Source organism: Brienomyrus brachyistius, chromosome 3 (genome assembly GCF_023856365.1).
Source record: "Brienomyrus brachyistius isolate T26 chromosome 3, BBRACH_0.4, whole genome shotgun sequence".
Taxonomy (NCBI): Eukaryota; Metazoa; Chordata; class Actinopteri; order Osteoglossiformes; family Mormyridae; genus Brienomyrus; species Brienomyrus brachyistius.
This window is the reverse complement of record NC_064535.1, coordinates 28,126,247-28,414,604: the sequence shown is the minus strand read 5'-3', so window position 1 is coordinate 28,414,604 and position 288,358 is coordinate 28,126,247. Positions and strand designations below refer to the sequence as shown.

The 288,358-nt window shown below is 44.0% G+C and overlaps 6 protein-coding genes, 1 long non-coding RNA gene and 2 other non-coding genes across 18 annotated transcripts; 6 read left to right on the top strand and 3 right to left on the bottom strand.

Annotated features, from left to right (window-relative positions):
* Positions 1-38,496: 38,496 nt before the first annotated feature.
* LOC125738444 (PHD finger protein 21B-like) lies at positions 38,497-98,028 on the bottom strand. Of its 2 annotated transcripts, XM_049007375.1 has the most exons (15): positions 97,963-98,028; positions 97,739-97,823; positions 96,933-96,998; positions 56,953-57,204; positions 49,651-49,743; positions 48,526-48,852; positions 48,017-48,184; positions 46,589-46,640; positions 46,341-46,417; positions 45,291-45,345; positions 44,794-44,816; positions 43,228-43,386; positions 43,016-43,082; positions 42,635-42,738; positions 38,497-41,815 (listed from the first exon to the last, which is right to left on the bottom strand). In XM_049007375.1, the coding sequence occupies exons 2-15, from the start codon at positions 97,790-97,792 to the stop codon at positions 41,561-41,563; spliced, it is 1,752 nt and encodes a 583-aa protein (XP_048863332.1). In that variant the 5' UTR covers positions 97,793-97,823; positions 97,963-98,028; the 3' UTR covers positions 38,497-41,560. The 2 variants fall into 2 exon arrangements, with proteins under 2 accessions (XP_048863332.1, XP_048863333.1); XM_049007376.1 differs by lacking the exons at positions 96,933-96,998; positions 97,963-98,028 and having other exon boundaries at positions 56,953-57,201; positions 97,739-97,954.
* Positions 98,029-104,323: 6,295 nt separating this feature from the next.
* Positions 104,324-113,775, top strand: nup50 (nucleoporin 50). Of its 2 annotated transcripts, none has more exons than XM_049007383.1 (8): positions 104,324-104,504; positions 105,292-105,374; positions 105,918-106,001; positions 106,158-106,362; positions 109,666-110,295; positions 110,864-110,954; positions 111,238-111,356; positions 111,888-113,775. In XM_049007383.1, the coding sequence occupies exons 2-8, from the start codon at positions 105,306-105,308 to the stop codon at positions 112,085-112,087; spliced, it is 1,398 nt and encodes a 465-aa protein (XP_048863340.1). In that variant the 5' UTR covers positions 104,324-104,504; positions 105,292-105,305; the 3' UTR covers positions 112,088-113,775. The 2 variants fall into 2 exon arrangements, with proteins under 2 accessions (XP_048863340.1, XP_048863341.1); XM_049007384.1 differs by lacking the exon at positions 104,324-104,504 and adding an exon at positions 104,530-104,753.
* A 604-nt stretch (positions 113,776-114,379) lies between these two features.
* On the bottom strand, positions 114,380-139,612 carry LOC125738448 (uncharacterized protein KIAA0930-like). 3 transcript variants are annotated; one of them, XM_049007387.1, is made up of 11 exons: positions 138,678-138,817; positions 133,026-133,714; positions 127,126-127,271; positions 122,698-122,802; positions 122,219-122,296; positions 121,950-122,051; positions 120,821-120,961; positions 119,345-119,533; positions 118,455-118,614; positions 117,987-118,142; positions 114,380-116,807 (listed from the first exon to the last, which is right to left on the bottom strand). In XM_049007387.1, exons 3-11 carry the CDS (start codon positions 127,231-127,233, stop codon positions 116,767-116,769), a joined length of 1,080 nt encoding a protein of 359 aa, XP_048863344.1. In that variant the 5' UTR covers positions 127,234-127,271; positions 133,026-133,714; positions 138,678-138,817; the 3' UTR covers positions 114,380-116,766. The 3 variants fall into 3 exon arrangements, with proteins under 3 accessions (XP_048863344.1, XP_048863343.1, XP_048863342.1); XM_049007386.1 differs by lacking the exon at positions 133,026-133,714 and having other exon boundaries at positions 119,345-119,452; positions 138,678-139,612; XM_049007385.1 differs by lacking the exon at positions 133,026-133,714 and having other exon boundaries at positions 138,678-139,610.
* Positions 139,613-147,400: 7,788 nt separating this feature from the next.
* LOC125738451 (60S ribosomal protein L18a-like) lies at positions 147,401-151,452 on the top strand. Its single transcript, XM_049007392.1, has 5 exons — positions 147,401-147,518; positions 148,281-148,460; positions 148,798-148,927; positions 150,264-150,373; positions 151,298-151,452. Exons 1-5 carry the CDS (start codon positions 147,501-147,503, stop codon positions 151,388-151,390), a joined length of 531 nt encoding a protein of 176 aa, XP_048863349.1. The 5' UTR covers positions 147,401-147,500; the 3' UTR covers positions 151,391-151,452.
* Positions 148,041-148,172, top strand: LOC125739585 (small nucleolar RNA SNORA68). Its single transcript, XR_007397208.1, has one exon. It is a non-coding gene; the product is annotated as a small nucleolar RNA SNORA68 (small nucleolar RNA).
* On the top strand, positions 149,557-149,686 carry LOC125739586 (small nucleolar RNA SNORA68). Its single transcript, XR_007397209.1, has one exon. It is a non-coding gene; the product is annotated as a small nucleolar RNA SNORA68 (small nucleolar RNA).
* Positions 151,453-158,216: 6,764 nt separating the features above from the next.
* Positions 158,217-166,870, bottom strand: LOC125738450 (parathyroid hormone-related protein-like). Of its 3 annotated transcripts, none has more exons than XM_049007391.1 (5): positions 166,599-166,870; positions 166,372-166,436; positions 165,925-166,046; positions 160,492-160,642; positions 158,217-160,401 (listed from the first exon to the last, which is right to left on the bottom strand). In XM_049007391.1, the coding sequence occupies exons 3-5, from the start codon at positions 166,029-166,031 to the stop codon at positions 160,201-160,203; spliced, it is 459 nt and encodes a 152-aa protein (XP_048863348.1). In that variant the 5' UTR covers positions 166,032-166,046; positions 166,372-166,436; positions 166,599-166,870; the 3' UTR covers positions 158,217-160,200. The 3 variants fall into 3 exon arrangements, with proteins under 3 accessions (XP_048863348.1, XP_048863346.1, XP_048863345.1); XM_049007389.1 differs by having other exon boundaries at positions 158,217-159,097; positions 160,178-160,642; positions 166,599-166,865; XM_049007388.1 differs by having other exon boundaries at positions 158,217-160,642; positions 166,599-166,868.
* Positions 166,871-185,902: 19,032 nt separating this feature from the next.
* On the top strand, positions 185,903-271,574 carry LOC125738445 (coiled-coil domain-containing protein 91-like). Of its 4 annotated transcripts, none has more exons than XM_049007378.1 (14): positions 185,905-186,059; positions 203,916-203,950; positions 204,035-204,076; positions 208,786-208,867; positions 215,450-215,553; positions 215,677-215,850; positions 216,299-216,403; positions 230,561-230,638; positions 242,121-242,228; positions 244,429-244,521; positions 245,264-245,332; positions 245,738-245,914; positions 254,229-254,342; positions 270,860-271,574. In XM_049007378.1, the coding sequence occupies exons 1-14, from the start codon at positions 185,915-185,917 to the stop codon at positions 271,004-271,006; spliced, it is 1,473 nt and encodes a 490-aa protein (XP_048863335.1). In that variant the 5' UTR covers positions 185,905-185,914; the 3' UTR covers positions 271,007-271,574. The 4 variants fall into 4 exon arrangements, with proteins under 4 accessions (XP_048863336.1, XP_048863335.1, XP_048863337.1 ...); XM_049007380.1 differs by lacking the exon at positions 185,905-186,059 and adding an exon at positions 203,397-203,572; XM_049007381.1 differs by lacking the exon at positions 185,905-186,059 and adding an exon at positions 203,402-203,507.
* Positions 271,575-276,572: 4,998 nt separating this feature from the next.
* On the top strand, positions 276,573-286,013 carry LOC125738454 (uncharacterized). Its single transcript, XR_007396837.1, has 3 exons — positions 276,573-282,109; positions 282,262-282,386; positions 285,254-286,013. It is a non-coding gene; the product is annotated as an uncharacterized LOC125738454 (long non-coding RNA).
* The last annotated feature ends 2,345 nt before the right edge of the window (positions 286,014-288,358 follow it).

The following is a 288,358-nucleotide window of genomic DNA, read 5'->3' as shown; positions in this document are numbered from 1 at the left end:
TTAACCCCTTATCCAACCTGGCGCTTATCCCAGGAATCACAGGGGACATGCTGGATGGCATGCCAGGCCAGCGCAGTATCTTAGACGGTACACAAAATATGCAATATGCTAAATGCTACAAGCGAAGGTTTTGTAACTGTGTGTGATAGAAATCAAGAACATTTCAGATGCTGTCAAACATGATCGGCGTTTGTCCAGAATGTTCTACCTCCTGTCTGGATTCTGAGGCCAACCAACGGCATGTTGCGATATTTGAAAACAAAGACGTTAATGAAAAAGACTTAAATCTGAAAACAAACAGATGCTGTATATAATGCTGTATATTAATTTTCATAAAATTTTGTCGTTTTATATATGTTTATGATCTTATACCCCCAGAACAAATTGTATGTTATACATGGAGAGAGTTCAAATATCTCAACTGGAATATAACACACATCTTTGATCCACTACTACAGCCACACCCACTACTACAGCTACACCCACAACAACAGCCACGCCCCCCCACATCACCGTGTGCACTCACCTATCAGCACCTGAAATTAATTTCTCAATATCTCACCTTTTTCTCCCAAGTGCTTAAGCTTCTCTGTGTATGTGTGTGTGAGTATTATGTTTTTATTACGTTGTGGGGACCCATCTCCTCTCTCAGTGTGAGTGTGTGCCTCCGCTTTCCCTTGCCTTTCCCTGCACCCCCCCCCCCCTCCCCAGACCAATCTTTCAGCTTTCCAACCCTGCCTCATACTTCCGACTCCGTCTCCTGTCTCTCGCTTCTGATTCTTGGTTCCACGGACTCTGAGGTTTCCGTACAGAATTCCTTGCCGCCAACACACCCAGCTGAGCTTCACAGCACACTGGCATGTCTCAAATGGCACCTTGAAGGCAATATGTTGTATGATCAAACACCCTCCAGTGGACCATCCCACTCATCCTGCCAGGATCCAGCCAAACAATCATTGTGTCTGTCAGACAGGACACTATAGGCAGCTGCCGGGACTCAGGCCACTGACTGGGTGGGAGGCTCTGGAACGAGGAACGGAGGGAAAAAAAAGACAGATAAAAATGTGGAATTAAAAGACGAGCTAAATCACAAATCCAGAACCAGAACACAGACACACAGCCAGAAACAATAGCAAATCCTGAGCAACATTTCGTTGATCAAGGTATACAGAGCTTCTGGCTGTAATAGAGGTCTCATATTGTCATTATATAAAAATCAGGTTTAAATACCAGCACAGAAAGACCTGCTTATGTGGAGAATACACAGGGAGGATGAGAATGTTCTAGCAAGGCTGGACACTCCCTCTATTCATCTCTAACTGATTGTATTGAGAGTATATGTGGCACTTCGCTGTATATTTGTTAGAGAGCGAGACTGGGAACAATGGTCTTGGTATCATGGATTTACCGTTTCGTGTTTGGCGCGTTACTCACTGAGCCTGACCCTTCCACAGTCCAATAAAATCACCGTTCCACCCTCCAATCGCCGTATCGGCATCACAAAGAAAAGAGCTTTTCACAAAAGCATTCCCATTGATTTTCATTTGCAAATCACCCCAACAGCCAAATTGGGAGCAAAGAAAACCATATTTATGGCAGGAAAGCTCATTTTCAGCTTTATTTGAGCTTTTTCTATTTGTTTATTGTATTTTTAGGAAAGAAAACAGTTTCTCCAATTGTTGCTTTGACAACATAACACCTGCTTCACTACACGACCCGTGGCCACCTCTGCAGGGATATTATTTCTGCTGTCACTTAATGACACACGGGTCACTGGGTGGTGAATGGGTTGCAACGGTAGATTTTTAACCAGTAGGGACAAACCCTAGAAGGATTACTCCCACTCTACATCGTTAGAGGGCATGATCTAGATGAAACAGTCTCGGTGTCCCATAAGGAAGCTGACCCAGAATCGGGAGGCTACCCAGCAGCTAACTGCAGCCCCCCCCATCCCCCCCCCCCCCCCCCCCCCCACACACACACACACCGCGTGTGGCCAGGGAGGGCAGTACAGCGGTTCAGCGGTGTTGACATGGTTGGATATTCATTCACCCTGCAAAGATCATTCCTAAAAACTGCCGGGAAGAAGATGCTCTTGGGCTTGAGCGATGTCAAGGTTGCAGACTTATTTGGGAGGAAACTTTAACCCAGGACACATATTTGCCCTTAAACAGCTTACAAAGCTACATTGTGTGAGTCTAGCCCGTGGCCAAGAAAAAGCATTTTGTTCGTAACATTTCCTTACATTGTCTCTGTATATGAGAAACGGCTCAACAAAGTCCTTGAACGACACCTTAAGTTCCTCAAGCTGAAAACAAAATCAAAGAATTGAATGTTATGGTTTTAAGACATTGCTGATAAGGTGGCACTTGTTCTAATGGTGTTCGGTTGGGTTCCCATCGCTGAGCTTGGCCAGCTCTCAAAAATCCAGTCAAATCACTTTGTCACATCACTTGACACTGGGTAACTGCAGGGGCATGAAAAATTGTGAGTAAATTTCCATAGCTGCAGTTTTTAAGTAGTGCAAATCGGAAATAAACAAAAAAATGGCAATATACAACATTTTAATAATAAATAGAGTGCAACTTTGAAGAAATACAATGAACAGTCATATAAATATGAGCATGAATGTGGTGGATAAAGATGACAGAATGGGTTCATTAGCCAGGGTTTAGCAGTCTGATAGTATTGTGGACTCTGGTCAATGAACCCATTCTGTCAACCACAGCCATGACATACTCCAGTTTAGACCAGAAGAGAATGAGGAATCATAGAGCATTAGGGGAACATACTCTACCTAAGTCGAAGGCTCTCTGACTGGGAATATCCCCCACAACCTCAGGCTCCTCTCTTTGGAGCTCAGCGTCCTTTAATAGGTCTTTTGTATGCACCAGAAAAACACAGACCACTTCCATCATTTTTGATCTTCTACCTTGGAAGGACATGGAAACCTCATTTAAGCAGCACAAACAGGAAAATGAGGAGATTTGCGATGCATTCAGTGAATACGATTTTGTTTTATTTCGTTTTTTATAATTTAATTTTATGCCCCCAGTTCTGGTTTATTTCGGATATTCCCTGTTGAGTTAGACCGACTGTTTAAAATAGCAGGCAGTATCAGTGTGATGTTGAAGAGCATCGCTCTGAAGCGTGTGGCAGCAGAAAGATGATCGATGGGGGCTGTTCACTCTCAGGTTTTATTAGTAGAGGACAACTGTCGTGGAGAAATGCCAAAAATGCCATTGTAATGACATCGCCGTATTGATTTTTCATTTCAAATTCAGTCTAGGGGTTAGTGTCCAATGTGCCAAATTTGATCAGTTCAGTAGAAATAACATAAGCATTGTTAGTCCTCCTACATTCATCTGATCATTTCCTGGTGAGGAATTGCATACATGCCTCCTAAGATTCTGAAAGTGTCCGTCCCAGGATTACCGATACATTGAACACTCTTTTGACCTCTTTAGCTTCCGGACTGTGGAATTTGGTTGCCAGGCAGTACAACTACAGACGTCAAATACCAGCAGGTGTCCTGAATGGAAGGCAGGGTTAGGGGCTTTAACATTTGAGCTCCAGATTTCGGACATCTATTTCTGTCATGCTGCCTCGGTGAAAACACTGTGACTCAACTCCAACATTTAGACAATTAAAAATTTCAACAGTGGCAGCAGAGTGTTCCGCTCACAGCATCCAGTTTCCAGAGTTCTGAGCTTGTCGGTCCCTGCGAATGCAATCAAAAAACACAAAATGCCAAAGGTCTCGTATTTTATTTGGTTACTTATGGTTAGAGTAAGGGCTGAGTAAGAGTCGTCATGTTGGGATTACAGTTTTCCCCACAGAAATGAATGGAGAGTCCCCACAAAGATATAGCAACACACCCATGTGTGTGTGTGTGTGTGGTCCAGGTATACCTTACCTTATGGGGACCAAATGTCCCCATAACGTGATGAATACCCTTTTTTTAGCTTATGAGGGGCAGGTTCTTGGTCCCCATTTGGGAAAACTGTATTTTATAAAAATCTGTGACTGCAATGAAAAAACTAAAGATACAAAAACTCTCGTATTTTGTTTGGTTACTTATGGTTTGGGCTGGGTAGGGGTTAAGCTTGTCATAGTCAGCATTAGCATTTTCCCTAGACTGGCAGGGTGTCCCCGGCTGCATATCCTCATGACATATTCTGGGAAAGGTTCCCAGCTCAGACTGACCCTGCTTAAGTTCCTGACCCTTCCAACCTCAACAGACAGACAAGGGATTTTAATTAATGAAACAAACACATATGTTTTTAATTATGTTTTTTGTGCTTTTAAAAATCATATAAAAATTATTAAAATAGTGTAAAAAAATGAATTGTGTAATTTACAGTGGGGGAAATAATTATTTAACCCCCCCTATTGAATTCTTAAGTTCACCCATTTATAAAGAAATGAGAAATCTATCATTTCAATGGCATGTTTATTTCAAGATTAGAAGATAGATTTTCAACAAAACAAACACAAAAAAATCATAATGTAACAGGTACAAATTAATTTGTCATTTATCTAGGGAAATAAGTATATGATCCCTTACAAGCCAGCAAGAAATTAATACATTAACACAACACAAGTAGCACTTAATTAAGTATTAATAGATACCAAGCATTCACATTTAATGGCATTACTTTGTTTAAAGAGTGTTCTTCGGTCACTAACCGTTCTAGATCTTCAATCTTATCACCATGAGAACTGTCTAAGGATGTCAGAGACAAGATTGTGGACCTTGACAAAGGTGACATGGGCAACATGACCATCAGCAAGCAGCTTGGTGAGAAACCCTAACTGTTGGTGGAAGTATTTACAAATACAAGAAAGACAGAATGACTGTCAATGACCCTGGATCTCGGGCCCCAAGGAAGATTTCACCCCAGAACTACACGGGACGAGCTCCTTAACGACCTCAAAGCAGCAGGGACCTCGGTTGCCAAGAAAACCATCGGTAACACAGTATATAGTTATAGTTTGAAATCCTACAGTGCTCACAAAGTACCCCTGCTCATGAGGGTCCATGTTCAGACCCATCTGAAGTATGCTAGTGGATGCCTGAATAATTCCAATGAGGCTTAGAAGAATGTAATGTGGTCAGATCAGACCAAAAACGAGCTGTTTGGCATCACCTCTACTTGCTGTGGAGGAACATTATCCCTACTGTCAAACACGGAGGTGGAAGCATTATGCTTTGGGTATAGGACGGCTGCACTGCATCGAAGGAAAGATGGATGGGGTCATGTAGCGTAAAATCTTGGAAGAGAATCTCCTTCCTTCAGCCAATGCACTGAAAATGCATTGAGGGTGGGTCTTCCAGCAAGACAACAACCCTAAGCTTGCTTCAAGAAGAAGCAGATTAAGGTCATGGGGGGTCCTATAGCCAGTCTCCAGTCCTTAATCCCATAGAAAACCTATGGAGGGAACTCAAGCTTCATGTATCCAAGTGACAGAATAAAAACCTTAAAGATCTGGAAGAGGTCTACAAAGAGGAGTGGATGAACATTCCCGTTGAGCTGTGTGCAAACCAGGAGACCAACTACAAGAAACTTCTGACAGTTGTGCTTGCCAACAATGGTTACTCCACCGAGTACTGAAGCATGTGTTTCAAGGGATAAAATACTTATTTCCGTAGATAAATGACAAATTGGTTTGTAATTATTATATAATGATTTTTCTGGCTTGCTTTATTGATCTGTCTATCTTTTGCTGTTAAAATAAACCTACCAGTGAAGTTATAGACTTCTCCTTTCTTTATTAATGGGTCAATTTCAAAATTCAGCAGGGGGTCAAATAATTATTTCGCTCACTGTAAGTCAGTTGAGCCTTTCAGTAATGTGACTTTGGTCATGGGGAGAAGGTGAGACCTTGTGATTGACACTCATTTGAGACTTTACATCCCTCTCTCGGAATGGGAAGCAGTATGTGTGCCATCGTTCATGAATTTTCTAAACCAAGCCCCTGAGAGTCAACAGGGAGCCCCCCTTGGTAACTTAAGTACCATTTCCACACAGGCCGCCATTGGTGCAAATGTCACTTCTGGTCTTCATAAACCAGATTTGAAGGGAAAAACTTTAACGTCACACATGCCCGACGAAAGAAGGGAAATTTCTTAAATGATTGCAGTTTCACATATTACAGGAACATTTCCCTTGACGATATGAGCACCATTGCTACCGGAAACTATGTAGTAAGACACTATATGCTCCGGCTCCGTGAACTCAATTACACAGCTTTTATGAAGCTTACACGTCCAAGATTAGATTTTTATGCAACGTCCAGCACGAATAAAGTCATAATAGAACTCAGAAACCACTATACATCAAAGAAGTTAATGTGTCTGATCATTTCACCACTTGAGGGCTTTTTAGTGCATAATGAGGAAGAGGGGCGGCCTTGAACATTATAACGATGTGCCTTTTTTCTCCTTAAAGCTGCTTCCTTAAAACAGTGTTTGAATAACTGTCCCATGACTTCAGGCTTCCAGGATTGCTCTAGAATAGATAGACAATTACTGGGGTAAACGACAAAATTACAATTTGTTCCTGTCGCGAAACAAAAGGGGGGTTTATTGAACTCGAAAGAACAGAGACTGGAAATGAACACGAAATGAGGGATCAAGAAAAGGAGGAGCAGAACAAGGAAAGGCACAGGCAACAAGAAGGTTTGACATCGATGACCAGGCTGGGGCAGACGAGACAAACAGGTACTTAAATACATGGACTAGTGAGGGGTAAATGCCCCAGGCGTGGCTCATCAGGGGCACGTGAAGGAGGAGACAGGAGGCTGAGGAGCGCAGAACGTGACACCTCCCTGGATCATACAATGCTGTTTGCCAGGGAGGGAATGAAAGGATCAACCATCAGTTCACCAAAAGAGAATATTTGCACGTATTGAAAGGTGTGCATATGACCCCAGCAAACAAAGAGATGCCAAATTCAGGGATTAGCAACAATGAACAAAACCGGTAATGCAATAAACAGATATGTAGCTGTTATTGTCCGAAGACAATGACTTGGCCACAGCAATCATGACTTGGACCCATAAAATGAAGGATGGCAGGTGCAAAACAGGACAAAATAAAGTATTTTCTGAAAATATTCAACAAATCATATAACCACATGTGTTACTAAATCAAACTAACTAAACTAAATATCATATAGTATTTACAAAAGAAATAATTTTACATTGAGCAGTGAATGTTTTCCATTCCTCAAATAATGACTTGCCAACATTACTTCATTACTGCATTGAGCCCAGACAAATATGGCCACCTTTGCCCTTATGGGGTCTTACTCCTGATACCTCTCTAACAAACTATACTGACCCCAAAAGGACAGGAGTATAATTACAAGTAAGTAAAAAAATATCTGGTGGCAAACTAGTGTTTGTTACAAGCTGATGATATTCAGTCTTTCCTTTTTAAATCAAATAAATCAGATTTCCAATAGTATATTTTGACGGTCTTCTAGCTCATCGACGTAACCTCTGTTCCCACGTACACTTTGTCATACAATATTAGAAGGCACGAATCTGTTGGAAAAATCTCTTTGTAATATTGAAACATTCCTGATATGGGTACCTGGGGGATATTTTAGTGTGACGTTGCAAATTACAGCTTCTGAGATAGTGATGCGTTTTTGCACTGGTGAGAGTTTACATAAAAGGTAACCCTGTCGCCTTTCTGTTAGAAATGAATGCACGCCAACAACAGCTATCCACCCTACCCTCACTACAGGCAGTTGTTCAGTTTGCTTATTTGAAAATATGCACCGGCAAATGGCACAATTTGCTAGATTTCACTTGGGGTGTTTAATTAAGATGATCCAGTATTCTATATTATAATACATAAGATCAACGCAAGGGTTTGCAAAGTAAAAAAAAACAAAACAATTTGTATGTGAAATCTAATGCCAACCACATCATTTTTCTTGTGCTTTAAGTAGCACAAAGCACAAATCCCCCCCGCAGGAATGCAGCTCTGTCTAACCCCACAGGTCCAGTCTACAGGATTGGGGCTATTTGACAAGGGTATAAGGTTGGTTTCAGTATTGGTAGGGACCATATCAGCCCCGAACCCCCCCTTGCCCTAAACACACAGTATTGATGGGGACATGTCCCTTCTGTCCATACCCAAATCTATGTCCTTGCTATTTTATCAGCTTCTGTCTCATTTACCAAAGTCATGAACAGCTTCACGGCCAAGGAAAACCATCATGGGGTAAGTCAAACTCTGGGGACTCTACTCAGATGTTGAGGCACTGGACCCTCGGTTACATCCTGTACTGTCACTCTGGCTAACAGGAACACTGTCTCAGCCGCAGCTCACAGGACACAACCACTGTCTTTAGTGAAATACATGTAAGCGAGCGCTTTTGTCCTGGAAACGGTGCATTGAAATGCTCCCCATTTCAATCGAAGGTGTGGAAGTCATCAGCCGTCATCATTGCTGTCAGTGCAGAGAGTCTGCCGGAGCTTGTGGATATTTCACTGATCTCATGAATCAAGACAGTCTTGGTAATTTGAAGCACAATTTTTCGTGAATTAAAGTGGCTCAGTACCAAGTGCTTGGTATGTTGATGATTAGAGTATCACCAAATATCCAACAAGGGTAAAATTTATTTATTTATGAATTCAGTCTGAATGTGATAGGACAAATAAAGAGTCACAGTAACTATTGTACATGTAAATAGAAGAGACAGGTGGTTTGTAATGATATGATGGTTTGGAGATACCTATGGTAACCTCAGAGGTGGATAGTTCAAGTCCAGAAAGTACAAATCCAGACCAAGCTTTTGTTTCAACTAACCAGTTGAGTATAAAGAGTCACAGTCACGGACTACTCAATTAGTTTGTTATAACAAAATATTAGTCTGAATTACTCTCTGGACCTGAAGCGGATAACACAATGCTAACAGTCTGGATATCTTCAACATTGCCACATGGTACATGGGTCGGTGATGTCAGGCAATCCTGTTAATGTTACCTGTTTGCCTATTGGTCCAGTATTGGGGAGGGGCCTTGTAGGCATATTGTCACTACATGACAATATAACCAATGAAGACTCCATTTTAATTTGATAGTTGGTGAAAGGAGGAGTTGGATTCACTGTGTGTCTCCATCTACCCTCTTCCTCACTCGCTAATTCAGTCCAAAGCTCCACATTAACATTCCACTCTTTTCAACATTTAACACAAACTACAAGTAAATGAAGACAAACAAAAGAAGCTAAATTAATTTTTGAAGTTCTATGAGTCCATATCAATCAGATTGATGGCCAGCACCTTCAAACAGAATTGGATGTAGGTGTACATGTGCAAGAGGAACTGATGAAAATTTTGCTCTGTGTAGTAAAATAGAGCCCCCCCCCCCATAAGCATGTACAAGGCAACCCAGTAATAATTAATAATGGATCATTGAGAAATTAATGGTGCCTGTGAAAAGGCAACTGCAAAGTGAGAGAGGGACTTTAAGACCATGCTGGCCGCAAAGTGTGAGCGTTCATTGGTTGGGTGCCTGCTCCTGTATTCATCAAGGTCGTTTCCATCAAGGGCCCTTTGTCATCACACCGGAATCCTGGGTACTGTGGAAGTTAGAAAGCCCAACCTCATAGAGCCACTGGCATGTAAAGAGGAACGATTCCTATTCACTGTATTATTTGTTTGATCCAAGTGAGAGAAGGTCCATCTCAGTCTCCATTCATCACTCATTCTTTTTATTTATTTTGATCCATCCACCTTCTATACCCATTTGTCCAACGCAGGGTCGTGGGAGTCTGGAGCCTATCCCAAAAGCTATGGGTGCAAGGCAGGAACTATCCCAGGATGGGGTGCCAACCCATAGGGAACACACACCATTCATGTGTACAGTCACATCTAGGGACAGTTTTCTAACTCCAATTCACCTCAGCATGTTTTTAGACTGTGGAGGGAAACCGAAGTACCTGAAGGAAACCCCATGATGACACGGTGAGAACTTTTCTCCCTGAGCACATCAAGCCTTTAGCTGTGGCCTCATGAAACAGCCCTGCTGCCCTGACTGAGGGACAGACATTTTTACGTTGAAATTCTGGATGAAATTTGCCAGTCAGAAGTTAATACCAATTGTCACACTCAATGCTGAACTTGGAGAACATGAAAGGCTGTTTATTTATTCTCCAGAGGCATGCATTTATTTACTAATTTGCTATTGCATGCAGAAATCTTTGGGGGGGATGACTGTGCACTAAATTGAGAACGGCGTTTGTTTGTCTGTGAAGCTACTCGTCAATTTACTTATACTTATATTACTTATAAAACACAGTTGTTCAACTTAAAACTTAAACAATTAATACAAAACACTCACAGGAAAAACGTCACTTGTTGACAACTTTAGTCAAAATAATGTAGCACCGGCGGGGCGCATGTCCCTGCAGTTGTAAATAGCCCTTGTACTGTTGTTATTAATATTGTAATGGTTATATTTCCTTATTGTCAGGTGTTTGCCAGTGTCTTGTGTGTACCCTGTCTGATCTTCGTGTGTATTTAGCTTATGTAAATCATAAGTCTCCCACCGTGTGTGTATCTTACAGTTCAGCGTCTGACAACTTTGTGTTTCTTATCTGTAATGGGCTTGGCGCTCGTTGGGTGCCTGATGTTGTCCTTTTCAGGAGTATCAGTAAGGAGTGTGTGACCCGACGGCACAATAAACTCAACCCACAATCAGACAAAAATGCAAAGAAGAACTTGAAGACACCTGAAGGTGAGCAAGAGGTGAACTTACTGCTGGAGAAGCAGTAGCCGAGGCTGACCTCAAAGAAACGGCCAATAAAAGCCATAAAAGTAACATTGAGTAAATACTAGGCACTAAACTCGCTGCGAGTCAGAAACCTGTAGCTAATAAAATGGACATTATGGTTTAAAGAACAGATGAAATGGAACGACAAGTCTCTGACCTGGAAGGCAGCTGCACATCAGCAACTAACAGTATAAATGCGCGTGAGGCTATTTCACGCAAGACACTGAATCACCACGAAGACGCTGAAACAGAAACTGACGAAAAAATATGAGAATTCTAAGTCTCAAAGAACATATTGAAGAATCCAGTTGATTTTTTATAAAAATGGATTCCAGAATCCCTTGGTATAGTAACTTCTCTGGGGGGGCAGGCTGACATAGGTAGGGGGCCCCCTAAGTCAGCCATTTGTGCTGTTTTTTGGAGCCGAAAAAGAAAGAAGTAGGAATTTAAAATGATGGAACTTTACACATCCAGTTTTAGATCTCAAAATGCTCTTTTTAATCTCTCACTGCACTGATCTTTATTTCCTTGAAATGATTAGCTCTTGAGATAACAAGACAAACCAAAAAAAACTTTATTGGCTTATAAATGTACCTACACAATACCAGAAATTTGTCTCATTGACGAATTCAAGTCTCAATTCATTTTGTTTTATCCGTTCTCCAGCTCTGAGAAGCAAAGTGGAAGAAGTCCTGCTTTTCTTGTTTCTCCTGTTACTGCCAAACTGAACTGGTTTATTCTTTTGCTCCTTATTTCTCCTAAGGGGGAGGGGGGTTTTGGAGAAATAAGAATATGATTCATTTCTGATGAGACCAACAAAAGACTGCTGAGAGCAGCAAAATTCTTCTCTGAGTGCTGCTTCATTACATTTCGCAGTGACGCAGTTACCGTCCTTCTCCATTAGAAATACCAACCAACCACGAGGAGCATTAACATACGCAGTTGGAAGGGCGTGAATGACCTAATTAAAAGGAAAATGATTCAAAATGTTCTGAAAAGAGTCAAGATTCAAATAGAGTCTCCAGAAGAAACTCCCCCTGAATGATCCAGAGCATAAAAAGCCTGAAGGACAATGGGTAGGTCAGATGTGTCACTCATTCATCTCCACCAAAAAGCATGACGTGTTCATGTTCCTGCTCAGAAGAATCTCCCATCGGCGGTCGACTCAGCATGAAAGGTAGGGTGGTGATAATTAAAGGGTTACTTTATCGAGAAGAGATGGTGTTGGGATGTGCACGTTCCAGACGTTCCAGAAATGAAAAATGTGCAAAAGTGCTTCAGAAAAACTTACTTCTGTGTCGGAAATTGAAATGGCTATTGCATCTCTCCAAACGAGATAAACTTCAGGGCCAGATGATTACTTTAATTTTATAAAACAATGAAGGATCAGATTTGCAACATATTGGATATCAAAGGGCTATGAACAAGTCCTTTACAGAAACAGCTCTTCCAGAATTGACGAACTCTGGCAATATAACAGTCATTCTGAGACCCCCAATTATGCAGCACATACAGGATATACAAGCATAGTAAATGCTGGCATGGAAGTGCCACTCAGAATACTGGCAGCACGAGACAGAGAAAAGAACGACTGGTATCATGAACCCAGATTAAATGGAGTTTATTAAGGGAATGAGCACATTTAGCAATACTAAGGGGCTATTTAACATAATGTACCACCTTGATCGACTACATGTTACTTTGTGCTTCGACAGATGCGGAGACGACCTTCAGTAGGGTAGACTATATGTTCGATGTTATGCGGAGATTTAATCTGGGTGAGGAATTTATTAAATGCACTAAGCTGTTGTACAATGGAGCCAATGCCAGTGAACAAATAAATGGCTACTGTACATCTCTCCAGCATTTCAGCTGTATACAGGAGTATGTCAAGGGTGCCCCTTGCCACCTCTGCTGTTTGCCATGGCAACAGATATATATATATCTTTGCAAACGATTCCATTGATATGAAGTGCTTTACTGATGATTCCTGGAAAACCGTACTTTCTTTGCCTTCAATAATATCTGTAAACACCATAGAGGGATGCAGTACAAATTGCTGCACAGAGCATGCATATCTCTGCAGCTCTATAACAGATATGTCCCCTTGCCCCAGATGTAACTCTGTAATTGGCACGCTGCCCTACTGTCTATGGGAAAGCCCATAGAAGGAAATAAAAAGATATCCTCTTTCTTTAAGATATAGATATATGCATATTAAATTACATATTTGAATATATCATTATTGCTACCATTATTGCTGCGTCACACCATTATTGCTACTATTGTCATAATTAATTAGCATATAATTATTATATACCTATTACAGTATATTACTCAAATACTAATATAGTCTTTTTACTTTTCTGGAAATGCCTTGCTAAACAATGCATGTTATTCGTAATGGTTTGTAAAAACTCCACCAAGGTAAATTCCTTGTATGGAAACATACTTGGCTAATAAAAAGGATTCTGATTCTAATTCTAATATTAATGGATCCTCATTCACTACTGTGGGTGTTGGGAATTAATCCTGGCAGAAAACCTCAAGTGCAAAAATATTCCTAGGTCCCCTTGCATTTCCTGCATAACAAAGACACAACTATAAATTTTCAATAATATAAAAATATAAAATCAAGTAGTATTTTGTGGCTGATTTTGAGTTATGTTTTGGATCATCGTCCTGTTCCAGTGTCCAACCTCCTTTCGGCTTCTTCACAGAAGAGTACCTTTCAGAATTTGTTAATCCTGCACAGACTCCATTCTTCCTTCTACCCAGACAATATTTCCTGTGCCACTGGCTGCCACTCAACCCCACAGCGTAAAACACCCACCACCTTCTTAACAGCCGGCAAGCTGTTCGTTTCTAGAAACACTTTCCTTCTTTTCTCCAGACATGCCTTTGGAGATCGTAGCCAAAGAGTTCAACTTTGACTTCATCAGACATCAGACCTCCGCACTTAGTTCCAAAAAGCCACTGGCTTACAGTATTTAAATGTTGCATTCCACAAATCAGACACTGCCTTTTGTGATGAGATGGCAGGTAAGGTTTCCTTCTGGTCTTGTCTTGACTTCAGCAGTTCCCTTCGACTTACATTTCTTAATGATATTTCAGGCAGTGGAATTGGCAAGCAAGAAGCATTTAGATATCTTTTTTATATCCTTGCCCTGCCTTGTAGGAGTCAATTATGTTTATTTTCTGATATTCAGATAGCAGCTAAGCACTGGCCACATCATGAGTTTTTCGATGACTCAGACAATTTGTGACATTCTGGAACTGTACTCACCCTACTGGGAATAAGGCCTAACGACTGAATGAAGTTCTGAGACCTTGCTAAAAAGCTAACAGTGGTGGGTCAATTGTAAGGTTGCCAAATATATACAGGTGGCAGATTCCGTTTTTGTTACTTTTTTCCACTTTGTTAAAACAACCAGATAAATAGCGACTGTGCGGCCAAAGTGTGCCACCTTCAAGTTTTTTCAGTGCAGATGTTCTATTCAGATTGTATTCCAAAATGCATAATTTTGCAAGCAATTTGTAAAGTGCAGGTAGGGCAGTGAGGGTGGTGTGTGGGGCCGGTGAGGTCCGGGGGGGTTGGGGAACAGTGTGCTTAGCAGTTCTTGGTGTACGTGGGCTTGAGCGAGGCACGTCTGCAGCAGTCTGATCTGGCAGCTGCCAGTCTGCGTCCGTTTTAGGTGGGAAGCTTCTGAGCAGTTCGTTAGGGCTGTCCACCCCACCTTATCCCATTATGGGAGTGCTCTCCAGAGCCCCAGAGGGAGTCCAATCGATTGTCTTCAGCTCACAGTAATAACTTGTACCAGGGTGTTATTGGAGCCACACCCAGTCTGGCAGGGTTCCTTCCATGTCCTGTTTAACTGGCATGGCGATGAGAGGCTCTGTCATCACACTGTAAAAGCATTGCCCTAAAATATACAACACTACAGTACAACAGAAAAATACCGTGACATCAAAAATTAAGCTAGACACGTCAACAAAGCCCTAGGTCTTAAATTCGTATTCTTCGGAAACTCCATACTCGCTTATCCAATACAGGGTTGCAGTGAGCTCGGAGCTCGGGAAGGACAGCACTGGAGTGCCCAGGGAGAAACCTCAAAAACAGGAGGAGAATATACCAGGAGCAAAGGGCAGCCATCAGGCCCACCCACCTAGAGGTGCTTTCCTTATCGGGGATTAAGAAAAGGTCCACGTTCCATTTCTGCGTTCTGCAAATCCCCTGCGTCACAGCGGTGTAATTCTGGTTTGAGGAACGATTGGGCGCAGGAGAAATTAAGGACGTTTGGAAGTATTAAAATTATCCCAGCCAAAAATAAATCAGGGAAGCCGCAGACACTCTCAGGCCGGCAGTTCAAGGGCGACTCAGGCGCGGCCACCACGTGCTCAGGTACGTCTGCCTGCGGGCTTCCTGGAATCTCATTTTACATCCGGTCAGAATGAGGTCTTTCCATCTAGCGAGGCACAGAGGCCTATCTCCATCCAGAACAGGAGCGATTTCAAGGTAAAAGTCTGAGACCCTGACCTCTTAGACCAACCCTGTCCTTGGGGACCCCCGATCGGTCCACATTTTTCACTTCCTCTAAGTTCCTTGCCCAGCAGTCCACATTTTTGCTCCCTGCCAGACAGTTCCCCCCCCCCTTGCAGCTAAAACAGCTGCCACTCTTCTGGGAGATATAGATAGGCTTTCCACATTTTGGAGCGTGTCTGTGGGAAGTTTTGCCCATTCATCCAGAAAAGCATTTCTAAGATCAGGCTCTGATGTTGGAAATGAAGGCCTGGCTCACAGTCTCCATTCTAGTTCATCCCAAAGATGTTTAATGGGATTGAGGTCAGGGCTCTGTGCTGCCCAGTCAAGTTTTTCCACACCAAACTCATCCAACCATGTCTTTATGGACCTTGCTTTATGCACTGAGGCACAGTCTTGTCAGAACAGAAAAAGGCCTTCCCCAAAGTTGGAAGCAGAGAAATGTCCAAAATGTCTTCGTATGCTGAAGCATTAAGAGTTCCTTTCACTGGAAATAAGGGGCCTAGTTCAACCGCTGAAAAACAGCCCCACACCATTATCCCTCCTCCACCAAAATTTACCACTGGGACAATGCAGTCAGGCAGGTAACGGTTTCCTGGCATCTGCCAAACACAGACTCACCCATCAGGAACTCTGCAGTTATCGAGTCAACAGAGTGTTGGCAACTTTTACGCGCTATGCACCTCAGCGTTCGGCAAACACACTATGTTACTTTACGTGGTCTGCCACTTTGTGGCTGAGTTTCTGTTGTTTCCAGTTCTTTACAGTTATACCACTTACAGATGATACGGGGAATATCTAGGAGAGAAGGAATTTCATGAAGTGACTCATTGCAAAGGTGGCATCTATGACAGTACCATGCTCCAATTCATAACCCATTCTTTCATAAAAGCTTGTAAACCAGACTGCATGGCTAGGTGCTTGATTTTATACACCTGTGGCAATAGGTCAGGATGAAACACCTGAAGTCTATGAATAAGAGGTGTGTCCCAATGCTTTTGTCCATACTGAGTAATACAGTGACACAGATGAAGGTTGGGTCTTTTTAAAAAAAATGTTTTATAAAAGGGAATCCAACATGAAGTAAAAATCACTTCTGGAAAGAAGCCTTTGGTATCATATTGCAAATTTGGCCCTGGGGTGCAGTATGGGCATGGATACCCTGGCAGATTCAGGGGGGCAGGTGCTTTACAGGGGCCTTTGAATACAGAAAAGTATACATTTTATTGGGGAGGGGGCCCAAGGTAATATTTTGTCAAGGGTCCAGAATTTTTCAATGCTGCTGGTCACGTCACATCCAGCATGGCTGCCTGGGTATGTCAGACAACTCACAGATGATTTCTGCTGTTTCCTTGCTATACCTGTGAGTGAAGCCCTCATTCCTGTGTTACCGGATCCCTCCCCATCCCACCGTGACCTTTGCTTGATGATCGGCTGCAATGTAGACCACAAAATGAGCCATCCACGTGAGTGCTGACTATGAACTTGCCGAAAGCCCACTGTGTGCCTCGCTGCAGGCTCCTCCCCGTCGATCTGCTACCTCATCGCATTGCGGTTGAGCGCGCCCATCACGAGACCACTCACCGACTTGCGAGAGCGCGGGGACGAGGCCACGCCGAACTGTCGAAAGGTGGAACATTTTTGGTCCACATATAGCCAGCCATTATGTGGCAACAAACAGCAGCGCGGAAAGATCTGATGCAGTGTCACCCGGGTAGGCAATCCCGGCCCAGGCGTTGTCTTTTTGGTGTGAGCTTTGACGCTCTGGTTGCTGCAGAAACACCTTCCAGAAAAAAGTCACATAATAATGCAAACAAAGGACAGCTGTGTTCAGCTACTGTGCAGGCACATTGGGCTGGGTCTGGAATCATGCCATTGGCAATTTAATTAGCTAAGCATATCTGTACAAAACTTATTCAAAGGTACAATAGAAGGGCCCATCCTTCATCCCTAACCCAAAATGGTTTTGCACTCATGTTTCTCATATCTCACAAAAAAAAACAAACCCAACTTTGAGTCTTCAGAAGAGCGAATGTAGGACTGGGCAGCAGGGTCTGCTAGAAGCAGACAGATGGGATTCTCACCTGACTTCTGACCCTTGAAAATCCATGCAAACCATGCGGCCACTAACAGAACTTGGAGGAAAAACATGCAAATCCTTAGTCTCCGTTTTGAAATATGACACTTTCATGGAATATTTGACCATCACTCGCCTATTTACTCATTAAGGATACCATGGATAATATTATTCACTAAATGATTATTATTTCATTATTTACCAGATGTGTTAACAGGAGGGAAATGACACAAGGAGGGAAGGAGGGAACTGACACAAGTTTCGTATTTTGATGGCTTTCCCTACGATTGGTTTCAGTGCTTCCGTCTGACGATATTTAACCGTTTATGCGATGCGTTTCAGTTTTATTTCCATGTTTGCATGCAGATGCATTTACCACTTTCGGTCTATTTTTGATGCTGCTGACGTGTACCTCTGTGCATTTTTACCACCATGTTATTGGCAACATTTGCTTTTTAACTTATCTTGTTATATCTATCAAACCGTTCCCACCCAGATCTGATTCATTATTTGCTGAAGTCTCTGCTCATGGAGACAAAGCAACTCAATGGAATATTTCTCTGGTGATCGAAACTTGGCGTGTTGTTTTAAAAGGTCGAAAATTCGTGTCACATGGACACGGCCCTGATACAAGGTAACCGCATTCCTCAGTATCTTTTCCGCATACCTTTGAAACATCCACATATGTAAATCTTTTGACTTCACAGCTAGTTTTGAGTTTGTGATTTTTTTTATAGACCCGTCAAACAAACAGGTGTGTTGCTTTCTTTTGCAGTGCCACATTCATGCCAGATTTATGTTAGTGTTGAACTGAGTCCAGAATGGACGGAATGTGCCGTAAAGACGTAAGAGATGTGTGCTCTTATTCTGCTGAAGCACTGTTACTCCCATGCGTGCAGCCCTGGGGTTTTTCCACACTAACAAAACCACGTTCTAAACAGGGTCCCTGTTAACCTAAAAGGAGGGTGGGGGGGAAACTACTCAAATACCACAAAACAAACAGACACCTTCCCACGTAAAATTCGCTTGTTTCGTACAATCTTCCCAGCATGAAGCTCTTTAAGCTTAACAAGGTACTCAGTACAATCAGCTGAGTTTAACTGGGGAGGGGGGCGGGGGGTGATAAATAATGGGAGATTGTTTCAATGTCACTTGTATCCTAGAACAAGGAACACAACGCAAGATAGAACGCCTGTCTTTAATGAATTGACTTCACATAGCATTCACTATCCAACAAAGCAATTCATTACGTTTACAATTAAAACCATAACCACAATGAAGGTAATAGAGATTACCAAAAAAAGTATTATTTTGTAACGATAAAAATCACAAAGTCATGAAAATAAAGGAAGCTTTTATGAAACACACAGAGTTAAGAGCAGGTTGCACAGGAATGCTGAGGCTATAGAAAACAAGACAGGAGATGAGAGAGATATATCTATGACGTTAATGACATAACAGAAAAGTGTGGTACTGTAGCAATTCCAAGGAACAAAATACTGAATCGCCTGGAATTGCTATAGAATATCTAACCTTAAACTTGAATAAACGTTGGACAAATAAGTAGTTGACTAGTCCTAAACTATTGGGTGTGCAGGTTCCCAAAAATATACCTTTTTTGTGGGTGAGTTCTTGGTTTTTGTGAGCTCAGTGCAGGCCAGCACCATGGACATGGGTGAGAATGAGAGCGTAGAAACCCACATCGCATGAGCAAGAGGTGAGAAAACCGGCCTCTTTATACTGCATTTCGTATTTATTGTTTGTCGCGCTCGAGGTGCCGCCACCACGTATAAACTTAGCAGCTGCCGGAAATAGTTTGTTGCATTTTATTGGGTGATGTGTTTTTCTTTTTTTATTGTGTATTAATGTGGCTCGATTTTATTTGGAACTTCTACTCAAAATGTTATAAGCCTTATACAGAAAATTCATCAAGCACTAACACACTATGTTAGTGTTCCAATACGTAAAGTTCAATGTTTCCACAAAATGGTTCGCAAGTAGATTAGATGGATAACTTTAATAGATAATGGGTATTTACGATATAGGACAATAGGGGTTTTTCAATAGAAAAAGGCAGGATTTCAGGCCTGCCTTTCGCATTACTGGTTGGTGTTCCTCCAAAGAGGAAGGCATCCAACTCCCAGCAGGGGGCGCTCATGGAGCTGAAAGGATCCACTGTCTGATCACACTGAAAGACTCATACAGAAAATATATCCATGTTTAATATTCATGCTCATTTCCTGGTGGGAAAAATTTGGAATGATTCGCGCGAGGGATCTGACCCCCTTGCTTTAACATTTGCCAGATAAGCACCATTAGCTAAAGCACTGTAGGTAAATCACAGGTCTGCAATGCAGATCATTCGGATCGTCGCACCGAATCAACTGGAACTGAAGATGACAGCAGATTACTTCCTGTGACTTCAACCAGCTGCAGTTGGAACAAAAGGCTAGTTCATTAACTCCTACTATATCCATCCGTCTGTCTGTCCATCCATCCATCTTCTAAATGCTTATCCTGGTCAGAATTAATGGGTTAGGGATCATGGAACCTCTTCCATGCAAGACTCAAGCCAATGTTATATTTAAATTTTTTTTTTCTCCACAACCAAATGGGATGTGTGCAATATATCAGTGGCATATCTATGAATGTCCACAGATATGTCCTTATTTGTCAGAGATGAGTCAGTTCTGAAAGTTCATTCCTGAGAGTATGGACAATCTGTCATGTAACAGCGCAACGCCACATCGATTGTTTTTTGAAACGTGAGTAATGTATGAGCAATATTGATTGCATATATGACAATGGCATTTAACTCGATCCGTTTTTTTCGGTATAAATCTAAAATGTTAAAATATACAAACAAATAAAAAAGATTACCGACTAATAAAAATGCCAACTCTCCCACAATCCTCAGCTATATGCTCTCCTTGCTCCAGTTGACTTAACTGGAAAGAATTGACCCAATGAGAATATGCTGGATTGAGGACAGGGGTGAGGAGTACAGGGGATGCAGGGAGAAAGTGAAATCCAGTCAGGTATTGAATAAAATGAATAACAAACCATCACAAAACAATGAAAAACAGATTTTTGTGTATATATAACTGTAAAATAGTGTCCAATATTACATTTTAATTTATCTGCAGTATTTTTAGACTTGCTAAATCTCTTTAAAAAAGTTATTTTGTTAAATAAGCTGCTTAAATAAGCCAGCAGTGGGTCTGGTTTTGGAAAGTCAAGTGTCATGACGCAGCGACCCACCAAGAATCCGCTACACACACACACACACACACACACACAAAATAAATCCCCTCTTAGCACCACACAGACAGACAGTAACTGCGGTTCACGCACAGCTGGCCTTAAGGATCCGGACGTCACTGGCGGTCATTAAATTGCCCCAAACAGGGGACGGGATTGTCTGCCCCGGCCCAGCTTAAGACTCACCCTGTGATAAATAAGTTGCTCATGCCCATTTTGCCCTCAGTATCAGGCAGTCCAGAGGACGCCCGTCCTGAGAGGACCTAACATCTTCCAGTTGACCATCCCAAGCCGCAGGGCCTGTCTGTTTACATGACCGCAGCTCCACCATCACCTGAACCTATATATATTTCTCTGTCTTCCCTGAATAAATCTCACCCCTTCCAAGGGTGTGCTGTTCCTCCTTACCTGCCACAGCACACTGGGATTGTTTACCAGTAAAGCTCAAACGACCTCCGTTCGTTCGTAAATAAACTGCTGAATGCAGTGTTCTGTCCACATTCAATGACCTTGACAAATTCAACAGCAGCAATGCAGAATAATAAACAAACAAATTAACCAGCCAAGCGGCAACGCCAGTCGACATGACGCGGTGGGAGAGCGCTCTCCTCGAAGAACAGACTGCACACACTGGGGAGGACAGACTCACACTTTGTTCTGCTTATGTCCCTTGTGGTGCAACTGAAAGAAAAGCAGTTTTACCCCCCCCCCCCCCCCCCCACTTCCACACCACACCTCACGTCGCCCTACTGTATAATGGCACATGTGGAAAAAACCCAAAATTATTTCATGGGCATCCGTTTATTTTGCAGATGCTCAGACCATTTCCTTCAGCACAGAACAGGCAGACAAGTGGAAATCTACACAGTGGTTTTTTCCCAGGACACTTGTGGGATAAAATGGAAGACCTAAGGCATGAAAGTGCCTCAGGATAGACACCGTTCTGTAAGCTTAAACAAAAAACAAACACACGAGTCCAAAAAACTGGGACTGAGGCCCCTTCTGATGACCCACACAAAATTATGGGAAATAGAAGAAGCCCAGACCATGAGAAATTAGTCCACAAGCCTTGTTCCATCGCTCTGTTTTAGAAAGGAAGCATCCTGTGGATGATGTTGACATGGTGTGATATCTGCATGGTCATTAGGCTTTTCCTTCACTGTCTATGGTTCGGTTACCTTAGGGATTTGCGGTGACCCATTCACAAATATGCTGATGAGTCCATCTCCAAGGGCACACTACAGGGGGGCGTGATCCGCCAAGGCAGCCGCCCCCCCATCTCTGGATTGTACAGTACCCCCACCCTGGAGACTTTGGTATAACTGCTGCTCGGTTATAGATGAGTTTCAATCTAAATGAACAATCTATCTTTTTTCTTTTGCTTTTGACTCATTTTGAGGTTCTCTTAATTTACTTTTAATTCATTATAATTTATTTTTAATTGCTGTTTTACTGCTTTTTAATCTATTGTTTGTTTTTGTGCATTTATTTTAATTTTTTTTTTTTGCTACCTAATTCTTATTTCTTGCAAGTTTTCATGTTTTTTATTTATTTAAATAAAAATAATGCATATCTATGTATGGGGGCGGCATGGTGGTGCAGTGGTTAGCACTGTTGCCTCACACCTCTGGGTCCCGGGTTGAAGTCTCCGCCTGGGTCACATGTGTGTGGAGTTTGCATGTTCTCCCCATGTCATCGTGGGGTTTCCTCCGGATACTCCGGTTTCCCCCCACAGTCCAAACACATGCTGAGGCTAATTGGAGTTACTAATTTGCCCGTAGGTGTGCATGTGTGAGTGACTGTCTTTGGCTCACGGAATGGTTGGATTCTGGGATGTGAAACCTGGAATTCTATATTTCATGCCGGCTGTCTCGCTCACACATCTGTTCCCAGTGACTCGCTGAACCACAAATGATTGTCGTTCGACAGAAGTCATCATGGTTCGAGAGACACACGCAGGACAAGGGAAACATTTCGGGGGCCAACCAGCTAAAGAAACACAAACCACATACGCTCCGAAACCAGTAGGGTGACTGCGGAAAATAAAAGTCCTTTTAATGCATAAATACCCAGAGAACAAAACGCATTAATATCTGTCAAGCTATTTTTAAAAATAGTTTGCAGACAGCATGATGGACCCAAGTGAATACAGAATCCTTGAGTACAAGCTTATTAACGAGAGGCCAGTTTCACTATATAATAACACAGCTGGCCTGAAATAAACAGTGATGGCCATGCATGTAGATTAAGACCATATTACACATGTGAACGTCTAGATCAGCCTGCCAGAAAATGGGAGGTGTGTGAGGACTGAAGACTGTTCATCAGATGGCTAAACAGAGGACTGACCTACAGATGGTGTGACAAAAGATAGCACAATGCAAACAGAAATACTATTTTTTGGCCTGGTTATTGTTAGCATACCTGGAGGGGGGTGGGGGGCGGGCAGCCACTTGACCATGAACCTAAATGAGTTTATTTCTCCTCTCAATATGCAGTCCTCTTCTCCCTCTCCTCTAATGAATGTGGCCATTATTTACTATTTATTCACACAGTCGTAAACCTGGTTTGTATTTGCTACTTATTATTTACACAGTTGTAAACTGTGGTAAGTCACTAAGTACCGCTGTTTGATTCTGGGGATATGGTATATATACAAATTAATTGGATTTAACATTTTTATAAAACACAGCGGTGCAGTGGTTAGCACTGTTGCCTCACACCTCTGGGATCCGGGTTCGAGTCTCCGCCTGGTTCACATGTGTGTGGAGTTTGCATGTTCTCCCCATATCGTCGTGGGGTTTCCTCCGGGTACTCCGGTTTACCCCCACAGTCAAAAGACATGCTGAGGCTAATTGGACTTACGATGGGCTGGCCCCCCATCCTGGGTTGTTCCCTGCCTTGTGCCCATTGCTTCCGGGATAGGCTCCGGACCCCCCGCGACCCAGTAGGATAAGCGGTTTGGAAAATGGATGGATGGATGAAACACAGCTGCAGGCTGCTCAAAGCTGCTATTGATTCACTGTTACTTTTTTGCACACATGATCATAAGCACCAGTGGCCTATACTACGAAGCAGGGTTACTGGCTTATTGTGGTAACGTGTCGGATTTAAGGTACCGCAGTTTAAATGGACTTCATATTCGTTCACCTACATTTTGCCCAGACTACCTTAAATCCAAAATGTTACCCCGATAAGCCTATAACCCCGCTTCGTAGTACAGGCCCCAGCTCTCACTGGGTTTATACATGTGGGTTAATTCCTGACTTCATGCAACGAGCGGTTTTACTTTGATTACTTCAATAGTTACAAGCATCACAGCTGAATACTCACAAGCGCAGTGAATTCGGGGGAACAGCTGGAGAGATTTATTGCGGCTGTAAAATGTTGGTAACTAAATGCAGGCATTTGGGGGGGTTGGGGAGGCTATTTCAGCCTTGATCAATTACTTAAAAAAATTACACAAAAAAAAAAAAAACTCAAAAAAGCTATATTACTGCTACTGGACAAAGGGTGCGAACGGCCTGGTGCAAACACAGCTTTGTGGCAGCATTAATTCACTTAATCTTAGACTTACTGTGAAGAAAATACAAGCATTTATTGCCAGTATTATTGCAGGCTGCCGGTGGGAGGTTTTAAAAATCTTAACGTTGACCTAACAAACAACAAAAGCAACAAATGCTGAATATTTGAGAGGCAAAGATGGTGAGTTACTGAGGGCTTGTAGGCAGGTGATGGGCCTACGCATTGGCGAAAAGAGATATAACTCGCCGTAACGTGCACCTTGCGTGCCACCACCAGATCACACCAGGGACGGATTATGGGTTGTGTGGGCCCCCCCCCCCCCCCCACCACCACCACCACCACCACCACCACCACCACAATTCAAGGGCCCTTGGCAGCCAAACGCCCTCCCTATAGGGTCAGGGGCCCTTGTAGGCAGAGGATCAAAGAATGTAGGCCCTCTAAAATAGACAAACGAAAATACATTGTTGATAAGCGTTGCAAATTGTTTTGGGCTAGGGGCCCCATGGGCCCCCTGCACCCCAAGGGCCCCTGGGCAGCGGCCCCGCTGGCCCGGTCCGTAATCCGTCCCTGGATCACATGGATACGGCTAACGGCACGCCGACTGCGGTAGCCAGTTCCTGGTATTGCCTGGATGGTACTTTTCCTGCACTCTGAAAATTACACCACAGCTACTGGTCGTCTCAGAGTATGTCTCTTTTTCGAGTCTTGGAAGTAAGAGCTTCCTCCTGTTATTGAACCCCCCCCCCCACACACACACACACACACACACACACACACACACATACACACATGCATACATGCAACAGTCTCACCTCCACATCAATTCCCTCTTCCCCAGTGCAACAGCAGATAGCTGTATGACCTATACAGTAGTTGCGTCTTTGTTTTGTTAGCGGGTACACGCTTATGTTCGGGGGGGGGGGGGGGGGGGGGGGGGGGCACTGAGGGCTTCTCTGCGTCAGCACGGTCAAGAATGCCATCTTTTCTAAGCATCTGTGATCAAAGTCATGCAGGCCAGGACGCACAGCCCATAATGATCCCAGTTGAGTCACGGAACTGAACGGAAGTGCTGTGTGAATGTCAATGGGTGATAGAGATAGTGTGTTTGAGGGGAGATAGAATGCGATACGATCTGAAGTGAAACCAATTTTTGCACAATACATTGGGTATGTGCTGACTGTGGTCTGACTCATTTATGAATGGCCTGACACTTTCTAAGGACACTCATTGAATATTTGCATTGCAAGTGCGAGTGATGACATTGAGGGAAGGACAGAAGCTGGCAAGTCGGCTGCAATGACAGGGCATTTAGCCCACTGCGCTTTCTGGTCAGGGTCATAGGTCAGAAACACAGATACCTTAGAGGCCGCCGAGGATGAGCCGGCATCCTGGCTGCAGAAAACACTGCAACGTCCGTTGGGCGAGTCTCTTTAAGCCTGAAAAACTGTGTTCACAAGCTACTTCGTTCTCTATCCACACCTCTCACACATGTAGCAGCTCGTGAACAACGATGGAAACGATTACAAGTGAGTAGATGTAAAGGTGTGTATTAAGACAGTTTTCTAGTACACATAATCACGCAATGCTGTACAGTTATGCGCTCCAGGCAGGTAAACGGTTAGACAGAGAAATCGTCACGACCTTGAGAAAGCTATATAAAATTAATTACTAGACTTAATGCGTTAGGGCAGTGACCAGATCTGCTTAAGTGAGATTGCATCCTTTGGCACCACGCTTTGTGTTTAATTGTCTGTTGCAGAGGTCAGGCCATTTGCCAGCTGTTCATTTGCAGCAGCTTTATGGTAATGAAGATACGAAAGTCCTTCTGAACGTGAGTGTGTTTCTGTGTGTGTGCATCCCTGTTTCTTGGGAGGAGATTCTCAGTAGTCATCTACACAAAATTGGCACGTGGCTAACAAAAACCGTTCCAGCCAGCGCGAGTGGTCTCTACTCTGTCTGTCGGCCCGCTACAATGGCGCCATCTGCTGGCTGCTCACTGGCGTTATACTAGAGGAAAAAAAAATAACATGATCGGGGCCGATGTCAAAGCTCAGGCTATCCTGAAATAGAACCCGCTGGGCAATGTGTCGATCACGGATGGGTTACTGGCACCAAACCAGGGACTAGCTAAGCACAGCATTTAGGAACCAACTTGCAATTTTCTTTAACATGCCCCCTGCTTTCCCTGGCCTCTCCTTTAAAGTGCTCAGCCTGTGATATCATGTGCTGGAAAATATACCCATCCGTACTGTTTACATTGGCACAGGGAATGAATGACACCGTCTGGGCTCTGGGGAGGGGGGGGGACAAGCAACCTGGGGGAAGGTTTTCAGCGTTACGCACACCAACTACTCCCAAAATAAGCACGTTTGGGTTTTGTGGCTGGTACAAAACGAACTGGGGAACATGCATCTGGACGGTACTCAGAAAACATACCTTTTCCTGTCCCTGCCCTAACCAGTTAAAAAGGCTGTTTGCCACTTGCTTTTTCCATAGTCAAAGGTACTTCTCTGGTCATTTCCCAGCACAGAGCCTGTATTTATCCTGTAACTTAGTACTTAACATAAATTACTTGGGATTAGTTACAAAAAAGGTATAGACATTAAAATTGTGAATCACTTGTAATCAAAGACTTTGCATTCAGCTCTTAACGAAAAGCCTTTCAGCAGTTAGACCCCCCTTTGTTTACACCCCCCTCCCATTTCTTAAATCCCTTTAATCACTTTTCATCAGTACACAGCTACAGCTTGTTATTTTTGGAACGGCTGTCTAGCTATACCCACATGTTAAAGCTTGCAGCAGGCCCTGCCAATTCCACATCATATCTACTCTGAGTCCTCTGTATTTATTATTGGGCAGATATTGTCCAATGGTATTGACCAGAAGTGGTCACATGACCAGTGAACTTGATTCTTTGACTATGATTACATTGAATATGCCATAGCTCAAGTTCACGTATCCCACCTTGATCTCCTATGAGATTCATACTTATAAAGATGACTGAAGCCTGGGGTCAGAATGCAGGGTCAGCCACTGGTGACATTTCTTAAGGGCCCAAAACTAATATAAGTACTCCAACAGCCCCAGGATTTGAACCTGTGACCTTTTGGACACAGACACCAACCCATGGAACTCCATACCGTCCTACTTGATTGCAATTGAACTCAGATTTATGCAAATTTTCTGAACTGATGGCTTATATGAGACCTCTCTTTTTGTCCACGAATACAGAATAGAAGTTGCACCTTTGATGATAATGCTGATTTAAACCAGAGACAAAAGTGTCTAACTCAGTTGACGTCAAGCATGAATACATATGCGATTCACCCTTCTTGCAGAACAGTTTATCCGGCATTGTGTCACAGTCAGCCTATCCCAGGAAACAGGTCACATCGAATAGGGACACCCTTGGGAGAATGTCAGTCCATCACAGTGGACACACCCTAGTGGCCTAGAATATATAGAGAAATGACCTAATTGCATGTTCTTGGATGCTGGCAGGAATCTACAGCAGTGTTTCCCAATCTAGTCCTTGTGGACCTCCAGACAGTCCACGTTTTTGCTCCCCCCCAGACAGTCCACGTTTTTGCTTCCCCCCAGACAGTCCACGTTTTTGATCCCTCCCAGACAGTCCACGTTTTTGCTCCCTCCCAGACAGTCCACGTTTTTGCTCCCCCCCAGACTGTCCACGTTTTTGATCCCTCCCAGACAGTCCACGTTTTTGCTCCCTCCCAGACAGTCCACGTTTTTGCTCCCTCCCAGACAGTCCACATTTTTGATCCCTCCCAGACAGTCCACATTTTTGCTCCCTCCCAGACAGTCCACATTTTTGCTCCCTCCCAGACAGTCCACGTTTTTGCTCCCTCCCAGCTCTTAGAAGGAGCAAAAATATGAATGTTTGGAGGTCTCCAAGGACCAGATTGGGAAACACTGATGTACGGTAATCATGGGAAGGGAATGAAAGCTCCACACACAGACAGCACAAAAGCCGCAGGTGGGAATCACACCCACAGCCCTGGAGGTGACAAGCCACAGCGTTACACACTGAACCTCCATGCCTACATGCGTGATGCAACGTTAAATTTGCCTTACAAAATCATCTCCACCCTCCTTTGTTTTAATGTATAATACTTACATTATACTTTAATTCTTCATTTTAACACTTCCCTCACAGCATGCCAGATGGTCGGTGGGAAGTGCAGCTGTTTTCTGTCTCATTATGTTGTGTGATTAGACCAAAAACAAACCACTGTAAACGTGACGTAGCAGATCAGCATATACAGTAGCTACGGATGGGGAGTGGGCGGGCGGCTGTTCAGGAATCGGGCCGTTGGACTGGTAACTTAGTGATTTGATCACCACAGAAAAGGAACAGATGTCACTGCAAAAGGGGAACTTCAGTGGAGTAGCTTCAGGAAATATCGAGCTGTATAAGTGTATTGAAAATGGTTACCACTTAAAGTACCATGCATCAAAAAAGGTGCAATTGGTGCCGGCCTCTAAATTATTCATAAGTTAAATGGAGGGCTTTTGATTACATTTACTTAGCAGATGCTTTTATCCAAAGTGGCCTGCAGTTGAAAATGCAGGGTCTGCTAGTTCCTCGAGGAATTTGAATGAAGGATCTTGCTCAGGGGCCCAGTGGTAAAATCAGTCTGCCAACATTGGGATTTCAACCAGCGACCTTCCAATCACAACTCAGTTTTATGTTGGCATAGAAATGTCGTCACCTGTGCAGTCCCTGTCAGCGAGGCCACTAATGCAGGTCCTGAGAAACAGTGAGATGATTTCTCCTCACCAAGGACCAGGCTGCTGTTGTCCCAGGTTGGAGCATGGGACTGAGAGCATTAAGCGCTGATGTATCTTTCAATACTGAATATAATGACCGCTGTTCCAAATGTCTCCTGTCCTGCTGATTTATAGCCATTGCTCCTGAATATATCACTCCTAACCTTACTTACTTTGGGTGTTTTTTTTATCTATCATTGCGTCCTTCCTCCCCATGGATTTTTGTGGTCATTATGGCTGACTGAATGATGGATGGCTGATGCATTCCTTCGTTGTTTCATTGGCTGTGGACTTTATCTCATAATCAGGCATGGTATGCTTGATTTTGTCTCTATGATCATGAACGAACAGCTTTTTTATATAAGCCAGACATCACCCCATGAAGTAATGGTATTCTGTGCAGCCTGTCTCACGCCCTTGTGCTTTATGGAATTGGGTCTCGACCCATTGTGGCCTTGTGATGATGGGGATCCCAACCTCTATGCAATTATAGAGTGCCCCCCCCAACTTCAATCCTAACCCTACCCCTAACTCCCCCCCAGCCCCCCAGTAAATGTTTTCATGGGGGACCACTGAGGGTGATAAGTTTCACTGTACTGTGGGACAGCAGAAGGTTGGGAACCCCTACTGTGATGGTAGCTATGGGTAGTAGGTAGATGACTGAAGAATCAGCTTAAGAGAGGAAATCTGAATCAAGAATTAAATAAAATCAAGAACCTGGAAGGTGTTTCCACTCTCAAGCTTCTCCACAACTTACAGAGGCAGACGGATAACTATAGACATCCAATCACACACAGCAGAAGCCTCACATCTTCTCCACCATTGCAGCTAGTAGGGGACCTTTCTGTGGACGTTGCAGCACTGTAATCACCCTCTTCCAGATCACCTCTTGTCTACCTCCAGTCACGAGCACGGTAGTCTTCACAAAGCGCCGACCTAGTGGAGTAACTCATTTATTTCAGTCAAGATCACTGGCTCCATCTTTGCATGAATAGACATCAACAGGTTCAAGTCAAAAATAGGTGGACAGGGCTAGTTAATAGAACTGTATGAATCAGCATAACATACCATTTCCAGTTACTTTTCAGTAATTAAATGCTTGGCAACATTTTCTGAATAAAAACTATACATTAATCAGAGACTTTATTTGCCAGACTGCAGCAGTAATTGCATTTTCAGAGAAACCTTTTCAAAAAATGAGCAATAAAGTGCAGCAGTTATTCAGTAACTGTGAATGCTGCTCAAATTGTTTCTGTAGCCATGCCAAATGTTTGAATTACCACTTCAGTCACATCCGTGACCAGGCACAGCTGAGGCCACCAGAGGGAGCCAATGAGCACCCAGAAACCTTCTGGAGCCTTCTGGAAATTCCAGCCCAGGGACTCTGCCCTTTTAAAAGGCCTGCAGACAATCACCTGCTTGCTGGGAAGGTAGGTAAACTTGTCGTTTTCTTCAGGCTACACTGAGTCATCAAAACCCTTTTACTGAGTATTTGCAACTTCAGTGAATGCTCTTGCATTTTAAGTTGATTTCTGTTATTTTTCCCCTCCCTCTTGATCCTGGATTCTTGGGGACTTCATAGGTGATGCATTTAGGTCATTTTTTAACTGTACAATTTACCTTTATTTGATGTTGCATATGTGAGGATGCATTTAGCTTTGAAGACTTCGGAAGTCATTGATAACTGCGTCCTTACTTATGACACCGTGCGCTTACCTCCCTAGTTTGTTGTCCTGCGTTGGCTGAGGATCTTTTGTTGAAAGGTTCAGTCCATCTCAAGATCTTATGTGGGATGTTTTTGGATCAGCCCATATGTTCTCCCCTAGTGGTGGAGTTTGTTTGTTAATTAAGCAAAGGTGAAGAAATCTAGAAAAACCAGTTACCAGGAAATTATTCTTTGTGTCCAGCAGAAACACTATTGCCAGTTCATGAACTGCAATTGCAACAGACACTGTCCCTGTTTTCATCTAAGTTACTTTGTATCAAAGCTTATGTTACATAATAAATAAGAAAATAATTAAGTCTTGGGTTCAAGGAATCACGGCACTTCGGGACCTGTGGGCTTGTAGGTCCATGACCCCTCAAGTGCATCCCTACCTGTGCCAATGTTCAGGAAAGCTTATCTCCATCTTAGCACTTTCATTGTCCACCTGTGTGTTTTTTGGTGGTGGACTTATCCATTTTTGGACTGTTTGGTCAAAGGTGGGCTACATTATAATGCATCTAGCCAGAAAGGTCCTGGATTAAGAAATCATAATATGTGAGCAGAACTCTCTGGTCTGTCAGGACCATCCAGCCATTAGCAACCATTATAAATACCTTGTGATGCCATCTGTTCTGTCGATCAATTCATCCATCTTCCAATCACAGGTTAATGGTGTTCTGGAAAACATGCATGAATGCTTTGTTTTTGTGTGACTTGATGATTGCTGTGGTTTGAACCAGAGACTGGGTTACGCAGAGGAGCTGACAGGGAACGAAGGTCATAAGATACTGTAGCCCTTTGAAGCATCCAGTTGAAGAACCTTTGTTTTCTTCAGTCTGTATGTTTATTATTTTTAAAATTTTCTATAAGGTGTCAGACTTTTGCTTTGTTTGGGCCTGTTTAGTACAGTTTAGACTTACGGTGTAATTACAGGTTGTAAATTCTGTGACCAGTTTTTGAGTTTTTCTGTCCTACCTTCTCCAATCTTTTGTCATAACATAATGCTAATTGTAAAGGCACAAGCAGAGGATATTTGAAGTGCACACCGAATACTAAAAATCAGGTATTTCCCATGATCCTATGCGGTCCTACTATACTTTATCTGAGACTAATGCCCAATATACTGCATATTAGCTGAAGGCATTCTTCATATTCATTATTTCAGAAGAGCACTCTTCCTCTCAACCCCACCAGCCCATAATTATACAGTAATTAGTGTGTGTTGGCTCCCATGAGATGAAATTCATGCCTTACATGGAAACAATGCAGAGGCTACCGCTCAAGGACTATTAGACATCACTTTGGTCTCCAAGGCAGCCATTAAGGATACAGCCAGCCTTGATCGCCATGTTTTTAAACGTAGGATTAGATGCCTTGTCAGATCACAGAAACATTCACACGGCTGCCCCAATGCAGTCCGTAGCACCAAGCAAATGGCTAACAAAAAGTCACACACGCTAAGAATGTGTGTTACATGCGTGTGGAGTTTGCATGTTCTCCCCATGTCATTGTGGGGTTTCCTCCAGGTACTCTGGCTTCCCCCCATATTCCAAAGACATGCTGAGGCTAATTGGAGATACTAAATTGCTGGCCCACTAATTGGACTGGCCCCCTGTCCTAGGTTGTTCTCTGCCTCATGCCCATTGCTTCTGGAATAGACTCCAGACCCCCTGTAACCCAGAAGGATAAGTGGTTTGGAAGATGGATGGATGGTTCGGTTTTATGTTAGAAGTGAATTCCGATTAACCATGTGTCCACTACTTTGGACATCATGCAAGCCATTAAGCTTTATCAAGCTAAGAAAAATGCAAAAAAATTAAAAATTCTGATCCAAGTTGTCATCATTCATGCTTAAAATGGCTGAAGTTGGTCAACGTTCTTCTCCTTTATATTAGTGGCATGTTTCATTTGTTTTACAGAGTTGGGTAATTTAGGTCCACAGAGTAAAAGTCAAGAATATTTTGTTTCAGCTGACCAACTGATTATAAGGCGTCACAGTCACAGGGAAATCAGCTGGTTGGTTGATACAAAATCTTGGTCTGGACATTTACTCTCTGGACCTGAACTATCCACCTCTGTTCACAGATGAAGAAGCTGAAGTCCTTAATGTGTTAATCTGCTGCTATTATTTGTAGCCATGTATGGGGCAGTGTGGGCAGTTTAGGACTCATGAGCCCATGAGCAGATGGTTGTTGCTTCAAATCCTGTGGCTGAGCAAGGCCCTTAAACCCAATAGCTCCAGGGCTTGGCTGATACTCTTCTCTTGATTCTTATTTGTTGATCAATTTGGACAAAAGCATCTGCAAAATAAACTAGAACAGTTTTTGACTCCCAATTTTTGATTCCTCCTGGCAGCAGTATAAAAATCCTGAGAGCTGTTTGTCTACTTCAGCCATCTGCACCACTTGCAAGCTTCATCAAAGGAATAGGTTATCTCAGGAAAGAAGATATCTGAAGGCTGTTGAAGACAACAATTATCTCCAGGGTAACCACGTATTTATGTGGGTGCCTGAGGGATGCAATTTTTATAGAAGATGCCTGTCTTGAGTCATTCATCCCTCCAGACAGACATACCACCTCACCAAAGTTTCATTCCAATAAACTGATTTCTTTTGTGTTCTGCCAAGGATGCCATGGGTTTAGAACACACCAGCGGGTATGGAAGGTATTTGTGCTTGAAGAACCTGAGAATTTCCACACATCGAGGGCTCTACAGTAGGTGTTGTCTAAATTTGATTCTGCCAAAGTAACCCCTCACTGGGAATAGGGTGACCCCCTAATCCATGTCAGGAGGGACACTATGAGCTAGAACAGGCTTTGTAAACTTCAATTGGATTTCACTTCAGCACTGAGTTCTTGCTGTGTGCTGATTGGTCAGTCTCCTACAATCATGAATGTTAATGTGAAACAGCTGGATGAGTCTTTCAATCAAGGAAACAAATCGATAAAAGCACAAGAAGTATTGAACTAATTAGCCAAGCACTGGAGCCTTTCAGCTTTAAAGTAGTTTGTTAAACCTGAAGTAGCTCATAGTGTCACATGCCTGACATGGATTAGGTGGTCACCATAACTGGAAATAGTTCCTTGATTGTGTTCTGCTTTTGCCAAATCAATGCATTGTGTGACTGTCGCTTGCATTAATCCAAAATTGTATTATATTATATATATTGACATTAATGTGTGGTTACATTAATATGGGAGGTATCTTTGCCCCATCAGTACTTCCTATCCAGCAAAACCCCAATGATGAATATTAGGCAATACTTTATTTTAGGGGAACAAAACATGTCCTAGTATACATTTACTTAATGTATTAATTAACCAGAAACTAAGTGTTAGTTACATACGGATCCTATGCTTGTCATCAACGATAACGGTTCATATATGTCACGCAGTTACTACATTCGTTAATGATTTGTACTCGAGTAGCAGCTGAGATACTAAGTTACTTGTACCCCCTCACGTAAAGTGTTAATACATTTTGTTGTATTTGAGGAATGGAAATCCTTAAAATGTTGCCACTTCTAGGGCTCCATTATGGTGTTTATTATACAGCGATTTAACAGCATTTGATTCCTCTTATAAGCATGAGTGTTTGCTGATGATAAGGGCAGCAGTAATGTACAGGAGATGAGACTCTGAGGCTTATGTTACAGCTTGTTTAGTGAAGAAAGTGAATGTTGTAGCTTTAGGGTGAAACTTCTGGCAAATAGGTCATAGTTCTGAGCGAGCGATGATGTCGCGATGCCTCACCGTAATAGCGGCTGGTTAAAGGCCGGTGAATGGGGTCATGTCCCATTCGGAAGAGGGAAGACCGATGGACTAATGGGGACTCAGGGGGGGAATGCTGTGGGCGGCTCTGCGTGGTGCTGATGCTCATTAACAGCCTCCTGCAGGATGGGGCTGTGATGCTCATCTCACTGATTTCACAATGCCGGCGGCACCATCAGAAAGGCACCCACAATTCCCTTTGTAGCGTACATCATTGCTCAATTACTATTGGCTACTCTCTGTAGAATCGCCATTGTAAAAAAACGAAATGGGAAATCTACTCATATTATGCCATTATATTATACATATTTCTCGGTGTGCCACATCACATGTCTTTGGGCCAAATGCCTAATCGTCCTTAACATTAAGTCATGCTAGACTTTTCCTTCACATTTGTACCAATACGAATGCAATGAAAGACATAATTGAAGTCCATATTAAGTTTTCTATATACGCTTTGGTGGAGCCAAACCAAGTCCCGACCTGAGCACTCTGTGGCAGATTTCAGAAACAGGCCCGAAAGGGACGACTCTCTGGAAGCAATTGGAGCAAATCGGTTGCGGCTAACAGCAAAATCAAGAATTTAATGTTGCCAACTTCCCTCTTCCAGGCAACTCTGCTTAGCTTTGGGTCAAGTCCCACATATCCCATGAGACATTCTCTGTCCTTCCAGTCATCTTGCCTTCTGTTGCTGGGTCAGACTCTGCCATCTGCAGTACAAACACTCGTCAGCCTGGCATCTGTTTTACCGATTTAGCAGATGCCTTTATCCAAATCAACGTACAAGTGAAGAAAGTCTGGGGTCAAGGTTCCTGGAGCAGTTGGGTTTAAGGACCTGGCTCAGAGACTTGAGATATGACTACTCTTCTAAGATTGAGATTTGAACCCGTAACCTATCGGACCCAGGAGCACCTCCATAACTCAGAGCTACACCCAACCAAGGCTCTGCATAAATTATCAGTTACAAAGACTCAACCCCTGGATGACGCAGCTCGTTTGCATTAGCGATGAGCAACAAATCAGATTGATCGGTGAAGGCCGGCAGCCTTTCCCAGAAGACTAACCCGTGAATTAAGTGCCATTTAATGCGCGTGTATAATCACCGTGTGAAACTGAATCATTTTTCTTCCTGCTTATTCCCCTCAGATTAATTAGCTTGTTGTGACAAGTGAGTGCTTAATTATGACAAATGGTGGATAATTGCTTGTAATGTGCCACAGAGCAAGTTTGCAGGCAAGGAGCAAGGACTGAGACAAACGCAGAAGCAGTACTGACAGAGATATAAATAAATAGCATCAAAAACTAGACCTTATTTATCACCACTGGAAACCATGCATGCCCACTTTTTCAGTATGGTGACGTTATACATTAGATGGAATACGCTCATTCTCCTCTGTCTACTCATCGAGTTTGACATCTAATTGACCAATGAAAAGATGTTTTTACTGTATGAAAACATCTATTTAACTAATATTTGTTTGTATTTAACATTTGTATTCTTGATGGTCAGTTGTGTGGAATACTTTGTATTGTTCAGTTTAACAGCTTAACGTCGATAGCAAGATAGCTATCGCAGCTAACATCATTCTGAATATAAAGCAAGATTAGTTTGTGATGTCCAAGTCCGTTTAAAATATTAAACTGTTCACTGACAGCGGTGTAAAGGATTCTATTTGTGGTGGTGAGAGTCTCTCGTTATGTTGTTTTAGGTTTATTTTGTAAAGTAAATTCTGAGAAAATGGGCTTTTTCACACTCCTGAAATAATGGAGTTTTGGAGATGCGTGTTTGATATGTAGGAGGTACTGAAGCGAGGATAGTGACTCTATTCCGCCGGTGGTGGAGCTTTGGGCTCTTTTCCTGAACAACTGAAAACCGAAGCTTCGTGGTCAGCAAAAATCCATCAGAACCAACCACTGTTCTTGACTTAGCTGCAGACAATAATAGTTTAATACTGGAGAACAGTATTCTCCCTCAGGTACTTTGGTAATTTTCGGGATTATGCATCCATCCCACATCACTGCTGATCCAGTGCGGGGTGACGGGGAGCCTGGAGCCAATCCCAGGAACTACCAGGCACAAGGCAGGGGGCACCTGGTCCTGATGTCCGTCCATTTCAGGACACGTTCAACGACACGCTAAGAACAACTCAGAGATTCACACTCCTGAAATAAGGTGCATTGTGGGAGTGTGGGAGAGAATCCACAAAATCGCAGGGGGAGCGTTAATCTCCACACACGCACTCAGATGTGGGCATCGAATGCTCAGTCACAGCGGCTGCAGCTCTGCCCATCGAGCCGCTGCGCCACTGTTATCAATTATGGACAGCAGAGTAACACAGGATGACACAGCCATTAGCGTAACACAGGATGACACAGCCATTAGCGTAACACAGGATGACACAGCCATTAGCGTAACACAGGATGACACAGCCATTAGCGTAACACAGGATGACACAGCCATTAGCGTAACACAGGATGACACAGCCATTAGCGTGCATTAGGTGGCTGTTTGTATACAGAAGGCGCTATTTCCGGGTCTTTCGCGAAGCTCCGTTTATGGAACATGAAAGCCTCTCCAGTGTATTAATGAAGCCGCGCCCCTCAAGCGTTCTGGGTCAACCTATTTTCACAGAAAAGAACTGTCCTTAGACTGTAAAACAGCACTGAATATTCAGTGAGAGTCTCCGGCGAGATCCCTCAGATCTCACCAGAAAACCAGTTCCATGGACAGCCACCTACGCAAGACCGGAAGAGTTTGCATCTCCGTTTGTTATTAGCTTGCTTGGCTTGACGCGGAACAGGTCAAAACCAGCAAAAAACATTTTTCTACCCATTAAGACCTCAAACATCATCAGTAATACCGGTCATTTTGAAAATAAAGCCAGCAGTTATTTCCTGAAAAAATGATTAGCATGTAATTGTATTTCACAATTTCTTTTTAACAGACATTTTGCTTGGGTTATATTTATGATTCTGACTCATTCATTTGGGTTGTTTTTCTTTCTTTTGCAGTTATTACTGATGTTCCTGAGGCACACTGATGTTAAAACAACGTACTTCATTTTCAATATCCATTAAATTATAAAAAGAAAATTATATAAGCAGTTTTAAATGTCATTTGTATTTTCAAACTACCTCAGCCATAAATGGTGGTTCCAAGGGAGCCACAACGTAAAACCCCAAGAGTGAATATTAACACTGAGATTTCTTGTATTATGTTCACCGCCTTTCAGCCCATTATCCTGCATTCAAATCAAAGAATATTGGTTTAACTCTGCGACCCCCGCCTGCATGTGTCTTGGCATACTGAGAGTGATACCCCCTCCCCCCACCCCACCAACCCAATCTAAATATAAACCCATCTTAATCCCTGAAGTGAGGATAAGGGTGTACTGACAGAATTAATCATCCTGCCCTATTTATAATGTCACTGGCTGCTACAAAATAATAGAGAATATGAAACACTCAGCGTAGAAGGAGAGGCGAGAGCCAAAAGTGATTCTGGGGTGGCACCGCTCTAAGAAAGACCTTTAGCTGATTCCTTGGCACCCTCAGAGTTGGCATAGTAAGCGGATGATGGCGACTACTGTCCAGGTGCAGGTGAATGGTGCGGCTAAGCCATTGGGCTAAGTTTGATAGCCCTGTATACACAGGTAGACATAAGAACTAGCAAGTCCATGTTACAGCCACTAGGTGGCATACAGCTCCGAAGCCTTGGCATCTGTGAGTGTTATCAATCCTATTAAATTGGGCTCATTTTAAAAAACCCCAAAATGAAGAAGGTACCACTAATAATACAGCTAAGACACAGGTAATAACAGTGTAAATGAACGTATTCACCTCTTGTGGATTATTCACTTCAGATCAGCCTATATCCATGTGTGACCTACCTGGACATATACCTGTAGTTGACTAAGAACTAAATGTCAATAAAAGAGTTAAAGATGGTGAGAAGCTTTCAGTTCATTATCTTTACATGTTTTTCTCAGTGTCATACAAAACAAAAAAGGAACACGACCCTTGACCACCAACCAACGTCCATCGATCAACTTTTAATGCATGATGAAGACAAAAAACTACATTGTCATATGTAAAAGACAAACACGTTCCTATTACACATGATCCACTGGACAGTCCCTCGTTAGTTACAAAGGAAAACACTACTTCAAACGCTCCCATTCTGAATCCTCGGCGCCCTATCGCTCTTTGCTGCCTCCACATGACAAAGGAAATGCACTGCATGCTGTAAGCCACGTTAGAATGCATAATTGGCAAACGATAGCCTCTGTAAACTCCTTCTTTTCTTTGTTCATCAATAAAAGAATACAAAAAAAAGTTTGTTCGACATAGCGTCAAATGTATTAAAATAGAACTGTATAGTGCACAGTTTCTTCCGGAGAGTTCTGAAGGCGGGAGGGGGGCTGAGACCTAGCTAGGACTTGGCTGATGAGGAAAGGTACGTTCCCACGGCAACATAGAACATAGACCCGATTCTCTGTGTCACTGTTTGCGACCCCCCAGCTCGCTGATGGGCCCAACTCCTCACCTTGTCTTATTCCTACAACGGCCCTATTTCTAGAACCTGCTTGATACCCCCTCCACTGTCAGATGGGAGTGCTGACTCTGCCTGCCCCCTGGGGGATTTCCTCCAGCTCACTCTACACATGTGGGAACCCCCCCCCCCCCCCCCCAGGGGGTGCATTAACATCAACTTCCTGTCTGCGCGAGTGACTCTGGGGATTCTGCCCTGTCCTGTGGCACTTAAACAGAGACAGGGCTCATCGACCAAATGCGTATCTGACAAAAAACGTACAATGCCTACTGACTCTGTTCGGCTTATTCAGAAGAGTAACTGAGGTTAAGCCGTCGTTGTCATTATTCGGTAAGCTCATTTATCATCATCAGTTTAATAAATCAAACGAGAAATAAACAGAAGCAGAAGATTTGATGTGTAATTTGCTGCCTTCCCTGGAAGACCGAGGAGTTTCATTTCTTCCTTTTTTGTATTCAGTAACCCTTCGCCCAACTACCTCTCTCCAGACGAGTCTACGCTTCAGGTCACTGTGCAGACGTTTCCTCAGAATCGAACACCAGTGCCAACGTGTTAAAAGCTCCCATTGCCGAACACTCCAAAATTGGGAGGCATCCATATTTTTTGTACAAATTACAGTTTTGGAAAGACAGTCCTTGATAATAAATGGGAATGGGAGAGTTTCTGGAAAATACTGGCAAGCAGCTGACTTCAGCAGATGGTGACACGCGCTTCCTGGTGCAATGTCTGTCTCAGACGAAGGCAGTAATGGGGCAGCGGCTGCGAACTCCGGTGGCGAATTCAGTGCTACCCATCAGCCACTGTTCCGAACATACAGCGCATCTGAGACGTGGATGATTTGCTGGGCGTGGATCCGAAATAAAGGAACACAAATGAGCTGTGAGCTGCGGATGGACGTTATCTAACTGATATGCTTTCGTTGAAGTTCAGACAAAGAACTTTTTAACAAAACTGGCTCTTCTCCTTTTGGGGTTGATATCTGTTATTTTCGTAATCGCTTATAGATTCCTGGGATTATTTGTGAGGAATCTTGGACATTTTTAAAAATGTTGGTTTTTTTTTTTCATGAAAATATTTTTTTAAAAATCAACATTACTAAATAAAGGTTGAGCAGCTCTGCTGTCAGAAATTTCCCATCCTAGCAAGGTAACGACAAAGGCTATCAGACCCAAATGCATCCACTGCAAGGCTGTGGGCTTCCCTTCTGGCCTCCCAAACACGCATCAAGACCATAAAAGTTGATAAGCATCCAAAAATTGTCCTCTTCTGATTGTAAATTCCAGAATGTCTCCATGGACGAGTGTAAAGGAACAACAACAAAAAAAAAAAAAGATATGGGAGATTTCCTGGAAAGGTATCTCACTTCATCTGCAGGCGAGCATTAATTTGTACCATCAAATGTCAGCAGTAAAATGTCAAGTTGTACAAAATGCCACAAGAAAAATAAGCTTAGCACTGAAGGGAAAACAGGCGGGGGAAAAAAATGAAGAGAAAAATAAGGTCTAGAAAAGGAATTCCCAGTATAAAAACTAGGTTTTTTGGCATATTTTCCATACTGGTCAACATAACAGAGACACTGATGGAATGATGGTGAAATCACATGGCGGACATAGACATGAATGGCAAGTAAAGCATCGTCTTTCAAAGATGCTCGGAGAATCAGAACGGCCTGAGGAGGCCAAGCCATTTCCGAACATCAAAAACTCAAATAGACAAATAAATAAAAATGGGGGGGGGGGGACTTGTGAAGGTGCTCGACCTCTGTACAAAACACGCCCTCGGACACCCCCTACGTGATATCAAGAACTTTGAAAATATTCTGATTTCCCCCCCCATAGAAATGCTAAATTCTGTAGACTTCCCACATATTGATCTCAAGATCTCAGACCTGTTAATACTGAAGTTAATTCTCTACTTTGTTTGAAGGCTCTTAAATTCGTACATACACATGAAAAATGTTCTTGTCCCTCTTCCACCTGAATTAATATAGCGACTGGTCATTCAGCACAAAATGGGAACAAGTATCTACTAAGACACACGGACGTACAGTCGATCCGCTGTATGTTGTCATTGCTTATTGGTAACTACTACAAGTTTCTAGTGACGTCGCGCCCCCCCATGTTCAGAATAATTATTACTGTTTACAAAACGTTTTGGCTGCACAGAGTGTTTCATATCATATATCTGTGACAGGCATCGTTTCATCCATTTTATATCTGTAAATACATTAAGGCCAAGAACAGTAATAAATAAAAACAATAAGTTAAAAAAATCTCCGAAGCACTGAAGGCGTTGGGTTTAAAAAAATACTCATGGCTAACCATGTGTGGGATATCACTTTGCCACGGTGCTCTCTCCAAAAAAACACTGTTCGCTGAATGTTTTCCTTCGTTGATGAAGGGGACTTGATGGCGTCTCGAGCGCTTAAAAGCAAAAGTTTAATACTGGACAATTACCAATGTGTTGCCAGCAAACTTGGCAAGTCGTAACTGGGGTTGAAGAGCAGGTGAGCGGCTAAGATATGGTTAGCAGGCATATGGCAGCTCAGTCGTTGGCCTGACTCTGGGACACACTCTTCTGATGCAGCACACTGGGCCCACTAGGGGGTGCTGTAGCTGTGCTGGACGGTTTAATCCAGGGCAGTGACAGCAGCGGTGCTTCTGTGGTGGTGGTGGCTGTCATAGTGAGCTGGATCATCTGGTCTCTCTGGATGAGTCGGATCAAAGACTTCAGGCGATCCAAGGAGGCCTGGGTCTCCTTCTGCTGGTCCAACAAGCTGCTCTTGCGATCCATGCATTTCTGAAGGAGCAGAATAGCGGGGGAATGGGACTCAGTACAAGATGAGAATCTCAACTGCTGATCTTCCTTTTGTTTCTACTATTACAGAAAACAGCACGGGCTTCAGATGAGCGCAAGGCCCTCAAAAACCATGAGTTTATCCAGGACAGGGGGATTGGTGTGATATATGTGGCTACTGGGCGTAGACATGCAGCCGGATCAGGCTGGAAAGCATGACACTCCGGGAATTATATGTACTCTGGGTAATGCACAGGTGCTGAATGTGCTGAGGTTAAATTTGTAAATCTTTCACTGCTTACTCCACAGGCTGGAGGGAGGTGAAGGATGTCGGGGGGGAGGGGGGGGGGTCGACAAGGATGTATGAGGGAGGAGCATGCCGATTGGGGGCAGTGATGAGGGTGTGGAGCATGCAGTTTGAGGAGATGGTGATGAGGGTGTGAGGGGGTGGAGCATGCAGTTTGAGGGTATAGCAGTGAGGGTGTGTGCGGGTGGAGCTTGCAATTTGAGGGGATAGCAATGAGGGTGTGTGGGGGAGGAGCATGCAGTTTGAGGGGGCGGCGATGAGGGTGTGTGGGGGTGGAGGTTGCAGTTAGAGGGGATCGCGATGAGGATGTGTGAAGGTGGCGCATGCAGTTTGAGAGGGCGGTAATGAGGGTGTGTGGGGGTGGAGCATGCAGTTTTTGGAGGCGGTGATGAGGGTGTGTGGGGGTGGAGCATGCAGTTTGAGGAGTGGTAATGAGGGTGTGTGGGGGTGGAGCATGCCATCTGAGCGGGTGGAGATGAAGTTGTGAAGCATGTGCCTCGAGACTTAAGCCGCACCATGAGAGACTGGCTGAGCTGCTGGTCCCGTTCCTCCAGGAATGCACACTCCCTCTTCAGCTCGCTGTTCCTCCGTATCAGCTTCCTTTTCTCCTCTTCCCTTGCTGCAGACAAAGTGCATCAGGGTCACTCTGCCTTTGACTCAGGCCTTGCCACGCTACGCTAAATACAGCTAATTGTACCCCTTCACCTCCATCTCTATGCTCACTGCCCAGGGGTGTTTTACGGCAACGTTTTTGCTTAATAAGTTTGTTTTTTTGCTTAATAATAATGTTAATAATAACAAATATTATTACGCTGAGGTCACCTTAATGTCTCAGTGACCTAAAAAGATGCTCCACCTCCAAGCCTGAGTCATCAAATTTTTAATGGCCGGCTTACCTGTTTTGTGCATTATATAAGATTGGACAAAGTTCTGTGGCCATGGTATGTTATCTTTGTTTAGTACCTGAAAATGGGTAAAAAAACACATGGTCAAAGATGGACTTAAGCATGGACTTAACATCTAGCTGCTGTCTCAAAACACTGGATAACCCCGTCATAAAGATAAACTTTGTGTTTATCTCTGGGAAACAGGCTTGGCGAGGACGCACCTTCTTCTGACACTTGGGGCACACCCAAAACCCTTTGGGGGGGGTCTTCAGGGGTGGCTGCAGACAGTCGGGGTGGTAGGAGCGGGGGCAGCTGTGACAGGGCTGCAGCTCGCCATTCTCCTTGCACACGGTGCAGTGCTCGTCACGCACCCATCCCTCCTGTCCACACACACACACACAGGAAGACCCATCACCATCTACACAGGTACAACTGAGAGCGCCTGTCTCCATGGAAACAGCATTCTGCAAAAACCTAGGCTCGTTAAAATCAAAGGTCACGCTGTGTATGAACTACGGCCTTGACATCATTCCTGTTGCTCCATAAGGTCAAAAGGCTGCTTCCAAATTAAAAACCGATGCTTGTTCACCCTCTCATTCTTTTCGGGACTTTAGAGCACATTCTACTTATTAGATAACCTTACTGCACACACTTATTAAAAGTACTATTACTTTCTGGTTGAATTTTGAGGGAGGTCATAGCAAAAGGAGGAAGGTGCAGCTGGTATGGTGCTTGTCACATTGGCCCTGATGACATCACGTCAATCATGTGACCACAAACTGGCAGCTACTCCCTAGCCTGAATCTCTGTACTGGCTTTTTAGACAAATTTAAAGGCTTCTTGTGAGTCCAGTTATAAATCTCTAGAAAAGGCCAATAACCTATAGTCGGGTGGTTTATGAATTCAGAAGGAGCCAATTACGTATTTCGCAGGAAACTGGCTTGGATGATAACATTGTAGTGCTGCTCTACTTCTCCCTCCAACACACCTTCTGCACAAATAAAAGACTGAGTGACGGAGGTTACAGTGAGGCCTCCCAAGAACAAATCGTTATCCCCGCAAAGCCTTTTCTCCGCCAGGATATTCAAGAGAGCGTGGCAGACTGCAGCTGAGACTGCGAGATTTCAGGAACGAGAGTCTTTCCGAGAGGGCGGAAAACACGTAATTATGGCATTTCAGCGAGATTCATGGTGACGGAACTGACATTAGCAGATCCGAAATAGCTAGACGCCAGGCCAGGACCCCGCGGCAGGGAATGGCTGCAAAGGCTGCTGGGAAAGTAACATAAAAGGCCCAATTGAATGCCCTGCTGTCACACTCTGTTCTAAATCGCTGCTGTTCCTGCTAAGTACAATTCACATGGCCTTATCAGAGCCAGAGCCTGGTGGCCGCTGCACTGTCTCCTGCCCAGTGCACCTTTAATTTTAATCCATCCAAAAGCATGAAAACTCTGACTTTGGGAATGGTCTCCTTAATTGTACCCTATTTTCTATATACCTGTATCCGTTCAAAATCACTTAGTATCCATCAGAATAAAAATGAGAACATACATTAAATGCATAACTGCTAAACTAATTACTCATCATACGACTTTTACATCACTCAGATGTTTAAAATATCATATAAAGGAAATGAACAAACGAAAAGACAAAAAATGCCAGTGGGACCTTCAGGCACCCCCCCCCCCTCCCCCCCTCCCCCCCCCCCCCCTCCCCCCTCCCCCCCCCCCCCCTCCCCCCTCCCCCACCCTCAACACCAAAACCAGCTCATGACTGGTTAGCACATACCTTCCAGATCAGATCCTCTGTGTCTAGCATGTGGATGGGGGGGCAGAGAACAGGTTAGTAGCAAGCAATACATTCAGATGGTGGGGAGGGGGGGGGGGGGGTGCAGCAAGTTATGGGGAAGCCTGAGCATTAGCTCTGGTTTTGTGAAGCGTGGCATCCGGGTAAGAGAGACAAGCACTCTGCAGTTGTAATGAATGTCAATGATGCGGGCATGCCTGGATGGCATAAATAACCTGTACGTTACACCACTGCGCCCTTAATGAACTTATTAAGGCTGTCCCGTGTGTGCACACAAAGGAGGCAGGGGCTATCTAAGATCTCAGCATGGGGTTATTTGGAACTGCTGCCGGGAAGCGATGCTGGCTGACACGAAGGGAAGTGACTGCGAAAAAAAAAATTGCTATGAGCCATGCGAGGGATTTCATCTGAGGTTAATAATGCAGTCAGCGAAATGGGCGCTCATGACTGGTACGAAGAGAAGGGGCCATCACAATTACCTCCAGCAGACAGGAAGAGGGGGCTGTTCATATAACTGGACCCATGGCGTTTACGCTGAAAAATAAGTTAGAAAAATTGCATCTTGTGCAAAAATTGCAAGAATTATAAGAATTGCATCATATTGCTCAAACGTCATAGGCAGTCAAAGAAAATGTGTAAATGATCTTCGTGTTGGTGTTGAACTATGATATTATGTCTGTCAAAGTGTATCAGCTTAGCCATTTCAAAACCTCTCCTAAAATGAGCTCAGTATTTGCAGCAACTATTTGGGCAGCGGTGACTTAATGGTTAGGGAAGAGCGCTTGTAATTGAAAGATTGCAGGTTCAAATCCCCAACCAGCAAGGCACCACTGAGGTACCCTGAGCAAGGTACCGCCCCCAAGCACTGCTCTCTGGGTGCTGAATTAGCTGCCCCCTGCTATGTCTCCATGTCACATATGGATTAAATGCAGAGAATACATTTCATTGTTTTATGCTGTGGTGTGTCAACAATGACAATTAATCTCTAAATTCTGAAAAGTACATCCATGTACTTTTTGACTCGACCGCTACCCCACCTTGACTGACTAATCAATACCTCACTGACTTATTTAATTATTTTAATTGAGCTGGTGGTGAAATTTAACAAATACATGGAATGGCTGGGGTGCCCCTGAGGAGAGGTTTGGGACCTGAAGGGGTGTTCATCTAGCCGTCAGTTATTTGAAAGTTTCTGGAGAATCGAAGAAATTCTGGTTTTCCTTTTATTGTGACTCTGTTAATCTGCATACGCTCTAATGTTATATTGTGTTTTTTTTTAGCAAATTACTACCCAGACAAATGCCCTTAAATATTTTCTCTGACTGCCTATGACTTATGTCTTCTACATAGATCAGCACAATGAAGGTTTGAAATCGTGTTGATGTCCTATCATCAGCAGTAAACAGTTCCATACCACAAACTTGGGGACAGACTGTTTACATCCTCAATGAAGTCGACTCCTTCTGCCTAAATGTCATGGGCAGACAGGTGAATTTCCCATGATGCACCTGGTTCAGCAGCACCCTCACCTCTGGCTCAAACAGGCTACTGTAGGCTGGGTTGGCTGTGCTTCTCCTCTTCCTCTCCTGCCTCCTGCTCTGGATCTCTGTCAAAGCACGCGGGAAACATTAAGATGACCGAGGAAGGTAACAGGCTGCCTGGTAGCCATGATCTTACGTAGGGTGTGCGTCACCATGACCTAAACACTACTTCTGAAATGGCGCATAAAAAATGGCATGAATGCACTTGACTAACAGCTTGCAGCAGAAATGCTCACCTTCCAAGTGCTCTGTCGTGACTAAGCCCAACGCCACCATAAAGGCTGTTTTCTGTGGGAACGGGATGTAAATTACTACTTTAGGTTAAACACACACAAAGAATCTGAAAACACGATGCACTTTAAACACCTATTCAAGGACCCGGATGGAGCTGACCAGAAGTTTGCCCGTCCAACTGAACCCAAACTGCTCTGGAAAAATACAGAGCTGGAGAAATATGGAAAAATTTGTTTGAATCAGAGGGGTCAATTTAGGGGGCAAAGAAATGAACATATTTACTGAATGAGAATATCCATCCATCTTTTGGACTAATCCTCTTCAGGGTCATGGGGGATCCACAGTCTATGGGCACAAGGCAGGGAACAACCCAGGATGGTACCAACCCGTTGCAGGTTACACGAGCACACCATTCACACATACCAATTAACCTCATGTTTTTAAAGCATGTTTTTTGACTGTGGGGAGGGAAACTGGAGTATCTGGAGGAAAACCCACAACAACACAGGGAGAACATGCAAAGTCCACACAGGAAACCCTGGTAGAGACTTGAACCCAGAGCCTAGAACCTAGAGCCCCTGAAGGAGAGTGTGTGTGAGGAAAAAATGTATATAGCAGACTTTCTTCAAGGTAGATCAGCTTTCAGAGAGCTAAATAAGGATTTATACTGGCTAAACTGGGATTAGCTAGCTGGATAAAGGGATCGGCTAAGTAATGCAGAGAAGATGAGGCAGCAATGTCCAGCTATTCAGTCAGTACTGCAGAAACAGATGCCAGCTTGTTATGCTCCAGTTAGAGCAGAACATAACTGCAGTGCTCTGAAGAGGTGAAGACATCTGTGTAAAACACTTATGGCATGTTTCACAATGATGGCCTTAGAAGAGAGTTTAATATTGTGTGTGTGTGTGTGTGTGTGTGTGTGGTGGGGGGGGGCAACTTAATGATAATTGATTTGTCTGTTTACTGGGAGAAGAATGAATGAATGGGGATGAAATATTGAGGGCAGCACATCCCCCCCCACCCTACCCCACCCCCCGCCCCCCCACCCTACCCACGTTTCCGTGGTCTCTTGTATATTAACAGACACAGGTAAATGAAATCCAAGAGCAGTGATAACGTCACTGGATTTGGGTTTTGATGCTGAAGTGAGCTGCCACAGTGAAAGCATCCAGCCGTACAAGGTAACTTCAAAGCTGCAAACTGATGCAAGGCACTCTGGGTAATGATCTTGCTCTTGGCAACAGCGGAGCGCCATTAAGCTATTTGCTTTAGCCTGACGGACGATTCCGGCTAATCATACCAAGCTGATGAGTCTGCTGTCACATATCTACGTGTCGCGTAGCCAGCTTTCTGTGTCAATAAGCCCAAGTAGGGAAACCCTCCTTGGGTCAGAACCAAGGCCCGGTCAGCAGCAAGTCCTGTTGGCTCACCTCAGGGTGCTCCTCGCTCTTCTTTTTAGCGGGAGCAGATGGGGCCGGCGGAGACGTGGATGAGAGCGAGGACGAGGGTGTGGATGGGGAATCCTGGGTCGGGCTGCCCGCCTGTGGGCCCGGCGAGTTCTGGGACACGCTTGGGGCCTGGGGCTGGATTACTATCACCTGGGAGCACATGCAAGGCTAAGCCCATTAATCCTGACAAGCAGCTTCCATAATTAGACATGTCTGAAAATACACACATTTAGTTTAAACAGAACATTTACAAAACATCTACTTCCATATGAATTACATATTGATGCTTTAAACAGTAATATTAAATAATGTGAAAATGATAACCACATCTGCTCATTAAGAGTAATTTAATCATTGTTAAAGCAAAAGATTAATAAACAAACATTTAAAGGCAAGTCAGTCTGGGTTTATTTATGTATTAACCAATCAACAGCAATTGGTGTGGCATTAAGGCAGCTAATGAGAATCCGGGGGCGGGGCTAGTGGCTGACCTTACTATCGGAACTGAAGAGCAGTGGCTGGACCTTCACAGCCTCGGTGACCGTGGACACGGAGGAGCCACAGGTGCCGCTGGGTGAGGCGGAGATGATGGCGTAGGCCACGCCAGCTCCAGGCGTGGGCGGGGAGGGCGAGGCCTGCCCGTTGGGCAGCTGCACGGGGCTCAGGGTGCTGTTGGCACTGGGCAGGGCTGGGCCGGGCCCTCGGCTTTTGGGACTCACCACAGTGGTGGCCCTCTGCAGGCTGGGTGGCTGACTGGACTGCTGCTCCTGGCAGGGGCTCTGGGGGAGACTGTCGGGGATCATGGTCTTTGGCCTAACCTGCAGGTAGAGGGGCACAGAGGCCTGGCCTTTTAACACAGAAGCACAAGAACATTCCAGAAGCTAAAGATGCTTCTTATTATTATCCATTGCTTTTCTTACACAAAATCCAGCTCAAAATCCAGCTCACACCAGCCAAACTCTACTCTCTTTTTACACATTTTATATCAGTGTGACCGTCTCTAGATTGTGCTGTTTATACTGGTACACACTGCCCCCATGTGGTCCGCTGATTAAATACACAGTATAACTGAGTTCTTTAAACAAGTATTCTGCAAGCAGAACTTAAAATCTAATCTAGGATCTTCATCCAGGAAGCGTCTAATTCTTGGGCAAAGCAACACCAACTGGAGAATCCGTCTTTGGCTGACCATAATCCATCACACCTGAAAAAATAATACTCATGGTTTTATTTTTGGACTAAGTTACAAGATGAGACTCAGGCCCGAAGGTTTACAGGGTTAAATGTTTTTAGTTAATCTGGTTATATCGATGTTGGGATGAAGTAAAATGTACTGGCATCATGGAGAAGGTTTGTATAAGAATGTAACCAGTCTCAAATTTACCGGCAGAGGATATATAACGCTGACAGGGGCTGTTTTTGTACAAGCATCCCCGGCTGCCTTAACTCCTTGGTGTGACATTTCTTCTGTGAGAAGACATGCCTCCATGCATCCGAGTCAGGGATGTAGCCACATAGTAAAAAGACAGGTTTGAAACCCCCCCCAAAAAAATCTACCGAACCCCTGCCAGCCCACCTCTGCCCCCTTGAGGGGTTGCATGCAGCCAGCCGCTCACCTGAGGTAGCGTGTTGGATGCCTGTCCCGCCAGCCGATGCAGGGAGCTGACCTGAGGGACCTTGATGGGCACGGCGGTGAGGGTTCCCAGCATCTGCGGATAAAACCAACGGTTTTCTTAAGCTCATTGTGGGTCAAGCACTTCAGACAAGGAAGGCTAGGTTACCTACTGCTGGAAACGCTCACTATACTCCAAGGACACAGAGGCTAGGTTACCTACTGCTGGAAACGCTCACTATACTCCAAGGACACAGAGGCTAGGTTACCTACTGCTGGAAACGCTCACTATACTCCAAGGACACAGAGGCTAGGTTACCTACTGCTGGAAACACTCACTATACTCCAAGGGCAGGAAGGCTAGGTTACCTACTGCTGGAAACGCTCACTATACTCCAAGGACACAGAGGCTAGGTTACCTACTGCTGGAAACGCTCACTATACTCCAAGGACACAGAGGCTAGGTTACCTACTGCTGGAAACGCTCACTATACTCCAAAGGCAGGAAGGCTAGGTTACCTACTGCTGGAAACGCTCACTATACTCCAAGGGCAGGAAGGCTAGGTTACCTGCTGCTGGAAAGAAACACTCACAATATTCAACGGACATAGAGGCTAGGTTACCTACTGCTGGAAACGCTCACTATACTTCAAGGCCACAGACGCTAGGTTACCTGCTTCAGGAAACACTCACTATACTTCAAGGACACGAAGGCTAGGTTACCTGCTGCTGGAAACACTCACAATACTCCAAGTGCATGGTGGCTAAGTTACCTACTGCTGGAAAGAAACGCTCACTATACTCCAAGTACATGGAGGCTAGGTTACCTGCTGCTGGAAACACTCACTATACTCCAAGGGTATCCTTATCTGTGCGTTTCGACCCATTTACAAAGGTTACATTTATCAAAGCGGACCGCATCCTATGCGCCCAGGGGAACACACTGTGCTCTGGCGGGTCACATGACAGGGAAGCTGTTGTATTGAGGCGGATGTGGCCTGCGTCAATCAACAGAGGATCAAAGTGATAAATCTGAGGGGCGTGGCCATAAAAGCATCAAACTTTTAATGTTGCTCTTCAAAAGTAGATAAGAGAACTTCTTCTCAACTTCTTACCAGAGGTTGAACAGGAAAAGAACAGGAAAAACTACTGAAACAGACAGTAGGACTGGGCTGGGTGATTTAAAAAAATTCACACCCCCCCCCCCCAGATTCATAATGCCATTTTTCTTAATATGTTGAGCTGACAAGCCCCTAACCTTCTCCATTTCATTTTTTATCTTGCCTAAACCGTGCTCTCTGCAAATGGAAATTCAGCAGGTCTGTGCCAACCTGTGTGAGATGTTTCGCATATCCCATAAAATATCTGCCCATTTTCAAATCCTTTAGCTTAATGCTTCTGCTGACATTCAAGACTTAATGTCATGTCACCTCAGGTAAAAATACAATGTTTACCATTGATCTCCTCAGAATTTATTCTCATCAGCTTGGACAGTAACCGAAATGAATCTTATTACCCAGATGACATGCATGTTACGGCTCCCAATTTAGTCTTCCTGCCTGCTTGAGAGCACTTTGTAAACACCCATGTCATCATCAAGACTGTGTAAACATAGCAAGGGGGCCTCTGAGGAGGAAACAACCCATTTGCTCATAAGTGCGGAGATGCCTCTGAAAGCTGTCTGCAAGGGTAGACAAATTGCAATGTTCTGATTGGACATCCCCGGGATATTGGACTTATTATTGGTTTATTTCGGCACCTGATCTTTCCTAGGTGGGCTGGGCATTGGACGTTCTGTTGGAGTCCTGCTAGAGTCCAGCTTCCCAGTACACTGGTGCTCCTTATCCAAAAAAGCAGCCAAAGGTAAAATGGAATCCCTTGGGAATTTGCAAAGTGGGTCAAGTCTCACAAACCGAAGTGGGCCTCCTCCTCACGTGTTTAACTGACGTTTTTGTCTCTGAATTCTATGAGACAGACTTAGCCACATAGCAGTGAGGCTCAGAGACTCCCTGTGGTTTAAAGACAAAGTCACAATGGAAAAGATATGAAAGAAACCCTGAGAAGTGTGATGGATGGAAAGTTCTGTGAAGCAAACAGTATTTTAGATATTTCTGTATCTGACTAAGCACCGAAGGAACCGTGAAAACTCACAACCTACACTCTTATTGTGTTTCTTCAAACATTTTATATTCTTCAATTAGCTGGAGCGTGCTGAAACCGGTCTCAGCGTGAAAATAAAAACAACTGGACAACTTCCTTGCTCCACAATTGTTGTGTTTCCTGTCATGAAACCTCACGAACACTGACCTGACCATGCACATAAATAATAAATAAAGCGAAAGGGAGAGTTTGAATTTCTCCTATTTAAAGTCAGACCCGAAACAACAGATATTTCTATGTGAAGACCTTGATTTTACTGTGAGATGGTAAGGGGGGGTGCAAAGACCCGTTTCCATGGCAACTGCCGAGATAAATTTCTAGAACTGTGAAGCGTTTTTATTTTTTCTTCTTTCCAACACTCCTCCGTCGGATCCTAGTCGCCATCACTTAGGTTCGCTTGAAAGAGAGGGGGTAACTCTGGAGATGCTGTTCTGTATGCACCCCCCCCATGCATGCGACCACATGCTGACTGCTGATCTGAAACGCGCATATAACTCATACCACTTTGCCCTAGCAGTCATCGTCAACGCGGGATGCATCCACACGCAGTCAGGCTATTTACAGGCAGATCCCCATCCCTAGAGACCTGTTACTCGAGGCCCTCAGCGATGACTGAGGATGAATGCTGAACATGGCGAATGGGATCTACGCTCAACCCCAATTTACAGGCCATGAAGGGCAGTTTGGCAGGAATACTGGACAGAGGAACCCCAAACGTACCATAGTGATGCCTTGGGACCTTTCAGTCAAAGCTATGATGTATTCTAGCTGTCCGCCGTTATTTCCATAAATACCATCAAAACAATAATAGTTCTATACCATGAAAACTTTAAATCTTTAAAGCCACTAAATTAACACCATAAACATACTCTACACCCTTTAGAGAGACATTATACTCCAAACCCTTCAGAAACACAGCATAGTGAATAACCTTCAGAAGTATACCAGATCACATCAAAGGCCTTCAGAACCGTACCCTACACAAAACTTTTCAGAACCATAGGACTGGAACCCCTTCAAAACCATGCAACATTCAAAACCTTCAGAACCATAACAGATCATATCAAAAACCTTCAGAACCGTACGACGTTCAGTCAATTTTAGAACATATAAAAACTCAACAGGTTGCTCGGGGCTCAATTGCAGCAGTCGAATCAATATGTATCCAGTAACATTACAGGAATATTTAACTACTCCAGAACATATTAAACCTAGTATCATGAATATAGATGCATGCTTCGTATAGCTACCCTTGGATATTTTTAGGAACATGAATGAAACAAAGGATAGTTGTATCATGTGCTCCCATCTATGCAGGCGGTCTCTCTTCCTGGAGACACATTATTTCACCGCTATGATTCCACTATGGGTACAATCATGTCAGACATTTATCAGTGTTAATTAGTGCTAACTGGTCCTGGTAATATGCTCCCTGGCTTTATTTGCATGCTTTATTTCAGCATTTAATTTCCAAAGGAAATGCGATTATTTTTCTGTTCACAAACTCATTCCTTCAAACCTTGGGAACAGGCATTGCTAAAAATAAAAATACTGTCTAATACATGCACGTATGTATATATTAAATTAAAGAGAAAAAACAAGTAAATACTTAATCTGGATGTTGCTTCCACAGAGTGCCCAGGCTAGTTAATCATCATGTGGATTTTCAGCATTTAGTCGTAAGTCTAATTATAAAAACCTTGACCTTTATGTGAGCATATTTATACAGTACTGCTTATCATACTAATCCTATTGAATAAAAAAACCCATCTGACCTTTTTAGGCTGAACTGCGTCCATTTTAATTACCTCCAAACTGCTTCTAATGAGGCATTTCTGACTTATTTCTCATCCCATTCGGCTGTAATTCATTTCTGTCATTTCTTCGGGGAAACGAGATAAAAATGGTGGAGAAAACTGAAATGATGGGATTGAGCACTGCTGGCTGAATGAAGGACAGTTCGGGGACACCAGCTCCAGTAATAATCAAAAACAAACATTTGCTTATTTTTGCCAGTGAGACCCATAACAAAGCAGATTTAAACTCCCCCAAACAGTGAGTTTTTCTGCTGTTTCCGAAGACTGTCAGTCAGTACAGCTTCCGAATGTTCACACCAGGCTCGTTTGGTATTATGCTAATACAGTATAGTGCTTTTTTTTTGGGTTAATCACAATATTTTGTGTATACTGCAGTATTTTCACTTGGTGAAATTTATCAGGGAAATCTCCCTTCCCCCAAAAATAAATCAACAGGATTTCATAACACAGAAATGGGGTTGATTTTGAAACTATCGTCAAAACACCAAATCACCATACACGGCGGTGTAATGTATAGATGGTGTGACAGTAAGAAGAAATAGATACCGCCCAAGCCTAGTTCACACTCCTCTGGGTCACGCCAACGGTAGGCAGCATGCAGGCCATGGATGCAGTACAGGTGGCTAACAGCAGGAGGCCACGTGGAGCGTTTGAGCATCTAATTCACATGGAAAAACAATCCCTTTAAAGAACGACTTCCACTGCAGTTGCTCTTCCTTTAGCTCTTCAAAGCTGCGGTGAGACGAGTAACGTTTCTAACAAGCTTTATTTCCTCGACATTTTTTTTTTTCATGAGGCTTCTTTTCCCCTGAATATTATGGCATGACACACATTTAAGCAGGAAACACAGCCTTTAAATATTTTAAGTATTTTATGACTTTCTAAAACAAAAATAACCTTCACCTTTTCTGAAAAATCATTTAAATATTAAAATTATTATCTACATTTTTTTGTACTTCTAATGGACTGTCATTCTATCAGTGGTTTCGGTTTTAACTAGTTTTGTAAAAGGAAACCAAAGCCGTCAAATTCTCCTTGCGCCACCAGGGGGCAGTGTGAGTGACAGGCCTCACCAGTAGCAAAAGCATACACCCAGCCCCTCTCAGCCGCACCTATCCCCTAATAAAAACCCTGCATAAATGCACAATGTGAGCCAGTGATATGCAATAGGTCACCTGCTGAACACAGCTGCCCTGCGGAGCACTAGCATGCTGAAATAAAAGCAGCAAACTTCAGCGACCGGCAATCTCACCTTAAAGAGACACACACCTATTCCAGGCCTCATCCTGCATTGTGCCTCATAATGCCTCAGCCTCTCTTACTTAGACTCTCCGTCGATAGTAGCGTAGCAGTCCCCTGTCACGGTAATTAAACCCCCCTCTCACAACCCAATAGGATGGAACGGACAGTAGAAGTAAAAACCAATGTTCGTCCTCCTCCATGAACATATAGTTCATGGAGGACAGTGCAAAGCAGGAATAAATGTTTATGATTTGAAGTATGATTTGACATACACAGGGACATGGTGTATATATTGGATGATGTTTGAAAGACAACCCCCCCCCCCAGGCATGGTGCCCATCTAATTCATTTACTGCTAGTGGAGCAATTTGGCACACAGGCAAGGGGTCACACCGCCCCGACTGCCCCCCCCCCCCCCAAACTGTGCCCTACGTTCCGCTTTTTCAGCTTCTAAATAGAATGGCTTTCCACGATCTAGAGGCTCGATTTCTGGGGGTGTGGAAACCGTCTGAGTTTGCAGGAATCTGAGGCTAGGGATTTATATATTTATTTATTTATTTTAAAAGCATTGGATAAACACTATAGCGTAATATAGCATTAATTGCTGTTTTATCTAGATCAAGAAGTCTTCCCAAAACTGGCAATGCCCTGCCACATGGGGGCGCCGTTAGAAAGAATGCCTCCATTTCATCCTGTTGGGTCTCACGGTGTTTCTGCTACTGAAAAATGAGGTTCCCACCACAGCTATAGTAGGCGGAGATGTTTACACTCGACATCTCTAAGCTTCTCAAGCGACTGGAGGTTACGCTGCACGTGACCCCGCTCACTGAAAGCATACAACATCAATATGCTTGGACTGAGCGGGCATCATGCGTGAGGCGTCGAAGATTTTCCTGGCTTGAGGTCAAGGTTCGATTTTGTTTGTAGCTAAAGGGCGAAAAAAAAAAACGTTTCGCTGCAGCAGCCGACCTGAAGGATGACAAGCGAACTCATAAACTTATCTGGCATGCATCCGCACACTAACGGGCGCGTGACTATTGGAGAACCTGATCCAATCAGTGCAGCCAATTGCCCGCGTTATAATTGGTGCCAGGTGTTTGAGAAGGCCGTTTTCCTCTCCGCTCAAGGGAAATGACCCCTTTTTTGTTCCCTCCACTCTTCGATTCCCCGTTTTGATTGGCTTTTGTCGGGGTGGAGACAATGGGCACTGGTGGGGCGTGATCTGCCACTTGCCAGAAGCTGAGGAAGGATAGCTCAATGACAGGCACCTCTTCTCTCCCTAGGCCATCCCCCCCCCCCCCTACCGCCATCAAACAATAAGAACGCAGAAGCAGTAAAACAATCAAGGGTCCTGCTCTGTCTTCGGCACAATGGCTCAGGAAGGGAGGGAGAGGAGAGATTTGCTGAGGGTAGCAATGAGGCAGATGGAGGAGAGAGAAAGAGAGAGAGAGAGAAAAAAACTTTGTTTCCCCTCACAGAGACGCAGCAACACAAGGTTTACGTGCTTGTCAGCCCAGCAGGACCAAGAGCTCGGCAAGAGCTTTTTGCTTTCAATTATAGAGATGAATGCAGTGCGTGTGGATGAAACGGAGGGCCTGACTGACTGCGCTGAAGCCGATATCCAAAGTACGACGGTCACACGACACCCAAATAAGTCCTCAACCCATTGCTCTAAGATGTACCACTTCTTGTAACAACCTGAAAGACTTTTTATGAACTGTAAGACTTTTTTTATGGGGATGTAAACTTTTTCAGAAACTTGGTTTCAATGCTACATATTGGACTCAAAAGACTCTGTAAATGAAGGTTATCAACAGCAAGAAAGTGACATAGTGAAAGTACTGAAAGCACAAATGAAGTTTACTTAGCAGAAATCTGCTTTAAAACATTATGGACGCCAAACTATACCATGTCCTGGCATGAGTGCCTATTCATATATTCACTCAGATTCATTAGGAGATTCCTAAGAGCTGCCACCACACCTGCCTCCAGGGGGAGCAGTGATGACCTGCACGACTGAACATCGGCCATTAAATCACTTTACAGCACTGCTGCAAAGTGTTCAGCTGAGCCCGTGGTGACACTACCTGCGAGCGAGGCAGCTCCGTGATTCTTCTGCCTGTGGAACTGCTGCCGGCTGCCTTGCCCGCTGCCGGGAGACTGACTGGAGTCGTCTGCGGTGGCTCAGAGCTTGGCGCCTTTTGTCCGTTGATGCGTGCGGTCACCATGGAGACGGGAGGCTTCACCGGTACCACAGAGATGGCTATGCTCTGGCTCGGTGGCTTGATGAGGGAGAGGGGCTTGGCGTTCCCCACAGGACACCCTCTCACAGCCAGCTTCTGTCAAGGAGAGATAAAGCGCACAGGGGAAGGAGGCGGGGTTAGACGAGGAGCACTGACACTCTCGCGCATGTTTAGCGCTGGTCGGCCACTGGAATGCAAATCGCAAGAAAAACCACAAAAAATCGATTCGGGGGCATTTCAAAGGTCACCCTGTAGAACCTCTGTTTTAAACACCACTGCAGCTCTTTGTGATCACAGAGGTTGCGTGGGCGGCACTATCAACTGTTTTTAATCATCTCAGCAGGAGCGCCATTCAGGCCGAAAGGCTTAATTGATGAATGATACGCTACAACCACCCTGACCAAAGACCCCCCCCCCCACCAGCCGCCACCCCTCAATCTCTCTACTCCATCTGTATTTTTTTAGGCAACATCTTGACCCTTGTGGACTCAAAACGATGCTAACAGGATTGTGATTTTGGTGCTAACAAAAAACATGGCATTGATAAGCTGTGGAGTTTCCTTGTGTTTCTGTCTGCATATCAGCAAAGATAATGAATAAAACTTTTTCTCTTTTACTTTAGCCAATCTGTCCCTATTGCTGACGCAACTGCTGCAGGCGCTGACCTCCATACTGATTAATTACACACTTTTAAACTGTTCATTTTGCTTCATGAAAATAATTAAATGTAGATAAACGGCTATGTGGGGTCTGAATTAACCCCAGATGGAGACGGACAGGGCGCCTGTGTGTGTAGCCTTGTTCAGCCTCCCAGAATATCACCCAACCCCCCCCTCAAATGAGCTCCTCTGCTCTCTAATGTAACTTTGCCTTTCTTTGCAGGAATGCCTGATTCTGACCCTTCCTCTTCTCCAACGCCACAGGAAAGCTGGCTATGGAAAGCAGACTCTTTAAATATTTCATATCCTATCCCACTGACCTTTTTTACACACGACGCCTTTCATCACCTTCCAAGATAAGCTTAAGATCGAGCAGGGGGCTGTAGGATGGGGTGGGGGGGGGGGGGGGGTAGTTGGATCTTCTTCTCCTACACGTGTACAGATGAGTGAAGCATTTCTTTCACTCACATCTACAGAGAGTGCCGGTACCAGACAAAAGTGCTGCTGGTGAGGTTAAGTCCAAATAAAGCCAGTGAAATTCTGTAAAACTTGGCACCCCACAAGACAAGCAGCTTTTGAGCGCTTTCCATAAAAAAGAAACTAAATCAGTGCTGGGTAATGTGATTTTTATATAGAGTGTTTTCTATTGCACACAAATTTTGCCCATCCAGCATCTCTATTAGAAATGCGATGGAGGTTCTTTGGGGGGGGCAGGGGGGGTGGCAGCACATAAAACTGAATGCAATTTGATTCACAACAGCTGTATTGAAGACATTTTTGCAGAAAGCCTACGGGGGGTGTGGGGTCTGGGCTGCTGAAGCCCACCCCCCAGAACTTGGAGAGCTAACAGATATCCAGGCAGAACCTGAGCAGATGCCTGCCACAGAGCTGAAGGGGGGGGGGCTTGTGTTGGTTTGAGATTAATTTAGGGGCTGTGGCCTGGGACAATGCAGCTTTAATCCACTGCGGGGGCCCACTGCAAGTCTCCTAAGGAAGGGACGCGGAGCCCTCGCACACCAACTGGGGGGGGGGCACATTCAAGGAGTGCCTATGAAAAGATGTTGAGTTGTTGGGGGGCTGGCGGGAGCCTCGCTTTTTCTGAAGGGGAGGTCTCCCTGGAAACTACATTTTAGCTTTTTGTGACGAGCCACTCAGATCAGCTGGATATCCCACACCCCCCACCATGAAACGGGACAAAAACACCGTGCAGCTCTCCCCAGCCCCCATCTCAGAACAACCTTGAGCAATATGAACATTTCTTTTCAATATATTACCTGCAAGCAGAGACTTTTCCAGCTAAATTTTTCCCATGAACCCTAACAAATCATTCCTTTCACCATCGATCCTTACAGTCTAGCACCAATTAATCTCCACACAAAACCCTCCTCATCCCTCTAGCCAATTATAAACAAAAAAAAATGAACAAACTACAATCTCATTTTGTAGACGAGTGGATCAAAACCACCATCCGCTATTAGAGTGCTGGAAAGCAAGCGAGAGTGGGGGGGGGGGGGGATTGTTAATTAACTCTGGGTTTAGTTTATCCCAGGAGGCAATGAACTGCAGGTTTACAGGTGAAAACCAGGGCACGAAAAAGACAAGCCGACTGCAGTTCTGAAAATGTCTCTCCTGTGTGAGACGACAGGCTTTTGTAATGACCTGCACGCTGGCTTCTCTCCTTCTCGCTTTCACTCCGCAGGGAATGACTGGGGGAGGGGGGGGGGGCTCTCCATTTGTTATGTATTGCCCCACAGCGCCTGTGGGGGTCTTATTGTTTTCGGGGGATTCATGTAATCCACATTCAAGCCAGCATCTGGGGCCAAGCCGCCCCTCGACCAATCCAGGCATTCCTACAATGAGGTCAAAGGTCACCTATTAAGAACCCTGAGCTGAGGAGTGGATTTGGCCTTCTATCTGACGCGAAAAAGCAGCAGCAGCCTTTGAGAGCCATACAAAATTCCCTGGGAAGGATGCTGGTTTGCACGGCCCTGAGCTGGAAGCACTGATGCTGAAGAAATCCTGAAACTTCTTTCTCGTAATGTAATATATTGTAATATTATGCTTTTACAGGTCAACTAGCACTTCTGATTAAACTGCACCTGCCGTTCACCCCTTCGCTGTGACTGGTGGAATGACCACTCACAAGGTGCTTTGAGATGGCCTCATATCTCACAGAAGAACCTTGAGATTTAACTGCCGGTTTATGGGTTATTAAGAGCACTAGTGTGTGTTTTTCACGGCGACGAAGGCCACGTGGAAAAACACACACACACACACACACACACATCACCAATAATTACCATGTGGCGCAGCTGTAATTCTTCCCAATGCAAATACAGAGAATTTGCATGCATAAATTAAATCAAAGCGCCAACATTCTGCTAGTGAGTGTAACATTAGCATGGCTGGCTGCGGCAGTCTACGTTTACAAACCTTTTTAACTTTCTTATGCTCGGAATCCAAATCGTAGCTTTTCTTTTATATTAACTACAAAGTGACTTTGAAAACTACAGAAAGCTTAATGGAATCTCATTATTTTCTAAGGCGCTCTTCATTTCCTGGCAATTTTTGACATACCCAAGAATTCGCATTAGCTTAAGACAAAAGTGTCCCGTCGTCGCTAACGACACACGGAGGCAGATTGGAGGGAGAAACTTCGAGTCGTGTTGTTTAAGGCTGGAGCTCCACTGAGTCTGATCCATAATTCCAAAAAAGCGGATCTCTGGAAAACTTAGTCATGGTGGAGATGGCTGTGAGGACCAGTCTCTACCCAGTCCTGTCATTGCGGTGATAAGCAGAAACAAGCAAGCGGAAAGAGTGAGCGGCCATTGTTACTTCCAACAGAAGCTGTTATCAAGGAGCTCTCAACGGCAGCAGGGGGTAGAACATGGATGCAAACAGAGGGGCTGTAATTCTCAGTCCGAAACGTTCTGCCGAAGATATATTCCTCCATCCAGGTTCCCACAAAAAAACACCTGCAACCCCGTTACTGACGAATCTCATTGGTTCGTCCCAATGGGTTCTGCCCCATTTACGTTGTCGCACGCGGTGTGAGTTTTTTTCTCGAATCCGCGGGGATGACGTCAGATCTCTGCTAGCTGCAATAATCCACCACCTGCTGACTTCAAGCGCAGTGCACCGTCAGACCTGAGAGTGACCCGAATCGGGTAAGTCACGTGCGTCCGCTTCCGACAGGGACTGGTGGGAAATCGCAGTCAGGTGTGCAAGCAGGGACAGAGTACTGCAATGAACTTGGGTAGGGGTCTCATAGACGAGTAGGGATGATTCACCCCCTCCACAGGACCCTACCGGAGAGACAATGGGACCCCGTCAGACCAAAGTCTCAGGGGCTGATTGGGGCTTGACTCATAGCCAGCGCCACCCTAAGTCCATGGAGGAATGCCCGTGGTCACGAAACTTGCAGCACACGGAACCCCTCATGAATTCCACACTGTTCCCCAACAGCTTTTAGCATCAAACTGATCTAGAAACTGTGATCTGGGACCTACTGGACTATTCTGATCTGGGATCAGATTGTTAGGTCTGTGTTAAAATTATCCAGCAACCAGAATCATGTGACTCAGATGGGGGGAAGGAGTATTTATTATCTAATCTTATGTGAGGATGAGACTGGAGACAAATAGGGAGGAAGGCAGTGATTGAGTGTCAGCACATGGACAAGAAGAGGGCAGGGGTATATACAGGCGTGGGACCAAAAGCTCAGCCGAAAGCTGATTGGTCTCCAGAATGCTCCCTCCCCTGTCACTCACCGATTCATAACATGTCATTGGCTCATAATAAGGCTGCACCCTCTGTATGAATTATATCCTCTCTTATGGCCTCTACAAGCTAGATGAGCTGGGCATCATGGGCTGGGCACGTTTATATTAATCTCATGTGATCGGTAACAAGGTGCAGGTGATGCAAAGGTGCTCATCATCTAATTTTTCCTCACCGCAGAATGCCCCGCCCACCACTACACCGGGGTTCACAGTTCACACTAGCCCTCACCTTTCCCATATTGAAGGATCTGAAATGATTGGGCTCTTTAAGGTCTTGTGTGAGGGGATTCCAGCAGACCCTGTCCTGCAGGGTCATGCGACACCGTCAACCAATTTAGCTGCAGCTACAAGCACAGCACCGGCTGTAACCCTAAGCCTATTAAATTTATCGTCGAAACTTTTGATCCAGCAGGTCATTTCTGGCAGCTTCTCTGACTGTCATTGCCTACTTCCCCAAAAAACACAAAGTGTCTGGCGAACCTTTCATTTGACACTTTAAACATGGCAATATTAAATTCCCCGATTTCCTCCTGGAAAAAACGATTTGCCGGCACAGCTGACGTCCGTCATGCAGTCTATGGAAAAAAAAAATAAATCAATTTAAATGCAAATCACACGACCAGGGTCTTTTTTTTTCCTGACGTGCGAATTGTTCCCGTCATACTCGAGGATGCTGGGAGAGCAGACGGGACAAAAAAGATACACGAGCGGAAATTAGCGGACCGCTCCAACACCGCCATGCGGAAGTGCCGCGGCTTTTCCCGCTCACGTTTAACGAAGGCCTCTTCTCGAGACGGTCCCATTTGAAAATTAGCTATCAGAAAAAGAGCCGGAAAACCCTGCCAGATTCCTGCTCTCTTGTTTTAAAGCAAAACACAGAACGGCAAATTTAAAAGCACTTAAAAGAGACCACGGCACGGCGCTCCGCATGACTAATCCCCCGCATAAGCACACGGACTGAAAATTTCTGCAAACGATATAATTAGCATATTTTCTTACAGAATGCATTCAGGGGGGAAAAGCGAATGAAAATGGGCATGGAAACGGCCTTATCTTCACCGCGAGTTATTGTTATTGTTCCCATTCTTCCGCAGAAACACGGCAACAAACAAATAAAGCAAATCTCCACGTTTAAACATGCACATGAGCGGCAGTTGCCCATTAGAAGATGGCTGGATTGCAAAGATTAGGTGGCAGCCAGCTGAATCCAGATGAGTACACACACACACACACACACACACACACACACACACACACACACAGTGCAAATCAGAAGTTTTCCAGTGAAAACAGGAATAACAAACACTGACAAAGAGCAAAATGGAAGCCTTAAATCTGTTGGAGACTTTAACTGCATTCCCAACAGCCACCCCTCCAGCAGGACCCCGGCGTTCGGGTACCGGGTGGGTGGCCTGTTGGATCCGCTCGTGTCAGTCCTCCTCTTTTTCATCCCTTCTTTCTTTTTTTCTGCATTTCTCCCACCTGCACTGTTCTGGCTGAGGCCACGGAAACTCGAAGAAACACACTAAAAGCTCTCCAACTCCTAGACTTGCATTTTCTTTCCTCAGCTTAATTAAAGGTCTCACCTCTATTTATTTCACTGGAGGAAAAAAAAATAAGTTGCTTAAAAAAACTAATAATAAATAATTACCTGAATAAATCTGTGGCTCTGTTAACTGATGAATTCAGCGGATAAGTGCAAGAAGTGTAACAACCCCCCCCAATGCCTGGCACTCAGCATCTGGGATCTGTAGTGGACACTTCTAATAAAAGGCCGATTTACTTCATACGTTATTCCTAGGGGCCAATGTGCCACCTGTGACTCTGGGGGAGTTGATTGTGGGGACAAGCGGCCCCGCCCCACATTTCCCAGCAGGCCAAGCAGTCCCATCCGTGGCGTAGAGCTGAACAACAAGGCCATTTAATCACACAGCAGCCAGAGGGAAAAAGCCACATGTGATCTAAACAGTTCATTTTTTAACAGAAATGTTCTTTAAAAAATTAGTGCCGTATTTAAAAATGAATTGAAGCATGTCTGTTTCTGCTTAGTTATTGCGATGTACAGAAAGCCGAAGAGCAATAACTCCGTAACACTCCGGCTGACTCTCACTCGCTACAATTAACGTCAGCTGGCACAGCACCCTCCTGCCCTCCCGGGTTCCTCCGCACATTAAACCACGGATAACAAATGCCATTGCCGCAGGAACTCAGTCCACCGAACGGCGAACCCTTATCGACATGAACCTCGGGCAGAAACGGACTTGGACAGAAACTAGCCGACTCCCAGCCCTCCCCGGCCACCGAGATCTCGCCCGTGCTTCCGAGGGTTACCGATCATGTGACCTCCCAGACGTCACAAGAAGTGACTGGTTCCTTTCCGCTGCCGCAACCCCGCTGTCCTTCTCAAGCTACCAATCAGAGCGACGCTACGATGATCCATTCATCATCTGTCCTTTGTTTAGTTAAGACCGACCCAAGTGGATTCTGATGACGAAGGCCCCGCACACAGGAAAAGCAAACCTCTCATATTGGAATCGAGCAATAAGGCTGGTTTGAAGCGGTAAATGAAGGTGCCGGCCCCAATAATCTAGAAAGGCCTGGAGCGGGACTACATCTGATCACTGTCTGCCCAAGGGGTCTGTGGGCCGTGTGGGTCCGAGCCATTATGAGATGGTACGGCAGCACAGTCAGACAGGAGCAGCCCCCAAAAAGCAATAAATAAGCAAATTGTGACGACGTCAGTAAGAGGCTCCTTCATAAAATGCCAAGAAATGTAATGAGATCACCCGAGTGCTTAAACATTCTCCAGCCCCGAGAAGTGGACGGCCAGCAGGTGAGTGGAGATGAGGGTGCCATACTCAGGTGACAGACAGCAAGAAGTAAAGTCCCTGATGGGACAGAGACCCCCGGGGTTTGGATGGTGCATTGGTGAGGCCCGGAAGCCACCCCTGCCTATCCTGTTCGGACCCTAGGTCAGCTCCCTGTGACACACACCCCCCCACCCGGAAAAAACAGAGGGGAGATGGTGAGGGGGGGGGGGATTGGCAAGGTTGGGGGGGGCAGCACAGGACGCTGAGTGTGTGAATGTGCGTGTGTGTGTTTCTGTGTTCGTTAGGTTTATATTACACTGTGAAATGGTCCCCACAATGTGACAAAAACCTGCTATTTTGACATTGTGGGGACTGTTTTTTTTCAGGCCCCCGCAAAAATCTGTGAATGTAATAAAAAAACTAAAAATGTCAAAAGACATTGTTTGGTTACTTATGGTTAAGGTTAGAGTTGGATAGGGGTTAAAGTCATCCCCACAAACATATAATGACAAACCTCTATGTGTGTGTGTGTGTGTGTGTGTGTGTGTGTGTGTGTGTGTGTGTGTGTGTGTGTGTGTGTGTGTGTCTCGTAGGAATCGTGGGGACTGGACTAGAGCAGTAACCAAGGACAGATAAAGTGACAAAGTAAAAACAAAACAAAGTAAAAGTGCCATTAAATGCATTCATTATTTTTCAAACTGTTCTCTGGTGTTTACACAGAAGATATGTGAACTTGCTTTGGTCAGAAAATGTCCAGAAAAGGCCCATCTACAGCCCTATAACTTGGCCCTAGAATGAAAAAGTTTGTTCTCCATTATTTGGTGGACTTAATAATATGTTCATGAGCTCTGCTCTGATTGGCTGATTTATAATGAGGCACTGTGACGCCTCACACAGAACCAATTTGCTGCACGTAACTAATAGTCAGCCTAGGCACAACATTAGCATAATCATAACTCCGTTTTCATCATAGTAACATGATCCTTTGAAATTTTCCTCGCATGCAACAAATGATTTTACAATGCTAGCTTTGTCACAAAGTTTTATCCAAAACTCCAAACAGCAAGCTGAGCAGCTTGTAAATGTGTTGTTTGTAATAAATTTTTTTTCTTTTTACTGCAGTATCATTTCGGTATTTGTTTAGCTAACCAAAGCAAACGGGAAATACAGAACCCTCAGTATCACAGACTTCGTAATGTTGTTTACTATTCCCTTACTAAACTGGGATGGGTTTTCCAAAAGCATAGCTGCTAACAACATAATTAGCAACTTACATAGTTAGAATCATGCAACGGATCCAACTACGTACGTTGCTAAGAGGAGTCTTCGGGAAATGTACTCTTTACTCACTGTTAAAGATGAACATCAGTCATGCCGGTTGACAGTTCGGTTCCTTGGGAAGGTTATAGAAAATCCTGACATCCCCATCACAGCCTCGAACGGCACACTTATGCATACAGCCTGCCATTTTCGCTGTTGTCCTCCACATCGTTCTTCACAATACCTGCAGAACTATTGAAGTCTGAATGCACATGTCCACTGAGCTACATTTGGGAGGCGGGGTTAAACCTGTAACGTAACAGTCTAGGAATTTCGAAACAGCTTGTTCACTTCCTCCTTTTACATGTTCAGGAATTATATTTGAAAGAGGGGACAACAGTGATATATTGATGATACCTGTATCTCAGTTCCATGCACCAAACTCTTCTTTTTAAACTATGTCGAGCTAAAGTTCAACTTTCATTCTGTAGCACCTTTAACAGGCACATACCGACAGCAGGCTCACGCTAAACGCCCATTTGGAACTGCACTGTGGGAGATCCCCCCCCCCCCCCCCCCCCCCCCCCCCCCCATTTACGGGGCCGGCCTCCACAACCCGCCGCCATTGGCCGTAACCGCAAGTGACCCTTAGCGGGAGGTGAGCTGGTGCTTTATCAATAAATGGCCACTGAGGGGCTATAACCACGGACACGCACTTCACGGTCCATCAGTAACAAATAAACGAGCGAGGAGAACAGATATGAAAGCATAATTAAAAGGGCAGTAACGGCAATTACGCTCCCTGGTGTTTATCTTGGTGAGCCGTGGTGGTGGGACAGCACAAGGGGGCGATGAATAGCCACATAAATATATAAATAAACAGAACGCGATGCATGCTTGCCGAGCACCACTCGAGCGAACAATGCCTCCGTTTGTCCGGGCGCAGGCCGCAAGTAATTTATGCAAATAGTACCGATTGTGAAAACAAATCAGGGGGCTTGCGACTATCCCCCCAGACTGCGTACCTCCCCCCACCTCTGTCAGGTGCGCCGGTATAGGCCATAATACATGTAAAATGACACGCTTTGTATCTGTGGAATTTGCAAAAAGCCAGAAAATCTCCTTAAAATTCCTGCCAATTTGATTACCAAGGTATCCCATTATGTGTTTGTATGCATATAAACTTGTTCACCAACAGCATAGTTATAACTAGCCTTACGGCCCCCAGCATGCCCCAGAAGAGCCTAGCATCGGTCACAGGGAGGTTATAACCAGCCGAGGACCCTTACGGCCCCCAGCACACCCCAGACAAGCCTAGCATCAGTGACAGGGAGGTTATAACCGGCCGAGGACCCTTACGGCCCCCAGCAAACCCCAGACAAGCTTAGCATCAGTGACAGGGAGGTTATAACCGGCTGAGGACCCTTACGGCCCCCAGCACGCCCCAGACAAGCCTAGCATCAGTGACAGGGAGGTTATAACCGGCTGAGGACCCTTACAGCCCCCAGCACACCCCAGACAAGCCTAGCATCAGTGACAGGGAGGTTATAACCGGCCGAGGACCCTTACGGCCCCCAGCAAACCCCAGACAAGCTTAGCATCAGTGACAGGGAGGTTATAACCGGCTGAGGACCCTTACGGCCCCCAGCACGCCCCAGACAAGCCTAGCATCAGTGACAGGGAGGTTATAACCGGCTGAGGACCCTTACAGCCCCCAGCACGCCCCAGACAAGCCTAGCATCAGTGACAGGGAGGTTATAACCGGCCGAGGATTCTTACAGCCCTCAGCACACCCCGGAAGAGCCTAGCATCAGTGACAGGGAGGTTATAACCAGCCGAGGACCCTTACGGCCCTCAGCACACCCCGGAAGAGCCTAGCATCAGTGACAGGGAGGTTATAACCAGCCAAGGACCCTTACGGCCCTCAGCACACCCCGGAAGAGCCTAGCATCAGTGACAGGGAGGTTATAACCAGCCAAGGACCCTTACAGCCCTCAGCACACCCCGGAAGAGCCTAGCATCAGTGACAGGGAGGTTATAACCAGCCAAGGACCCTTACGGCCCTCAGCACACCCCGGAAGAGCCTAGCATCAGTGACAGGGAGGTTATAACCAGCCAAGGACCCTTACGGCCCTCAGCACACCCCGGAAGAGCCTAGCATCGGTAACAGGGAGGTTATAACTGGCCAAGGACCCTTACGGCGCCCAGAACGCCCCAGACGAGCATAGCATCGGTAACAGGGAGGTTATAACCAGCCATGGGTGTCAGAGCTGTCAGTTACATGATCTGCTCTGCCTCCCAGTGATGGACACTGACCGTCACGGAGGCGGCAAAGACAGTGAGGCATGGTCTTAACCGGCATGACCCCTGCTGGTTAGGTCGTCATCCATGGCTTCATGACTTGGCATGAAAGCTAATTATACTGCCGGTAATGGAGGCTGACAGGACAGATTTAAAAGCACTGTCTCTCTTCTTGCACCGTTTTAGCTCAACCTGGGAATCGCTTTCAATTAGATCCAGTAGTCAACCTTTTAACTCAAAGGGTCATACCAGGATGAGTTGTGGATGTGCGCACAGTGTGACAGAACAGGGAGCAGGGCTGACCCATTACTGGATGGAGGGGGGGGGATGAGATACAGGGAACATTAAATGTTGAGGGGCAACTATGAAAGGATTTCTAAGTACCCCTGGAAAGGCTTTAGGTGAAGTGTCTGACCACTTTTCTCCCCAGTACGGTGTGTTGTAAGGACAAACAGAACAAACCACACATCTCAATGGCCATTTCAGTTCTAGATCGTGAACTTTATATAAGTCTGACATAAGACTCAAGTCCATGAGGGTGGCTCACAAACATAGCTGCTCCATTTTAAACAGAAACACTTTGGGAACTGTTTTTTTTTCCCTCATGGGGGGTCAGCTGGGGATTGGCTCCCAACCAGGAGGTGACACCGTCAAGCGGCCCTCGCGTCGCGTGAGAAATGTGATCCCTGTCGCTTAAAGGGCTCCGCAGCTACCAGAGAGCTGATTATCCTCCAGGTCGTTAATATGTTAATTCGAGTTGCTGGCTCATCCTGCTTTTCTTGGGAAGCGTTTATGTTGAGCACGAGCCCGTCAGCCTGTTGAAATTATCACCCAGGGGGCTAAAAGGCGACCGTCTTCTGTTCGGCCTTCGTTCCAACACAGCCAAAATGTGCCATTCACATGGCGCTCCCAGGTTTTGGATACGAGGAAAGGGGCAGGAAAATGGCAAACTGAACCTGGCACGGGAGGTTCCCATTACTGGCTCCTGCCGTTACGGCCTGCATGCAGCAGATGCAGCAAGAGTGACTGCGGGAGAAAATAACAGAGGAAAAGGGATCGAAAAGCGTAGCGGCAGAAATGCAGGATCATGGGCTGCCGGATTAATAACCCAGCGCTCCTGAGTCGTTCTGGCACATGAGAAAAATGGCCTTTTCTCTTACTGCCTCCATGACACCATTTTGAAAACAAATCTACATTTTCTCTGTTTTTTTTACGGTCAGAAAGTTTCCCTGCCAAATTTCAAAAGGGAAAAGAGCAGCGGCCCTGGCTGTCATCCACATAACTCTCCGGTGTGTTTTAAAAATGAACTTAACCAGTGTTTACACAGCAGAACTTAATTCTGCCACCAGAATAGTAATAATAATATTGTTGTTATATGGTTACATGGTGACACTGTACAGTGCCCTGACCTCACACCTCCTGGGTTAGGGGTTTACACTGCATGCTCTCTCCCTGTGCGTGTGGGTTTCCTACTGGCACTCTGGCCAAAAACATGAGGTGAACTGATCCCTTTAACTTGCCCTTAATTTCTGCTTCTGTCAGTCCTGAGGGGAAAAATAGACTGGCATCCAGCCCAGGGTGTCCCCTGCCTTATGCCCCGTGCTTCTTGGGACAGGCTCCAGGCTCAAAGCGACCTTACACTAGGTAAGATGTTACAGGAAATGGACGCCCTTTGTCATGGCAATACAAGCTATTAGCTGTATATAAATTGTGTAAAATTCCATAAAATTCCAAAGCATCCACATTCTAGAATCACAATGGACGCCCTCAAAAAGCACATAATAGAGATAAATGAGCCACGATGTAACAATTATCCATGATGACGTGGCACTAGGTTTGGTGGCATATAAAAATCCAGTATTTAAATTAGTTTGCTGCTGTAATCTGATTGCTCCCCCCCCCCCCCAGGATTACCGCCGATCTGCATGAGGTTTGGATGATGAATGGTGCATGCAGAAGGTAAGACAAATATGACCGTGTAGTAGGACTTCATTTCAAATGCATTACCTCCCACACAGGGGGGAATTTACTGCACTCACACCAAGAGTTTCTTAATGACCTGAACTGGGAGAACGGAGCATATTGACTCAAAGGTCAATGTTTCGTAAAGTGCGTTTTTCTGTCCGTGTCTGAGTCCTTCATGCATATGCGTTCTGGCTGGCCTTGGAGGCGCTGGGACTCCACCAGGACCAGCTCAGAGAGACGCCCGAGGCCCCTTCCTCCACATCAAGGGCTTCGACCGTCACCACGGCCCCGACAGGCCCGGGTCTCTCGATGAGCCTACTAGGATCAAGGAGGCTGTTAAAAGCTCTGTTCCCAGAGAGGCTTCACGCATTTCAGCCTGGTGCCTTCACTCTGGATCTTCTCCTTGTGTGACCAAGTTGGAGATAATGCAGTAGGTCTCCCTGTATATTTTAAACGTCATGAGATTCTTCATGCAGAGGAAGACCTCCCCCTCTCCCCGCAAGTTCCCAGAGACAGAACCCAGGGCCCAGCTACAGGTGGATGTTTACCCTTCCAAGATCACTTCCTGGTTGTGACACAAAGACCTGGCTAGCCCTTTCATCACTCATAGTGGCTTTTAATTAAAAGGAGTATTTTCAGAATGACCTGCTTCCCTCCATCAAAGGAAAATATATTTGTGTAACGGATGCAGAGTAGGAGAGAAAGGTTATTAAATACTGACACTGGGCTTTATACAGTATGTCAATGCTGCGGATTAAGTCGGCGATCACGCATTCTTTACAAGCTTTGGGGATTCCCATAAAACAGTGATTCAGCGACGCTCACATCTGTTGTTCCCGCGGGGCTCTCCTCACCGATCTAGGGGCCCCCGTAGGGACCCCATCTACCCAGTATCCCCACCATGCTGAGGGACAGCGTTTCACATGCCGTCTGAATCTCTTTTCATTTCGGGGCGGGGGCAGGGATACCTACGAACATTATGGGATGGATGGGAGGGTTGCCCAAGATTTCAGTACCTCAACACGATGGAGATGGCGAGAACCATGTCTCTGTGATGAATGACGTCGCTCTCGAATGACCTTCCAGGGTGTCATTCACCCAATTTACAGAGCGGAAGGTGTGGAAAATGGGCCGAGAGCTTTTTCCCATTTTCTCACCTAAACGTCACCTCCAAAAATATAGGAGTAAGGGAAAACGAACAAGTGAAAAAGTCATCTCATTCTTCCTTTAAAACCACTGGCAGCAATTATCCTTATACTCTCAAGCGTTTACAAACATTACCTGGAGATCTACACGCTTATATATTATTAGTATATACAGACAGTAGATGTACATAAGTGCATTCATTAGCTTAAATTCGGGGTTGAAAAGGCTCATTTTCTGCAGACTTACTGAGGGAATACATGTCTATATGGTGCTGACTCAAAGGTGACGAGATTCTGGCGGTTCTGTAGGTAGATTTTGTTTAGAATCCAGGGGGTGCCACTGAGCCCAAAGACAAGGATTTTTTTCCAAAGCAGACACGGCAGATGATTGTCTTTTGAGTCTCTCAGGGCCATCGCTGGCCAAATTGCCATTTCAATACGGCACATGGACGCCATATCTTACACGAATGACATTCTATGTCCTAAGAAACCCTTTCAGCTGGACAGCAAACAGCAGTTATAACACGCATAAATGCATACCGCAGTACAGTATCTGGGAACAAGGGATCCACTATTCTTTTGGAAACATCCACATTTCTAAGAGCGAATGATATGACAGAATAGAATGTTTCATTTTCACTTAAAAAAGAAAGAAATATATCCTTTAAAGCTTTATCACAGAATTTTTCACATGGCAAACCCAGCTAGTTCATGTTGTTATTCATTTTTGTACAGGTTTTTTCAGTCCAATCTCAGGTAATTTGGGAATAATGTGAAAATAATGTGAACCAAAGGCAGCATGTCTTTTAAAATAGTTATTTAGTGACCCACCTGCCATCCCCACACAGTGAATGTGACACAACAAATTCCAAAATCAATCACTGCCATTGCTTAGAACAGAGAACCCCCTTAGTTAGTGCCTCTTCATTGGTGTCAGCTGACATTTTCATCCATGTTACGGTTTCATACCTTGGCCCTGTATTTCAGCTTGGTATTTACCCAGGCATTTAGCAGTCCTGACTCTAGGATCCAACATCCCTGAAAAGGCAGTGGCAACTGGAATTTTTTAAATATAATTTTCATCACTCGGTGTTGGGGGGAGGGGGGTTACAGCTCAATAAACCAGTCTGGGGAGGACTCTTGGAAAAATAAAAAGACTGTCATTATGATTTTATTCAGTCTAGTTCAGTCTAGTGACAGTCCTAGGAGATGCTTTTTTCACTTAGAATGAGAAGTACTGAAATGAGCAAATGCTCTCCCAACCTGATGTCCCAGTCGCGTTGGGGGTGTCCCACAGTCAACTGAGTCTTCGGAATGATCTGCGGAGTTGCGAGAGCTCCAGGTTTAAAAGTTAAATGCTTGGCAGACGTGTGTTTGCAGAAGAAAATCTGCAATCTGGACTTACTTAAAAGACACTGAAATGCAATATTTCAGTCACTTACAAGAAAAATGAGACTTGTAACAGGCCACGTCATTTAATCTCTTTTCTGCAAAACAAAAGGCACTGAATGCCTTTCTGCTGTGCTGTCACTGTGCTCTATCGTCATCTTACTATTTCGCAGTGTTGTTACTTTTCTGTATATGACTCTGTTGTGTGACTATCTAGCTGAGCCGTCACTCTGCTCTATCGTTACTCTGTTGTGTTGTGTTGTTACTCCGTTGTATTATTACTCTGTTTTGTTATTATTTTGTTGTTTTGTTATTCTGCTGTATCGTTACTCTTTCATGTTACTGTTTTGCTGTGCTGTTACTCTGCTGTTTCTGCTGTTACTCTGCTGGCCTCCTGCCCAACCTCCATGCCTGCTGTCCACTCCACCAATACAGTACACAGAATGTAATAGTACATAAGGTACAATAACAGGCGCAGTAATCTGATATTAAGAACAGTTTAATGAATAAGCAAAACTTAACACGATGCTTAGGATAAAACATCCAAATGGCTCAAACTGTCAAATCAAGTCTAATGAAGTAGAGCTGCATGTATCTGACATTCTCTTTCATCTGAGCTGGATACATAGTAATATTATTTTTTAAAAATAGGCTTTTTGTCTACTCCATCTTGTTCTCCATGACACATGTACTGATAAAAACGAGCATGGTGGAGGATCAGGCCACACAGTACTGCAGCAATCGGGGGTTAAGGGCCTTGCTCAGGGCTCAGGGGCCCAACAGCAGTCAGTTTGTTGGCTTCAGAATTTGAACCAGTGACCATGCTTTCGTTATTTCTGTGTGTCGAAACAAGTGGTCTGAGGACCAGAGCCTCCACATGCACCTTGGCAAGAAATCCTGCCAACTTGCGTGGCCACTTTTACGGTGCTGGAGATGCGGAGGCGCTGGCATGCAGACAAGGGCACCCGACCCCCTCTGTAGCTAAGTCTACGGGATGGCCTTCTGAGTGAGCATATTATTACAAGTCCAATTACTTAACTAAGGCTCCACTGGGGGGGGGCACAGCAAGTGGAACCTTTTTATGCTTTATTACGGAATTAATCAACCTACACAGAGCATGCACTGCTGTCAGTGAGGGTTAGATTTAAGATTTAATTTTTTAAAAACATAAGGACATGCATCAGCGTAGACAGTAAAGTGACTATTTTGAAATATTTTGGATCCGAAGTTAATCTGTCAGACTACCCATTAGGAAATGTAGTTTCTCCAGATTGTAGTCTACATGAACACAAGAGTTTTTAAAAGAAATTATTATTTGAAAAGTAACATGTGGTTTCACCAAGCCACTGCAGAGATCTGTTTTTTAGATCCTACTGGCCTTTATGAGATTTATTGTGGGGAAAAAGGGCCCTTTTCCACTGCACAAGATACCGTACTTTTAGTACTTCGAGAAAGTACTAAAAGTATGGTACTTCAAGGTGTTATTTTCCCATTGTCATAAAAACTGGTACCAGTGCCATCACAGGTCAAGGTGGGGTATTTTGTAATGAATTTTAAAAAATGCCTGTAGTAGGACTGGACAACATGCAATATTACTCTAATAGGGCTGAATAACGTCCAATATTACTACCAATATCAAATTTTATGCAAATGCAATTCTTACATCGCTAGTCAGCTCTGTATACAAACAGGCTTTTTCTTGCTGTCATTTCTATACGGACATTATAGCGCAAGGGGCTCAAGTTTCACGAAAATATTTTTACTCTGTTACTCTGCCATAGGAAAAAAACTTAGCAGACTTTGCCATTTTAATTATTGTTCCTTTGATAGATCATCTAATATATGTTTAAAAATCAGTTTAAAGTTCACCTCCGCTGCTTTTGCATGAGCGCTGCGTGCATATTCTAAAACAATCATAATCATCTTCTTCCTCGTCATTTAAATCACTCGAAGATGGGTTTGTGAGAGATTTCTGAACTCCTTTTATGTTTTATAAATACCCCAATATTTATTACAACAAAATAACATTGCTAGGACAGCATGCTATATGCTATATATACAGACGCTCCTCTACTTACAAACATTCAACTTACGAACTTTCAGACATACGAACGAAGAGGACTGTAAGTCCGAATTGTGTTCCTTGGGCTCCCGTTTCCTGTCCGCAACATCAATTTTTTTTTCTGCGCACCAATCCCGCCTAATACAACATCTGGCTAGTACTCCCGCCGCGCAGCAGCGTAGCGTGCAGGCTCCCAGCATCCTAGTTCTTAGTACTTGCGTATACCCTTAAAATGATGTTGAATAACGACTTACGAACATTTCAAGTTACGAACTGCCGTTCGAAGCGTATCTCATTCATAAGCAGAGGAGCGTCTGTATGCCTTTTAAATTCCTTGACATGCCATCCTGGTCTTTTTGTTGTATCAGCTCTTTCAACCAGATCACTATATTACTTTGGTAATTATTGTTTTCTCTGTTCACAGCTGTTTTCAAGGCAGCGTGTGTGTTGTATTTCAGAGGCAGGCTATTCGTATAACCAGTTGACAAAAAAATCATTTCAAGTCCCACCCCAAAGTACCAAGGAAGTACCCAAGTTGATTAGGCAATTTTGGTACTGGAATTTTTGGTACTGGCCAGCAAATATGTACCAAACAGGGTCAGCTAAAGGTCCCTGGCATGACGATTCTCTGCCTGCTTCTTCTGACAAAGACAGAGCGTGATATGCAGGCCGTGGCCAGAAGGCAACGAGGGCCAGACGGGCACTGTCTCTACAGCCTGCAGCGAACAAGTTAACCCTCAGCTGTGCCAGACGGGCCGATTAAAATTACTGCGCATTGTACGTGGATCTTAGGGGAGCTCGTAACACAGCGTGATCCAATGGCATTCCGACATCGACTAACAGGGTTCATTACTGTTCGCAGGAGTGGCACACTCTGGCATGCTGTATATCGTGATTGTCCAAAGAAAACCAAGTATATCCACTTTTTGACAATTCTGACTTTTTACTACAGATGGAACATGACCTTTCTCCTCTAATCTATTGATAGTGTCTGACATCTAGTCTACACTCTAAGAAAATGCATTTTTTCACATTCCTAAAACAATGGATTTTTGGAGATTTTGCTCGTAACTCTTCCCCTCTCTGGTCTACAGACCTGGCTCATGTAAAGTCACTTAAACCAATGCAGAACAGGCAGCCACCACTGAAAAAATAACACAGAGGTCTGTATATGAATATCAATATGTATATCGTCTTATTCACACGTCACTTTGGGGACTGGCGCACCGGTGACCTTGGCTGGAAGATCCTCAGGTCTGGTTCAACTTAACTTGGGGTGCCAGGGTCACCAAGGGGAGAGGTGGCAGCCATCAGTGCTGGACGGAGCACGGGAATATGTAGGCCATGCCTAGACACCATTTTTACTTATCTGAAACCATCCTAAATTTAAAATATCGTCAAATATGAATGCGGCATGAGAAATCACACAGAAAAAACACGATACGTCGTTAGATACTGTACGAGATGTTTACACTCATGATTGCTACAGATACTGTAAGCATGACTGGATGGATGCTGCCGTCGACTGACATGAGTAGAAAGTATCGCACATCATATCGTCCCGGGAAGAGATCACAATTAAAAGATGGATGACAACTGAATGTGCACTGCTAGCTCACCACTGTAAAGTCGAAATATTGCAAATCGATGCGAGGAGCATCATAATACTCATTACTTAGTGTTCTTTCTCCATCTTGTCTACATTATCTTGTCGCTTGTGTGGAACGTACCACCACTGAAGCCCTTGATATTCAGCAGGAGGAAGACAATGAGGACGAAAAGAGCAGATGAGGGCCAACCCCTATGCCTAAGATCAATAGAGAGAACAATATACTGTAGGTTACAGGATATAGCATCACACTCTTGACTGGTGAGTGATAGCTGGACTTCCTGTGAGGCATCACTATAGCACCTGGGCACCAAACATGGACCGATCCTTCCTCGGGCTGCATAACCCACCAAAAGGGGCCGAGGTAACAGCGCCGCTGAAAGTGAGGCTTATGGGTTTTCGTTGAGCTACAGGGGATTATATTACCCTTTGAAGAAAACGGGATTTCTTTTAGTGAATCTAAGCCCTTCCCGCCGCTTCCGCGTTCGACGTGTCTTTGAGCGCTCGAAATAATACACGTCGCCAGCCGATTCGCCACAGAGCCGGGCCGCCTTCATCTCGACGTGGCTTCTCCACAGGAGACGTTTTCTGTCGCGCTGAGTAGAGTTTATCTCCCGGAGTTATTCGGTTCCCACTTCGGCCATCTGCGGGAAAAACGCGTCCAAACTCCACAAGGTTCCATTTCCGACGCTATTCATGCCAGAGACACAAACACTAATCATATGCCTGTGTCCCGCATTCAGCCGGCACACTGTTTCATTTCTGCTTATGTATGCGCCTCGATAATCACTGATTTACCTCGTGTCGCGTAAATCAGGAGGCTTCACATCTTTTTATCGGCTGTTTAACGGTCATTGGTGTAAAACTCAGACATGCTGTTTACCCCCTCCAGGAATATTGCAGAGGGAGGGGTGTTTTCCAGATATAACATAACCGTTAGCGTCAAAGCTTAAGAAAGCAGGCCTCGGGCCTGGCAGGTCCAGCCAAAGTGTGCCTGCCTTGCGGGGCGTGTTAGCGAGGACTCCATGCCTTTAAGCGCGGCAGCCGGCAGCATTTGGTTTGCAGCACGTGTCACTTTCTCTCCCCTCTGCCGACGAGCGCCGAAACTATTATTAATAGCTCTGCTCTCACTGGAGCGGAGGTCGCAGGCGACACAAGCCGCCTTGGGGCACCAAGCCTTGGCGTCGGGAGACAGAGCTGGTGCCCCATGCAGACTGCTTCAGGCTGAAGCATGCTGCGAGCAGAGCAGGGGCCACTGGAGCCCCACCTCACAGCTCAAAGACGGGCTAGGAGCCTTTAGCAAACATTTACTGGCACCATAATAGCACCAGATGTTATAAAGATAACTGTTGTGATACTATACTAGAGACAGAGTAACATGGCATAGTATAGTATGATATAGTGTAGTATAGCATACCATATCACAGTATAGCGCAGTATAGTACAGTACAGTGTAGTGCAGTATAGCATAATATAGTGTAATATATTATATATTAGTATTACAATTTTTTTAATCAACCTTATGTTTAGTATCAAAATTTTAAATTACTATCACTTCTGTAAAATTTTACAGCAGTGATAGTATAGCATAGCATACCCCAGCATAGCATATAATATGCTGCAGTATAAGTGCAAAACTAATAGTGCTGATAGTACAGAATAGTATAAAGTAGCATACCATATAATAGTATAATCCTATTAAGCACTGTAGCACTGTTTACTGTCTTACATAGTTGAGCATAGTACACTCCAGTAATAGTATAGTTTGCTATTGTGTGATATATAGTAAGAAAAGAGTGACACTGGCATGATCACAGAATCTGCTTCAGGTGCTGAATGTAAGGAGCACATGGTGATCCAATCAGCATGCAGCATAGCAGAGTATCACAAAACACACCCTTCCAGCACCGGTGGGTGGGGCATGAGATCCTCAAAGGGGGGGGGGGGGGGGCGCGCGTTTGCTGCACGACAGCATGAAAAGTTACATTCCAGAAGGTATAATTTGCATAATGTTACTGCTCAAAACACAAACTAATCTGTGCTTTAACCTTTTCATTTTTAAAAATGACACAAAATGTTTTATTGGGTAAAGGTACAGACGGTGCTAATTTTTCCGTTCTCTCAGGGGACTCCTATATTCCGAAGAAACGCAAACACACAGCTCGGAGCCCGAGCGTGTTAATTAACAGCAGTTTGAAGTTGCCACACAGTGGTGTCTTCTGTCAAACACAAAGCAAAGCTAGCAAATAGCTGGCCAAAATACTGGCCATCGTTGTTTTTCGGTTAATAATTAAATTGTTAACACAAAAAAATGGATGAAACAATTAGCACATGATTTTCATCCTATTTGGCACAAAGGTAAATAAAAACAGAACAGAGTTGAACAATCCCCGCCTCTCTCCCAGCCAGCAAAAGCTGATGCATGTGTCACGTTAACAGACACAAGTTTTAATGTTTGTTAGTTTCATTTCACCTGAAGTACACTGTCTCCTTCAGAGTACCAAGCCTTTCAAGTATAACATAGTGTGAATTAAGCACTTCTAAGCTGGGCACTTCAAAGTGTCCAGAGTTAGGAAAATTCAAGAAAATTTACAAGTCTGCCACAAAAAAAAGGAATATGCTAATCGCCTAGAAGTAAGGAGCAAAAAATGTTTACTCTCACAAAAAGTTCCTCGCTCACGCTAAACACCAGAAAAGGACAGCCTCTGTGATTGTGATCAGATGCCTTCGCAGTCTGTCTTCATACGCCATGGCTGCCTTTGAATGACGTCGTGTTCAATTGCTTGTCTCCCCTCGAAGTCTCCTTCACGGGAGAAAGTAAACACGAGGCCAGCAAGGAATGCCGCACTTGCGAAAATCACCGATCCACTCCTGTGGAGTCACAAGAATGGTGTTGTCACTCAATTAAGTAATGATTATCCCCACCTGGGGGCGCTCTACTTAAGCCCTGCACCTCCATTACCCAATCGCTGAGTCGCTGAGTCCTCTGGAAAAAAAAAGCCATTTAATCCAAGCTGTGGTTCAGTGAACTTTGTGGTAAAAGTACTCAGTACCCCTTATGCCTTCTATCTCTTTTTTGTTGGGTGTTGGTTCATTAAAATCCCAGCTTAGCCATAACTGTCATTCTGAATGATTTTATTCCCCCTGTAATGAGTGAAAACAAAAATGTTTCCACTACTAAATAACAGCGAGGAAGGATCACTACGATTTCAGTGTCAGTACCTGCTAAAAGACATTAATACTTCTAAGGTCTCATTATTGGAAGCTGGATGATTAAAAATAATTTAAAATTTTCCCTGATAAAAACTTCCAACACATCTATGCAACCTTCTGCTTTATACGAAAACCTTCAGGGACTCATTTTTCTGCCTTTGTCTTGACCTGACAGGTTTTCAAAGCGGTGTTTAAATCAGCAACGGCCCTGACTGAAATTGATTTCCAGGTATAATTTTCCTTTCCAGCTAAAAATGCATTACTTTAGATCACCTGAACCAGCCCAGAGTGTGCAGGGTGACATGAAGAAGCACAGGTCTGTTGCTCCGAGAAAAGCCCACTTTTTCCCAAAGTAAAAGGAAAAAAAACACAAAGCAAGCAAACACAATCTTGAAAATCATACTTATGATGCCCATAAGACTGCGTTCTCATGCCGATGAATGAAAGTTCACTATGCTTTCATAGCAAATAACACCTTTTTTTGGCAGACCTCTGAAAGTAAAGGGTGTATGTAGAGTCACGCTATGTTGACAGGCTCGGAGTAACAACACGATATTGGAAGTGCTTTTATGGGATTTGGGAGGCGTGGCTGACAGGACGAGATGCAGACTGTGTGAATGCGGAACGCCATTACGGGTCAGGAAAAAGCGGAAAAGGGAAACGTGGCAGCCTCTTCTGCCCCGACAGTGATGGACCCCCGTTTTTGGTGGAGGGTCTCAATTTAACAGACCCTCGATGGAGGGATGCGGGAGACTGCTGGGCAATAAATGGAAGAGTTGCCCATGTCATGTGACATTTCTTGTGTCCCCCCCCCCCCACACACCTCTCTGACTCCCCAAAAACCATCCTTTTATGGAATCTGGGGACTCCATTTACTAACCTGGGACAGGCCCTACTGGTGCATGCCCAAACAAGGGATGAGGACGGGGCTCAACTTCCTGTGCATGTCCGGTCGCCCGGATACAGTTACCGGGATACCTCTACAGTAGGACACGGATCGGTTGTACAGACCAAGTCTGATTTCAGCTGCATGCATCTGCACTTGAACCCCCCCTCCACAACTGTGTACTCAAAATGCAATTTTCTATTTCCAAGATAAATCACGCAAAGAGACAGGCGGCAGCGCGCATTGTTTCCTTTCGATTTTCACTCATAAAAAGAAACATGAATAAAGCAACAACTTCAGAATTAAAAAGCGGAGACTGCTGCATCGATAGGCCCTTTAATCTGCGTCAGGTCAGTTTTCATGCCCTTCATTAATACAAGAAGAGTCCTGAAAAAAGCTAATCCAAGAACCATCTTCGATAACAATGTTACGAAACACTGCCTTATAGTTTCACAATAAACTGATTTCCTACAGCCATAAATCAGAGAAAAGGTTAATTAATCTTGATCACACAAATTTGATATTTTAAACTGCATCAGTTATGTAAGCTGATTGCCTTCCTCAGAATGTTTTGAGGACCTTTTCCCTACCTGGATGTTGTGTTGTGCCAGTCTGGTCAGAAGGTACCAAACTGAGACAGCAGGATAGGGAAAGTCGACCCGAGCTGATCATGAAAAGTTTCATGCACCCCAAACAATTCAAGCACCAGTGAATCTCTGAGGCCAAAAGCCTGGACACGGCCACCAAGAACTAGAGTGAGCATTCTCTGTTAAATAAGAATCATTTTCTCTAAATTTATCTGTAGTATTTAATTGGTTTTTCAGTCAAACTTTGTAGATATATCGCAAAAAAAAAACCTATGCAAAGGAGTCTGAATAGAAGTTTAATAACAATATCTCTAATATTCACACTTCTAAGGGTTCAGAGAAAGCATGTTTCAAGGTGGAGAAGCAGAAGGGGAACAGGCAGCAGGAGATACGGGAGGAGAAAAAGGCAGGAGGTGCCGCAGAAGGGGAACAGGCAGCAGGAGATACGGGAGGAGAAAAAGGCAGGAGGTGCCGCAGAAGGGGAACAGGCAGCAGGAGATACGGGAGGAGAAAAAGGCAGGAGGTGACGCAGAAGGGGAACAGGCAGCAGGAGATACGGGAGGAGAAAAAGGCAGGAGGTGACGCAGAAGGGGAACAGGCAGCAGGAGATACGGGAGGAGAGAAAGGCAGGAGGTGACGCAGAAGGGGAACAGGCAGCAGGAGATACGGGAGGAGAAAAAGTCAGGAGGTGACGCAGGAGGAGAATAGGCAGCAGGATATACAGGAGGAGAAAAAGGCAGGAGGTGGCGCAGAAGGGGAACAGGCAGCAGGAGATACGGGAGAAGAAAAAAAGGCAGGAGTTGCCGCAGAGGGGGAACAGGCAGCAGGTGATACGGGAGGAGAAAAAGGCAGGAGGTGCCGCAGAAGGGGAACAGGCAGCAGGAGATACGGGAGGAGAAAAAGGCAGGAGGTGACGCAGAAGGGGAACAGGCAGCAGGAGATACGGGAGGAGAAAAAGGCAGGAGGTGACGCAGGAGGAGAATAGGCAGCAGGATATACAGGAGGAGAAAAAGGCAGGAGGTGGCGCAGAAGGGGAACAGGCAGCAGGAGATATGGGAGGAGAAAAAGGCAGGAGGTAACGCAGAAGGAGAATAGGCAGCAGGAGATACAGGAGGAGAAAAAGGCAGGAGGTGACGCCGGAGGAGAATAGGCAGCAGGAGATATGGGAGGAGAAAAAGGCAGGAGGAGACGTGCGAGGAGGAACAGGCAGGAGGAGATGCAGGAGTACTGCTTCAAACCTGTATATGGATGGTGCAACAATAAAGCTTCATTGACTTTACTTGATTTATTATTTAATTCCACAAACAGCAGGCCTGTGCTTGTTATTACTTCCATTTGCTCTGTAAAGAGTCGTGTTCCTCCAGCCCTGAGTGCAGTGAAGTTAAGACAGTTTAAAGGAGGTGCCTTCCTCACACAAGCTGACGACACCAGCTCTGTGAGTCCGGGTCAGTTTTGGTCCAATAACCCAACAGGTCAACTAATGTGACCCGGCGGGACTATCCGAGACCCTCTGGCAGATGATTTATCAGGGCTAAACTTGACTAAGGAAAAAATAACTGCTGTTCACTTCGTAAATAAGGTGTCCGGCCCACTGCACCCCTCCTGCTTAATTCTTAATCAGGACGACTCGTTTGGCGTCAGAATGAATTAAAAAAATCAGCCTGCAGCCCATTAATATACAAAAACTCGGAGCTGCAGCTCAGCTTCAAGTGGACAAGCGAAGACCTCCATCGCAATTGTGTCTTCCATGTCAGGCTTCATCACACCGGCTTAAGTCTTTCATGTTGAGCTTCTCTTTACCACATAAATAAACGTGCTAATAGTTAAAGAGACTTGTGGATGTAAGTTCGGTTACGAGTAAGATGATTTTCAAAGGAGAACAGAGACAACTTTGAAGTCAAGTCTTATTGGGCTAACTGACCACAACGGAGATTGTTTTTTTAAGGATATTTCTGCCATAAACGTATCCTGCCACAAGTGGGATCTAATGACAGAAGAAGAAGGTCTCTGGCTGTGTTGGTTCGTGGTGGCACCATCACCATTTCTGGGGTGGGGGGGAGATTCTCTGGCCGGTTTGCTGCGGACCCTGGGACTGCGCCAGCCCGACCGGCACCAAAAGGTTTGTAGCACAGTGCCTGGTACTGGACGGGCCATCACACCAAGTGCTAGTTAAAATGGACCTGTCTATCCTACTCTCTTAATCAAAAGCAGCATCAATTAATCAGCCGGTGGGGGTGTAAATCATTGGCCCCAAGGCGAGTTGATTCAATTACGATTAGCGAGGGAACAATTTGATGCATTGGAATTTTTTGTCACAATTCAATTCGATGAATCAATTGTTTGATTATTTTGATAACCTAAAGTCAAACCTTAACCTTTCACAAAAATAAAATCACAAGTATAGAAAGGGGTGGCATGGTGGTGCAGTGGTTAGCACTGTTGCCTCACACCTGTGGGACCCAGGTTCGACCCTGGGTCACATGTGTGTGGAGTTTGCATGTTCTCCCCATGTCGTCGTGGGGTTTCCTCTGGGTACTCCGGTTTCCCCCCCACAGTCCAAAAACATGCTGAGGCTAATTGGAGTTGCTAAATTGCCCATAGGAGTGCATGTGAGAGTGAATGGTGTGTGAGTGTGCCCTGCGATGGGCTGGCCCCCCATCCTGGGTTGTTCCCTGCCTCGTGCCCATTGCTTCCTGGATAGGCTCCAGACCCCCAGTAGGATAAGTGGTTTGGAAAATGGATGGATGGAAATATAGGAAATTTGTTACACACTATTAATAGAATACAAAGAAAGCAGAGTTTTAGAACATACATTTTTATTGTTATTATTAAACGTGGAGGGGGCAAATGCTAAAGTGTACAGAATAAAAAACGAACACAAAAAATGAAGCACTATCTGATTGGGGGGGGGGGTTTCCCGGTGGTGAAACTAGCCAAGCTTGCCTGCACAGATTAGCAGAATGAAGTTACATCGTGTTTTATTCTGTGGAAAACGAAAGATCGATCTGTGGGCCAGATTTAATAATAAATTATAAACATGTCGTGGGTCGGTACTTTGAAACCTCTTCTAAGTGGTGAATGAGCTGATGAAACCCCTTCCTCCCCAACGGAAAATGGCTGATCGCCCAACCCAATCATCTCCATTATTTCAGTGATGCTAACTTTGAATACTGGTAATGTTGTGCATTTTTAAGGCTAACACTACTTAGCTAATATTACTTAGTTAGCTAGCTTGCAAAAACAACAACTTCTCCGTGTTACAAAACAGGGGCGAGTTTCCCAAAAGCGTTGAAGCGCACTTACATTATAAACATTAATGGACCTTCCCTTCCCTGCCATTCTTCGTTATGGAAATCTGAGTGCCAGGACCACTACTTCGTGCCCCTACCTGCAGCACACGAACGCGACAGCACACAACCTTGAAGTAAGAGTATCTTTATTGTGCCCTCAAAACTCAATTCTGAAGTTGCAGATCAATGCACCGAATCCCGACCTAAATAATCAGTTCATCACAAAACCTCAATGTATCTTGGTACTATTAACCAGTAAACAATTAATCTACAGAACTCATCTGTGAATTGGCTGATGTTGGGAAAAAGAGCTCTGTACCCCAACCAACTGAACCAAGTTACTTATAACAATGACTCAACACCTGAATTAGCCTCCTATTTTTTCCCGTAAAGACAGCATTAGGAGCCAAATCTAATTCAAAAAAGTGAGCAAAACAATAACCATTTCTGCGTTTACACTAAAAATAAGACCAATAAAACCAATTTATCCACCCTGAGGTCTACTCTGCTTAATATAAGTCACATGACCATTGTGTTAAAGGTAGCATTTTATTCAAAAGGCTTTTACAGGAAACTGATTGAGGCACTAATGTAAGACCTGAGGAGAGCAAACTTCCTGTTTCAAAAATAAGAAAGTGTTGCAATGTCATTATTCACAACCAGCAACCAGAAGGTATCATGCAAGGAAAACGCCACAATAAAATATGCTTAATAGCTTTTACGTCTGAATATGAGGCCTAAACAATATGCGACCTGAGTGCGTCACTGGTGCGACGGACGGATCAAAACCGACAGACAAATTTCAACCAAAGAGGAACTAGCATGGTGGTCTGTTTATGGTTTTGAGGTCGTACTGTGCATATATGACATCAGAGGCATGAAATGGGTTTGTTAAACTGGTGCAATGACACGAGGGAACCTCCCCTTGTGCGTAAAGTGGGATTGCATTTCAGCCCCACCAACAGAATCCAAAATGGGAGAATGAATGACTCTGGCAGCCGGAGAGCAGTACGGGATCGAATGCGTTGCTACGATACGCAGCACCTAGGTGGTTCATTAAAGGAGCCTCTGAATGAGGCTGATGGTGCTAGCCGCCCCTTTAACGAGACTTTATTGTGCCTGGTGCTCATAATTAGAGTCCGCAGAGAGCAGCTTAGGTGACTGCTGGCTCGTGGCCGACGTGCATTATGGGAAGATCCTGAGTGAGGCTCTCCGAGAGGGATTCCACTGAAGGTCACCTGTCATTCGGGAGATCTTCTAAGTTCTCTGCGTCGTTATTCATGAACTGTTAAATGATTCATCTACAGCAACCCATAAACAGGCCGGAAAACAGCTTATTCTAGAAGGTGTGGCCCTCAACTGACCAAACCAGGTCAGATACGAACATGGTTCACTGGCTCAATCAGCCTCCCATTTCCTCCCGGAAGGAATTCGGTCCACGAGGAGCTGCTTCGTTTCGTATCTCAAAAGAAATTGCCCATCACATGACTAACCACACAAAATAATAACCTTCATCTCTGCCTTTGTTAGCACACTAAAAATACACACCCGAAAAAGTGGGAAGGAAAAGAAGAGGCCACGCTGCACCAAATCTGAAATGATTCTGGTAATTTCATAGTCTTTTTGAAGATGGAAATCAAAGTGCAGCATATGCCTCTGAGTACATGACTGTATTCGGGTGGGGGTGGGGCTGGGGGAGGGGGGGGGCATGCCAGAGAACAGGCACGGAAGAGAGAATAAGAAGCGAAGAACTCTTCTACCTCTACGGGATGGAGATGCAAAACTCTCCAGCAAATCCCGCACATATGAGAAAGTGCCCGTTCTGTCGGTACCTCGGCAGGTGCTGGCTTCACAACACAGACGTGTCCCGTTTACACTGCGGAGGCTCATCTGCAGCGTAAACCAGACTGTCACACCGGCCCCACAAGCCTTTAGCGCGAGAGCTCTGCCAACATCGTCACCATGCTGCACTTTTTAAATGCAATTAATATAAATCAGATGTAAATGGGACATCTCACATGCGGAAGATCAATCCTTTCACCCCCTCCCAAGTCATACTTTCAAAACTCATGAATCGCTAGAAGTTTCCAGTTGCTTTGCCATTACCGATGGTGACCATACAGCTGGCGCCCAAACAGGTGGCACCCATGGTGATGGAACACCATTCAGGCCCCTCCCGCTGCAAATCCCAGCCTAAGCATCACTCTCTTGGGTGGCCAAGGCTGATTCACGCTGCCACTTTACGAAAAGGAACGACGCCACCCGCTCCCACGCGTTCTTGGCGGAGTTGGACACCTCTCCCGGACAGCACTGATGTGGCTGACATCCGCCAGGGGGTCTTCGCCTGGCGTTTCTCCACGAGGCCCCCCGACTAACAAGCCGCTGGCTGATGTTACGGAGAAGGCCGAAAGCCCCCCCCCCCGACAGGTGTGAGACAGGAAAGAAGCTGATTTCGTAACGCCCCCCTCATCAGGCTGTAGAGAAGCTTATGGCCAAGTATGTGAACACACCAGCCACTAAGAACAGCAGGGGGCATAGCGATTAAGGACATGGTTCATCCCCAAAGGGATCCCATTGTAGTACCACTGACTAACATACTTAAGCTGAATAAACCCTGCTGTGTTAACTTCCCAGCTGTATCAATGAGTAAAATGTATAAGTATCAGCTAAACAACCCACTGAATGCAGTAACACTGATTATGCTATTTTAACAAGCTGTTACCCCACAGTGACATACTCTCCACACCCCACAATCAAGATTCTGATCACAGCAACACTGTATCTCCTGGGTTTGGTTTTAGATGGGGTGATGTGTGGCTCTGCAGGTTAGAACTCTGTGTCGGTTCAAATCCCATTGCCAACATGGCGATCATATCACCGTTGGACCCTTGAACACGGCCCTTAACCCCAACAACTGCTCCAGGGGTGCTGGAGGAATGGCTGACCCTGCGTTCTGACCCCGAGCTTTGCCGCTGTAAGACGGTAGGGTTGGATATGTGGAAAAATAAAGAATTCCCGTAGACCTGTACAAATGGTAATAAAGTATAGTCGTCATTAACTGTGACGCATCAGAAGCATTAGCGCACATGGTCAAGTTGCCGATTTTGTCTCCTGTCCCATGGTGCAAACAAAGCCTTAATTTCACCATCTGATCACTCCGGCAGATATGCATATCGCTGCAGGCCGTCTAGAGGACGGCTGGCTGCTGGGGCACCTGTTTTTCCTACGTTACGTCCCGCTGTTCCCGGTGACCGCTAAGCTCAGGCAGATAACAGACAGATGCCCATATCTGCGCCTCTGCTCTTCGTCCTAGAGCTGCCAAGGCGGCGATCTCCCCCGAGGATGAGGGGTGGCAAATTCCTGAAACAGAAATCTTAATTAAACTTTTCTAAGGGAACCTTCTACTGCCTTCCGGTTGGGATTAAAATGAAGGATGAGCCACTTGGCTGAAAGAAGAAAGAACAAAAGTATTAGAGATTTCCAGGGACTTGTAGTAACGCTATAATGGTCTGGTTAACATGTCGCTGAACATCTACAGTACCAGTGAAAAGTCTGGACACACCTAACAGAATATCATGTTTTTCAGCAAGATGACCCTAAGTACACCTCAAGGTTATGCAGTCAGTATTATCTTCTGAACAAGGAATAAGATGGAGCGCTGTGACAGATGGCCTTGGCCCCCACAATCCCCCAGCCTAAACCCTATAGAGCTGGTTTGGGATGAGTTGGATCAAAGAGTAAAAGCAAGGTATCCAAACTGTGCCCAGAACTTGTGTAAATTGCTTCAGGACTGTTGGAGAAGCATTCCAGGTGGCTACATCTGGAAGCTGGTTGAAAGAACCAAGAGTCTGCAATGCTGTCCTCGAACAAAAAGGGGGTTATCTTGAAGTGTCCAAACTTTTAAGATATTTTGAGATGTTGAACATTTCTCTTAGTTGTTGCAATATTTGGTATGTCTTCACTGTATTTTTCTGTAAGGGGAATAACTTAGCTAAAATGCAACATAGACAAATACATTAAAAGTAAATGCTTCATTCACTTTCCTCCATCTTGTCTACAGCCAAGAATCGTACAGGCCTCATCAGTCTTCCCAGTCTGATAGTTTGGCCAGGTCAACCCAACTTGCTCATTCTTAATGGTGACTATTCCACTTTCCTACTTTCCTTGCTTTCCTATACCGGACCCAAGTCGTACCCAAGCCGTACCCAAGCTGTACCCCAGCTGTACCCCAGCTGTACCTCAAAGAGAGACTAGTTACAGGGCAGTTCCAAGTCGCTTTGTTTTTCTACTGCAGAGTGCTTGGCAAAGTAAAAGCACTGCTGGCTTTAGACAGTGATAATGACGTAAAACCGATGAGACGCTTATTTATTGTTCACATGGTGTACATTGATTTAATATGTGCTAATTTCCACTAGCAAATCTGTGAGAATTGCAATTTTGTGTTACCATCAAATGCTAGCAGAATTAGCATTTGCTTGTGTAAATTTGCATTACAAATCCATACCGTTCCACTGTTCTATAGTACATTTTTAAGTAGGAAATTTTCAAGTTCCAAATGATCTGAAATATATCGCTATGTCGCAATGTGCGATACTGCAAATAATGAAGAATATATAGAAAGTGCCCTTTTTTCTCTGAGCATTTTGACCAATCAGATGGTGGTGATTTAGTGTCAGCACAGATACAGGCTGGATAATTTACAATGGAAAACCGTCGGTTCCCGGTATGGCTCAGTTCTTCGTGGCGGTGGAAAAGCACCATATGAGGCCTGAATCGCACCAGCCCAGGCAAAGCCCAGCCACAACGTCAGAAGACCAATGGAGGTTGTGCGATGTGGAAGCAGCCTGTAAGGCACCACTTGAGGGATTTCACACAATTCACAGCCAGTCCGATGAAGACGGTGAGATCCGGTTGCAGCAGTAAAGCTAGAATCAAAAACTCAAATGGTGGAAAAGCACAATCGTCGCATATGAACTATGACTGGGTCACTGAGAGAAACAGATTGTGTCCATGTCCACTTCCCTGGATACAGCAGGTACATACAAATCGAAAGTGAGGGTAAAAACAAGAACCACTGTGGAAAACGAACAAAATCACTGCAGGAGTACAGGACGCACTCCTAGGTTTATAATAAAGTGGTTTAAAACAAATACACTCCAGCCCATTAGTAGAGCATAACACCACCCATGATGTGCAACCAAAAGCCATTTCCAAGTAGATAAATCCTATTTTTCTCAAACAGTTACATAATAACACAGGCACATACAGTGTTCACAGAAAGTCATGGAATACTTACTTAATTCAATAAAAATGTAATTGATTGATTTTATAACAGGGGGCGGCATGGTGGCACTGTTCCCTCACACCTCTGGGACCCGGGTTCGAGTCTCCGCCTGGGTCACATGTGTGTGGAGTTTGCATGTTCTCCCCATGTCGTCGTGGGGTTTCCTCCAAGTACTCCGGTTTCCCCCCACAGTCCAAAAACATGCTGAGGCTAATTGGAGTTGCTAAATTCCCCATAGCTGTGTATGTGTGAGTGAATGTTGTGTGAGTGTGCCCTGCGATGGGCTGGCCCCCCATCCTGGGTTGTTCCCTGCCTTGTGCCCTTTGCTTCCAGGATAGGCTCCGGACCCCCCACGACCCAGTAGGATAAGCGGTTTGGAAAATGGATGGATGGATGGGTTTTATAACAAAAATCATTACTTAATTAATTTGTTCACAAAAATATATGTCAAATTAGAAACAACCCGTAGTTTTAAGCATTCATTTTCAGTACCAATAAATCGAAACCCAAATTACAATTATAAAAGAACTGTTCTGAGTTACCAAGTTCATTGACAAAAGGCTCGCTGTGTGCTTTTTTAATTAGCAACGCCTCTGAAATAAAATAAAACACTAAACACTTGTGTTTAGTATCCCTTAGGATCCAATGAGTACAATTGGAATTAATAGCAAAATGGTAAGAACAGAACTGAATGAGTCAGTCAAAAAAAATATGACACTTAATAAAAAAGAAAATGTCTGTGTGGAAGATATGTGTAGATACGCTAAATATTGCTTGTCAAAGGACTTTTGTTATGAAACCAATTAATTTGCGACGTTTCACAGAATTAAGGAAGCATCCCAAAACTTTTTGAAAGCTTTGTATATCAGAAGATACGCAGCACCACATGCTGAAGACCACAGTGACGAACAAACCATAAGAAACCTAAATCAGCAAGAGCCGTTGAGCGGAAAGAGAGGACAACATGGAAATCGAAAATTCACTATTCACAGCTGTCAGAATCGAAAGTAGCACAGTGTCAGGCTGAACAACGCTGCCTCCTGCATCATAATCATCCTCATCCTCCTGCCCAGATGACAAAGCAACGATGGGGCAACTTCAGGACCTCCTCCCTCGACCTCCCCCGCATAATTATCCCGGCCTATTTCAGGGCCACTCTAATGAGACACCCTGGGATTACAGAGCAAGGCGTGGGGGGTGGGCTGGCGGTGGGATGGGGGGGGGTCACTGGCATCCATGATCAATTCTTCAGCTATGACAGGTAGGGCGATTTGAAGGCGTCTCCCAACATGTTACGGCCCGATAGGGCCAATCCGGAGATAGCGGCCAACATCTATGACTTCACGGGGCTCCTGAAATGCATCACATGATTAACAGGAAGCCAGCCACCACATAACTGAGCCTGTCACAGCAATCAGGCCTATGGCACACAGCGTAAAAGTTAACTGGATGATTTTGCTTTCCATGCAGTAGAGTTTGCACCAAACATCAATTAAGCAGCGTATATAAAAATCCGACAAACAATGCAACCTACTCCCTTAAACGTACGTATCAATCGTTCCTTCCTGCACCCAAACGTTCTGCTTCCTGGCGGATGACACGCCCTGGGTGCATGTTTTCCTTGGATTTGCACCGAACCAATCCGATTTGCCACTACTTGTTTGAAAATAAACATATCGATGACAGTGAATCGTTAGAGCAGAGGTTCCCGAACATCCCCTCCCCACTCTTCTACCTTTTATGGCACCCATTTCTACACCCACACACCCTTATATGGGCCGACAGATACAAATGAGTCCTTAATACGGACAGCCGTCCCAAGCAGGTTAACCGGGCAACCTCTCACCTGCCCAAGACTGTGGCCTGAGCCCCAGCCAATCCGGCAGGTGCAGCTCCTCAGCCTCCAGGCCCCCAGATGGGCCTCAGCTACGTCGCGGCCTCTAACCGCCCGGCTTTGCGAGGGCTGCAGTTCAGCTCCTACCGCGGAACCTTCTTTCCCTTCCGGCACCCTCCGGAGACGAAACTAACCGCGCGCCCTGTTCCCCTACCCGCCTCAACCAGTAACATCTGCTTCTATGAGACATGAGAAGTGAGTGAACCCGGTGCCTGTTGGGGTTACATCATGGATGCGTCACCCGTGTGAGATGTTCATCTGTCCGGCGCTATCCTCTGAGTCGCGTCGTCATTCCGAGGAGCTGCCCTCAATCCGAGCTCCGGCAGGGAGCAAAGCAACCCGGAATCACCCATCGGCAGGCGAATCTTGAAACACGGGCAATGGAGGACAGCACTGCCAACTCAACCAAATCAGGTCGTTTGCTCGCTCTTATTCAGCTCAGGTTCCAGGTGTCTGCTGACCCAGCCTAACTACCACAGCTCCCACCGTGTGACCAAAACCACCCAACTACCCCCAATCCTTGCCCCCCCCCCCCCCCCAGGATGTCCTAATGTAACCAGCAGTATGGCTGACACACTCTAGTCCTCACCGGCCACTGAATTATTCCTAAGCACATAAGAAGGACAAACTGTGCATCTTTGCGGGCATGATCTTCTCTTTCAGCTGGAGCTGATCGTGACTTTCTTCTCAGCATCCTCGCGGCCGAAGCCTGCTCCCTCTCACCCCATCTCCCCTCGCTGTGACGCTCTCTGCTTCCCAGCCATCTCGCGCCTCTCTTCCACATTTGTTTCCTCTATCCTTTCACGCCTCCACACAAACATGCCTGGCCGACGTTGAGAGGCTTAAACAAAAAAAAAAAGGAAAGAAAAAAAATCCCCCTGCCTGCCTCTTCTCATCCCGGCGCTTAAATGTTTATTTACGGCGCTGCAGTCTTCCTCTCTCAGCAACAGCCTCCTGTTATCCGAGCAGCCCCTGTGTTAATTATGCCGAATGGTGATCCTGGTTAAGGAAGAATTCAAATAAATGAGTGATGCATGGAATTAGCTAACCAGCAAGGGAAAACAATGATTTAATGAGCAAGACTTGCACAAATTCAAAAAGAAAAAGTATTCATGCAGTGAGATGTCTGCAAATAACTAATCCTGAATGTCACTTTTAATCAATAAAACTTTTTATAGTAATAATTACCATTAATACTAATCAGAGATACGAGGACCAAAATACTTCTGGATTATATGGAAAAGCTGCTGGGTTATATGGGGAAAATTGATGGGTTACAAGGGGAAAACTGCTGTAACTGCTGGGTTATAACAGAAAACCGCTGGTTATTATGGGAAATCTGCTGGGTTATATAGGAAAACTGCTGATTTATATGGAAAATCTCCCGGGTTATATGGGAAAACTGCTGGTTTCTATGGGAAATTTGCTGGGTTATATAGGAAAACTGCTGCTTTATATGGGAAATCTGCTGGTTTCAACGGGAATTTTCCTGGGTTATATAGGAAAACTTCTGGTTTATATAGGAAATCTGCTGGGTTATATGTGAAAACTACTGGGTCCTATGGGAAATCTGCTGGGTTATATTGGACACCTGCTGGTTTCTATGGGAAATCTGCTGGGTTATATGGGGGAAACTGCTGGGATATATGGGAAATCTGCTGGGTTATATGGGGAAAGCAGCCACAACTGATGGGTTTTATGGGAAATGCAAGGTGTACCAGTTTATAAGTTCTAGAAAGCTGGGAGGCCACTAAAATGTACATGAGACGGGAGCAAGGGGTTCTTGGTGTTGTAGGGTACATATGACACTGGCCAAGCCTGCTTCACTTTGCTGCATTACTAACAAAATGACAACGACATGTGTATGCAGAACTGTTACTGAACCCATCCTCCGATCCCTGGTCAATAGGGTGAGGGAGGCCTGGAGTATATCCCAGGCAGCACAAAACTGCAATATACACTACTGTCACCTCATAAGCAGGAGTGTCACGTTACACGTATTCATACCGAAGATTTTCAGTATGGGTCTTTCACTGTGGTACACATCTGTACCCAACGAATGCACCAAATGTAGAACATTTGTTTTTTTGTGTGTTTCCCCCAAGAAGCATCCGGAAAGAGGCGGATGAAGCCGTGACACTACGCATGCGCGCGTACGTCCCAACGTGGAGCAGGAAGTTGTTAATGTGAATACAAGTACAGCACAGGTATTTTCTAAAATGCTGCACCATAATGGATATTTATTTTGCTATGCTTTGTATTTTTTGAGACAATATTTGTGTTGCACAGTTCAAATATGAAGCTGAAAGCTGCTGATGTGAATACAGTATAGAATAGGTACAATTAATTTTCTAAACGCGCAGACATCCTTAATGGATGTTCGTTTTATTTTTATTTACTTTTATTTTATTTATCAGTAGGTTGCAGCAGTATTGACAGAAACTTTTTATTTAAGACAGTCATACTTTGTTCAGTAAACCACGGTTTAACAAAGAAAGAAGAAGCAATTTATGTTTTGTTCCTTTTACCTCCGCTGTACTGAAAATATACCGAACCATGACTTCAAAACTGAGTTACGTGCTGAATCCTGATTTTTGTGTATCTCCCATTCACAACTGACATACTATTATAGTAGATTAAACAGCAGAATAAAGTACAATATAGAAGAATAAAAAAATGATCCTGGTATATTTATTAATCAGACCAGGAAGTAGTATGGCTGTTAAGTGTAATAACTGATTCAGAATCAAAAAGCGAGTCTGGGATGTCTTACATATACATGCGCCCAGAAGTAGCCCAGGAGGACCTGTTGTGTGGCTCAGTGGGTTAGGTTGCTGTGCCTCTGATCAGAAAGTTGTTGGATCAAATCCCACGGTCCGCAGAATGATGTCACTGTTGAGTCCTTAACCCCAATTGCTCCAGGGATTGGCTGACCCCTTTCTCTGGTTAAAAGCATCTGCTAACTAAATCAAATGTAAGTCACTAAGGGCCAAGTTTTCGGATCAACCCAACATACAAATCTGTGGTTGTTGGCACATGCGCTTCTTTGTCTGTGTGACTAGCCCCCCTAGCCCCAAGTAACATACTGAGGTAAATATGGCTAATATATCCACCTAATGGCCATCTCTGCCTTTCACCACAACCACAGCATCTGCATATGTGAGTATCTTACAGGCCGAGACTCATTTTGGTAACACGTTTAAAAAACTGCATGGAATCCGGTCCCACACAGCAAATAGTGACAGCTAAGTGGTTTATTACACCGCTATGAGTACAAGTCAAACCTGCAGGCCAACGTCACCGTTTAGGTAAATGCAGTCTTAAAATGTGCCACTTCGCATCGATCTCCTGTTATTTTTCTGAATGTTTAGCATGGCAATCCAAACGTAAACGAACACTAGTTGTGCTGACATGTCAACAGTGGCAACCCACAATTCATCGGACATAATCCCCGCATAAACAGTCATATTCATAATCATGTTCTGTTCAATTTATACACCTTCCCATAATCTTGCCCTAAATCGTTTCACAACAAGAGTATAAGATGAACAACATCTTCTGGCATTAAATATCTGAGTGGAAGTAAAAGGGAAAGGAAATAAGACTCCTGAGGTAGTTAGAAAAGAAAAAAACATCTGGTCTGCGTCCAACTGCCATAACTGCAATAAACTTTAATCCTTTCTCTTATTAATATATTACTAACCTGCAAGAAACTGTCAGCCTGGAACTAAATACAAATAATTTCTGGTAAAGCACTTTTCCGACATTTATGCATAATTTGATAGCTGACAGCACATTTCTAAAATAAAATGCACTTAATGTGCATTTAACAATAAACTTAATTAACAGCAAATCACTCAGAATTCTACAAAAACTACAAAGTCACGCCGTTTTATTTGTTATATCACATAATAAAACCCTTCACATCTCCAGCACGTATTGCCTGCAGTCCTAATTATAACCTTCTAGCGCAGCATAACGAACAACAAAGCGAAAGGTAGTCTCGGTGTTTTACACATTTTAATTTACATTTTGTAATTCCCCCGCTAACAAATTAAGTTTTTATAGCACATAAAAGCATGTGAAAAATAACAAACACACACTCAGAAAACTGGCAGAGATTTGTGTTATAACATATGTGATTAAAGTATATGTACATGCTGTGTACTACTCAAATAAATAAATATTATGCATGGATACATATCGAGCGCTTCCATTAGTTAACTAACATACTAAACAGTTGTGATCATAACAGTCATCGTACACCCAATGCAGTTCGTCGTATATACCAGGAACTACAATTAATATGGGTTCATATTTTGTTAATGTGGAGCACAGAATAGGTTACATGCGGCGATCAAACCCTCCCTTAGCTGTGCTGACTTCGTTTTTCTCTCCCTCTCTCCTCCACCTCTCCCCCACCCCCTTCTCTCACTCTCTCTTCAACCCCCGCCCCAGTCCAAAAACAGCATCAAAGCAATCAAAATGGTAATGTTCAGCATGAATGGGGGCCCATCCCTCCCCCCACCGCCGCCAAACTCTGCAGACTTTTTCTCCATGTTAGGGAGAAACCAACCGACCGCGCACCCCCCCTTAGCCCCCTTCGATGCGAAATGGAATCTTCCACTATCATACTGGAGCGCTTTACACAAATACCATCAAAACAGCAGCCCCCTATTCACATTTTAAAGAAAAACAGCAGCAGGGGGGGAAGCTAAAGAAAATGTGCCCGTATTTCGTCCAGTCTCCAGTGCATTTCCGTCCGATACTTCGTACGCGTTTAATTAACGGGGATGAAAAAAACCAAGGCGCTGTTCCAAGTGCTGAAAACTGCATTCCTGAGAAATCGATTAAACTTAAGCGAGGGCCCTATTTGCTTCCTGCCCGGGGCATATAAAAGCAACCCTGCCACCAAGCATTTCTTTTCTCCCCGGCTTCTCTTCTTTAACTTCACGCAGCGATCGAGCCATGGAAATGAACAGCCGGGGCGCATCCCTACGCTGTGCCTGAAAGCGCTTCTCCGCGGTACAAAACTCGGACCAACGGAAGGCGGCTTTTGCATGCAACACCACAACTGTGTGCACCATTTTCACTTTGATTGGGGGAGGGAAGAAAAAAAAGACGAACAGACGGAGATCAGTCTCTCTTCTAGCACGGTTATTCGTGCGATGTTTTATAAAAGAAAAATAAAAAGTAAAAGTGCAAGAGCCAAAGTCGAATCAAATGCTACCACGTCATCATATGACCAAGGAGAAATAATACCTCAAGATCGCAAAGTAACCTATAAGTCCCTTTATAAATGCAAACATTGCGAAGCGAACGGGCACTCACTTTTTTACACTTTAGTTTATTTCTTGGGTGTATGACGATCGGGGGAAAGTAGGCTGCGAGCTCCTGGTATCCCCTCCTGTGTTACTCTCCAGAAACATGTCGACCTACTCAAAATGGACGCTATTTTTCCCAACATTTCACGTTGCACAACTTAAAGTGCATTCAAACAAAAAACCGCTGTTTACACCTAAAAACACCGATCTCAAGCAAAACAAGATTGACTTTTCTCTAAATAGATGCTGATGAAAGGCACAGCTTTCCCCGCACGTCGGCTTATTAAAAACTGACCGTGACATGGAACTGTTATGGCAGTTTTTACTACCCATTACATGTATTTCTTTAAAAAAAGAAGCTTACTTGTTTCTCACTTAGGGCTGTTACTCTTGTTTGCCTTTCGTGTTGCTGTTTCTTACGCTCACCATCCTACGATTGAATGCAAAATACAATTAGTGTGAAAACATTAAATCAAAGCTGATTATAAAATTAAAAAGAAAAACTTACACGGACACGCCGCGTTTCTCTGCAAAGTCACACTAAGGACAAAGCAGTGAAACCGACGCTCGTTAAATTGAAGGATATGGGGACAGAAAAGATAGAAGTGTGGCGATAAAGTTTATTTTCCTTTTTTAATTATTATTGTTATTTCTCACTCAGTCCCCCCCCCCCCCCCAACACCACCACCACCACCACCTTGCGACAGCCGTGTTTTTAAGGCGATAGCGATGCTTCAGCGATCGCCGTCTACCTGCCGCTCAATGCTTCATCCGTGCAACTAGTTTCCAAGACGAGGCAGAATAAAAGATGAATTTAAAAAGTGTGTGAAGTCCCTGTGTGTGAGAGGGGAGAAACAAAAGCAGCGGGCAGCACACGGCCAGCCAGTTTGTGCCTCATAAATATTCAAGTCTCGTAGCGATCCCTGCACACAAACCGCCGCATTATCACTCAGAAGCGAGTCCCGATTTCGGAAAAAGAGGCATAAAATGGCCCAAACTACTCCAAAAAGTACACGAAGCTCCCCTACAAGAGTAGCACATACCCCGAAGTGGATCGCTGAGATCGGCTGTGCTGACCCTCGGTGCTGAGCCTCTCCATCCCGTCACACTCTTTCACTCTCACTCGTTCCAAACGCCACTAAGGCTATAATAAACATTCATTTCGCTTACCTGATGACACTGGATTTCCACTTTCACCGCCTCCTGCGGGCCCTGTAAGTCCATCTTCCGAAACTCCCGAAGCACTTTTCCGTCACTTTCAAGGCGATCGGTGTGAAGTTTCCGAAAAAAATAAAGATTTTTTTTAAAGCGACCAACAACAATCGAAAGAAAGAACTACTCAGTCTGAGAAGCAAGTTCGTGTTTCTTTACTGCGAACAGGACTCATCACTCACTTTACGCCAGTCGGCAAAGTGCCCCAAAGACGGAAGAAAGGTTTCAGCACCTGGACAGATCCACTCCTAAAATGGCACCCGGTCGATTTCTGCGATCCGTGAGCTAATCGCTTTCCTTCATCGACAAATAAAACTTGAAATTTCGAGGACTATATTTTGTCCGAGTGCGCGGCTTGATTTCACTTTGCTTGGGGAAAAGTTGCTCTTCGGCTGTCAATGCTAATTCGAAAGTTCCCGGATGGAGCGGTGAAAGAAGAGCAGAACTCTCCCCTCCTCTGTCTTTCTCTCCCCCTTTCTGTCACATACACATACGTACTGACATGCGCACTCACAGCCTCTCCGCACTGCAAGGGAAACTGAGAAACTCAAAGGACTCTGGAATTTGTTTTGCGAGAAAATGGACTCCAAAGTGTCTTTTTCGTAGTAAACCTGTTCATTCTTCTGTATAATTTACTTTGGGGTGTATAGGCTGCGTGTCTTGAAACAGTTTTTCTTTTCATAAGTTAAACGCATAATATATCTGAAGACATTAATAACAATAATAATAATAATAATAATAATAACAATAATAATAATTATTGTTGTTGTTGTTGTTATTATTATTATGCTTTTAAAAATAAGATATATAACTTCCCTTGGATTATCAAAACTGCTTATATGCAGATGCACCTGTGATGAAGAAATTACTATATAGAACCGTAAAATCAAGTTTTTTTTATTTGTTCAAACTCGATTGAGCTTCTGTTAGAATTCTTAACAATCACCTAATCGTTTCTCTAACATATATTTATTCATGACCAGCATGACTTTCAAAGTACATTCTTGTTAAATTTTGCCACTAGAGAGGACATATTGAAATTAATGACTATGCTCCAAAAGGCAACTTTTAACTCTTCCCTGTGTTATCTGGACTCGGCTACGGGGATGCCTTCAAAAGAAACACACCGCAGTGCAACAAAGATCCGGTGTTTTAGTAAAACTACTTGTCCGATTGCAAGTGTTTTATATACAGGCACATTTTACAACTATATTTTTCAGCTCTCCTTGTGCGATGCCTAAGGATTTGTGTCCCCCCCTCCCCTCCCTAATACCCCTCCTCCTCCTCCTCCTCCTCCTCCACCCTCCCACCGCAGCACACAAGTCAAGTCGCAATTGGAGGCTGTTGATCTGCGGTGCGAAAGGGATCGCGGCCGGGCCCAATAAGGAGTAGAATACCCTGCATGTGCCTCCGGCCATCGGGGAGTGCAGTGACAAAAAACGTAGCTGCGCCCTGGAGTGGGTTAGCTGGGAGGGGAGCCTGTCCTCCGAGAACTACCGAAGAGCACCAGTAGTATTGCTGAGCATTTTTATCGCACCTATAAAAAAGCATATTGCCAACAGTAAAAGATAAAAAACATCAGCGTTATGCGAACCTCTATTCAGAATATCCAAGCACACATGCCACAAGTTAATAGCATGCACGCCTTGTTTTAAGAAATTCGATATTCATGAGAATGCGCGTACGTACATTAGACCCGAGGAATAATGGATGGTACCTTGGACAGCGACATTTTTCTACCACGCTTGCTATTAATAACCCTTTCGTATCTATTTTAAAACATAAGTTAATGTGAATCACGTACTAGAATTGCTACAATACCACCACCCCATCCCTCATTTTATTTTTGCTTAATCAGATACAGCTGATTAAATGGTTAATTTGCCAACCGATATAGCGTACTCGCTATGCTTAGGAATAGATCTTGATTGCTATTTATAACGTAGACGCCGTTAAAGCGAAAAATAAAGGCGGCCGTTTCCATTTGCGATAATGCTCGGGCTTTATTCCGGTGACACAGATAAGGGCAGTTTTGGGCATGCGGCGGCCCTCCCCCCACACCTCACAAGCGCGAGGTTCTGTAGCCACCGCCTTAGTATATCAGCTCTTACTTTTCATTTCATGGCTCAGTGGTGAAACTCTTTGACTCTCCTGCAAACTCCTGCAGTCGCTTTCAGCTGCAGCATTTCTGACAGTTAGTTTCCATATCCTTATAGACGTTGCTGGTATGGGGGGCATAGAAAAGCCAGTTGGTTCATTTCAAATATAGCCCATATAATACATGCTCCCTAAAGGGACAGGGGAGGGTTTCATTCCATCCACGCTGCAGTGATAAACACTAATAAAATAGGTAGCGATACTGTTGAGCTGAGGGTACTTCGCTGAATTAACACTGCCGATTTTCTGTGAACGCATCAATTTATCATGTGTGTGTGTATGTGTGTGCATGTGTATAATTAACTTGTTATTAGTCGAATGAAGTATATTAGATATTCACTTGTATAGGCTGAATTATTCTACATGTATTGTAGCGTTTTTGTTTTTTTTATTTACACTTATTTTATTATCTACCCTCTAGGAAAATGCTTAAAGCTTTGATACGCTTATTTGCCATCGAAGTATAACGTATCATTCATGCTGTTGATAATACAACAACAACAACAACAATAATAATAATAATAATCTAGCTACTGTTCTTGTGCATTTTCATGGGACAACAGTACTGTAGTTATATTCATTAAATCAAATATTTGATGTTTATTTATTTATTGTCTGGCACAAAACCCTTTGACAGGAGCCAAATGGCATGCTGCTTGGATAGGATCAGAATGGCTGCCTGGCAGTAAGAATGGAAGTATCTGATATATATGGGTGAGTGTGATGCCTTTCCTGGAAAAGTTCCGTTATATTATCGATGCCATCACAGTAATTATCATCTGTACCTAGCAAGGAGTGTATTGGGTCATTCTGCCCATTTATCCTCATCTCCTATAGGTTTTCCTGATTTAAGTAACAATCTCGGGTCTCCTAGGGCCCCTAACGCTGATAGTTGCTCCACACATGTTTTTATCAACGATGTCAAAAAATGACATGAGCAAGAACTAATGGGAGAATGATGAGTTATACAAGGAAAGCACCATCTGAGTGCTCCCCCATATTCACCTCCCACAAATACCTCATTTATGGGCAGATTTTGGGGAAGCACGTGTTATACTTAAACAAGGCTGGAACAGTCTGTCCTAGGTTAAATGAGTGTTTATTTGTTATTTCATATTAGTTTTTTTTCTTATAAAGAACAATAATTAATAGTTAATTGAAACATGTCCCGAAGGTCAGCAATTATATTAATAAAATAGGCCTAATTTATAAAAAAAAAAAAAAAAGTTTTTTATATATAGAAGATATATTTAAGCTGTAACTGGGGTGTTGAATGAACATTTTTGTTTTCATCACACTTACAGTATGTTGTTTCTTCTATTTACAGAAAAATAAAGCATGATTAATCCTTATTGACATATATGAATGCATGCTTTTTCCCATCAGGCACCAGGGCAGAATCTCACGGGATTAGGAATGCACGCTTGTCCCAAGTCTTCGTGAGGTCCAGTTGGTTTCATATTTACTAATCAGCATTGTCAATAAGTTGTTGAAACAGTAGAGGACATCAGCACAAACCAGGAAAAGTGTGCAAGCAGTGGAGCATTTAACCTAGTGATGGTGATCAGTCAAGATAACAAGAACAAGTGGCTTCCCCTCCTGCTGAACTGAGCTCTTTGTGCTTAATGTTTCCCAATCCGGTCCTCAGGGACCCACAGATAGTCCACATTTTTGCTCCCTCTTAGCGTCTGGCTGGGGGCGAGTAAAAATGCGGACTGTCTGTCAGGGAGCTGGGATGGAGCGAAAATGTGGACCAGCTGTGGGTCCCTGAGGACCGGATTGGGACACACTGCTTTAAACAAAAGGGACTGAACACTGCCTGACAACACAGGATTATTTCTATTATTTATTCGTGTCACACAGCTGCCTACAAGACAGGGCAGGAGTTTAAACTGTTTTTGTAGCTATAACACACAATTATACCATCATTTCCATTGATGTCGCGAAAAACATGCTCTATTATGTCATCAAAATATTGCAAATACGTTGTGTATAGATTACATATTTATTTAAATGAACTTTCTAGTTTGCATATTTAATCGGTCATTATGGCTAATTAACATATATTAATCATGTCACATCAGTTGTGTACTGCATCAAAAAAAAGTTGTACTGTTAAGTAAACATAAAATGAAAATGCAAAGACATACCGCTAAAATATTAAAGCCCTAAAACCGGATGCTTCATCTGAAAACTTCCATCTTCTCCTTGTATGTGATTCAGGTTTTTGCCACGAAGATCCCCATAGTAAATGGGAGTATTTAATATGAATGAATTATTAATTATGATCGTTTGCTTTCAATTTGGTTATACTTGACTTTATCTGTGATGCCAGACACTTCAAACTGAACCAAGCAGACAGTTTTTAATCAACCGTCTTTGATCAGTCACAATAGCAGATTCATTAATTCAAAGGGTAATTTCCCCTGGTGGAAAGCCCCCTGTTCACATGTAATTTTATCATTACAGTCGTGTACGAGAAGGGAACTCTCTCATAAAATAAAGAAACATACCTATGTAATGTGTTTGAGTCACACCTAATTAAAAAGAGTAGAACAAGGTTTTATTAGTTTATGTAGAGAACATTCTTGTTATGTCACCCCTAGTTCTTCTCTGTATGTCTCTGTATGTACCTACATGTAATGAGAATCGCCTTTAAAGTGTGATATTCCAATGATTCTCTGCAAAATTAGTATAGAATTTTTAGTGCACATTTGTTGTATATTTTCAGCACTTTAGCCTCTCAGTTATTTTTGTTTTTTTGTGTATTATTGCTTTTGATGCATTATCTCATTGATGTATTGATTGTACCAATGAAATAGATCCGCTATCTTGGTCAGCATGATTGGATTGGATATAATAAAATGAAACTGACATGCTGCCCAGGGTCTCCTGCTACCCTGTGCCCCAAGTCCCTCAGGGTGCAGGTTTCAGGCTCACAGTCAGCCTGAAAGATGGATAGATAGAAAAGTGAAAAGACACTATGAGGATAGATGGAGGGCAATCAAAGTTCAGTTACTGAACTAACCAAAATCATTTAATTCAAAAACAATATGAGGTAAATTACGAACATTACAAACATGTTTCATTTCTTGAAATAAATCAAAGCAGGTCAATTAAAGTTTAAGGGGTAAATCAATAAAACATTTTAAGGGAATAATGCAGTATCCATATATAATAATCAATGATGTTGCTCAATTGCTAAAATACCCCAACACCCACAAACCTCCCAGCATTGCTTGTATGCGTCCTATAATTTTCTGTTGTCCATGTTCGCTGAGGGTCTTGGTGCCACACCTTCAAAGTGGAGGTTTCACTTTCTTTATTGGCTCACAGCTTCATCTAGCCTGAAATCTCGACTTGAGGTCTTGCTCCCCTCCAGCATTGTGAAGCAGACTCCTGTTTCAAGATCATGTAACAGTATCTGCTGGGCTCACAGACATCCAAATGGATACACTTTAGGTAAGTACTTCAGCGGTATAAAAAAACATAAGCTTTAATGCTTTGGAGACACTGGAAATTCCAGTTTTGAGGTTATAAAGCTATTAAACCACCAAAATGGAGGAAATGCATTCAGCCATTATGCATGTGGGAATATGTATGTCCTTAAATTTTTGCATGGCACTAAGCTGTGTGATTTTCTTCAGTTGCAAATAAGCAAAGCAAGTTACAAATATAAAATAATAAATATTCCTTTAAGAATGAAAAGCTCTACAATATGCATACAAAATTGCACGGACAGCTTCTTGAACGTCCTTGAATAATTGTAAGGTTTCCACTTGTGCCTTTTTGCCAGCTGGTCAGGGGTCTCCTGCTGTTGCTAGGCTCTCTACTCTCCTCCTCCTTTTTCTAGCACCTGTTCCTGGTTTGGCTGGAATTATCTAGAACCTTTAGAGCTTGGGGCTCAGCCACCTGCCCCTGAAGTCCATAGTGTATTATTATCTTTCCAGCAATCTCTAAGGTCCTGTGTTTGTTTCCTTGCAGCTGAGGCCTAGTTGATCTAAGGTATCCTACTGAGATCATCTTTCCAGAAACCCTCCAAACAAAAATATCTATTTAATTAGTTTTGATTTAATTTAAAAAAATCATTGAATGTTATTGTGTTATGCAGCTTAATGCTAGTTATAATTCCTTCAGGAGAAAAAGTACCAAGTATGTAATTATCAGAAAACCATACAGAACATATATTTAGGAAATTATTAAAACAGAGCGGTCTTTAAGTTGCAAAATTGTTAATTCCACTTATCAAATGCACGAAATCCGAAAAACGGCTCTCTGACGTGAATATTTTTTTTTTATGTCAAACCGTTATTGAACGTGGTAATGGGTGCGAAAAGGCGCTGGAACAACCTTTCCCAGGATGCACCAGTGGCGGCTTCCCTCTTCACGCTTGCGCAGCGAAGGAGGCGAGGCGCGCGGTTATTCGGTGTCATAAAATGGCGGCGTGAAAGAGGACAAGCGTAAAGTTGATTTGGGTATAAAACTAATCATTTGTTGCAGTTTCGAGAACCTGGATATCGGCGTCGCTGTTGGGGGCAGTTGGGGACTTGTTTCGTTTTGGATAAAGGTGTGTTTGCTTTTGTCGCGCTTGTTGTTGCCCGGTACCTAGGCGGTGAAACGGCATGGATGTCTGACGACACCGGTAGTTAAAGCCAGAAAAGGTGAAGCTAGTAGTTTACGGAGCGGGATACACAGATGGTAAATAAAGGCGTTTTTTAAGCAGGGTCACAGCTGAAGAGTAGCTCCAAGGTTTTATCGTGGCTGAGTTTGCGTATAATTGTAGTGAGATTTGTGATGGGTTTGATGATACGTTAAGGTATGGTCAAGTGCTTAAGATGGCTAACTAAAAGTCAACTACTAAAGAAGTGTTCAGAATAATTTCATTTCGCTTTATATTCGGGAAGAGTAGTGTATCCAGTCTCCATTTATTTCGTTTTGAGTTTTAATGTAGACATTCATATCAGATCTATGTCTATATAGAGATGCCGTTTATCGAGTAAAAACAATATCTATTTTTTCGGTCACCTTTTAATAATAACTTTCTCAGATGTCACTGTTCTTGTTATAGCTAGAAGTATTATGGCACCTTTTATGTTTTTTATGTCTCAACTGAATAAGAGTCTTGCCAATGCTTATATTGGTTGTTTATCGGGCGAAAAAGTTTTATAAGGCAAAAACGACACAGCTGTCCATTTAGCAGTTGTGTTCACTTTAGATTTGTAGAACTAGGATTGTATCATTTTATCCTGGGCCGCCCAGAAAAAATCGAAAAGACTTGGGTGTTTGATGCAGTCATGTGAAACAAAGTCTGTATGATTAAAACTGATGTGAACCTGTTTGCCTTCATTCTAAAGCGATCAGAGCTGTGATGGCGAAGAGGATAGCAGATAAAGAGTTAACCGACAGGAATTGGGATCAAGAAGACGAAGGAGAAGAGGTAACAAGCGACTTTGCTCTTCCCATCCGATTGATTTGGTGCAAGCTGAAATTGTCATGTTGCCTTCCTTGCCCAGTTTGACTTCGGGGTGACAGACAGTGTGAGGTCTTGCCATCTTAGTCTGCACATTTACAGAGGAGTCAACACGTAAAGCCCAGAATATGTCTGAGCACATGAGGGAGTTCAGATAGGGAAAGCTCCAATTTATCTGTAATGCATCAAGGGTCTCTGTGGAGCAGGGGACTGCGTCACAAAGTGAAATTCCTTGCTTAGCCGTATAACTTGTTGGATTTAAGGTAGCCTGGGCTAATTGTAAGTAAACAGAGTCCATTTGAACTGGGGTATGTTAAGTCTGACATGGTAGCAAGAAATCTGGCTTTGTGCACAGACTCCAGATCTTTCTTTGGACCGCCTTCCTACTACCTGCATAAAATCATGGCCCTTAGTTTAGGATTATCTTCTCTACCATTGTAGTGAGGTGGACCACATAAACCAGTTCTAGAACACCTTTAATTTCTCTGCATTGAAATATCCCTCCCATAGCCTGGAACGTTCTCCCTTGCAAGCGAAGATGTACTGAAGAACCGGCCAATCAAGAAGGCAAAACGCAGGAACATGGCGACTGAGGTAACGCACCACTTTGGACCCAGAGATTGAGAATACATGATGATCATGTTCAGTCAGATGATGGGATGTTCAGAGAGGCCACGTGTATCTGCCTAAAAGTGCTGTTACAAGTAGGAAAATGATCCTCCTTGTTGAACTGTTCCTCTCTCTCCGCAGGGTGAGGCTGGAGGTGCTTTCAAAAGCTTTAAAGGTTTTTCATTGGCCTCAGTTGGGACAGGGGGAGGTGCAGCCTCATTTGGAGGCTTGGGGAACGGAACCGGGTTCAAGACCCTGCCCAGTCTGACGAATGGGAATGGTGGTGCAGTTGCCCCGCCCGCCCTCTCTACACTTGGCTCCACCCCCACAGCAAAGACCACCACCGGTAGGTACTACTAGTTTGCATGATAATGGGTTCTGGGTTTGCCAGATATTTATGTGGTGAAGTTGGACCTTAACCACATCCTCTTCCATTTTAATTGGAAATCAGTGCATTTTTATCCTTTTTTTTTACTCTGTCCCCTTTTTATTCCTGGTCTTAGTGATGGTTTGGCTTCACATTTCATGGAAAAATCCTTGCTCGAAACTTTGCTTGTTCACTTTCAGAGTAACTTTGCCCATAACTGTCAAATCTGACTGGGCCAGGTCCAGTGTCCTCCTAGAACTTTTCCCCTTCTGTTGTTAAAAAAAAAAAACTCTTGAGTTGCTTTGAGGTTATTGCTTCATGGGCTGTTAACTCTCACCTTCAGTGTATTGCAGCAGAATTTTTATCAGATGTCGCAATGACTGTTTCTGCATAACTCTACATTTGGCTCGTATTCATTGTAGTTTCTCTTTCTACAGTTTTTATTACCAGTGTCTACTGAAAGCTAGGCCTTGTCTGCCATTAACATTAGCAGTCTGCCGTGTATGATCGTGCTTGTATGATGAATTTTGGCTGGGCTCTGTTTGCTGCATATGCGTGGTTGACTGTCCTCCCTTGCAAACAGAAATGGAGAAATGGCCCGGTTTGTGTTTTTTCAGAAATTACTGGTAGTGTTCTGGAAATATACTGGAACGTGTGTTTTACTGTAGAAGCTAAGAACACCTTGTTTTTGTGAAGGGTCTCCGACCGGTTTGAGACCCTGAGATGGAAATGTTTACTTCTCACGTTCACTAACCAAGTTTACTAAACCTTCTCATTCTCATTTGTGTCATTTCTGATATTTTTTTTGCTGTTATACGTTAAAATCACTGTGAAACTATTGCTTATTTTCATAATTGAGTATTCCATCAATTATTTTTGCAATTAATTGAGTAATCGGATAAAAGAAGTATTCGATCCAGTGTGAGAATAAATGGAAAAACTTATGCTACACTGGTCTTTGAATAAACAAAGTGGTTTTCATGTTACGAAAACCAAAGTTTTAATGCATAAAATTGCAAATTCAGTCAAAACAAAAGATGCATTCCACTCACTGCCATGTTTCCTCTGTACATACTGCTAAGGAAAACATTTACTGAAAAGTATATAAAATGTGTACGTGTATATGTCACACGAGCATGTTAAGAATGCTGTTAGTGGTGAACGTGGTTGAGCCGTTTGCACATATAATAATACTCAGACCAAAATCTGAAGTAGGGCTGAACAGTTTATCGATTTCAAATCAAAATCCTCATTTGAAACAATGAGATCAGCATTACAAAGGCTGCGATTTTAGGGTTTGCATTATACAGCGCCTCTGACCCAGGGTTTCAAACTACCATGAGAACAGTTTTACAAATTGATGCCGTCATCCTTGTGTGTCATTCTAACCAATCCGAAGTGCCGTGTTCCTCTCGTGCCTGTCATGCTGACCAAACAGAATTGGCTGAAGGCCACTGCGGATACGCCCACAAACAGCAAGTGCAAGAAATCCAAGGAGAACATTACACTTGTGGTGCGAACAAATATTGATTCAACAGCTGAGTTATAAGTGAATTACTTGCGTGTTTCATAGTCAGAGATTGTGTACAAAAAGGTTCTATTATTAGGGTTCCAAACAATGTTAGCTGCATACCACAATGTTTTTTCTTACTAGAACCGTTTTTAATTTATTTCAGTTTTTACTGCTTTTGTGATAATTGTTCAGCAATGCACATATGCAAATATCCATTCACATTTGGAGCAGTCAATTGTGTGTTGTGACAATGCAAACACGTACTTATTTTATGTGCATTTGCGCTGATATGGCAGGAAAATATTGTGCATTTTAACCTTTACATGCTAACTCGTGCTTCTTTTATGGTATAAAGGTTAAAGTGCAAGGTAATTTTTTGGTGCTAGTCGCTAGCATAATAAGATGCTAACATTTGGGTCCCCCAGTTTATGGAGGGACCGTATTCATCAATATTTTAAGAAATTAATATTTTTACCACACTAATGGTAGTGGACAGAATGAGCAGTTTGGAACTCTTCGATGAATGCTCCAAGCAAATTTTTTATGTCATTAAACTTTTTGCGGCGGCATTATAAAATGAAGGTTCCTGTGATTTGATATAAGTAGTGACAGAAGCCTTTGCAAGCTGCCTTTCAAATGGAGGCTAATAACTTGATAAACCACGAGAATGGTGCAAAAGGAAGCAATGAGTGGGAGAAAATGACAATAACTTTGAGGTTGAAGATTTCAACTTTAGAACTCGCAGTGTTTGCATTGTGCTGGATTTTCTATGAATTTCAAGTTGCAATACTCCCAAACTTTCAATACTTCCTGCTGCTTTATATCACTCATCTCTTCCCTCTGATTTTCCCCATTTTTGTTTTTCTTCATCACTGCAGACCCCAATAGGCTTCTCTCCCGGTGCTCCAGTTAATATTTTCCGTGCATTGCTGCAATTTGTGCATTGCAGTACTGAGGATCATAAAGCTAGTGATCGAGGCAGAGAATATGCCTGGAGGATTTTTATGAATCAAATTATTTGAGTAATCGTTTCAACCCTACTGTGGAACTCGCCTGTCTCCAGAGTAGGTTGTTTCCAGTAAAATCCGAGTTGACTCCCTCATTTTGGACTATAGAGAACAAACAAGCTGGCATGACTAAGAGAAGTGTGTTGAATGTCAGCTGTCTCTTGGGGTATTAACCAATTATTGACAATCCATCTGCATTCTATAACTAGAGGCTAGTCGTGATCATCTCGGGAAGCAAGGGACACGAGATAGGGGGCACCTTGGAGAATATGGCAGTTTCTTACCGATCGCTGTCAGTATAGCATGTAAAGTGGCACCAGACTGAATCTTGAACAGTAACCTTGTTATGGGTTCGGTGCTGCTGTGTCCAAACAGGCTACCTGCCTTTTCAGACAGGGTTACAAAATGCGCACTGAAATGTTTCGTGCATGTGCCTGCAGGTTGACGTATGCGAGGTGCCTAGCTGAGACTCTGTGTGTGCTGCACCATCTGCCTCCGCCCCCCCTCCCCCTCCTCCAGAGAGGTGGCCGTCTGCTGCAGCGGTTTGGCAGTCATGCTGCCAAACAGCATGGCGGCAGTCACGCAGTAGGAACGCAGATGCCTGATGTGGCTGTCTGGCGTCTTTCAGAACAGGAGCGAGGAGCACCATGGTCCTGGAGCTGTTCATTGACTGTAGCTTTATTTATCAGGAAGGAGGGGAAACGTAGAAGCTGAGCTCTGTTACTCACTCTGTTAATCCCCTCCCCCCCCCCCCCCCCCCAGGCTCATTGGCATTCAACGGCCCCGCCTCTTCCCAACCCCCTGCCACTGACGTGAGCGGTAGGCAGCCCAATGGCCCCGCCCCCGGTGCAGCTCAGAGTCCTCAGAACAGCCGGGAGTACAGCCGGCAGCTGACGGCGCTCAACTACTCTGTGCGCGACTGGATCACCAAGCACGTCAACGACAACCCGCTGTGCGACCTCAACCCCATCTTCCGCGACTACGAGCAGCACCTGGCCAGCATCGAGCGGCAGTATGGCGGGGGCTCAGAGGGCGAGGCAGCCAAGCAGGGGAGCTCCCAGCCCACCGGGGCCGTGGCTGCTGCCTCCGCTCCTGCATCCTCCACCGGAGGCAGCAGTGGGATAGCTTCCTTGCCAGGGGCAACTCTGCTCGCTCAGGAAAAAGAGAGCGTGGCCCCGCAGATAGTTCCACCCGGCGTCACGTTTAACTTCGGCAAGAAGGTGGATGCCTCGCTGTTGGGTACCCTGGGTACCAGCGGAGCGGCCAGCTTCTCCTTCTCCACCCAGAGCTCCTCCGCCTCCCTCTTCGGAGGCCAGGGGGCCGTAGTAACGGCGAGTAGCTTCTCCTTTGGCGGCGCTAAGGCGGAGGCGGCAAACAGTGCTGAACGGAAAGGTAAAGCCCCCTGGGCCTGTGAGGGGACGCCGATGCTAGCAGGGTTAGGCTGGGGGGGACGGGGTTATATGCGGAAGTTTGACCCCCCCCCCCCGGTGCCCTGATGAAAATCCTTTAACTGGCCTGTTGCTGTGCAGACAGTGCAGTTTCTCTGTGGTTCTCTTTTTTTAAAGTTTTTCTTTCCGTTTCCTTTTTTGCTTGTTAAGATATTATTAATCTTGTCTGAATCGCAGCTGTCAACAGGTTGTTAGTGATGAATATGTGAATGTCATTCGTGGCCAGTGTCCGGAGTCGCCGCAATAAGTTTGAAGTTACCGTCAGTCATGCTGTTCAACCCAAGTGGGCAGTTTGCTGCATGTTTACCCAAAGTAATTAGTATGATGGTATAGCACTTGTATAACACTTGTTCGCTGTTGTATATCTACAGGAGTCCAATGAGTGTAATGCTTTAAGGGCCATTTGGGCTCCCTTACGGAGCCGTGGCCCCTTGAGTTATCAGGGATCTTCCTGAATCACTATTCCATCCCTGAAACGCATGGCCCTGTGTGTCGTCCCTCCCTCCACGCAGATGAGAACGGGGGAGCCGACGAAGAGTCGGAGGAGCCCCCGAAGCCTGTGGTCACGGAGGTCAAGGAGGACGACGCGTTCTACTCCAAGAAGTGGGTCTCTGTCCAAGCGTGATCGCAAAGTAATAGGGGGCTGTTGGTGTGTAGAGGAGTCGTGTGCCAGATAGCCCATGATACCGAGGGATATTAATCACAACCACAGGGAGGTGTTTTTGCTGCTAAATGTTTATGGGCATGTAAATGGGGCCCCCAATCAGTTTGGGGACACTACTACTCACCAAATATGTTCATTGGGAGTATCTCCTTACTGTAGTACGTAGAAAAATGACACTTCTGCAATGTCCTCCGTCATGCTTGGAATTTTCTTGATTCTTAGGTGCAAACTGTTTTATAAGAAAGAGAATGAGTTTAAGGAGAAGGGAGTGGGGACGCTGCATCTGAAGCAGGTCGCAGATGGGAAGACTCAGCTCCTGGTGCGGGCTGACACCAACCTGGGTAAGGCGGGCTCTCCTCTGTGCTCTCAGCTAATCCACAGCGCTTAGTTAGCTTTACTTGTGTTAAGAGTATTAGTGGGTTAAATGGGGGAGTGTGATTTGTGTTTGAGGAAAGTACCTGCTGATGTAAGCTGGCGTAGGCTGGTTGGCGCCGGATGGTTTTAATACAAATGCTTGTCTTCCCTCTAGTGGCCACGCTGAGAAATGCCTGTTGTGTAAACCTTGCTGTATGTTAGTGTAGTTTATAAACATCTGTGTGTTCTCTCCGGTGTTAACCAGCTGAGGCCTTGAATTGTGCATCCTGACAGGACACTGAAATGTTTTTTTATTTTGTTCAATGTAAAATTCCATCTGCCCCGCAACCCTGAATAGGATTAGCAGTTGCAGAAGATGGATGGATGGATGGATGGAAAATTCCATCTGTATTGCTTTCCACTTTAGTCCTCCCCTGTTGTCTGTTCTGCTCAGGTGTTCTGCATTTTATTTCCTTGTCTTCTGAGACATGAGGCTGTTTAATCCTGTCTCTCCCCAGGAAACATCCTCCTGAATATCATGTTGCCCGCCTCCATGCCCTGCTCACGCATGGGCAAGAATAACGTGATGGTGGTGTGCGTGCCCAACCCCCCCGTGGATGAGAAGAGTCCCACCAACCCTGTGCCGCTGCTCATCCGGGTGAAAACGGGGGAGGACGCAGACGAACTGCACAGAGTGCTGCTGGAAAAGAGGGTGTGAGGCCCCGCCCCCCCAGCTGGGACTGATCAAACGCCAATGGGTTCCTTACAGGCCGTGTCCCTTTTAGCAGATCACCTTCCCCCTTACCTCTGCCTCCCCTCCACGCCCTTCGGTCCCTCGTTGTCGATTGTGCGATAATCTGGCCCTAGACCGTGTCGTGGTAACTCGAGGTTCACATACTCTGTCCCCTGGTACAGTTTTTTAATGAAATTCGTTAAATAGCATGCCTGTATATATTTATAGATTAAGTAGTCAGTTGTCATACTGTGAAACGGGATTATTTTTTTTTGCCATGCTTCTAGGCGTGAGACACCCTCGCTTTTGGCCAAACTGCTCATGCAAAAAGGTTTCTTTTCGGAAACTTAGGGGATATTGTTTATTGAATTTTGAAGATTTGTTTTATTTTTTTTTTAAAGTGGAAAACGAGTCAAGGCTCCCTGGAGTCAGAAACATTCCGTCAGTCGTGAACTTTTGCTGCTATCCTGTAGTTCAGTGGAAGATTGAGGTCAGTCAGCCAGCCGCTGCTAAGCTTCCATCGACCTGGAGATTTGAAACTGCGGTACTGATTAATTCGGACAATGTTGTGGCAGAAAGGAACAAAACGTTTTGATGATGTGAGTCTGGGTAGGAGCAAGTCCGCTGTGATTCTGTATGTCATGCTACTGGTTAATGAGGAAATTGAACCTTCAGGAATTACTAAGTCTGCAGTTTTGCTTCTGTAATTGGAGATAAGTTATTACTGGCTCTGCTGTTCTGGCACCCTGTTGCTCATTTAGGCATTTTCTTGCTTTGTATTTTTTTGTAAATTAAAGGAAATGTGATTTCACACGGTTTCACAAAGTCTTCGTTTTGAGTGTCATGGGGTCATTGGGCCCTCGGCTAAACAGATCTATATATATATTATTATTATTTTTTTAAAACTTCAGCCACTTCTCTGTGAGTGATGTGATGGGGAATATTTATTCAGGAGTGGTAGTTGCCTGTGCTGAGTGAACTGGATTGAGACCTTTTCATCTCCGACTGGCAGATTTGAGTCCTTTTCAGTCCTCTCCCTACCACATCTGACCCCCACTTCCCCAAAGAGGATAGTATTGTACAGACCCCCCACACTTTTTAAATGTCAGTGTTGTGGATGAATCTGTGAGTCTGCAGCTGTTCAGTCCGTCTGTGCTTTCATATCGGCCACACTGCTGTTGCTGAGTGGCTGATTTAAATTTTTTTTTTTTTTTTATCATCACCATCCAAGTGTCCTTCATACCACTCCAGCAGAGGTGACTCCCGCCAGGCAAAGCGGCCTGAAACATTTGTATGAGTGACTGGTCAATAAATCACTGCACAATCACTTTCACAGACTGGCCTGTTTTGTGTTCTCTGGCGGTTTAGGTGTCCGCTAAACGGTCAGTAAGAAAAAACGCGCCATCGAATTCTCCTGGCTCTCTGGTAATCCGGGCTACTTGCTGGTGATCCAGCCATTCTGAAAAGCTTAAATATATATATTTTTTTCTAATAAAAAAGCAAAGCTGCAGAAAGTAAATGGTTTTAATTAGAAAGCAGGTAGCTATCACCTGGCAACTTAACCAATTTTGAATTTGGTTTTAACCAGTTTTAGTTCTGCAGGGTCCGTGTGCTGTTACTCAACACCATGTATGTGTTTGACTCAAACATTAAACTGAGATTGCAAAAATGTCTCTGCGGTCTACAGTATCTTCGTTGTCCTGACAGTGCTTACACACTGCTCTTCCTGGTGAGGATCAGGGCTGCCTTCCTTCACCCCTTGGTTGGAAGGAGCAGGGGCTGTATTTCCAGGTTCCTCCTGCACAGTAAAATGTACAAAGACCAGCTTCCTGGGAGATGGCAGAAGCATTAAACATCTGGAGTGTTCGGGCCTCTTAAATTGGAAAAAAAGAAAATAGGTATCTTATGATCCTATATACCTATTCTCTAGTACTCAGTAATGATGTTACTAGCCTACTTTTACAGCAGAGCCATCTACAGTCATCCTTCTATAAGCATTGGATAAACTTGCTAAACCTGTTACTAACCTACTTGGTAACTGTGAAGGATGGCCTCCTCCTTTTCATACCTCAAGTCATGTGATTTATGAATAACATCAAGAACAGACGCGTTAGAAATTTTTGTTTGATGGGTTTTTCTTCTAGGTGCCGTGTTTACTTTATGGGTGACCTGAGGGTGTGTCTGGTCACTTTCTGTCCTGACGTGGACCGTGGGTGGATTCAACCTGCAAGATTAATAAAAGTAATATGCTGAAGCAGGTATGAGTCATAGCTGGGATAGTTTCTGATAACTTTTGTATTTTAAGGAATTAGGAGAAAAAAAATTCAAATTATGACAACATGCACATGGATTTGTGTTAATGTATAAAAAAATGTTTAAAGCATTTGAACTGTCACCACAAAACAGGCTTCCAGAATGAACATCTTCCTATCTGTATACATCAGCATAAGCATACAAATTAAACAAGGAAAGGTGAGGAATTACTGGAAAGTCAGTTCTTAATGCTGCTCAAGTATACTTGTCCTCAGATAGCAAAATGCTCAGATTACACATCGGTCCCTATGGTTTTTTGCAGTTGGTTTTGCTCAGCTCTCACAAAGCAGTCATAAATTTCACTCAAGAGGACGTTTGCTCACTGAGCAGTAGGATGAGAAGCTGAGATCCTCATAGGACCCGTTACAGGTGTATATCACTGGATGGAGTTAAGTTGGGATAGTCAGAAAGGAAGCTCAGATCATTAAAGGGGTTCTTCAAGCACTGGTTTTCTGAAGAGCTCTGGGTCAGCCAGTGCACAGTTGTACTAGACCACGGGACTATGGCCAGCATACTGACATGGCTGCTCCTCCGTGTGTGCAACGCTCCCTGGAGCTGTGCTTTGGCGTCTCTAAGTACAGTGTCCGTCTGCGACCGATGGCGTGTACTTTGTTGGTCCATGTCCAAGTGTTCCAGATGCAGTTTCCCCTGCTGGTGCAACGTTCTCTGTCGGGCTTCCATCTGCCAGCGTGACAGCGACCAGTTGGGTAGGCCAACATCCTTCCTCTTCCATCCGTGGGAACACCGCATTTCTGCCTCAGCCTGAAGGCACTCCCGCGTCCACCGTAAAAGGCAAAGTGAACCTAAAAAAATTGCGACGCTCTCTCAGAAATGGAAAGCTGTCAAAGTGACTGGGAGATACTCGGGGACGTGTCAGAGATACAAAACTTTAGACAGACTTCTGCCGGCAAGTATTCAACAGAAAAGAAGACGGTGGTTCAGGTTGCTCTCAGAAGGATACTACTTGGATTTTATGAATGGGTACATAGTTGATCATGATATGGAAAGTCAGCTAAATAGAGAAGATAATTACAGTGAAACACCATGTCCATATTTTGTTACACCTCATGGGTAGGCATTAAAGTATATGAGACCCATCCATCCATCCTCTAGTGACTACTCTTGGTCAGGGTTATGAGAAGTACAGAAAATAACAGTATAGCTTTGCTGTCCTGTTAACTGCCTCTGCTGCGAGTTAAGCATCTGCCGTTACCTGAGGTTCAGGAGACAGGAGTGAATGTTTACAAGTTCATTGACTCAAAAATATCCAACCTCTCTGTTCAGCTCAAGCTAGGAAAACCGTAAGCTTTATTAAGAGGATGTACATGAATTCACTTTACTGGATGTCTATTTTTGGAAACTACCGGAGTGCAGTGACTCTGGTTCCACCATCTGATTAGCTGTACCGGCCTTAACTTCCATACCCCTCCGATGGTTTGTCTCCTTGAGAGAGGAAATATCCGAAAGCACAGGACAGGACAGGAAGTGAGCAGGTGCTCTACCCAATGCGCACTATCACAGTTAATACTTTCTGTACATAGCATATCAGATAAACATCAGTTTGTGATATTTGGGTTTTAGCAACATTATTAACAACTGTCCTATTAGCGTCCTATTTACTCAAATTGCTCTCACAATGAGTCCTTATAATTACTCTCAGTGTAAAGTCTTTATACACATAATATGTTAACATTAAAGTTTAAAATACTTCATTGAAAAAGAAACCTCTCTATCAGTGAGGTTGCCGTAAAAGATTAGCAGGGATACAATACGCGTACTGCCTAGTTACATTCAACTAGGTTAACAGCAGTTAATATACAGTAACCCAGCCTCCGACACTGCTGATATAAAGAAACCAAAAAACACCAAAGGCCACAACACCAAGCGTAACCCTAAAAAGGTACATCCCTAAAAAAGGAATCCTGTGTGAAAAGTACGACATAGTGCAAACGCTACACAATACAGTCACCTAAAGGCCTTTCGGTGAGTGGCCGAGTGGCAGGTATTTACAGGAAAGTAGAGACGTTGCCTTCGGAGCAAAGTTCAATAAACGGTGCATCATTCGAGGGCTACGGATAATCCCAACAGGAAACCGCAGGGTGGTGAGAATCAGCGGATGGGGTCTGTCGCTTCAGACGGCCTTGTTCCTCCTGTGAACAGGTGTCAGGTGGCAAAGGTAGAGGCACTTCTGAATGGCTGGTTTGCTATTGTTTCCCCCTGCTCCTCATCGTGAAACACCGCCTCGTCTTCCTGTCGCACTCTTTTTGGCTTCCCGTCTTGACACTAGGTGGTAGTGTTGTCTGTGGCCTGATGCAACTAGGCACTTGGCAGTGAGCTGGAGGAACCTTCTGCTATGTCATCAGGATGGGCTTTTGTCTCACTTCCAGTATATCTGGAAACAAGGAATTTAATGATTTTGTTCATAATTAAATTCTGATTTAATTAATGCAACATTAGTCTTGGAAACAGCACAAATGTAATCCTAAAACTGCACAAAATGTGATTCCAACTAAACATTTTCTAATATTCGTTTTCCGAATGTTTTTTAATAAGAGGACTTTTATTGGAATTCTACAACTGCCTGCCCTACGTATAGCTTTAGGTTGGTGGCAGTAGCAAACCCAGATTATTTCTGAATATGATAAATCCAAGGCATAATCTACAATTAGTGTCACTTCTTTGTCTAAGATCTAAGTTTCCCACACTAAAACCTCTTAGGGACTCAAGACTGTTCCGGCTCCCCAGTCTCCCGTTTCTCTGCACTCACGTTTCGCTTAACGTTCAGGGCCTGAGCGCGCTTTTGTCATTGCCGTGCAACTTGTGTTGAACAAACAACACAGAAAATGGAGTTCTTGAGTTATGTCCTAATTTTGCGGCTTCTTTGGAGCCGTCTCGCGCGTCATGATGCACGGCCCTCAAGATTTATCGAATATGCACGTATAAAAAGACAGGTCTGCGTTTTGCCAAATATCTCAGAGTTCTTGTGTGCTGCATCTAGTTGTTCCTGGATACTCTCGTCAGCCCAAATTACCAGCAAACACTGCACCTCTGCCACAAACCAAAGTGATCCCTTTGCCACCATGTTTCTTATATGTTTTTCTTTCAAGGACATTAGATAACACTGTCCAGGTGCCAGTTTGTCAGTACTATACACCTAAAATATTAACTTTTTGCAGTTTAAAGTCTGAAACGTTCATTAAACATAACGAAGACCCTGTAAATGTTTGTCAGTACCAGATCTGTACAGCCTACCCGATCTGTTCCTTCTGGGTCTGGTGCATGTATATGGTTTACATGTGCGCATACATTTGCCAGTTGCATCCTTGATGTCATGTCTTTGTCCCCATCTCCATGTTTGAGCATGTTTGCCGATCGCACTATGCATACCGTGCCCGAGTACAACTGAACTGTGTCCCAGCCCACCTTTCCAAACAGGCCTGGTACAGAGCCGGTATGGATCACCTAGTGTGAGTACATCCTTAATTTCCACTTCAGGGCCAAATACAGCAAACTTTGCTGATTATGAACACTAATCACCGTTCAGAGCCACCTTCCCCACTGTGAACCTCACCTGTGGTTATTCGGTGCACGGGTAGCGTGACGTAGGTGAGGTGGGCGTACAGCAGGAAAATGTCCTCAGTTCGGTTCAGTTTGAGCCAGGAGCCCACCAGGGCGCGGCCCGTGCCTGACAGTGAACGCGAGCGCAAGTTGGTGGCCTTTTGAAGATCTATTGGTAAAAAGAGACGATCACCCTGTCAAGCAGTTGTTAGTCTAAAGTAGGCAAAGAGGATCAAGGTAGACTGAGAACAAGGCAGACTTTGGGTCCCCCGTTGCATCTCAGCCTTCAGACTACACAGAGATCCCCAAGCTCAATCATTAGTTGCAGTTGGACTATCAATGTAAAACATAAAAGCATCTCTATGTCTGCAGAAAAGTAGGATAACAGCTAGCTGGTCAAGAAGCAATAAGCGAAAAAGGGCCTTTCTTCCATGAAGTATGGAGGAGACAGAGAGGGTTCTGTCTTGATGGCCCCCCTCACCTCCTCCACTGTCCTCACGGTAAAACTCCTCGCTGTCGTTGGCGGAGTGTGACTTCTTCATCTCAGCAACGTAGTTGCGCGGTACCTTGCGGCGTAGGGACGGGGAGAAGAAGGAGGGCCGGTTCCTCTCCGGGGTGGGTGGTGTGCTGAAGGAGGTGACCTGAGAGAGTGATGACATGGGTGGAGCAAGAGGATGTGAGGCGGAGGATGGGGCTAAGGAGTCAACGTTGCTTACATCATCCAAAAGGAAAACCCACATTGGGAAGATCCTGTGAAACTTAGCACCTGTTTTATTGGCACTTACAATAATCAATTCTCTAAACCATACTCTGTAGCTCCTCCTGTTGGTGGCGCTGTTGGCATAATTACGTCAGCAAAGCTGCTTTTGTATGGACCAACTGGACAAGCTTTTGAATGAACCAAATCAACAGCTTCAAGCTATCATTGACAAGTTGGTCTGAGACTCTGTTGTCTTGTGTACTAGAAGATCCGCTTTAAGTTCCAAAAGATAGCTAACCGGGAAGACATAAGGCTAGGAAAATATCAATACGCAACAGCAGAAGCACAGTGGATCATCATACATCAGAGCATGGCAAATGGAAAGCAAGCCAGCTGTAGTCCCTGGATGGGTTTGGCAGCAGAGACGAACATGAATATTTGAAAGGCTCAGTCTTTGGTTTCAATTTGCAAGAGTCTCCAGTGAGACAGACGGGAGGTAGGTTCAGAGGAGAGCTCAGCACATTACAGCAGATTCATTTGCGTAACTGGTTCGGCGTGTTGTGTAACACATCCTTCTGGATTAGCGTACACGAGCAAGCATGTCCAACAGGCCATGTTTAACAGGACATGCGAGTAAGGTTAGAGGAGTGAAGCTGTCAGGGGTTACAGACCCGCTCGTGCAGGGGCGAGTCCATGTCCTCCTCGGTGTTACAGGGTGAGGTATCTCCGGTTGGCACACGGCTCACCGCCATCTCTGCATGGCCCTTCCCCTGGGGTCCCTTCATGCGGACAAACTCCATGTTGTTGTACTTGTAGAAGCCAAAGGACACTCTCTGTGCCATCTTGGCTGCCACACTCACCTGTACACATGAGGAAAGGGAGTAAAGCTTAATGAGGGCCTCCACCCCTCGACCTCTTCATTCTTACCAGTTACCGAGCATGTGCATGATCGACATGTCAAGAATAACGTCTGGTACCTATTTTGTGCTGATGATGCATGCTAGAAGATATTTGATCATCTTATATCATATCACATCCAACTAAAACATTCATCCTGAAATAGATGCAGAAATAAACTGAATAACTGAGCCAAATTTAAGGTGCATATTTTTGGAAAATCTCTTGGGACTGCATGTAGAAGAGACCCCACTGCACTGACAAGCTTGGTCTCAGGGATGATAAACGTTTCAGAGACAGATTTGGGTGACATAATGGCTCTGTGATCTATTTTAGCTTGATCTCACTCCTTGCAGTAGCGAAAGGGACAAAAAAAACACTGAACAAATGACTTGGATTGAAGGGTAATTTGGAGAGCTGATGGATAACACATGAGGTCACACTTTTACAACGAGCAACGGGAGATATCTCAAGTCTATCATTCACTTCTTCAGATTTTGAGTGTATACAATCTCTGTGTCATCTCACCTATGAAGGACAAGTTTCTATGGCTCAGTGTTACACATCAAAGCCTATTTATACACCCTTGTGCAAATTAAAACAAGTTCAACATGTTAACATTTCAATATATAATATGGCCTCTTAATTTTTTTTGGATGCGATATGGCATAAAATCCAACAATTCTCAGCAGTCTTTGATGATCTTGGGGGTCCCAGTACCACACTTAAATTAACCCCTGAATTAGCATATCTTTTTTGGTACAGTCCATTCCACGAAGGCGCTGCTTGCAGATTGACCACAGATTCTCTATAGGGTTTAAATCCAGAGACTTTCCAGGCCAGTCCAATACCCTGATTTTCTTCTTGTTGATGAAATTCTTCATCGCTTTTGACATATGGTACAGGGCAAGATCATGCTGAAAGATGCCTGACCCATCAGGAAATGTAACAATGACGAAATTTCCTACATATGATGATGTAACCCCAGCACATCTAAAAAGTGACTAATGAAGGCATATGGTTGACTTTCCAGAATGAAACGGAATATCGGATTGCAAAAACATTGTCTCAATTAATTTGCACAATGGCATACATTCTAGAGCAGAACATGTAATGTTTGATATAGCTTCCGATTTATTATGTACAGTAATGAGTTTTCTAAGTAAGTTGAGCACTTTTTGCTTGTCCTGTCCTCAGCTCCATGTTCTGGATATCTTCTGCGAAGATGACAAGCATGGTTGGGTTCTTACCCGGTTGTCATAGACCTTCCTGAGGGCCTCATACCGGATGGAGCCCTGGAAGATGACGCCCTGGAAGGTGTTGCTCTTGTCGCTGGCCACCAGCTCCACGCAGACCATCTCGCCCTCCCCCACTGTCATGTCACCGAAAGCCTGACACAAGGGACAGGTTTCAGCATCTGACTGCACCGTTGTGCCACATATTTCACTACACTACACCAGGTGTGGGCAATCACATCCGCAAATGGCCAGTGTGTATGCAGGTTTTTGGGATAACCTTTAGGTCAGCTGTTCAAACCCAGGTGTGAGGACTCTTCAGCCAATCAGTCCTCTAATTTGGGCAGTGTTTCCCAATGTGGTCCTCGGGGACCCACATTCGGTCCATGTTTTTGCTTCCTCCCATAGCTTGGAGGGAGCAAAAACATGGACCGACTGTGGGTCCCAAGGACCGGATTGGGAAACACTGAATTAAGGTGTTGCAGTGAAAACCCACACACACACACACACACACACACACACACACACAACAGCCCTTTCTGGATAAGATTGCCTACCCCTGACCTAGTAGTCAATACACCATTACGTGTATATGTCACATGTTAACTGCAATTTCAACACACAGGCTAGTATCAGTTCATCATGTGACCCTACTGCTTTCACATTTTTTACAGTATTTGTTCAGATACATAACATATAGAGTGGTACATCCACCATTTATAACATTCACCATCGAACATTTTAAGAACTATGAACTGTTGACTAAGCAGCAATCACCATCATTTATTAAAGCAACATACTATTATCTCATTTAACTGATTTAATAATCATCAGTTTCATCAACGCTACCCCCAGTGGAGGAAAGAGACAAGCGGTAAAATACAGCAGAAAGTGTCCGGGAGAAGGTCCACTTAAGGACACTACAGCAAGAAGTGCATCTAAAGCCTATCATCGCAGTATTGGCTGCGAAAATCAGTCAGGCTCATATCTTCAGAATGACACCCCATACTCTCAACTGTCATATGAATATTGAGTAAGAGGGAGCTCCACAGCCCTGATGAGCGAAAACATCATGCTGTGCTTCAGTGTTGTCACTATGGAAGACTGGAAACTTGATTGGATTATCCCCACACATGGGCATTACCTCCTCAAAGTTGTCGATCATGAAGAAGATGTTGGGGTAGCTAATCTTGGACTCCTCGCCTTTGCTGTCCATTGGGTGCTTGCTTGGAGAGGCGAACACTTGCTGTGTAACGGAGGGAAGATGCGACAATCATGGTATAGGGACACAGGTGATTGCACATGATGCAGTCAGCTTTTATCTATTTAGTGTTAGCGTCCTATGTAGTCCTATGCAGTAATTCACATTGTGAACATTTCAAATTCAAAGTGATCATGTGATTGGACTCGCACCTGTGACTTCTTCTTGTGGATGTGTATGTCTCCAGCCTCTGAGCGCGTGCAGACGGCACAGGTGACCACGTAGTCCAGCTGGGGAAGAGTGACTAACAGCCGTGAGCTTACATGCACAACAGAATATCTATGATGAATCCACGCAATATATCAATGTCTGGCAGCAGGCATATATATATATATATATATATATATATATATATATTGTAGAAAAATATAGTGCATATGGCTACATAGGGACTGAGATTTACAGAAGAAATTTATTTTAAGTTTAAGTATGATGCCCAAGGTCAAAGCCCCAGTTCCCTCACTTCTGCTTCTAAAGCCATTTCAAAAACATGGATGTGTTCAGCCATGAAGTCACCTTGTCCATCTTCAACACCACCCCAAACACCACCCCAAACACCACCTCCACTGGCCGAGCACACGGCACAAAAAAAAGCACATCTTTCATTTACATACTTAAATCTCTTGGGTACCTTCTGCAGGATGAGGTTCAGGTAGACACTGTCCTCCCAGTCGATGTCCGGGTCCCCCAGTCCGGGCAGTTTCTTGGAGTCCCTCCTGTACACCTCCACCTCCACCTGGCAAGAGGAAAAGGAACCAGCACCTCCATAAATACGAGCGCTACTCATCTAGAACTAGACCCTGTCACCTGTTATTTAAAGAGAAGGACCATCTGATACAGGAACACATTTTTTCACTGAGACATTAATACAATAAAAGGTTAACCATTCCGCTACAATGGACGAAAAACTGAAATTCCCAAGAAGTCCAAGAAGAAGAATCTAATTTCTGTGTAATAAAATTTTTAATTAAATGAAAGAGTAACAGAAATCAGCAGAGAGAATTTGTTCTGTGAGAAGAACAAAGCATGGTTATTATGGTGATTTATTGCAGTGAATGTGGAATTCTGAGCCAACCTCTAACTGGCAGCACACTGTAAGGCACGAATAGAGGAAAATGGGCGAGGCATTTGTTTTTTTTTTTGGGATTACGGTCACCTTCATCGATAGATAGGTGACCTCATCCGCCTGACAGTGCTTCTTTGTCACGGAGAGGGATCCTCTCCCCAACTGTGGCAATTACGCAACCACCCCCACCCCCAAGAGCACCCATAAACAAAACCTCTTTTACAAACCACGTCTGGAATATAGCCATAGCTCACCACCCCCCCGTGCAGTATCATCAGTTTACCCAGAAGACACGGCGATATTATTTTTATTTGGTAGACACTCTGCTTGGTGGGATATCATACATCCATGCACATAACCAGCAATATGCTGACGCTGCATTCATTGAGCTGGGAACTCATCCATCCAAAATCAACTAGAGGTCACTGGCTTCAGCTCAAGAGGTTTCAGTTCAATTTGGAACACAGAGGTGACTGTCGATGACATCACCTGCATTCTGATTGGTCGGCTGTCCCACCGGCAACTGTTGCTGTTCATGCCACCACATTAGATTGAGCTTCTTCCAAATCCGCCATTAATCCAAGGCCTGGCTGTCTCGTTTTCCAGCTCTTATCCGCCCACACCGATGGGACGTATACGCTGCCATTTCACACGGACCGGGACCATACACTCAACACTGAAGCAACAGTCATAGTTAGCGTGTGAATACACCTTTGCCCCAAAGCTGTCCTCATGAGCCTTTGTGATATAAAGTCTGCTTCTATGAGTTAGGGTCATGAGACCAGGGATATTCAGGAGGGAGAGATGACGGGCAGGCAGGAAGAGTAACAGGAGGAGATAGTGACCCAATATGATGGGCCTGTAGACCATAGCGGAACATTGCAAACCTGCACAAATATGCTAATTTTTGTTAGCACTGCCTTGACCATCTGTAGCTATGAAACGGAACGATGAAAAAAACTCAATAAAAAGAAACCGCAGCTCAATATTTATTCAGCTTTAAAATGTAATAACGGCTGTCCCCAAAGAAGACAAATCAATACAAAAACCTTCAAACCTGGTCTAAAATTGAGTTTTCACTAAGCGAATTCAACCACTGCTCACCTCACATAGTGTGTGTGAGAGCAGCAAAAACTCGTAGCTTTAAGTGTCCAACTAAAAAGATAAAGACCCCAGACTTGCAGCTGTTTGCTCAGTTTAAGTGCTCAAACTGCACCGTTGCGCAATTAAATCAGGAATTACAAAATCAGAGGAATTGTTGCAATACGGCCATTGATCTTGTGTTGTTATGGTGCTCTGGCGGTCGCTGGGTCAACACATATGAGGAAACATGCCCTGTGCAGACCTGTGCTGTTACCATAGCAACAACGGGCCGGCAACACCCGTTTACCTCGCATGGTCCTTCCCACTAAAGGTGGCCAGTACTTTACTGTTAGCCATATCAAGGAGAACCTTTTATCTCTGAAAAGCATTAGACAGACAGACAGATACTTTATTACAATACTACATAGAATGGTACTTCAATCCTAGTCAGTCACATAGCCAACGAATTACCTGCACTTTGGAGGAAGCAAAATTATCATCATTTTGATTCGTGGGGGACCTATAGCCCTTGAAAAAGTAGAGCGGGCCCTGATTCTGGAGTGTTGAAGTTGATATTAAATGAAATTAAATTAAATATTCACAGCTCACTGGTTCCCAGCAGAATTATAAATTTTGTGCAATAAGTTGATGCATTTTTGTCTTGCGATCTTGCACCGTTCTGCATTTCCCGTTTGTCTAACATTGTCCTTTGCTTTGCTGGTCTTGTGTTGCAGTGTGCTACAGACTTTCCATGGTGTTTTCTGGAAGATAAAGTCCCTCCTCTCCTTGAGCGGGAAGAACAGGCGGGTAATAGTGACGGAGTCACTTGGGTCCTTGGTGCTTTTTGCCATCCTTTGGTTCAGGTGACATCCAACTCAAATCAGGAGTCTGGAGGATATAGAGAGGAAGCCTTAAAAGCTCCAGGTGCTCCCTTGCTGTCAAGGTGTCATTTTGGAGGGGGGGCATGGGGGGGGGCGTTCTCCCAAAGGGAGACAAAGAAACACCAGTCAAGCAGAACTCTCTCATCCATGTGTCACACATGCTATGGGTGAGGGTCGTCATGAGTGAATGACAACACTGATCTCTTGGTCTTGGGGGGGGGGCAACGGCCATTACATTTATTACTAACCTAAATGAATCATTTTACAATCAATTACTATGTCCCACAGAACAGCAGGGCCCCCCCTTGTGGTAGGAACGGCAAAACCTTTTACCCACACCCATTTAGCACCCAATACCGCTGCCTATAACAGGGGACAGAAGATTCAGATTCCAGATTCAGAGCATATGGACTATATCTACACAGACTGTCAGGGTTTCGCATGAATAGATATGTGAGGTATCAGCAGTGGAAGGGTCAGTCGGGGTCTCTGGGTGGCTCGAAACTGACATTACACACAGCTGAACAAGCCACCAATGAAATCCTGACTGCAGAATGTGTTATCTCTGCTTTGAAAAGCAGCATTATGCAGCAAACAGCCATGTATTAATTGATTAACTCAGTTTTCATGGTACAAACTGCCATCCAACCATGTGACTTAAACTACCAATGGCACGCCTTCATTTTGGTGGGAAAGGTGACAGATTTTTCAATGGATGCCTGCTCCACAGGAGCCAAAGGACCATTGGCCAGCTCAGGTCTGTGCCCTGCTGCTCCTCTCGCTACAGGCAGCACTAGCAGACCGGCTCGTCTGCTGCAGCGTGCTGGAGGCTGCAACACATGTCAATCTGTTTATATGGCCGGACATTCGATTGGAGCACGTCAAGTGAAGTACCACTAGACACCGGACGTGTGGCCTAGGTGCATTGGTCATTAACCTTGACATCACAGCAAGTTCTGGCTATTGGATAATAACAAGCTTCCTACTGCCAGATGCAGAGGGCCTGCATGCATTCAACATAAATGTTAGTTTCCACTGGTCCAGGGTCTCCTTGTGCGTTCTCTATATATATCTTATCTTAGTATTTGAAGGAAGCCTGTTAGTAAGAAGAGTGTGACCCTACAGGGGGCAGAGGAACAGCTAAATCTGGCTGTAAATGATGAGTTTGCTTGCATTCAACACAGGGGCTGACATGGAGCAGATCAACTCAGACTGAAGAAGCTTCTCTGTATAGTCTTGCAGGTGATCATCTCAGTGCCAGTCAGAACATGTTAGTGCTATGTGGAGTCTGAGCTGAATCAAACCTTAAAATGAACCAAGCATGGCTTCAGGGAATAAATGGAAGCAGGCATCTGTACGAGGCAGGAAATGCCAGGGGCCAAGAAAGCAGGCCGCATTTCAGTAGGCCTGCAATTAGCACAGCGGGCTGGTACGATCCAGCCTTTCTGGTTTCTTTTTACGGATCAAAGATGGCCGAGATAAAGCTGCCTCTCACCAAATGGTCATGCATTAGCCATTTTAGCCGGACCGTTTAATGATCCAAACGGAATCGATCCGCCGCTACAGAGAATCCATCAGGGAATCTGATGGTGAATAGAGCAGCAGTGCTTAAGGACACTTTGAACTCGTTATCCTCTCGCGGTGATGCCTTCGCAACACGGGAGAGACAGATGGCCCACAACTCGCCAGCGCTGTACTGAATTTCCTGCCCGGGAGATTCCTGCGTTGTCTAATGCGGCACGATGCTCCTGGAAGGCAAAACTAATTATAGCCTCTGTAAGCATTTGACCGTCGCAGGTCAAAGGGGCGCTACGCTACCACTGCTCTCCACATGGGGGCGCACAGTAGATTGGAGGGCAGATGCCCAGGGAGGATGGCTATGTGGTATATATATGTGGTCACCGTCAGTCCCATTTTTGTGCTTTTTAGACATTTCTAACTAACTTTCCTACAGGCTGATTCTTAGTCTCACGGTCCTTTCAATTCTGTTTTTTTTTTTTGAGCCGCGTGTGTGTGTGTGTGCACTCACTTTCTTCCCATCGATGTTCTCGGCGTTGTATGCCGGCTTCCTGCGCACATAAAAGAGCATGTCGTCCTGGCGTGGAGTCCACTTCTCCATGAAGTAGGTGGAGAACATCCACGTCCAGAATACAATCCTGTCGTCCTTGAAGCAGCCTGGAGTTGGGAGAGAGGGGCAGTTGTGAACCATCAATCCACACACACACACACACACACACACACACACACACACACACACACACACACACACACACACACACACACACACACACACACACACACACACACACACGGGATAGGCCACCAAAACCCAGGACAATGCAATGCTATCTATTAAAATGTTCATTGTTATACAGTTTGGATCTGTAATTAAGCAACATGAAAACCCACATTTTCGCCACGTGCCTTTGCTATGTATATTTATCGTATGTCATTTAGGCCCTTAACATCCGGAATGGTTTACGTCACAATGATGCATTACTGAGAGGCAGGACAAATGTGTTTGTTCCTATAGCAACCATCGTATAATTTACATTAATTCACACCATAAGTTGGATCCATTAGGATTTGTACCTATATAATATAATAAAAATAAATGAATACAGTACAAAACAGCCTCATGCATTTGTCAGTGTCTCTAGCTGAATTAGCAAGGCATCTGCATATCACAGACGGGGACAAATTTAATTGGATTTCTGGATCCTTTTTTCTGGTTCGCGCGGCTCGCTGAGCCTCGTGTGCCACCCAGGGCAGCGTCGCTAACGCCACTGACGCACACCTTTGATGTTTCCCAGCTGAATGGGCTGCCTGAGTGGTCAGGTCTCCCTTTGTGCTGCCCGCCCGCGACCAGCTACACCAGATCAGATAAGTTAGCACCATCTCCAACGGCAAGGCTTACATTTCATACCACAACCGTGGGTTTTGACAGGCACCCGTCATGGACCCATTACGTTAAAAATATTTAAAATAAGTTAAATGTTTAATCCGGACAAGACTTTGTTCCCATTTGCAAGCCTAACATTACAATCAGGAAATGTACAGCAAATAAGTTGAGCAAATATAATTACGCAGGAGATTATTCTATCTGGAAACTGACATTTTCCGCAATCTGCTGATTCCCTTTCAAGGTAATTCAGTCTCTACATAGAAACCAGTGTCCCTGCCCCCCACCCTCCTTGCTTTTAAAGATCTCCCCATCCATAGACATGCATGAATACATTTACATGTGTAGCCAGATAGCACCTGCATATACATATATATAACACAGTGGAAAAAAACAGTGTAATGTAATGAACGAGACTTAAACCAGCCTTTGCTTCCACTAGACAGCAGGTGGCATGGTGGTTGGGAACGTCATTGTGGCCATGTACATGAATATACATAAGAGGTTTAACCATACGCGTATTCGTATGGAAAATTTCCAGTACGCGTCTTTTTATTCGTTACGCGTATGTAGCGAACGAATGCAGCAATTGTGGGAATGCAGCGAAAGTGTTTGTGTGTTTCCCCCGAAAAGCATTCGGAAAGAGGCGGATGAAGCCGCGCCACTACGCATGCGCGCATACGTCGTAATGTGGAGCCGGAGCTTGTTAGTGTCAATACAATTACTGCACAGGTATTTATTTTAAATACTGCACCATAATGGATATTTATTTTGTTATGCTTTTTGTTTTTTGAGATAATATTTATGTTGCACAGTTCTAACACGAAGCTGAAATCCGCTAATGTGAAAGCAGTACAGATCGGGTACAGCTAATTTTCTAAATGTGCACCTTAAATTGCTTAATGGATGTTAATTCTATTTTTATTTAATTGAGAGAATATTTTTGATTTACTTTCAAGTAAATTTTTGTTTTTATCAGTAGGTTGCAGCAGTATTGACAGAGACTTTATTTAAGATGTCATACTTTGTTGAGTGAACCACAGTTTAATCAAGAAAAAAGAAGAAATTTGTTTCGTTTCTTTTACCTCCGCTGTACCGAAAATGTACCGAATCATGACTTTGAAACTGAGGTACATCCCTATGATTAGACAGACAGATATACCCAAGTTGTCATTTTTTGTGCAGTATTGTAGCCTGTGTCTAAACTGGTCTCTCTGCTTTGTCATAATCTGGCATGTCTTGTCCAGCACCTCTGAAAGTGAAAAATAACCACATTCTCTAAAAAAAGCAAATTCAGTGATCAGAGTTATTGATTTCGAGTGGGGGCATTTTTATGTATTCAATTGGCATTGTCTTACAAGCAAAACGTGCCAATCCCCCCCGGCCCAGCCACAAAGCACATGTACGATTTACTGCGATTTGTTGTCTTTTTAAGAGATTTGGGATAATTCCAGAGAGCAGTATAAATATAGGTCATGACGACGTGGCTGCTGCAGACGTGAACGGCGGCTTTGATCACACCTGTCAACGTACAACATAAAAGAACGAGTCAGGAGTCTGCAGAGAGACAGCCTTGCTGTCCCCGCAGTGGTGGCCTGCTGTGCATCGTGTCTGAAACCTGCTTCTGTTTAGCAGTTTTACATCTTCATTTGCTGCCTGTTCTATGTCCCCATTTCTCTTCCTCCAGAATGACTTCCAGGCCTTTAGGGAGACAACTTTTGCCGGCTGATGACACCACATGTAATGAGTGTGTTACCTATTCAATCTGCTGACGGTCTTAGAGAGACTTAAATGATGGGCAAAATTAGGCACTCCATCTGGGAAATGACCCTGTAGAAGTTCACCTCCTTAACAACTATGCCCCCTGTGGGCTCACATAACATGCAAACAAACCTGCAGTGTTTAAGTGGGTGGTGGTATAGCCTTGTGTTTGCAGGAATGGACTTTTCTTGAGATGAACTTGAATGTCTTTCCTTGATGTGACAAAGGAGGACATCATCATCTGTCTACTCTGCTGATTGGCTGTAGCATGCACAGCTGTCAGGACTGACTTTTTACACATGCCTTCCACTAAGGCTGCTACTAACGACTATTCTTCTATCAATTAATCTATCAACTATTTTACCGATTGGTCAATTAATCTAAACAATAAATTTTCCTCCAGAAAATCAAATTGACTGTTTAATTTTATTTTATTTTGACCACAATAAACTGTATGTCCTTGCAGGGATTAAAGGACATCGGCTTTTCGGCACTATACAGACATTACTTACTGCCACAATTCGATAAGCAGATTAGTAGTATGCCTAAAATATTAATGAAATGCGTACTGTGATTCCCATTAGATAATAACTTGTATAAATTCAGAGTATCTTTATGTTTAACAAGCTCGGTTAGCGAAACCACATGCTACTGTTTTGGTAAATCATGGAAGCGACAAGTACTGAAGTTAAAGGAGGAACAGCCCAGCAACCACAGCACCCTTAACAAGAGGAGATATTGTGGATAAATGGTAAAAAGATGCTGGTGGATGCCAGTACTTTTTGCAGTCTACAGTCTGACAGATTTTTTGGTAAATGTGTTTTTAATTCATTTCAATTATTATTATTTATTTGTTGGCGACTGCCCAGGGTTGTTCTCGTCTGCGTCCATTCTTCCCGGGGTAGGCTCCACCCCCCCCCCATGACCCCAGTTGGGATTAAGCGGTTTCAGAAAATGGATGGATGAATGGATTATTATTTTTTTTTTTTTGTTTTAGTTTACTATAACAACAACACATTGGTCCCAACAAGCCCAACGTGCACAAACTCAATCAGTATAGAATGAGCCCAGATTCTAGACTAAACATTTTCTTCACTGATTACGCGGAGATTCTAAAAAGTAACAGCCGTCATTTTTTATGGCTTTATTAATAAATGTATTTAGTAGCTACAAGGACAAAATATATTAAAAAGCTCTTCATAGGAATGGTAATGTAATAAAGATGAATAAATCACATTTAGGGTGGTTTTACCCTTTCTGGCAGTCAGTCACCCAGAATAGCGCCTGTACGTTTTCTCTTCGGATGCTCGTGTGTATCACTAGTGCCGAAACTCTGCACAGTGTAAAGCCACCTTTTTCATTTGTGATCATTTGAAATACTCCCACAATTATGTAGTGATACTGAAGGAAAACATTAGTCAGAAAGAAGTGTTTTAGAAATCACAAAAAAAGGTCATTTCATTAAAATGATTAAAACAATGCATCAATTTAAAACATGGAGGTTGACTCATTTTCAGCATTTACGTCGTCGACTATGTCGAATAATCGCATCGGTCCTGCACCCCGATGACAGATAGCCACAGCCATGATTCAAGCTGCCAGGAGTATCCATTTAGATGGAGGACGTTGTCGTTTATATATCTGCTGGACCCTGAATCTTTAAACTGAGCAGGCCTAGTGCCGAGACAATGGGGGGAGGCGAATCACAGATTCACAGAATCAAAGATCTTGCTTGCCGTCTGAAGCAGCATGTACCATAAAGAGTGTTAAGGAATATGGCGTCTCTAACATCACCAAGGAACCATTTAGACAGCCCATATGATAGTTCTTCATCCCACATGAAAGTGTATGAGGAAACATACAGTTTAACCTCAATAAAAGCACTCTGCATGATTAAACGGTACAACAACAGACTCCAAATGATTATTTTATTAAGATTTCCATTAATCCTAAACTCATGTGGCTAGTAAAATAGCCTGTAAGGTGTATGTACACACCAGCACAGTGGACATGGGGTCGTAAGTAGGATAGCGCCATATACTGTCATTGCGGTGCACACACACACACACACAATAATCACATTGCATTTGTCGGCACTGCTTTGCGTCTGTTGACACAACTTGTGGCATCACCGCCAACTTACTAGACACACGCTATTGTTAGATAAGTACTGTTTGGCAACAGTTACCATAATTTCAAGTCCTTTTTTAAAAAAATAAATCGCAGTATTATTTACTGAAATGTCACATATCGAAATGCGACATCGTGCAGCCCTAGTCATGCGACGTCATGCTCTGATCCCGCTCACGCTCACAAGAGGCTGGAAACACGCAGGTCGACGGGTCATTGGTCGCAGAGTGAGGATCGCGAGGTAACAGCGGTGAATCCCAAATGCCATGTGGAAGCCGGGCGCGGATCCTATAGATACACCCCTGTCTACCGCTTCAGGAGGCTGTGCATAGAGATGTACCATTTCAGGAGGCCGTTTAAAAATATGTACCATTTCAGAAGATCATTCTTAAAGAAGCACCATTTCAGGAGGCCATGCATAGCGAAGTGGCACTGCAGGAGAGCACTTAAAGCACGCCCTTTACATAATTTCAGAATGCCATGCACAGAAAAGTACCATTTTAGGGGGACAACAAAGAGCTATATCATTTGTGGCAAAAAATGAAGATTACCTTATCCCTATTCCCCTTTATATACTGTGTTTTGACTACAATCTTCAGCCAAAGGAACGGAACAGAAAACAGACTAGGTTCCACTTCCAGATTTTGCCACTGTGATAAATAACACGGTAAACTGCAACCGAAGCATGTGTGAAATACAGCACAGCAGCTTGGGGGGGGAACTTACTCTGTGGATGTAATGAATTTATCCAAAAACCAGGATCAAGCAAATCTCCAGTTAGCTACCTCACTATGCCACAGTAATTAGGTAATTAAGTAAGCTCTTCTGTAACAATGCTGAATACATCTTCTTATGAGATACAATGACTCACTAAATTACCTAAAATTCCCTAATTCCAGTCTTTATTATACCAGATCATAAAGCAAGCTTTGCTTATTACAGACACTATTAATACATATTCATTTGTATTCTAGACACATTGCAGCATCGATAATTCAAATTCAGGCACACAGATGTATTCTGGGGAATGTTTTCCCACAAAGGTGGGTAGGTACATGATCCTAACCCTAATAAAGACAGTGAGGTTCCAGCAGGATATGGGCTGGGGTTTAACTGTCCCCACCGCTTTCAAATACCTGAGTGCAATTGCTTTTTCTTGGGGTGCCAGAATGAGGTGCCTCTTCATATTCATGGGTGCTGACTTCACCAAAGACTGACAGGGGCTTATACCCCAGCCTATTAGGTTTCACTGGCAGCTCCGTCCTGGTCTCAGTGCTTCTCCTCAAGCTCTGGCAGGTAGCAGGTCGCAGGACTCGGGTTCCTGTCTGTAGTTATTTTCTGTTCACCTTCCACAGAAATGTATTTCAGAAATGGCTTTGGCATATCATTAAACAGGCCTGATGTCAAGATGTTTATATATGTTATGTCCGTCCATCCATCCATCCATCCATCCATCCATCTTCCATCATTTTCAGTATCTTCCTCAGCAATGAACATGCCAGCCACAACACTAGCCAGTGATAAACATCGATGTTGGCTGTTCCCCCTCTTGTTTGTGTGTTATAAATGTCCGTCCATCCCTCCATTATTTTCAGCATCTTCCTCAGCAATAACCATGCCAGCCTCTACACACTAGCTAGCGACAAACATCGGTGTTGGGCGTTTCTCCCCTCACTGGAGGGATTTCCAGTCCTCACAGGCCATGAACCACCGATTCTGACAGCACATAATCTCCTCACTCTTCTGGTTGATGTTTCTCCAGTTCAGGGCCTCCAGGACACTCTTCGGAGTGTCTGAATTTGGACTTAACTCCAGAACGTGGCTTCTGTAAATAACAGAGTCCGAGTCAGGAACTAGAAAGCGATAAACACAAAGGAACAAAGTGACTCGATGTGAACAACCTGCTTCAGGTTCATCAGCAGAGGTGCCACAGTTTGAGCAGTATCTAGTAATCGATTCCGGCAGCTGTCCCAGAGAAACGGGTTAGGGGCAGAGAGAAGAGTTACTAAGAGGCCAGATGTTCCTCCTCCATGGGCAGCAGTCAGCTGGCACAAACTGGAAGCCACAGTGAAGTCTCCTGGGACGGCCAGCAGAAAGCATGCCAGTTATGCTATTTTAGGATGTGGACCTTAACAAGATGGAAGAGTGTCTTCACCGGAAGCGGCACATGAGTATATTCAACCTCCACTGGGCCAGGTTTGTTGCACCAAAGAGTTTGGGGTCAGCTTGCCACTGTTGTGTCCTGCAGCTCTGTCCATTTCCTAAAAAGTACGGGCCAAAAACCAGCTGTACAAGTGGGAACGATTGGGAACAGAGAAAAGGATGCAATGGGCAGGCATTACAGACAATACAGGCATCGGGGTTAATCGCAACACACAGGCTGGATGTGTAGAATGGTCTCTGTGGGAGTCAAGGAGAAGCACACAATGTCCACGGTTCAAGGAGAAAGACGAAGTTATCCTTGACGTGTCATTAAAATTTAGCTGATGATTCCATGCAATAACGCTATGCTAACAGAAACGTCTCCAAAGTTTTGTGACTTTACTAAACATGTTTTCTGCAGCTGAAGTAGTTATCGCTGATAAAGAAGGAACAGAATTCTGAGAAAACGGATGCGTTTCATGTAAAACCAGGTTCAAACTTGCTGGCCTGTGAAATGACTGGTATGATACCGCGGAGATTGCAATCCGCATTGTAAGCATTGTAAGCATTCGTGAAAACCAGGTCTGAAGGTTGGGGAAATACCAGCGGCTGTGTGTCACTTGAGGAGGCCTTGAGAGTTCCGCCTGTCAGGCTGGCATTTCTTCATTTGAGATCTAGTCTCAAGGGAGTGTTACTTACATACAAAAAATATTCTGAAGACAGAAGGGGAAATGATTGGTTCAGAGAGAACAATCAGATTGTAGTGGAGGTGGGTCCAAGCAGCTAGAGGAAGCAGGACCAACCAATCAGATATCTTGGACCCACCTAGTCTACAATCTGACTGGTTATCTCTCTGAACCAATCATTTTTCTTTCGACCCTCAGAACGTTTTTCTGCAAGTAAAACTCCCATGAGCGAGATCTGGATTCTCAAAGAGTTCAGCAGTTAAGTCTACCAGTGGCCTCTCTGATTAGTGAGACCCTTTCAATGTGAAGGTTTCACCAAACAAAAAAGCATCCAATAATCCATCTTCCAATCGCTTATCCTGATCTGGGTCACCCAGCCATGAAAAAACAATGAAAAATTCACATTACTTATGTAGAAAGACAAGCAAGACAACAGAAGCTAGACTGGAGGTGTAGAAGCCAACTGTTGGAAGCCCCTTTGATGCAGGTTTTAATCATCAAGGCTTAGATGATCCGTGGCCTGTACTACTAAGCGGGGTTACTGGCTTATCGGGGTAACTTGTCGGATTTAAGGTACCACAGTTTAAATGGACTTCATATTCGTTCACTTACATTTTGCCCAGACTACCTTCAATCCGACAAGTTACCCCGATAAGCCAGTAACCCCACTTCGTAGTACAGGCCACTGGAGTTAAGCAAACATACCATTCACATTAAGATGTCCTTTATTGTCTCTACAGTAATGTTACCGCAACCTTTACCTGCATTTCATGTTAAGACTTTCAGAAGGAATAGACCAAAAGGGAAAACACACAAAACGTACTGCAGTATATTCTTTTCGATTTTCTGATATGGAAATGAAGGGAAAAAGTCATCTGTCATACCTGCGCGAACTGAATGACAGGTGGACGAGGATCTCATTTCAGCGAGAGAAGGGGGATTCCCTCCAGAGGCAGGGCTGCCAACTACCACGCATCTGGCGTGAGACTCACGCACAAAGTCTTGCAGAAAATCTATTTTATTACATTATAAACCTAAAAGGACCATTACACCGAGGTCTGCTGCCACACTGCTCTGCCCAGAGCAGAAAAGCACGGTATAGTGGACTGAAACCAGAGGAACTGAAGACCAGGAACATACAGTTTACATCGACTGTAGGGTCCTTCTCTGTCCATTAGTGATACCTTACATCTGTACAATCGTGCTTCCTCTCTACTTCTGACTTTCTGCAACAATCAATCCCTGAAATGAAGCAGGTGCTTTTCATCAGAGCGGCTTTGTCTACCTCTGGCTGAAACAGGAGGAAGTTGAACGTGAGCCAGCTGTAGCCAGGTAGCAAGTCAGCGACACAATGCTGCTTTGCAGCCACACACAGCGATGCATGAGGACGTCTGAACCCCCAAAAGGGAAGAGAGAAAACGGGAGGTGGCTTTGTCCATTGTTAAACTGAAACCATTACAGTTTGTGGCTAACCTAAGGCACACCCTGAAAAGCTGCATTCTGGAGAAGTCGCAGGTCTCCGTCTGCAGGGAGCTAATCTCCAGCGACAGAAGGGACCCACCGCAGGTGGTCTGCCCATCTGCGTCAATCCGATAAAGGACCGAGATCTTTACTCTCCCAGCCTTCGCCCATAAGCGGGCATGGGCCGAAACTTGAGGGCTACTTTCCAGCCACGTCATCATAAATTTGACCTTCTAAAAATCAACCTCATTCATGCCTTAGCGGTCATAACACGCTGAAGATCTGTCAGGTCACGCCCTCTCATACAAATCATGCAACGCAATCCGCAAACAGATCTAAATAAAGGCCTGCACTACTCTGCATGCAACAGTTGTAAACAGCAGCAGTGTAGAACATGTAAATCAAATCCGACTGACGTAACAAACCAGACTTTAAAGGTTCCATAACAGGTGAACCCAATTCAAACTCAAAGAACTTTCTTGTTCTCATAACAAAGGTTGCTCTAAAAGTTAGTAAAATCACTGTATTCTACTTTGTGAGATAGAATAAGGAAATAAATGAAAAACAAGCAAAGCCTATCTATCCATCCATTACAAGTACCAGTTCTCTAAATGTAAATGTGACTGCAATAAAAAGGCCTTCAGCCCAAACTAAAACACATGTAGATGCTCCACTGCCAGGGTCTGTACTGTTCGACCCTCCCCTTCATGTCTCCTCCCCGTTTGGCCAGTAGGTGTTACTGCCCATCCTGTCCTCCTCCCTGTTGCTTGCCCTTAAGTCCCTAGTGTGTTTTCCTTGCCCCCTGGGCAGGAGCACCTGCTGGCCAAACGGGGAGGGGACACGAAGTTCAGGGCTAGGCGGTACAGACCATAACTCTCCACGTGCATTTTGCTCGCCTGTGAAATCGAACGCGAGCATGCAGCACATAACGCCCTCTACCTGATACGGCAAGGTTCTAAAACCGTGCATCCTTCAGCGTCAAGCTCTTTCTGCCTCCCTCTCGTCTTTCCACGAAAAGCAGCTCTAAGTTGTGTTCATTGATTTTTTTTTTACATTTTAATGATCTAGTGAACTACGGCACCAAAACATGAAATTGAACACATCTTTGCTCCTTGTTATCCCCTCAGAAAGAACTGTACTTAGCAGTCTTAGTTCCTCTAATATACTTCCCCTTTATCGAGTTTTCGGTTTACATACAAACATCTAGTTCATCATCTTCATTCTGCGGTACGCCATACAGGCCTGTCTTACTTTCAGGGTGAACTCTGTATTAGAGATCGAGTAAAAGATGCCATATCTGTCATTGCACTGGACTTTCTGTAGCGTTTCTAAGAGGTTTTATGAAAGCATTACAACATATTAACTGATCAATAGGTTAGGTTTAGAAACAGTGATCTGTATCAATGTGTGTTTTGAACATAGCTGACCTAATAGAAAGACCAACTGAAAATACAACACAATTAATCTGCTGATGAACTGTGCAAACCCATATACACCAGCTGAGTTTAATTTAAATATTCTACTTTGTGTTAAATACTATCGTTATACTACTTCCATAATACACCGCATAAAAATGCATCGTTGTCTCGGATAAAGCTATTCAAAAAAACACGAAGAAAACAATTTAAATTATAATTAAACTGCGATTACCACAAACAAAATAGTTGCTTTAATAAATACGTGTGTTGGCTTCATACGTTTTTGCTGTCAAACTCAATCCTTCATATGAATTTCATTTGATAAGCAAATTGACTTTTTTTACATCGAACATCGAAAACGTGCTCAAACTAAGGAGCTTCAATTAATGCAAACCGTCTACGGCCACAAAGGCTTATAGGCTACAGTCATCGGTCCTTGTTATTTCTTTAGCATCTGAAGCTTTAACCTATAATAAATAAGCTAGGCCTATTAACCTTTTTAGGATGGAGACATGGTCACAAAGCTGGGAGTCAAAGAAAAGCATGATCACAGTTCCTAGTTAGTTGTGAATGAGCCTCAGCATCAGGATACCTTATAAAGCCTAATCATAATTCAATTATTAAGACATCTATTCTGGCTTTCCTCTTATAATGCTAACAAAACATTTCTAATGACTGAACAGCCGATCTTTTTGTTTTAAAAGAAACGTTTAAGTATGCTTTGCATTGTAGACAATGCCTGGTCTCTTAGGCCAGATCATATATTGATAATCATACAGATGTAATAGCATTTTTGGTAAAATCGACAGCACAACTACAAAATGTTTTGCTAAACATCATGTTTAACACGTATATGTATGTTACTTAGGTTTTAAGCCAATTTAATATATACTTGACACATGCAGCTGACTAGTTAGTTTTACAAAGATCGCGTAGACATCGGTGCGTGCATTAGACACATTGTTTTGTTGGATACATTAAAGACAGCCCACCAACTCACTGAAGACCAATCAATGCATATGAAACGACAACATATATAAGAAACATATCAAGGTGTCAGTTGGGTTATATGAAAACTTACTTAAACTGGTGATTTCTTGCTTCATGTTGAGCCGGTTTCGTTCGTCGGCGATTGCTTTCAGCATCTGCTGCAAAGACTGGTCCAGCTCATCGCCGGCGTCTCCCGGCCCCTCAGCCCTACAGTAACTCTGCGAGGATGCCATTCCCGAGCTGAGATCATGTCCCTTCTGCAGCGGCGAAATGATCCGAGCGGAGGGGAGGGCGTCGGCGGTGCTAAGGGGGTGGGGGGAGGAGGAGGAGGACGGGATATTCCCCTTCAGATACGGGATGATCTTTGCTTCTTGTTCCGGGAGATGTCTGACTATTTTCCGGCTGCCATTCGGATTAGTACTCCGGTTTCAAGGTGTGTACCGCGGAAGGGGGGGAGTCTCAGTGCGATCACGTCGGCTTCGATCACGGAAAACAACATCGCACATGGACCTTTGTCAACCTTAGTAGCACTAGAGGAGCCGAGTCTCAAGGACACAGCCTGCGAGACACCCGGACATAAAGCAAATGAAAATATGCGCACTAAAGACACATGACGCAGATGCGACTTGACAGCCCCGTCTGCGCTGCATGACAAGCTTGAGGACAGAATTTGATCCGTTTTACTGATGCAAATGCAGTAACTGATTGTAGTCTGCTGTCTGACACATGATTAAGCGCAATCCCGTGACAAAAAGATGACACAAACTCCATGCAAAATATACATCATGGAGAGTCGTTTAGAGGGCCGCGAGCATTATTACAATTCCATAATGCATTGCTGTCATCAGATCTGGCAAATGAACCGATCGCATGGCAATAGTGGCATTTAAATGCCTTGGAAGTGCAAATAAAAAACCAATACCATTTGATGACAAATTCAGACCTGTAGTAAAAGGGAACGGTCTTTTTAAGAGCGACAAATGGCGCAGGCAGGACGCGGCGTGCCTGGCACCGCGGTGGGAACGTCCTCTGCTCTTCCTACAATGGAGTCACTAGGACCCGCTTAAAGGGGAAGTAACTCCTGTTTTGCAGAGCAGTGTATCTTCACTGTGTTAGTTTATTTATAACGTTTTCACCACTGACAGCAGCAATTTGGAGAAATGAAGTTGCTTCTGAGCAAATGATTTCAGAGATGAGGAATTCTGCAGGAAAGTGCATCTGGAAAATCAAGATAACAGAAAATATTCCCTCCATAGCAAAACAGTGGTTAATAGTTTGGAAGAATCTTTTGTTTTTCTATCTCCAGACTGACACATTTTCATGATTTAATGTCTTTAACTCGGTAAACATGTGGTACTCATAATAATAATATGTTCCAAGAGTAATATATGATTATTGAACATCCACAAGTACAGGGAACAATATGGAACTCAGGGAGTTAGGACCAGTCATCGGAAGGGCATCAGTACAGATTCTGGGGCCAGCAGAGTGATGTCACCATTGGACCCTTGAGCGAGGCCCTTAGCCCCCAATTGTTCCTGGGCCTGCCTGTTTCCTCAAAAACGAATAAATGCAATGCAGTGTTAATCTAATCTAATTTTGTCATTCTGGTCTAACATCTTTGAAACAGGAGCCATTATTAAGTAGTACACAGCCCGGTTTAGGAGATGAACAATAATATTAACAATGATATTAACCTTGAAAGGATTTTTATATTATGGTGTGCTTTGATAGATTGCATTCCTTATGCTGCTTTGAGTCCATTACACAAGGCTGTAGATAACAGTGCGTGACAACTGAACCAACTTAACTTTTACAGGGACAGAATGTAGGCTGGCCAGCATGCACTCCCCATGAGTCCACATTGACCCCCAGAGACGCCATACTGCTGTCGCTCTGCTGACTGATATATTTCTTGAAACACCAGCAATTCAGCCAATCTCTTGATGTCATTGTTCCCAGATTGGATGGTGATGTCACCGTTGGCAGGAACACACACACATACACCATGTGACATCTCCTCAGATACTGGCAATTAGTGAAAAAGGTTCCAGTAAGTGCTGCTGGGTTGGATATAAATGTCTGGAATTTTTCTAAAATAATCTTGTGAGTCAGAGATGCTCTACTTTCTTGTAAATGATCAACGTTCAATACTGGGTAAAATAGTGCCCAAAATTTTTAAATAATCTACAAATGTAAGTAACAGATCTAATTATTTTTTATCGTAAACAATGGCTATTTAAAATGTTTATCTACTTTCTTGTTCATTTATGACAATTATTTATTAAACGTGTGATATTTTCTAAGGGATACAGCCCCACCAAGTGGACACTGCATGTCCCTGCACCTTCACTGCCATGTCTGTATTATTTCGCGCTAAAGAAGTTATTTGGGTAAATAACTTATCCGATCAACAGATGTCTTCAGTGTGCGGAATGTTAAAAGAGCCCCGATGTGCTCTTCAATTTGATTCATTTTTCTAGAACTCTTCCCACCGCTGCGCTACTGTGTTTAGCAAAGATTTTGCACAAATGTTACATAGGAATTTGGCATACAGTATAGGAATTCCTGCAAGACAGGCCACTTTCATATTTATAATTGTTGGTTATGCCGATGAACAAAGCATTTAATTTTATTTGGTGGACTTATCGTCAGCTACCAAAACTGGCTCTAGGTACATGGAATGTCACCTCTCTGGTGGGAAAGACCCATAGTAAAAGGAAGCTGGTGTGGGAGCTAGTGAGACACCTACTAGATATAGTCGGCTCACCTCGACTCCGACTCTGGAACCACTCCTGGAGAGGGACTGGACTCTGTTGCACTCTGGAGTTGCCCATGGTGAGAGGTGCTGGGCAGGTGTGGGTCTACTTATAGCCCCCCGGTTTGGTGCCTGTGTGTTAGAGTTCACAATAGGGTCACCCCCCACCCCCGACTTCAAGTTGAGGGTTGGGCACTGACAGTTGTCTTCGCATTTGCCCTGAACACTAGTTGAGAGTATCTGGCTTTCTTGGAGGCCTTGGAGGTACTGGAAGGCGGCCATTCTGGGGACTCCATTGTTCTGCTGGGAGATTTCAGTGAAATGACAGTGAAACCTGGAAGGGTGTGATTGAGATGAATGCCCTGCCCGATCGGAATCCGGGCGGTGATCGTTACTGGACTTCTGTGCTGACTGCAGTTTGCCCATAACGAACACCATGTTCGAACATAGGGGTGTTCATAAATGCCCATGGCCCCAGAATATAGGCTGCAGTTTGATGATCAATTTTGTAATCGTATTGGCGGATCTTTGGATCGGCAGACTGGGGTAGTGGTCCCAATGTTTAAGAATGGGGATCAGAGTATGTGCCCCAACTTCAGGAGAATCACTGCCTCTGTGGGAAGGGTTATGCCGGGGTACAGGAGAGGAGAGCCCACCCATTGGTCAAATCTCCAATGCAGGTGCGGAAGGGTCGCTGCCTTGAGCTTAATTATCTTGGGGTATTATTCACAAGTAAGGGAAGAAGGGAGCGGAAGATCGACAGTCGGATTGGTGCAGCGTCGGCAGTAATGCAGACGCTGTACTGTTCTGTCGTGGCGAAGAGTGAGTGGAGCTGGAAGGCGAAGCTTTCAATTTACAAGTCGATCCACATTTCTGCCCTCACCTATGGTCATGAGCTTTTGGTGGTGAATCCATTCAATTTAAAATTAAGGAAGCCGCTCTTATTTTAAGAACTATGATAACAATATATAAAGGTTAATGTGGGTCTTTGTGTCTATTTCTTTAATTTTGTTTTGTCTGCACAATACTGTCTTGATATGATCACTTTACCAAACACTTACCAATTGATTACCCTGTCCTGTGTGAAGTGAAGTTCACTGGGAACCAATCTGGTTTAACAGGTCACCCATCTCATGCCCTTATAGCAGAGGTGGCTCTTATCCACTGTTGTATATGTGGGTTTTCACTGCAACTCCCTAATTAGATTACTTATTAGAGGACTGATTGGCTGAAGAACTCCCACACCTGGGTATGAACAGCTGACCTAAAGGTTATCCCAAAAACCTGCATACACACCGGCCCTTTGCTGATAAGATTATCCACCCCTGTGTTAAAAACTGGAATTTTGTCATACCAGCTGCTGTCTAACGAATTTGGTCCTAATTCAGAATGTGGCAGAGGTAAAATATTTCTGACTGATGGTTAATGAATTTATAATCGCATGCAAAATTCTGAAAGGCTGCTGTTCATGGAATAAAAAGGAATTGTTTGTAACATTTGCAAATATTTAGGTTTTAACACACTCTTTCCTGCAGCAGTTATTTACTATTTGTTATTAATGTAACTGAATAAATACGTCATTTGGCAAGGGGGGCCCAGACTTTTGTACACAATGTATATCTGATGATTAGCGTCAAACAGGGGGTTTGCTCTGAGTGGCCCCTGGAAAATGCAATAGTATTCTCCCCTCACTGAATGCTTGAATTATTCCTTCCCTTTCTCTGCGGGAGGACCTGTGCTGTCCTTGACCTGCAATTTGTAAGAACCCTTTGACTTGTGTGTTTGCTGGGAAAGGCGCAGGAGTCTCACAGTCCTACATGGATACATTTTTAGTGGATACAGAGGAAAATATATTTTATTGACAAAGTGTGTAAGCAGTAGGCTAACATGTGATTCAACCTGTCCCTTGTGGTGTTTTTACTTCACATTGAAGAAAGCAATCCATAAGCAGACTAATAATCCCCAAAGTGTCATGCATTTTTCTGTATGACATTAAAACTTATGAATACATGCAGGTCCTGGAAGACAAAATGATCAGCAAATCACCGCAGTAATATCAATGAACGCCAGGGGGAGACATACAGCCCTTAATTGAGTGTAAGGAGTTACAATTCAACCGTCGGAGTTACCCTCTGAAAATGCGCACTTAAATGACTAACTGCCTCACCCAAAGCAAATAATCCAAGGCGTCAAGTGTCACGGTTTATGGACTTTACATGCAAATCTCACAGGCTGTCATGTGTCCAAACCAAACAAACAAGGACATGCTGTAAAGTAGACGTGGGTTTGTTTTGTTTTTTAATCACCCATCTCACTATTTTCATTGCAGCTAGGGTTACATGTATGAATAATAGTAACAATAATTAAAATAATAATCATTCATATTAATGCTACTAGCATTACGACTAAACTAAATGCTGATAAAAATCTATCCATCCAGGGCAGCCTGGAGCCAGTCCCAAGCAGTAAAGTGTCCAATGTAGGGATACATAACAATAATTCTAAATATAATTACATATCCTTCATATCCTAAAGGACTGACAGTTCTCGGTGAATGTGAGAATGAATGTGTGCTCTCCCAGAAAATAATCTTACATCCTGCATCTACACCCATATGTATACTTAAATACTATGTAAAATGCTTTAAAAGCCAAAATGTCTCAACAGTTTATCAGTAAAGTGCACCTTAGCGAAAGGCTGCTCCCTCTCGATGTCTTTTCCACACGCAGTTCCTCTCCAGACCCCCGAGCGACGAGCACTGGGTCACGAAAAAGCGTTCTGGCTAATCCCAGAGCCTTGGGTGGTCCCACGTTACGCGAGGTACCTGTCAGCTGACTGTCCACTTGGCGGGGGTGATATTTTCACTGGCAGACGCAAAATAGCTACCAAACCCGGGGGGGTGGGAGGGGTGGGGGGTTTGGACTGAATAACACATTCAATGTGTTTCGACCTGCAGGACGTCAGTGCTCAATAACAGAGATTGTCTCGGCACTCTCCAAGCCTGTTAACATCAGTAAATCCAGAGGGAAACATGGAAAAAAGATCTTCCCTCCTTGAATTTGATCGTATCTGGGTTGTCTCTGTAAATACTGAACCGGGATCCAGTATCAACAGAGCTATATGTTATTTTGGTTTTGATAAGTTACTCTTACCTTATGACAAAAAAGCAAATGTTGTTGCTGTCTGTTTTATCACACCTATATCATGGCTAATTTTATTCTGGGAAAAAAACGGGGAAACGGGACCAACCGCTGATTTGATAGTGCTGAAATCTTTGCCCAAAGCCCCCGAAACTCGCTAGAGCTCACTGAAAATCAAGAAGGGTGTTGATGCTGGCGCTGCACAGTTTGTGTAGCCAGGGAGATTTGAGCCGGGGCTCAATCACCCACCCCCTGACTCTGCACATTTCACCTCCGCCACAGAGATGCCTCCCTGTGTCGGATGGAGCCGGCAGCGCTTAGAAAAACTCACTCCCGTCAGAGCTGGGTGATTCCTGCCCTGATTCTGAGGGGTTACAGCAATATTGCTGTCAGAGCCTCGATGCCCGAGGAAACCTCACATGGTCTGTTGCGGTCACTTTCTGGGCATTGTTCTCAGTGCTTCGGACCGGAAGCAGACCGATGTCTGTGGGGCACCATTAGCCATAGCCCCGTTCCGGCACCTTCCAGCCCATGGTTCCTTCTGTGGATTTAGGCTCCAGGGTCCAGGTTCTGCTGAATGGATGGACAAGGCCTATCCGGGGAAAATCAGCATTACAAACAAACCTCACCGCTAACATTAGAATAGACAAACATATTAATTTAAGACGGCAAGCGCAAGTCCCAGAATACTCTATCCTAATTGTCTCCACACTTTCTCCTGCACTTGTCCAGACACATACAGCGACATCACAAACTGCCTCCGAGAAAACGACACCAAAAATAAACTCATCGTTTATCAGATTGTCTGGCAGATGCATTTGTTCAAAGTGACTTACGGCTCAGCGCATATAGTAATAAGTGCATTAAATAACTGGCAAAAGACAGCAATATAATGAGCAGAACTATCAATTCCTAAGTTAAATGCCAAAAGATATGTTTGCGATAAAGAAGTATTTAAAACACAATGCATCGATTTAACAGTCAATCAGATCGTCTGAAAGTATGGCCATTTATGGGATATTTCCACCTGGAGTCAGGCAGACACATTTGCCAGTGATGAGGAAGGGAAAACTCCTGCTGGGGTGAGAGGATGCTGGGCACGGCATCTCCCCAGGAGAGCAGGCGTCTGGGGTGAAGTGGCATCCAGGAGCACCGTGCTTCCGGACCCTAACGACTGCTGAGTAAAAGCAGACCCACTTCAGGGCAACGTGGACAAAAACCAGCCGTTCCCTGAAGCAAATTTAGTGTTATTGGAACTTTCGCTAAATCACCTAAATGCACAATTGAGTGGGAGTAGGGGTTGTGTATTTATTTTAATAGCAACTGGCAACGTAGGTAGTTTAACAGTAACTTTTATTTATAACGAAGGAAGTCAGGGAATTTTCAGTCTCACAAATAAATAATAAATGGAAAAAAAACTGACAATTTTCTCAGAGAGCAGAAATAAATCAAGTACACCGAAGTATATAGATACATAAAGTCCTGTATTGTACCGGCATTCCATCCAGGATGTACCTCTGCTGCGTGGGATGGGATCCAGCTGCCCGTGTGACCCTGTACTGGATAAGCAGTAAAAAGATGAATAACATGACATGATAATTTTTTTATGTTTATGACATGTAATAATATGTCATGTGGAGTGGTGTGGTGGTTTGCACTGCTGCTTCACACCTCTGGGAACAGGGTTCAGGGCTCCATGTGTGTGGAGTTTACATGTCTGCCCTATATTGTCATAGGATTTTCACTGGGTTCTACAGTTTTCCCTGTCCAAAAACATGCTGAGGCTAATTGGAGATACCATTTTGTGTGTGTGAGCGTACCCAGAGATGGCTTGGTGCCCCATCCTGGGTGGTTCTCTACATTGTGCTTAATAATAATAACTGATACTTTATTGATCCTCTTGGGGAAATTGCCTTTATGCCGCCCTCAACTTGCTCTTTGTAGAGCAAGCTGTCCACGAACGGCAGGCACCTGTTGGGGCAACCAGGGAGCTGGGGGTTAAGGGCCTTGCTGAAGGACCCACATATGTGCTGAGGCTGGGTTTGAACCAGCAGCCTTGTGATTACAGGCACACAGGTTTAGCCCATCTTTCCTTGAGATAGGCGTTTACAGTAAAGAGGTACCCTCATAAAACTAGCGAACTTCAATACTGTTCAAGTACAGTAAGAGATAATATGTCATACTGACAAATCAACTGTAATTAAGCAAAAGGGACTTATTTATAAAAACCAAAACCTTGTGTGCTGTATATATTTATTGTTGTCCTGCAAAAGAAAGTGTGAAGAAAATGTAAATTGCTGAGTAGGCTGGCAAACATTGTTTGTCAAAATTGTTATAGATGACCTACTAGCACCAGAGTCTCAGGGAAACATGCTTGTACTTAACGTGGAAGGTACTAACTGCACAGGACTGCAGAAACCGAAAAAAAAATCCCAGTTGCTGTAATTCACAGAAGCAATAGAATCAGATCGGGGAGCGAGGAATTCTCAAATGTGCAGTTAGGTAAACCGGAGGGGGAGTATGAAGCCAGGGAGGGAAATGTGGTCCCTCTATGACTGACTAGTATCCCCTATCAGGTGAGCTGTGAGTAGGCTCCACCATAGACCATGTAGCAGATCAGAAGCGATGGAAAATAGATGGAAAATGAGGTGATTGGTCTGTGAGCATCTTTAAGACTCCGAATCCAATTAGAAATTGTTGAAATATCAGCATTCAAATGCAATATTATTAAAATTCCGTTATATGCGACAGGTAAAGCTGTAACGCCTAAGCTCAAGTTATACGGCCACAATGTGCACAATAAATAACACGCCGCAGACTGTACACGGCGTTCAGCGGACGCTTACGTATGTATTCGTTAATATTGACATTATGTTTCTCCAATCAGAGTTCACTAAAAGGCTGCGCTATCCACCAATGAGGGAGCTAGAGCTTGAGCCCGCCTTTCCTGGGGGTGTGACGTACTTTTCCCCGCCCTTCAACTTTCTTTTTTCAGCGGCCGTCCGCGAGAGACACCATGAAGGCGTCTGGCACAGTATGTAAAATGGCTTAAAACAGTATTAATTCCCACGGTGCTACCATTTATAAATAAAAATGGAACGTCCATTACTGATTCGTCTGTTATGTCCGATGAATTGTATGAGCTCAGGATTATTTCCCTGTGGAAACATTTGTGATAGAAACATGGCGTCTGCGTAGCGCCGATGTTCCATGTGGTGAACCGACCCGGTTTAAAAAGCGGAGATCGGTGAGCTGCTCCTGTGTACCGGTGTCCGGAGCCATACGGGTACACAGATGTCCCGTTTAAAAGCGAATGCGTTGGGTCTTTAAAGTTTTATGATATATTTAGTTAGGTTAAGTTCTACAAATGCTTGTAGGCCACAAGTTATGTGGATCAATACTGTCACTCAGTTCAGCGCAGATTTAAGTTATTTTGTGTTAGCTGTATATTGTGTTAATATGCGTTTTCATAACATAAAAGATGTTTTTCTCCCTTACATTCTGTTCGCGTTTTAGTAGTTGGATTATTCGGTAAACTAATCGTTGGTATGGCCGTCATGCACACAAAACCCAAAGATCTGTGTTAATTAATAATACGATCTTTTTGTGGTGTGCAGAAATCAATAAGTGCCTTGTCGCCTTTCTGAAGCTGTCGTGATTCAGGAAGTGAAATCAAGGTCTGACAATATAGCAAAATGAATGCTATAGTGCAGATAATACCCCAGCGTTGAGTTCTGGTGTGGGATACTGCACTTAATTTAATGGCAAGTGGATATAACGTGATTTCTTGTTTCAGCTAAAGGAGTACAAAGTAATTGGGCGTCTGTTGCCCTCTGCTAAGAACCCTGCCCCTCCTCTCTATCGTATGAGGATCTTCTCCCCCAACCATGTGGTCGCCAAGTCTCGCTTCTGGTACTTCGTCTCCCAGCTGAGGAAGATGAAGAAGGCTTCTGGAGAGATAGTCTACTGTGGACTGGTATGGGAGATAGGGTCAAATCTGAAATCTGTAGGACTTGTAATAGTTTCCATGGTCTGGCATCCTGTCCAGGGTGTCATCCTGTGCTTCCTGACGTAACCCTCAGGCGCACAGGGATCCAGTACTGGATAAGCAGATGGGATATGGGTGGATGGATTAATGTAGCAGGTAGTTTTGGGACCCAGTACGTATGTGATATAATCTTCACTGAAATCCTGCTGATTAATTACTTACATAAACATTGTATTTATGTCCAGACTACAGCTGAGTAGTGGAGTCATCCTACCCCAGTGTAGTGTCACAGCACGTTGATTGTGAGTCTGTCTGTGCGGCTCAGGTGCATGAGAAGACCCCGCTGAAGGTGAAGAACTTTGGCATCTGGCTGCGGTATGACTCCCGCAGCGGCACCCACAACATGTACCGGGAGTACAGGGACATGTCCACCGCTGGAGCAGTCACACAGTGCTGTGAGTGTCTGTCACCAGGGTGCCTGGGGGGGGGGGGGGGGCAATTTGTGCTGGTTGCATTGGCACTGTGACATCTGGCATCATATCTAATGATAGCAGTCAGTTTCTCTGCACTATGCTGGTATTTCAGCCTCACCCAGAACTGCATGATAGTGTCTGAGGCTTTATGGAAATTTTGTTACTTTGTGTAATTGCCTTGTTCAGATTGGTTGCCACGACTTTTTGGATACGAGAGTTTATTGACCCGTGAGTCCTGTCTGTTCTCTCTCATACTGAAGCGATCAGTTTGTTAGTCCACATATTTCTTTTGTTTCTTCTGTAAGAGTCCACTGCATTATGGGAAAACCCTGACTTTGCGTACACTGGGGTGCCGTATAGCGAGGGAAAGTTAGGGAGACCCCGAGGGCCTCTGAAGGACCCAGCAAAATTTGGTACATAATTGGATTGGTGTGGGTTGGGGGCCCAATATGATATTGTTTAATGGGGTGCGAAATCTCTAGCAGCACGCCTAGGTGTACACCCTAGGTAGATAGTCACAGGGCAGCCCAGAGCTGGTCTCTCCACACAGGGTTATAATGTGGATGCTGACGGCTGGTCCGTACAGTCAAGCCCACCCCCTGTGCTTCTAGGACGCACACAAACCCAAAGGTCATCACTGACATGTGTGATGGTCCTGCCATGTGTGCGGAAACCAGGAAGGGTCCCGTCGCCTCCTGTTCGCTGCTGTGCTGATGGGAGTGAATTCGGGTCCCGACACGTGTGAGAAATGAGGCTGTAGCGGAGCTCGCATCTCCGTGTGAGGCGAGGGTGAAGGAGCTCTGTAAGGTGTGAGGGTGAATGGACCCAGATAGCGTGTCACGTGAGCACCAGCATGCAGCCGTGAGGTATCTGGGATCCGCTCAGGGTGACATCAACCCACGCTCTGGTACGGACTTACCCAGAAATCTGTGCTTCAAAATGTCCCTGAAAAATGATGGAGGCTTTGCACCGCTGTTATACTGGCCCTGGTCATTATAGAGGAAAAGGCAGATTAGGTGTTTTTCTGAAAGCTGATTGTTGAGGTTGAGTGGAGAGATGATTGACCAGCTGTGAAAACGCTTGATTCTCAGGAAATGCTGCCCTCTAGGGGGAGGGAGCGAGCCAATCATTCAGGATCACCTTCACAGAGAGTGAGGAACAAGCCCTTTGATCAATATGTCTTTTGGTCCCAGCAGGTTGTCATCCTGCTCTTCCCTGATATGGATTTAGATCTATGTAAATGTGCAGCACTGCATAATTGCCACCCCCTCTATCGTCTTTGTGTCACTGAGCAGTGTCTCCCTCCCCTGTTTAACAGACCGGGATATGGGAGCCCGCCACCGTGCTCGTGCACACTCCATCCATGTCATGAAGGTGCAGGAGATCGCTGCCAACAAGTGTCGTCGACCTGCTATCAAGCAGTTCCACGTAAGTAGATCTCGTCTGGTTTTTCCTGCCGGTTGAGTCCTGATCCCAATAAAATTGAATTGATTTGAAAACCTTCATCGTTGCACGTTTGTACAATGAAATGTAGTGTGTGAGACTCCTCCCTCCATGGTTTGACAACATAGAAAGAATGTAATAAATTGATTCGTAAGCAATAAAATAAAAACTTCATATAAACTTAAATATACAGCAGATGTGGTAAGAGACCACAGCAAAACTTTCAGTTGTACTCATTTCTCCAGCCTGGCTCTTCCCTGCTTCTCATTGATGAAGGGCTTCTCTACCTGGCTGGTTTTTGGTCGTTCCCAGTGTCTCCTGCTTCATATTGTCCTTGTAATCTGCTGTCTTAGAAACTTTGAGCCTGGAAGGAACCTGCCTTCTGCTAGCAGAACCAGGATTAAACCGAGATTTAACAATTTTCATATTGTTCAAAAAAACATGAAGTGGTCTAAATTTTTTTTCTAGAGCTGTACAATAAAAATATTTAGGAAATATATAAACCTAGTTAATAAAACTTCGTTTGAAGCTAATCCTCCTGTGCCATGATGCCAGGAGGCCCTGGTCTTGCCATTGGATCTAGCGGGTCTCTCACCAGGCTGGCATCTTTGTCAGCTCTGATTTAAACACCCGCAACATAAATGCCAGCTTCCTCTTCCAGTTAAAAGTTTTGCAGTCTTCTAATCTGGTGGTTCTGAAAGCTGGTGACAGTATTTCCGCTGGAATGGGTATGTGTTGTTAATATCTGGACGGTTCTAACCGTTTCATTTTTCCTAGTTAGTGATCTTTCTGGAAAAAAAAGTAAGGAAGTAAGGAGCGGTCCGCCGTCAATGTCCTATCGGCTGTAGAAAGGCGCGTTTTCGCTTCTCTGGCGGTGTGGCGGGTAACTCGTGTCTCTCCTGCCAACAGGACTCCAAGATCAAGTTCCCGCTGCCCCACAGGGTGCTGCGGCGTCAACACAAGCCACGTTTCACCACCAAGAGACCAAACACCTTCTTCTAAGTCGATCAACCAGACTTTCCTGTGTGTATTTGAGAATTAAAAGAAGAAAAGTTTTATCCCTATGTTTTCCTGTTTTTTTGGGGTTTTTTTCAGACAGCGTGTTCTCCCAGTTTAATGACTGGCAGTCTCACTGATGGCAACCAGTATTGTTAAATCCTCTGTGTTCTATCAAATTGAATGTACGTCACAGTACTTCGTTGTGTCCCCACTGATGTCGGGTAACGAATCCCGACGAAGCCGGCTATGCCGTGAAGAGCACTGTCATCAACAGCAGTCGTCAGTTTTTGTGCTGGAATCTTAATAATGCGTTTGACGTGGCTCTTTGTAGGTACATTAATGACTGATTCTGCTGTGGAGTTTAAATCGTTCCACTGTGCTCTCCAGAGCTACAAACCCAGGAAGTCAAGATGTTGCTGATGTCTGCTGTTGCTGCTTCAAACGTGGTCACGGTTTGGATTAGCTAATCATGCGTTAGAATCAGTTATGGGTACCAGTCTTACAACAGTGCTGTTTTTTAACCCAGTGGGGACAAATGCAATAAAATATGACATATTGATGGTTAAGAGAAACTGTGTTCTCTTTGATAATGCTTAGCAAAGCAGAAACAGTGAATTGCTGTAAATGTGGAAGTAATCACAAGTAGTGAGAGGGCAGTTGTACCTCTATGAGTGTATGGAGCCATCCAAATTTAAACAACGTTCAATCCACTAGATTTTCTAGGTCATAAACGTTAAATGTGCATGCAATGAAATTTATTGGTGGTTGCCAAGCAATTACAACTGGCTGATACAATGGAAACACAAGGAACCTTGTGAAACCTTCCTGTACCAGTGATAGATTACCCCAGTGTTGATGCTGAGCAGCATTGTTAAAAGCATGTAGAGCGTCAGATTCTGGGTTTGTTTTTATTTATTTATTTTTTTTGTTCCCCCTGCTGGTCGCATTAGGGCTGCTGTTTCCCTGCCAAGCAGTTGGCTCCCTCTAGTGGAATGTGAGGGATATTGACGGTGCCAACTAGATCTTGGAGAGCCTGATTTCACACCTGCTCATTTCATTCTGTTTGACTGAAGTTTTTTTAATAGGAAAAAAGTATCTTCATTCCTTAAAAGTTCACTCCAGTCACTTGGCAACTTGCCGTGGGGTGGGGTGGGGTGAGGTGGGGAGCTTGCAAGGGTTGGGCTTCCCAGAAAAATGTCGAAATTAGAAATAAAATAGCTGGGGTGCCAAGCTTAGTTCCTTGAGGCCAGCTGCCTGGTCCCTCTTCATTTCAACCATCTCTCAGGTTTATGTGGCCCGGTTAATGGCCAATTAAATTAGGTTTTCCATTTGCGCTGGACATTTTGGCCACAAATTTAGTAAATGCTCCATCCTTCAAATGAATGTCTGGTAGAAAATGGAAATAATTAAGTGCTTGTGGGTGATGACAGCTCATAAACCTGCGTGCAGCCTTCCAGGAGCTAAATTAAGTGTGCATTATGTCATGTAATTCAGAGGCTGATCTCTGAGCATAATCGCCGAATCTGTCAGAGGCTAGTACTGACCCATTTGCTGGTGTTTGGAGATGCAGGTTATGACAGGTGTATAAAGCTGCGTTTGAATGTAGCTCATGCTCTCCCTCGAAGACCTGCAGCTGTCTCCCCTGTGGATAAGCAAATGCTATACATGTATGCTGGTTATTTCAGTCTTTTTGCTCGTTTGACTTGCCAGAGCTGTCAAAGCCTGAGCCCTTTAGGAGAGCAACAGGTTAATTTGAATGGGGATAAATGAAATGATTCTTAGCTTGCCTTGGCGTATTGGTGCCTGTAATTTGGTAATCCAGTTAAAATCCATTCTGCGCCCTATACATCCACTCGCCGGAGCTTAGAGCAAAAACTGATGTACAGTAGTCACCAAATTGCTTGAATCGTCGTGGTCGGAGACTTGTGAGATTGCTTGTGGCCAAAGAGCAACCTGTCCTCAGGGAAGATTAGGTCCAAAATCAAACCTACACCTTGAGATGTTTACCAGACAGTCACAGCACTCCATGTTTTACCGGCTATTTGATTTACTTATTTTAAATTGCCCTGCATTTACTCAAGCACCTTTGAGTGATGTGAGCTTGAGGAAAATCACAAGACGTCAGGAAGGCCTGCAAGCCGAAACTCCGACTTTTCTGTTTGCACTTCTGCAGATTGCTGTTTAAAAAACACACTCAATTGCTTTTATCTGAAAGCCGTGGGCTGGACCTGGGTGGGAATATGGAAGCCATTAAGGTGGACTCCTTTTCCTAAGTCCACTGACGTTTGTGTTTATTTTGATGTGAAGTCTTCTCATCCTCCCTCACGGAGCGAAGTCCTCGTTTTTTGCATCAATGCCTTACCTACCTCAATGGCCTCACATTTTTCACTGGAGCGGATACCAGATCAATATCCATTACACATATCAAACGTATGTCTGTATTAGTTATTAGTCTTGCTAGCTAGAAACCCATAGTTGTTTGCCCTTAGTGGGGTGGTTCATGACATGAACTGAGCAATTGCTTCCTATTCCTATCAAGCCCGTGACTCCAAAAACAAACCATTGTGCTTTCTGCTTGACATTATATGTGCCAGCTGACCAGTGAAAAAGGAGAGATCCTTGATGAATTTATCAGCCTGATCTATCTCTTCTCATGAGTCGTCATGCCTGCTTGTGTGATTCTGTTGGCTTTAGTCATTTATCCCCCCCCCCCTTTTAAAGGAACACACCCAAGTGTCACACTGGTCTAGCCAGAAGAGAGTATTGGATCAAATGAATAGCTGTTGAATGTGTTTTCACCCAGTCTCCCATCCAAAGAATCTGAGTTTATTTGTATAAGAAGCTGTCAAGATCTTTTTGGCATCATAACTAGCCAGCTAAACCTTGTGATGTCAAAATCTGGCGTGCTGCTTGCTCATGAAAGCCTTGAACATTAGCTTTCTTTACAGTCTATTTTTTTGGAGAATTGTATTCACATGGTGTTGTTCTGGCAATGAAGCAGATAAAGGTTCTGCTATGTGCTTAAGAAGGACAGGCAAGGACAATAAAGAACTTCATGTGAGAGGATTTCACTTTCAGCAGTAAGACTGGTCACCCTGATGGATATCTGTTTTGGTCCTCCGTTTTTCTCTGGTCCTCTTCAGAGCTGGCTTCGTATGTGCAGAGGTAAGCTTAATTAAGATGTCAACAACTTCCATTCTTTAGGTGGGGTCTTGGAGACGTGGTGATTTTGGGAAGTGCAATGTACTAACTGGGGTGATTCCCAGTGCGCACATGATACACGTTTTCATGTCAATGCGATGTCACTTTCCGAAACAAACTTCCCCCATGGAATGTGAATGAGCGGAGTTCTGGTTACTTGCTTGCTGGAGCACTGAGTTTATGCCTAAAATGTCACATAAACAGGTCACTGGTTTCTTGTTATAATGCAGGAGCTTTTCCATTCCCGGAAATGAACACACAATCAGTTAAGAAGTAATTTATTTATTGACTCAAGTTGTGATCTACATAGCAGTAAACAGTATGAAATATGGGAATGGTAAAATGCATCCATCAGTCTGGTCAGGGTCACAGGGAGAGAAAATTCAGGATTTCTTAAATGCAATTTTTCTAGAAAAAAATGATTGGAAATCATTTATACATACAATGTAATAATTCTAATTAAAATACTGACTAAGGTCGTGGTTTTTTTAAGAGTGACCAGTGAGCTGCTTTCCAGAAACTTCCTAAGGCCAATGAAAATCTAAATGTTTCAGCCAACTGCTTCTCATATTATGACTTTGGACACCAAACTCCATTCCAAACTAACTTCATGTTCATGGTCAAGTTGATTTTTTTTAAAAAAAAGGAAAAAAAACCTTTTGACAAATGACCGGTGTAAATTTTAAACAGAGCTAAACTCTCAAAGTTCATATTCTCATTAAATTATGTGAAGCTTAGTGACTGTATTGAAGATAAAGCATAATTACTTGATTTGTGAGAGGAGACTGTTGTGGTATTAATCAAACGTTTGTGGGAGTTAATCATAAATGAAACATTTGCCTCTGCGTGGAGTGTGTAGTTTATATGTATACCTTGGAGATTGTCTAGCATTTCATATAACATTCATCATCATCCTCCTGAATGTGGCTGCATTTCCGTTGGTTTGGTCACCTGCAGTCTGCCACACCATTTGCTGCCCGCTGATGACAGGACTGCACAACATGAATCATGGCAAAATGGACAAAGAAGCTGTGAAAATCTTATAAAACGTATATAAAAATGTTTCGACTAACCCCATCCATCCTTCCAGCCATCTATCTTACCTCCACATACCCACCAGAGGAGAAGCAGGACCACCCATACCACGAGAAATCTGCCTCTGCGAAAGTTTGGTATGATCTGCGTTCAGGTAACATGTAGGGGAAATTTTTTTAGGATTTTCTTTTTCGGAGGGGGGTTGAGTGACAGTCTTTACCGTAAGCTGCGGTGGCAGATGTACAGAAGGGTGCAGCCTGCGTCCTTGTCTCAGGAGCAGGCTGGTAATCCGATCGCACTCCAGAGGACTTCCTTAGGGATCCTGTTTCCCCCAAGCACTCTGTTAGAAAGCTCAGGGAGACGCTGTGGGGGTCATAGGAAACTGAGGTAGCCAACACTGAGCCCCCTCCCTTCATAAAGACTGTCGCTCAACTCTGCACCTCCTCACTGCGAGACCAACAGTGCTCCACATGCTGTAGGTTTATGATGCTAGGAGAAAGTCCAGTGAAGACAAAGGCATTGAGAAGTTCATCTCTTCTTCGTTAGAAACGTGAAACAGCCAAATTGTGCTTTGAGCCTCCGAAATTCAACTTATTTTTGTCTAACACCTTTCACAATATACATGCTCACTTAGCAGGAGTGCGTGCAACCGCTTACATTATTGAATATTCTTTACCTTTACTCAAGGGGTTGCCAGTCTTAGGCTGAGGTTTTTGGGATAACCTTTAGGTCAGCTGTTCAAACCCATGTGTGAGGACTCTTCAGCCAATCAGTCCTCTGATTAGTAAACTAATTAGGGAGTCACAGCGAAAACTCGCATATGCAGCGGCCCTTTCGGGCTGGTCCCTCCAGTGTTTGCCAAAATCCTTCATTTTTATTTATTTATTTTGATAATTGTCATTTCACTGTTGTATTGGCTAGAGCAGGAACTCAACACTATTAAGCTTTATGATTAATCAATGTGCACCATTACAGGATTCAGAGTAATTTCTTGGAAACTGCGACAATAAATTTATGGAAATTAATAAATTAATTGCATGTCATCAAAAAATTGCTGAAGACATTTTGGTAGAACTCTGACTGGATTAAGAGGCCAAATATTTACTATCGTTGCATTTCTGTATCTCTCTGGAACCTTTCAAACTCTGGGATTAATTGAAGTATCAGCTTGGTAAAAGTGGCAGAACAGCGTATGAGAGCGATTTCTTAGCTAAAGAAACGTTGCTTTATATGAAATTAACCCATCAGGAGAGCTTTGTTTAAGAGAAACCGTAAGTGTCACTGATTTGTAAAATATGCAGCTCCATTATAAACTTAATGCAGAAGCTTAATCTATTTGCTAATTTCTGCATAACTGACACAATTTAAAATTGTATCTATGGAAACACAAATATACAAAAAGAAAAAATAGTGAGTTAGAGTCTTTTTTCCATTTAGATGATATTAAACGATTGACTGCGGACGGTTTTCCAGGCTTTTGACTTGAGCTGAACCTTCCAACAAAAACATGGACTTTCTTGAAGACAGATGACACATTCAAATTGTAAAATACTGAGATAAATTACAGTTCAGCAATAAGCTCACGTAATCTATTCAGCAAACAGTTATTGTTATTTTTGTTTGTCGTTATACAGAGGGCTCATCCTATCTATTTTGGCTGAATTTAAACAGTTTTAAATAATCCAATGACAAATGGTTAATTGCTGGAAAAAAAATGTTTGTAGGCCTCAATTCTCTCGACGTTATTATCCTTAACAGGGTTATATGGGGTCAAGGGCCCCTGAATCACAGGCAGCATAGAGCATGAGGCAGGGAGGACCCTGGACAGGATGCCGGTCATGCAGGACACAGACATGCATGCATCCACACACAATCATACAGTGCAGGAAATTTACAGATGCCAGTTAGCCTGCAAGTTAAGTGCAGGTCTTTGGCGTGTGGGAGGTAACTGGAGCAGCAGGTGGAAACCTTCACAACATGGGGAAAATATGCAACAGGACAGGGCTAGATCTGAGCCCTGCAGAGTGGTAAGCAAGGACCCTCCGTACTTTATCAGGCTAAATGATGAAGTATCACACATCCACAGAAAATTTGAAAACGTTTTTTCTACTCTTACCAAGGTCAAAATGATGTTCCTTTACAGTCTACTAATATATTATTAAAAATTACCAGAAATTGTATTACAACACCCCAGTTGTATTTAGAACATCCCTATTATATTAAACATATTTTTCCCTATGAACATAAAATCACCGTTACGAAATACCCAGCTCAATATCAGCCAAGTCTGTTCAGCACAAGGGCTTTCTAGTGTCTCTCCAAACGCCGAGTACAAAATACGAATAGCAATGTGTCTAAGGGACGGGTCTTACTTGTGTTCACTGTGCTATTGTACATCTGATTATTTAATATTTATTGCACGCTGTTATTTTTTGTATGACTGGATAAAATAGCGTCCAAGTGCACTTGTTGCGTATCATAAAATATTTCTTTTCATGTTATTGATGCAAACTTTAAATATAACTGTAGGGAAAAACCCTATAAAAATAAATGGATGATAGTTTGGTGGTTTAGAGGAAGGAGGACACTTAACCAGAATTTAAAATAAGATCTTTATTCTGTTTCATCCAAATGCATTTTCCTTTGTGTAAAATGCTTTGAGACTACAAGGCACCAGTGCCTGTTATAAAACCCCTTGGACATGATAATATTTAAAATGAGACATAAACATCATTTGTTAACAAGACTCCGCCAAAAAAAGAAAGAAAAACAATATGCTTACTGCTAAGTGTATAATCATTTCAAAATAGGATATCATCTCAGTGCAAGTGTCAAACATTAGGTGTTCAGTTTGCATATAGAGGGAATGGTTTCTTTGATGAACGGAGATGTGCTGTAGGTGAGGTATTGAGAAGAGATTTGAGCCATTACGTACATAGAGAGTATATGCAACAGGTCCGAGATCAGATATGCTGGGAACCCGATTGACATACATGTTCTTTGGGGGACAAACCAGTTTGGTGTTATCAAGCTAAATATATACAAGTAATATACAAGCATTCAGGATTTTCAAAATAAAAATAAACCACAAAAAGAGAACACTTTATTACTTCAATGAACAAAATGACTTGATATATATACTCATTTATCTAAAGTGCATTATGTTACAAAAATATATAAAATCAGCAGCAGCATTACACATTTACAAAATAAATATGAACATCATTAAGAGAAAAAAATAAATTATGGCAAATCTGACATTTATAATCGGTGTAGTCCAAACAAAGGAAAATTTCACAATAATCAAAAGCTCCACAGAGCATTGAATAACGATTTTATTATCAAAGTCTCTATTCTGGTGTGTTTAAATTATTTACAAACAATAAATATTTTCTCTATTACCTTCAGAACAATCATTATTACAGAAAACGGTAATGAGTCCTTGGATGTCCCACTCAAATGTGTCTGGGTCATCTGTAAACAGGAAACAAAAGAAAGCTAAGAATGGCTATTTGTTTACTGTACTACAAATGCCTCCTATACATTTTAATATCGCTAGAAAAATGAACAGAATGAAACAAAAAACATATTAAAGGTATATGATTTATTGTGATTTGTGATTATGTAAACTTTGCTTATTCAATTTGTGTATTTGACATTATTTTCAGCCAATAACCAAGCAGCTGAATAATTACACTTTTATTCAACATCAACATTAATTTAAAAACATATTTAAAAGAAATAAAAACATACGGCTAGGAAACCTTACAATTAAAATTTGTAGCCTCCTTTTCAGAAGTTTATAAACAGAAGTTGTATATACATATATGTGTATATACACATTTATGTGAAGGTAAGATTATGTCATTAATGTTATTATTATTATATAATTTTTTCCTTTTAGTCCACCTCAATATCTAATGTGGGAGGTAAGAGGCCATCAGGATTAGCTAATATCTTGGACAGCATGATTTTGCATGTCCAGGCTGAATGAACTCAGCCCCTCCCCAAGAACAGCCCGGCACTGAGTCTGTGTTCCTGGGCCAGCATGGAGGCCTGTTTTGCATCAGGCTGGGGCGGGAGTGGCACCGGCTGGATGGGGGCCCTCATGCAAGAGAGCCTGGGAGAGCTGGCCCCTCACTCTGATGCCTTCTCAGCTCCTCACAAGGGTGGGGGGAGGGTGTCTAGGCCACATGCTTGCCATTATGCAAAACAGACACCCCACACTGAGAAAATACTCCCCCCCCCACAATCCCCGAGACGGAAGCTCAGAGCGGCGGGACGAAGACGTGCAGCCTGGCAAGGTTTGAACGACGCCACGGCGCCGAGACCGTCAGACTCCTCAGTTCTGCTGCCCCATGTGTTTAAGGGAGGAGGGCCAGTGGAACGTTCTGGATTTAACCTTCCCTTACATGAGCTGGATTTAGTTTTCATTCCTCAGCACTGGCTATGTTGGGGGAACCTTCTCGTTAACATCTGATGCTTTATGCTGCCATAAAACATCCAGGCATCCATCCATCCAGCCATCTATCCATCAGCAGGTACTGTATTTACCTTTGTCAGAGGCTGACAGGGTCTTAGTGAAGTTTTTTGGGCAGTTTGAAGCTCCACCTCCAGTCCAGGGGCCAGCCACTCCTGGGCCGCGGTACGGAGCGAGTCCGCCGCCTCTTCTTTTCAGCATCCCGTCGCTTCCCAGCTCTTCCCTTCTTTTTCTTCTTGCTGGCACCCTTGCTGGCAGACTTATTAGTCTCCTGGGGCAGGTTGGTGCCCTCCTCCTCCTGGGGGAAGGCCATGGGGTAGTTTTTGGTGCTTCCAGAGGGTTTGGGGTGGAGGCTGCCCCCGCCGGTCCCCCCAGTGGTGCCACCCACCGTCCCTCCCGGGGTGCCCCTGCCAAGCGGCTCCCGGGTCTCCGCTGTGTGCACCTCGTCCAGCAGCTCTTGTAGCCACATGCGCCGCTTGAAGTCCTGCAGCGTGCGCCCCTTGTCATGCATCAGCTGGGCATGACTCACAGAGCGTCTCCTATGGGGTGAGGATGAGACGGCATGAGGAAGAGGTGAGAATGAGCTAAAGGAAGAGACTGTCCCTTAAACAAAAAAAAACAGAAGACATTCTCTGTATGAACGTACATGGAGAGTGAAAATCTGTTAAACAGCCGCATTGATGAATCTCAAAATCCAGCAGATTCTGGATGGCTCCTGTTTTATGCTTCACCTGGATCTTTAATTATGACCAGGACATATTAAATCTCAGTTACCCTGGCTTCAAAAACCTGCCACTCCCACTGGAATGCTTTCTGGGATAAATGTCAGACACAAGAACGTGCTGCCACGCATGGTTACACCGGGATTAGCTTCACTCCATGCTACACGCATGTCATACATGAACCCACACACAGCCCAGATCCCCCCTTTTTATTTCCCTCCTGATTCAGTTCCCAAGCCCCCCCTCCCTTGGAATTTCATACACGGAGATAATCAGCCCCCTGCCAAAATTGCCGAGTGGCCCCCGTCAATGTGGTATTACTTAAGGCAATCAAAGTCTACCGAAACTTGGCCAACCTCCATCGGCAGTCTGATATTTTATTTACCTGAAGCCCATAAAGTTCCAGGTCCTCGCACCCTAACTAAAATAAATCCGATCGGTACCACCCTCGGCTGCGAGGGAGCTGGCACCCGGTGCCGATGCAGAAAAACCACTTTACAGCGCCGGTGGCTTGTTTATACGGGAAAGCTGCATGAGACATTTTGAGGCTCAGCTCCTACACGGGATTCAGTTCCGTGGAAATACATTCAAGAGAGAAAATTAATCCTGTGTTACATGAAAAAAAAATCTCCATGGTGAAAACCTAAACACCCACTTAAATCATTGACAGATATAGCTCTGTGTTTGGCTCCAAGGTTATCCTTTTAAGGCAAAACTAACATGTTTTAACCCCGGTAGTTGGTGCCTGTTTATTGGGCCGATTGTATTCCATTCAAGTTGGGAAGTCTGTAAGAGTTTCCGTATTTTTACAGACTGTAAAGTCTGACTCATGTTCACACATGTTTATCGACGCACGCGCTCCCTGAAATTAATCTTCATCCAGAAATATATGAATACAGCTAAACATTGAGTTTTATGTCTTAAAAGTATAAAACTATTAATAAATCTAGGCAAAACTGAGCAAATTTTTTAAAAACATCCAGAACACTCAGTCGTTCATTGTTTACCGCTGCTGTGACGCAAGTGCTTGTCTATATTTACCCCACACCTTCCCATTTTTTTCCAAAAACAGTGAGGCAAAATAACAACGACAAACACAACTAAAGTGTCCATGGATTTAAAAGCTACAAGCTTTGGAAACATCCTAAGCACTAGCCTAGAAAGCTAGATACAAAACAAAGCCTACAAGCATCTTGCATAATGGCATGTTAAAGAAAAAATAAATTACAGTGTTCCTTATAATATTTCATAAAACATGATGTGATTTAGTTTTCAATGTTTTAATATGACAATGGTGATCCACTTGGAGATAAGCTATGTTTTTAAACCATCAGTAGATGGCAGCATAAATAGACCATATCTACCTTTCTGAGTCTCTCTTCAAGGAGTAAGTGATAATTTTATACTTTTATACAGCTGGATGCTTTATCAAAGTAATTCAACTTGAGCAAATTGCTCAAGGGCACAACAGCAAGGGCTTCTGCTGTTACCTTGATGGAGTCCAGTGTTGTTTTTGGGTGACAAGACCTCTTATTTTACCACTTTGGTATTGGCTGACTACGGCATATGTAAATTATATAATCTCTTATACAAATGTTTTCTTGATTTAGGGAACACAGAAGTGACCATGGGGAAAGAGAGGGAAGGGAGAGGCATGGCAAAATTTTGGCTAACTTATCATGTTATCTAACGCTAAAGGGTGGGATAAATGATTGGTGGTGGGAGGTTGAGGTACAGAATGAGGGTGTGAGATTGAAGTTTACCAAAACAGAATAATAGACAAAGCAGTTCTGAAGGTTAAAAACTAACTGTACGTGTATCAGTACAATGGGATGAGGAAGGCTGGACTAAGCAGGCACAATGTCCAAAGCTAGGGTCTTTTCGCAAAAAAAAAAAAACAAAAAAAAAGATAACACCAGGGGCAGTGCGCAAAGAGAGGCGTCAAAGCAAGGCAAGTGTGCACACATTAAGCATTCTGGCTGCAGAATGCACATGTCAACATGAAACAACGCTAAATCCCGGACACTTAAGGCATTTTACGTTCTAAAAAAGTGGACAAGTGCGGAAAAAAGAGGACGTATGGTCAACCTACTGACACGTGTTAATAGCATTTTATTTTTATATTTTCTTAAGATGAGGACCAACAGCTTCACAAACGCAGCGCATCTACGGCCCTGTTTACACTTGTTTTTAAATACATCTTGGGCTATCAGATCGCAAGCAGACAGCGCTAAATATAAGTTTAAACGACTACCAAGACGCATTGTGATCTGAGCACTCAAACTACTTGCCGAGATATGGCACATATCTTTTGTAGTGTAGACGTCCCCGACAAGTACGTTACAATGCCGTGCGCGGGGCAATAACGAAATCTGAACACGACTGGTCACCTTGGAGACGCATGATAAACACAGGTGTACACGGCGATGTGTCTTTGCTGTCTACTTATGATCCGATCGCTCAAGACATTTTAAAACCAAGTCTAAACAGGGCCTGTGTTACTGTGCGAACGTGGAATCCCTGCCTTAATGTGTCCTACAGACAGGTTGTACACAGGAGGACAAGGGAGTTTCTCGGTGTGCGCGCGCTCGGCACTTCCGCCGTGTCTGAAGGTACTCGCGTGCACGGAAGAGCCTCGTCACAGGGAAATCACATTGCGCTGAGTTATTGATTTGCGTATGGCGGCAGCCCTCTTCCCTTTCTGGGGGCACGTTCTCCGTGTCGTACTACGTCTCACTATTAGGAGAGCAGCCTTCGCTGGGCGTAGGCCGTGAAGCTCTTCGCACTTTTAGCTCTCGGCTAAAGCAGAACTAGAAATCCAACTTGAGCGTCTTGTGTAACCTTAAAGAATCTGGCCGCTCTGTACCACTTTCTCAGCATCTACCTACCTCGTAATTTACGAAGGAGAACGCGCTGTCACGGCCCGCTAATGTGAAAATTATACGTTAGGTGCCCTCACGCCAGAAATGTTCCGATGACTTTACCTTGTCTGCCGAAAAGTGTTAAACGGTGCCACTTCTGTTGAAAGAGGAAACCTCCCTTTCTCACCGATTAAGGATATTAAAAATAATAATTAACAGGTAAATTATTGAGAGCTTCAAATTTATTAAAGAGAACGAGTGATTCATCATCATCAGTATTGTTATTACTATTATTATAATGCACCTCATCATATGTATGCTTTAAAACAACCGTTACTGTGAGTATTAATATTTCTTTTACTCTCTTCGCAGCGTCGGTTTATCACCATGGGCGGTCACTGAAATCGCGGAATCGGTGACACGCGTGGTAGTCGCGCGGAAGCAGGTGCGGCACCCGCGTGCCTCCTGGCGCCCACGAGACTCGGTTCTCCCTGCATGTTCCGGCGATGCTCGCTGACGGTGTTCGTTTCGTTAGATAGTTGCACCTCACAGCGATCCTTAGCTTTATTGTCTTTCGGAGTCAGTTTGTTGTTTCACCGCTATCCGTCTCTAAGCTATCTATCTGCTCCGACTTAATTGCTCGGAGTGTGGTCAAATGGGTGAGTCTTCCGCCCGTCCAGACAGTACGCACTCCATCGAAGTCTTTCGCCCTGACCGGGTGATTTACACACAGGTGGTAGTGACTGGGCGCTTGGTTTCTAACTTTGTAAATACGTATAAATTATGGCATAAATTATGGATTTCATAACGCTGTACAGATAATAAGATACTGTTCTTTCATAATTCTCCAAGTTCTTTAGACTTGGGTAAGACTAATGACTGTAATATCTTTCACTGGCTTTTTTCGTAGCTTTACCAAAAAATGTTTGGCAACTCTGAGTATATTTATAATTTAGCAGACATAAGAAAAAAAATCATTTGTAGTGCGTAAAAAACATTACATTTAACAGCATTTAAAAAAAAATTACTTAAAATTTGCATTGAGTAAGTTTATAGATAGAAGACAAAAGATGCACATCATCAGTGTAACATTGTTTTTAACTGCATTAAAACCGAATAAGTAAATGTCAGTCATTGACATGCGTGTTAAACAATTCTATTGCAGTAACGAGGAGATCAAGCCATTATACAATGAGACTGCATATGCTATGAATCTCCCCATCCCTGTGTGTAATTTTCAATTTTTTGTTTGTTTAAAATCCTACATCTTGTTACCGGCACAGCCAATGTGTTTCGAGATCAAAACCTGTATTAGCATACATTTTTAAAAATAGCTAACATCATACGATCTTTGGTGCCAGAAAACTGCTGAAACGAATTGCATTTGTGAAGGCGACTGTGCCGTGAGCAAACTTGACAGGTCCCGTTACATCAATGCTAAACTGCAAATCCGAGTGGAAATATAATGCATGAAATATCATAGTTCATTATCATAGACGTTTGTGCATTAGCTTACAGCCTTAAAGAATGTCTCTCAAGCTCAGGTAAAAATCTGGTTCAGCCGGGTGCAAAATGAAGGGAGGCTTTTACAAATAAGTTGGCTTACTCCTCTCATCACCACCTCCCCCAGGTGAAAACTCTCAGGAACCTGCCTATCCTGGGCGCGGCCTCTTTCAGCAGCCCTGCTGACAAGCACCCGCCATCACAACTCTAGCTGATGCCGCTTTAGTGAGAGCCCCCTAAATGAACCTCAGGAGCGGGAACAACAATGTAGGTAGCAGGCCATTGCACATTTGCTGATTGACTAGGGCATTATTTGACTCAGGATCTTCTGCTGATCCAGTCGACACTTACAATAAGAACTCAGAGATCCAACAGTTTGGACTTACTTGAGACAGGGTATTGAGATTCGGTGCTGTCATAAAGCACTGTACCTTACGATGGATCAAAGCATATTATAAACCTCTGATTTTTAATATTGACAACAACAATATTAATAATGGAAAGAGTACTTGAGTATATAGTGGCAATAATATTTTCGACATGCTGTTACTGTTATTGTCAATAAGGGGAATATTAATTGCGTTGATGAAAAAAATCTAAATGAGGTTTGAAGCTGTATGCAGTTTAAAACGGAAAAAATGTTTCTTGTGCCAATATATATATATTTTTGAGAAAGTCGCATTTCAAGTAGATGGCCTGTAAAACATTATAAGGTAACTAAAAAGGTGCACTTACGTTCTGTTAGTGAGTGCATCAATATGCCTCCCGTAATAAGGAACAGGAGAGCAGAGGAGAAATACAGCAAAGCTCCACTGCTGAAGTAGTCTTCTAGAACAAAACATGCTGAATTCAGATTCCTGTAGAAGGGAAACAGCGTTCAGGTTTGAACATGCAATAGGCAAATTTCACAGCCTGCCCTGTCCAGTTTAATGTTAAGTATATAGCGCATAGTCCTAATAGTCATTCAGTTTTATTTGCAAATTAAACCAGTAGGGATGTCATCTGAATTTTATTTCACCATGTATTGTCTTGGAGTATAAACATCACATAATTATTTTTTGGAAAAAAATGCCTCTTCAGAAAATAAGGCTGCATCAGTTACTAAAACCATTATGGAAAGTTTTCAAAGTGCACCCTCATTGCAAAATTAGAGGAAATCAGGAGGAGAAGATCAAAACTTACGTTCCCAAAACTTGCAAAAGTTTGGACACTTCTCTCTGCTGGCTTCTGAAACAAAGTTTTTCAGGCTGAAACGAAAAGCAAAAGAAGGCTCAACCCTGGTGTTCGTGCCACAGTTTGATGAAACAGATGATTAAATGTGAAGTTATTGTAGAGGGGGGAAAAAAAACTTTTGATCATGTTCTCTTCCAGTCAGCATTATCTCCACATGCCTTGAGCAGTTTGCTTACTTTTTGAAATAAAACTTCCTGGTGTAAAAGAAGGAAAATAAGGATAAAAAGATGAAAGTGTGCTGTAGTTTCAGCCGTGCTGGCGACTCCTCTGGCTGTTGAGGCTGAAGTGGAGCTGGGATCCGTGACAGAGGCAGCTGAGCAGGGGTACCGGCAGCAGCTGCAGCTGGGTTGGTACTGATGGGCAGACGTGCAGCATGCTGTCTGTGCACGGTGCACATCTGGAACTCTTATGAGAAAGAGCCTGACGCTAGCCCTGCTTGGGAGTCGACCTGCTAAGCCGGCATTGGCAGGAAGGGGGCGCCCAAGTGACGCCCAGTTCCCTGAGGTGCGTTTCACCAGACTCGGTTCACCAAGGCTTTATGGGTATCGTGTTAGGGGAGCTAAGGCAAGGGTATATCTCACTGAGAAAAAAAGTAATTTTTGCTCTTCCGAATGGTCATCCCCTCCCTGCAAACAGCTGAAATTTTAAGTATGAAATGTGTGAACAATGCAAGATTTCGTAGAACTGAATTATTAAAAAATTATCATTATAATGTTATTACTTGCATGTTTAGTGTACTCTTTCAGAATCATAATCATATAGATTGTACATTTGTAACTCATAAAGCTGAACATGAACTATAAAAATTCAGGTTAAGCAGCTTTCCAAACAGACCTGTTGTGGCAATCGAACCTGTACCAATTATAACATAAGGATTACATGTTCTCTCTTTTTTATAATTAATTCTAAGGAACAGAAGTTCCTTAGAAGTTCAAAGGAATATGGGCATTGTTGTATTATAACTGAAAAATGATACCATCACCCTCTAAGTAAACTACAAAGCACAGTGTTCGTAATGGTGCTGACTTTTCTCACTTTTTCCATCTACTTCTATTGTAGTGGCAATAATGCATGTACATCAGTACATGTGTCTAGATAATATGATAAAAATGTGAACTGTCTGGCAGGGAGCTTGGAGGTAACAAAAACGTGGACCGGCCGTGGGTCCCTGAGGATTGGATTGGGAAAAACTGTATTTATATTCACCATGACCAGCTAGATAAGGAATCCATCTACATTAAGCAGGAGTTTTCTTTTAACACTTTAGTGTCCTTGTGTGGTATTTATATTGTTCCCGTTCTTCCATTAGGGGGGGAGGGGGGAGGGCTCTGCTTCTGGCAGTTTCTTCTATTATTACATTGAAATGTTTTCATTGGTGACATTATTAGGCTGAACTTGCTTTACATTCCTCAGACACATTTCAAGCTGCGGCCAGATGGAGACTCGGGACACCTCCCTATGACTTTAAAACACTCCTGAGTCACAGAAAAGTTGTGTTGCTGCCTTGGTGAGAATCTACCCAGGGAAGCTGTGGTGTCTTATCTGACCCCTCAAAACAACTATGGACCTGAATACCAGGAAAAAACCAGCTATCAGTGATCTTAAGAGTCAAACATAAAAAACGTTTACAATAGTAACAACAGAAAAATATTTATCATGGAGGCAGGAAATTCAGCCTTTAAACTTCTCTGTTGTACAAGTTCATGCTATTACTGCTGTAATTAACAGCATTATTCAGAGCTTTAGAGTAGAGGGTTGCACAGGAATGGGGAAAGACGTAATACCATGGAAATTGCTCGCATATGCATATTCTTATATGTGCTATATTAATCATAAATCCCTTTGTTCTGTTAAATGATTTATTCTCAGCCAGTGGCAGTGTTTAATTATTAGATATTTAAAGGCAAATATGGACATGTTTAATTTTACACTGTACTGTTGCTTTGTTGGCGCATGGTTCTCTAGCATGTAGGGGTGGTTTAGATGTTTGCAGGGATGAATGGGGATGGGGATAGATATCATCCGTGGAGCTCTCTGCTTCAGAGGGCTGCTTGTTGCCTTTTGTACTAGTGGAACACTAAACACAGAAAACAAACGCTTTATGGGTAATTTAACTCGTAGCTCTTTCCATTGGCACTTGTGCATAGGAAACATTCCTTCCTCATCCCAAATCATGCCCAGGGAGACACCTAGCAGCTCAAATGAGGTTTTGGCTTGTGAAGGCCACATCTCGCTCGGCAAAATCTCCTCCAAAACTCCAAGTGCAAAGCGAACAATCTCCGGGATGAGCTGTCACAGGGCCAGTGCTGACCACACTCATCCAGGTCGCAACCGGCTTGCTGGTGTTACAGCTCTTTGGCTGGACCGAGGAGAGAGCGCGTTCTCCGCAGCGTTTGTCTGACTGTTCTGTTTTCTTTTGGGGTGCAGCCTCTCTGCCCACGCTGGCCTCCGAGGTCAGCTCAGGGATGAGGTCTGCGTCGGCTCCCGGTGTGACGGTAGATGATGTCAAAGGGGAGTTCGATAAGGTGCTACGGAAACACCAGGAGCCCGGATTTGAGTATTGTTTCACCCAGACTGTCCTAATTACTAATCTGACCCTCATTTTACTAGCTTCCTCTCGGCTGGTCTCAAAGCCATTGGTGCAGTAAAAGGAATAGGAGAGAATCATAAATAGCTCGTCAGATCCTTCCTGGAGTTCAACCCCTTGATCACCTTTTAAGCTCTGGAAACAAGGCAGCATTTCAAAATGTCACTAAAACCCTGTATTAAAATGTGACTAATTTGCTCATGGAGGAGAGCCGTTGGACTCGATACTAAATCAGCTACGACTCCTGTCTAGACCTCCGAGGGGAATCCCGCCTCAGTGATTTTTCAGCACCAATAGTTTGTGTGATTTGTGTGTTTATGCTCTGGGATGGACCTGCATCCTGTACACAGTGTCCCCTAACTTGTGCTTTGTGTTTCCTCGGCGAGGCTCCAGGGTCACCGTGACACTGCACTTGATAAGCAATTATGGCAGGTAATGTGTAATGTGTAAATGTTTTTTTTTCCACTTCCTATACTAAATTATCTCCAACTGACCTGTCAAGCCAGTGGTGAAATTGTTGTATTTGTCTAAATTCCTGCACGGTTCATTCATGCAGGGTGGATTGATGACTTAATTGTGTAATAATGAAATAAGTCCGCCCTGCGATGGGCTGGCCCCCCATCCTGGGTTGTTCCCTGCCTCGTGCCCACTGCTTCCTGGATAGGCTCCGGACCCCCCACGACCCAGTAGGATAAGTGGTTTGGAAAATGGATGGATGGATGGATGGATGGATGGATGGATGGATGAAATAAGTCCAGCACAAACACGATGCAGTACAGCAGTGGTGCAATTCTTTAAACTGAGTATATTTCTACTGTAGAATAAAATATCTTATCAAAAACTGCAAGGGGTGCGGTTTGAGGAGCTGCCCGTCCTGGGAGGGTGAGTACACAGAGTCACACAGGGTCTCACAGCTGGTCATAGTTTTCTCAAGGTAGTTGCATGAGTGTGTGCTCAGAGTTTTTTGAATGGCATACAAATAGATTTCCAGCAGGAATGCCTTCTGAAATAACTTATCTGTGTTTCCCTTATACAGTGTTCACATACTTGTAACTAGTAAGTTGAAAGAAAGACAGTGTCACTAAATAAAAGCCATTTATGTAGATTGTTTGGCATCCCTGCTCACCTGATCACTGTCGGAAGGGTGAACTCAGTGACTTGTTTAGGATAATACAGTTCCTTAAGCATTTTAGTCAGGGTTAGACTGAGAATAATTAATGAAACTTGCCTTGAAAGAATAGCCTCGGGTGGCAGATTCGTGCTAGTGGGCAACAAATTAGTTTCCTAAGTGCTTTGTGGTTTAGGTGAGCAGTGTTCCCAGAATGACGAGAACTCCTCTTACGGCGCAGCCTATAGCCTAACCATAGAGGAGACCCTCACCTACCCGACGGGCCATCTGTGGCGGCCTCCAGCCACTCGTATCCTGCCTCAGGTTCGGTAGGAAAATAAAGCTCATTCCATTCCCCTCTGCAAGGTCCACTTTACCTGCATATAAACAGGTAAAAAAAAAAAAAAAAAAACTTTCCTGGCAGCCAACAGCAAAGCGGGGAACTCGGCCAGGAAAGCTGTTTTTGATTCCTAGAAAATTGCTGCGTTTTGGCAGAATGCAGTATGCATCAAAAAAACCCTGCTTTTAATCTTATGGAGTTTTCTTCGCCCCTTTCGAAAACAGGCTCTCTGACAAAAGCACGTACTGTTGTGTTCCTCATGCCTTCTCCCCGTCTCCCCTACCCTTGTTCACTGAAACGTAGCGAGGGAACTAGTTTGACAGAAGACATCGATCTGGAGTTGGTGGCAGCCAGATACCAGGCTTTGTTTGACGCTGCCCCCAGGGCTGTTTCTGCATGTGCACGCACACTGACTTTACAAATGTAATTATGATGTTTCTTTCCTGAGTATCTGATTGTCAGCTCAAGTAAGCAGTCCACTTCCAGTTAAGTATAACGTTCTTTAGGCCTTGCCTTTACATTCTGGCCAAAAAAAAATAAATTCTGGTGAAACAGGGACTTGTCTATTGTTCCCGAGAGGTTGTTGGCATAATTCTGACCCGGAGAAGCGATACAGATAAAAGACTAATGGAAGGATGACCATAGACGATGTCTTGAAACGGAGTTTTAAACGGAATCTCTCACATTCTGATTTGACAATCCCATCTCACCTCTCTTAAAGTCGCCTGTTTCATTCTAATCTAACCATCCTTATCTGGTCGTCGTCGAGAGGACAACCACTGGCAAATCCCCACTGTGTCCAGTGGTTCCGAGTTCCCCCCCCACCCGTGCTAAATAGGAAGTGAGAACGGAAACACGCGGGCAACAATGCATTCTTATGGCATTGGCCAGCTGTTTTCTGTTGCTAAGATTCGATTGAACCATATCACGGCACGGTTCTGGAAAACAACACAAGAGGCCTTTTGTATTTTGCTGAAAATGTGTTGCAGGACCTTCCTCAGAGCCTCTTGGCTGGATCAGCGCCAGCCAATCTGTTCATACTGTTTAATGTCCTTGTGTATGATGACAATGCGTGAGCAGCATGATCTTAAACACAATACGGTCAATGCTGTCTTTTACATCTGTGTATATAACTGATGCAGTTGGTGTTTTATAAGAATTTGAATTGCATGACACCTGCTAATTAGCTATAGGATACATTAAACCTCTTAAGGATGGGTTTATTAAAACAGCAATAGAGTGTTGCTGAAGGAAATTAAGTTTATTTATATATATATTTCCCAAGGGTTTACATAAATACACACAATTTTATAGTTGTACCAGGTTTTGTGAAAACTTGACCTAAAATTATGAAATTTATTTGCAAATCATCATTTGTAATCTTAATAATCAATTGGCTAAATCTTATAAAATTCATTGCAGGTACAAAATCACTGTGGACATAAAAGGTGAAGGACATTAAAGTAGGGAGCTGTGAGGTGAGGAGAGCGCCAGACTTCTTGGCAGACCTGGTCCCTTCCTGGTTTCTCTCAGCCAGAAATCACAGCTTAATCTGCAGCCTGCCTCTTTGCATGGCATACCTGCAGCCCAAGGCTGGCTCTTGATCAACCCGATGTGAGACAGACCGGAAGAGGTGTGGTGAGGTATGAGAAGAGGAGAGAGAGACATCTATTCTTCTGGATACTTCCAAAGGTATCTGACCATCTCAGTAGAGAAGCTTTTACTGGTTCTGCTAGGCTGCTCCCCACATCCAGAGAAAACTTGGAACTTGTCTAACTCAAATGTCCTTTGGGGACCAGGTTTTTTTTTTGCTCTTTCTGTTGCTGGTATTCAGACACATTAGCTGTCATGTTTGTTTAGTTTGTTGGCTTTGGAATTAGCTTGCTCGAGGTCTACCTCCCCCAAGGGCCCTGGTGTCTGTACACTTTCATGCCAGGCTCCATTTATCTAGGGGAATTGGTTACACATTGTTTTATTGAGTGTTCCCTATTAAATTTTAAGTCAACAAAACAATACCATGCTTTGTGAGGTAAATTGACCACATGAGGACCATTCTGCCAGCCCTGAGGTCTTGCATTCAATTTGACAGCCACATGAATAATGCGAACGTGTGCATTTATCGCAACTCAGGGAATAAATCTGTAAGAATGTCCAAATAGCACAGAAAAAAAGCATGAAATATGACCTATTGTATAATTATCTTCTCTACAAAAGGCCAACATTTATTTTTCAGTGCTAGGGACTACTATGCCACTTTACTGAAAGGAAAACAGAAATAACTTATGCACGTGTTTAGTAGCATCTAATTTTTATCATTTTTTTCCTATACTGTAAAAATATAGATGACATTAAACTTGTATTAAGCATGGCAGTACTGTGAACAAATAAAAATGAAACGACTTACTGATTCAGGAAAAGCTGAAATTCAGCCTTATTTCCTCTTCATCTTTTGCAATCCAGTGGGAGCTGATACTGTATCTAGATAGATCTTGGAAAGGTCTAGATACAGGGATCAATCTTCTTTTCGTTGTTTTCTTGAGAGTACAGCTAACTGTAAATACAGCTTTTCTATCAGAACTTGCAACCTTAGATGCACAACCTCAACCGAGGCCCTCTGTGCTTAGTCGTGAGGCACATTGGATTTTCAACATATATACAAGGTTAACGTGTCCTGACATCATTTGCGAGTCATCATCTCCGCCTTGTGGTAACAGAAGACATGCTGCATGTGTAATTGGACGCATGCAGGAGCTTACTCACGGCAAGCTTTGAACCAGAACGAGCACAATGAACCCGATCTCTTTTCACACACGGTTGACACATTTTAACTATTTGGCTTTTTCTGTCTTTTATTTGGACATAAACTGAACTGAAAATGATTGTTTATAAGGTTATATTTTACTACCAGACCCTGAGTGGGAATTTAAGGGAATTTATTTGAATTCCTTAATTCCTTTATGAGATGAAATGCGATTGTGATATTGATAGATTAAAAACCGGGGAATAAAACTTTCTAGAAGTTATGTAAACTAAGTTATGTGACAAAACCAACATGCTGCTTTTCATCTGAGCCATGTACTTAGGAAGAATTTTAAGGCACATTATTAAATAATTAATCCCAGTATTGTGATTATATATTATTTTTTATATGTGTGTACATGTGCGTGTGTGTATATAAATAAAATTTAAAAAAACTCTTTACAGTTGTTCACACCTGAAATGTCTTTAATTGAGCAATAACCACCCCCCAACCCAAGTCTTTTTGAGTGGTTTACAGTGTGGGAGCGATCCAAGCCACGGTGTAGCGGTTTGTTCCACACACCCCTGTTGTTTATGCAGTGTCCCTCCTAATCTTGGTCTCCAGTGAACTTCTGAGTTTCCACTCCTGCCGTCTGGCCGAGGGTTTTCCGGTCTTCGGCTGAGGGCCGTGGTTTTGGATGGGCGCTCAGTCACTCGCCATCCGAACTTGCTGAGCATTTCGGTGAAAACTCAAAGTGGCAAGCCAGTCTCCCCAACCAGACGGTGGCCCACTCGCTCACTTGTTTACCACACATCGCTCAGACTTTCCTCACCTCGCCCCAGCAGACTACTCTTCTACAAATAACTTAGAAAATACGTTGGCTCATTAAAGGGACTTGTAAAGGGTTAATTGATACTGATTTAATGACTGAATGTTTTCAGGGGACTTTATTTCAGATAAAAACACCTCAGGCCTAGAACTCTGAAAATTTTAAATACCAAGTGAAAAACAAAATAATTCACCAATTCACTCTACTCCAGAGGGGCAGTGAAATGCAGTTTTTCTCTTTCTTTTATCCTGTCTTGGATAAAATAGATCTTAATAGATCATGGTGACCATCCTGACCAACCGCATCACGATGGTTGCTGCCACCAGGTTTCCCATCAGGATCCGGTGGCTTGTTGCATCACATTACCTCACTAATCTGTGCATCTCAGACTATTATCTGTTATATCCTAACACCTAGGTCTATTTATTCCTGTGACCTTTGCTTTTCACTAATCCACATATCTCACTGAAAAATGTCCCTCGCACCATGCAAGATGTTCTGTGGAGAAGAAGCCAGCCTGTGTAATGCTGATTAGTACTCTTCTGCAGTAGGCTGATCGGATGCTTCTAAAAAGATCAGATACATCAGTACAACGGCAATCATATTTCTGGGTCTGGTGGTGTCAGTCATTCTTTTAGTTCCATCGAGGCAGAACAGCACATTGAAAGATGGCTTGCAACAGATGAACCTGAGATGTCTTTAGAGGCCTTTAGAGGTTTTCAGATTCAGCTCTATTATTTTTGTGGAAGCATTGCCTCCACCAAGGCTTCTTATATACAAACGCTGAGCAAGGAATTTTTGGTTTCATCCTTGATTCTTCGGAGACCGACTGTGTAATGAGGAATATTACACTCACCCCCCTGGTCAGTGCTTTTGCCCATACTGTACTACAGCAACCCACACAGTTCCGTCACCTTGAAGGTTCCCTCTAGTCTTGGGTAGTCATTGTGGCCTTGCTCCGCCTCGTCACCTGATTTGGCAAGGTGTATGGGAGACTGAACTCCCTGACTGCACTTCCACCCCTTCGGGAGGGGTCCAGCATCACACATTGGGATAACATAGGATAGGCCGTGTTGAATATGGCTATTTGAAAGACAGCAGTTCAGGGTTGTGGGGCCATCAGAAGCTTCTACTTGGAAAATACTAGACTTCCTAGAATCCTGTCTTAGGCCATGAGTGTTCTAGCAAGGATGGAATGCTCCTGATTTATCTTTCCAGTTCCTTTAATCAGCATAAAATTACTCGCATTCATTCATTCTTCATTTTCCATTCCCGCTTGTCCTAAATGAAGATAATTGGGACTCTCATTTGAAGTACTGGAATTAAATTTCACCTCTCAGTCACTTTCTATTTGTACGAAAAGCACAATAAAAGCAACCAACAACATTCATTTACTAATCGTACAAGAAAAGGCCTGCAGACATAACAGTATATGCATCTCCCTAGAATATGTGGTTCATTAGTAAAATAACCATTTATTCTTTCAACATTTAGAAATGGTTGATCAAATACCTAACAATCAGCTAAAGCACATTATAAAGTCACAAAATATTTTTACTAATTTTAATTTGTCTCATATTATGTTAACGTTTGGAATACATTAACCTCTGGGAGTTTATTTTAAAATGTTACTATTCATTTCATTCCAAGTTTTACAAATTATCAACAAAGTTTTTTTTTAATTTTGCTTCTTAGGAAACTATAATTAGATTCACCTGAATATAATGAAATATACTCTTTACTGTTGCTCATGGCTTACTCTCATTTCAATAACAAAATTGTCTCTGGACATCATTACTCAAAACATGCCGTATTTATGCACATGTGGGTAACTCATACTACAAAACTCGAAAAACAAAGCCCATTTAATTATTTTATTTCGTAAATTAAAGACAGTTAAAGTCAGTGGCTGTTCTGGGTTACTTAAAATGAGTGTGTTTGTTGCACATTAGCTCAGTGGATTGAGTGTGTCATTACACTGCCAGAATTGAGGGTCTTGTGTGGATTTTACACATTTCCCTTGTGTTTTGTGTGCACGTCCTACCGCACTCCAGAAGCATGGTGAATTGCATCTGTAAATTGCCCATAGTGTTTCAGGCTGTCAGTGAGGTGACTAGTACACCATTTAGGGTATCCTCAGCTGTGTTCCAGGTGTTTCCTGGTATGATGCATTGGATAAATTTATAAACAAAAGTCCTTAGGTACAGGGACAAAAGACATTCTTCAAGAAATAAGCAACAGTGAGTTTCCTAATAAGTTTGAGTCTCGCTAACAGGAAGGTGTATAGTGTGTGCATTATATGTGCATTATATAGGTCTCTGAGACCAAGAATAAATTAAATGTTTAGGTTACTGAGATGGAGAAGAATCCTGAAGAGCATCGTAGAGGACCCTGGTCAAATGAGTCCCAGGTGGAACCTATTGTCCCCATAACCTGGAGAGCTCACACACACACACACACGCAGACACGTCGGGCACCAATGTCAGTATATGGTGTCGTCTGTGGTCCTTGCTATTAATAGCCACTGGTAGGGTTTGATTTCCTTTGTGTTGTAGAGTAAGATGTGAAACATGAGAAGAATCCAGGCTATTTCATCTGCTAGCAGACACCAGAGCATGGCTTCAATCTTCATGCTGGCTGTCCATGATGGTCCATGTAGGACCAGCCTCTTTGTTGTACAGTTTACTTTTCTGCCAGCTTCCATTCCAGAAATGGAAATGAGCAATAGGGTCCAATCAACACTGGGTCTGCACCCACTTTATACCTCAAAACAAGACGGGTTCATTGGCAGCCTCCTCCCTCTGGTTTCAACTGGAAACTCTATTCTTCACTGGTGCTGTCCTTCGCAGGTTGGCCCCCGCTCAGCTGTCCCTAAACACGGCCGGGCAGAAAAATTAAGAGGTATGAATTACACAAGGCCACTTTAACATCATATCAAAGGACACCTTTCCAAATGGAAACCACAGTAAACTAACCACAAGAATTATGTAGGAGCCAAGCTGACAAAAGCATGTGTTTCTGAACATGTTTTACTGCCAGTGTTGAAAACCTGCTATTTCTGTGCTTTGCCAGAAACTGGGGGATCGGGGGGGTTTAACAGCGTTTATGTGAGGTGGGTTTCATTTAAAATGTATGACATTTTGGAATTGGGGTAGTGCGTCTTCTAAAGTTACCAAGTGACATAAATGATTTTGTTGTTTTTCTAGAAATTAAGATAAGAACGTTCTTTGATATGGTTTCCATCTGTCCTCGAGTGTTCCTCTTGTTGTATTAAGTGGCTATCAACCAGCCTAGACTAACTATACTGGGAAATGTCACAATAATACTGCACATGTGTACCAGACGACTCCACAGAGAGAACGATGCTGCTACAGACTGGTGCCAAGCCTAAACCAGAGGGCTTATCTAGAGCAAAAGAGGCTACTAACCAGCAATATGGTAACAGCCTCATTGTTTAAGTTTCACTGCATTGAACTGCATTTCACCCTATCTGTCCACTCAAAAAAACATAATGCTACACATTCAGCTTCCAGCCTATTGAGCCTCTAACAGCATGTTTCCTCTGTTTTTCACAGGTATCTGGAAACATGCTGTACGTCTTCAGCATCCGCGCCATCCATCATTCGCTCAAAATATTCACTCGAGGCCTTTGTTTACTTCAAGAGTCGTGTTTCCGGGCTTCAGGAAAAGAACCGGTGCACGTATGCTCTTCGGAAACTAGAGGTAAGGATTTGCCATCGTCTGCTAGTCGTCTGTAGCAGCCACTGACAGCCATGGAAATAAAACATAGCCGCCTGGTGAGAAACTCATTCACCTGCAGTCTTATGAAGACTTAATGTGTAGCTGGGTCCCACTAGCAGGCCAGGCACCAGAAAGTAGAACTGGTGGCGACAACATGGATAAGGACTTCCCTCACAGTCTCACAAAAGTGAACAGTCCTTCATGGTTTTACAAACGTGAAATTTTCCATGGCCCATCGTGTACTGTAGCAACTCATGCCATGAAAGACACTTCTTTCCTACTACGACATTCTCTCATTCCATACACCTTTAATAGCCAGTGATACCCTTCAAACTGATGTTCAGAGAGCTTCTCCCCTTCAGCCTTGAGCACTTGTACTTTATATTAGTGATGGCAAGGTCCAGAGTGAAGCCGTCAAGTCATACAGTAATGTACTGTTAGCCTGGGGCGGGAATGCATAGTTATTATCATTATGATTATGCAGAATATTTTCACAGAAATGGAACAGTTTCTTTTGTAAACCTCCAATGAAAACACAGAAGACAGCACAGCGAGGTGCTAATGCTCTGAAACAGCTTGTGCTTCTCCTCTGACTAAATCGGGTAATGTTGACATATCGCTATTCCTCAAAATTCTGTGTTTGGTAACAGGTATACTGTGAATATGAGGGTGTAGATAATGTAGGTAAATAATTTTTTCCGTGTGTTTGAGATATTAGTCCGTTGTTATTGGAAGAATTAAATGATCAGCAGGGCATTTACCTCTTGCCCGATGTTAGCTAAGAAGGCAGACCTCTGTGATTCTTTGGCATGCCTGAAGCACCCAGCGCCTCTGACTATGATGCCTAGTCTGAGGTCATGGACGTGCTCCAGGTCTGGATCCCCGGGGAACGGAGGAGGGCACAGTCTCGTTCCCTAACCACAAGCAGCCCAGAGTCTGGTCCCTTCACTTGTTCACCTCAGCTCTATTGGCAGGGCCTTTGCCAGTTGGACCTGGGTATAAACCCCAAACAGACACCACCCGGGCCCGTTCGCCCAAACCCCAGCGATTCACCACAAACTACATCTCCGCAGCCAGTAAACACACAGCATAACTCACAGTCTGAGTTTACTTTATTTCGCTACTGCCCCAAAGACCCTGGTAAAGATAGCTCGGTTGTAAACCCTGTTGACGAAGGTGGGATTCCGCAGGCCGGCTAAATCCGTCGCAGGCTTTTCTGTTTTCAAGGGAGTGGTGACGTCGTGTTCTGTCTGTGGAGTAGCTTTCACCAGCCGCAGTGTCAGACTGCGGCAGCCCCTCTCTGATACAGATTGGCATTATGGGTAAGTGCTTGTGTGGGTGAGAATGTCAGAGCGCGTGGAGGAGGCCCATGGCTTGCCGAGGGAAAATCTTGTCTGATTGAGTAATTACAGGGATATTCACAGCCTCTGTTTCTCGTCTGATACTTTTCTCAGAATGTCCTCCTTGGCGTTTACAAACATTGCACGGCGATTGGCTCTATTACTGCTCAACCGGAAGATGCGATAATGGTCTATGGGTGGAATTTCGTTGCTTCAGTTCAGTTCAATTACGCTCTCCTATTTTGAATAGTTCAGCGCATGTTCTTCGCAATGTTCAAATAAAGCTTCAAATTAAATTATCGTTCAAACAAACATGTTTTAGCTCCCCCCCCACCCCCCCAAGACTGTCATATTTCCTTTTATGTTCTTGACAATCAGTCTATTTAAAGCAGGCTTGGTGTCTTAGGTTTGTGTTGTCAGCCTGCGGTGGCGGTCAGAACCTTGAGAAGTTGCTTGTTATGATATGAAATTGGAGAAACGATGTCTGACGCCGATGCAAAACGATTCGGATTTGGCCTGCTGCTCCTATTATTAGCTGTATAAGTCAGAGAAGCTTATGGCGATGGAAACAGTCACTAAAGCCAAACTTTCCTACAGAAACCTCCAGAGACAGCATCCCACACCTCATACCCGAATCATCCAAACAATTTGAGCAGACAGACTGACTGCTCGCAGGCATGAACTCCTGATCAACAAGTGTAGGACTGTTAAAGGGCAAAGCCAACTGAAAATAGTACGGGGAGACAAAACAAAAACCATGGCATGTTCTGGAAGGGAAAGAAAACAATCATGGAGGGAAAACCTGCCTGCTCTCCTTGATTACAGCCCTGGGAAAGGGGATGAAAGACTAAATCCACTCGATGACCGGCAACAAAGACGAATGATCTCTCCCCTCAGAGACAACTTTGGGAAGGCCTACTGAGCTGTCAGTGTGCCATTTGTCATCAGTCGAACCTCACGGGAAGCCCAGCTGTAGCCGATTGAAGCTGCCCGCTCTCTTTTCCAGATCGTAGGGGGGGTGGGTATCGTCTGAATGTCTGAAAAACCGTCGACAAGGTTTTCCACAGAGACACCATAGTAACCATCATTCTCTCCCACCCACCAAGACTAGCTACTATTTACAGTCGATCCCAGGCCTTGTGTTTTTATTGTGACCAATAGGATGCGTCAAAGCTGTGGCTAAGACTGGTGGTAATGGCTTCAGTGTGTGGACCAGATCGTGTTCCAGGCTATCTTACTCATGAAATCACTAGTGTCGTGTTTACACCCCACAGGTTTCCCAGACAGAGCTGGTCCACCCAAAGCATCATTTTGGAGGTGGTGAAAGGATGGTCAATATGCCTGAACATATAACCCAGAATGTGTTCACAAGATTATGTGTGAGAATTTTAGGTGTTTCTATTATAATTATAAACTGTAATGCACCAGAACATTAGTCAACATCATTTAGCTCAAAATCCATACATATTTATTGAAAATAGGTAAACATTTTTTTTTAATTTTGCTATTTTCTATGTTAATGGTTCAATAGAGAGGAGATGTAACATAAAAACAGTGGCTTTCTTTATGAAGAAGATCGTCTGAGCTCAAGCTCTGCATCAGTTCTAATTTCTAACCAATACATCAAATTCATACAGACAGTAACTGTCACAATGGTACAAATGTACAGTATGTGGCCCATGGTCAAATATTTTGATCGATTGCCCCCACACAGGAATATTCTGAGTTGCGCTCCATCCTGTTTTTGCCAGAAGAGAAGACTTTCATTAATGGACTAACATAATTCTCATCTTTATACTTGAACATCTGAAGTGATTCTATGCCACAGGAATTTGGATACAGTCTTATTCAAACTCCAAAAATACCTTCCAAAACACATTTGGTTTACCTTCGATACACTTATATTTACACGCGTTCACATTATTCCATCAACCTTGGACTGTCCCTTGAAGCTCAAGTGACCACTCTGAATCTTATTCTGGGCATTTCAAAGATACTGTAGTTCCACTTCAGACTATAGTGCTTAAAGGAACTAAAGCTTAAAGAAGTCAACCATCAACAAAGTGGATGGACTTGACAACAATGAACATGTTGTCAGGAAGCCTGAAGACCAGAAAGAAAATGGGAAATTTTGGAGGAGTGCCACAGCTAAGATCACCTGTAAATGACATTAATATCATGCAACTTCATAAGAAATATGAATGATAAACACACAAATTAATTTCACATTGCTTTTGCCCAAGTAACTCAGACGTCCTGAGCACAGGCTGTTTAAATTTAAGAATCTGTTGATGTTGTTGTATTAATACATAATTTTGGAGCCTTAGAATCTTTACATGCAAATAAATTATATATATAAAAATAATAGTACATTTTAGAAATCAGAAAACAAACTGAAACTTTAAAATGCTGCTCATCTGTTTCTTATAGGATGTAGCTAACCAGCAGTCTTTTTTTAGATAGCAAGAAGGATTTAAGTCCCTTATTTTTATCTCACTCAACAATAAAATTTAGGAGGCATGCTTTATAAACTAAAATCTATGTGTAATAAAAAATACTGTGTTCTTTTACAAGATTATTTTATGTCAGAGATAAATTAGCCTAATTGCACTCATTTTACTTTTCTCTAAGTCAGTGATCTCGACCTGTAAATGCTTTTATTGCAAGAACTCATTTTATAAGATAACTGCAGCTTCTGGAACTACCACTACTGAAAACAAACATTTAAAGGCCAACTGGCAGCAAAAGCTAAATAAAAATAAATAAAACATTTATTTATTAACATAATCCACTATCAATAACCCATTTGGCAGAAAATTTTATACTTTCTGCATAAAATTAAACATTGTTTTCTTTGAACGTGCTGCCAGAATGACACAAGACCAGTGCAGAAAAGCTGTGGGTTTTTGTTTGTCGCCGTCCATAAATATGGAAAATAGAGAATATCTCACAGGGAATAGAATAACCCAGGGTGGATTACTCATCCTTTGCATGGGTGGCACAGTACCTCAATAACACACCCCTGGGGTTAGGGTCATGAATCCCATTTCCACTGCATGTTGTAGTTTTCAGCTTTATTTCTGCAGTCTAAGGACATGTAGTTTGGTGAATTGGTATATTGAACTTTCTCATAGTGTCTGTGCCTTGGATTGGACTGGAATCCAGTGCAGGGTGTCCCCTTCCTTATGTCCTCTGCTTCCTAGGATAGGGTAAGTAAGCCGCTGGAGGATGAATGGATGGATGTTTACACTTTATTGTCTGGTTTGACTTATGTCCGAATCACTTTAAAGTAGAGTCTGCCTTTTATGTGTTTTGAAAAATGTATACATGTATATAATTTGGTTTAACTTTAGCCAATGCACTACTGAAATGGCAAGTTATAACATGATTAAATAACAGGAAATACAGTACGGAGGAGGATTTCTTTGACTACCCAGAATGCCCATGTCACTGTCATATCTGTTCTATGAACTGCTTTTTCCACACACAAGCATCATCATCATCATCAAAAACCAAGGTCTCTTTTTCACAAGTAGCTGTTTGCAAAACCAGCAAGCGAGCACGCAATCTTGTGTAAACTCTTGTTTTTATATGTTTAAAGTTAGGGGTAGTTGTTATTTCTGGACTTGTCAACATAAGAAATATTCCACTGGAAAACTTAACTTGAAATGTCACTTAATTATTCCCCTCTCATTGTTTTCCCTTGTTTTAATTAAAGAGCTTTCTAGAACGAACCTATTTTTGAAAAAATGAAGTTAATGTTGATCAGTTTTGTATGATTTAGAACTATTGTGACAACAAATTAATACGTGCAGCATGTTTTTTTGTCAGATGTTTCATATTATGGGTTCAAAGAGTTCAAGCGAAATCTCCCTTAGAATGTAGGGATTATCTGATTGGCCTGGAAAATTCTGGAATATGTCATTTTGACTTGTAACTGGAAGGTTACTAAAGACATTCACCTCAAATAGATTGGTGCCTTTCTTGTTTTGAACACTTAATATGTCAGAAGTGCATTACAGAAAGAATGCCTGCAAGAAGTCAACCTGTGCCATTTGGGATTCCATTGTATTTAAAAACTCAAGGTTGGATTTCATCATCATCATTTTCCCACTGCTTTTCCAGGTGAGGGTCGTGGTGGCAGCATGTTGAGCAGGTCAGAAGGAAGCACTGCTTCCTGGACATAGGCTTGTTCTAGGGATTTCCTAGAGCCAGCTGGGAGATGCAGTTGTTTCAGCGTGTGCTGGGCCTTCTCCAGCTCCCTTAGGAGATGTCCAAGCTGCATCCATGTAAGATTCCCAAACCATCCTAACCAACTGACTCCTCTTAAGAAGCAGTGGCTCTGTTTCAATGTTCTCACTCTATAACTTATACGAGAAACTTCATTTCAGTCGCTTGTACTTGCAATCTTGTTATTTAAATTGGAATTTCGTGATCAGTGATCATTGTTGACACACCACAGCACACAACAACAAAATGTGTCCTCTGCATTTAACCCATATGTGACATTGTGACATAGCAGGGGGCAGCTAATTCAGCACCTGGGGAGCAGTACCTTGCTCAGGGTACCTCACTGGTCAGGTATTCGAAGCTACAATCTTTCAATTACAACTTTGCTTCCCTAACCATTAGACCACCACTGCCCATTACCCAAAGTTGAGGTCCGACGGTGAGGAATGGGATGTAGATTGACTGGCAAACTGCAGGTCGCTTTTTACAACCGCCATACCAGCATGGACCCCCTCAATGCAGCCACCGAACCAACCTTCTTTCAGTCTCACATTCTCTCTCACCTTCACCTTCACAAGATTCAGAGGTATTTTCTTAACGAGTATCTTAACGAGTGGCTATATTTTGAAGAGTCTGAACATCAAAAAAATGGAGAGCAAAGAAATGAAACTAATCAAGACTAAAATCAAAATTAACATCAAAGTTAAAATAACATACAAGGAATATGACATTTTCGGGAAAAAAATGAGACCCTGGAAGAGAACAGCAGGAGGAAATTGTAGAAAGTTATGATGGTTAACGACGTGGTCAAGAGAACAGATGATAGGGACCTGCCTCATTCTCTACCGAGGGTGTGGGACATGCCAAAGGTAAAGCCCTGCATTAAAAGACATTATCAGAACTCTTGATTTACAGTATAAAATGTGCTATATCAATAATCTTTCCTTGTCTTAACACATAATACTGCTTTGGCTGGCCAGTCTGAGAAGGAGATTGATTTCAATCAGCTGTCCCAGAATGGAAGACAAGGAAATGACTGTGGTCAAAGGGCTGGCCCAAGTGGGAGGAGCAGGCCACCCCCCTGCGAGGAAGCAGGAGCCACAAGGAAGAGGCCCCTGTTAGCCTACCTTCAGCAAAGAAAACAAGGAACGGACTGCAATGGCTCTTACGGACTGTGATCTGAGTGGCCAGGGGCATCCAGAGCATCAAGTCTGAGACAGCAGCTCCTGTCAAGAATCCATCCATTGAGGATTAGTAGAGATATTAAGTGTTAATACGGAGATAAAACAAAATAGGATAGAATGAGATATGATAAGATCAAGACAGAATAAGATAAATGCATTACAAAAAAACATATACTTACTATTCAAGCTGCCTTTGATTGAAAATTTTGCATCAATAAGTTAATTTTTATTTGGTACTCTCCTAAACGTAAATAAGTAGGAATTGGACAAAGAAACTGTTAAGTCAAAAATAATGTCTCAGAATCACAGTGTTGCCTTATTTTAACGCAGTAAGAGTCATTTCGGTTTTACTAAGAGTAATGGCCGTCAGGGTTGATGTTAAATGTGACTGTAAATAATGCGGCGTAAGTTTAACTCCGGTGTACTGCTGAAAAACGCGCCGTTCCCTGCCTGCAGTCATTCAGCTAACGTACCTCTGCGTGCTTAGCAAATAAAGGGAGACATTTTAATTAATCTTTAACCGTTATTGATTATAACATTTTAATTAATTTTAATTGGTTTTTAAGTAGGGGGCGGCATGGTGGTGCAGTGGTTAGCACTGTCGCCTCACACCTCTGGGACCCGGGTTCGAGTCTCCGCCTGGGTCACATGTGTGCGGAGTTTGCATGTTCTCCCCGTGTCGTCGTGGGGTTTCCTTCGGGTACTCCGGTTTCCCCCCACAGTCCAAAAACATGCTGAGGCTAATTGGAGTTGCTGAATTGCCCGTAGGTGTGCATGTGTGAGTGAATGGTGTGTGAGTGTGCCCTGCGATGGGCTGGCCCCCCATCCTGGGTTGTTCCCTGCCTCGTGCCCATTGATTCCGGGATAGGCTCCGGACCCCCCGCGACCCAATAGGATAAGCGGTTTGGAAAATGGATGGATGGATGGAATTATTTAAAAAAATGCGATTTGGCTCATTTACAAAAATTATATTGTTTGCATATCTGCATGCACTAATTTTGGGTATATATATTGTCACTTTTTATTGGAGAAGTATCAAGAAAAGTGGGAAGCTTGGAGAGGAATTTAGAAACTTTTGCTTATGAATAAAACATTTCCCATACAAAATAAAGAATTTACTGACATATTCTAAGTGTTTTGGGTGCATTTTCACAGTAACAAATGATATCGTTAATACTGAAGGTGTAAGTAACCTGGATGATATTAAATAAACTCATTTTTAAAAATCTCATTTTTAATATATTTCGTATACATCGACACCATTCCAGTTAGACAACAGGTCACTGCTGGGTTAGACATAAAAAATGCAAGGCACTGTAAAATTAATAAAGCCTCGCTGGACGTTTATTTGCAGCAGATAGATACAGAAGCTGCTTAAAACAACGAACGGAATATGATGCACATGAGCGGGTCGGCGATCCTCTCCTCCCTCCCACAAGATGCATGGAGCCGGCGACTCTTACACTTCCGGGTCGGTTCTCTCCTGCTCCAGGTGCAGATCATTACACTCACCGGCTGGGAGGAAGACCAGCATTTTGGTAAAGCGTTTAATTTACTATTGATGATTTACATAATATATACACCCACACGAATGCTTTTTAAAGAAACCAATACTAATAAAATACTACGTCGATGTGATAAATCCGTTTTACTTGCATCAGCGACGTAGGAAGCGAGATCAGGCTCCAAAAAGTTTCTCGTGCAAGTACAAGGTGCCATCGCAAAAACAAATGTATCATTATCATTGACTTAAAGTTGATGTTGAGTGATTCGACCAAAGTCCGATACTCCTAGGAAGTGGGTTTTATATCATCCACGAACATGCATTTTATACCTGAATGCTCATGGTGACGGTTGAGGTGAAATGCAAGCATCGAACACTGCATGTATGTGTGATCTTGCATGCTGCTTTTACTGGGCATGCATATCGTCATTACACGGATATAGTCATGGGCAAGCTCTTCCTCCAAAATGCAGCGACGTTGTGAAAAATTGTGCACTGATGTGAGCACGGCGGTGTGTTCCGGGATATCCGACAAGAGCAACGTCATATTTCAGAAAGAGTTCCCCAGGAAGGTGAACACGACACAGTTTTCACGGAAACAATCAAACGTAGTTGCAATTGCTTATCCTAGCATCTTTGTTGGACATGAATAGTTTTAATAATATTCATCAGCAATTTAAAGTACAAATTATCGTGATGTTTGATGATAGTTTTTAACAGTATAATTATTTATTTTAAAGGAACACATTTTAAGAAGAACTTAAGAAGTGCTGAATTAGCGTTTTTGCTGTTATCTGTGCTTTTTTGAATGGTGATGCTTTCATGGTCATTCAGGGGTATTCCCTTAGGACAGGGTTATTCAAATTACGGTCCTCAAGGTTTGAGTGCTGATTTTCCAGCTTTCCATTTCCTGTGAGCCAGGTGTGAAGCTTCTGTGGCCAATCAGAATCAGTAATTGTTAAACTGGCTACCTGGGAGAATTGAAAACAAGGCCTGGATTTGGAATCAAGGTCCAGATTTGAAGAGCCCTGCCTTAGCATCGCAGGTTTGCACTCCGTCTCTTCACACCGATTCAAGTCTTTGCTTCTACTGGAGTCTGATGACACACTAGGCCAGGACTCTTAAGATCTGGACCTCATGGCAGTCATGAGCAGACATGGCATGACTGCAGGTGTACTATATAACATGTATAACACTATTTCCTCTCCTGTTGTCAGATTTTTAGTGAGTTACCTTTAATCAAGTCAAGTGGGTCTTTATTGTAGTACCATCTACAGGGCGGGAAATGAGTATTGAACACATCAGCAGTTTTTTTTTTCAGAAATATATTTCCAGTGAGGCTGTTCGCATGATTTTTTTCATCAAACATTGGTATGACCTCAAGAAATCCACAAATATAAAGTCAATTGTAATTAAGTATTGAACACTGACTGAAATTTATTACACAGTGGAGAAGCTTTCGTTTGTACCTGTATGATGAAACGAATGGCCTGCAGTGCTGGGTGCGAGTTTGGCCTATTTGTCTGAACAGATTGTCCTCATCATCTCGGCACATGGCCCCATTCATCGTTCCTTCCATTATACGAAGACTATCAGTACCATGAGATGCGACCAGCCCTGCATCATGATGCTTCCACCTCCAAACATCACTGCTGGTGTAGCGTTTTTGGGACGGTGTGCAGGTTTGGGTGCTTTTGGGGCAATGTGCAGGTCCGGGTGTTTTTTGGGCAATGTGCAGGTCCGGGTGTTTTTTGGGCAATGTGCAGGTCCGGGCGTTTTTTGGGCGATGTGCAGGTCCGGGCGTTTTTTGGGCGATGTGCAGGTCCGGGCGTTTTTTGGGCGATGTGCAGTGCCTTTTCTCCTCCAAACATGGTGTGTAGCATGATAACCAAAAAGTTCAGTTTTGGTCTTGTTTGACCAGACAACATTCTCCCAGTATTTCTATGGCTTGTCCAAATGTGTAGCAAACTTTAAAAGAGTTTCAACACACATAGAGGCTTTGATGGAGTGCATTGCCTGTTGTTTGCTCCGTAACGATTGCCTGCTGCCTCCAAGTCTTTCTGGGTGGTCCTTGGCTCTTGGGTTGCTCTTCTGATTATCCTGCTGACTCCCTGGTCAGAGAACTTGCAAGGAGCTCTTGTACATGGCTGGTTGATGCTGGAGTAATGTTTGCTTATAAAGGCCCCAATGGTGCCACTGAACGATTCAGAAGTTTTGAAATATGTCTGTAACCAGTTCTATTAACATGTTGTGCAACAATCAAATTGCGAAACTCTTGGGAGAAGTCTTTGCTTTTACCAAGTCATGAGATGTTCTTGTGTGACACCTCGGTGACAAAAAACCTTCTCGTAGCCCATCAGCATGTACTAACCAAGTTGATATTAATTTGACAGTTACTTTCTAACTAATTACTGATTGGACAAGAGGATAAACGGGAAAACAAGTCTCAGCAGTGGAGGATAAGAAGATGAAAGAAAATGAAGAAAATATTTTTTTTCTAAAATTAAATTATAAAAACATATTGGGGAATAATCGAACATAATTCCAGTAAATATTTGTAGTGTTAAGTGTTGGAGTTGAGGAGTCTTATGGCCTGCTGGTAGAGACGGCCCTTGAGTCTGGGTAATTACTGTGTCGCTTTCCCGATGGGAACAGACTCAACAGCTGGTGCGTTTGGTGGCTGTGGTCTTTGTTTCATTTCGGCTGGGCATGAAAAGGTGCTATCTGTCTCCTACCTATTTTTGATGTTGGACACACTTGTGCTAATTGTCAGGCATGGTGTGGCGAAGCTGTAGGTCTTCATTCCACATCACATGTGGGAAAGTTCTTCGTTGGCTTGGTGTGTCATGGGCTGCTCAGCGTGGGGAATCGCGGTGTCGAGAATCTCACCATGCTCCTTTTCGCTTGTGGTACTACTGCAGCATTATACAAACTTGTGGTCTGCTTCAGATGAGCAGCAGTTGGTCGCGCTGTGTGTAATCTGACGAGAACAGACACCAGATTTGTAGAAAAATTATACTATACTGTATAATTAAGGCCCTGGGATGGAGTACAAGGTTTTATTTTGAGTTTCTGACTTAAGATACTTTCTGTATCTGTCTGATGTCTACCTTAGTGTGTTTTTAGAATAGTAAATGTATTTTTATTTTTTTTTGTTTTGTTTTTGAAGTCTTGAATGGAAATGATCTTTGATTTTCTTTCTACAGATTGTTGCTATTCTTCCTGGATATACCAAGTGCTGAATTTGATTTGCATTTGGCTTAACATGTCAAGAGGGCTGCTGGAATCGTCAAGATTTTAAGACAATCTGTTGAGAAGAATGGGTCAAAATCACACCCAAGCCTGCACTAGATTTTTTTTTTTCTCAACCCGTTGGTCAGATATCTTACGTAATTCCACGTCAATAAGGGAAATGTACAGGGGAAGAAGTTCTGGGTTATTCTGAACAAATGGTTTCTATTCATAGATCTGAAAGCGAGAACTTCCATCACACAGTCCTGGGTGTTTGCCATCCTCCATCCTAGAGCTCAGCGTTGTCAATGTTCATGGGGTCCTGCTGAAATTCTGGGACCTTCCACTGTTTGTTTGTGTGTGTGTGCGCGTGTGCGTGCGCATAGACTCTGTTATACCCAAGGTACTTCCAAATCTATGGTTCCCCTCAAATGAACTTTCCGCTCAGGCCAGCGGCTGCCTGCCCACCGCCTTTCTCCTTCTGCGGTGTATTTAGGACCACATGAAAGATCCCGTTCCCCCCACATGCTCAACCGAACTGTGGTCACAAAGTGCACCTGGTGTTTGGACCAAGAAGTACGTGGCTCCGGTCCTGAAGGGTGCAGGGCTTTCTGGTTTTCATTGTACCTGAGCCCATAATTACCTAATTGAATTCAGCGTGTGTTTGATTGGACAAGGTTAACCTATTTCCTCGCTCTTAAAAAGACTGGAGATTTACCGAGACCCACTGGACTGTTGCCTTCTATGGCCGCTGTTGTGGACTTAGCTTGGCCTGAAATTGCAGTTTCCTCTTTCTCTGCGTTTTGTGGAGTCTGTTTTGTGAGGGGGCAAGCTTATAAATTTGACTAGTGGACAGTTTTATTTATATATGAGTTTTATTTGATTTCTGGCCAGGGTCTTCATAATTTTTCAGTTTGCCATGCCGGATGGATCCTGGGATGTGTTTTGGAGTATTAATCCTTGAACAAATATAACTTTGAATTTAATATTATTCCCTTAATGTTAATAGAAGTGGAACAGAAAAGCCGAGAAGTAATCTTGGCTGGTCGCTCCTACTAAACACCCATTAGAAGTTTATCACAAACCGTTAAGTTAGTCCAGGGTTCCCTAGCGGTAATACATGGCTATTTGTCTGTCAGTATTTAGGCTGTAAGTGTGAGTGCAGTATGGAATTCAGTACTTGAGTCTGTCAAATGGACCATTATCAACATGGGTTTTTACTCAATTCAATTGAATAAATTTTTATATAGTACTTTTCACGACGAAGTCGCCCTGAGGCATTTTACTTGGTTGTGTTGATATATTTCTGCATCATTCATACAGGGGAATAGGGAAGATAAAGACATGAATGAAATAAAGCCAGACGAATCAAAAACTCCCAAGTAGAGAGAATGAATAACCTCTAGGGGTCCACGGTCAACTGGTTAATCAATGCCCCCCCCCCCCCTTCGAAGCATGCTAATGTAATAGGTTTGTATGTGGTATTGCATGCGGTGTTATCTCTTCTAGTAGAGACGAGAGGGCAGGGATGAACTCGAGTTCTTTCGTGGTCTGACAACCCCAAGCTTTGGCCTGGGCTGGCTTCCATCGTGAGCCTAGGGCACGAGGACTTGTTCAGAGGAGCAACGCCTGGCTGATGTCTGTCACAGTTTAGGCCTCACTGAGCAAGGAGGGGGGGGTCTATGCTCAGACGCCTGCTCGAGTGAAGGGGATACTCGGTGTGTGAGCTGGACCACAGAGAAGCGAACCAACACCGGTGTTTGTGTTTGTGTGGCTAAGGACGGCCGCCAGAGAGGTCTCACTGTGTTTATCCAGAGTGAAATCTATCCCTGAAAGGACTGTCTGTCAGACCCCTTTCCTGTGTATGCCAATACATTGTGTTTGAGTGTTGTTCTCTTTTTCCTTTTAAATTGAAAACCACATTGTACTACGGGCCTCGATAGATCCGTAGTCGTCTTTGGGAAGCTTTTTGCGGTTATTCGCTTAGCCTTTTAATCACGTAACTCCATAATCGCAGTCACTTAGCGACCGGCTATTTATGAGACACTGTTTATTTGTCCGATTCAAAGGAGTCGCTCGTTAATGAGAGAAATGCAGATGGGAAGTAGTAAGGTTTGTGGAGTAATTTCATGTCCGAGTGTTCAATCGGCCGAGTAGTTTCTTCATTTTACCTGGTATTATCTAGCCACTTGTGGCTCACCTGCTGCCCAGGTTCCAAGGAAGCACGCAGGCCCTCCCTGTGTGGGTCTAAACTAGTAAATATTGCCAGAAAGCCTTAAGTGCTGGAACTGCTCTCCTGCTGCGTGGTGTGTTTGCGTTCCCTGTTTTAAGAGTGCTGTTGAACAGCCTTGGTGGCCCACTCTGTGTCCCCCATGACTCGCCTGAGGCTTCAACGTGTCCCTCAAACAGGAAGCCTCACTCCTGGCTCCCTCTCAGTGTTAATGCCATCCTGTAACGCTGTATATTACGTGCACCATGAATGAGAATGAGCTCCTTTCACGTAGGTCGGATTTGGCTTTTTTTTTTTTTTGTCTTGGCAACAAAAGTTGTGATGTCAAGCTTGAAGTTCAGTGGAGGACGGAATGTGACATTTTATGAGGTTTTTAAATAATCCCCGCCCCCCACAAAACCAGTTTTGAAATCTTTCTCAGATTCTTTCTCAGCTACAGAATAAATCCAAGCATTTTTATTTAGCAATCTTTTCTTTCCAGTGGGAGTCTTGCTCATTAGTAAAACTTTTCATTGCTACTGTAAGAACAGTCAGGTGACTCCTGGGCTGCACTAAACCTCATGGGATATGTAGTCTCCAGGGCCCTTTTTTCTCCCTCTGGAAAACCCTTTACAAAAATGTCACTGTGAGAAGGAGCAGATTTCAGCAGAGCTACTAAGTCCTCACCAGTCTTCTCCAGTCAGCCCACCCCTGTGCTTCCACCCCTAGGGTACATCCCCCCGAGAGGCAAGTGGAGAGAATTCGGAGACCTAGCACATCGTGAAGTACGTGGCAAAAGAAAGGGAGCCAGTCGTGTTTATTTTATCAGTGTAAAATGAAAAGCGTTTGTGTTCAGCAGGAGAGCGTCCAAGCCTCCCTGGCCTCCTGCAGAGCTTCTGGATGAAGGAGTCGTCCGCTCGGGTGTTCAGGTCCTGGCATAAATCTCCTTTCAGATGTTCGCCAGGACTGGCCATTTTTTACGAGGGCATTTTCGAGTTACACCTCCTTTTAGGTGGCCGTATGAGCGCAGTCAGACACTTCGACTCTGTGAGTGGACTGTGACCAATTACTTTTTGCTGAAGGACTTTCCCTTTTACAGTTTGTGCTCGATTGCTCTTAAAGACCAGTGCAGCACATTAACCCAGACAGGAGCCAAGAGCTACTCCTGCTTTTATAGGAGGGCGGAGAGCCGTCACCAGAAGTGAGGGAAGAAGCTGATGAGTCCCAGGGATCTCCCCAAAAGGTCTTCTGCTCCCCCCCCCTGTACCTTCAACTGCTCCAGTACCAGTTTGGATCTTCTTCCATGTAGATGTAGAGGCTTTTGTCTGTATCCATTTTCAAAAATCCTAGGAAGTGTGTCGAATTCTGGAACATTCCCCTTTACTCTGGCTATCGCGATTACAGTAATAAACTGCCCTGACTATAGATAAGTACACAAATATATGGCTGCTTAAGAAAAAAATAATTTCAACAGACATCATGATGGGCGCTGGCCATAAAAATCTAAACTCCTATTTAATATTAAGTTGTGGTTAGTCATTTACTGCAGCACATATACATGTTTCTGCATCTAATTATCTTTTATTTAACCATCCATCCATTTTCCATAACCCCCTCCAAACGCACTGAGCCATGGCGGCTACTTGAACCCTGGTCCCTGGTGTTTTTTTTATGACATGCTCTATATGATGTATACAGTTTATTAAAGTTTTTAGAGCGTAATGGCTCTGATTGGAGAAGTCTCATTCTGTCCACTTTTTCCTCCTTGGTCCGGACCATGTGGTTTTCATCTGATTTGCGATTTCCAGGTTAGAAATGTGCATTTCTGCTTATGGTTGTCTGGTGACTCAGTGGACAGTGCAGTTATCTCACACCTGCAGCTTTCATTCTCTTCTCCTGGCTCGGGGGGGGGATGGGGGTTGCATGTTGACCTTTGGGTTACTTCTGTGTGAGTATATGACCTGTGATCAGTGGTACAGTGGGGGCATGGAATATCCTGGTCGATTAAAGGGTGGGGGCAGTATTTACGGTATTTGAATACATAAACTTGTATAATGTGAGGTTCCAAGGTCACATCTGCTGTATATCACTTGGATGGAAGTGTCAGATACATGAGTGACTGTAATGCGATGGTCTGAATGGGCAGTGAGCAGCTTCACCCAGCCTCTCCTGTTCTTGCTCATCATGCCCTTATTTGTCCCTTCTGTAGGTTCTTCTTGGCTTGTCCCCAAAACCTTTAACACGGGCATTAATTAAGTTCCCCTCATTCGCTCTCTTCCCCTTACCTTCTTGCTTTCTCTCCATGTCGCACCGTTCGGAGGATACGCGTCTGCCCCTGTCTCGCCGTAACGGTCCGGTTAAGTTTAAAGCGATTTTTCTTACGCTTTGCCAATTGGCCTAGAATGTTTTATACGAGCATAAATCTCTAGGAGAGTCTCAGCGGCCCCATATATTAGGGGGGCGGCGACATGTTTACCTTGCTATGAGCTCCTCGGGGGGAGGCTACGGTATAAGCCGGGCTCTTGGCTGAAAGACGCGGACCAGGTGGCTTATGGGATACGTGGGAGTGGCCGCTGTGGCCACGTGGTTGTCGGAGAGCCTCAGCCCATGCATGGGACATCACGTGGGTCACAGCAGAGGCTTTTGGCTGTTTATTTCTCTTTGATCGCTCTTCCCTTTCGTTCTAATTCAAAAGGAGATGGACGTCACCGAGTCGTGTTGGAGGAAGGAGACTTTCCAGCAGTCAATCCAGAGGAAGGCCCAGGGTTCGTTAGCGGCCTGCAAGGGATCTGCTCCAAAACGAGCTCGTGTCTGACTGCTTCCTGTCCAATTACAGTTAACTGGTGCTCTGTTTATTTATCCATAGGCTATTTTAAATGGATCTCTTTCAGTGTCAAGGTCCCTGGGGGAGGGGTTTATTCCCCACCAAACACGCTTGGCAACGGTGAGATGGAGGCAAGCAGTTCCCTCTGGATGTCTTCGCAACCTGGGGGGTGGCTGAGGGTGGAGGTTGCCATCCACTTTGAACATGCTGGGCCCAGAATGGCACAGCGACCCCCCCCCCCCCACGTTTTTAATGCTGCCGTCATCGTTTTCCTTTGTGCCAGCCTATGAAGACCCCGATTGTTCGGTTTTTGATCTTTTTTTCTTGTCTGAACTGTGTGTGTTTCTCTGATCCCCCGAATACATGTATAACATGCAGCTCGGGTTACGTCGACCCCTCCCTCATCGTGGGTTTGCACGAGGTGAGGTCTGTCATTTGTAGCCGTTACCACGCTGAAGTGAGTCTGCACCTCTTATTGAACACTAATGTTGACCCCCACCCTTCCCCAATTGAGAATCCTCATGTGTGGTGTGTGACCGGGCTGGACTATGGCATCCATCACATCCCCGCCAGTTCCCTGTGGAGTTCTGGGAAATCAGGGCTGTGTCAGTGAATCAGTCTAGATTCCAGAAATAATTCGAAGTAATAAAAGCTGTCAGTTCTTAGCCCAGTTCCTTATGAGTGCATTGCTGTGATTGGGGGCTGGGGGGCATTAGGTGAAAGGTCACGTTTGGTCACCTGTAGTGGTCCCCATTCAACCTTCACATGTGCCATCCTGCTTAGCTGTGAGAGGAATACACAGATATAGAAGTGAGAGCAAAGTTAGGAGTCAGCCATTCATCCAGGGCCGCTGCAGCAGTTTTTGGGGCTAAGGGCCTTGCTCCAGGGTGTAGAGGGATTAGTACTGGTTACTTTCTGAACACTGGTACAAACTCAAGACCTTCAGAGATGCACAGCAGCCCATTCTGTGCTATGGCACAATTACATTTCATTCATTGTTGCAGACGCTTTGATCCAAAAGGCAGTCACTGGAGCGATTGGGGGTTAAGGGTCTTGCTCAAGGGCCCAACGAGTAATTTATAGGGGATCCACCATATTTGGATAAACAGAATTCTGGTCTTTTGTAAGGCTGTCTCTTCTGAATTTGTTCTGAACCAAACATCTGCTGCTGATAATGATGGCTAGAGAAGCTCAGGGCTGGCAGTTATAAATGCATAGTTTGGACTACTGTACATACTTTATTAATGAATCATGCCCCTGTCCCCGACTCCACCGCACAGTAAACTCTAGACTGGGACGCCGCTCACCCGAAATCCCTCTGGCAGACTGCAGCTGGAGCCGGGCATCACCGGGTCACGCCGGCGTAAGGGAACCCTTAATAAAACTCACACTCTGACAGAGGCGGGGTCATGCGAGGCCCTGCCCACCCATCACTGGAATACATCAACAGAGTCGGGTCTGGCTATGGAAAATATGACTGGATCTGCCCCCCCCCCATTCTCATCAGTGCTCCCTGTCCCCCTAGAGTGTCTCGGCTGCCGGAGGCTGCCGCTGAGCGATAAGCCGCAGCTTTTTCACTATGCGATTTCACGTTGTTTGGATTCAAACCAGCTTGGCTACTTGTCCTCTATATCAGGATAAGGCAGTGCCCCTTAGCTTATGAATGGAACAGAGCGTCTGTTGGTGGTACAGAGCGAATCGTGCTCTGGGTTTTATCTTCGTCCGGAAGGTTATGGACCCTCGCACCTTTGTGACATACACACAGGGGCTTGGGGATGGGAGGGGGGATGTGTACCCCCCCAGTATTTCATTTGGCTTCATTCATCCCCCCTAATAAATAGACTTTTAAATTATAAAGTTGTGTCCATCCAATATCAAAAATTCTTTGCTCTGCCATGGTGTATGCATCGCCGGCCCCCCTACCCCCCGCAGCACCGCGTGCTGCCTTTGCTTCTGAGCGCGTGTCTTAAATGTTCCCACTTGTCCTGTGAAGGCTGTAAAATTAATGTTACTCAGGCTCTTGTTTTTGTAGGGGGGAGCGGGACCCCACTTGGCTTGAAATTTGTCCTCGATACCGTTGGCCAAGCTGGGAAAATTTAACAGGTTGCGGCGTGATAATTGTCGCAGTAATATAACTCGGACCGAGGTCGGCCCCCAAAAGCGGGCCCCTGCCTCCATCTCCCGGCCCCCATCTTCCCAGGAAAGGTGCTGTGAAGCAAGAGACGGGTTTTCCCAATATGGTAATATCCATACAGTGTGTGGACCTTGAGTCCCTTTTCCATTCCGTCCTCTTCAAATTCCCCCCCCGCCCCGATCTGCTAAATATGTAAACCTGGAGCAGTGTTAACGGAAACTCAATGCCTCTTATGCTCTCCTGCTTGCTGCTAAGGTAACCATACCCCCCCCCCACCATAAACATGACTGCATGTAGTATTTTGCTAAATAAATGGTCTGTTTTGCCTTTGAAAATTATTACTACATATTTTCAGTGTCATTAGTGCCCTGTAGTAAAAATAAACTAGGGGTACTTTGGTTTATATAAGGTATTTATAGCTTGATTTCTATAAGCAGACCTTTGAAGGTTTTCTGCACAGATGTGATTGTCTTATAAAACAGGAACAGGCTTCCTGATGTATTGCTCTGTAGGCCCTCCTGTGCTCCACCCGTACATGTTATGGGGGCAGTAATGGCTGTTCAGTGGGTAGCACTTTAAATTCGCACCTCCATGTAGTGGGTTTGAATCCCCATGTGTTTGCAGTTTGCATGCTCTTCCCATGTCACATGGCTTTTCTCTAAATACTCTGGCTTCCATCTGCAGCCTATAAACATGCTGTTAGGTGACTTGGCAGTTCTGACCGCTCATAGTCTGTGAGTTTGGTGACACAGTGGTGCAGTGGTTAGCACTGCTGCCTCACACCTCTAGGACCAGGGTTCGAGTCTCTACCCTGGCTTCTCCATGTGTGTGGGGGTTGCATCCTCTCTCCATGTTGAGAAAGCCCCCCACCCCTGCCAGTCACCCTGAATGGGGTATTTAGATTTCACAGTGATGCTATAGCCACAACAATGATCACCTTTGAATTCTGATCTGTCCTTGGACTACTGATATGCTGATATGTAGGATACTCTAATGATGTGATCGATAGCAGCATCCACCCAACCACGCTTCTGGTCTCTGTACTGATCGTGAGCTTGGGCAGCTCATAACAACGTGTTTAACGATGTGTCGTGCTGTGATTTCTCTTTTGTGTCTAACCAGTTATTTACTTATTTGGTGACAGTTATTTTTGTGCTTATTTATGTATCATATTTGATTTATGATATGTTTAACTTACGATGGGTTATGTTCTAATAAATCCCTTCATATGTCGAGGAGCATCTGAATAGAAGATGGATGAATAGATTTGTGTATTTGTGCCCTGTGACTTGCAGCCCTGCCTTATTCCCTGTGCTATCTGGGGTAGGCTCCAGGCCTTATCCTGGATAGGCATTTGGAAGATGAATGTCTGCCAAAGCAAACAGACGCAACGCATAGGCATGGCAGCTCACACATGACACTGACCTGGCGTGTAATGTGGAATGCCACGGGCTCTGGGGTCCTCCCTGAACACATCGCGTCTCAGATCCCGGGTCAGTGTCAGGTAACCGCCCTCGCCTCTGAAGGCACGCCACTGAAGTAGTATGATGCAAACGGTGGGCAGTAAGCAATTATTTTGGGGGGGGGAAAAAAATGTTTTGATAGCATTAATCCTTGGCTGTAGGTATGCTCAGATCTGAGCTGGCTGTTTATCCAGAAAGTTCCAAGAGTTAATAGAGCGTTTTTTTTTTTTTTTTTTCTTCGCTCCTTCGGCCAGGTCCTGAACGAATAGAAAAGTTTTGACTTCCACTCAGGAAATAGTCAGTCTCATTTCCTCCTTTATTGGTGAAACTTCGGAATCTTTGCCAAGGCAGTAATGGAAGTTCTGTGTCAACCTCTGCACCCCCCCCCCCCCCCCCAAATGGATGCTGAGGAAGGAGAAGAGCGTAAGTGTTAGTGAGGTCACATTGTGTCTGCCTCCCCCCCCCCCCCCCCCCAATGTCAGAACTGAGGGGCAGATCACACAGAGCTTCGGCCGTTTAAAAATAAACTTGCGCTAGAGGGGAGGGTTTTCAAGATGATGAGGCCATGTCCTTGGAATATTCCGGCGTTTCAGTGCATATGGCCCACTGCTTCTGGTTCTGCTGAATTGTGCATTTTTTCAGTATGCATTAATTCCAGCTCTTGCATACTCTTTCCCCAATCATGGAACATATCAATGTTTTCGATTCACAGAACTTTCTCTAGATGTGCACCAATGTCTGAGCTCACAGCACGCGTTCGTTAAGGTCCGATCAGAGCTGATCGGGACGATCCCCACCCCTCATGTTTGTCATCTTCAAAGAAACTGCCCCTTCCCACCCAGCAGAGTCATACCAAAGCTACCTGCCCATCCTGGTTGACAAGTGGCCGTATATTTTAGAAGTGCATGAAAGGGTTTCCGGAGACCTGTTTTGGAGTGAAGTATCGTTTGAGTCACATCAAAGACATGCAAACTGCGTCTGTTATTCACATTTTTACAGCCATCCTTCCGAGATTGAGAACATGTGACTGCGCATTGTCCCTAAAAGCATCAGACTGGACACCAGGTGCTGGGATAGAGGTTCGAGTGCCTAATCAGGACCGACCTGTTGCTACCCAACATGTCCGCTTCCTGTTAATACCGTCGGTGTCACCCAGTCCCAGCTGGCGTGTCTCATCATTTTGGTGCCTTTCTACACAGAATAAAAGGCTAGAGTTTGAGCTACAACCATAAAAATCTCTCCCATATGGTGTGTCCTCCACTTAACCTAAAGTAGCGATTAAATGGTGAAACAGTGTACCGCCGATTGGCTGTGTCTACAGGGGGTGGCACGCATCTGTGTCTGTGTTCGTGGTTGTGGGAGAGAGCTAAGTACACCATGTGAAGCACGTTTACTTTGAACACGATTCTTAAAACGAACCGTCATTTAGATATTTAATTGTCCATCCATCAGTTTTCCATTCTGTTGACCCTGAGGGCCTTGAAATTATTTATTCTGTATTGTCTCTAGATGGTACCAAAAACCGGCTGCTTCTTATTTTAAGAATGACACCCTAATTGTGGTCTTCATTAACATTGTGATGATGGAATAGAACCGTCTGGTGTTCATTGATTTGTCCATCCATCACCCATTCATTTTCTAACCACTTGTATTGATCAGGCAGACTTGGCGCTTATCCCAGGCAGCATAGGGCACAAGGCTGGGATACATTATTGTTAGTATTCTTTAGATCTGTTTTATGAAGAATTTTCAGACAGGGAGGTATCAAGTCTGTTGAGGTGTGTAGAATCCTAAAATGAGAAAAATAACTAAATGTAACATGAAGTATGAGACTGAGCTCCTTAAAGAGGCCTTGTCAGATAGAGAAGGAAAGAGATGTGGGCGACTCCAGGAGGACCCTGTCTTATGGAAGATGAGAAAAGCTGAGATTTTGAGGAGTTTCTCAAATATTGTGACTAATTGTGAGTTGCCAGTTCTAAGTTGTTTGAGAAATCCCCTCTAAAAAAGGATTTGGTATTTTCACGACACGTCCGATTTTCTCATACGTCCCTTGTGCTATTGAGCTAAATGCAAGTGGGTTCTTAATTAACAAAGAAACACTCTCTTTAAAAAGCATTTGTAAACATATACTGAACAAAAATATAAACGCAACACTCTTGTTTCTGCTCCCATTTTTCATGAGATGGACTTAAAGACCTACAATTCATTCCAGATACACAATATTACCATTTCTCTCAAACATTTCTCACAAATCAGTCTAAATGTGTGATAGTGAGCACTTCTGCTTTGCTGAGATAATCCATCCCACCTCACAGGTGTGCCACATCAAGATGCTGATCTGACATCATGGGTAGTGCACAGGTGTACCTTATACTGCCCACAATAAAAGGCCACCCTGGAATGTGCAGTTTTTTGCTTTATTGGGGGTCTGGGGACTCAGAACCGGTCAGTATCTGGTGTGACCACCATTTGCCTCATGCAATGCAACACATCTTCTTCGCATAGAGTTTATCAGATTGTCAATTGTGGCCTGTGGAATGTTGGTCCACTCCTCTTCAATGGCTGTGCGAAGTTGTTGGATATTAGTGGGAACTGGTACACGCTGTCGTATACGCCGGTCAAGCACATCCCAAACATGCTCAATGGGTGACATGTCCGGTGAGTATGCTGGCCATGCAAGAACTGGGACATTTTCAGCTTCCAAGAACTGTGTACAGATCCTTGCAACATGGGGCCGTGCATTATCTGTCTGAGTGGCTGGTCTCAGACGATCTTGGAGGTGAACCTGCTGGATGTGGAGGTCCTGGGCTGGTGTGGTTACACGTGGTCTGCGGTTGTGAGGCCGGTTGGATGTACTGCCATATTCTCTGAAACGCCTTTGGAGACGGCTTATGGTTGAGAAATGAACATTCAATGCACGAGCAACAGATCTGGTTGACATTCCTGCTGTCAGCATGCCAATTGCACGCTCCCTCAATGCTTGTGGCATCTGTGGCATTTTGCTGTGAGACAAAACTGCACATTCCAGGGTGGCCTTTTATTGTGGGCAGTATAAGGTACACCTGTGCACTACCCATGATGTCAGATCAGCATCTTGATGTGGCACACCTGTGAGGTGGGATGGATTATCTCAGCAAAGCAGAAGTGCTCACTATCACACATTTAGACTGATTTGTGAGAAATGTTTGAGAGAAATGGTAATATTGTGTATCTGGAATGAATTGTAGATCTTGAAGTCCATCTCATGAAAAATGGGAGCAGAAACAAAAGTGTTGCGTTTATATTTTTGTTCAGTGTAGTATATTGATGTGAACCTGCTGCAGCGGTAAGGATGAAATTTAGGGGTAACTTAACTTGCAGGGTGCCTTGAAATCGTTGAGATTGCGTTATTGGCCTGAGCAATGTGTCACAGGCAAAAGGAATTCGGATGGTAGAAGAAATTTGGCATAACATAAGCACAGGGTATATGGGAAAGGACCAGCCTGGGTGGAATGCCAGTCCATCACAGGGTGGGCAAACACACACTTCAGGGGTTTTAAAGACAATAAAATGACTATCCAGAGTGCTTGGAAGAAGCCCAACACAACACTGGGAGAACTAACAATCCCACTAGGCAGAAGCAGGATTCGTACCCTCAACCATGCAGGTGTGAAGCTACAGCGCTGGCCTATCCTGGCTGTTCTTGTAATGGAAAGCCAAATAAACCCTGGACATCCATTCCACAAACGGCAGCCGTCTAGGTTATGAGATCTGTCCCACATCGCAAAAAAGGGAACGGTGCTCCACACTCTCCCGTGGATTCTAGGGCAAAGCTCCCACGGCAGCCCCCACCCCGGCCAGCTTCCTCCATTTCCTGGAATCCCGGCACGGTCGCGGAGGTCCGGAAGGCCTGCCACGTCCTGGCCCTCGCCGTCCAAGGCGTAGTCATGAAATTGACTGTATCCTGCCTGCCTGCCTGCCTGCAGCAGCCTTCTAATGCCTTTCATTTCAGTACCGGGAAGCACGAAATTCCTTGGCAGTTCCAGAAAATCTGGGCCTCCTGCATGTACCTCCTCACCCGCCTTTATCCTCCGTGCTGCCTTAATTCTCAAGAATCCAGCAGTCTGTGCATTTTCCAGATGCTCCCTGCCATCCCAGCCAGTGCCTTTAACTGCGCTGGGCTCTCTGAACACTGAGTGTCCTTTTCATCCAGCTGCACTCGGTGCACTGGGAACTTCACAACATAAAAGTCATTTCTTAGTTTCTGTTTTTACCGTCTCTGGGTGTCCCTTTGGTTTAAGTTTGGGAAATTAATGGGGGAGATTAGCTGGTTTTATTAAGACTTGTTGATTGCAGAGATTGAATAAGATGGCCGATGTGGAGCATTCTCGGAATATTGATTTAAGGCAACATCTGTTGCGTATTGTGTGCCATTGTGTGTAAATGATTCTCTTTATGTTAAAGAGGAAAATTCCCGTTTTAATACAGAGGCTATTTCCATGACTCACCCATGTGGGGATGGCACATTTACCCCTAAATAACTTAGTTACTGATTGACTGGCCTTTAATAAATCCATCTCGACCCCCAGGACAACCTTATTTTTCCAATTCCTCCTTGAATGTGTTGTGTGTGTGATGGGTTCAAAATAGCTTAACATCCATTATATTTAATCCATGTGTAAGTGCACTAGCACAATGAAACCTTCTTTTTAAAACTGTCAGTGCAAATTTTTCATGTCTGCGCTATTGTTTCCAATGAGGGCAGAAGAATGCTGAGGCCAAACGGAGAAGACTAATTCAAGCAAGACGAGATGAGTGGGGGGTCCACGTCGCTCGTTCCCTCGTGCTCGCGAGCGCCAGCCGGCTCGCTGCTGTCTGGATGCATATGCGGATCTCCGTCAGGATGTCGAAACGGAGACCGTACCAGGCAGAAATGCTACGTACCCGGAGCCGACGATGTCGCCCAGCTCAACAGTGTGTTTCTGAGGGATCCTTAGTATACATCCTAGGCTGCACGGGACATGCAGCCAAAACCAGCAGGTTTAGGAATGAGTCGAAGTCTGCTTTGAGTTTTCGGGCGATTCTTATAATTAATTTGTCTCGTCTAGGAGGGGACTCTTTAAAGCAATCCAGAGCGTCGCCAAATTAACGTTACAGACTGAGAAAATGCTTTAAAAGAGAGAGGTTCTTCGCTCCCGCAATCAAAAAAGAACAGAGAATGTTTACGAGGCCTGCCGTAGCCATACTGACTCTCGACCCCGAGAAGCCAGTGACGACGTCTCCCCAAACCCAGAGCCCGGGCTTTACTGCGACGGCTTAAAAATAGACGTTTCTTAAAACTGCGGCTTTTAATAACAGCGGGTAAAAATGTGCTGCGAGTTAACTGCCCCATCAAGGAAAACCAAGAGAAACACAGAGAGAGTCCCAAAACAAATTGGGAGGGCAAATAAAGAGATTTTGCTCTTTTTGGGGTGCGAGCCGAAGCGAAACGGGACAAAGGCGGACCGCACGTCTGGGGTGAGCTCGCGCGGCGAGGAGTCCGGGCACTTTAACGGCGAGCTTTCGGTCAGCCCCAGCCTGACGTCATGCCGCCAGTGCGTGGGAACGAGGAAACGCCGTCCGCCCTTTTGCTGGGAGCGAAGGTTCGAGCGCGGCGTTGTCACCCATACCTGCTAATTATCCACTTTGTCAGTGATTGGCATATATGGTAACATGGTAGACTTACCCTGTTTTACCGACTAACAGTGATGCTATTTTTTTCCGTACACATTGTTATTTTTTGTCTCATGCATGTATATATGTTATTTGTGTATATCTGTGTTTTCATTAGTATATTCACATACCTACATAACTGCTTCCAGAAGTGAAGTAAAAGCAGGTGTTTCAGTTAATCAGTGTTTCAGTAATGTGTCGATGCAGTGTGTTAAACTATCCAGCTTTGTTTTTGACCTTACAAATCATGCGCAGTAGGGGGATTTGTGTCGAGATTTTTGTTTGACTTTCTTTCTGGTTATTTGTTTGCTTATACAAACTTTCTTTTTTTTGCTCAGAAAATGGTAACCTGCATCAGTGTGGAGAGCTGAAGGTTGTTGCTTGCAAATATATTTTTAAGTCTGAAGTTCTTTGTAATTAAATTCTTCACTATTTCACTGTGTTTTATGTCTTTTAGGTGCCTGTTAGGATGGATGATGACGATTTTGGGGGATTTGAGGTAGGTATCACCTTTTTAATGATTTAAAATAGGCTGCATGCGCACCAGGTATCACATAAGCCACATAAGCTCCAACGGTTTACAGCTCATTCAAGGCACCTTTTGTTGTTCTGGCATTAACCTACACATGCACGTTATTCTCTGACTTGTTTTTTTAGCTTAAGTGAGGCTCCAGTCACCGCTGACACTGCACTAAATGCATCACCTCAATACAGCATCTCTGTATCAGTTTCAGAGGAACGTATGTATTTTTTACGGTATTAAGAACGATACCTTCTGGATTTCTAAATACTGGGGAATGTCACAACGCTGTCATGCATCCCACGCCTAACTCCAAAACTTATAAAGCATTCCTCACTAGATATAAAATGACCGTGGGATTGTCTGGTTTTGAGATCTCCACTGTTGAGCTTACGTGGAAGGTCTTCTTGGCGCCTCCATTGGCCACTTACAAACGAATCAGAATCAGAATATCTTTATTGTCATTGTAACATGTACATCGAAATTAGGTGCAGTCCTTGCGGCATCAAAGAATTATAAAATAAATTGCATATAAAAGATATTGCACGAGATTATATCTATTGCACTCAAGTTGTATGAAGGATAAGGTGTCATTCAGCGCCCTGATAGCGATGGTAGAAACTAATATTCAGTCTGTTAGTCCTTGTTTTGATGCTCCTGTATCTTTTGCTTGATGGCAGCAGTTGGAAAAAGTCATGAGCGTGGTGTGAGGAGTCTTTTAGGAAGTTTTCTGCTTTTCTGAGGCAGCGAGAGCTGTGCAGTTCATGCAGAGAGGGTAAAGGAGAGCCGATGATCTCCTGGGCAGTCTTTACAATCCGCATGAAATGCATGAAGACCCATCTGTTCCAGGAATTCCTCTAGTAGCTGGTTGCCTTTCTGTGTTCCCTGAATGTTTTTAATGTTGCACTTCTGGTCATTGGATTGTCCTGCTGGTTCATGCTTTGTTGGAAGATGACGTGTAGCTCTTGCTGATTCTCTGCCACTTCCACTCGTAACTGGACATTTCGTTGAATGCTCAGCTTAGCAGCACTAATGCCTAGTAAACACCTCGGCAGTATGTTAGTTTGTAATGTTTGTAAAGGCTGCTTTTCCTTCACTCTGGTAGAAACCATTTCTACAGTTATTAGATCAGATAGCCAGATCATGTAATATGACTCGCTCTCCTTTATAGGTAGCTTGGTGTGTCCAGACTTGTAACTGGTACTGTGTAGTCTAATATTACATATATCAGACCCCACAATGTCTAACACAGTGCTTCTGGTTCCAGCATTTATGTTTTTCGTTATTATGAATGCTTTTAGCATCATATTTTTATAATGAAATTCTGGTCTTGATCTTGCTAGAACTGCAGTAAATTCTCATGAAACCAGGGTTCATAGATGATGTAAATTATAAGCACATGAACTTGAGATTTCTACTAATAAACCAAATACAATTGCACTTACATGATAGCAGCTTGGGTGGGGAAAAAAAATAAATGTATTCCCCGGATACAAGCATTTCAAGCTTGAATACAGTTTCTTTTTCTCGGTTTCTGAAGAATGTGTTCTCTTTCACATTGGGTTTGCCAGAGGACGTTCAGCATTGTTGTTCAGTGGCCTGAGTATCTCCCTTTCGGATGTGGTGGCATTTGACTCCATTGGAGCGCATCCGATGAAATGAATCATCTGCTCCATGTTTTGTTCAATGTTCCGTAAAAGTATCTTAGCATCCTCTCCCACACGCATTGTGCGGGTGGAAATTACTAAACAGTGAGACACACACACACACACACACACACACACACCCAAACACACATACCTGTGACTGATTGTATTTTGAATATGAAGCAAGTTTGCTGTGTCTGTTATAAAGAGAGGGAGAGAGCGTGCTTTATTTGTGGTACAGCGCATATCCCATCCTGCTCTCCTTTTTGAGCTATATACACATGTCAGAGCAAAGCCTGGTGTTCCAGCGCATGGCTAGCCGTATATCCCTCACTCCCTCACACCTGAAGCTTGTTTTTGGGCGTTAGGATTTTGCTCAGGGGCCCAACGGGGGCATCAGTCTGCCATTCCTGTGATTTTGAACCAGCGACCTGATGCCGGGCTTGTCTTAGCATGTTGAGTCACTCCACCCCTATAAATCAGAAATGCTATTGAAATAGTCTTATCACTCCCTCCTGTCCCATCACCTGTGATATCTCTGAGCTATCATACTGAGTGAGTCAGAAAATAAGTCACCATTCATTCTGCTACAGTTCATTCCCATTATCATGACAGGTATAGTAGCCCATAGATATTTACCAGCATGCCTCATTACAGATCAGTGGTTCTCAAACTCGGTGCTCGGGCCCCACCGACTTGATTTCTATTAACATATTTTTTGATGCTTTGGATCAGGAATGCTATTATGCTGTATATTTTCCCTCAAATTAGCAATTGGCTGTTCCTGTTACTCCGCATCATTAGCACTGCCCCCCCCCATTATGAAGTACCAGCATGTGTCCTCATATTTGTATCAGTTGAGAGTGAGCTCTTCCATGGAAGTATGAAGTATTTCCTCTTTCCCAGATTGTGCAACCTGAGTAATTTATTTTTTCCCATAAATAAGAATGAATGAATTTTGTTTCCTGTTCTATTGAACCCCTTATTGATGACTAATTAGGAATGAGAACCTTCAGAGGTTTTTCACCATGAGGGGCAGGATCCAGGTGCATGCTGAGAAAGTGTGTCGTATCAACAGATAAGCTGGGTGATCGATTCACCAGGATATTCTAAGGGCAAATTGCTCATCTGGTGGGTTGCAAAAATGTTTTCTCATCTTGCATCATTAATTCCGCCTGTTTTCATGTCTTTTGTGAGAGAGAACACTAGCTCGTGTTATATTTCACTAGAGCAGCCCCCCACAGCCGTAATCATGCATTTCTCAATATGAACTCTGAGTCCGGCTCTGATGTAATTGTCCCAGCATCAGAAAGTCTCGCTTCCCATGTGGTGACACACTTTTCCAGGGATGACTCCTTCTCCCATAGCCCGGTGGGCCAGTCCTGGCTCCGGGGATCTCGCAGAGGGTTTGCCATGTTGCCTCAGGGGAGGTTTGGCTATAGGTGGCATGGAGAACACTATAAAATACAAGCAAACAAACGACAACAGCGGAGTTAGTCTGTTCCCATCCTATAGCTACATTATTAGGTCTGAAATCTGGTTTCATGCTGTTTTTGAGATTTATGTTAAGAAAACTCCAATATTTTCTCTCTTTTAATCGAATGCTTCATGGAGTTAAGGTGCAAATTAACTTTTGCCACTTGGTTAGCAGTCAGGAGAGGTGTAACTGCCAGTAATTTGTTTTTGCAACGAGGTCGTGAGGTTTTTGCTCAAAAGGTAGATCAGTGATGCTTTTTCTGTCTGCTGTTAAGGCCTCGTCTCGCTTTATCTTAAAAACTGAAATGGGCATAATAGTGCTTCACACCACGGCGGTGGACTGACTATAGTTCTAGATGACTCCTCCTCTACTGGGCTTGTCTTTTCAAAAGCATGTGTTACTGGCAGTAATGGCCATTTGTTTGGATGTTGTCATCATTACCAGATCCGTGCTATTTCTAATAGCTGTTCCTGAAGTCATAATCTACAAAAAAGATTAATAACTGCATTCATAGTATTATGCAAGCTTCCATATGGCATCTGGATGCTGTTTGAAAGCCTACAAATGATCCTGAGCTTTGCACTGAATGTTTACGTAGAATACGCCCCTTAACGTTGCTGTCTCTGTTTCGCAGCCGCCGCCTAATGTTAACGTCTTGCATGTTGATTTATTTTTGCGTGTTTTTTTTTTTTTTTCCCCCCCGAATTTTTTTATTTATTTTTTTTATTTATTTTTTTTTTTTGAAAACTTGGGCTCGCAGGCCAAATGTGAAGGAAACTGTTCAGCATTTCAGGGGATAACTGGGATACACAAAGCAGATGACCCTAAAGAGTGCCATGTGAAGGGTGGTCTTCAGGAACACGGCCCAGGGCTGTTTTGGAGAGTCACTGTTGCTCCCAACAACAATTTCCTCCCCGGCAAAAAAAAAAAAAAAAGAAGAATAAATTGCTGTGACTTGATTGTTCCAATAAGCTGGGAAGGAGTGAATTGCAGCTGGGAATTGGAGGAGCTGGACGATCCCTGTGTCCGTATCGCCCATGTGCTCGCCTCATTGGAGGAGAGCGGCTCCCTTTGTGCATTTGTTTGTTTGTTTCGAGGGTTTCTCTGTATCCAACTTTTTTTCCCCCAAATGATAAATTTTACCGAAATGGAGAACATCCCATTGCAATCAGGGCATCTAAACAGTGGAGCCTCCTTAACGTTTTTTCTTGCAGTATGTGTGTGTTGTTTAATGTGTACACCCCAAGACCCCACGCGTTGAACCTGCAGATGAATATTGTTTCTGAAGAGTTCATGCAGTCATTTGTTTTATTGATAACATCAAAAAAATTAAAATGATTTTGGGATGAATGATTACCTGGACTTATTTTAGGTATGTCTACATTTTTTTCTATTTGTAACAGAAATGCAAACAGCTGGTTCAGTAAGAATAACAATTGTTACATGTAAGCCTTTGACTTTGACTAAGGACACTGCAGCTAAAAGGCATGATTCCTTGCTTCTGGACACATTACTGTGATCTGCTGTGATGTAATAATCTCCCTGCAACCATTGACCTTCCGCAGGCAGCCGAGACATTTGACTGCGAGGATACTGCCTCTCAGACCCCTGTGTCCCCCGCCATCCCGTGGGCGGCCTTCTCCTCAGGTAAGCATTGCTTCTGGCTGCAGATGGTGATACTGCCCCCTCTGGTCTGTATGTCAAATGACACATAATCTAGCATGGGTGCAGTTCTATCAGTGCGACTTAAGACTCATTTCGTGGCGACAGGTCACATATTAGTATTGTAATGTTGTTGTTGTTTGTTGTAGTAACCACAGTATTTGATATATTCGTATGCTTTTACTTTAACTGTTTTAATGGCCTTTTTTCTTTGATTAGAATTGTAAAAATCCAGATCTTTTTCATTAGAAATGGTCTTTAAAAAAATATTTGCCATAACCTGTCTCAAGCTCTTCGAAGGTGGGTGGAAGTTTGACTTCATTGAATAATTTATATTATGCAGCTTAAATTAAAGCTTATTTATATGTGGCTACTTTGCGGTTTGGGATCTGGTGGCCTGGAACCACTCATTCGATCCCCTGAACAGGATCAGACACATCTCCTAAATTATAGACGTACGGTATTATTATATGCAGCGTCTGTAACATTTAGCCTGAAAAAAGATTCATAGTGCAGCTTTATGGTAGGGATCTCGGACTCCACAACAAGTGCTGGAGCACAAACACGTAATGGTTTAAAAAAATTTTTTTTATAAGATTTAATTTTATTTATAGGCATGCATGAGCGCATAATGTCTAACTTGGGTGGGTCATGGACGCCACTGTAGGCTGGTTCTCAGACAATCACCAGCCACAAAAGCTCGGACCCCCTCATTGTTTCTCTGAGCAGCGACCCAATGGGCTCTAAGGCTCTTTCTGGGTTGTATAGCAGAGCATCTGGTGCAAGTGTGTGTGTGTGTGTGTGTGTGTGTGTGTGTGTGTGTGTGTGTGTGTGAGAGAGAGTGCGAGAGTCTCGCTGGGTATTTATAGATGCTGAAGGACTCACTCTTAGTTCACATTGCAGTGTTATTGTGGGGCTGTTTTGATCTGAGGTTCATGGACGTTGCCAAAGAAGGAACTCTGGCTGGAAAGAAACATATCGCTGCCCACTAACTGCAAATTACAATAAATAAGGGATTACGGAATCGTACCACCCTCTCCGCCGAGGTAAATATACAAATTTGCTCATTTGCTTTGTAGCAGCGAGTAAATTAGACAGATTCCTCACCACTGGCATGGAATGAGTCGGCCCGGAGGATAATCCAAATACATCTGGGTGCCAGGAGACGTTTTCTGTGAGATTGTGGTTTTCCAATAGTCTAAACCGATCATGCAAATGCGTTACCAACAACCAGCCAGAGTTTTTATACCCCACATAAAGCCAGGAGAGGAAGAGAAGGCGAGTCGCTGTTTATTCTGTGCCGCCCACGGTCCCAGGCTGCTCTGGTTAGGCCGGCCGGCCGGACCAAACTCTCCTGTGACTTGACATGGGAAAAAAATTAGAGGGAGAGTAAAGGTGCTTCTAGGTAAGCTGGCAAAGCAATTTAGAGATGAACGACATATTGGTTAACACATCTGAATCACCAATATTCATAAAAAATCTATATACTGGCATCGATCCGATGTGTCCTTTTCGGTCCTTACTGCGAGCCGATATTTATACTTCTTCAATATTGAAAGTGAGCATCACCGGCGCTAAAGACACAACTTCTGAAATGATGGTGTTCGGACTGGATGATTAACCATTTCCCCTGGTGGAGGATGAAGGGTTTCGCTGGGTCATTCACCACTTGGAAACACCGACCCGTGACACATTTATAATGGGCTCTTTGCACATAAAGCGGTGATGCCATATCCACAGGTGCGATATATGGCTCACTTGCTTTCTGTTTGAGGAACTATGAGTGCAAGAAAGGATAAACTTGTGTGTCATAAGCTAGAAAAATAATACGACAAACACTGTTGTGCACATCTTCAAAATATAATGTAAAATTAATATCCACACATAATAGGCGTGCATTTTTTTTCAATGAAATATTTATCGCACATGTGTATATTCTAGCATTCTTGGACTATTTTACACTTTTGGATTAGATGCCAAGATGTATTTCTTTGTCCGATTAATTGAACGTTGTACAATGATGATAAAGTGGAATCTAAAATAACGTATGTAAATTCCATCAACTTCTCAAAATGCAGTGCACACGAAATTCATGTATATTAAAAAGTGGTCGCATCTGAAGACGGAGGGGAAGAAACGGCTTTCTGCTTACAGGGTCAGTGTGACTCGAATCCAGTGTCTTCAGTGTGCGTATGGCGTCTATAATAGGAGATGCCTTATTGTGTGGTGCTGTAACGGCAGTTAGGAGATACTGATGTGGTATGTGAGATTCAAAATGGATACATCATGAGTTGACCTAAGCTCTCTAGCTACTGTATTTGTCAGTATCATGACAACATCATGGATGAGCTGAATTCAATGGAACACCTTTGGGGTATTATTCCAGCGAAAGAGCAGCTGAAAAGAATCATCTGCAAAGAATGTCAGACTATCTCTCCACAGTATTGTGCAAGACTAGTATCATCCATGCCCAGGAGGATCAAATCAGTTATCAAAAATAAAGGCGAACATACAAAATATAAAAAAAATAAGAGAACGCAATGTCACTGATTTAGGGTGTACAGTAGTCTCTCTCTATTTTACGCTTCGACTTTTGTGGCTTTACTCTATCAGTTTTTTTTGTATATTCATTAAAAAGTTGATCAAAACAGTGAAAATGATACATGGCTACGCATCGGAAGCATCCTTACTCTTCGTAATTAAATGTACAATAATATATTTAACGTCTAATATGTCTCTCTTATTTTGTCCTAATACATTGCGTAATACAAGTGCAATTGTCATGACTTGCCTGTAGGATCCTCTTGTGTGCCACGCCCCCTTATTAACCACGTGTTCAGCCCGATTGTGACCAACTGTTTTCTGTCAGTTTGATTCCTCCGGTGTATTTAAGTCCGCGTCAGAGTCTGTAACCTCAGATCTGTCATTGATGGTTTGATGTTACATGGTCCTGTGTCTTGCATGAGGAGTGATTCCAAATAAACCCTTCGATCCCGACTCCTCGTCTCCCCGTTCCTGCTTCCGTGTCCAGCAAACATAACAGTAATGGTGACTAAAGGGTGTTATTTCATGTTTGGTGAATTAAAAAACATATTTAGAAGGTCGTAAACAGGTTTTCTATGCTCTAACTATGAAAATATTTGATTTATAAATAAAGAATCCTACTTTTGCGGAAATTCACTTATCGCGGTAGAGTCTAGAACTGATTAACTGTAATAAACAAGGGCCGACTGTACTGACTTTTATTGTTGGTCATTAAATAAGAAAAAATGGTTAGATTATTCAAATATATTTGCTTTTCAAATTAATTGGTCTCATTCCTGCTGGGCTTTTTGCTACAATTTAATAAAATCTATTAATTGCCCAGGATTTCTGTGTTCTCAGTTTTGTTGTAGTGTGTGTGTGTGTGTGTGTGTGTGTGTGTGTGTGTGTGTGTGTGTGTGTGTGTGTGTGTGTGTGTGTGTGTGTGTGTGTGTGTGTGTGTGTGTGTGTGTGTGTGTAGCACTGCAGTTCGAGTCATTGATCTCCCTATTGCTGGGCTCACATCAAGTCCTAATCGTCAGGGAATGGAAATATGAATCGACTCTTAAGCCACTTGTCATCTTGGGCAAAATAACATGCAAAAAATACAAGGTGCAAAGACATTACAACAGTGCAGTCAGAAACCAAATAAGTAAAAATAATCTTGGTGGGCCCCTTCTAATTCTGTTTACGTAGTTGCCAGCAAAACGCTATTAAGCTGTAGCACATTCTTGTGATTATAGGGAATTGCTGCATGTAAATGTTGGACATCTAATTCACATTTAGTCCTGCTAGTGACAATTACAGATATTTGTAATTTACAGGAAGATGTGGCAAGATGTAGTATTTGGAACAGCAAATTAAATTCTCCAAATACATGAACTTCCCTAAAATCAATAAATCACAGGTAATGTTTTTATATTTACTGTTTGTCATGTAAAGGCGCGTGTTGATAGTATGAATTGTCGGGATGTACACGGTCATTTCGTTGGTTTACGTGCAGTTCCCTGCTTTACACAGGGTGTCATCTTTTCACGATTTGTTCAGAATGTTGCGTACACCTGCTCCTGAGTTTCCATTAATATACACATCTTTTCTCCTCACATTTTGTTTGATAAATCTGACATTTTGCCTAAACAGTTGTGTACTCACATTTTGGACGTCTTTTTATGGGTGTTCAACTTTGATAAATGAGACCCCTGGTCTCTAATTTGCCAACCAGGCCAAATTTCCTGTAGGTGGCTGTGGTTGTGGGGACCTCTTGAGGGTAACAGGCTCTCTGTGCAGGCAGAGCGAGACGATGGGATCTCCAAGGATGAGTATTTTGTGCCTGAGTTCTCCTGTCACCCAAATGAAAAGTTCCTTTGCTCCAGAAGTCAGGACGTCAGCTGCTGGAGCATCAGAGGAATAGACAGAGCATCTTATATTTTTGTTTCATTTGTGCCCCCAAGTGTGCAAAATGTGACCCCTTTCCTGTGTAGTTAAAACGACTGCCAGCTCCTGCTAGCTCGCTTCAGTGATAATATTTAAGTATAAGTGTTTTTGGCTGCAACTTAAAGAATTCACAACATGAAAAAGGGCCAAAGAATGAAGTAAATATTTGGCAAGTTACGTTGTAAGTGTAAGTGTCTGGCAAGTAAGTGTTTAAACACAGATTCTTTTCTGTCAGATTTAAGGACGCTTGAAGATCTGATTGCTCATGTCTAGAGCAGTAGAACTTCAGCTTGGTCATCCATTTCACCCTAACAGGGCTGTTGTGACCGAGCATGGCCTCTGATCTGCTCCTGGTCAGTTACGCCACGGTCACCTCTGACCATGTCCAAAATCCTCATGGTGGGCAATTTCAACATTTTTAGTGAATAGATATTTTGACAAAAAATTGGTAGTTTTCACACATCCTGAATGTTTTTTTTTTTTCCAAGAAAGTACCAAAAGTAAGGTACTTCAAGGTATTTTAACTTGAGTAAAAACTGGTACCATTGCTCAATGACTCCCTAGTATGAGGCAGGGTTTTTCTGTACTGGATAAAAAAAAATGCCTGTGGTATATTACACGGCTGGACGAGATGTGATATTAATACCAACATCATATGTTACGCATGCGTAATTTTGACCTCCGCTGTTTTGCATGAGCGCTGCATGCATTCTCCGAGACATCATAATCATTTTCATCCTTGCTGTTTAAATCACTCAGACAGGATTGTGAGAAATTTATGCTGATCTCCTTTTTTGCTTTATAAATACCCCAATATTTAGTATTATTTGGAAATTTACCTGAATCGAATGGCCTGAATATGTGTGCAAGATTCTTTTCCTTCTTGTCCTGCCATCCTGATCTTGTTGTATTTGTCCTTCCGACCAGATTTTTCCGTGCATTCATCATTAACTTTTTTTTTGTTTAACTTTTGTTTTTGTTTTCTGTGTTTGTAACCATCTCAAGACAGAGGTTGTATGGGGTTCAGAGACAGGCTATCTGCATATCCAAAAAGCACCCCAGCTAGCTTGGTACTTTAGGTACTGGAATTTGTGGTGCTGGTACTTGACTAGAAGTCCGAGGAAATGGGAACGTACCGAAAGTTCCATACCAAAAGTATAGTTCCTGGTGCATTGGAAAAACACCCTAAGTTAGTCCTCAGTTATAACCCAATACAGAGTATTACTTGCCCATTACCAAACATGAAATACAGGATAAACATAAAATGCCAAACATGAAATACAGAACAGTATTACAAAGGCACATAGGAGAAATGCTTTTTAGCAGAATATGCGCAGAACTAAAGAACAGAACAATCAATATGATGAATTTACAGGAAACGGTGCAAAGACGTCTTGAATAAATTAACGTAAGAGTACAACGTGCAAATGTCTGCAAAGTGCAAGGGACACTGTGTGCCGAGAGCAATGTGTAGATTAAATCTGATCCATATTACATGTTTGATTTTTCTTTTAAGTGTTCTGACTCGATACACTTTTACTTTTACACTTTTACGAGTGGATGTGTTTAGCGGTCGCAGGGTAATCAGTCTCAGATGGCCGCCTGGCCCTCGACGTCTCCTCGTCTCGGCGTCTGCCAGGCAGCCATCCCTTTAGTGTCACCCGCATCTTCTAACGCCAAGGGAGGGGCCCATTCGGGTTTAGGGGAAAGGGGTGTCCGCAATCCCTGCTGAGTCCTCGCTCTGTAAATCATCACTCTCGGCAGCCCACAGTGCCAAGCCGAGTGGTGCCGCAGTTAAAACAGAATACTCCTAACGATAACGATGTGCTTTGCCTTCCTCCCGGCCGCTGGCTGTCAGCTTCTGTGGGGTGGGGGGGGGGGGGGGCAGTAGTATTCCCAGGTCTGCTTTGGCAGGGGACTCTGTCGCAGCTGCCCAGATTTCGCTTTCCCCTGTATGTTCTGTCACCACATCACCTACTCCCCTTAACCCCCCCCACCCCCCGGTTTGGTTCCTCATAGTCACAGAGTTTGAAATGCTGTGGAGGAACTCCTCAGTGGTGTTGATGACTGGTTCCAGTCTGGTTCCTAAATAAACATGTGTCGCGGGTTCAGTTCCAGGCCTGAGTGCTCCTCCGGACATCCTTCTGGACCAGCACCCTTCATTCCAGGCGGAATCCCAGGAACCTGCACCACCTCCTTGCAGTCCCCCAGACCAGGTGGGTTGCCCTGGCTGGGTCGTGAACATTGCACCCATGCAGACACGCCTCATTGTAATGCCCAACACCTGCTACATTGGAACGTTTTACGATGATATCAGTCCGGGCCCTTTGTGCTGGTAGTGTGAACAGACCTGCTCCAGTGACGATGCCTCGGCTCAGGACCAGGGTGCTGAGTCCAGAGACGCTCCTGATATACCAGGAGGCTTGGAAACCCATGGCCAGCTGCAGCAGGCTCTGTCCAACCTGAAGACCAAGCTGATGGTCAGCGAGGAGGAGAAGGCTCGCATCCAGCAGGTCAGCTCCATTTGGCCCTTGTATGTGTTGAGAGTAGGATTAAGCTCGTACGTTCAAAAGGTAATATCCCCATTTTATGACTAATGCTGTTATATGCACTTTGGCATTGTCATATAGCAAAATTGCAAGCTAGCAACGCTGCATGTTAGCTAGTTTTTCATTAATGCCATGTTTAGCTTGACTTGAAGTGACCTATGTGAAAGACAAAAGTTAACGGGCTACATTGCTACCATGCTACATAGAATTAAATCACTGCCCTGTTGATGTCAAACTGCCGCCATCAGTCTGTATAATTTTATCCCATGTAGAGTGTGAACCCGCATACTGAAGCTAAATAATTGTAGAACCCAAGCTGTGTTTGGATTTGAACTGCGCAGGTGTAAGTGTGGCCTTTCAGTCGCGGCCCCTTGTAACACGGTAGCGATGACATGTCCGCTCCCGTCCACAGGACCTGGAGGAGCTGCTGAGCAAGCAGGCTGAGATGGAGGAACGATTCAAGTCGGAGAGACGCGCAGAGGCCGAGTCTCACGAGCGGCGCTATGCCGAATTGCGGGTAAGAGGGCCCGCAGGGCTTCGGCTTGGGGCCCCCTCCTTCTGAGTGGTTGTTGATTCACCAAGGACCCTGCTGTTGTACCTTGGGTAGGCCACATTAGCCGAAAGAGGCTGAGCCTAGGACATCATTCTGAACAGGCAGACACACCACATTGTGCCGTTTCTAAATAGAAGCTAATTATATCCCTGTACAGATTCAGCGCCTTAATTTCCTGCCCCAATTCGCTCCTCTCTCCATCAGCGTCCAGGTCTGCACCTCGCCCGCCATAATTAAGTGCACAGAGTGTCTGTCTGAGTGAAGGTGTGTGGGCAGGCATGCCTGAGGTCTGACAGGATTACCGTTCTCCCCCCCCCACCCGCCTCGTGAATAGACACTTCCTTCCCGTCAGTCGGGGCCAAACACCTCCATGCTCACGAAAGGGAAGACGCGGCCCGCCTGCCGGCTTCACCAGGACAGGGTGGGCAGCTAAAAAGGTGACGAGGGGCAGGGTGTGCGGCCCAAGGCGCGCCAAGGGGAAGGGCGTCTCGGAGGGCCTGTGGCCTCTCTGGCTGTCGTCCCAGGTCTCATCCGATTGGCTGACGTACTTCTGTCTGAAGTTTTTTTTTTTTTTTTTTTTCTTTTTTGTTCTTGGCTGTTGGCTGGCTAATCTTAGGAGGTGTGTCTGCACTTCCTCACGCACGATTGCGCAATTCAGATGCACAGTGTCAAGGTGACCAGTGAGTCTGTGGAACTTCCCATAGGGCATGCCAGCTCACCGTCGAGACTGATGTGAAAAGCAGAAATCGAATGAGAGAACAGCTGGAAGCCTGCTTTGATATGTAATGTAGGATTAACTGTAGGCATGCTGAATGCATTTTTTAACTTCACCTTAACCGACCTTTTTGGTTTACGTGAAAGTGGTATATAAGTTTAAAATGAATTGAATATAAGTACAGTAGTACCTCAGTTCTCGAACTCATTATAACTTAAAGAATTTAAGTGGAACCAACCAGTTAAAAAAAATTACCTAGAACTCAATCTGAATCTCAGAAGTCGAACCGTGACCATCGACCTAAGATAATTTGTAGGCGCCGGGAAATGAGTCACGCGGAACGTCTCTCAGCGGAAACAAAGGATAACGCTTCAGTCTCAGCCTCAAATTCGCTATGATAGCATCGTTTGTTGGTGATAGTGCTTTTGTTATTGAAAATACTGTATCAGGTAATACACTGTACTTTATATCATTTTGGTAGCCATTGCTCACCAAAAAGTTACACAATACTTGTACAAATGTTACTACCTAAAAGTCTGCAATTTTACGAACAAATTAACGAATACAGAGTAATAATAAAATAAACAATGGACCACATGGCATAGTGTAGTGTTGGCGCAGTGTTGGCGCAGTGTTGAAGCATGGTTTGGGGTTGTCACGGTCTGCCGAGCCGGGACCGGGAAAGCAGGGACAATGGGGTAACACGGGATTTAATTGAGGACAGGCAGAACAACACAATGACGTTACAATGACCGGCCTGGGGAAACAAACAAACGCGGATCAGATACAGAGGACTAATGACAACAACCAGAAACAGCTGATCACACGGAGATTCCACGGGAGGTTAACGAGGGGTGTGGCACACGGAAGGAGCGGATGATCGGGGCAGGACAGGGGTAGTGCTGGGGTACATTCTTTATCGTTTTGGAAGCCATTAAGAAAAAAATGCTGCTCTTGTTTTATCCTGTTCATTTTGTGTTTAAATGCTAATATATATATATATATATATATATATTTATTTAGGTGTAATTTTTTGTGGCTGGGAACCAATTAACTGGTTTTCCATTATTTCATATGCGGAAAATTCGATCAGAACTGGAACTTTTTAGGATTCGAACCCGAGTTCTGAACGGATTAAGTTCGAGTTCTGAGGTACCACTGTATATATGTTGTTTCACTGCCCAGTCTCCATTGGAATACTAAAGAGCCAATGATTGGATCATTATTACAGCCCAGCAACGTTATGCAGCAATAAAATAAAGTCAGTTGAGTAACTAAATCTACTGACTGGCCAGGTTACACCTCCATCCATCATCAGTGGATTTTTTTCTTCCTTGTTGGCATGGGCATATTCCAGGAGAATGCCAAGATTCACTGGGTTCGAATTGTCAAAGAGTGGTTCAGGGAGCGTGAGGAATCATTTTTATGCATGACTTGGTCACCACAGAGTTGTCACCTTAATGTCATCGAAGGTCTCTGGGATGAAGGATGCTTTATTGAGTGGTTCAAGTCACTTGTCAATACAAGATCTCAGTGAGAAATTAATGTTGATGAAAATAAAGGATGAGATGTTGCATAAGCTTGTGGAAACAATGCCATGCATGACAAATGTGGGCCATAATCAAAGCTCAAGGCAGTCCAACAAAAAATTTATTTTTTTGGCGAGGAAGTGTATATAGTGTAAAACACTATATTCTAAGGTAGTAAAACTCTTCTGTCAGTTTCGTAATCTTATAATGTGTCTTGTTATCCACTGTTTGGTCCACTGTTTCGTCTTGAAAAGTTGCATCTACGTTTGTTCTGTTTATTTGGCAGCTTGATTAAGAAACATTTAAACAGATTGTAATTGCAGATTAAGAGGTCAGGCTTGAATGGTTTCCAATGCATAGTAACAGAGGATTGATTTGAAAAACTCCTGCGTGACTAGGCAGGCTTCCACCCTCCAGAGGATTTTTATTTTATTTTTTTTAAATACATGGAATGTTATTTGCCACTTAAACGTAACCGCTGCCACAGGGAACAGCTCTTTTCATGTTTGTAAAAATGTAAAACTGACCAATATCAGATCCTGGCGATGGGTGAGGAATTCGCCGTCACTGCGTTTAATCGGTGACTGAATATTTGCTTATCCGCAGTCTTGATTCCCAGAGAGCCAGGTGGAATCATTGCCCAGCTTAAAATGATTAGTTTAACGGAATGCTGGGAGGTTTTGGCCACATTATTAAAGCGACTATTCTTAGACAAAAGTAAATGCAATCCTGGTGATTGTTGTGATTATATCGACACAAGCTTAAAGTAAATTTCTGCCTGAAAAATTAATTCTGAATGAAAATAATAATGCAAAACATGTATCTTGGGTGGCATGGTGACTCTGGGGAAGCAGTGTACCCCCAGTGTTTGGGTTTGAATCCCGTCTGTGGGCATGGTGGTTGCATGCTCCGCTGATTGCGTGGGCTTCTTATTGAAGTCCACAGACATGCAGTGAAGTCATCTGACGTCTCTAAGCTCCTCAAAGTGCATCTGTACACCCTCTAAAAGCTGCCTGTTTACTGGCCTGTGTAATCAAAAAAAATATATATGTTCTAATCTATGGAAATGAGCAGATTTTTCCACGCAACTTTTTCTTTGAACTAATAATAAATATTTAAGTTGAAAAAATGCACTGGTTCTGTGGATATCTGTATGTATTTTCAGAAAAGGGAAAGGAAAGTCTGTCAGTAAAGTGTATTTGTTGTAAAAAAGTTAAGTTTGTTAGCTTTTCATGGGACATGAAATTAATGATTTAAAAAAAGCTCTCAGATTTGGCCCTGTGCCCAGGCTCCAGGCTATACAACTCTGTGTACTGGATGAATGAATGATTGACATGTTAATTATTGCATAATGTATGCAATCTTAATTAATCTTAATCTTAATTTGACAAGTAGTATGTAATATTCAGAGATTACAATTTTTTCAGGAAAAAACGTAAAAAATATATATATGTGTGTGTGTGTGTAATATATATATATATATATATATATATATATATATATATATATATATATATATATATATATATATATATATATATATATATATATATTTTTTTTTTTTTTTTTTTTTTTTTTTGAAACGACAGTGTAACGCTGTCAGTCAGGCCGGCGCTGAGATAGACACGAGTGGCAGCTGCTCCCCGCAGCGCAGGACAGATTCGAACTATAGATACGGCAGCTCCTCAGAGGCCAGGAGAGCTCCGTCTCATGGGTACGCATGACTAGTCAGTCTATGTAGATGTGGATCGAAGGGTAACGGAGTGTTAAGGACCATTCACGTTGTCATAAGATTAAAATGAATACTTCAGTGCAATCCGGACTGAAGAAACGCAGGGTTAATGTCGCATAAATACATAGAATTTTACGTTACCAAAAACAGAACAATAGAAATGCAGAAGAAAAAGGTGAATACCTTTACGGCACCGTTACCGGACTTTTTGGTACTTCAAGGTGTTTGTTTTCCATTGGCTTAAAAACTGGTACCAGCACTGAATGACATCGCAACTAGGGATGGGACTTGGTATGATTTTATTGATACCAGTGACATTATCGATTCTGCTTATCAGTGCAGTTCTTTATCGATTACCTTACTGGTTTTCGATCTAATTTTCTATGAGGAAACAAGTACACGTATACAGGTTTTTATGTGTGTCAGTGCAACTGCTGATTAAATCTATAATCCGTAACAGAATACTACCAACAGGTCAGTGGTTTCAGTGCAGTAAGACCAGCAGCCATGCACCTGTGACCACCGCGTCTGAATCTGTCTGCTGTTCCATCGCTGCATGTTACATTATAATGCACCTTTTATTAAACCGTCTTAAAACAATTCGGAAAAAATACTGTGAAATAACTCTTTAGAGGAAAAAGGCATGGATGCCTTTGAAAACTACTTTTTTGAGCATCTTATTTTTATACGGGGCTATAAATGACTATGTAACTTAACTTACCGGAAATGTGGTTGTTGTGCTGTTGAAAAAGGGTGCAAGCCTTTGACAAATAAACTTTGACGGCACGGTGACGCTTGTTCACACTTTCCCCGCCGTTTCATTTTCATTTAGACTTTCTTAGTGAAAGAAAGGTGTGCTAAGTAAGTTGATGTTGTTGTAATGCAGGATATTTACCGTCGGGTGAGCTGATCAGTCGGGAAACGGTAGCAGTAGCGCTTATGCTTCACATTCGTGGAGCGTCAAACACACGGCACTCCTGGAAGTGCACCTCCCATGCTTCAGCTTGTTTGCTGGTGTTTCCACATTTGAAATAATCATTCTGCAAACGTTACAATTACCGCTATTATCGTCTGTCTTTGTGAAATGTAGCCATGCTTTAGACCGCTGCTTTCTCGCCGCCATGACGACGTCTTTTTCATGGCGACACTAGATGCAGGCGCATGATATTGTTAATTTGCCATCGAGGCGCACCGGCCGGCATCGATACAGGAATCGATAGGCTCAGAGGTTTACGCTTCCGATGCTATAGCTAGATAACTGTCTGGACATTATAATGCAGGTGTTTGTTTCACTAAAACATTTCTACTTTGTCATAAGAACTTTTTTTTACCTTGTCCGGATTATCTGGTTTGTTTTTTTAACTTTTTTGTTTTCCGAGTTTAACTTCTTTCAAGGTGCTGTTCTACTGTTTCGGAGGCAGGCTATTTGCATGATCAGTCGACAATGAACATGTTTGCAAGTCCCACCCCAAAGTATTGAAGTACCAAAAAAATGCCCCAGCTTTTCTGGTGCTTTAGGTACTAGATATTTTCATACTGGTATTTTCAACCAGAAGTCAGTGGAAAAAGGGAAGTATCTAAAGTTCCGTATCAAAATTACTGTACCTGGTGCAGTGGAAAAGTGCCCAAAGATTCAGGACTGTGAAATTCACAATAACTTTAACTATAACCATGGGCAAAGTCAAATACACACAGCTGAACACTGAACTGGGTTATTCAATATGGAAGACGCTCCCACCCATTCTAATCTTGTGGAGTTTTCAGCCAGTTATACTGGGTCGACCTCTTGAAGGTGGGGGTTTTGAAAGCCCAAAGCTGGGGGAGGTAGCTTGTGTCAGCATCCCTGTGCCCTTGGGGTGGTGGTCTGTGTATGTGTGTGTGTGTGTGTGTTGGGAGACCACAGTGGCCCCTCTAACTCGACCGTTTCAAAGTTTGCATTTGTCTCTGTCTGTTTTGTGGCCTGGAAGCTTAATCGACTAGATGGTCCTTGCCCGCAGATATCCCCATGCTAGAGTAGGAAGGCTATTTGTTGTTTGGTTCACGGTTTCCAAACGTGTCCATAATGGAATAATTGAAGAGGCGGTTCTTTGTGGTCAACCTACACCATCCTCTGCTGGGAATTTGATGGATAGATAATGAGGACTTAGCATGGTGACACAGAGAATAACCATAGTATCTGAATACATTAGTATTTTATTGTAAATAAAAAGTAAATTATTATGATGCACGGCACTAATTTGAACCAGTCGCTGTCTGCAAGTTTGTGACTGTTTTGTTGAACAGCTCATCTGAAAATGAACCTGTAATTGGTGCTAAAAAAAGCATTTAAAACATGTTCATTATATATGAAGTTTAGATAAGTTTAGGAGGACGTTTCAAACTGGTAGCCCTTCGTATGGCTCCGTACCTGTGAAGTAGCTCTCAGTTTTAAAAAGATTGGTGACCCCTGCTCTATACATTCAAAACAAGGATTCTATCATCCTTCTTTTCTCCTTGTAATCCTTCACGAAATCTTTTCCAGCATAAACAGGCACACTTGTCTTCTGAAAGACATCAGGATGGTCCCTTGACGCATAAGGGCCGTAAGACCGTGTTTTCGGGAGTCCTGCCACCGAGCGGAGAGGGGGACCAGTGCTATGTTCCACACGCGCTCACCAGCAGAGAAGAACTCGATCACCCTGCAGTGAGGGAACTGCTGCAACATCAGCTCAGACACAGGCACTGTGTGGTCCACCTAGAATGGGTCACTATGGAAGAGGACAGTGTGGCCTGGCACCCAAAAAGAAATGGCACAGAATCGAGGGAGTGGGGGGGGGGGACAACATGATTCATCTGCTTCCTGTCTAACGCCTCCCCCCCCTCAGAGACTTCTTGGAAGAAGTCAAAAGTCCTCCAAAGCCAGACCTCACAGAAGGCCAAGTGAGGGAGTGCTCCCAAACCGGCAGCAAAACGGGCTAACCTGAGTGACCTTGGGAACAACAGCGCCCAACTGTGAGGTCACGACCTGGAAAGAGGGGTCACTGGGACACATCCCACACATGTTCTTTCACTGTCTTGGCCCTCATCTGGAGCTCTACTTTTGGGCTTTATTGACATCACAGCTGAGAATTACCATCAAAGGCCTTCGTGTCACATTTCAGAAAGATAAAACAAATATCTGTTTTCTGTGGATCCAAGCACTGCCTCGTCCCAGAAGTTGTTGGATTAAGCCACATATCTGGAAAGCCCCTCACTTGTCATGTGGCAGCAGTTCTGCAGTGACTGGGGCGGTGTCCTCGGTTTCTGCTGGGGGGGTGGAACTATCAATCCACTTTTCCTGCATTTCTGTGGGACTTGAGTTTGACAGGCAGGTTTTGGTTGAGTTTCTGCTTGAAGAGGTGCATCGTGGGTAGAGGGTTGATGGTATTGGGCGGTGTTAAAGGGCCAGCATGCGGACTGCCATGACATTGATTGCTTGGGTGCAAATATGGAACCAATTTATTTCTGATACGACGTGAAGCAATGGTATTCAAGTAGGAATGTCTTTGGGGGCAGTAAAAGGAGTGACACACAGACTGTTTCGTATTTACAAGGGTGGGAGCGTGCTGGCTCACAGTCAAAGGTTTTAGGTCCCTGAACCCAGCATTTCAAGCCCCACTGCCAGGCGGTTGACCTTATCTTGACAGCTGACTGACAAGTTCTGGAATTTTTATTCTTTTTCCCTTGTTTTGCCCAATAAACCCTGACTGTATCTCTCTATTAGTGAACCTGATTGGGCTGTTTTTACGGTGGGATCTGATGTATCTCAGTGAGCTCAGGAGGAGCAACATTGCAGCAACATTTTCAAATCTGTATGTAGGATTTGAATGAATGTTTATAAAGGTTTCGTTATAAGTGGTTTATTTATAGAGCACTTTTAAACAACAGGAGTTGTACAGGCCATATATTATTAAAACAACACAAATGACAAAACAATGTAACAAGAGGAATTTAGAAGAAAAATAACTGAAAAACACTGAGTCAGTGTATAATATTGTATACATGAAAAAGCGATGTGTCAGTGCTGTTTCAGTGAAGTATATTTCTTCATCCATCCATCCTACTTATTCTGTGTAAGGTTACTGGTACACTTATGTGCGATTTACAGGTGCCAAGTAGCCTAACTGCAAGTCTTTGGACTGCTAAGGAAGCCCACATAAGGAGAGGAGATGCAAACACTCATGCGGTTGGGCTGCGCACAGGAGGCGGGTCGGGGGAATCAAGCCCATAACCATAAAGCAAAGCTTCATATTTTCAAAACGGCGCAAAAATCGCGTAATCACGGGGTTAATGTTTTTTCATGTTTTGTTGTGGTTTTCATGCTCTGTGATGGTGTTTAGTTCACGTGTGACACCATTGGTTGTATATTTCATGCCCTGTGAACTTATGAGTGACTCTGCATGGACAGTCATCCAGCGTGAACGAGGAGGACTGGAGGAAGAAAAACGGGCTCCTTTGATCGTTAATTTGTTACCAACTGGTAAATGAGGAAAGTGCTGGAGGAAATTGAGATTTATTTCAGTGGTGGAGCTGGCTGTGTGTTTTGGAATGCGCCGCTGTTTTCTAAACACGGACGATGCATGTTGGTCAGCGGGGAGGTGAGCTAAGTGTGTTTGGGCTTGTGGTTTACAAAATCTCCCCCCACCCCCCATGCTGGAGATCCTGCAGAATGATGGCAGGGGTACGTAAACATCCCCAAAATTAAAGAAAGGCTCAAAACCAAGTTTGCCACGAATTTCTGGTGCCCTGTGCTCATACTAGGGAACTGCAAAAGCGTTTACAGATTGTCCCCGACTTAAGAATGGGCTCCGTTCTGTAAGACAGGTCACACATCAAAATGGACATCTGTCAGAATTGGATAATCTGACTGACTTTGAGGTATGAGGATGAGGCTGTGAAGGTTGCACTGTAATACAGTATTTTCCCAAAGCGGTAATGAGTCATTGTATGGTAGTTGCAAGTCTGTATAAATGTTTTTATTCTATTTTTTAAGGCTCTTTATTGCGAATTGCTGCATAGTGCAGAAGAGAAAAAACTGCAGCTTGTAGGTTTATCTCAATGGGGAGTACATATGAAAGCGTTTTAAATACTGTGAACCAAAAACCAGTGAGTTTATGGTAAGACCAAAACATATGGGTCTGATTTCCCAGGGTGCATTTGCATCTGTCACACGTTTCATCCTTGGAGGAACAGAGCTGCTTAGCCTTGCTTTGCTTAGCCTTGCTTTGCTTAACCTTGCTTTGCTTAAGCAAATGCGATGGAGGACTTGTATCAAGGTCAGACGTGCACAAGAGGTGTAAATCCTGTGTCAACCCTCCTCCCATTTTTCATCAGACGGCTCTGCCCTGTCACATGATGCGTTGCCATGTGTGTTTTGAGTATGCGGGACGTGAAGCTGTTTGTGGGTAGAGGTGTACACATGAGTTTGTCTAGTCTTGTTTAGGGAAAGCGGAGCTTTGGGCTTGAAAGAAATGTTCAGTTTGGAAATATCTAAATAAGTGGGATTGTGTCTCACAGAACTTGTATTTAATAGCGACTTGTTCAGAACTGGCAAATCTACAGTGGTCTTAGCCTTGGGACGCTTGCTTAATTCTGTAAAAATTTTTATTGATTTCATAACAGAAGTATATTAACAAGCAGTGTTGCACCTATCTTCTGCGCAGACTTTTTCTTTTTATTGTCAGAATTTTTCTTGACTGACTCATTCCCTTCTGTTCTTGCCATTTTGCTATTGATTGCAATTATAGTCATTGGCTCCCAAAGGGATACTAAGCACAAATGTTTAGTGTTTTCTGTTATTGAAAAAGTGTTACTAATTAAAGTGTTGCATCACTGTTTAATATAGAGAAGTACATTTCAAAAGGAATTTTCTTTTGCAGGAACTGAATTCGGGGTCTAGTTTAGAATGGTGTTTTTTGCAAATAAAGAAACTTTGGTTAGTTTAAAATTTTTGCAGAATTGAGTCCAGATATTAAATGTGGATATAATGGCTGGATGTGATGTATGAGTAACAGAAGGTTAGTGACTGTAAGGCATTCATTAGCCAATCATATAGTGCTTCTGTCATGAAAATGAATGAGTTTTCCCAAACCGTCCTGTAAAATGAAACTTTGCACCCAGGGAGCTGGAGGCTGAGGGCCTCCCTCTAGGGCAGGTGGACGTGACTGTTTTGCCGAGGCTGGGTATGAACCGGCAACCTTCCGATCACAGGCACAGAGGCGTAGCCTGCGGAGCCAGACACTGTCCCCAAAGACTTTATCGAGTGGAGGAGACACAGGATCTGTCTTCTTCGTAACATCACATTACATCTGGTGAATGATCTCAATAAATAAACTTAGTTACCTGCCCAATAACACTACATGAAGTTTGGGAGGACCAATCTACTTTGCAGTCTATTTCACTGGAGCAGAGTACTGCATACCCTAGGGCAGGGCTGCCCATTCCTGTTCCTGGAGAGCTACCACCCTGCAGAGCTTAGGTACAGCCCTGTTTTAACACACCTGATACAGATAATCAGGCCCTTCAGCATCACTTCAATATTAGAGTCAGCTATGTTGAAGTTAAGTTGGTTCTCATACTGAGATATAAGTGAAGGGCCTGATTATCTGGTGTGTTAAAATAGGGCTGTACCTAAGCTCTGCAGGGTGGTAGCTCTCCAGGAGCAGGGTTGGGTACCCCTGTCCTAGGTGTGTGGCCTGCCCATAAGGAGGAGGAAAAAATCATCTTATCTAATGAGCAAAAGAATCCGGGCAAGAAAACTGGAATGCATTGGAATAAGTTTAGAGATCTTGGCACAACATTCATCTTTACACAACCAGCCCTACCTGTTAGGGAAAGCTGTAGTGTGGGTCGTCACAGAAAGTCTAGCTTTAGATTATTATAGAGGGGAGTAAAGTTTTCACTCGTAATGAGGAAGAGGATCATGTCATATAAACACCAAGGCATTTAAAACCAGGCTTTGACATTATTTTATTTTATTTATTCACCTTTATTTAACCAGGCAAGACAGATTAAGAACATGTTTCTTATTTACAACTGTGGCCTGGAAAGGGCAAAGCCTTTAGTAAAAGGTAATATGTTTGTGGAGAGTTGTCATGGCAATTCATTTCTCGGAAATATGTGCTCTTAGAAAAATTCAGTTTAGATTCTGGGAAAGTACCAAAATATGAAGTTTGTAATGCCAAACTTACATAAAATCATTTTATCTGGTGAGCTAAAAGATGACATGCTTTATCTCCATGCTCGTAAACAAATCCATGTGAGTGAAGATGATGCTTTTCAGTTTTGTCAGTTGAGAGTGATATAGATGGGTAATGGAGTAACTGAGTATTTTAAGTGTATTTCTTTAATTGCATCCCCAAGTTGATGTTGTTGTTGTTGTTTGATCTCATTTTGTTTATTGTGGTAGGCAGAGTAAGAAATGATGTCCCCTCTAATTACCACCTTCAGAGTCTCCCAAAATGTGTATGGAGAAAATGTGTCAGGTCTTTTGGATTCAAGAAAGTTACCAATCGTAGCAATAAAGCTGTGCTGAAGCTCTGAAGAAGGCACTCTGCATAACCAAGTGCAAATGAAGTATTTAGAAGTACAGGGGGATGAATGCAAACTCAATTTTATTAGGAAAGAAACTGCCATGGATCAACGCCTCCAGCTCGGCTCATGGACAAAGATAAGACTTGAGACGTGATTGTTGGGGATGCAACCTTGGAGCCTTGGATCTTTTGGACATTTCAAATTCCCACGAAATATTAAATAACTCAAGTGTAATTTGCGGAGTATGGAGATAATATTGTTAACGAAAGGAGTATTGTCCCAGTTTGGGGCGCACACACTTTAGTCAGTGACACAGGGGTATGAAAGAGAAGCCCAAATAGAATGATGAATCAGGCCAGCATGGAACCCACTCCTTATCCTGAAAGCGGTGGAACAGGACGATCATGGCCTGGCTGTCTGATGTGCTCTGGGTTTTGCGGCAGGTAAGCAATCAGCTCAGTTCTGGTGGCTCATTAAAAATACAGCTACTTTTAGCATGTATGCCATAAACTTCGTTACATTAGTTCCACTCTCATCGCCTTAAGGTATACCTGTAATGCGCAAGTTTAAACGGTGCAATCGGTTCTCCAAATCATCTACTTTATTCATGGGCATTATTATGGCAGCCTTCGGGCTCTCAATGGCTTCTATGGCTTTTGTGATTCTGTCGGAGCTATCATTCCATTGTCAGTAATTTTCCAAATGCGTTGGTCTCACAACACAACCTCAATGGATATTAAAACTGGAATCATATGTCCTCATTAATACCAACTCATCGCTTAGCAAACTCAATGACCAGCGAGTCCATAGACAGTTTGTTGCTGTTAGCTTTGGCCATGACTGCTAGCTCCCTACTTTTGCTGGCTCTGTGTAAAGTAGTCTGTTCAGTTGCCTTTTTGACTCTGGACCAGATGGTTCAGTGAGTAAGCACAAAGTATTTAGAAGTTAAAAATGTAATGCAAGAAAATAAATAAATGTGGAAAAGTCAGCCGTTAGTCAGAGATCCGCTCCCTTGCTTCTATCTCTTACGCCAGTGTTTCCCATCCTGGTTCTTGGTGTCCTTCAAGCTCCCTGCCAGTGAGTCCTCCATTATGGCTCCTTACTGGGAGCTGGGGCAGAGCAAAAACATGGACTGTCTGGGGGTCCCTGAGGACCGGGTTGGGAAACTTTGTCCTACGCTGCCATAACCCTTAGTCTCCAGTAACATTTTTACCATTTATCTTTTTTTGAAATAGATGGCAATGGCCTTTGTTGAATTTTGATAACAATCTTTGATTTTGAGTATGAGTGTTGTCCTATCCAGATGGTCCTTTTGCCTTTTGCATTGTGGTTCCTGGGATAGGCTGCAGGATCACGGCGACCGTGTATTGAAAGATGTAAGATGGTAGCTGTTAGCAACTGAGTGAAGTGTGGGGGTCCCCGAGTCCCAGTCCACAGCATCCTCCTCCAAGCTTCCAAAGTTGTGCTTGCATTCTGCAGTTATTAATGCCGTGACCTTTAAGCTGGCGCCGAGATGCGTGTCGCTGCAGAGGGAGACGTGGGGCTCGGGCCCCCGGCCGCCGCCGGGGAAATACCATCGTAAAAAACAGCCAGGTTTCAGCGTGCCTTTCCTGCTCACTGGGCCCCATCTGTCCCCTGGCGGAAAGCCGGACGGCCCATCGCCATGAAGCAGGCCGGCCCGCCTGGTCGCTTCCTGCCTACCTGTAGGTCTTTGAGCCGGGGGCCTTGCTTCCGTTCCCATGGAGCCGCCCGGAGCGGATGCCTTTAGCAGCAGGCGAAAGTGCAGCATTTTTCATCCTCCCTCCGTTCTGATGACAAGCTCGGGCTCACTGAATGCACTGTAAGTGTTTTAATGCGAGCCATATGGCTCACGTGCCCAGAAGAGAGGCGGTTTGGTGTGGGGCATGAAGTCCATACTTACTCTAAGATCATAATAAAAAATGAAGCATGAAGCATTTCATTTTTTCTCTGAAATGGTGGTAATTCTAGTAATAAGATCAGCTACAGCAGCTATAATGAGTAAGTTAAAGAATCCATTGTGTTCTGGGAGGTTCTGCTGATTAGAAGTGGGCCTTAAAAGGGAAAACACTGCTCCAAACTCACAGTATTATACCTATTTTTACAGAATGCTTTATATAGGATTATTAGGCACTGAAACGAATGCTTAGAAGTGCACACGGTTTAATTTTTTAATGAGACTGTGATTATCTAGAAATAAAAGGATGTCATCTCCCGGGACATCCCTTTGTGTCATGGTAAAACCTGCACCATGATTCTGAATCCTTGCTCCGTTTGTTAGACCCCTAGAGTTGGCTGCCAGCTCGATGGACTGGCTGCGTTACAGCCAGACGGGTTCGGTTTCAAATATTTTATTGATAGTCAGGAAAATGGACTTGAAGTTCTCTACTCCACCCAGAAAACTGGATCTACATCCGCAAATTCCATGTTGTTAGTTTGACTGTAATAAAAATGGTTTGAAGAGGAACTGTGAGCATTATTATTGTTAATATTATTATTTATTGTTTTCTGCTTACTGCAGCAAATCACCCTTCCCCTTTATCTTGTACTCACTCATATGTCTCTTTTGCCTCCAGGAAAAGCACGACAGGGCCCTCGAGGATGTGAGGAAAGCGGGACACGAGTCTTTGGCCATAATCGTGGAGGAATTTAAGGTGCGTTCATTTGTCCGTCGTTCCACAGCAGATTCGTAGAAACCCTAAAATGGCCCGGGGGGAGGGGGCGGCTATGAGCCCCTCTGCTCAGGAAAGAAAAGTTACGCCTCAGACGGACAATGACCGAGGAAAGAGAGACATGCACTCCTGCCAGGGCCCTGAGGTGCGGTTTCCCGCCCCCTGCTCAGATCATTTGTCTTAGCGTGGGATAGCATGGACAGCTAAGTGAGTGTAGACAGCTCAGTGTTTCAGCAGTGAATGGGGGGCCTTTTATATCCCGGATGCTACGTAGAGCCCGTTATGCCGGAGTCAGTGGGCTTTCTTGATGGCCTACGATACCTGCTGATATCTTTTGACAGTTTTATAATCAGAGCTGCAGGGATATTGGCCTTGGAACAGGCCAGGAAAATAACATGTTCTGTTGAATAGGCTAGAAGTGGAGCCGTAGCTTCATGGTCTTTATCAGTGTGGGCAATGATTTATTGCCCCCTTGTTATGGAGTGGAACCTTACACTAATAATAATAATCGCGGTTATGATTTTGTGACCCGGCGAGTGCTTTTCTGCAGATGGATGGCTTGGACCTCCCCCTTCTGAAAAACCTGCCCGGTAACATTAAGGACTAAGTAATCGGTGGAAATGTGAGAGAATTTTGTGGCTTCTTTGTATATTTTGCCTGATTTGTTCTCGTACAGGCCTGAAGGTTCAGTCCAGGTCTGTATTCTCTGGGTTGATGACATGTTGCCCTTCTTGGTATCATTGCAGACCAGACCAATAAATTCATTAAGGAAAGGAAGATAATCTCTGTAGCACGAGGAGGTTTAAGGTGGTCCTTCTTTGACCCAGCGCCTGTCATCCTTCTGTCAGTTTTTCTGTTGTTCTTACTGCTTATCCAGGTGTGGACTGTGTTATGCTATTTCCTTTTTAAGTATTTGGCCATCTACATTATTTTAAAAACAACAGTGGTCACATAAAGGAGTTGTTTTAGTTAATCCTTTGGCTGATTGGCTTTCAAAGCTCTGTAAGTCTGCATGTTTTTAACCGTACTTCTGTTGGATCCGCTCCGGCTCCTTGTCGAACAGCAAGTGGCGTACTCGCTCCCGCCGTGCTGTTTTCATTGTGACTGACACTCATGCCTGCAGGTGGCTGATAAATTGCAGGCGGGTTTGCCAGATCCGTGTCCGTGTGATATCTCCTCTCAGAGACGTTCTCAGGCTTCTCATTGCACTAGAACCCTTCAGAGCCATTCGGAACCGCGGTCAGGTAAGCGGAACCTGTGATTTCTGTCGAGACCTTGGGGAGGAGAAACGGCCGGTGAAAGGCTGTGGTAAAATATTGCATTATTACATTACAGGGTTTGTGTGTTCAGCGTGTGCTTTTATCAGAAGCAATTTGGTCCGTTTACAGTTCTGCGCTTAACCTATTTATACAGCTGCACTTCCATTGACGTAACTCGGTGCATTCAGACACCTCGCTCAAGGGTAAAATGCCAAAGCCAACCTGCGATGATGTGATCGCATCTTTGACTCTCTTTCTCTCAATGCATATGCGAGGACAGAATCAAAATCAGGCTGAATTACTGCCATGCTCCATGTAATGATACATAATTGTGTATTCAATTTTCATGTAAGTTTACAGGACTTAAATAATCATGCTATACTGTTTTATTTATTTTGCCAGTCTAAATGCAGACTTTTAATTTAACTTGAAAAAGACACATGCGGTATACCATTTTTAATTGCTAGGTTGGATGCAAAAGTATAACTGACGATATATATGCATGAGTGTGGCGTTCACAGAATCTTGATGGTTCTCTCATGTCTGGGATTATAGATTGCAGTCAGTGTTTGAGAGTTGTATGACTGAGGGATGCTGTAGACCGCAAAAACCTTTCCTGTTATCTGGGCTCTTCATATATTTGTGTATTGTGATTCAGGTCAGATTACAGTTGTCCCTTTCTATCATTTTATTACTATAGAATATATATATGTTATAGCCAAAGTTGTTCAGTTCAATTCAACTTTATTGTCTGTATAGTATACAGAGGTACACATATTAGGAGTAATGTCTCCTGACTCCTAGAACTAGTTTAAAAATTTTTAAATAGACCCGGGAAAGTTGGGTAATTTCTTGTTTGGTAATTTGTTATATTGTTAAACAAAACCTGCGGAAGTGTCTGCGGGCTCTGGAAGACATTCCCGTGCGTTATCTTCTGTGTCTGGTTTACTTTCCTACTTTTCCTGTCCAACACAATTGTAATTCTTGGAACAACAGATTCCTCACATGCACAAAAGAGACAGAGCATTCAAAAACAGCGGCTGTTTGGCTGGACCATGCAGAGGCACAAGTAGGGAAGAGCCTGTCCGATTGTTTGGCAGCTTTCGGGACACCCCCCCCACAGTTGTTCATTGTCATGGAAATGGCGTTTTAAAAACTGGTATGGCAGATGTAGATTCTGCATCCCCAAGATATGATTATTGCAGCTGCAGATGGATAGCAAAGTCCTGGTGTACAGAATTATCCTAAATATGATGTGATGTATTGGATTTTTCTGCCCATGTAGAGAGCTATGGGAAATTAGCAAAACAAAATTTGAGGCACTGCAGAGCAGCTATGAATCTTGCAGTAATGGGAAGAGGCTGTTGGATGACTCTGGGAAAATCTATCTGAGGAGCGCAGAAATGGGTCAATGAAAGATGGTGTATAAAAATATTTTTTTATTTGCTCAAATGAAGAAGCTCAAATTGGAATAGCTAAACTTTACCTCATTAACCCTTTGAATATTTCTGATTGTTTATTGCACTCACACTTGCTTTCAGCACCATAAGATTTATTTTTATTTAAATATTCCCAGCATCTGTCAGGATGTACCAAGAATTTGGCTTGTTGCCTGACAAGAAAGCTGACCTTTTTAGGATGATCGAAAGGGACATCCTCGCAATTACTTTAATGCACTAGACCACTGTCCTATTAATGATGGAATCATTGCTTTCTTTACTGTGGATATTAACTCTCTTTCTTCATCTACAGATTTTGTATGTTTTCTGTTTAAGGTTTTTCAATTCTTTTTTTTTTTTAGCTGTCCTGTTTCTGTCTAAGTTCATCCGCAGTGAACATTAAGTGAGTTTCTCTGGCTAAAGGCCCATCTTTATGGGAAAATCTCTGCAATTATGGCTTCTGGAAGGTCTCCTTGCCTCTAGCTAATGTCTGAAATCATGTTTATAAAGATAGGATTTGCACGCACTTGACTCAGTTCCATAAGTAATTAACAACAGGCATTTCTTTAAATATTTCTGGAGGTTTTTTTTTTTTTAAAGAAGTGGCTTCGTCAAATCAAGTATCCCTTAAACCTTTAGCGTTCTGAAATTACAGTGAATTACCAGAACTTGAATGGCAGCGATGCTAGGAAGATTTAAACAACTTTACGTGGAAATGTTTAATTCTTTTTTACTTCTCCAGCTTGAAAACCAGAAAAAAACTTCAAATGTAGGTGGCCAGCTTCAGGCAGCTCTGATTGTTGTATTACCCCAAGACACGCTATAGAAGAAATAGAAGGGTCTTGATGTGTAGGCTCTGACTGGAAAGAAAATGAATCTGTGTGCTTACTTTGATTGGCAGTCAACATGCTTTGTATTCAAATGCTTTCTGAAACCACTTGTGTAGCGTATTATGTCATACTTTCCTATGCCATCGTTATGGTAATCTATTGTTACCATAGTTGCCTTTAAGCACGAATTTTTGTTTGCATTTTCTCCATTTCATTTTTCTTTTGATCTTGCGCTGATGCTGTTGTCTCCTGAAGCTTCACTAAGACTTTCTCCATTTTTTTCATGTTCTCAGAATAGAGTGAGCTGCTGGTCACTCTCCAGATGTATTTACGGTCTTTGACAGTTTTTTGACTGTATATCTGGAGGACCATTGTCTTTGTAGGACTCCCTTGCAAATCCTCTTTCAGCTCTATCCATAAAGCATTAAAGATGAGGAAGGTTGGCCAAAGGTGACCCCGTACCCTCTCTGCATCAGATTCAAAGCTCTCCTGTGATGCTTAGGCATTGCAGGCTCTTCATACTCTTACCTCAGAAACCCTGAAGTCAGAGCCTATGTTTACTTTATATAAGTCAAATTTCCTTATTAGTGGTTTGGAGCTTCTACCAGACGTTAGATCGGGGTTCACCATTTGTAGTAGTGGAGGGCCAGAATCCAACACATTTTGCAGATATCTCTGTTCAAACAAACCTTCTAAACCAGGTAATCAGCTGAGTAAGATGTGTTTGAGCGGCGAAATCTGCAAACTGTTTTGATTCTGGCCCTCAAGGACCAGAATTAACAAACCATGATACACTACCCCTAGAGATAACCTCCCAGCAAACTGAAAACCATGTTAGTGATTCTTTGTTGAGCAGGATGGTCCACAAGAGCCCCCAGTGGCTGGTTTCTTAGAATAGATACCTCCTGAAGATCAGGATCAGCAATGGCTGGGCGAAAGCTTTACCAGCTACCAGCTTTTGGACTGGAAAGCCTGACTGGCAACCTTCTAAACATTCTGCAGCTGTTTGTTGATGGAACAAGTTGAAAGTCTTCTCAGTGTCATGGGATGTGAAGGTACGGTAGCGTGCCATGAAGTGGTGAAGTCTCAATGCTGCTTTTTAATAGCTTGCGGGCTGCCGTCAGACCAGTTCTGCCATTTTGTTTGGTGTGTGCTTAGGCAGAGGTGCGATAAACATTGTGGCGGCTCCTGTCTACAGATACGCTTGTGCCGGCGAGGTGGTGCCAATGACAGGGCGGACGTGAGTGTGTGTGGTAATGCTAGCATGTGCCTGCACTCACTGGAATGTCTCGCTTTACGAGACATTTTAAGAGTCCGGTAGCCAAGGTTCCTTTTGATCCCTCGTTTCCAAGAGGAGATTTACACTCTTGGCTTATTATTGGGAATTCCTCTGCTCGGTATGACTTCTTCAAAATAAACAGACTGGGAGCTGGTTAAAAGTACCCTCCACTATTGGTGGGGGTGGGAGGGGACCCTCCAATAACGAAAGCAAGATGCTGCACCTTGATGAGAACATGTAATGGCTTAGATCAACTAACCAGGAGAACATTTTGTGTCGCTGGGAAGGTGCCACACTGGAACACCCTTTAAGGTCCCAAGACTTTGTTCAACATCCTTCAGTCTTTAATACACTGACCCTGTGCATCTGAAATTCGAAAAGGAGGTGAAAACTCTGAGAACACAGAAATTGACAGTGTTGTAAGCATAATGTATGTCGTCATCCACATCTTGCTCAAGACAAATAAGTATGTTGAATACTCATACCTGGGGCTATAATAATGCACTGACCTAAATCCTTACATACGTGGAAGTATTGATTCACTTTCATTGATACTATGCACAATACCAGGCAGAAGTTTGGACGCACCAAGCCACCTACAAAGGGTGATAGTGTTGCATCCCGTGACCTGGCTACCTGACCTAAATCCAGTAGAAATGGTTTTGGAGGACTTTGACCAAGGAAGCACAGGAAAAGCAGCCAGTGAGTGCTCAGCATATATGTGGGACCTCCTTAAGGACAACTGGGAAAGCATTCCAGGGGACCACCTCATGATATTGGCGTAGAGGAGCATGCAACAGAAGAGCCATAGCTGTGGGTGGCATGTGCCAGACCCCAAATGCCTGCCTGGGCCTAAGCCCAGCCGATTTGCTGTGCTCTGAGGACTCCATGGTGTACCCTGGATGTCGGGGTGAATTTACATGGCTCCTAAGGTGCTTTCGTTTTGGACAGCTCTTAGGGGCGAAACAGCTGACTGTGGTAAGTTTTTTTTATTTTATTTTTTTATTTAACCAAATACTTTTCACAATATAAATGACGATCAAATTGTGTTTTCTACCCTAATGCATTTCATTATTCAAATGCCCACAACTTGTTTACTCGTTTATTGTTCAAAGTAGCATCCGTTGAGAGAAACTAAAAAACAAAATTAGCTGCAGTATAGTTATTTAAAGTGGATAAGGAAAGCAAACTGCACAGCCGTAGTGATTATCTGGATCAATGGGTTTAAGTTAGGACTGATGGGTTTAAGTTAGGACTGATGGGTTTAAGTTAGGCTTGATGGGCTTAATTTGGGCATATTGTACAGATTAAAGTGTTATGATGGGAGGGGTGGGGATTATCAGTATATTTACGCTTCATGGAGCAGGGCACCAGAGGATGTGCCTGTGACTCTCAGCCACCCGCCCCACACCCAGGCGCGTGACCCAGGTGGGCCTATGTCTGGCGAGTTGTGTCCTGAGCTCCAATACTGCATGGCGCTCCCTGGCTGCCTTCATACGCGAGCGTCCTCAGACTCCTGGACATCTGGCTCTTTCCTGGCTTCCTTTTATTTCCTGCTGAGATGTCGACATTTTTAAAACCATAGGTCATTTCGGAGAATGAGCTGAGGAGGGGAGTGGATCTGCGGTAGAGCCACCATAGAAAGGGCGTTCCAGATTTAGCTTCCATGTCAAAACCCATACGTAGGATCAAAATAAGATGCTGACTTATATGGAGATCTATTTCATTGATGGTTATGATAATACTTCACATTAATGCAGCAGCTTTATTCCTTAAACCAAATTCTATAGCTCTGAATGAACAGGCATTACACAGTGTTTTGGCAGCAATATATAATCGGTACAAAATGGAGTTTCTGGTGTCCATTCTTGAAGTGCGCCTTTTCACATGTACTATTTATTCTGCTGTGGGACAGGGGTTTATGGGACTTGGAAGGAGAAACAAAAAGCATATTATGGTGCATTCGGCCCACAAAGTAGCACTTCCTCCTCTGAAGAAACTGACACTGAACCTCCTTAATAACGCTGGTTGGAGCGGTGGGAGGTCTAGGGTCACCATTTATCGCTGGGCAGGAAGGGTCTGGTCAGCGGGGCCTTCCAGGGGAATCCCGTGACTGTGTTCCGATGGGGTAGTGACACCTCCCCTACAGTACAAATACCCACGAACATGCGACAGGCCCCTTGGTGTCTCCCCCGGGCTGTGGAGTCTTGGGTGCAAACACTGACACGCTGTTTGTCGATTCAATTGACCCTCAGGTCTTGAGTGGTTTTTGGCAGAAGCTTGGGGGAATCAGACCATCCATTTATGAGTTCTTGTGACGCTTGTAGTTGTAAGGATTAGCATTTAAAAGGAGCGGAATAATCTGACAGCTAAACTAATAAATGAGAAGCTTCTGAAAAAGTAAATATATAAACTGCTGTAAAGTATAAATAAATATACATTGCATAACTAATTTTTATATGTTGCATAAATGCTTTTCTAGACATTTTAGGCTTTTTTTTGTTTTTCTTTAATTTTAATCCAGGGTAATATTTTATGCGTGTTCATTCATTATTAACATTTTATGCACTTCGCATGGGTTACTTTAATGTAAAATCAGATTGCTGCTTTTCGTCCAATTATTACTGAGATCACGCTTAAGTAGGCATATGGTTTGTGGCCTAAACTACTTCTCTTTGCACCGCACAGTTCATAAAATTCATGGGTTCAAAGAGATGTCCTAAAATCTGCTATTCTGATGCTGTTTGTACCCCTTAATTGACCATGATGAAAGTCAACTTGAAGAGCAAACATAATCTGCCATTTACTGGAAGTGGACCTTCAGTGGGCTTTTAGAATCAAAGGACCATTCTGTCAGTTTTGACCTCTCGGTTTTAGACCTGGACATTTAACCTCCCTAGAAATGTATTCCTGTCGATTCAGAAAGGTCTCCATTCTCATTTCTCTGTCCATATGTACTTTGATGCTGCCGTATGCTGTTATTGGTTTGTTGGGGGCCCTTGTTTCATTCTGATGTCACTTCATTGTTTTTAACTCGGTTTCCATTGAAGTTGTTTTCTCAGTTGCACACAGTGCAGCTTTCCTGCCTTCGCTTGCCAGGAACCAGCTCTTGATGACTGTGATTGGTACATCTGGCAGCCAATAGCGAGAAGCTTTGAGCCCCCCATTTATTAGGTTAATATGAGTATCCCGGACGAAGCTGCTTGTAGCTGGTCTGTTTTCCAGCAGAGAGCTGTGAGATGACCAGTTTTTTCCCCGCTGTTCCAGTCATATCTGGTCAGCATACAGGGTCTCTCAAGATATCCCTCACATGTCCCTGTCGTCCACGTCGACCTGTCCCTCACCACAAGAGCATATATGTCCCAGCCCTTGAAACCTCGAGGAGACATCATACTAGCAAACCCCCCCCCCCCCCCCCCCACATGCCACCACCGCTGACACCACCCGACGTTTTCTGTCAGCAGATGAGAGACAGTTTGCACACCCCAAGCCTGTGTGGTCCGCCCACCCGCCTGGGCGACGTAATGCTGGTCCCATTCCAGCCACTGCTTGTCACCTCGCAAGCGGCTCGTCTGTCTGGATGCTCCGTGACGGCTGAGTGCCCAGAGCTCTCGCCTGCTTTTTCCACCGAGGAGGAGCAGGATGCGTGGAAATGTTCCCTCTCGTCCCATATTCTTTGTTTAGGCTTCTGTAAACAGCAGTTCTAAAATGAACAAGCGCATCAACGGAAGTATTTTGAGTATGAATTATCCCCCTAGACTGTGAATCTCAAATCCTATTAGTCAAGCATTATGGAGTATTATTTTCCTGTTTGTATATTCCAGTGATTTTTTTTTTTCTCCGTAATTGCGTAAGCAGATTTTCAGTGAATTTGGAACTCCTGGAATCCATTTTAGGTAGTACAATGCATTAAGCAGGAGATGAACATACCTGTCAATTACTGGAGACAACTAGATCTTACCTAGTTCTTGATTACAAAGTGCTGTACTTAGTCGTGTTCGGGTTTTCATAGTAATTAATCCCATGTGTTCCAAGCTATGATTTTTTTTGCCTGATGCAGAAATGATGTGGAGACTTTGTGTCTTAAACAGTTGCTGAATTTAATGTTCAATCTTCTCTTGCTTTTATTCCCTCCGTTGCCACTTTCTTGCATGCAAGCCCCCCTTCCTCATTGGTTTTTATTTTGCGAGCTGTGTTTTTTTGGGGTAACTGGTTGTGTGTTGGAGCAGGCTAATCCAACGGAGAGCCGCGCCCGCACACGACGGCCACTCCCGTCAGCGCTGTGGGGGCAGGGACCCGGCAGGGCGATTAATTAGGAGCCGCACGGAAAACGGGGGTAACGCTCAGGAGGGCGTGCAGAATGGCGATGAATGCACACTTTGAGACTGTCATAAAGGCTTCAGTGATTCGGGGAAGTGGGAGCCGGGGGGCCCCGAGCTGGAGGCGGGGCCGTATTCTCACAAGTGTTATTTCGGGGGTGACATCAGCATCTGGCCCCCACCTCGCCATTACAAGGTGACGCACAAGAACAGTAAATGCATTGACAAATACGGGAGTTGGACACCCGCTCGTGTCTCAGGGTGGCGTGCACTGCCCCCCCTATCATGACGAGTGACTCTGTGGGGTTGACATTGGGAATTTCATCCATCCATTCATCTGTCAATCATCCAACTATCCATTCACCCATCCATCTGTCACCCCTTTATCCAGTCATCACTCAACCATGCATCATCCATTCATCCATCTATCATCTCTCTACCCCTTCATCCATCGTCATCCATCCATCCATTCTACATCTACCTGTTCATCCATCCATTGTCATCCCTCAACCATTTCGTTTTCATGTCTTCAAAATATCATTCATCCATCCATCCCTCTATCCATTCATTCATCTATCTATCATCTGCCATCCATCCATAATCAATCAATCCACTCATCCCCCATCTATCTTCAGTGCTGTTCCTTGTGTAGCTGGTTACATAAAACGTTACAAATAAGATCCGTTTTATTAAAATCACAGAGTAAACAGATATTACCATTTACAATAATATTAGCAAAGTGATCGTAAATTTTGGCATTATATTGCTTATAGTAACATCCATCCATCTTCTGAAACCACTTGTCCTACTCAATGTTGCAGGGGGATCTGAAGCCTACAGGAACAACCCAGGATGGGGGCACCAACCCCTTATAAGCCACACTCACACATGCACACCTGCATGCAATTTTATAACTCCAGTTAGCCTCAGTATGTTTTTGGAGTGTGTGGGGGGGGGGGAGAACTCGAGTACCTGCAGGAAACTCCACAACAACATGGGGAGAACATGCAACCTCCACACACATGGAATCATCGTGGAGACTTGAACTTGGGTTCCAGAGGTGTGAGGTGATAATGCTAATCTCTGCACCACCATGTCGCCCCTCATTCATAGTAATATAATATGTACAGCATTACATATAATTCCTCCAGCCATCTCCTATAACTGTTTAGGTGCTTTCGCACCACAGTTCTTCTTTCTGGAACTGATGAACTTTTGCTGTATTCACAACAAAGGAAAACAGCCCGTTTGCTATTTTGGAACTCCAGACTAGGTACTATGGGCTTATAGTGACAACTCCCTGATTGATTGACCACTTGGAAGTTACACGGCAGTGAGAGGAAAAGATATACAAGTAGTGGAGAATAAATTGAGATGTAATTTTTTGTACCTCAGTTACATTTAATGTATCAATTAATACTTTTTTTTTTGCTTGCGTCTCCATTTTTCTGCATCAGAAAATTTGATCGGTAACCAATATACCTCTGTTTAATTAGCAGGATAGCACTGCATATTTTTTTATTCTGTGGAAAGCAATAGATCTATCTGCTGATCTGATTTATAAGAATCGTTAACATTCCAGTGGTCGTGTAAGTAAGATATAAATAAAAGGCTGGGTTCCCCCAATCCTCCCAATAACTAACAAATAACAGACTTATTTATTCTTTGTTGATTAGGTGTGGCGGTGTAGTTTCATATTAAATCACATGTGAAGTTTAAAATACAAACCATTTGCATCTCCTATGCTTATTTAGCATAAAGGTCCCAGTTCCTGTTGTGCAGTGTGAAAGCAGAACACCAAAGTGGCCAGTTCCAGGTTCAGGAACCTGGGTATTAAAGCACCTTTTATTCAGGACAGAGTATGTCTAATGCTTGTAGATACTCTTCTCGTTTTCCACCACTGCTCAGTGAGCGCACAGATTTCTTCAGGGAAAATAATGGTGTCTCAGAGCCAACCTTTTCCGTTCACTCGCTCCATATCTCTCCGAATCGATGTTCTTCAGGTGGGATGCCAGTGAAGTGCCCCTGTATGGAAGTCGTTCGTTGATAATTGTGCAGAACGTGTCCAGGTTAGGCATTAGCTCAAACTGATCGCTGGCACCTTAAACCTTATACGGTTTCAGCATGTATAGACTGAAGTCCCTCTCGAATCAGTTTCTGCTGATTAAAGTTCTTGGCAGCTGCCGTGACACAGATCACCTGACTTCATACCTACTTACAATTGGCCGCCTGTTCTGGGGCCTCATTGTACAAAGTGCCAGAAATATCAGAAAGTCAATGTTAGGGGCAGCGGCGTGCAGTTTCCCTTGAAATATGTCTCTGTCCATCTCCACTACAGGCACAGACCAAGTCAGCAGTCCTGCAGCAGCAGGAAGTCAGCGAGAAGCACCTTGAAGTGGCCGTGCAGAAGCAGCAGGAGACGTGCGAGGGGCTCCTCAACGCACAGGTAACAGAGCAGGGCCTCGCAGCGACGTGGGAAACGGAGGCCCGGCTCCAGCACAGGGAGCCTCTTTGCGGGGCGAAGGAGCCAGAGTTCCCAAAGAAAGCAAACATGTCATTTTGCATTAAATCACGTCTTTATCCAAAGACTTGATGAGGTTTAATCAGGTCAGCAGGTTCCCCCACCCCTCCCCTTCCCATTCAGATGACACACCGGATTTATGGCTTTTGTAAATAATATCTTTCCACGGTTAAGATAATATGAGTTGACTATTTTATTCATATTCTCTCTGGACAGGAGTTACATAACAAGACGGTTTTTAAAGTGTATACTTTTCACTGCATACAAATGGTAAAAATTACAAGTTATATAAATGAAATAACGTCATACTTGACATGCATGAAATTGACATTTCAATCTCATATTTTTGATTCAGATTTATTGTTTGAGCGATGGGCTGATCGTTACACAGGTGCCAAAAGCCTATTCTTTCTGTCTGCCTTGCCCTTAAATATGTTTTTAAATCATTCCTCGGTTCTTCCCAAATTTGTCGCTCCCTAAGGGGGAACGTTCTGTACTCTCAGCTCGTTTCCTTAAAGTTTTAAATTTGTTGTAGATTTAAAGTTTTCGAAGTGCTTCCATGTGCCACAAAGCGTGGTTGAGGCACGCACTTGGCCCAGTGCGCTTGTGGGGGGGTGATTGCTTCCCCTGACAGGTAGCATCTGTTTCGACAGCTCCCACTCTGGCCTGTGTCATCCCGTGCCAGGCTCTCAGAACAACGCCCCAGGAACCCACCCAGGCCCCTCCTTCTGGTGCCCTAAAAGCACCTGATTGTCCACTGCCCCCCCCCCCCACACACACATTCTGGAAACTTCCCTGAAGATGTTTGGTTATTCAATCAGGATTTAATCGCGGCATGCAAAGCATCCCATTGCTCACCAGCAAACAGAAAATCCATTGTGTTCTCTATAGCCACCCCCCCCATACCTAACGGCGAGGAGAGGAGATGTGGGAAGCACATTTTGCAAGGGGGGGGTGGTGTGGGGTAGTGCACCCTGGTTCACTTTACCGGATACTCTGAAGAGAAATAAACACGTCGGACACGTGTCTCTCGAGGCCTCTGTGGGGTGGGGGGAGTTGTCCGGCTGTATTGACAGCTGCCCCGGCCAGCGAGGTGGTCCACAGAAACGGAGAACCCGGGTGGGAAGCACAGAGCTCTGCCGTCGGCACTTTGTTGCTGTTCCCAGGTAGCCAGGATGCCTCTCAGGGGGAAAAAATTAAACAAATAGTTCAATACCGAACGGCTTTGCACTGAGGACTAGGAAGAGGCGGCACTGGGCTATTCCCACACATGTTTATTGACCTTCTGTTAGGTGTATAATGTCTGACAGGGAGGGAAAGGCTCATTCGTCGGCCCCCCAGTCCTCGCCATCCGTGCAGCTATCTGCCTGTCCCTGGGTGTTGGAGAGGATCGTAATAAATCAATGTTTCAATCTCCTCCATGTCAGCTATCATAACACACTCTGAGAAGAGGCTGGCTAATAAAGCTAATCTGGAGATGAACTGCTTGTGAGACATCCCCTCATGGCCATCACAAGACCTCTGGGCTCAGGGTTCGAGTCTCTGTGTGTGGAGTTTGCATGTTCTCCCTATGTTGATGTGGGGATTCCGCTGGGATGCACTTCGAACCCCCCGCGACCCTGCGTAGGACAAATAGGTATAGTAGGAGGATGGATAGATGTTCCCTTACGTAACGGCAAAGGTCTGGTTCACCGACCATCAGCCTTCGAGCCCACAGACTAACCTGACACTGCTCGCTCTGCGAGATTTCAGTTAATCCCCAAAAAACATCTTGATTTCTATTTAGCTGTGCACTCAACTTCTTTTCTCCTAATCATACCAGCATGGATGATCTGTTTTCTTTCCTCTGGAGGGCATTGTTTTCTCATTTGAGCATATTATGGTGTCATCCTGAAGGATTTGAAATAATCGTTATATGGGGGGAAAAAAGGACTTTGTGAAACTTGCCGGCATAGTTAGCCAAGGCCTGTAGCAATCATCTGTATCCGCATTTCACCCGAGATGGCCGGGAGCAGGATCTTCGGCTCTGTACGTTCTTGCAAAAATCCATCTGTAAATTGAATTTGTTACATTGGAATATAAACCCATTTATGGGGGGGGGTCTCCACATCTTATTTCTTTCCAGCATCAAAGGCTCTTGGATCTTCTCGACGCTGAGAGAGATGCCTTAGAAGAGAAAGTAAAAGAGACTTTGAGTCAACAAGCCCAGCATCAGAAGGTACTGCTTTCAATACAGGCACTGTTAGCATTGGCTTTGTTAAAAAAGACCCGCATTCAGCTGACCCCCCCCCTGGCCCCACCCCGTTGGAGTCGCGGGGAGCTTTCGCATCCTGGAGCCACGCTTAATACATGCGTGTCCTCAGCTCCGGTCGTGATACTTCTGTTTATTTTCAGTGTATGAAAATTTCAGTTCGCGGAGAGGAAACAGGAAACACTACTTATGTCAAGGGAAAGCTGCTTTACATTAGCCTGCGGGAGCCGGTCGATTAAGCTGCACAAAATATGGTCGCGCTGTGTGAAGGGTGGGTGTGTCCAGACTGAATTTGGAAAGAAATTGTATAAGTAAATGCAAGAAGAATGTATCTCCCGATATTATGTTGCAGACTTGCAAGGCCCTTGGTAAACACGCCTGGTTGATAAATATACATTCCAGTGCACTAGCTTCCTGTCTCTCCCCAGTGTAAACACCTGGTTTGATATGAAGTGTAAGCTGTCCTTAGAATACCTACATGTAAAGCATGAACTGTCCTTAGGACTTCAGTGTTTGTCACAAACCCGTCGTCTAACGTGCGCCTGTATTAGCTTTTGAGGGGAGGATTTATGCAGAGCTCCTGGCATCTGTCTCACTGTGAGATGACCCAGCCTCCTCTGTGAGCTTTCTGCTAGCATCACAATAACTATATATAGATTCCATGCTTGAGAATGCTGAGACCCCAGTTGTGTTGTCTTGTTTGTTGCAGGAGTTGCTGGAGAAATGCTTACAGGAGGAAAAGCAGAAGGCTCAAGACGCAGTTGAAGAAGCTGTTAAGGTAGAAGGCAGTCTGCCGTCTTGGATACTGTTCCTTATGACCGACTGACTAAAATCGTTCATGTGTAGTCAGATGCTCTCCTGCTGTAGCTTTTATGTGTTTATCTCTGCCAAAACTCTTCTGTCACAGCTCTGCACATAATGCCATTCGTATGTGGCAGGATGCCAGGATGCCCAGGTTCAGGGATTGTCAGCCCGTTTGGTCACCAGCAAATGTGTCTATGGGAAAATGTTTTGTGTGTGGGGGGGGTGGGGAAACTCACATTTAAAAAAAATCTATCAGGATTTGCCAATGCTGCTTCTGCGGTGTGTAAACGGCAGGTTGGCGATACTGAAGAGCAGAATAATCAGTATAGTGAGTTGTGTCAGTGGAGGAGAAGTGATGAGTGATCTGGTGCCGTTGCAGGCCCAAGAGGAGCGGATGAAGGAGGCGGTGCTGGAAGCGGTGCGGGACGAAAGGAGACGGGCAGATGAGCGGTGGGCAGAGCAGAGGGCGGAGTGGGAGGCGGAGCATCTCAGGGACAGGGAGACGCTAGCTCGGGCCATAGAGGAGGCCCTGACGGACCAAAGGAGGATCAGCAAGGTGGGCGATTATCTGGCGCTCTCTGTAAAAATGGTGCCTGCAGTGGTGCCAAAAATAATGTAAAAGGCAGTTTAAATGGAGGATAATGACCATGATAGTTCCTTAATAATAAAAGCACATGCCTTAATATCCTGTGACCGGAGAAGAAACTTTTTCAGGGGATTCTGTCTTATAAATTGACATGTCTAGATGTACTTGAGACTTCAAAGTCTTACATTTTTTAAATAATCGTCCTTTTCCCAAAAAAGAGTGTGTTGTGTGATAATGGAGGTAACCTATTTCACTGCAAGTTCAGCAATAGTATCTGACCAAACCAATCAGATTCATGCAGTTACTAAAAGGGGGCACATGTTACTTCTGATTTTGCAGCTCTTATCAAGTTGCAGTACAGATTTCAGTGGTAGCAATGACCTAATTCGAAATGTTAGACAGGTGTAACCAAATCCTTGCATGCAGGGTGAACCAGGCACCCTGCTTTTCAGATCACTCAAATAAAATTGCTGCAAATTCCCAGGACCCGCATATTCACCCTGCTTTGTAGAGTTGAATAGTGGGGATTTGATTTTATTGGTTCATGTATCTCTGAAAGCTGCAAGCCAGTGACCTGCTGTGGCCGAAAGCTTTCGGGGGGGGGGGGGGGGGTTTGTCTTGCGCCAGTGAGCTGCTTTAAACTCGCCTGCCTGGCAGAATTATGCCAGTTACGGTCCCACACTGCAAACCTCTGCTCGATGACAGCAGATAATGTAATTCCTACTGTTGATTTTGATTTAAAGAACATATAGCTGGCAGATCCGGACCCAGTCTTGGGGCTAGTTTGGACTGGTATGCTGTCTGGGAATGAAATGTTATTTAAAAAAAAAAAAAAAAACAAGATTATGATTGAAAACACAGTGCAATACTTTTCCATACATTTCTAACTTTCAAATGCCTGTGAGACTTCAATTTTAATGCTTTTTCTCTCTCTTTTAGCTTTCAATTTATTAGCGATGACTGGTAGAACAGTTGGTTTACCTGTCAGCTGTCACTCAGACAATCTCTCTTAACAAATTAAAAAACATTGACTTTGTAATTTTTAAGGTGACCTATCCTATATATACACTGAATTATTTGGCGATGAACTTCAACATGAAATTTTAATCGTATAATTGTACCAGTTTTTTTGGATGGATTACTTGAATAATGATGTGAGATTTTAGCACTAGTGCTGCAATTGACATCGATCGCAGGCCGAATTTTGAAAGACTGTGTTGGGCCTGAGTGCCGGAGTTATTGCGGTAAGCTGAACAGCGCTGAAGACGATGGGAGCCTGTGGTATTGTGGGAAAACAGCAGCGCTGAGGCTGGATAATTGAGCGCCTTAAGTAGGTCGAGCGAAATACTTAAACGGAGCAGTTGGCTGAATGCTTGTGGCAGTCGCTTATTTAGTAAGAATGGCTTTAGGGACGGAAGCACTTATACAGACCCTTCATTATGTTGTCAAGCTTTACGAGCTGGGTAAACCAACACTGGAGTGATAATTGTAATATTGGGCATTTTAACAAATTATTTTCGAATTTGTTTGCATGCTGATGAAACCAGTGCTTCCGGTCGATTTCCATGGCCAGAGGCAGATGGACACAAGTCCTGTCTGTGACAGTTCTGGAGACGGTTGAGTTCTGTACTGATCAATTTTAATGTATAATAGTCAAAACAAAAGAAGTATGGAACAAAATGAAATGATAACTCTTGGATATGTAAGTGTATAGGTTTGTTTCAGTGTCTTAATCCATCTTGGGTCAACCCCAAAGATAAGGTGTGCTTAAAAATATCAGTCAAACACCAAATATGTGGAAATTCTAAACTGGAAACACAAAGTATCCCAAAAGATACCCGCATTTTTTGCAATGCCAACTTCTTAAGAAGAGGTTGCAACAGAGCTTCATTTCCAAGTTGGAACGCTATGTAAAATGTAAGTAAAATGTAAATAAAAACAGAATGTAATGATTTACAAATCTATAAACCCATAGTTAATTGAAAATAGAACAACGACTGCACATCAAATGTTGAAAATGAGAAATTGTATTGCTTTATGACAAATATATGCTCAATTTGAATTTGCCAGAAACATGTTTCAAAAAAGTTGGGAAAGGGGGCATGTTCACCACTGTGTTGCATCACATCTACTTTTAACAACATTCTGTAAACATTTGGGAGCTGAGGAGACCAGTTGCTGGAGTTTTGAAAGTGGAATGTTGTCCCATTCTTCCCTGATATAGGATTTCAAGAGTCAACAACCAGTCCCCTTTGTTGTGTTTTTCGTTTCATGATGCGCCAAATGTTTTCAGTGCTTGACAGGTCTGGACTGCAGGCAGGCAGGCCAATCTAGCACCCAGACTCTTCTACTATGGAGCCATGCTTTTGTAATACACGCAGAATGCGGTTTGGCACTGTCAGGCTGAAATATACAAGGCCTTCTCTGAAAGTGACTTGTCTGGATGGCAGCATGTGTTGCTCCAAAACCTGTATATCTCATTCAGCATTAATGGTGCCTTCCCAGATATGCAAGTTACCCAAGCTGTGGGCACTAATGCACCCCCAAACCATTACAGACTATCTGCTGAGAACAACCTGGATGGTCCTTCTGCTCTTTAGCCCGGAGGATGCAGTGACCACGATATCCACATAGAATTTGAAATTTTCATTCAAATGTTTTCTATTTTGCCTCAGTCCATCTTAAACTAGCTTGGGCTCAGAGAAGTCTGGCCTTTCTGGATCATGTTTAGATATCGTTTCTTCTTTGCATGGTAGAGTTTTATCCTGCATTTGTGGATGCTGCAACAAACTGTGTTGTTAAAAAAATGGTTTTCGGAAGTGTTCCTGACCCCATGCAGTAATTTCCACTATCATATCTTTTTTTTAACAGATGTAGAGATTTCAGGTCCTGAGATAACAAATCCAGACCAGATTTTGTTTCAACCAACCAATTGAATACTCTGACTGACTCCCTGTACTCAAACCTCCCCCTCTTGTTTTTAATGTGGTGCCGCCTGGTGACCCAAAGATCACAGGTATCCAATATTGGTTTTCGGCCTTGTCCCTTACATACAGAGATTTCTCCAGATTTTCTGAATCTTTTAATGATATTTTGTACCGTAGATGCTAAAATTCTCGAATTCTTTGCAATATCACATTGAGGAACATTATTATTAAATTGTTGCACTGTTTGCCCATGCAGTCTGTCACAGAGTGGTGAACCTCTACTGCACAGAGACTCTGCCTCTCCGGGAGGCTCTTTTTATACCCAATCATCTGACTGACCTGTTGCCAGTCAACCTAATTATTTGTGAGATATTTGACCAGGTGTTTTGTCTTAGCTTTACACAACTTTTCTGGTCTTTTGTTGTCCCTGTCCAGACTTTTTTTAAAACTTGTTGCTGGCATCAAATTCAAATTAAGCATGTATTTGTCATAAATCAATATAGTTTCTTGCTTTGAACATTTGATACGTTGTAATACGTTCTGTTTTCAATTAAATATGTGTTTCTGTGATTTTCAAATCATTGCATTCTGTGTTTATTCACAATTTAACCAGCGTCCGAACTTCAAGGTTGGGGTTCCAAAAACAGTTGATCGAGATGTGCCTAATTGTCATTGTCTGAAACTTTACTAAACTTTCGTAGTTGTATCCCTCAATTATCCTTCCTTGGGAACACACTCTTTTGTTAGGTACAGTATGACTACTCAGCTCGCCCTTATCCTGGAAGGATGGATTGGTGTAGATACTTCTTTCCTATCTAGATGTGCTTCAAACCCCATGGCTATTGTGATTTTTTATTTTTTTCATGTTAATTTACCGTTTATATATCCCCTTTTTCAATAAGAAATGTTAACTGAAGATAAAATGCACTAAAATAAACATCGCTGGGTACCTACTCTGCCGTAGGTCTAAAATGCACTCATTGACTACTATTTTTCATGCTTTTTAGCTCCGTTTTTTTTCTTTTTATCCTCCCATCTGTCTTGTTTTTGCATGTTTTTTTTTCTAAATGTAATAATATCATCATGCATGCCCTTCCTCTGGCAGTGTTCACGATCAGCTCTGGGGTTTGAAGACAAGTTCATGTGGAAGACCCGCCAATCTTACGGAGAGACATCGTCCCGAGAGACTCGGGAGGCAGGAATGTATCTGATTGCGATCCCTAGCGTGGGTTGACAAGCGATGACCATAACTCACTGCGTGCCTCTGATTAGAGACTGGGGGTCTCTAGTTATCGGACTTGAACAGCATTGCAAAAGTGGCAAGTCTGCAGTAGAACGGGCTTCTTATCTGTGCCTTAAAAGTCCATCCAGAAGCAGAAGCTGTCAGTCAGTTGGAAAATGGCACCTGCTCTGTATAAATGTACCCCCAAAACTGTATAACACAGATTTATTTAAACTGATATCCCCAGCAAGGCTAATATTTTTTGTTCTACCACTAAATGTCAGAGATTTATCATTCAAACATTCTAAGGGTTTCTGTAGGTACTTTTGGACCCAAGTCAGGTGGGTTTGATGCACAGCCAGCCAAAATATTGTGTCCATGCCAGGAGTCTGCTCTGAGTCCGCCATCAGCAAGCTGTGAAGGCCTGCCTAAAGGCCACAGGGAGTCCTTTTGCCCAAGCTGTGAAGGCCTGCCTAAGGGCCACAGGGAGTCCTTTTGCCCAAGCTGAAGGCCTGCCTAAGGGCCACAGGGAGTCCTTTTGCCCAAGCTGAAGGCCTGCCTAAGGGCCATTGAGTACGCTTTTGCCCATGCTGTGAAGGCCTGCCTAAGGGCCACTGGGTGCGCTTTTGCCAAAGCTGAAGGCCTGCCTAAGGGCCATTGAGTGCGCTTTTGCCCATGCTGTGAAGGCCTGCCTAAGGGCCACTGGGTGCGCTTTTGCCCAAGCTGTGAAGGCCTGCCTAAGGACCACAAGGAGTCCTTTTGCCCAAGCTGTGAAGGCCTGCCTAAGGACCACAAGGAGTCCTTTTGCCCAAGCTGAAGGGCTGCCTAAGGGCCACAGGGAGTCCTTTTGCCCAAGCTGAAGGCCTGCCTAAGGGCCACAGGGAGTCCTTTTGCCCAAGCTGTGAAGGCCTGCCTAAGGGCCACAGGGAGTCCTTTTGCCCAAGCTGAAGGCCTGCCTAAGGGCCACAGGGAGTCCTTTTGCCCAAGCTGAAGGCCTGCCTAAGGGCCACAGGGAGTCCTTTTGCCCAAGCTGTGAAGGCCTGCCTAAGGGCCACAGGGAGTCCTTTTGCCCAAGCTGAAGGCCTGCCTAAGGGCCACAGGGAGTCCTTTTGCCCAAGCTGAAGGCCTGCCTAAGGGCCACAGGAAGTCCTTTTGCCCAAGCTGAAGGCCTGCCTAAGGGCCACAGGGAGTCCTTTTGCCCAAGCTGAAGGCCTGCCTAAGGGCCACAGGGAGTCCTTTTGCCCAAGCTGTGAAGGCCTGCCTAAGGGCCACAGGGAGTCCTTTTGCCCAAGCTGTGAAGGCCTGCCTAAGGGCCACTGGGTGCGCTTTTGCCCAAGCTGAAGGCCTGCCTAAGGGCCACAGGGAGTTCTTTTGCCCAAGCTGAAGGCCTGCCTAAGGGCCACAGGGAGTCCTTTTTCCCAAGCTGAAGGCCTGCCTAAGGACCACAAGGAGTCCTTTTGCCCAAGCTGAAGGCCTGCCTAAGGGCCATTGAGTACGCTTTTGCCCATGCTGTGAAGGCCTGCCTAAGGGCCATTGAGTGCGCTTTTGCCCATGCGGTGAAGGCCTGCCTAAGGGCCACTGGGTGCGCTTTTGCCCAAGCTGTGAAGGCCTGCCTAAGGGCCACAGGGAGTCCTTTTGCCCAAGCTGAAGGCCTGCCTAAGGGCCACAGGGAGTCCTTTTGCCCAAGCTGTGAAGGCCTGCCTAAGGGCCACAGGGAGTCCTTTTGCCCAAGCTGAAGGCCTGCCTAAGGGCCACAGGGAGTCCTTTTGCCCAAGCTGAAGGCCTGCCTAAGGGCCACAGGGAGTCCTTTTGCCCAAGCTGAAGGCCTGCCTAAGGGCCACAGGGAGTCCTTTTGCCCAAGCTGAAGGCCTGCCTAAGGGCCACAGGGAGTCCTTTTGCCCAAGCTGAAGGCCTGCCTAAGGGCCATTGAGTACGCTTTTGCCCATGCTGTGAAGGCCTGCCTAAGGGCCATTGAGTGCGCTTTTGCCCATGCGGTGAAGGCCTGACTAAGGGCCACAGGGAGTCCTTTTGCCCAAGCTGAAGGCCTGCCTAAGGGCCACAGGGAGTCCTTTTGCCCAAGCTGAAGGCCTGCCTAAGGACCACAAGGAGTCCTTTTGCCCAAGCTGAAGGCCTGCCTAAGGGCCATTGAGTACGCTTTTGCCCATGCTGTGAAGGCCTGCCTAAGGGCCACTGGGTGCGCTTTTGCCAAAGCTGAAGGCCTGCCTAAGGGCCATTGAGTGCGCTTTTGCCCATGCTGTGAAGGCCTGCCTAAGGGCCACTGGGTGCGCTTTTGCCCAAGCTGTGAAGGCCTGCCTAAGGACCACAAGGAGTCCTTTTGCCCAAGCTGTGAAGGCCTGCCTAAGGACCACAAGGAGTCCTTTTGCCCAAGCTGAAGGGCTGCCTAAGGGCCACAGGGAGTCCTTTTGCCCAAGCTGAAGGCCTGCCTAAGGGCCACAGGGAGTCCTTTTGCCCAAGCTGAAGGCCTGCCTAAGGGCCACAGGGAGTCCTTTTGCCCAAGCTGTGAAGGCCTGCCTAAGGGCCACAGGGAGTCCTTTTGCCCAAGCTGTGAAGGCCTGCCTAAGGGCCACAGGGAGTCCTTTTGCCCAAGCTGAAGGCCTGCCTAAGGGCCACAGGGAGTCCTTTTGCCCAAGCTGAAGGCCTGCCTAAGGACCACAAGGAGTCCTTTTGCCCAAGCTGAAGGCCTGCCTAAGGGCCATTGAGTGCGCTTTTGCCCATGCTGTGAAGGCCTGCCTAAGGGCCACTGGGTGCGCTTTTGCCCAAGCTGAAGGCCTGCCTAAGGGCCATTGAGTGCGCTTTTGCCCATGCTGTGAAGGCCTGCCTAAGGGCCACTGGGTGCGCTTTTGCCCAAGCTGTGAAGGCCTGCCTAAGGACCACAAGGAGTTTTTTTGCCCAAGCTGTGAAGGCCTGCCTAAGGACCACAAGGAGTCCTTTTGCTCAAGCTGAAGGCCTGCCTAAGGGCCACAGGGTGCGCTTTTGCCCATGCTGTGAAGAAGTCTGCTGAGAACCACCCCCCACCAATCCCTAGTTATCTACTGCTCTTTTGACTTGTAGAAGGATGACATCAAAGCAGCTGCCTATTGTCTTGTGAAGATTGAAACGTTTTCAATCAAGGTGACTATTTCAACGCATTTGGAATCAGGTGGGGAACAACGCAAGATTGGTATTAAGTATTTCTCTATCCACGTATCACAAACACCAGCCCATGTGAACCTTCCCACCAAAGAATGTTGCTGATAGAGAGGAGACCATTTTCCAGTCTTGCTGTAGTAGGGTGCCAGTCTGCGTTTCTGATCCTGGGCCTTCTTGTATTATGTAGGTGGCACTTGAAGGCTCTGATAGATGCAGCACAGTTAATCACTAACCAGTGTTAATGCCACTGACTCTGGGCTACATGTCAGCAAAATAACATTCAGGCTAATGTTATCCTCATAATCTCTAAAATCACTGTGTGAATTCTGTAGCAACTTCCTGTCCACCGCCTTGTGCTTTAGATTGGTCAACAGAGGCTTCCGTTCGCGGATAACAGACGTGCTTCATCTAAGCAATTTATACATACTTAGTATATTTACGGTTAACCAGAGATGTTAATTCATTTTTGGCAAAACCACCGAGTGTCCAAAAGAAACAAACAAGCAACTTTGAGTGATTCCAGGAGTCTGCCCAGATTTCGTTTTATGCTGGCAAACATAGAGTATGTTAACGTATTACACGTGCAGCTATCTTACCATACCAGTGCTGACCTGCCAGAGTAGTCACAGGCGGTCATCGGGGTGACTTTGTGCAAAGCTTATCAGACCTGTCCAGTTAAAGGGATGTTCTCTGCCATGCCAAATGACAGCGATTAGCATTCGGCATGCTTGTCCTTGTTCATTGTGTCAGACACATCAGCCCACTTGACTGAACAATGTGGAACGACAGAGAACTGTCAGCAATTTCTCTAGCCACTCGATTGGTTTTGTAATTAATGTGTAGTCTAGACGATGCTCCCCTTGAATAGTGTCTGGGGGGGGTTTTGGCGATCCTCCACATTTTGAAAGACCAGACCATGCGTTTCTCTCAGGAGGGATAAAGCATGTAGCTTTGTCAGCATCGTTAGCCTTTTTTTTTGTTGCAGGAGGCAGTAAAGGAGGCTATAGCAGAAGAACGACAAGCAGGGGAGAGGAGACTTGAGGACAGCGTGTTGAAGGTTCGAAATGACCTAACTGAATTCATGAAGGAGCAGAAAAACGTAAGTATATGGGCTACGTGGTGTATATGATCTTGACCCTGGTCAGAATAAGTGGGTGGAAGGTGGCTGGATGGATGAGTGGGTGGAGGAATGGATGGATGAGTGGGTGGAGGGATGGATGACGTAAACACTGAAACATGTAAAGGTCTCTGTTCTTTGACAGTAAACTCTGTCATTGGAAAACGGCTGGCATTTCGCCTCCGGTTTCTTTGAAGACCTGGGATTTCGCTCCTACTCATTCTCTTTATATGGCTGGATGCTGCAGTGTACTGAAGTATTCAGCGTAACGGAATTTTTTAATGGTTCTCCATTCCACATACATCCCATGATCGGTAGTTTTCTGTTTTGTAACCAAAGGATCGGTAGCTAAGGAGAATATAATCAAGGCTGCCTAATGCAGTTCGCTGTAGGCCAAGTTCTCAGATTTGTATTCTGCGTTCTTGCGATCTCGGCACCATTTCAACCAGGCCCAGCAGGAGGACCTGGTCACCTGATCGACCCACGGCGTCTTCAGCCGGAAGCGGGTTCCGTGCAGTTTCTCTCCATGTCTGACCAGATCCGGTGCACCTAACACGCTTGGGTTTCTCTCATTTCGGGAAACGGCCTTCTGCCACCGGTGGCTTGTGGAAGTGGGTGGGCGGAGCCTCTGCATTGTACCCAGGTGTCAGTCCACTTAATGAGTTCTGGTAGCTGACTTTGCTTCGCAGGCAAACTAACAGAACGACCACCAAAACATCACAGACCCCATTCTAGACGAGAGGCGGGTCATTGAAAACAGCTGTTTGCCCCTGGGGGGGGGGTTTGTTCTAGTATATTCACACACCTCTCTGTTTATCTTGGCGTGCCACTTCTGTTGATCCATAACTCCTGGGGAAAAAAAGCTGACTGGTTGTTTTTCCTACATTTGCACATTTATCATTTCATAATTTTCTTATCTGATGAGGATTGTCCTTCGTTACAGTGTTGATGATTTTTGTCTCAGTTTTTAATTTCATATACCAGTGAGTAGCCGTTTTGGATGTTAATTACAAGCGGCAGTTTCAGTGAGATTTCAGGCACTAAGTGCGGTACCTGGATAGTAAGTGCTCACATGCCTTTTTAAGCTTTATTTTTGTTTCACTGAACTTTATTCTGTTTAAGGAAAAACTCTCAGAATCGTGGGTGGTACATAACCATAACTGGTTTATTTTTAGAGTCTTACTTTATTAGCCTTGTAAGTATAATTAGTCATTGGATGTACTAATACTGTACCACGATGGGGTTTAAAGAGTAACTGGAATTTTTATATGCTTAACAGCAATGTTTGTAGCAGAACTCCAGGTTTCACTGAACCTGCATGTACAGTAAAGTTGGCACCTCCTGCCTGTGCCATGGCGCTGTGGTGGCAAAGAAAGAGGGATCTTTTCGAATGAATAAAAATACCAAACTGGAAGTTATGGCCATGTGTTGGTGCTGCAATAGGTGGTGGTTAAATGTTGGTTTATTTTAAATGTTTTTTTTTTTTTTATGTGGCTAACCACTGGATTCTGTGGAATCTATATATATAAATGGCACCCAGACATCACATTATTAATTGACCTTTTGGGGAAAATTACTCCTACGACGTTAAAATAATGAAAACCGCATCGATTGGGTCACTAGCCTAGCACTGAAGTATATTTGCTTAACCCTGATGTCACTGGGGCTGAGTTCAGCCTGAACATTATTAACTTGCTTTAATCCCTCTGCTCTTACAGAGTCAGGGCCCTTTACATGAGGCAGCCTCTAAGCCGTAGTAATAAGTAGATTCATAGGTTAGGTCTCCATGTTCTGAGTTTTACAGCATCCCTCTGAGGACAGGAAGTCCATGCTGGCCTCACGCGCACATTCGCCGCCCCTTTGTACTGACAGTGCCATAAATAACAAAATACTTTTCCTTGTGTTATCTTTATTAGGCGTTATGTGAGGCTTTGAACGTTCTGGTCTAAATTAATTAAAGCTAACGTGCCTTTGGGCCAACCTGTGTGACGCTTTGAAGTGAGTTTTTACACATAAATAGTTCTGTACATGAGAGAAATCGACGCTTATTAAAATACACAGAAACACATGTTTAAGGGCTTGCTATGCATGTCTAATAGGAAACATGATGGAGGGAGTGATACTGTACATAGCAGAGGAGTTTAAACAATGGGTTCATTTTAACATGCCAGTTTTACCCTTTGTTAACTTGCACATTGTTAAAAAAACGGCACAGCCATTTGAGTAGCTCAGGCAGTGAGAGGCCCTTTTCTGTTCTGGATAAGTCTCATTTCACTTAAACTGGGATCCTGGTAACTATAACCAGTTGGTCTCATGGTGTTAATGTGGAATCTGGTCGGTTTAACGCCTCTGTTGGTTCCAGCGAGTGTACACTGGGGACATTTCAGGTGTTCATGAGTTGCTGGCGTTACGGTGTAACTGCGTTAACGACTTCTGTACTGTGGAAACTATAGAAGGAAAATATCTGAAACCTATAAAGCGCGTAAAACTCAACGCTTTCGTGTTAATCCATGCTATTCTCCAGGTGTTATTCTTCTGAGCGGGTAGAGAATGCCCTTGTGTTCAATAGAAACGTCTGTAGCACTTCTTAACAAGCACCAATAGCTGAGCCAGCAAAGCATTCCCATATGATGGAGGGATGGGGAACGAAGGACCATCTCTTCCATCAGAAGTTGAAAAGTTCCTTTCTGAGTTCCAGGGAAGTGGTGGAGGTGTGTGTTTCTGTTAGATAAAAAGGATGGGAATTCTTATAATGTTGAGTCAGGCTCTCACCCGCCCACTCAGTACTGTAAATAAATACAGTAAATAAATACTGTTTGGGTGGCATGTTACTGAGTCAGATCTAAAGAATTCAGACTTCAAGAGTTCCCCGTACTAAGATGTTTTCCACAAAGCCGTTCTTATTCTAGGAAAGTCGCATTAGGTATTGTGCATTGGCATTTAGCAATGAAGTAGGACAGTACAGCAGTGTTACCAGTAACATTACATTTAAACTGTGATATTTTGAGGTGCAGAGAGAGATCAGCTTGATAATTGGTCGTCAGCCGCCATTTGTGTAAAAGATCTGCAGTAAATTTATGCCATTTTGTGTGTGGAAATATTTTCCCATTTGCTCCAAGATAGAAATTTAAAACATGAAGTAAGGTGTGAAAAAATTGTTCCTTTTTTTCCCTCAAATTTTTTGTTTTTGAAAATATAACGAAATTAAGGTGTAAATAAATTGACTTTATGGTTTACAGGGTCACAGAGAATCCTGTTATGCAAGCCTATATCTGTGTATGCACAGGCTACGATTGTTCTGACTATGCCTTATGATCCTTAAAACCGGTAGAAGTTTCTCAGAAAGAGTTCAAAGCAGGTCAAGGGATTAGAGGTACTCATGTTATCAGGCTTGGGTCAGCCAGTAGAACCGCTCTTATTTTGGACTGGAGTGGAGGGAACATAAGGGATAGGGCCACAGGTACTCACGTCACCATGGTGACATGTAATCGCCCCCCACCTCACTCTCAAAGATCTGTTCTTTGGCTCTTGGAGAACTTGCAATAGCCTGTCATGTTGGAGATCTGAGGGAGACGAGCCAAGCTTTGACAATGAATGACACGCAGCGGAAAAGCCTGCAGAGATAAATACCATGTTACTATGGATATCATCATGTTCCCCACTGATGGTCAGGTGGTTAGCAGTTCAGTGTAGTGGTACACATAAGCCTATGCCAAATGAGAAGCTAAAATGTCCTACATATTGTAATATGGTAATAATTTATTGCGGATTACATAATAATTTTAGAGAAACGATTAAGTGTGTTCTCCACTGGATTGTAACTGACTTCCTACCTATTAATGACGTCTCATTTCCCCCCCACAAATATTTTAAAACAATATGTTTAATCCGTTGATATTCAGATGATTTTAGTTATTGAATTATTGTTCTTGCACAAAGCATGTTTGAAAACTGTTACTCATTTGAGGAACCGTTGGCATCGAATGTCATCCTGTTTCTCGCAGAAGTGAATCACATGGTCTGGACCATATCAGTTATGTATATTGCCCCTTCCCATCACTGCACCCCTAAAAATACTCTGGAGTTGCCTGTTGAAACGGCACCCTGTACTGATCCGTTTCGTTTCTCTGTTGTATGTTTCTCATGCTATTTGGCAAACAGCCAAGCAGAATAGTTGCCATCTTGTCCTTAATGTTGCTTCAGCAGAAGAATGCTGAAGCAAGGTCAGGACGAGGCTTCTCCACCTCCATGAGTGTTGACGTTCCAAAGTTACCAAACAACTATGAAATTGTTTTTAATGAGCTGAACTCCCCGACCTCTGGAATTAGTCATAGTCAGTGAAGCTCATTGAATACACTCGAACAATGTGGGATCAGTGCTGATGTGTTTCCTGTTAACCCTACAGCTGATCTTTGGCTAAGACCAGCACCATTTGCCCTCTGCTCATTTTACCTGCTTCTCACATTTAATTTGGAGATTAATGGCTCTTGACCATATCAGGTCTTAGAGGCCAATTCTCTTCCAGTCATTGTCCTTGACAACCTTTAATCGTACTGTCTTTTGTTTGTGTGATTATTTTGTCTGTGTGAAGCAGCTCTCTGTCACTGTACACAGGTCTTGGGCCGCACGTCAGTCCTATATAGTGTTTATAGTGGCTGCCTATCATACCAAGTATCTCATTGCAACAAGTATTAAGCCAAAGATAGGCAAATATATAGAATATAGTGATTAATTGTCATTGTTGACACACCACAGCACAACAACGAAATGTGTTCTCTGCATTTAACCCATACATGACATCGTGACATAGCAGGGGGCAGCTAATTCATCGCCCAGGGAGCAGCGCTTGGGGGTGGTACCTTGCTCAGGGTACCTCAGTGGTGCCTTACTGGTTGGGGATTCGAACCTGCAATCATTCAATTACAAGTGCGCGCCCCTCCATCACTGCCCACTAACAGGCAAATGTTTAGGCAAGTTTATAGAATATCTGATAGTTTTCTGTATGCATAAGTGACCTTTTTTGAGTACAAAAAAAAAAAAGTTTGTTTTGAATTGAGTTGTTGTAGCTGAAATCAGCCAAAAATATGCTTTGATTAACATAAGATGAGCATAACCCAGGTATTCAAATAATATAAAAATCACAGATCAGCTAAAGTATATTTGAAATGCTCAGCTGTAGACCGTCTTAATTTACAGACAAGCTTTAAAAAGGCAGTAGGACGACTGTCAGCTCGGACGTCCGTCCCCATTTGGAAATGGCCTCCTTATTTGGTGAGATCATTCTGGCTCTGCAGCCCCATCTCACCTTAATGCTGCTCTGTAATACTTTTGTAAACTAAATACAAAGACTGTACATCTTTATATGAACTTGGACTGGCAGTTCTGAATATATTCACTCAAATTGTTGCCTTGTTAAATCTTTCTTGTATTCATATTTGAATCGTGTAAAGGAAAATGAATGCTAATGTAAACGGATATAAATTAGAAGTTCAATTTGGCAAACATTAATAAAATTTATAATAATAATAATTTAATTGTTGGCATAAAACCAGTGCAAATATGCATAAATAAAACAAAATCAATAAACAATAAAAAAATCATATTTTAATGTTCTTTTGTCATGATTTTATCCCACTTTATTACCTTTTCAATTATTGCTAGGTTTGAAGACCTAGTCAGAGTTTCACATTTAGACATTTATACCACTGTAGAATATCTGTTGAGTCAGGGGCTCTGCGCTGGTATTACTCACTCTGTTATGACTGCTGTCGTCATGAACATGATGATGCGGAGAGGAGAAGTAATTTAGGTTAAGGTTACACTATATGGCTGTCAGGTGAACGCTCCTTTTGCCAAAGCAGTTACACTGGGGAGGGGTATGTGACTCAGTCACATTGATGCATGTCTGAACAAGGATGTTGATCGGAAGGCTGCAGTATCATTACTAAATGCACAGTAACTGAATGAGCTTATTAATAATGGGCATTTCTGATTTTTTTATTATTATTATTTTTGTTTTACCTCAATGTATAATTTTGAATATTTAATATCTAAATTAAGGGGAAGACTAATTTAGCTAATTTTAAATAGCAGTCTCTGCTAAATATGTGTAAGTAAATGCTTCTGAAATTTTCCACTCATACATTGTATGTTTTTTTTTTTTTATTCAGTCTTTATTATATATATATATATATATATATATGTGTGTGTGTGTGTGTGTGTGTGTGTGTGTGTGTGTGTGTGTGTGATGAGAATAACAGTGGTACTCAGTAAATTGTATCGACATGTGAGTCTGGCGTTTGTCGCGTTCAAGAGTTTTGAGAGCCTGGCTTATTTTGTCAGAAGTCGCCCAGCTTGTAACATTCTGAAACGTCATATTCATGGATGATTGTTCAGCTATAATTTAAGCTGCCGTGAAGATATGCCTGTGATATCATAACGTCAGCGCCCGATTTTACTGGGACAGTAAATAATCAGCTGCAGTCATCGCATGGCTTTTTCAATCACTGAGCCATGAAAGCAGCTCTTGTATAAATGTCAGTCATTTTAATTTCCTTTAAAATATTCTCCGCTCTAACGAAGACCAAAACGCAGCCAGGGCTATGGAATTTCGAACCTCACCATGCGAAAAATCAATGACTTATGTTTTGTTGTGTTTAACAAGCTTAGCAACCTCTGTTTGACAACAGGTATCAAACAAAACGGCAGTTTATCCCAGAAGAAAGGTCCGTCCTGATGAACAACCCCTTTTCCATAACTGCTTTTCCAGCATAGGGTTGTGCTGAGCCTGGAGTCTATACCAGGAAGCAGAGGGCACAAGGCAACGGACAGCCTTTATGGAATGTCAATCCTCTGGATGTGAATTTAGAATTTCTTTAAAGGAAGCAGATCTGTCCAGCACATTTCAACTTCTCTGGAAGTTTATTCCTCTTCATGTTTGTTGTACCTTTGATTTGTGTCGCAGTTGGTTGAGGTAGCACTCAAGGATAGCTGGCAAAAAAGCAGTTGGTAGATTAGCAGTTTTCTCCTTTTGACACTCAACGAATGTGCTGCTGTAGCCCAGTCGCAAGAATGAAAAGAGCTCTTTCCAAAGTAGCATGTAGCCGGTGAGTGCTTTGGTGAGATCTTCCAGATGTTTGGGTGCATTAGCCAGGCCGCTCCTCGCATCCTGACTGCGTGACAGATTGTTGCAGCTCGCGAGATGTAAAAAGGCCGCTTCGCACTCGCTGCGGGACTGACCACTAACACATGGGCCCCATTTAATTTAATGGCTGTTTCAAAGACAACAGGGCTTTAAACGTACACGATGTTTCGGAGGATGATCATTACGACTGTCAGCGAGGGTCCTTAACATACTCATTTCTTTATAACCAGGTGCCAACATTCACTTTATGGTTCCTTTGGTTGCTCTTCAGGACTGCTATTTTATATTCGTGATCAGTATTGCGTGGCAAAATTGCTAATCATATTTAAAAATCTCCAACTAGAGTGGCATGAAGGCATCCAAAAGCACGTTCAGTGAACCGGTGTTTCAGAATCGCCCGTCGGCTTCATAAATAAGGGTGTAAAACAGAGCATTCCCTGACCTCACTGGTCAAGATTGACTGTATAGAGTGTCTATTGACAGTGCTAACACAATTCCATATGGTGATTTTAGCTCCTGCCCATTCCCAGAATTCCCTCATCCCTACCAAAGGTTGTGCACTAAACATGTTCCAGGGTTGCAGTGAGTATATAAAAAAAGGAAAGTCATTCTTATGTTATGTTAACCAGACGCACTCCGTGGAGTTAAGCTAGAAGTAATGATCATGACTGTTTAGGTATGGAGTATTCCTATTGGACAATCATGACTTCTTGCTTAAATTAATCCAGCATACTGAGGAATCAAGCTTCACAAAACACCCCCTTCATATGTATTGCCTTTTACGTACATAGACAAGACTTTTATCGGCTAGATAAATGTGTTGCAAACAGAGGTGTTGCTAAAGATTTTGGGCCCCATGAAAGCATATCATATTGGGCCCCTCAATCTAGACCAATCCAGTTGTTTTTCAAATTTTTATGAGCCCACCCCTGTCACTCAGGGGCCCTTGGACTCGTCCTAACTCCCACACCCTTACGGCGCCCCTGGTTGCAAAAGTTGGTGCTAGAGAGGAATAATTTAATTGAGTAGATGTATCACTTATTTAAAAAATAATAGGATAGAAATAAATCCTCAAAAGATATTAGAGGTGGGAGAACATGGATGTTCTGGGGGGCAGGTGATGTCACTGGGCACAGGCCCACTAATCTGGAGTAAGGTGTTAATTACCAGTTATGTAAAGCAGTCTTTGTTGGCTGGAGAGCGACAAGGAGAGGCTGAGTGTAAGTCCTAACCCCGGCCTTCCGGTTCTCGCATTTACACTGTCCGTTGGTCCTTTTCTTCAAGCCAAAACAGCCGCCTTGGCTGCTTGTTCTGCTCTCCCCATTTATTTAATCCCAGCAGTTCCAATCAAGTCCGCCGTTGGCTGATCGGGCGGAAGCCTTTACTGGAGCAAAGACAGATGGTCGGTTTCCGAGGCGTGCTGACATCATACGCATATCTCGTGATTTTGGAAGGTTTAGACGGACCTGTTTAATGCTAAGAGGGAATCCCTCGGGGCCGCAGCCTTAAAGCGACCGTGAAGAACCGAATGCGTAAGAGCGCCCCCCGTGGGTGTCACCGAGGTACTCGGAGAGACCACCCCGCTCGGTGAGGGGGCGAGAGTGAGCTGGAAGGGAACAGGGAGCACCGTCTCCACGGTAACACAAGGGGAAGAACATCAAAGATGGGCCTGGCAGAGGAGATGGCTGGAGAAGCCATTATAAGCCAAGACGAGGAAAGTTGGAGCGCCGCAGTGGAGCCCTGGGAGGACAGGACATCCGACACCGCTCCCGTGTGAGGGTGTGCGGACGCTTGTTCTCCAGCATTTAATAGCGAGGCTCTCTGGCAGGACCCGAGCTCTGCAGCCCTGCGGAGAAGTGCAAGGTCAGCGGTGAAATCATAATTCTGCAAGGTGACACAATGCCATTTAGATCCCGTGCTTCAATTACTGACATAAGCAAAATCAGAGCCTTAATTTTAGGCTGTGAAATGAGCATATGACTGTTGTTTTCATGCACAAAATGCTGCTAAAAATGAGCTATGAGACCTATTGGTCAGAAAGAAGTGATATAATCTGTAACTTGCACACTGGAGGTCTGCTTGCTGTAACATAGGTGAGCGGGCCCTTTGAAATAACCAAATCTAGCTGAATGGGACTGGGCGTGAGGCCCGGTGATGGCAGTGGAGAAGTTTAACAAATGTATGACCCCACACTCAGTCTGACCGGCCCGCAGGATGTTCCTGGCCTGCACTGGCCACGGCAAACTCGGACCACAATTCCACTCTGCCAGATTAACCAGTTTCAGCTGAAAAAAATCATTCAAATGAATTCTTTTACTCAACCACTAGCATACCGTGCTTGCCTAATCAATACCTCATAGAGTTTTTTTGTTCTAACTAATTAATTAATTGAGCTGGCGCTGAACTTTAATGAAATCATGGAATGGCTGGGGTGAGAAATTTGGAAACCGCAGGAATTTTCTTCTAACCATCCAATAAGACGTCAGTAATGTTTTGGAGAACAGAACAAATTCTGGTTAGTTTTTATTGTTATTCTAAATACACATATGTCCTAATGTTAAATTGTGTTATTCTCTGAACAAATACGCTACATGGGTAATCTGCTTGAAACGTGTTCTTTGAATGGCTAAAACTTTTACACTACACTACATACAGGCAGTCCCTGAATTAAGAATGTCCAGCTTACAAACCACTCATACTTACGTACCATATTACCATGAACTACCATAAAGTTCATGGTAACTTACATTAAACATTATATAAAAAATTTCAGGTCTAATACAGTGGTTCATAATAACAAACGCTCACATGCTACTTTGTGATGCTCATGAAAACATTGAGTGGCTTCAGCTGTTCATCGGCCCGTGGTACAGTACAGCGCCGTATGTAGATGCTGTTATTACTGTATAACTATTATTCTTATGTTCTGTATTAATATTTTTCCCACTTCACTACAAATTAGTCTTAAAGACAGACTTAGGGAACAGATCTTGTTTATAACCTGAGGATGGCCTGTATAGTACAAAACTACGACTAATTCTGTGGAAGACAGCGAAGCATCATGAGGTGAACCAGACAAATTGTCAGTCAAGACGGTTTAAGACATGGGGAAGACAGGTGTAAAGTCTGCACAATGTGGTACACATGGTGGTACCTGCAGGTCCACCTGGAGATGTGGTGGTACATGCAAGTCTATCTGGATGAGACCTCATTGAAAGTTTGACACAGGTACAGCAAACATGGCCTTATAAAATGTTATCCTATGTCGTCAAAAGAGGTTCCCCTAGGAGTGAAATTCCACACTGGGAACAGGCATGAAGCCTCATGAGAACACATGAAGTCTGGTTTTACTCCCTCAGAAATCAGTACAAAACTTTACGGAGTGGAATTTTATGTAGTAGAAAGCCCTCTGTCTGGGTATGAAGGTCCAGCTAAAAACTGACTTCCACTCAAGTTTTTATTGGCCTGAGGTCTCTAGAGCTGCCCACCAAGGTGTCTAGGGTGATGGTGGCCCCCAGATCCCATTCCAAGGAGCAGACCTGGCATTTTAGATAGGTAGTCTAGGAAGATCCAAGTGGTGGCTTTATAAGTGGACCATACTGTCCGGATTTCAGTCCCGACAAGGGCTGGGTATCCCCTAGAAAGGGAACGGCCACTGTGGCATCGTTGGAAGTATCCAGCGGGAAGCAGATTGACGAGGAGGAGGAGGGGTGGATGCGTAACTGAATCTGCCAGAGCATCAGGTTTAGTTAAAAAACAAATCTAAAGGGTCTGTGTAATGTTGACAGTGCTATTAGCAAAGGAACAATGATGTGAAAAAGCAGCCCTAGAGCAGCACGCATCTCGGTTTTACGCTGGCATAGTTTAAATGAGGAAATCAGACAATATATACATCTCATAACGGCACGTTCTCTCCCCAAGGCGGTTGATGGTTGTGGTTACACTTTATACATGCAGAAGCAGTCAGAATTATATGCACTAGTGGTCTTGAGCACAGTATGTCTGTGAAGGTTTTCAGTCACCCCGGTCATGGTATGATTTATAGTAATATGTCAAAAACAGCTGGACTCGCTGTTGGATCTTGAAAACGTTTCACCACTCATCCAAGAGCCTTCATCGTCTCATCTGAATGTGGGAAATTCCCTGGAATTTCAACCTCCTCCGGTGATCCAGCATCATGATGTCACTAGACTTCTTAGATCACATGACAATCATGTGAGGGTCTTTGGAGTCTGGAGGTTTGATTAAGTGTGAAACTTATGATACCATCTTTGACTTACTACCAGATATTCTTCAATGGCACTTTTCTGGGCCATTCCTCAGATTACGCAAATGTGATACTGTCCCCATCAACTCAGCAGTACCAAAAAAATAAATCCTTTAGCGTTAACTTGAAATAGAATTTAAATCCAAGTGACGTTTATCCCGAAAGCCCTCAGCGGTTATAGCTTAATCAGGACCGCGGAGTCCCAGCTGCCTCATTGTGCTACTTGACTACCTATTTGCAGAAGTAGTTTCGTTGCCATGGTTCTAACGTGTTTTAAATACACACTAAGGTGCTTTTCCAGCAGTCCCTGAAGAGAGCCGCAGCTGTGTCCTATGGGGGCAACACCGGCCTTTAACGAAAGCCAGACAGGCTGCAGGAAACCAGGAAGTTAACCCGCCACACCGCAGTGGGATGTACAGAAACTTGGGCTGTTCAATGCCAGAAAGACTTGGGTCAAATGTGGCCCGAACATACCTCCCATTGCATGATGGAGCTGAGGATGCTTGTTATTGCACAAATACTTTTAATTTATCTTGTTCAGTACTGCTCTGGAGGAGCAGTGAACTGCATATGAGGATGACGAAGAGGAAAGCTGCAAATTATCGGAACAATTATTGGACCAATAAAAGGATACATTGAGTAGATTTTTTTCTCAGCCAACAGGCAACTATATAAGTAGCTTACCTATTTTTTAAATTTCTGGCATGCGCTTTGAAGAATGTAAACTTGAAATGGTGAATTGATCATCACCCGACAGTGTGGATACTTTAAATTCCCTAAATTCACGTCAGTTCCCATTGCTGCTTTGCACTCTGCCGACTGCCTGTAAAAACAGCCAAGATGTCTTCCTTTTTTCTGGCCTACAACACACCCGGAGAAAATTTAAGGGCAGCTCTGGGTTCAGCGAGGCGGTATGTGCACAGAAAGGAACACATGGTCATCTGTGTCCCCACCCACGGTTTACAATCCACATTCCAGATGTCCTAGCAGCTGGTTCCGTTCCAGCGGGACGCCAGACGACGCCGAGGGTCGTTTGACGGCGGTGGGGCCTGGGACATGGGCATAGATAACAAAGCTTGTTGTGGGAGTGCGTCTCCTCCACTTCATCCGCGGTGAGTGTTTGGTGACACGTCACAGCTCTGAAGGAGCTCTCGCTTTCATCCATTCCCAGAAAGCACCACCACTTTTAGCATTTCCCCAGCTATTGTTAACCTGTCCCACCATCCATACTGTATAACCAAGTCATATCTGCTGGACTTCCTGTTCCTAACTCCTTCAGATAAATGAAGGTGTGTCTTTTTATTGACTTAAACATGAAGAGACCTGAAACTGAGATGCATAAACTCCCCATGGATGGCTCGGTCAGCAGGTGAAGGGAAGACTGGAAGACTTTTAAGTTAATAAAAGACACGGTGCCCCCAAGCCTCCCCACCCTCCTCATCCTTTGTGTGTCCGTCTTTTACGAGGTGGACCATCTGCAGTGCATTCCTTCCTCAGTTTGGTCTGGTGAAGCATCAGCCATGGACAATAAAAGGCCTGTTGGAAGGCACGCTCCAGCACTCTCGCAAAGCGTTTATCGAGCTGCGTTTATTTTTCTTCTTCTGGGGAAGCCCGTAGCGGAGCTTGACGCGTAACCGGGTGCCGTCTCGTGGCCCCTGGGAAAAAGCAGCTATTTCTGACCACCGGGTCAGCAGCCCCCAGAGCACCTGTGCTCTAAATTTAAAAGGGGGGGGGGGCAAGAGGAACTTGTATGTGTTTACACCAAAGGATGGAGCAAGGTTAGGTTTTTCCACCCACATTCCTGAGGACAGCTGCTGAGCAGGAGGTGTTTTCCCCCCCGACACCCCCTGGCCCCGGGACGTGTGCCGGGCAGATGGGCCCCGCGTGTTTTCCTGTTTTCCTCTCTGCCCTTTTTGCTGCCACGTGTTCCCTGGGCTCACGGGGTTAGCTCACCGAACGAGCGAAAGGCTCGCAGATGGGTGGTGGGCCCCCGCGGCCAGCGAGTGACCCTTGCTCACCGGCTCGGGGAGCCCCCTCGCGTGTAATACCTCATCAGTCAGCCACCCATTGAAACCTCATTAATCAGGCAGCGGTTACACTCAGCCAGCAGGGCAGTGATCATGGGCTTTGTGGATACCCTGAGGCTGCACTGAATGGCAGTTATTCATACTGGCTGATCCACACCAGCCTTATATAAAAATGTAAATAATAAAATTCAGGTGCAGGCTTCTATTTGTCATGTGGTGTGACTGTTAAAGGGGGCCAACTTTCTAACTTTTGTTATTATTATTTATTAAATGGTATTTGCATGCTTTTTTGGCTAAAAACCTTTTTTTTTTCTCAACGGACCCTACTGACCTCACATTAGAGCTTACCTTTGCTTTTAACAGGTGTAAGTACTCAGCTGTTAGTTTTTTCCACCTAGATTTAGTAGTATAAGAATAAACATTCTTATCGTGACATTAATAATTGAAACTGTGGCTCGAATTCTGAACATTATGAGGAATTGTTTTTATGAAGCATCTGACTGCCCCCAGAGCCTCTACTCCAGTGTTTCCCAATGCAGTTCTCGGGGATCTACAGCCGGTCCATGTTTTTGCTCCCTCATAGCTCCCTAGGGAGCAAAAACATGGATCGTGTACTCCAAGCTACCGCTAAAAGATTTACTGCGTGACCTTCTTGTGAACAAGACTGGATTTTAAACCTGAGGTCTCACGCTATACTTGAAAATGTAATCGGCTGTTTGTTTCTTATTAACGCCAGCCTGTTAACGGCGTTCCCGAGCCACCCTGTGGCTGATCTCCGCGCACGATCTCAGTGGTCGCTCCTGTGTACCTTCTCGGCACTCCCCCTTTTGGCAGCCTCTGCCCCCCTGTTCCCAGGTGCCGTCCTCAATCAGCAGATGGAAAGGCAGCCCTCTCTGTTACCGTGGTTTCCCCCGACGTCCATGTGGTTCTGGTTTGGTCCTGAAGTTTTCTTTGGAAGTCCAGCACGCCTGTATGTAGTGTTTCTCGGTTCCCCTTTTGCGTTGCCATCCATCAGTTTGACTCGTGCACTGAATCCGCTTCGCTTTTATTTTCTTTGACACATCGGCCTTTTTCCTCTGGAGCGTGACCTTCTGCTCATGTGGGTCTGTCCCTGAAGATGCAGGACCTTCTCGTTTATCTCCAGCCTGCTCTGATGTTCTCCCTGACGCCTGGGTTGTGTTCTGCGTCCTGGTATTGGTGTTGAAATCTGTGTGGAAGAGAAACGGAATTGAGCCGTTTCGGGGCCAATCTGATAGGCTGCTGGACCGTGTGTGTGGTCCAACTCAAAAACCATTTACTCGATTTACAGTGGTTGTGTGTGAATTCAGAGGCTGCATCCCTCTAAGGCTGCTTTCTGGGACTGAATGCGTGACCCGACCGAAGGTGCAGGGAGTGTGAATATTTCGTTTTCCTTTTCACTGATCATGTCGATAAATAAAAGTACGGCCTCCTGACCTGACAATCCGGCATCATCATAGTTGCAATATGGTTCTTTGATGGATTCTCACTAGAGTTTTATTTGGAAATTCCCTGCAATTCTGGCTAGGATAATCATTTGGAAAATGGATGGAAAACGGAATATTTAAAGTTTTATTTTTCACTGTTGTTGCAATAGATTTCTTTATTTGATCATTTTTGCAAAAATATATATTTGAATAATTGATTCATATGGTTGACGCTGCAGATGCAGAAGCCTGTTGTCACACGTCGGAGTGTCTGATTAATGTTGCTGTGTCTCATTTGCGGCTTCTCAGCTTCCCTGAGCTCCTGTGGTCCTCCAGCATCTGACACCTGCATTTAGCCTGTTATCCTGTTACGTGCAGCAGATCGAGCACTTTGGGTCTGACGAAGGTTTTTCCACTGTCCACAATTCTAACCTATGTCAGGCTTGTTTGTTGAGCTTCAGGTTTTTAAGCTATTTTTGTCCTGACCTCAGGAGCTGAAGGTCAGAGGTCAGGATCAAATGAGGCGAGAGCTGAAAGGGCGTGGAGTAGCAGCGGGGTCCTGGCCGGAGCACTTCATTAATAAAAATAAAAAAAAGGTGCCTGTGAAAGTGATCAGACCTGGCTGGGTGGCGCTCTAGAGGCCTGAGGAGTGGTCGCCCCCCGGTGGCCAAAAAACAGCCTCGGCGTTTATTTAGAAAATTAGATCATCGTTCTTTTGGGAATACTAGGTAAAAATAGAAAAAGAAAGATGGGGGGGGGGCACGTGTTCTTCACGTCGAACTTTGGTTTGGCTGCGGCCAGGAAGATATTCTGTGTACCTTCTCTTTGGAAATATCATCAGTGCCCGCCTGACGCAGACCACAGCGAGGCCCCCCCGCCCCAGCGAACGGGCCGGAGCCGGGCCAGCTGCCGAGCTCGACGTGGTCCGCCTTCCTCTCCGACCGACATCTTGTTGAATGTCACACGTCAGGTTGTATTTCAGCTTTTCCCTTCGGTTTGGGCCAGAGAAGCTGTGCGCTGAAAGTGGCTGGAAGGAGCAGGCTTAGAGCTTCCAGAGACGCGCTAGTCATCCGCGATCATAGTGCTGGTCACATGGGAATCACTGTGTGGCCCCTGCATTCTTTTTCTGTAAGGCTGTTCGCTAGGTGACTCTTACTCTGGGCTACGTTTCCAAGAAGCATAGTTGCTAACTACTGTAGCAACTTGTATAGTTGGAAGCATGCAACTGAATGGGTCCAATTATGTAAATTGCTAATGAGAGTGTTTGAGAAATGTACTCCTCTAGGGGAATCTAGCGATTACATTGGACCCATTCTGGCGATGATTCAGATTGATAAGGGGCTGCGATTAAGCGGATTACAGTAGCCTGAAAGTAAGGGGGGGCTGGATGCCCCATTGGATGTGAAGTGAAGTTGTCATCTTCCTCTGTGAATGTTTTACATTTGCATAACTCTAACTTTTAACAAAAAAAGGCACTTATGCATTTAAACTTGACAATCGCTTTTATCGGCTTTTCTCTTTTGTCAGTCTGCGTTTCGATGGAGTTTTTACCGTGCTTTGACCGCCCGCATGTGTAACATCCGGCCCCGGTAACGTGCTCTCCTCTTTCCGTCCAGCTGGAGCGCGCAACGCGCCAGAGGAACCTGGCCAGCTTGGAGCTCTTCCTGTCCTGCGCTCAGAAGCAGCTTTCAAGCTTGATGCTGGACGGCACCGTCGAGGGCGAGGGCAGCCCGGACACCTCCGCCAGCAGCCCCTCGCTCTGACGGCCACGCAAAGAAATGGGGGGGTAGATGTGCAGCCGGCTTTCCCCTGCGCCGATCGCACACTAGGTTTCTGAGTCGGGATCAGCCACAGAGAATCGCCTGCTGTGAACTGTATGCACTGCCCGTGGCTGAGGACGGAGTGTGTCTGGGTTTGCCTCCGCTGAGTCCTGAGCATGTGTGATTCTGCTCCTGTCCCACGCCAGCCTTCTCCCACCATACTGCATCTCCTCTGTCCTTCTCCACACCCCTGGGACCCCCCCCCCCCCCCCCAAGCACCCTATAATCAGAGGTGAGCTCGGACCGCAGCCTCTGTCCTGGGATCGCTTGTCATAAGGCATGGTGTCCCTCCGATTGGCTCCCACTGTGCTTTCTAAAAAAAAAAACAAAAGAGAAAGAAAGAGACTATAACAATCAGTGAACCTGTACAGTGGTCAGTTTAACAATGTAATGGAAAGACCAGCACTCACTCACTCACTAACTAACCAGCAGGAGGAGATCGCATCAGTGAATGTATTGCATCTAACTTCAGAGTGCCCTGTGTCCAGCACAAATAAACTTCGTGGGTGTCCTCCTGTGTTAATAGTGTTTGTTTGTTTTAAATGATTTTACCCTTGAGCTGTCTGATAATCCCGCCTCCCGTTTTACGCTGTACCCCTGCCTTCTACCCTGTGCTACCTGGGATAGTGAGCATTAAGAAGACCCCGGATAGTGGGAAATGGCCCTGCATGCTGCTTTTGGTCCCCCTGTGCATGTTGCTTGACAGGCTTGGCAGTGATTATCAGGCCAGTCAGGTCCGTGATCATCACATTGAAGTCAGGTATGTGACGCTCTTCTCCAAAGATGCTTGCAGTAGAGGGAAGGGGGTACAGTGTATTTTTGCGCTCCTTGGGATTTGCTGTGTCAGCTTTTTCAGCTGCAGTGACTCACGATTAACACGTCTGTTGTGGTTTCTGGAAGCGCAGCGTCTCATTCTCTTCCTGATGAACCCCTTGTTCTCCCTTAAATTTGCAGGAAGCTTCTACATTTTGATAGGTAGTCAGAGCCAGTAGAAGTGAACCCAGTCAACACACAGTCTGAGTGATAGGGAATTATCAGATGAACATACAGTAATGCTTTTTCTTCTTAAATACGGAAGCCAAGAACGGCCATGTTTGGAATAATTCATGTAGTCGCTTTCTCCTGATAATGAATTTATCTATAGAGAACAAGGCTCGATAATTTAGCAGCGTGGCAGCGTAAGCTGTCTGTTTAAAGGACTTGCAGCTTGGAGACCGTTCCTGACAGTAGGGGGCAGAAGGTGGAAGTCTATGATCCTCCCTCAGTCTTGCTGCTCGGTCCACAGTTTTACCTGTCAAACACTGATGATGGTGGTCTGTCATGCAAGATCATTTTAAGAAGATTAGGAGAAAATCCCATTATTTTAGTCCCAAATGCTTTTTTTTTTTAAGTATGGATCTTGAAAGCTGGTTGAGGAGTCAGCTTATTTCAAACGTGCTTTGAATTTTACTGTTGCTATAACCATTCAGAACCCAAGGGTCTATGACTAGTGCCTGAAGGATTTCACCTCAGTGGTGAACAAGCCAACAAAAGTCCTCCACTGAGATCACCTGCATTGTTTTAGTGAGACGCTGCTAACTTTGAATATTGATAAAGTATAAATATTGGCATGTTACCCAATATATTTTGTATCTCTACATATTGTTATAGTTCCATCATTATAAAGATAATATGTAATGCAAAATAATACCAATTGATATCAATTGTTCAGGAATAGTGACAGAAAATCTTGATTCTGAGTGGGGGGGGGGAATTGTGATTCATATTTTTACCCGAAATGTTGCAGCCCTTCTCTTTGTATTTTTCTGTTACAGACATAAGGATAACAAAGAAAAAAAAAATCCAAATAAGTCAAATAAATGCCAAGGATGTGCACAGCGCGTACAGGCATGCAACTGCAGACGCCCATGGTGTAATAGAAAAAGGATGTCCTGGCTTGAGTTTGGGCCATTGTAAGTTCTGGTACATCCTAAAAGCTCGGTCAGTGTATTACCACTAACTAATTTAAAGTACCCTTTCAGCTACCCTACAGGTGAGACACTGCCCCCCTCGGGACAGAGTGCGTATTACTCTCATGCTTATGAGATGTTGCTATACAAAAGAGGTTCTTCTGGTTTGCCCAGCGCTGGGCCACCACCGGAGCGGGTCAGAACTCTGTGGTCGTCTTCCTGCCGCCACACACCAGGAGGCCCCATTCTGGCATGACAGACCCCCCCCTCCCTCCCCCAGCCACTGGCGATCGCCACTCACCAAGTCCCACGTCTAAGCCAGTGCAGACCACCACTGTCACTGCGGAAGTGGGATATATTTAGACACAAGGCTAGGACATGTTCCTCGTTCTTAAAACGCTTGTTTGGGTTTCTGAGAAGGGGTGGGACAGGCAGAGACTTTCCTGTTTGGAGTGAGAAGCCATGACCATCTGGTGTGTGTCTGATTTGGATAATGCATTTCCCACTTTGTCTAATGGTTTATGATGAAATGTTAATGAGGGTAATAATTAATCATCCATCCATCCATCCATCCATCTTCCAACCATGTATCCTGCCACAGGAAGTACAGGGGACACCCAAAGAGAGATGCCTGTTCATCACAGGAAAAACAAAATCTTATTCCCAATCTTTCAACAGCAATACATGGCCTAACCACATGTTTTGGGATTGTGGTAGGATGCATCGCTTGCCCAGTGAATGTGTGACTGACTGATGAGGTGTATTCTATAAAAGGTATCCTCCTGTTTTTCGAATTCTATGAACTGGGGTCCTTACGAGTGAGATTAATTTATTGCTTATGTACTCTCGCATCACTTCCTGTTTGGAATGAATGGACGCTCGTCAATGACCCGCATCTCACTTTCATTTTAAGTTCAGTTCTAAATAATAATGTAGAATGGAGTCTTCGTATTCTGTTTTAGCAGTAGCGGTTAATGTTTTTATGGATTGGCATAGCACTGTGTGCTAAAACCTAATGGCCATTAACGCCTGTTTTAAAAAACAAAAAGTAAAAGCTGTTGGCTGAGTACAATTGCATGTGCAGCATAGCAGCACAGTGTCCCAGAAATGCCCTTTGTCAAACAGGTGGTTCTCTATCTGAGGTCTGGCTAAGCCGTCCAGGCAGGTCCTGTTAACATAGCTTGGTGCCCATTTAGCCAAGACAGTTAAGCCTGCAAGCGGGGCAGCTTGGCGAGGTCCGTGTTTCTGTTTCTAAGTGCCCAGACAGCACACCTTCGTGGGGTGTTCTTCATTTTCATTCCCGGTTTGATTCAACACCGGCCTTGACGACGCTATAACAAGTGTTTTCTCTCTCGCCGCCTTGGGGATCCGTGTCGACCGCAGAACCGTCCTTCCTCTGGACACCAATCCAGAGGCAGCACCCCCACCCAAATGGACAAGAGGTGGGATTGTCCGTGTTGGGGGAATCAATCATGCGGAGGTGTGACTTTTCGGTATCGGTAATGAGAGTGGCGGGTTCAGCGGTGCCAGAACACACACGGGAGGGAGCCATTTGCCTGGAGGACTTTGGCTGTCTGTCTCCGGATGCAATGCCCGCCTTTTCCTTTTCGATTTGCGAAGAGCCCCCTGCACCTCACACAAAGCTCTCATGGAAAGCCGGGATCCGTTTTCCCAGCGCCAATTAACCGTAACTCTTATATTTGGACAAACTTCGCCAGTTTTCCATTGTGGCATCCCGTGTCTCCTTGAAGACGTTGACTGCGTTGGAATTTCGGCAGAACTGCCTCGCATCCGCTCCCTTTACCGCGTGCACTACCCAGATTAGGGGTAAAATTGTCAGATACACAGCGTGGTGCATGACGGAGCTGCTCACGTGTAATCCACCCTTAGGAAATGTGCTTCCTACTTATTTGTCGTCAGGGATGCATACTCCTTAAGAACATTACATCACATTCTTTACAGCAATACAACAATATTTTAAATAAAACAATATTTTGTGTGGTTAGAAGATGGATGGATGACAGATACTGATTGGTGGATATTGCTGGAATTTTCTTTCCTAGTTATATTTAACTCAGTCATTCTTATGGCAGCTTCCTGTGTCACTAAAATGTATAAATGGGGTAAACTCCCTTCGGGGCTCCCATCACCATGGGAAAAGACAAAGAGCTGCATATTCAGAAGGGGCAAGCAGTTGTGTGAATGGCTAGACGTATCTCTAAACATCTGGTAGGACAATAATCAGAACATTTCAAGCTGGGGAGGCTGAGACCTTGCCAGAAAGAGGACTCAACTGTGTGTTCTCCCCACGCACAGTGGGAAGGGGGTGCGGGAGGCACAGAAGAGGGTCCAAGGACCACATTTCAACAACTGCACGCTCTAGATGCATCTTGTGGTCACAAAATTAAGCATATGATGACTCCTCCATGCCATCAGGTTCCTTGGACGGGCTGCATGAAGAAAGGCCAGACTGAGAGCACCCGGAAAAATCAAGCCTTTGGAGTTCACTTGTATGTCTTTGGAGCTATGGTACCGTGATGTCTACTCTCATGAGACTCGAAATAGAATTATGTCAGCATGTTTGGTGTCCAAAGAAAGCATCTTCTTGCCCTCAGATTCGGTGGCGGATCACTGATGCTCTGAGGTTGTTTTGCCGCCAGTGGGCCAGAGGCTGTCGTTGAGATCAGTGGAATAATGAATTTCACCAAGTACTGGGACATTTTAGACAAAAAACATAGGTGCCTCTGTCTGGAAGCTGAGACTTGGCCATAGCTGGACCTTGCAACAGGACAACGACCACAGACATACCTCAGAATCAGCACAGAAGTGGATCGGTTTTCCAATGGCCATCTTGGTCTCCATGCTTAAACCCTGTTGAAAACCTTTGGTCTACAGAGGACTGCCCATAAATGCTAAACTAACAGTATCAAGTATCTTGAAAGGTCCTGCATGAAGCGCTTTTCCATAATCCCTCCAACAGTATTCACCAGCCCTATTAAATAGCAAATAGAGGTAGCATGTTATTCTTGCTATGGAGGCTCCACCATGTATAAAAATCAGGAGCTACCATTATTCAAAACATTTTTTAATCATATGAAGCGTCGTTTCAGTTAATTCAACTGAATTTTCAATACCAATACAATGGAATATATCAGCAAATAATTTTTAGCAAATATGCTACTAAAGGGAGCACATAATATGTATATTGTACCCCTTCCCTCAGTTGAGGAATATGTGTGGTATATGTCAGTTTCACACCCAGGGACTGGGTAAGCAGAGCTCATAAAAGGAGGAGCATGTGGGAACGAAGGAAAGGGTAGAAGAAAAAGCATAATATTTAACAGGGAAATTCTTTACTCACTGCTTTAAATGAACATTGTATCACTGTATTTAGCTGCAGAGTAATATTCAAACCCTGTAAAATGAGCACTATCCTTGGTCGAACCACAGTACTGAAAAAACATCAGAGGAATTAGAAGCTAAGTGAAATGAAATAAAAGGCACTTCCTTGTAGATCCCCTATAAAATGGCTGCTCTTTACCACCCCCCTACCCCCCCCCCCCCCCCCCCCCGCACTGATTGACTGATTGATCTGCGGTTTTAATAATTTCTCCCCTGTGAGTTTGCGCCTGCTCGCTTCTTGGCCCATGTGCGGTTTGGGGGCGCATGTGCGGATCCCTCCCACCCAACAGTCCTCCATCATCTCCTGGACAGGCTCTGTTCCTTTCCCCGAACAATAATACACCCGTTAATAGATCCCCCCCCTCCAAGTCCTTGCTATAACCATCCCACTAAAGCGAAACTGACTTCCAAATCTCACTTAGCTTGACTTGGAAAGGTGCCCTTTCTCCAGCAGGGGAAAAAGAGGTGGGATTTATGGAATCACCCCTGGTTTCTTTCGTGCGTCTCTGATGCGGTGTCCCTCTTGACATTTGGTTATGTGCACCCATAATCCCCTCTTGCACCAGACAATAATTCGGGGAGCCAGTCTCTTTCTCATCAGTCCATCTCCCTTAGATGGGACTGCTGGCCAGTGAATTATCTTGCAGGTGCTGTCACATACTAACCCCCCCCCCCCAGCACTGTTGTGCTGAGGGTGGACCATCCCTCCACACAGTTTTTAACTCCAATCACCAAGCTAGGGAGGAGCAACTGAGGCATGCATTTACATCCTGCCTGAACTTTGGACAGACAGATCAGGAAAAAAACTGATAAATGAGGCATGTTGTAGAGATCAGGGCGTGGGGTGTATCTACTGTTTATGGCTTGTGAGAAGCACACTCCCACGCTTGTGGTCAGAAGCGATTGTCTAGTAGTGGAATACAGTGCGTGTTCCTGGATCTGGATCTGGAATGATCAAGGCCGGGCAGCCCACGCATTCTTTTCCCCGAACCCATTTCCCTGCTGAGATGGACAGAATCCGCCTCCGCGCAGTAAACGGAACCAGATGCACCGGTTCTCCTGGACATCCCTGTGCTGATTCCTGCCTCCAGTATTAAGCCACCAACTGCTCCTGGCTCTCAGGAACTTAGGTCCATCACTCACCCTCCACAGGTAGCAGGGGCACCATGGATGCTTGACTGGTGCCATGGAAACCATCCCCAAGTTAAGATGGTTGTTTCCCCTGACGATATTTTCTGTGGAACCTTCAAAAGTCCTTTATGTGGCATATGCTGGGAAAAAAATATATATTTACACTAGGATTCAAAGCAAGACAGATTAAACTTTCCTGAAAATTATTTTGCACAACTAGTGAACATGCAAATGTTCCAGTGTGGAGGGAAGGGATTTCAAACACTCATAGTATAAAGTCAAGATGTAAGTTGGCTGAATGGCAGTTGATTTGGATAGGGGCGCAGCTCGAATGAACACAGATGGCCTGTTCACTGTAAATGCAAGATGAATGTAGACTGAATGTAATTCACGGGCATCAAATGGAATGTTGACATTGAATTTTTTATTTTTTTTTTAAAGAAAAATCTTCACTCATATGCTTGACTTCACAGCTAAAATAATCAGGAAGCCCCCGATTGCACTTCACTGGTTTTACAGCAGGGAGGTTAAGTGGGCGGTACTGGCCTCACACCTCCCTTGCCCTGAGTTTACGCAGTTTGCGTGTTTGCGCTGTGTACCTCGGGATTCCCCATCGTGTCCAGCATTTCCTCTGAAGTCCACAGACCATACACTGATGTCAGTTGGCCTCTCTAAACTGCCAGTAGTGTGTAAATGTCTGCATCTGTGTGCCTTTCAATCAGGGTCTGTCAATGCTATATGTGATATACTGTATTGTAGGGGGCTGCCTAGAGCCCCAGCTTTGAAGGGGCCTGACTTGCTAGGTGCTTTCTCTTTGGCTCGGATGAGGGGTGCCAGCAGTGATGCCCACCTAGGGCGCCACTAGGGATGCCACCCATCCTGGATTTTCCAAGACCACTCTAGGTTCTGGTCACCTATCCTGGAAAAAACTAATGTCGTCCCTCTATCAGACAGAGTTTTCTTTTTATGAATGAGTCGCTACCATTTACAAGTAGCAGTAGCCTTACTGTAAGGTGGTACTGCCTGACGATACCTCTATTGCTCCTTTTTCTTGCTGATTCCGGAACCTAAGAGGTTTCCGAAGAACTTTGATGCATAGTGAGTTCAGTCCAATGTTTATATAAATTGGTTTGTCCGGATTGGCTACAGGGCAGTGCCCCCAGGCATGAGAACACCATGCCGTGCTCCATTTAGTTTTCTGTCCAGACTTAATTTTTGTTCATTAGATTTTTGAAGAGAGCAGAAAACATTTCAGCAAAGGCCAGTAAAGAAAATGAGATTAAGATACAAGATTCAAAGTTTTATTTTCGTATGTACAAAGTACAGTGTGCAAAGCACATTGAAATTCTTTCTTGAGTACCATCTCTCCCGACTACAGAAAATCTATATACATGATTTATATATTTAATAAAAGGACGAGATAAATGAATGTGAAATTGTGATACTACTTTAGAGAAAAAGGCAACTCAGAGGTGCAGTTCTCCTGATTGCTGACATCACAGGAATCTGCCATTGCTCCTCCCCCATGTCAAGCACAGAGTTCATCAACCAGCATGGGGTGCTTTAAGAGACAACAACTTCAATAAAAGGTTTGTACGAAAGACAGTTTATAAAAATGTACCCTCAATGTGAAATCAAACAGCTGCAAGTTTTAGTCTTTAAATCAAATCCCATGATATTAATTTTGTCTGTGGCAACAAAATAATTATACCATTAGCTTACTTTAGAGTGATTTCCAGGAGCTTTAGTATTAGCAGCTTATGACTCTTCTCTTAGCTCATTTTCTGCACCGTGGAATCATGTGTAAGGGGGAAAGGGGGAGCAGGAGGAGCACAGCACTGCCGGGGAGATGCGTTTGCCTTGCCAGCTGCATGAGGACGGCGCTGGGATTCCCCCGCAACCCGAATGCCTAGCTGCATGCGGCGCCCCAGCAAACACTGCCCTCCTTTCACGCAGGATGAATAGCGGCCACACTCCGGCACCCCCCCGGGCCCCGGGGCGTCCCGGCCATCCCCGGCAGGGAGACGTCCATCGGAGGGGAAGTGATTTGTCAAGTTCCTATTTCCCCGATGACAACTGTCAGGACGCCTGGCGCCCCTGTGTGGGACGGCCCAGCTGAACTTCTCCGTTTTGTCTGAAGACCACGGAACATGCTGTCAAGTCCAACTAAGGTGTAGCTATGCAGAAATGACATATTTGTAAAATTAGATCCACTACAGTGTTTAAACTAAATCCAAATAAATCCTGTTTATGGTCTGAATTAAACCCGGATAGTTGCTATAATTTTATTAGTGTAGCACAGTATGGGTTTAACAAATTAAAGATATTGATTGGTGTTATTATAGCTAGAATATTACATATGGCTTGCAGCACATTATATATAAATGTATATGCAGTGATCTAGTTATAATAATGCCAGTCAAGTATACATACTTTTTACTTTACTTTTTTTGCTGCTGAGAGATTTATGCACTGCTAGCAATAATAAAAATCAATTAAGCTGTAATATACCTGCTCTCTCCAATTACGTTTTATATATATATATATATATGCGTGCACAAATTTCTGAGAACCTCACCGTCGTTTAAATTGAATTTGGAGAAATGCTCCGGAATGTAAGAGCTTCGGCGTGATCACAGTTGTCATTGGGCCCACATAAATAAGCAGCCCCTTAAAGTATTTGCAGATTCCCCGGGTGAGGGCCAGTAACCGCAGTGTCTGAATGCCTACTGTAACTCTCGAGGCAGGTGAGACCAGGGGTGGGCTACCTCCAGCTGTCGTGCAATGAGAGGAGCACGACAGCCAAAAAAACAGAGAGGAGAGGAACTCCAACACAATATATCTCTGTCTTCGTTTTTTTTTTCTTCATTGGACAGATTATTCAGGTCTTGCGGGGCGTTTTAATGTCAGGGTGCTGATCGTTCCTCTGCCCTCTTTAGTGTGTAGGTCATGCTGCAGATTTTGGGGTTTTACAGATTGGAGCTTAAATCTCCAAGCTGATGACCGCCTGGTTTGCTGCAGGCATCTAGGTAGACGGTAGAGGAATGTGTCTGATTTACAGAGACCATTAGAACCAGCAGCCCTAAAGACAGGTATGGGGTGATATGGTTAGTAATGGAATGGAAATAGTAAACGACAGTACAATTTTGGTGAAAGGGTTCAGTTGGGTCACTGGTTAATTACAACAAAAATAAATGGGAAATGCTCTTCACGCCTCCCCCAGCTTGCTTTCTCTAGGTAAGAGGGAGCTGGCCATGAAGGGCAGCCCTCCATAGTGGCATCCAGGTGGCCGGGGATTAAGGATTAAGAGCCTCGCTCAAGAACCTGCAGATGCGCCAAGGCAGGCTCAAAGCGGCAACCTTCTCATCACAGGCACAGAGGCTTAGCCCACTGAGCCTCACGCTGCCCCCCCCCCCCAATATTGTTATGGTTATAAATCATTTTAACTAGCTCAGTTGCTGTAATGATCTCTAAAAGCTTGAAAAGTATCTCCAATCATTGTTAAATTACTTATTTAGCACCGAAACACATGTCAGGTCCAAGTCAGATTCATTTCTACGCTCTTCATTTTAATCAAGCTTGCCAAACATGGTTCTGTATTGATTCATAGTGTTTAATTTATGTAGGACTGCAGTTTGGTTGTTTATAATATTGAGCCATATAAAAGGACCATACATGAGACAAATGACTGAACTTTGAGATGGACTCGTTAATTAACCTGTTGATTTGCTGTATCGTAGAAGCTGGTTCTTCACGTTTATGCTAATATCTTGCTCTTGTGGGCCCCCGTATGTCCACTTTTGCCTGTGTTTGGTATAACATGGACTGGTGAGGCATCGACAGAACCTGGAATGAGACCTGCTTTGAGCCTTTACACCAGTGTTTCTCACATTTTTGCTCCCTCCCAGCTCCTGGTAGCAAAAAAGTGGACTGTCTGTGGGTCCGTGAGGATGGATTAGGAAACACTGCTTCACGCTGTTGGGCCACTCACGAGGCAGGCTTCACATCCCTTTTGTGGGAGATGGCTTCCCGCCACCGTTAAGTGGCCATGGACTTCACCACCGGCCTGTTCCCACTTAATTGCTTACAGGAAGCAGCGGGCTCAGAATTCCTCAGGGGGGCCAGACATCGTGAAACAAACTTCCATTCAGTGCGCATGAGCCTACAAAAATAAATGAATAATTTAGCAAGGCCACCACAATGTGTATCCTGAGCCCCACGTAGGAAAGGGCAGGCGGAGGAGAGAGGGGAAGGCGGCCGAAACAGGCAGAATTCCAGGCGCAAAAACACAGCCTGGATGCTGCTGACTGTAATTTTTTATTGCATTCGAAGAGTCCCGGGATATAATACAAAGCAACAGTTGTCACGGTGAAGGGTCCTGCGGCTTAGGAGGTGTCGAATTATTGTACCTCAGCTGGATGCATCGGCGTTGGCGGCCAGCAGCCGAAGGGAAGCCAAACCCTGTGGCATCTCTGCCCTTCCCTGGCCTGGACCGCTGAGCTGGAACACAAAACCGGGCAACAGGCACTCCTCTGTGCCACCTCTAGGGGCACTATAACTCAAAGTAAGTTTATAAAATAAAATAATAAAATGTAAAGAACCGGAACAATCTGAGGGGAGGGCTGAGTTTTTCAGAGCAGTGGAGGAATGCCAGATGTTTAGGCTTGTGGAGTTTTTAAACATTATTTTGTTTTATTGTTAATTAAATAATTGCAGAGGAGAGCCAGGCACCTCCACCTGACACTTGATCGCCCGCTTGCCTGTGCCTGAGACACTTCTGGCAGCGTGTCTGAAATTCACATTTGCATCCAGCATCACCACGGCTATGGAACGCGATGCAGGTAACCAGTGTCTGTTTTGCAATTAATTTTTCTTCTCTGTACTGTTCTTTCCTACCTGTTTTTTCTTTTCTTCTGCACTTCTTGAAAACTGATCTGGTATAATTAAGCTTTCGTCTTGAAGCCCCCCCCCCCCCCCCCACACTCCCAAAGCTTAGGTTTTGATGCTTAGATGAAAGAAGGTTGGATTTAAAAATCGATGTTGGATTTCAATGCTGCCTTCTGCCTTTCTGCAGAGCATGTACCAGACAGTTGTGAGTCAATGGTGTATGAGTGTGCCCTGCGATGGGCTGGCCCCCCATCCTGGGTTGTTCCCTGCCTCGTGCCCATTGCTTTCAGTTGGTAAAGGTGTTCTTCTTGTGTAGGGTGCTTGTTCCTGATACTGCAGGTTACTGTTCTAACATGGTCAGTGGTTGGAAACAGTAAGAAGATTCATGTGAGCGATCTGGACATTCCCATCTCTGCTCTCTGCGTCACGATTGACTAACTTGTTGGCCCTGTCACTCGGAAACCATTACAAATGTCTTACATTTTCATCTGTGATATTATTAACAATAATATCAGCTAGCTAGCTGTCTACCAATCAATTCATACAAATAAGCATCAGTACTAATATAAAGTACTACAAACATAAATATTAGTTAAATTCATGAAAACATCTTTCCGTCTTTTCATTAGACATCAGTGGTGGATTTAGCTTGTAAGGAGCCTTTGGCAAACTCCCCCAGCAAAGTTAGAGATGCGCTATTTGATAGAGTCCCCTGCTCCCCTACCTCGGGCTTCCAGCAGGGTGACCTGAGGGCACCCTAAAATGTAAAGAAATGACTCTGAATAAGTCTCCTGTTGTCAGTTTTGACTGATTGGTTGGGAGATTTTCTGCTTCTTTTTTTCGTGGAGTTGCTTAATTGAAAAATGGAGTCAGACGTCAGCCAGCAACTAGACCACGATGCCATGTGCTGAAATGTAGGCGAACTCCTCCAGGCCTGGCATGTCTGACTGAAAGTCTTGGTGAGCTTCAACCAAATGCTTGGTTTTGATTACTTATGTAGAGGGAGATTACTTATGCAGAAGCATTTGGCCAGGTGGAGAACAGCAAACCAGTTAAAGGATAAATCTGTTTGGGCGGAGGGTGGGGGCGGTGAGATGTGGAGCAAATAATGTTGCCTGTCTCATAGAAAAGATGCACACTAAGGTCTGGAATATTTCAGATGGTAAGCAGACATTCGATACTCATAGTTGAAGTGTTGAATGTAGAAGAAATGGACAGGGGTGAAGATATGGGTGACCAAGGGCCAAACCATTATATCCAGATAACTGGGTCAGTGTCTATCCAAAATGACAAGGCTTATGGGATGCTGATGGTCAGCTGTGGTCAGTCCAATCCACCAGGGTGCTGGGCGACTAGGCCTCGTCGGTGTGGGATGTGAATCAAGGCCGTCCCCAAACCAACAGAAGGACTGCTGTGGTTGAAATCACAGATGAGTTCCATGTTGGTCACAGGAGTAATATGTCCTGACACACGGCGTACCGAGATCGAAGATGCTCTGACCATAATGATCTGGACCTTGTCAAAGTCACTCAGATCCTTATCATTGTCCTTGTCTTCTGCATACAGCATATCATTACAAGTACGAAATGTTAGCTTACCATCTATTACATCCCAGACCGTGACGTGTACCTTCTTTTACGAGACAGTCAACATCATCCACTTCACGGGGGTGGGGGGCGGGGTGATCGTAATGTTTTGGCTCACTGGTGTATATTGTGTGAAGCTGAGAATGAGTCCTTTTGGCCAAACAGCCTTGTTGTAATTAGCCAGACCGTGATGACTGACATCGCCAAGGACCAAAGATCGTTGTAGCAGGTTTGCTCACAGAAAAAGATGCTTCATAATAGTGACAGCCCCTTGCCAGAGAAACCAGCCCGTCGTCTGGATCATGCTAGCGGGGAGTCGGCATCCGAGACCGTGGGCCTTCTCATCGGACAGCAGAACCGCAAAATGGTAATTTAGCAGAATAAATCTAATAGGGATAATATGACAGGACTGCATCGCTAAAACGTCTACAGTGTCTGCATTAGCATTAGCCTGGATACGTCAGTGTTCTTTAAATGGGTCCAGACGCCAACATACCGGTGCATATTTCAGACTATGAATAGAAGGTGACACATGAAAACTGACAGCACGGACACAGAGCCATGTTAGAAAAGCGTTACATGCAGAGTGAAAAATACATTTATGATTTCCAAATGACGTGCGCGTGGAATCCCCACAGCGACTTCAGTAAATATTTTTACACCTTCATGTCATGGAAGACCGGAGAAAGCTTTTAACGCCCTCAGTACATGCGAGGCAGACAGGGGCCTGGCTGCCATACTGCAATTTGTGGTTCAAAGTCATTTTAAATAATGTGATGTATAGACAGGCTAATCAAAATGATTTTTACTCACATTCCTCTGCTCCTTTGATCCTCTAGCTTGTCTTTGTGGGTTGTGTGATCTGTACTGTCTCAAAGATCTGCCAAGGTTTTTTTTTTTTTGGGGGGGGTGGGGGTCTAATGTCCTTCATGATTCCAGTATGTAATCTATCTCAGGGAGACTCATTTCCAAAACACCAGGTAAGATCTTCTGTCAGCTTATTAAAAATCTATGTCGTTGATGTAATCTTACACATTTGGACAGTTTGGTCTTACAGCCGAGTAGCTAAAGTTACTTTTATAGGAGTTTTTCTGGTCCATAGATCACACAAAGTGGGTCACGTTCATACTGCTGACAGCCTACTCTGAAGTATTTTAGGGCCTAAAATTTGTTTTTGATATTTTTCGGCTGGGAATATGATATTTCTGAGAATACCCTTGTCCTTATTGCTTTAGATAATCCACAGAGATAACATGAATACGGGGAAGCTAAATCAAGCAGTGAGTACAAATGAGAACTGGTACTTTGGGAGAGCAAATGGACTGTGGATCTCTTCTCAGTGTCTGTAGATTTAGTGGGAACATAAGAAATTTACAAAGGAGAGGAGGCTATTCGGCCCATCAAGCTTGATTGGGGGGAACTTAACTAATAGCTCAGAGTTGTTAAAATCTTATCTAGCTCTGATTTAAAGGAACCCAGGGTTTTAGCTTGCGCTACACTAGCAGGAAGACTATTCCATACTCTAACTACAGGCTGTCTGAAGAAGTGCTTCCTCGGATTCATTTTAAAATGTTCTCCCGCTAATTTCTACTTATGGCCACGAGTTCTAGTATTTAAACTACTGAAATAGCCATTTGGCTGAACAGCATCCAGACCTGTTAGTATCTTATATACCTGGATCATGTCCCCCCTTAGCCTCCTTTGCTTGATGCTAAACAGATTCATCTCAGCTAACCTCTCCTCATAAGACATTCCTCTAAGACCAGGAATCATTCTCGTAGCTCTATGTTGCATCCTTTCCAAGGCAGCAATGTCCTTCTTAAGGTACGGTGACCAAACCTGCACACAATATTCTAGGTGGGGTCTTAGTAGAATTATATAATTGTAGCATCACCTCCCTTGACTTAAACTCCACAAGAAAGGAAGGAAAGCAGAAAATGGAGGAAATGTTAGCCAGATACTGCTTTTGGGGTATATCTGTCATACTAAATTTACTGACCAACTGCCAGGATCTTTTTTTTTAGAGATGGTCCACCAAAGGCTTCAGAATTTGCTTGTACCTTGATCATATTTGTACTCTCATGCTAAAAGATCCCAGTCTTTGGCATCATAACACAAAATGTCTCTGTAATGCCCTCAGCTTTTCCCCTCACTTCTGTTACAACACTGACTGTGAGTCACCAGCATCTGATAAGGAACAGATCATACAGACTATTTCTTATAGTCTCCATAGTGAACTATCTTGCTTTTAAATGCATTGTTTGCCTTGAAACGTTGCCTTGGAAACAAACGGGGTGAGTGCTGGTTGTATTGTGTCTTTTCTGACTAAAAATGATTTAGATAAAGTAAACAGTTTGTTTCCCGGATACCCTATGCCATAGAAGGGGTTCGTGGAAAGGAAAAAAAAATATTGCTTGAAGTCATTATTTCAAAGTTTAGAATTTCACTTTTATTTGAGGAATTCCAGAAATACTTTTTGCCTTAAACTAAAAAAAAACTTACAAACCAGACATTTGTTTTGTTCTTCAGTTGTTTTGCATTTCAGTTAAAGATTTTCAAACCCTTCAATATTTTTCTTCTATCTGAATCTATCATATAACTTGGCTGAGACTCGACCCAGCAATAAGGCTAATGACTACACTTGCAATGACTTAGAGATTTCACTGTAAAATGATATCTGAATGATCAGTCCATGCTGCCCAGATAAAAGCGTTCATCTGGGAATAACTCATGACAGTCCCTGTTGTTGAAATTTTTACACCAGAGGTTTTTGCGGATGACGGATTCATTGTCTGGGGTGTTCCCACGACAAATGCTTCAAAATGTAACAAAGAAGGTCTTTGTTTTGGGAATATGAACTAGCTTATTTGTCTATTTGTTTCCATTACTTGCGGGTCCTTGTTTTAGTCATTTTTAAACATCTATCATATGTTTTTTTATTATCCAACATGTTTCTCTGGTTAGTAAATGTCTAATGCCGTTTCCCTCTTCTGGATAATGCAGTATCGATTACAGAATTGTCCTGACTCTTTATGCACAGACTTTCTTTTCCAAGACCAACCAGACTGCCGTCTATATTTTAAAATGGATTCAGAATCATTTTTGAAAGGATCTTGGCCCTTTCCAGAACTGAGCATGACAAGCATGACTACTGTATCCTGTGACTCATTACAATGACAGCTCACATTCTTCTAGGCAGGTACTATATTCCTGTGTTCCCCCCCCCACACTACAAAAAGTTCCAAAGTGACAAATAATCTGAAGGTGTCAAACATTACTTTATTTACAAGGATGGGCTACTACTGCTGCTGGGCTGTTCCTTCGCCATTTCCATGACAACATCCATGTGATGTTACACATTCTTCATTTTTTTTCAGATATCCAGTCAGAACTGATTCATTCATTTAGACAGAGATTGGCTCTGAATGGGACATTTCATGTTTAGTCCACTGAACCATGTCCATTATAATACGTCAACACCTTTCCTTATGCTTTCTTTCAAGATTTCATTGTCTCAAAGTCCGATCCTGTTATAAACTGATCTCAATGAGCATGAAGTTTCATAAACCATTTGCTGTATTTTCTATCACCACTAGATGGGGGTCTCTATTTAAAAAAGAGCCCAATGCATGCCCTAAAGCAAACTAAGAGCGCCATCTAGTGGAGTCAGAAAATACAGTAAATGGTTCATAAAGCATCATTTGGTCATCGCTAGTGATTGGCTGTTGTAGAGGAGAATATCCTTTTGGGAAGGCAGTTAGTGCTAAACAGCTTAAGGCATCATGTAGAATAAATAACATACAAAATGTAAGCAAAATATACGGTGTCTTCAGTATTCAGGCCTCTCAAACTATTCCAGATACTGTTGTACAATACACATTTAAAAATGGGGTGAAATTATAATTTTTTTCCATCAGTTGAATGTAAAAACATGTTTATTTGCAAATTTATTTAAAGTAACTGAAATCTTCAATCTGCATAACTATTCAAACTCTGCATTTAGCACATTGTAGCAGCACATTTAGCGACGATTACCGCCGTGAGTATTCTTGGGCATGCTTTGTACGGCTGGATTTCTCCCATTCTTCTCTGCAGATCCTCACAAGCTCCGTCAGATTGGCTGGAGAGTGTCAGCGAACTGCCGTCTTTAGGTCTTTGCTCAGATTGTTCAATGGGGTTCAATTCTGCCACTATAATGCTTCCCCGTAAGGATGCTATTAGCCAGGGGATGAACTGTGCCTGGCTCTCCACAGACAGGGAGATCCAGTCATTTCCAGTCCTTCAAGTCCCATCTGGCAAACTCAAACTGGGTCATTTTGTGCAGGGGGTGCAATAGGAGC

Excerpts from the sequence above, each read along its gene's own strand:
- LOC125738450 (XM_049007388.1), bottom strand. The coding sequence starts at position 166,031 with ATGTTTTGTTCTAGAAGACTACTTCAGCAGTGGAGCTTTGCTGTATTT. Across the intron at positions 160,643-165,924 it reads GATGCACTCACTAACAGAAC|GAGACGCTCTGTGAGTCATG; the intron begins GTAAGTGCACCT and ends CTCACCCCATAG.
- LOC125738444 (XM_049007375.1), bottom strand. The coding sequence starts at position 97,792 with ATGGACTTACAGGGCCCGCAGGAGGCGGTGAAAGTGGAAATCCAGTGT. Across the intron at positions 96,999-97,738 it reads TGGAAATCCAGTGTCATCAG|GATGGTGAGCGTAAGAAACA; the intron begins GTAAGCGAAATG and ends ATTCAATCGTAG. Across the intron at positions 48,185-48,525 it reads TCTTCAGTTCCGATAGTAAG|GTGATAGTAATCCAGCCCCA; the intron begins GTCAGCCACTAG and ends ATGTGCTCCCAG.
- LOC125738445 (XM_049007378.1), top strand. The coding sequence starts at position 185,915 with ATGATGCACATGAGCGGGTCGGCGATCCTCTCCTCCCTCCCACAAGAT. Across the intron at positions 186,060-203,915 it reads GGAGGAAGACCAGCATTTTG|AAAATGGTAACCTGCATCAG; the intron begins GTAAAGCGTTTA and ends TTTTTTGCTCAG. Across the intron at positions 245,915-254,228 it reads ACCAAAGGAGGATCAGCAAG|GAGGCAGTAAAGGAGGCTAT; the intron begins GTGGGCGATTAT and ends TTTTTGTTGCAG.
- LOC125738451 (XM_049007392.1), top strand. Across the intron at positions 148,461-148,797 it reads AGATAGTCTACTGTGGACTG|GTGCATGAGAAGACCCCGCT; the intron begins GTATGGGAGATA and ends TGTGCGGCTCAG. Across the intron at positions 148,928-150,263 it reads TGGAGCAGTCACACAGTGCT|ACCGGGATATGGGAGCCCGC; the intron begins GTGAGTGTCTGT and ends CCTGTTTAACAG.
- LOC125738448 (XM_049007385.1), bottom strand. The coding sequence starts at position 138,819 with ATGGCATCCTCGCAGAGTTACTGTAGGGCTGAGGGGCCGGGAGACGCC. Across the intron at positions 127,272-138,677 it reads GCAAGAAATCACCAGTTTAA|GCTGCTTCAAGGACGACAGG; the intron begins GTAAGTTTTCAT and ends TCCCAACTCCAG. Across the intron at positions 116,808-117,986 it reads CGTGCACCGAATAACCACAG|ATATACTGGAAGTGAGACAA; the intron begins GTGAGGTTCACA and ends CCTTGTTTCCAG.
- nup50 (XM_049007383.1), top strand. The coding sequence starts at position 105,306 with ATGGCGAAGAGGATAGCAGATAAAGAGTTAACCGACAGGAATTGGGAT. Across the intron at positions 106,002-106,157 it reads GCAGGAACATGGCGACTGAG|GGTGAGGCTGGAGGTGCTTT; the intron begins GTAACGCACCAC and ends CTCTCTCCGCAG. Across the intron at positions 106,363-109,665 it reads CACAGCAAAGACCACCACCG|GCTCATTGGCATTCAACGGC; the intron begins GTAGGTACTACT and ends CCCCCCCCCCAG.